We start from the raw sequence: 288,358 nt of genomic DNA on the forward strand, positions 1-288,358 counted from the left end.
GAGTAAGGGTGAATGCGCGACCGAGAGTGGTGGTGAAAGTAGTAAGAGTGACACGGATCGTGAGTTGGTTGTGGCAGGTGAGAGAGGAAATACACCTGGAATGGAAGGATACACACCTGAGATGGTAGAGCGCGTATGGGAATGCACACTTGAGTTTGTCGTCAAGCACATGATTGGGTGTGCAAGTGAGTGCACACCCGTGGTTGTCACAGAGGAGGTGACTGAGGAGGGGGCGTGAAGAGGTGTGTTGGTGAGGTGTGCGAACGACGAGTGTGTGCCAAGGTGTGCGGTGGTCAGGTGTGTGACAAAGTCTGTGAGCGGAATGAGTGTACCTGGGTGTGTAAGAGAAGGTGCAATGACTAGGAGCATGGGAACGGCTGGATGTATGAGCAAGGAACGGGCTGCGGGGTGGAAGCATGCAAGTGGAGCATCGACGCTGACCGGGTTAGCGGTTAGATCGACGTTTAGCCAAAGCGGGCCCTCGGTTCGTGCCGGGCAGCTTCGCGTGCAGCGGGCACCAGCGGGGATCGTAACCACGGCGGTTTGGAAAGAACCACCGTACGCGGTCCACGCTGGGCCTCGCTCTGAACGGCCGCGTCCGTGCTCCGCTAGGCGGAACGGGCGGCCCGGTAAGGATGGTCGTCATGGCGACCCCTTTTTGTTGCGGCGTTCCGGCAGGGCGAGATCGGGCCATTGGACGGCTCCGTGCCGAGATGGTGCGTGGGATCTCAGCCCGGGTAAGCCCCCTTCCCTGCACCGAATGCCGGACGAACCCAACCGCCGGCACCAAACAACCCGCATTCATTGCTCGGCTTTGCGAAGCCGAGCTTTAGAAATGAATTGGCGCACCGAGAGGCTCAAGTGAGTAGACGTGTGATGATGATAGTGTTTTGGACCCGAAATTAAAAAGCAAAATTTGATGATTGGCAAAGGATTGGCAGATGGATGATTGGCAGATGATTGGTAGAGTGATTGGCAAATTTTGATTAGTTGGAATTTGGATGAGCAAAATTGATAGTGGGAGATGCCCGATGTAGAGGAGTGGCAACTCTGCCATCCCTCACAGAGGGGGCAAAGGAGCACTAGTTATGGGGTTTATGGCAGTGAAAACTAGCCCGGGAGGGTTGGGATATCGTGTGTAGGGACCTAGAGATTGACCATAGGTATTGGTAAGGTTAGGTAGTGACAATGATACCTTTAGTGGGGATGCAGGTGGATTAGTTTGGATTATAATGACGAGGGAGCGCAATAGTTTAAAGGGGCGACTGGGAAGCGCAAGTTCCAGAGGGGAGTAGTTAGATGAGATGATGCCGTGTGTTTGAGAATCGAAAGTGTATTGAGCGTGGAGGTGTATGGAGCATTGTATGAGTGAGTGATGGTGATGTGTGTTGTGTTGACCAAATGGTCCAGGGAGGAAGGAGGGTGCAGGTGGCACCAGGTGAGATTGCACAGGTGTGCAACTACAGGTGAAAGGAGTATGGAGTATGGAATATATGGGGTATGGAATGGATGGTATGGAGTGAGTATGGTGGAAACTGTGGAGTGGAGTGGATGGTGCGAAGGTGTGGATGGGGGAAAGGAGGATGGACCCCATCACGAATACCCGGGGAGGGTAGTGTAAGAGTTAGGTAGACGGTACAGGTAAATTGTGGTTGGATATTGGCATCTGTGGTGCGTGGTGGAAGAATGATGGTTGAATGGGTGCATTAGTGTCGTGGAAATGGCTGGGCATGTAGCCTGTTAGTGCGTGTAGTTGGATGGACACTCCGCCACTGTGAGGATGTCGGCCAGGTGAGGCTGCAGGTTGGCTCTGGGAGCCGTTAGAGTTGTGGATGGGGCCCGAGGATCCGGAGGACGGACCCGGGTAGCCCAGTGCCAGAGGGCACTGAGTGGGGAGAGCACCAGAGGGCCTTCCCCAGTAGATAGGTTAGGGTGGGGAGCTAGGTAAGCTCGGGTGGCAACTACAGTGGTGGAGGTGTGCAGGTGGGTAGACCTGCTGGGAGAGCTACACGACTCAGCCCGGAAATTGTGCAAGGGCACCGGGAGATGAATCGGGGGAGTGAGACCCCAAACTGAGGAAGCACCACAGTTTGGTCAATGGGAATTCGGTTCTTAAAACCGCATAGAGTGTAAGAAGGCCAATGGTTTGGCAGGGAAAGACCCTGGGTAGTGTAAAGTGTGTTAATGTCATTTAGAGGATAGTTAGGATTAAGAATCTCCTCGCACCATCTGCATCCACTCACCTGAGGTGACGCTACTCCACACCATGCCAGGTTGTTTTTATTATTTTGTGCAAATGTTTGGAATGTGAGACGCATCATGACGTGGGTGTGACATTGTGCTTTGTTGTTCCGTCTCTCCCTCCTTATGAGGATTGATGATGAATTGGGTGATGGCAAATTTTGAATTAGAGGGATTGTGGGGACGAATTTGGTGTAGGGGAAATATGGGGAAGACGTGACGATAGCGACGGATTTGTAAGGTGGAGTGTAATGTGTAGATTGTTGTAAATATGGGGTAAGGGCAAGGGTAGAGTAGGTGACAGGGGGGGTGACGTACGGTAGGGACGAGCTTTTCTCCGCTCCGTCTCCAAACGCACCTCGCCTTGCATTGCCTTGTTTGACGTGTACCCTTGTGACCTTACCCCTCGCTCACCTGTCTTCCCCCCCCCCCTTGTCTCCCACACGAGGACTGTGCGCCACTGGGTGCCGAGGGGAGCATGCGGGAGTCCGCCATTGTGCGCCTGAAACTCCCGGAACCAGCTGTCTGCATCGATGCACCACCTTATGGACCACATGTCTGTGGCTGAGCACCACTTATGGACCCCATGGGTTGGGGCATGGCCCCTCTGCTGGAACCGGCCATGAAGGCCCGAGATCTTGCTGGTGGACCTTGGTCACAGGGCACCGATGCCACACAGGTGAACCCCCTTGTCGGCCCTGTGGGCCATAAAAAAAAAAATGGACACGTTTTGTGCTTGCCGATTTATTTCCACCAAATAGGCCGCCAGCAAAGAAGTTGACAACATCAGGAAGAGAACAATAGCCAGCAGAGGGAGCCGAAGAGCAAGACACCACCAGGGGTTTGTTGGGTTCATTTTTATTATGGAACTGTGGTGACTGTGCACCGATTGGTGCTTGATGGTGTTTTGGTGCATTTTTGGGTGCTTCATGGTGCGTCGATGCAGGGCAGACTGTCTCCCCCCCAAAAGAACAATCACAGGTCCTGGGTTGCGTATTGTAAATAAAAGTAGCGTCAACTGTAAATAATACTCCCCCTTCGTAAATGTATAGTTTGAAGACCATTCCGCAATTTGGTTAGCTGTGGGCGTAAATCTGCTCGGCAGGGTGCAATGGAGCAGCGGGACATATTTATTTGTGTTTTAAAAACTGTCACACTCAGGGTCAGGTTAAATGTAGAGGGAACTACACCTACGTGCCAAACTAAAGTTAAGTTTTATAGGCCCGAGCCCCTGCCTGGAGGATGAGGGTGCAGTGTTGTGGATTTGAGAAATTGTTGTGTAAATATCACCCTCTGTAAAATGCAATGAATTGTTGTAAATACCTCCAAGTGTAAAAGATCAAAGGGCGTCCTCCTAGTTATTTCATATACCACACGTAGCCAATCATATATCCTTCTTTTACAGTTATCGCTTTATTCTATGTAGGTTAAGGCTCTGTTCCCACTAGTTGACATTCTCCATTGCACCAAATGAAATAAGGTAGGCCTTTCATTCCCAAAGCCCCATTCCCAAAGCCTCGATTGTCAACTGCATTCGCCGCCATTGCCATGTGCTCCGGCTCGGAGAAGAAAGGCAGGTCTCCACCTCGTCAAAGAGGGGAGGAGTGAGCCAGCCCTTGCCGACCAACCAAGAACGAGGGGTTTGGCTTTGAGAGGGCGTGGGGAGAACCATCGAGTAGGTTCGCAAAGGTTGAAGGGTGTGGCCTATATAACCCGCGGGAGACGCCCCCACCACGAGATGAGTCGGGATGAGTCGAGATGCGTCTGAGATGAGTCCAGATGAGCTACGGAGATGAGTTCTGAGTTCATGAGAGAGATGCGCCTGAGATGAGTCCAGATGAGCTACGGAGACGAGCTTCAGAGAGAGACGGGAGACGCGTCCTGAGATGAGCCAGAGAAGTGGCAGATGAGCATCAGCCTTGAAATCCACCACCACCAGCTTGGAGCCACGCAGCTTTGGCTCCGCCAGGGTGCTCGTATCGCGGCAGCCCGCATGACCGCAGCTAGGGCGTTGACGGCGGCTGCTGAACATGCCGATCGAGGAAGGGCGGCGGCTGCTGACTCCCGGGCCGACCGTGCTCCGGTTCGAGCCGAGCGTTCCTCTCCTTCCAGTCCTTTCATTCCTGCCTGCAATTTCCCCATTCGTGTGAGTTTGCTCATAGTCTGTTTTGTGTGTCTTGTCCTGGGGTATTAATTAAGACTGCATAGGTAAGCTAAGGTGCACTCTGTCCGCTTTCTTCTTCTTCTGTTTTTACTTTATTATCCTTCCTTCTCCTTGGTTCCTTTCATTGTGTAAATAATAGTAATAAATATAGTAGCATTTCCAACCCTTTTGCCTTCGTATTCCTCTTCTTCACATCCTTGTCGTTTTGGTGATTTCCCAATTGAATACCGGTGGCACGATTTGGCCAACGTTTAAGGAATCGGGTCTAGTCTTGGTAAACGGCTCACGCCGCAGTTCGCTTCGCTCGGCGCAACATCCATTACGCTGCGGCCGTGAGCGGGGGGTGTTCCTTCGCGTACCGGGAAGTGCTGGTATTTAGGTCATAGGACTTGTGGGCCTAAAACACTACCCAGCGCCGACCGGGCGTGGCGTCATACCCCCGGGACCACGTCGGTCAGTAACAGACGAGGGGCTTCATTCCCCCTCGATAACGGGAACCGAGGCCGACGTCGGGTTCCGTAACAATATGTTGCCGACTTTCTCAAAGAAACGCCCATGGTTTTACAATTATGAGAATACCGACCAGTCTACAACGTCTTCTGAATGTCTGATGCAGACACAGATGTCATCTGCATAAGCAATGCTTTTTAAGGGGTGGGTTCCAAAAGTAACACCAGACAAGGACTTCCGAAAGGTATTTAAGAAGGGCTAAAGGGATAAAGCGTACAAAATTCCTGACAGAGAGCAGACCTACGTTACCCCTCTCCCAACACAAAAGGGGATACAAGTTCATTGTTTATCTTTAAAATAGCCGATATGTTTGAATAACATAATTGTATATGGGATAGAAAGTGAGGTCGAAAAGCAAAACATTTTAGCACGTCAAAATATATGTGTGAGAAACACAGTCAAAAGCTTTCTCCTGGTCGAGGAAGTTCAAGCGACAACTTTCATAATTAATCGCCCACGGGAAGTTTATATTTTGCGGACAATTAACATTTTGTTGCGGAACTCAACGTCGGCCTTTTTTCCCCTCAAGAAGGGGGGGATTAATCCCCTTGTGTGCGACTGACCGACGTGAGTCCTGAAGTTGCCCAGCTCCCTCCGGAGAGGCAGGTGAGCAACCTCTTTCGCGACCGCGGACAAGATGTTAATTGCCGAGCGGATTAGCAGCCGCGGCACAAACCATTTGCAGAAACTAGACCTGATTCTAAACGTTGGCCAAATCGTGCCACAGGTATCCAATGGGGAAATCACTAAGACAATCGGATGTGAGGAAACCAGAAGGTAAGGAAGAACAAATATAATTTATTACTAATATTTACAAGTCAAAAGAAACCAAGGAGGAGGAAAGATACGAAAATAAAGACAGAAGGATGGAAGGATCAGAAGACACAGTGCAATATTAACTTATCTAAACAGGCTTAACTTATACCCCAGACAACATAAAGGACGGACGACAATCAGACTTACACGGGGAATGATGATAGGAATGACAGGAACGAATGGCTGGAAGGGGAGGAAGGTTCAGCTGGAGTTTTGCTCCCGCCCGGGACGTCGGGCTCGACCTCGACGGCCACCGATGCCACCGATCCCACAGCAATCTGGTTCCCGCGTAGCAGCAGGTTGAAGCTGCGTGTCACAGGGGGGCCGGACTACGGTGGTCTCAAAGCTACGGTTGGTTCAGCTGCGGTGGACTCAAAGCTGCGGTTTGTTCACTCAACTCTCTCAGTGCTCACTCCTCCACTGAACTGAACTCAGCTGCTCCTCCTCCACTGAACACAACTCTCTGCTGCTCCTCCTCCACTGAACTCAACTCTTGGCAACTCACAGCTCCTCCTCCACTGAACTCAACTCTACTCTCTGTGGACTCCTCCTCCTCCACTGAACTGAGGTGGGGGGCGCAGTGTAACGGGTTTTATAGCGCCACACCCTGGAACGTTCGCGAAACTGCCCGATCATTCTCTCTGCGCCCTCTCAAGCCAAACCCCTCGTGCTTGGTTGGTTGATCGGGGCTGGCTCACTCATCCTTCCTATGACGAGGTGGAGACACGCCTTTCTTCTCCGCGGCTTGACCACATGGCAATGGCGGCGAATGCAGTTGGTAATGCAGGCAATGCAATTGAAAGGGGATTCTACCTTATTTCAATTCAATGCAATGCAGAGTCAACTAATGGGAAACACAGCCTTAAACTAATACACATAATAGGAAATAACTATTTAGAATGGTATATGGTGGCCTACGTGCATGTATATGGACTAACTAAGGGGACGACCTATGATCTTTACACTACAGAGGTATTTACAAGGAATCATTACACTTTACAGAGGGTGATATTTACAACAATTACACAGGATTCTCAAATTCGCAACACTGCACCCTCATCCTCTAGGCACGTCCCGGGCCTATACAACTTTAACTTCGTGTGGCACGTAGGTGTAGTTCCCTCTACAATTAACCTGATGCTGAGTGCGACAGTTTTAAAACACACAACTAAATGTCCCTCTGCTGCATTGCACCCTACCTAACAGAATCACGCCCACAGCTAACCGAATTGCGGAATGGTTCTCAAACTATACATGTACGGTGGGGAGCATTATTTACAAGTGACGCTGATTGTATTTACAAAACGCAACCCAGGACCTGCGATTGTTCTTTTGGGGGGGGGGGGGGGGAGACAGCCTGCGCTGCATCGACGCACCAGCACCAACAAAGAGCACCAGAAATCCCCATCAAGCACCATAAATGCACCATACAGTGCACAGTCACCACAATGCAAATAAAAACAAAACCCTGTTGCTGGTCTTCCTCTTCGGCTCCCTCTGCTGGCCGTTGTCGTTCTTGATGTTGTATTTCTTGTTCTTCTTGCTGGCGGCCTATTTGGACATAAAAAACAGCACAAAACGTGTCCACTTTTTATTTATGGCCCACAGGGGCCGACAAGGGGTGGTTCACCTGTGTGGCATAGGTACCACGTCACCGAGGTCCGCAAGCAAGATCCTGGGCCATCGTGGCCGGTCCCAGCAGAGGGGTCATGCCCCAACCCGTGGGGTCCATGAGTGGTGCTCAGCCACAGACATGTGGTGCATAAGTAGTGCATCGATGCAGGCAGCTGGTTGCGGGGGTTCGGGCACACAATGGCGGACTCCTGCACGCTCCCCTCAGTGCCCAGAGAACACGATCCATGGGTCGGGGAAGGAAGACAGAGAAGACAGGTGAGCGAGGGGTAAGGGCGCAAGGGTACACATCAACAAAGGCAATGCAGAGTGAGGTGCGTCTGGAGACTGAGCGGAGAAAAGCTCGTCCCTACCGTACGTCACCCCCCCTGTTATCTACCCTACCCTTGCCCTTACCCCATATTTACAACAATTTACATATTTACAAATTTGTCACTACTGTCTCGTCTTCCCCATATTTCCCCTAAACCAAATTCGTCACAATCCCATTGTCTAAATTTTGCCATCACCAATTCATCATCAATCCTCATAAGGAGGGAGAGATGGAACAACAAAGCACAATGTCACACCCACGTCATGATGCGTCTCAGAATCCAAACATTTGCACAAAAAAATAACAACAACAAACCATGGCATGGTGTGGAGCACCGTCGTCACCTCAGGTGAGTGGATGTAGATGGTGCAAGGAGATTTCAATCCTAACTATCCTCTAAATGATTTTAATACACTTTACACTACATGGGGTCTTTCCCTGCCAATCCATTGGCAATCTTACTCTATGCGGTTTTAAGAACCAAATTCCCATTGACCAAACTGTGGTGCTTCCTCAATTTGGGGTCTCACTCCCCCGATTCAACTCCCTGTGCCTTTGCACAATTTCAGGACTTGGGTTGTGTGGCTCTCCCAGCAGGTCTACCCACCTGCACACCTCCACCACTGCAGTTGCCTCTGAGCTTACCTGCTCCTTACCCTAACCTATCTCCCTGGGGAAGGCCCTCTGGCGCTCTCCCCACTCGGTGCCATCTCTGGCACTGGGCTACCCGGGTAGCCCACCTGCGGCCTCACCTGGCCGACATCCTAACAGTGGTGGAGTGCCCATTTAACTACACACACTAACAGGCCACACGCCCAGCCATTTCCACGACACTAATGCACCCATCCAAACACCGTTCTTCCACCACGCACCACAGATGCCAATATCCAACCACAATTTACCTACTCCCTCTACCTAACTCTTAAACTACCCTCCCCGGGTATTCGTGATGGGGTCCATCCTCCCCAGACACTCCTTCGCACCATCCACTCCACTTTACAGTTTCCACCATACTCACTCCACGACCATCCATTCCATACTCCATATATTCCATACTCCATTTATTCCATGCAACCATGCTCACCTGTATTTGCACACCTGTGCCATCACACCTGGTGCTTCCTGCACCCTCCTTCCTCCAGGACCATTTGCTCAACACAACACACAATCACCATTACTCAGTCATACACTGCTGCATACACCTGTTCACTTGCACACCTGTGCAATCACACCTGGTGCCTCCTGCGCCCTCCTTTCTCCCAGGCTTCTTCAATCATTCCATACAATGCACAACCACAATTGTTCCTCATGCACTGCTCCATACACTTCCACGCTCAATACAACTCACAATCACCTCACACTTTTCACAATACACTTCCGACTCTCCAAACCATTGCCCCAGGCACCCAGATTCTCCCACGCTCACACACACACATCCTTCCCGAGCATTGCAAGGCAATTCCTCATTTCACCAAGCCCAAGAGGCACCCACAAGCTGCACCACAGGCGCACCCATCGGCTGCACCATGGACGCACCCACGGGCTGCACCACGGACGCACCCACCGGCGGCACCACGGACACACCCACCGGCTGCACCACGGACACACGCACCGGCGGCACCATGGACACACCCACCGGCTGCACCACGGACACACCCACCGGCGGCACCACGGACACACCCACCGGCTGCACCTCGGACATACCCAACGGCTGCACCACGGACACACCCACCGGCTGCACCTCGGACATACCCACCAAGCATTCCACACACCTGTTCTTCACTTGCATCCCATGCAAGCTCATCCACTCAACACAATGTCACTCATCTCACACTTCTCACAATACGCTGCTGAGTACACTTTCAGCACACACACACGGCACCATTCATGAGCATTGCCTCATTTGCTCAATACTAAGACTCTCACACACACACACGGCATCATCTGATCTAACTACTCCCCTTCTGAAACTCACGCTTCCCAGTCGCCCCTTTAAACTAAGCACATCCCACGTCGTTGTCATCCATTCTAACCTCTCTATGTCCCCGACTACCTGTCCAATGTCGCTACTTACCTCTACCGTTACCTATGGTCATCTCTAGGTCCCTATACATTATCCTAACCCTCCCTCGGCGAGCTTTCACTGCCAAACCCCATAAAACTATAGCTCATGTGCCCCATCGTGTGAGGGATGGTGGATTTGCCATCCCTCCACATCGGACATCTCTACTATCAATTTGGCCCATCCCATTCCAGCCAATCAAAAATTTGCCAATCACTGCCAATCCTTCTACCAATCATTTGCCAATCAAATTTTGCCAATCACAAATTCCCTATCCCTACTACATGTCCTTTCACTGGAGCCTCGGTGCGTCGTTACATCATTAAAACTCGGCTTCGCAAATCCGAGCAATGAATTCGGGTGGTTTGGTCGCCTGCAGGTTGAATCCGTCCGGCATTCGGTTCAGGGGAGGCGGTTTGGTCGGGCTGAGATTCCACGCACCATCTCGGCGCGGCACCTTCCGGTCCCCGGCCCGATGGCTCAATCTCGCCCGGTCGGAACCCCGTCCCTGCCAGGGGGCACCGTTCCGATCCCTCCTTCCTGTCCCTGAACTGGACGGATCGCCTTGCCCGGCGAGGCCCGGACTCGACCGTGCAGGGCGGGGCCAGGCCCGAATCGGCCATGACGCTTCGAAGAGAAGCGACGCAACACCGACCCGCGCTGGGCCTCACATCCAACAAAGCGCACCGCGCACGCTATCCGTCACCCTAAGCGCTGCCCCGGTCAACGTCGATGCTTCACTCGCATACGCGACCCGTTTTACACTCACCAAGCCCGGTGTTCCGGCGCCTCCAGTGCATCCCACACACTCCGTCCATTCCACCACCGCACTCCCTGTTACACACCACACCTCTCGTGCACACTCACCGTTCGCACACTTCCTTAACACACCTCGCGCACCGTCTTGCGCACTCTCCCTCGGTACGTACTCCGTACCACTCATGGGGGTGCACTCTTGCATCCACCCACTCACGCGCTTCAATGGGCTCTCCCACACCCACGCCACAACCAACTCAGGTGTGCGTTCTCGCACACTCTCAACCATTCCAAGCGTGCATTCTCGCACCCGCTCGGTTTCACTCCCATACTCTGTCGTGCATTCATTCTCCGACGCACACTTTTTTTTCCACAAACGCGCAATTCCCACTCACACAGCGCACCACGGCCCCTCCACCAATGCCCGGGTGCTTCCTCGATCCCAAGCGCGCGAAAATTCTTTCTGCGCCAAACATCCTCCTGCAAAATCTCCCCGCACAACATACAGCACGACTCACCTGGGGGATTCTTCTCCTTCACTCCAACACCACCTGCAAACTTCCATTGGTGTTATTAAGCACAGCATCGTGATGTGAGCAGGGACTTTGCACATTTTTCCATCTTTCCCTGCCGCGAGTGCTTTTCTAAGTCCCCGGTCTTTTCAATTTCAATGCCCACTACTTTTTCTTTGACGACCGCTGGCTTTATTAAAATTCCCTCTACCTCAGCGGTCGCTGGCTGCCCCATACCCCGGGTCGCGATCTCTACACCCGTCATTTTACCCGCTCTTTCCTCTGCCTCGCTCGACCAGTGCTTCTCGACCTGCTTTACCTCGTCCTGCACCCTTGGGACCTGCTCGCCCAACCTGCGGTCTCTGTCCCTCTCTGCTTCCCTTACTTCATATGTGGCCTGCCCCCTCGCCAACCCCTCGTTTATTTCTTTGGCTTGGCCCATTATGCCCCCCAGTTTGTCCCCTAATCTGCTTCCGAATCCCTCAAATTTGCTTCCTAAGTTATTGGTGTTGACCCTTACTTCTTCCCTCATTGGCATTGCATCCAGCTTTTCCACCTCCTTACTCAATCCCCCGAATTTGGTTTTCCAATCATTTCGCCTCCGCTCTCCATCGGCCCTCATGCGATCACATGTTTTGCTCGTTTCCTCTTTAATGATTGCTGTTATTTGCATCAAGAGGAACTGCAGGTCCACAACCCCTACTTGCGCAGCGGGCGTGGCCCTCGCTGCCATGTGCGAGGCGCCATTTTGTGCGCCTCCCACCTTATGCGAGGCGCCGCCATCTCGTGTGCCTGAAGCCTCCACTACCACATCCTCATTGCTTTCCTCCTCCATTATTACTCCCACCTCCTCCCTGGGGTCCTGGGTTGATTCTAACCCCTCTTCTAACTCACCCACCAGCATCCGATCGCCTTGACTATCCATGGCACGATTTTAAATTTATGATGTTAAATAAAATAAAATCTTGGGCCACTCGTAATTTCGAGTGCGTTAAGCGCACTTCAGGTCCGAATCTCGCTCCTGACACCAATTGTTGCGGATCTCAACGTCGGCCTTTTTCCCCCTTAAGAAGGGGGGATTAATCCCCTTGTGTGCGACTGACCGACGTGAGTCCTGAAGTTGCCCAGCTCCCTCCGGAGAGGCAGGTGAGCAACCTCGTTCGCGACCGCGGACAAGATGTTAATTGCCGAGCGGATTAGCAGCCGCGGCACGAACCATTAGCAGAAACTAGACCCGATTCTAAATGTTGGCCAAATCGTGCCACAGGTATCCAATGGGGAAATCACTAAGACGATCGGATGTGAGGAAACCAGAAGGTAAGGAAGAACAAATATAATTTATTACTAATATTTACAAGTCAAAAGAAACCAAGGAGGAGGAAAGATACGAAAATAAAGACAGAAGGATGGAAGGATCAGAAGACACAGTGCAATATTAACTTATCTAAACAGGCTTAACTTATACCCCAGACAACATAAAGGACGGACGACAATCAGACTTACACGGGGAATGATGATAGGAATGACAGGAACGAATTGCTGGAAGGGGAGGAAGGTTCAGCTGGAGTTTTGCTCCCGCCCGGGATGTCGGGCTTGACCTCGACGGCCACCGATGCCACTGATCCCACAACAATCTGGTTCCCGTGTAGCAGCGGGCCGAAGCTGCGTGTCACAGGGTGGGTCTCAAAGCTGCGGTTGGTTCAGCTGCGGTGGACTCAAAGCTGCGGTTTGTTCACTCAACTCTCTCAGTGCTCACTCCTCCACTGAACTGAACTCTGCTGCTCCTCCTCCACTGAACTCAACTCTCTGCTGCTCCTCCTCCACTGAACTAAACTCTTGGCAACTCACAGCTCCTCCTCCACTGAACTCAACTCTACTCTCTGTGGACTCCTCCTCCTCCACTGAACTGAGGTGGGGGGCGCCGCGTGATGGGTTTTATAGCGCCACACCCTGGAACGTTCGCGAAACTGCCCGATCGTTCTCTCTCCGCCCTCTTAAGCCAAACCCCTCGTGCTTGGTTGGTTGATCGGGGCTGGCTCACTCCTCCTTCCTATGACGAGGTGGAGACACGCCTTTCTTCTCCGAGGCTTGACCACATGGCAATGGCGGCGAATGCAGTTATTAATGCAGGCAATGCAATTGAAAGGGGATTCTACCTTATTTCAATTCGATGCAATGCAGAGTCAACTAATGGGAAACACAGCCTTAAACTAATACACATAATAAGGAAATAACTATTTAGAAGGGTATATGGTGGCCTACGTGCATGTATATGGACTAACTAAGGGGACGACCTATGATCTTTACACTATGGAGGTATTTACAAGGAATCATTACACTTTACAGAGGGTGATATTTACAACAATTACACAGGATTCTCAAATCCGCAACAACATGTATGAGAAACACAGTCAAAAGTTTTCTCCTGGTCGAGGAAGATCAAGCCACAACTTTCATAATTAATCTCACAGATTTCAATGACATCTCGGACAACAGAGATATTATCCTGAATATTGCGACCAAGAACACAATAAGTCTGGTCCATGTGTATAATGTCTCCTAGTAGGGGTGAGAGATGCAAGGCCAAAGCCTTTCAGAAAATTTTCTAGTCCGTACACAACAAGGACACTGGCCTCCACTGTGATATGAGGAATGCATTTCCTTTTTTAGGAAGCAAAGTAAGCATGGCTCTCCTGCAGCTCAGTGGGAGTTCACCCTTCTTGAAGCTCTCCAGGAAAACCAGAAGCAATTCAGGTCCCTTCAGGTCCCATCAAGTCCCAAAATTTCTCGAAGAACTCCACTGGCAGATCATCCAGACCAGGTGATTTCCCTCTGTCCAGGCTTTTAAGGGCAACAGAAAGTTCCTCAAGCGTGAGCGGTGACTCCAAATCCGTTCTTTGCTTTGGAGTTAGTGTACCGACACCATCAAACAAAATAGGAACAAGTTCTGCATCGACATCTGTTGCCTGGTAAAGTATAGAGAAGAAGAGTCTTGCATCCGTCTTGATTTATACAGGGTTGGTCATGATTGAATTATCAGGACGTTTCAAAGCAGTAATTAGGGAATGAGATTTTGTTTCAAAATCAAAGAAAAACCGGGTCGGAGAATCCAGGAGGTAAAGGTGCTGAAAGCGTAGTCTCGTTAGCGCTCCTTGGGTTTGATTAGCAATTATATTATTAAGAAGAGACTTCTTCTCACATAGTCTTAGTTTCTTTTGGGGGGGTAGGATGGGTTTTTTTATTTGTTTGAATCTGGAGAATCTCCTTCTCCAGTCCCACTTTCATTCTGCGTTCTACCTGTGTGTTTAGAAAACAAAACTGCTGACAGAAACTTATAATTTGGACCTTTGTGTTGTCCCACCACAATCGCTGGTCCTTCAAACTGGATTTGGAGCCTCTCAGATTGGACCACACCCTCTCAAAGGCATTCCTAAAGGAGGGGTTATCTGATATGGAAATGTTTAGTTTCCAAAAAGAATGGCGATTTGGAGATAACCCTACACGGTAACTCATGGTAATGAGGTGATGGTCGGAGAAACCAGATGGGAAATTTCAGTGGTGGGGGAGAGGTTGGGTAAATGGCAAATTTATATAAAATCTATCAAGCCTGGCGAGGGCCACTTGATTATTGGCAACCTCATACCAGGTAAATTGATGGGTGCCTGGATTTTGTATCCGCCAGATATCTTGAAAACCAAAATCTCTTATTATTTTAGATAACAGTCTGGCTGGTCCGGGGTGAGGTTCTGCGCCATTCCGATCACACTCAGGTTCCAGGGTGCAATTAAAATCACCACCTATTATAATGCACTTCTGCAAGTCTAACTGCATCATGTGGAGTCGTAACCTGTCATAGAAGGTTCGTCGGTCTGTGCCCTTTGAAGGGGCGTAGACATTTATTAAAGTAAAATTTATGTCTCCATCAACAAAATCCAGTGAAGCCAAGTGACCTGGGATTATTTCCTGAAATGAGAGTTGGAGCGGGCAAAAATGGGGATTAATTAGAAAGGCAACTCCTGCTGAACGAGAAGTTGAATCGCTAAAGTAGCCGGCCTTTTTCATCATTCGATTCCAGACAGCGTGAGAGGATGGAGTAGAGTGGGTTTCTTGTAAGAAAGCCACATCTAGTTTCCTTTGCCTTTCAAGGTTGACCACTTGGAGAACCTAGACTGGCTCACACCACCATTTATATTGAGGCTACCAAAAATAGTCAGAGAGATGTAAAAGAGGAAAGGAAAGGGAAATATGCGTATCATCCTTTTAGTTCATTTTTTTGCCTTAACAATGTGTTTCTTAAGCCTACTGCATTGGGGTTCCGTGACATTGTGGTCACTGGGTCGGCGAATAATACACCTTGCCGTTTCAATAAACCCATGCAGATCAGAAAAATGATCTTTTATTTCAATATATCTTTTTCTAAAAGTCTGGTTCAGAAACTTGAGTATTTGCGATCGTAAGACGTTGGAATCACTGTATGTGGGGAATTCCTCAATGTCAGAGGATTCCTCCTCAGACATGTCAAAAGCACTATCCGGGACACTTACAACCCCTGCCTCTTGAGACACCAGAATACTCTGTGGTGTGCAGGTGTCATCCTGCCCTGTTTCTGTAGGAACAGGTTGAGGGGGAGGTTCTACCAGAACCCCGGGTAATGTGGGGGGGAGGGGCGGTTCTGCAACCTGTTGCACAATTTGAGGTTCTTCCTCGGGACAATCATTGTGCTCAGGTACGTTTTCTAAATTGGCCGGCACAATGACTCTTTGGTTTGAAAGATCGCCATCAGGTGCATTGGAACACTGTGGGGTCGAATTTTGCTCTCTTTGCCAGTCGAGTCTCGACCCGACTTGTCATAATCCGCACAAGGATTTAATGTAGTTTGCACTCCAACCTCATGTGGAGGGAGCGCATGCAACTCCTCCACATTAGGCTGACGGTCCATATTGGCAGTAGGCAGAGGATCTGTATTCACATTTAGCAATACTTCATATCGATTACTCATCGATGTTTTATCAGGTGGTACTGAGCCCAATGCATTGGAGTCTAACACCACCTTCTTTTCCTTATGGGGTAGATGGACATTCTGAGGTGTTTTCCTTTTTCTCAAAGAGGAGACGAGTGTAAAACCATCCCAAACGTTATCATTTTCGGAGGTTTCCGATGTCGATGGTACGTTTTCTGTCACGGTATCAGGGGGTGTTGTCTGCTCGGCCACTGCGGGGGCAATTTGTGGACAAAACCGTTTTAGATGCCCAAAGTTCCCACAGCCAAAACATTTTAACGTTTCTGTGGACGCATATACCTGGTACTCGTGATTATCCACACGAAACGTAAATACCGCGTTGAGCACCTTGTCCACATTGGATGCAGGAAACACAATGTACGCCTGCCACCAGAAGGACATGATGTGTTTGGCCTGCTTGCTGCGACACCCCAGAGATAACATCGTGATCTCCGACACCACTGTACCATACCAAGAAAGCTCTTTTTAAATTAAATCATTTTTCAGGAATGGGGGACAATTTGATATCAAGACTTTCACGGCTGGGGTGTCCAGTGCGGAAACCAGGACAAAATGTCCATTCTCGGTAGACAAACAGGTTGCCACAATTTCACGTACCAGCTGCTCTTCAGCCACGAATATAACCACACGTTTATTCATCCGTGAAGCTGCACAGATTTTCTGAAGCCCGATTATATTACCCACCACAATAACGATGTCTACCACGCTGACATCGTTAGGGCGAATGCAAACCACGCCATGTTTCCGCGTCAAGCCCTCAAAGGCCGCGTAGTGGGAACGTGCCGACATTACTACGATCGGTAAAACCCTCGGCTTAAGCCGAGATGGATTTGGGGAGGGTGGAGGGGGAGGGGGTACAGCTTTCTGTACAAGTAGGGGAAAAAGGAAAAAACGCTACTTAGCATACACCAGCATGAGCGAAACTATGGCGAGGAAACACATCTCTCAATGAGGAAAATCGCGACAACCCGTCAGAGTGCTGATGGACTAACCCCTCGATCTCACCGAAAGGCATGGGCGCGTGGTCTCTCTCTGTGGTCTCTCTCTCCGTGGTCTGTGGTCTCTCTCCGTGGTCTGTGGTGTCGGTGTCTGTCTCTGTCTCTGTCTCTGTCTCTGTCTCTGTCTCTGTCTCTGTCTCTCTCTCTCTCTCTCTCTCTCTCTCTCTCTCTCTCTCTCTCTCTCTCTCTCTATCTCTCTCTCTGTCTCTCTCTCTCTCTCTCTCTCTCTCTCTCTGAAAAAAATGAAAAGGAGATAGCAACACAAGCGAGGAATGTAATGGAGGCAGGGGGGTGAGGGGAACAAGTGGGGTGAGGCGAACGAGTGGGGGCAGGGGAGCAACGGTCAGAGGAAGGGGTGACCGGGTGGGGGTAATGGGCGGGGAACTGGGAGGTGGGGGGAGGAAAAATGGGAAGGGAGGACGAGGGTTGTGGTACCAGGTTTGATGAAAATGGAGTGGTGGGGGGGGGGGGGGGGGGGAGACAGAGAATACACAATGTGACGATAAACAAAAATGGAAAAGAAAAGGTGAAAACAACGACCAAAAGGGGGTAGAAAGATCGAAGGTCGGAGCAGCTCGCACCTCACCACACATGCACAGCCGTCATCTTGCCACGCCCAACACACAAACGGGAGAGAGAGAGAGAGAGAGAGAGAGAGAGAGAGAGAGAGAGAGGAGAGAGAGAGGAGAGAGAGGAGAGAGAGGAGAGAGAGGAGAGAGAGAGACTTTGACTTTTGACTTTTGACGTCCTTTTATTCCAAAAATATAAAGTGCATGGATGTACAGTGTATAAAATCAACAAAGGCAAAAACAAGAGAAAACGATGAAGCGAGGAAACAATACAGATATATGCGTTGATCAGTTCAACTTTTACGGAAAACAAGTGCAATCTGCTGCAGCACTATTATGAATTGTAGAAATTAAGAACAATCATGAGAAAAATAATACCAACTCGTTTCGGCGGACTTCACAGACACTTTTCAAACACCATTTTTCCACAAATCCCTCAATTTCGCCCATGCTCTTGGAAAACTCAAACTCATGTTTTAGCCTTGCAGCACACAGTGCGTTGAAAAACGTCATGACCTTGCACTGATGAATGGGCTTACCATACCGCTTCTCCTTTCTGGACAGGTAAGTGGCAAGCTTTGCTGTAGCTACAAAAAAGCACAACAGTTCATAGTCCTTGTTGTGTTGCCGTCTCTTTTTGAGCCCAAAAATAAAGGATCGAAAAGTAAATCTGAAATTCATTTTGAACGACACAAAGTCTAACCATTCAAATAAAGGAAAAAGTCTTTCACAGCCAATGAAAAAATGAAAAACATCCTCATTTACAGAACAAAAGGGGCAACATGCAGATATTGGGGCAAAATTCCAAACATATGTATTACATGGGATGATCCCGTGGGCAAGGCGCCACTGAAGATCACCTGTTCTTTTGTTGATCAACTTACTATACATTGATTCCCATACAGGTTCATTGGGGGGCCCGGCAGAGAGTAGCCTCTTCCATCGTGCTACTCCATTTAGCGGAGGAATACCAAGAACTTGAGATAACCACCACCTATACAGGCTCTTGCTGCTCTCAGCATGCAATACACTTGTCCCTGTGCTTACAGGTGGAAGTTCGTTGGGAAAGCAGGCAAAAATCAGTTTCGGAAACGGGGACTCGTTGGGGTGTCCAAAAGTATTCAAAGTCCAAAGTTTCTGTAGCTGATGACGTTTTTGTACAACTTTCCTCAAAATCGTTCCAATTGTCCTCTTGGACCGAATCGCCGTCAAGGTTGAAATTTCCTCCACATTCCTCCACCCGACACCGGAGTTTGGCCGAAGGTGCCATACTTTGTTTATGCCTGCCTCAATAAAGCGTTGGCACAAATGGCGACTCTTGAGAACATCAGGGAAGAGAGGGTTGAAGAACAGGGGCTCAACCTCGAACATCCCTGGGGAGTAGGTGTCCGCTTTACGGCTCACGGAAAGTCTTTCCCAGGCACTGAGAAGGCTCTGGTAAAATATGGGGAGCGTTGATGTATTCACGTACTTGAGGTGAGTCAGGAATACTTCGAGACCATAGCCGAGTCTACCCGCCTGCTGTAAAATATGGCAAGCCAAGGCATGGTTTGGCAGGTTTTCACCAAATAGGAGGCGTTGAATGGAGCACAGGCGAAAAGCCATGAGAAGGGATCTCACGTGAACAAGGCTCTGACCACCTTCCGATGAAGTAAGGCATATTACACTTGGCCGCAGCCAATGATGGCCTCCCCAAAAAAAGTCCACAAGTTTGGCCTGTATCCTGTCCAGCAACACTTCTGGTGGTTGCAGGCAAATAAAGCGATGCCACAGCGTTGCAGCAACCAAGTTGTTTGCCACTAAGACTCGGCCCTTAAATGAGAGGTGCGGAAGGGCTCTTTTCCACAGGTTCAGCCTCCTGTCTATTTCTCCGGTCACACCTTCCCAATTCCTTTTCTCAAATTGTGTAGAGCCCAGGGACACACCAAGGTAATCAACACCATCTGTTTTCCACTCCAAGTTTTCTGGAAGAGCAGGCAGATGTGTTGAGACAGGTAGGCAGCTATTAAGGTATGGCACCCAAAGAGCTTTGCTTTTCGTCCAATTAACCTTCAGAGATGAAGCCATGAAAAAGGTTCTTAAGGACTTTACAAGAGCAACAATGTCTTGGTGGTTTTTTATAATGACGCAAACATCGTCTGCATAGGCCGATATAGTCATTGGTGGGCTTCCAGGAAAACAGGTCAGGCCAGAGATATTCTTTCTCAGTGTGCAAAGAAATGGCTCCATTGCTAGCGCAAAAAGCAACCCTGAGACTGGGCAACCCTGCCGTACCCCCCTCTGAACCTTTATGGGGGGAACCAGTTCATTGTTCACCTTAATTACACTGGAGATGTCAGTGTACAATAAAGTTATAAAGGCCCTGAAAATTACCCCAAACCCACATGCTTCAAGAACATGGCACAGGAAAACATGGTCAATGCTGTCAAAGGCTTTTTCAAAGTCTAGAAAACATATTCCAAAATCATTTTGGTCATGGCGAGCATACATTAAATCCCGCACGAAAAAAATGTTGTCGTAAATCGAACGACTGGGGATGCAGAATGTCTGATCAGGTAAAACCAGATCACCAATGACTTTTTTTAAGCGATTTGCCATTGCTTTCGAAAACAGTTTATAGTCGGTACACATTATTGAAACCGGTCTCCAATTCTCCATCCGCCGGAGGTCTCCTGACTTTGGGAGAAGACTCACCACTGCTCTCCTTAGGCTTAGTGGCATTACACCTTTTCGCAGGGATTCTTGGATTACAATCAATAGTTCTGGGCCCAAAATGTCCCAAAATTCCATGTAAAACTCAGCTGGCAGGCCATCAATTCCAGGAGCCTTTCCAGATTCCATTTCAACCAGGGCATGCTGTAATTCATCAAGGCTTAAAGGCACATCCAGCTCCAGGCGTTGAGTCTCAGTTAGGGTTGGGAGATGGGAGGTAAAACATTTTATTTTATCCTCATATATATCTTTTTTAGCAAATAGTTCAGAATAATACTTCCTAATAGTGATTTTTACCCCATCAGAACTTGTAATTTCATTCCCACTGGGGTCCTTAACTGATGAAATAAGCTGGGGAGGCTTCGTTTCAGCTTCTAAGTGAAAGAAGGCTTTGCTAGGACTATCCGATACTTTGATGCTTTTTACTCTCAGTCTAACTAGCAGTCCTGCAGCCTTCTCCTGTAATAGTTCCCGGAGTTGGGTCCTTTTTTCAAGGAGCAATTTATAATTTGCCTCATTTTCCTGCTCTGCCATTTTGTTTTGCAGTTTTAGAATTTCGGTTTCCAACCGTGCCAATGTGATTTGATTTTCATGGGTGATGTGGGAATTAAACTGTTGACAAAAAAGTCGTATATGAGTTTTCATATTATCCCACCAAAGGTTAGTGGAAGCAAAGAGGGGCTTTTTTCCAACTATTGCTATCCATAGGATGCGAAAGGCTTCCTTAAACAGGGTATCATCCAAGAGGCTTGTATTGAATTTCCAATAGGCGCTCCTCCGTTTGAATTGTGGGAAAGATAGGCCCATCGTGACCATGTGGTGGTCAGAGAAGATGGAAGGGGTAATAGTTGAGGATGTTGCAATATTCCTTAATCGTGGGGTGATGTACCAGCGGTCAAGCCTCGCTAAGGATACTTGGCCATTGGAGCATCGACACCATGTAAACTGCCGGTCATTTGGGTGCATCAATCGCCATACATCCAAAAAAAACCCACCTGAAAGGAACTGGGAGAGGTTACCGTGGGACTCGGGATGTGGTTCCGGTGAATTTCTGTCTATTTTGGGCTCTAGCGTACAATTGAAATCTCCCCCCATGCATATGCACTGATTTGGGTCAAACAAATTTAAATGGTTTATCACTTCAGTAAAGAAGGCTTTACGGTCAGTACTCTCGCTTGGTGCATATACATTAAAAATAATAAGCTTCAAGCTATTGATCACCAATTCTAGGGAGGCAAAACGTCCCCGAATCACCTCCTGAAAGAGGCAAGATTCAGGTACAAGTCCTGGTTTTAACAAAAACCCCACTCCAGCAGATACAGATGACATATTACTGAAGAAACATTTACCTTTGAACATGCTGCACCAGTCATGTTCAACCTTCTCAATAATATGAGTTTCTTGCAGTAATATTACATCAACTTGTTTCCGTTTGAATAAACTATTCACTTGGATCTGGCGGATGTGACTGGCCCCACCGCCATTTATATTGAGTGTTGCAAGATTAAGCGTCTTCATCACTCATTAGTAAATTTTGTCTGACACTGTGAGTACTCACTCTTTGCCTTTGTTAAGATTTTCTTTAGTCGATGAAACTGCGATTTTGTTAGGTTTAGTTCCTCAGATTTTTTTATGACTAGTTTTGCAGCCTGAATAAAGGGAGCCAAATCAGGGAAATGATCCCCAATGACGACATTTCGCTGTCTATATGTTTCATTGAGGAATGAGAGAACAATATGGGGAGGGGTTGGGGGTTGATCTGGCATTACTTGTGATAATGCTGTTACCTCCACCTCCTCTTCCGATTCTGATAAATCAGAAAGTGGTCCAATGGGGTCTGGGTCAATACCGTTTTCTTCTCCTGCTATGCAACCTAGCCTTCCCTTGTCTGGGGGGTCCACGCAGTGCTGTGTTTGAGAAACATCAGCACATTGATTACTGATTTCCTCAATTGGCATGGAATCATTATTCACACATTCCTGTGGATTTATGTTTCCACCCGTATCTGCTATATTGGCAGATTTATTGTGGATGTCAGCCTGTTCGGCGACATTCGCTTGGATCAATGATGCGCCATTCACGGTATCATGGCCTGAAGTATTTACATCATTAACGTCGTCTGTGTGAGTAATGGAAGCGCGTTGTTCTAGCGGCTGAACCCTGATGCTCTTTTCCGGGTTTTCCTCTTTATTTATTTGGTCCGCGCTTTGCAGAGAGATTCCAGGTGCAACCTGAAGAGTTTTTTCACTAACAGCCTGAAAATCGAGCACGACCTTTTTACCTGCTCCAGATGAGTCACTATCATCCGGAGCCCTTCGTTTACTCGTTCCCACCTTGCTATCAGTGTCCATTTCAACATTTTGCTGAGGAAGAATAAATACGTTCACGCTTGGTGCACTGGATTCACCCTCGTTAGGAATTTTAGGCGGTGGCAATGCAATAGCCTCCCCCCCACTGGGAATCTCAATTAGTGGAGCAACGTTAACCTCCCTCCCGCTGGGAGCATTCATTAGTGGAGCAGCGTTTACCTCCCTCCCCCTGGGCGCATTCATTAGCAGAGCAACCTCCTCCTTACAAACTATGGCAGTGTGACCTGTCTTGCCACACCTGACACACGAGGCTTTGGGACAAGAACGTTTTAAATGTCCATACGCTCCACACTGAAAGCATGTTAAGGTGGTGGACGATGCGTATAGCTGGAAATTTGCCTCTTCAAAATTAATTTTGAAAGTGATATTGAGGCCCGTGTCGTCCCCACGGTCTGGAAGGACCATATATACTTGTCTGCGGAAGCTCATTACGTGCTTAACACGTTCATTCCGACACCCAAGAGGGATTGTTGAAATCCTCGATACCATTTTACCATACCGTGATAGCACGGTCATTAACTTGTCATTTGGGATAAATGGAGGTACGTTGGAAATAACCACTCTCGTCGCGGGAGTTAATAGCGGCGATGCCATCATAAAGTGACCGCTTTCCGTGGTTATTCCCGCGCTTACCACGTCATGGACGAGTTCCTCGTCCGAAACGAACACCACCACTTTCTGGTTCATACGCGAAGCTGCACGTATATTTTCATCTCCAACAATGCTCCCCACAGCGAGGATGATGTCCTCGACAGGGATTCCATCCGGAGGCACGCACACAAACGCGTGCTTCCTGGTTAAGCCTTCAAAGTCATCGCGACGAGAGCGTGCATTCGCCATTCCGGCGAAAATACCCGCCCCCGCCTCTCCCCGCTTGTCCGAGCCGGACAAGAGGGTATCAAACCTAAAAAAACGAACTAAAGTAAAAAATAAACGTGCATTATAAGCACAGAAATGGCTTACAACGCGCCGTCAACGGCAGTAGGCCGCGCCCAGAATGGGCCCGCTCTCAATCCTCTCTCTCTCGAAGGAAAAGGTGTAGAACAGATGAGAACAAATGCCAAAGCACACAGGGTGGAAAAGGAGAGGGAGGGGGGGGGGGGCAGGGGAGGGCAGGCGAGGGGGGAAAACTCACGACGAACTCACCAAAACACAGAGCAGTTGCTCACAGCCGCCATGACGCTACACTCAACGCACCGACGGCCGATAGGTGGCGCCAGAGAGAGAGAGGGAGAGAGAGAGAGAGAGAGAGAGAGAGAGAGAGAGAGAGAGAGACTTTTTAGACTTTTTATTACAAAAATATAAAAATACAAGCCAGTCGGTGAAGATACTATTCAATACAGGCACAATAATCAAAAATACAGAAAAGAAAAAGAGATAATGACAGGAAATCAAAACAGTCCAATGAACTAAAAAAGAAAAACAACAACAGAAAAACCAACCACACACTGATTCAATCCCAACAAACCTACAAATATATCAATAATTCATTCTCCTGCACCATGCAGATCCCATCAAAACACCAGATGTTCATAAACTCATCAATACATTTCTTTCTTCCAGAATCACAAAATTCAAGTTTGAGTCTTGCAGATATCAAGGCATTAAAAAAGAACAAGACATCACATTGCCCAATCGGCTTTCCTTTCAGTTTTTCCTTCCTCGATAAATAAATTGCCATTTTCGCCGTGGCCACTAAAAACAAAAACAACATATGTACATGTTCTTTCATATCATTGAAACCAAAAATAAATGATCGCAAAGAAAAAGTGATCTTCATTTTTCCGGCCATGTAATTCAGCCATTGAAATAAAGGCACAAGCCTTGCACAATCAACGTATGCATGGAACACATCCTCTGTGTAAACACAGAACGGGCAACACGTAGATATGGGCGCGAAATGACTCACTAATTTATTAGATGGAATGATCCAGTGTATCATTCGCCACTGGAGATCACCTGTCCTTTTGCTTACCAGCTTACTGTATACTGATTCCCATGCAGGCTCAGATGGGAGTCCTTCCGGCATTAGCCCTTTCCACCTGGCCACTCCATTTAACGGTGAGTTCCCAAGCAGAACTGCAGTGCATAACCGATACAGGTCTTTACTACTGCATTTCTGAAAAATGTTTTGTCCCTCACTAATTGGGGGCACGTCTCCGTGACTAGGCTGTACCAATAAACCAGGAAAATGCCAGTCATTGGATGTCACCCAAACTTCCTGGGTCCATCTTAGTCCAAGTTGGAAGCTTTTCTTTACTATTCCCTTTAGTATTCTTCCGATTATTCTGTTTGACCATATTCTAGTCATATCGGCTATCTCTTGCACCGTCTTCCACCCCCAACCAGAATCATGGCGGAGGTCCAACACTTTGATTATGCCCGCTGTAATAAAGTGTTGATAAAAGTCTCGGCTTCTTGGAATTGCAGGAAACAGTAGGTTGTAAAAAAGGGGTTCTTCCACGAACATGCTTGTAGCATAGGTTTCTTGCTGGCGACTAATCGAAAGGCTTTGCCAGGCATTCAGAAGGCTCTGATAGAATGATGGTAGATGAGATGTGTCGACATGTTGGAGTTGGACTAAGAAAAGTTCAAGGCCATATCCGAGCCCGCTTGCTTTTCGCAGCACATGATAGGCCAGAAGTCGGCTTGGCAGTCGTTCCTTGTACAGCAACTGCTGTATGGTACACAGCCGAAAAGCCATGATACGACTTTTTATGTCGATCAGTCCCTGGCCACCTTCAGACAAGGGGCTACATATGACATTTGGTAGTAACCAATGGTGACCACTCCAAAAAAAATCCACGAGTAGCCTCTGCACTGCCTTTAGTAGTGCCTCTGGTGGCTGAAGGCAGATAAACCTATGCCACAGGGAAGAAGCCACCAAATTATTCACCACTAGAACCCTGCCTTTGTAGGAAAGGTGGGGCAGAGCTCGTTTCCACAGTCCCAGTCTTTTTTTGACATGCTCAACAATCCCGTCCCAATTTTTGAGGACGTAATGTGGAGATCCCAGGAAAACCCCAAGGTATTTGACTCCGTCTTCCACCCATTTTAACTTTGTTGGTAGATGCACTGGTGGTACCATCACTCTTCCAGGTGGAGTGTTCTTGAGACAGGGAATCCATAAGGCCTTACTCTTGTCCCAGTTACACTTCAAAGAAGAAGCGAGGCAAAAAAGATTTAAACATTCAACAAGTGCTGGGATATCACTCTCCTTCTTAACAACCACACAGACATCATCTGCATAAGCCGATACAACTACTGAAGGACTCCCAGTGGATACAGTCACTCCTGAAATATTTTTCCTAAATAAAATTAGGAGTGATTCCATTACCAAGGAAAATAATAACCCAGAAACCGGGCATCCTTGTCTCACCCCTCTTTGAACCTGTACCGGAGAGCTGAGTTCGTTATTTATTTTAAATAAACTAAATATATTGTTGTACAACAAAGTCACGTAGGCCCTAAAATTGACACCAAAGCCACATGCTTGTAGCACCCGATACAAAAAAACATGATCCACACTGTCAAAAGCCCTTTCCAAATCCAGGAATATTATCCCAAAATCTTTTTCCAAGCAATCACATTCCATTAGATCTCTAATCAAAAAAATATTATCATAAATAGATCTGTTTGGGATGCAGTAACTCTGATCATGGTGGACTAGATCACCGATTACCGTCTTCAACCGACTGGCCAACACTTTTGACAATATTTTATAGTCCGTACATAATAACGAGACCGGCCGCCAATTCTTTATCTGTCGTAGATCCCCAGTCTTTGGAATCAGCGACACCACTGCTCTTCTGAAGCTTAGTGGGAGTTCTCCAAGCACCAAGGATGATTCCAGGACATTCAATAATTCAGGGCCCAAAAGGTCCCAAAAAGCCAAGAAAAATTCTGCCTGTAGGCCGTCAATCCCAGGAGCTTTCCCCGAGTCCATTTCACTTAGGGCCTGCGTTAGCTCAGGCAAAGTAATTGTTGAATCCAGGCCCAGGCACTGAGGCTCAGTTAGGGATGAAAGGTGAGAAGTTAAAAATTCCATGGTTTGCTCACAAACATTTTGTTTTGCATAGACTTTTGAAAAAAACTCTCTAATGCACACCCTTACATCTCCAGGGTTGGCAACCATGTTTCCCCTAAAGTCTTGTACAGAGAAAAGGGTTTTGGGTGACTTGTTTACAAAATCCATTTGGAAGAAAGATTTACTCGGGGTGTCTGATACCTTTAAATTGTTTATTCTTAATCTAATTAACAGGCCTGCTGCTTTCTCCTGAATCAGCTCTCTCAGTTGAGCCTTCTTTTCAACCAATAACCTGTGGTCTCTTCTGATATTATCTTTAGCCAGTTTACACTCTAACCGTATAATATCAGCTTCTAAACAAGCCATTGTTATATTTTTTACGTCAGTATCATTTGAAACAAACTGCTGACAAAACACTCTAATCTGAGCTTTTGTGTTATCCCACCATAATGCTAAAGAAGAGAAAGAGGGCTTTCTTGAAAGTTGGATGACCCAAAAAGCACGGAAGGCGTCTTTAAACAAAGCATCTTCGAGAAGACTGGTATTGAATTTCCAGTATGCACTTTTGCGTAAGGGTTGAGGGAAAAAGAGGCCCATGGTAACTAGATGATGATCAGAAAACAAAGATGGAAAATGATTTGGAGAGATAACCGCATTCCTGAACTGTGAGTTTATGTACCAACGGTCAAGTCCAGCGAAAGTCATTCTCCCATTGGCACATCGTCCCCAAGTATACTCAGATTTGTTGGGGTAATGCAGTCTCCATGCATCTAGCACACCCACTGCCGAAAAATAATTTAACAAATCAGTACTGCCTTCGGGATGAGGTTCTGCTGTATTTCGGTCTATACTGGGTTTAAAGGTGCAATTAAAGTCACCCCCCATGCAGATACAATTATTGAGATCTATCGACTGCATGTGTCGAATTAAAGATGAAAAGAAAGCTCTTCGTTCCACACTCTCACTTGGTGCATAAACGTTGAATAGTGTAAACCGAAAATTATTAATGACCAGTTCCAATGAAATAAACCGGCCTTTAATCACCTCCTGGAAGAGGCATGACTCAGGTACTAGGCCTGGTCTAAGTAAAAAGGCTACACCAGCAGAAGAAGAAGACATGTTACTAAAAAAACATTGTCCTTTAAAGAGGCGACACCAGTCGTACTCCCCATTTTGAATTATATGGGTTTCCTGGAGTAAGAGTACATCAATTTTCTTGCACTCAAATAAACTTTTCACCTGAACCTGGCGGTTTTGGCTTGCACCTCCGCCATTCATATTTAAGGTTCCAAAGGTGATTTTTTTCATGGATTATCAAAAGGCGTGAGCGGTTGTTGGGAAATCTCACTCCCTGCTTTTGTAACAGCCTTTCTAAGCCGATGAAACAGCGACCTTGTTAAATGAAATTCCTCCGGCCTCCTAATTATGTCCTTTGCAGCCTGGATGAATGAAATTAAATCAGGAAAATGATCTTTTACAATCACATTTCGGTGTCGGTAGGTGTCATTCAGAAAAGAAATAACGAGTTGAGGGGCTATGGATGACTGATCTGATGAAGATTGAGACAACTCAGTCATCTCAACTTCATCCTCTGAATCTGACAAATCAGAAACAGCTCCGCCCGGGTCACATATATCAGTCTGCCGAGTCCCCATTTTGATTCCAGCCAAGTCCGAAGATTTGCTCGAATGTTCTATGGTAGAGTCATCCTCACTCTGGCACCCGGGACATTCAGCAGGAGCTGAAATCTCGGCTTCACCCTCCTGCAGGGAGATGTTCACTGGCTCAGTTGACGAGCCAGTGTCATGATTTAGATCTTGCAGGGGTAAAGAGGAGCTTAGGGCTGAGACATTCCCAATCCGCTCGGTCTCAGTAGGTAGTGAAGGTGGCGACTCACTAATGGGCTCACCATCATCTTTAGTCTCACCATCTACTTTTTCTCCCAGGTTTTCGGTGCTGCCCGATAATGTTTCAGAATTAATTAATTCCTGTTCCTTCTCCCTGGTGTCAACACAGCTTGTGGACACCTGAGAAAGACGTTCCAGGGCGTCTGCACCCACACTGTCTTTATCCAACACTACCTTTTTCAAAGTAATGTTGGAGTTACAAGCACCAGGTGCTCTTCGTTTCTTTGTCACCACAATGGGATTTTCTTCCATCTCCTCACTGCACGTAGCATCTGCCACCACAGGTGGGTTATCCGGGATTATTTCATTATTTACCGAATCAGCGGTGTTGTCGTTTTCACCAACATGAACAGGAGTATTATCCCTACTCCTCGAGTGCGAGGGAGCATCGGTAGGAACCGTTCGGGTATTTCGGTTTACGTTGTTTCGCATGTTAGAGACCGGGGTGTTATCTCTTTTACAATCTGCGTCACTATGACCTGCTTCACCACACCTTACACACGATACCTTCGGAAAAAACTTTTTCACATGGCCAAAAGCTCCGCACTGAAAACATGTTAATGAGGCCGATGACGCATACATCTGGTACTCATGGTTGTTCACCTTTACCTTGAACGTGATGTTTAACCCCGTGTCATCGCCTCGATCCGGAAGCACCATATGCACCTGCCGTCTGAAGCTCATCACGTGTTTAACACGTTCATCCTGAGACCGGAGCGGAATCATTGTGATTTTAGACACAACTGTTCCGTATCGGGACAAAACGGACATCAGCTGGTTGCAGGTTATAAATGGGGGTACGTTAGATATGACGACCCTCATCGACGGAGTGTCCATAGGCGACGCCAAGACAAAGAGACCTGTCTCTGTGGTTAAACCCGCACTTACAACATCGTGAACGAATTTCTCATCGGACATAAATACAACAACTTTTTGATTCATTCTCGACGCTGCTCGTACATTTTCACAACCGATTATTTTCCCCACCGACAAAACAATGTCCTCAGTGGAAGTTCCTTCGGGTGGAACACACACAAATGCATGCTTCCTTGTTAAGTTGTCGAACGCCTCTAACCGAGAGCGTGCATTCGCCATCCCAGCGAATTAACACCCCCCCCCCCACTTGTCCGAACCGGACAAGTAGGTACCAAAACGAAATAAATCAAACTAGAATAAATAATAAACGTGCAGTATAAGCACAAACAGGCTTACAAAGCGTCGTCGAAGCCGGTAGGCCACACCCAAAATGGGTCCGCTCTCAAACCTCTCTCTCTTGAAGACAAAGGTATAGGAAGGATGAAAACAAAATGCCAAAGTACACAGGATGGAAAGGAGAGGGAGGGGGGGGCAGGGGGGGCAGGAGAGGAGGAAAACTCACAAAGAACTCACTACAACACAGAGCAGTTGCTCACAGCCGCCATGACGCCACACCCACCACAAATGGCCTGCAGGGGGCGAGAGAGAGAGAGAGAGAGAGAGAGAGAGAGAGAGAGAGAGAGAGAGAGAGAGAGAGAGAGAGAGAGAGAGAGAGAGAGAGAGAGAGAGAGAAAGAGAGAGAGAGAGAGAGAGAGAGAGAGAGAGAGAGAGAGAGAGAGAGAGAGAGAGAGACACTTTTGACTTTTAAGTCCTTTTATTATAAAACTACAAAAACAAGCGTCAACAAGAGTAAACCAAAAAACAGTTTTCAAGAGAATACAACAAAATTCATAGAAAATCAAATAAAAGGAGAAACAATCAATGTAATGTACTATATTCCAAAACAAGGGATTGCAAAGACAAGGAAAAAACCGACATGTAAATCTCTAATACATTTTCATTTACTCCACAAATCTTTCCCATACACCATGTTTCAACAAAAGCCTTAATATTTGCATTGCTGCTATAGTATTTAAATTCCAGTTTTAACCGAGTTGAGACCAGGGATTGGAAATGCAGGATCACATTACATTGCTCGGGTGGCTTGCCCTTAATTTTTGCTTTTCTCGACAAGTAGATGGCCAGTTTAGCCTCTGACAATAAATAATTTTAAAACATTAACAATTTTTCCTTTGCTGAAGTGACTCCAAGTCCAAAAATAAACAACCGGAGTGAAAAAGGAACATTAACTTGAACCAAACACATTGTTCAGTAAAAGAAAAAGAGGACACAATCGTATGCAATCAACATACCCATGAAACAAATCTTCAATATTATTACAGAAGGGACAGATCACCGATACCATGGCATCCAAACAATTTACAAAAGTGTTTGTTGGCAATACCCCGTGAGCCAGTCTCCATTGTAAATCACCCGACCGTTTTGATACAGGTGTGCCATACATTGATTTCCATGCAGGTTCAGAAGGGATGGCATCAGGTAAAGAGCTTTCCATCTCATAACTCCTGCTGCAGAGGTGTTTACATTAATCAATGAAAGACAGAATTTGTAAATAGATTTACTCTCAAGACCACTAAATAAACAGGAGCCAGTAGTGACTGGGGACAAAGTAGAACCGGTGAAAGCAACAAGCAAGTTAGGAAGCGAAGGATTATGGGATGCCCATTTAACCCCAGTGCTCCACTGCAACCCAAGTCTAAAGGATGTACGAATGACTTCTACAAGTACCTGACCCACAGCTCTCATTGATCTGGTACCAATAATCTCAGCGTCTTCCTTAGCAGATCTCCAACAACAATTTGCTGAGTCAAGAAGATGCCAAACATTTCTGATGCCACCTGAAATGAAGTTTTCGGCAAAGCAACGGCTTTTGGGAACCTGGGGAAAGAGTGGGTTGAGGAATAGAGGTTCTCCTGCAAACCTTTTAACATCATAGGACTTCTTTTGGCGGCTAACCACTACGGCTTGCCAAGCATTCAACAAACTCTGGTAGAACAGAGGAAGGTGGGACACATCAACTTTTTGAGATTCGATCAAAAATGTCACAAGGCCGCATCTGAGCATTCCAGCTTGCCTCAATATTCGTTGTGCTACAGTGCGCCAGGGCAATTTTTAGCCGCGTCGCAAACGCTGGTCATAGAGTGCCCTCTGCTGTTGTTGTTGTTGTTCTTCTTCTTGTTCTTCTTCTTGTTCTTGCAGAGAAGACAAAACCTCAAAGCTCCACCCATTCTGGGAACCATAGCTCCACCCATTCTGGGAGAAGCTTCATATAAACAAATATCCACCATTTTATTAACTCGCATAGCTTTGAGGCCTGTTTTGTAGGCCTGTGGTGTCTTCCTCTCTCACACAGTTTTATTTCAAATCAAATTCGATATATCATTTCATTTTTCACAGTCGCTAACATAGTTTTAGACTCGGTTGAAAAAAAACGGGAAGAAAATCCGATGAAAGTTGCCCTTTATAGAACGAAATGAATTCTCAAAGGCCTGTAACTTCAAGTCCATTGAGATATATATTTTTTAAATCGCGGCATGGTCAGTCATACACCGCCCGAAATAACAGACGGGAAAATGCCGATATATATATATATTTTGTTTAAATCGCGGCATGCTCAGTCATACACCGCCCGAAATAACAGACGGGAAAATGCCGAGATATATTAAAAATTCGTCCATTTGATGACAATCGTCACGATGAAATATTTAATTTATACGTGGTCACAATAATGTGGAGAGAGGAGCATAGCTTCGTTCACGTGTCGCCACATACGGGAAATTGCCGAGATATATTTTTTTTAAATCGCGGCATGGTCAGTCATACACCGCCTGAAATAACAGATGGGAAAATGCCGAGATATATTAAAAATTCGTCCATTTGATGACAATCGTCACGATGAAATATTTAATTTATACGTCGTCACAATAATGTGGAGAGAGGAGCATAGCTTCGTTCACGTGTCGCCACACACGGGAAATTGCCGAGATATATATATTTTAAATCACGGCATGGTCAGTCATACACCGCCTGAAATAACAGACGGGAAAATGCCGAGATATATTAAAAATTCGTCGCCACACACGGGAAATTGCCGAGATATATTTTCACTTTGCACAAAAATAACATCAAGTAATCGAATCAATAGGAATGTCCTGTGCCTATAACATCGACGTTATAGGCACAGCTGCATCTAGGCATTGTGTAACATCGACGCGGCATTTGTTTTAATTAAAACTTTTTGTACTTGTTCAACATTGAACAGACGTTGTATTAACTTCAGCCGAAACGCCATCAGCCGACAGTTTAGGTCAATGAGCCCTTGGCCACCATCAGACAAGGGGCGGCAAAGTATGTCCAACCGCAACCAGTGATAACCTCCCCAAAAGAAATTAACCAGTGTCTGTTGAATAGCCTTCAGCAAGCCCTCTGGTGGCTGCAAACAAATAAATTTATGCCACAGGACAGAGGCGACCAAGGTGTTAATAATCAGTATTCGGCCTCGAAAGGACATTTGCGGGAGGAACCTTTTCCATTTGTTAAGCCGCTTGGGTACCTTCTTAACCTCCTTCTAAATGGGAAAAAACTTTTATTTGGGGTGTCAGAGAACTTCACATTTTGGATTCTGAGTCTAACTGACATCCCCATTACTTTTTCATGAATCAATTCTCTACAAATAAGCTTTTTTTTCCAATAACAACTGAAGCTTCCTGCCATTTTGAGACTAAGCCAAGACTTCCTCTAAGTGTAAAATTTCAGTTTCTAAGAGAGAAACAGCAATCTTACTCTTGCTTGTGGAAAAGGACAAAGTATTGACAAAAAACGCGAATTTGGGCTTTCACATTATCCCTCCATAACTGAACAGAAGAGTAACAAGGTTTTCTTTGGATGAGTGTTTTCCAAAAACGACGAAAAGCATCCTTAAAACAGCAATCCTCCAACAGGCTGGTATTGAAAGTCCAATACGCACTTTTACGAATTGACTGAGAAAAGGATAGACCAAGCACTACCAGGTGGTGATTAGAGAAAGTAGAAGGAAAATGATTACAAGACACGAGTACATTTCTAAAAGTGGAATTAATATACCATCTATCAAGCCTTGCAAGTGTTATTAACCCACTAGCACAACGGCACGATGTGTACTGAGATGTTGTAGGGTGCTGTATATGCCATGCGTCAAGTAGACCAAGTGATGAAAAACAATTCAATAAATCTTTATGAGATTCTGGATGTGGTGTATCGATCTAAACTAGTATAGGTTCAAAGGTGCAATTGAAATCTCCTCCAATACAGATACAATGAGCAAAGGCTACTGTGTGAAGGTAATTAGCCAGACGTGTGAAAAAATCTTTACGAGCTAAGCAGCTAAACAATCAGAGTGAAAACTGAGTACTCCCTTTCAGCATGCGTCACTGCCGAGCCCCCTTCGGTGCCTAGCAATGACGATTTGCAATGCCTGGAGATGGCATAGGAAAGGTGCGGTGTACAACAACCAGAGTGAAGAGTGAGTACTCCCTTTCAGCGTGCGTCACTGCCGAGCCCCCTTCGGTTTTTTTTTGTTGTTTTTTTTGTATACTGAATCGAGGCTCGTGAAAGAGCTAACATTTACTTCACAAACAAATCAACCAGACAAACAAAATATATAAAAAGAGGGAGCGGAAGACAAGATGGGGAGAGAAGGGGAAGCACACAAACACAACATTTGAGAGCAGGGAGATGTGTGGGAGGGAGAGGGCTTGGGGGGAGGAGGCGTGGGAAGGGGGGGGGGGGAGTATAAAAGTAAAACACAAGGACACCAAGGACTTCCAGGACAGAAGTTGGTATTTCAAAAAAGTGGAATTGGGGTGAAATTAGCGGGGGTAGAATAGATCAAGGTTTTGGATGGGGGAAGATAAGAGATGGTGGTGAACAGCTGTTTCAAAGACCTGGAGGGTGGAGTGGGATTGAAGAGAGTGAGGGAGTTTGTTCCAGAGGTGGGAGAAAAGAGGAATGAAGGAGTGAAGGTGAGCAGAGAGTCTTGATTTTGGCAGTTTAACCATGAGAGGGTTGCAGGCAGATCTTGTGCGACCTGTAGGAATATTTGCGGGACAGAGCCCAGAGAGAGCTGGGGGGGGGGGCAAGGCAAGAGAGGAGTCGGTAGAAGACGGAAAGACCACCAACTTGCCTGCGGTGAGTGAGTGAGTGAGAGGCCCTTGGAGTTAGCTTCATCGTGGGAGATTCCAATGATTCTGAATGCTTTGGTTTCAACAGCGTGAAGACGAGCTAGGTGTGAGGCAGGAGCACCAGCCCAGAGGGGAGAGCAGTATTCCATTGAAACGTGTGATATTTTTTGCCCGGCAATGACGCAATTCCCGGCAATGACGTTTTGCAATGCCTGGAGATGGCATAGGAAAGGAGCGGTGTACAACAACCAGAGTGAAAACTTAGTGCTCCCTTTCAGCGTGCGTCACTGCCGAGCCCCCTTCGTTGCCTGGCAATGACGTTATGCAGCGCCTGGAGATGGCACAGGAAAGGTGCAGTGTACAACAAGAAAGAAAACAAGTTCAGATACATTCAAAGTACACCGCCCCCATGCCAAATAATTAAATATCCTCCAGGCGCGGCATTGCCAGAGTGCCTGTGGCGCCCGGCAATACCGCAGTGCAGCTCATAGAGACTGTGTTTGGAGGGAGAGGTGTACAATAATTGATCGATTAATTGCAGAATTAAAATCAAGAAAAGATTATCATAAAATATTTTCTTAATCAATTGGCTAATAGCATAATTAAACCACCAGTGCTTCATCCGAAGATGTATCTTTTAGAAATTTAATTAAAGAAGTCATTAATAAAAAATTAAATAATTAATTGATTAATCAATAAATAATAATTAATCGATTAAATGATTAATCAATAAATCAAAAATATCCTAAATAGTCACATTACTTGGTCACTGTCATGTCCAAATATTAGCTTCCTAGCTCAAAAGGTGCCTGAGATATTTCCCAGATGAGAAAGAAAATAAATGAATGATTAATAATGAAAATAAATAAATAATAATCATAAAAAAATTAAATAGTTAATCAATTGGCTCATAGAATACATAAACCACCACCATTTCATCCGAATCTGTAACTTAAAAACAAATAAAAATTAAGTCATTTATCGAATAATTAAATAATTAATCGATTAATTAATTAATCAATAAATCAAAAATACCCTTTACAGCCAAATCACTTGGTCATTGTCATGTCCAAATATCAGCTCCCTCGCTCAAAAGGTGCCTGAGATATTGCCCAGAGGAGAAATAAAATGAATAAATAGTTAATAATGAAAATAAATAAATAACAAGTACAGATACATTCAAAGTACACCGCTCCCATGCCAAATAATTAAATATCCTACAGCGCGGCATTGCCGGGGCGCCATCGGCGCCCGGCAATACCGCAGTGCAGCTCATAGAGACTGCATTGGGAGGGAGAGGTGTACAATAATTGATTGATTAATTGTATAATTAAAATCAATAAAAGATCATCACAAAATATTTTCTGAATCAATTGGCTAATAGCATAACTAAACCACGAGTGCTTCATCCGAAGATGTATCTTTTAGAAATGTAATTAAATAAGTCATTAATAAAAAAGTTAAGTAATTAATTGATTAATCAATAAATAATTAATCGATTAAATGATTAATCAATAAATCAAAAATATCATTGATAGCCACATCACTTGGTCACTGTCCTGTCCAAATATTAGCTTCCTAACTCAAAAGGTGACTGAGATATTGGCCAAATGAGAAAGAAAATAAATAAATGATTAATAATGAAAATAAATAAATAATAATCATTAAAAAATTAAATTATTAATCAATTCGGTCATAGAACACACAAAGCACCACCATTTCATCAGAATCTGTAACTTAAAATTTTTTTATTCATTAATCGAATAATTAAATAATTAATCGATTAATTGATTAATTGATTCATTAATAAATCAAAAATAGCCTTTGCAGCCAAATCACCTGGTCATTGGCATGTCCAAATATCAGCTTCCTAACTCAAAAGGTGCCTGAGTTAATGGTCAGAAGAGAAAGGAAATTTAATTAATAAAATAAGTACTTCATTAATCGCTAATAATTAAATAACTCTTCAATTAATTAATTAATCAAAAAAAAAAAGACAGTTTTTGACAAAGTACTTGCTCACTATTGTGCCGAAATTTCAGCTTCCTAGCTCAAAGGATGCCTGAGATATCACCCGGACAAGCAAACAGGCAAGCAAGAAAACAAACAAACAAACAAACAACCAGAGTGAAAACGGAGTACTCCCTTTCAGCATGCGTCATTAGTCGACCAGCTATTTATGAAAAAGTGCTCTAAAAAAACTTTGGATGGCATTTTCTGTTAAAAGCAGGCATCCATGCTGGATCAATTGATTGGGGGATGTGGAAAAAAATGTGGGTGGATGCCACGCTGGATTTTGACCTTGAAGGTCATTTTCAAGGTCAAATGTACCAAAATAGGGTAAAAACAGGTATTTTCTCTGTTTTTTTTTTTACAGCATTTTCTGTTGCATGTCCAAGCAGGCATCCATACTAAATCAATTTCCTGTGGGATGGCTAAAAATATGAGGGTGGATGTCACCCTGGATTTTGACCTTGAAGGTCATTTCAAGGTCAAATTGAACAAAGAATAATGTTTAAAATAGGCATTTTCTCACTAACTATACTAATAGGTGAATACTCAAGTGTCTTTGGGCATGATTTGATGTGCTTGATATCCTGCAAATGTTTAAGTGTTCACTGGCCTGCAGGATTGCAGCAGTCAATGGCGTCACAGCCACAGGCAGTGGTGCACTTGAGGTCCTGTCTGTAACAGCTGCAACGAGCAGTTCTGCACTTTGATTTGCATCCACAGGTGACATGTTGGATGCAGGCACCTGGAACAGATGGCAGCCTGGTCCAGATTACCTGCAGATTACCAGACTCCAGCTTCCATCCTGGTGTTTCACTTGGAGAGGGGACTATGATGTTCTCCTGGTCTGCCTGTAACCATATCTTGGCCTGGTAGTTAGCACGAGCAATGTTTAGCTCCAGGGCATCTTTCGTTGGGGGCAGCATTTCAAGGCCCTTCTTGCCTTTAGCAAACAGATGTAGCCGAGCGTGATCAATGGTGGGTTGCTCTGCAGTGCCATACAGGTGGCAAACAAACCACTCAACGTTCTCCAGGGTTCCATCACGCCCAACCCCACTGACAAGATTTGGCTGTTTCTGGAAGGTTTTCCAGCATGATTGTTTCCCATGGCCCGTGAAGGATGATGACGTATCGCACCCAGTGAGAGCATGGAAGCTGACCAGGTTCTCCTTCAAATGCTGTGGAAGCTTCTCCGATATGGTGTGCAGTGGATAACACTTCCGCTTCTTAGCAGTGCCTGAAACCATCCATACCTGGCATGCCTTCGGCGTCAGGAAGTGCACCAAGAGTACCATGACATCAGTGTCTCTGCAGATCACCAGCACTCTTTCATAGCCTGCAGCAACTGCCTCGCATCCATGCAGGATCAGCCTTGTGTCTGCTTCTTCGTGGTTTCCATGGAGTCTGACGTCATCTCTCCTGGTTGATCTTGCATCTGTGACATCAGCGAAACCGCCTCCTACAACCAGCTCGTATCTTTGTGGCAGCTCCTTCGCACTTTTCATGAGGGATTCTGAAAGAAAGCGTGCAAGGCTGGCCTTGTTCTCATCCAATGCAACAAACTGGTTCCAGACCTGCGGGAGTGGGACTTGCAGACCATTAATGATCTTCTGTATGGGCTTCTTCTTCCCAAGTCTCTTGGCTCTTGTAGCTGCCTTTGTAGAGTGGACTCCAATGTAGCGGTCAAACACAATGTCGACCCTTGTTGTGTGCTGACCAAAGTGCCTCGTCACTGACTGCTGGAAGACGGTAGCATAGTCACCAAATGTGTGGCACCCATGAGGCTTTCCCATCGCTTGGATGAGGGCATGGCCATCGATCAGGACGCATGCCTTCATGTCAGCATCTGGAATTTCGGAAGGAATTTCCATTGTAGCTGACAGAATATTAATCAGCTCTGCCTTTGGTGTGGAGTTCATCACGCCCCCTGGCTTAGCCAATGCCAGCGGCACTGGAGAAAGCTCATGCCTCAGAACCTCTAGCATCTCTACTATCCGGCCAGCATTTACGGCATTCAGCAGCCGCTGCATTAGTTTTCGGTCAGCTTTGATGGTCGACTGCACACTCTGCCTTGTGGACACGTTTGCTTTGTATAGGTACGCAAACGTCTTCGAGTTGTTCTTCTTGAGGACATCATGAAACTAGCCTGTTTCATCAACCAGTCGTTGCTTGACATTGTTGATCACCATCTGCTTCCCTCTGTCTTGTGCAGTCAACAGATCCGTCTCCACTTCGCAAGGGGCGATGTCATTGGTTGCCAAAGAGACAAGTGAGGCCCTGGCAGTCATCTCTGATTCTTCTACATCTTCTGTTGTATCAGAAGCCATTGATGCCTTCATCTTCAACACATCGAATCTGACTAGCTGTGTCATCAGCTTCTTGACATCATCAGCATCACGCTTCATGCTGGATGGACGAGTGTCTGAGCGTACAAATGTAGTCTCTTCCTCGTCGTCTTCAAGGTCAAAGAGACACCTCGTCTCGTGGGAGATACGTGAGCGCTCTGACCATGTGATGCAGAACTTGTCCCTGGCCTGGTCGTTTCTGGTGATGCCAATAATGCCGTTGTGCATCTTGCATGTTCTGTTGATCCACTCTGTGGCTTGATCAGCTGGGGCCTGGTTGAAACGCCGTTGACTTCTCTTCACCACAAAGTTTCCTTTGAGAAATTCTGCATGTACTTCTGGTGCTGTTTTCTCTAGCCCCTTCATGTCAGTCAAGTAGACTGGGCCCCATCGTGCATAGTTGGTGTGGTCATATATTGTGAGCCACGGTAGCATTCCAGCGAATGCCTCCAGGTGCAGGTTCTAGTTGCCATCCCTTTCAGCTCGGATGAAGTCTAACAAGACCTCCATCATCTTCATGTACGTCAACCAGAATCTGTAGTTTGGGTTCTCTGCATATTGCGCAGAAAATTCTTCCAGGAGGTCTTGGATGTTGGTACCTCCTAGAACTTGTGATAGCTTGTACACGGCCGTGTTGAGATCGTCCCGGTTACCGTCTTTCTGTCTGAACTTCTGAGACACCAGCTGGGCCAGTTCCTTGAATTTAGCATAATCGGCATGACCATTTTCTACCAACCACATCTCAAACTGTGGCCACAGGATATGCCAAAGTGCTTCATAGGTCAGCCTGTGACCCCAGACAGCACGGTAGTATGCTTTTCCCTCCATCATGGTCTCAGTGGTGTTTGTGGCATACACGCCGGATTCAGTCCACAAATCATCGAGACCAGCATTCTCCATATGTTGCCAAGAGTACCAAGAGTACCAAGACCAGGCTGCCATCTGTTCCAGGTGCCTGCATCCAACTTGTCACCTGTGGATGCAAATCAAAGTGCAGAACTGCTCCTTGCAGCTGTTACAGACAGGACCTCAAGTGCACCACTGCCTGTGGCTGTGACGCCATTGACTGCTGCAATCCTGCAGGCCAGTGAACACTTAAACATTTGCAGGATATCAAGCACATCAAATCATGCCCAAAGACACTTGTGTATTCACCTATTAGTATAGTTAGTGAGAAAATGCCTATTTTAAACATTATTCTTTGTTCAATTTGACCTTGAAAATGACCTTCAAGATCAAAATCCAGGATGACATCCACCCTCATATTTTTAGCCATCTCACAGGCAATTGATTTAGTATGGATGCTTGCTTCGACATGCAACAGAAAATGCTGTAAAACAATAACAGAGAAAATACCTGTTTTTACCTTTTTTTGGCCTATTTGACCTTGAAAATGACCTTCAAGGTCAAAATCCAGGGTGACATCCACCCTCATATTTTTGGCCATCCCACAGGCAATTGATTTAGTATGGATGCCTGCTTGGACATGCAACAGAAAATGCTGTAAGAAAATAACAGAGAAAATACCTGTTTTTACCCTTTTTTGGTACATTTGACCTTCAAAATGACCTTCAAGGTCAAAATCCGCGGTGGCATCCACCCCCATTGTTTTCCACATCCCCCAAGCAATTGATCCAGCATGGATGCCTGCTTTTAACAGAAAATGCCACCCAAAGATTTTTTGTGTGACTTGGCTGGTCCACTACATTGCCGAGCCCCCTTTGGTGCCCGGCAATGACGATATGCAGCGCCTGGAGATGGCATAGGAAAGGAGTGGTGTAAAAAAACAACCAGAGTGAAAACGGAGTATTCCCTTTCGGCGTGCGTCACTGCCGAGCCCCCTTCGGTGCCCGGCAATGACGTTATGCAGCGCCTGGAGATGGCATAGGAAAGGTGCGGTGTACAATCTGATTTAAAGTGAAACGTCTGTGCTCCGACAAGATGCAGGATTAACGACGGAGAGAGAAAAAAAAAAAAAGGAAAACAAATTTTATCGCGATAACCACCGCCCACATCGGGGAAAGGCGTAACGCCAATGCCTCCAAATAGAGTCTGTCTGTCTGTCTCTCTCTCTCTCTCTCTCTCTCTCTCGCTCTCTCTCTCTCCTCTCCTCTCCTCTCTCTCTCTCTCTCTCTTCTCTTGTCTCAACAAAGAAAGGAAAACACGGGGAAACTTCACAAACACGTACAAGGACACAAAGGGAGTGAAATGGGGATAGTAGAGACACCAACACAACACAGTACTCACAGCTCCACAAACACAGCCACCATGATGCCACACCCAAGCACGACTCACCAACGACCAGCAGGGGGCGAGAGAGAGAGAAAGATAGAGAAACAAGGGGAAAGAAAGAGAATGAGAGAGAAAGAGACAGAGAGATAGAAACCCTTTGGAACAGGGGTTCCCAACCTTTTTTGTGTTATGGCCCCCTTTGCTCCCAGAGCACATCCCCAGCTTCCCCCTCCCTTTCGCGAGGGTCGAGCAGCGGAGTGCATGTAAGCAGGCTAGGGTGGTCTGGGGGCATGCCCCCCAGAAAAATGTTGATTTCTAGATGCTCTGTGGTGCATTCTGAGAGGTGATTTTTCCTTTAATTGGCTATTTTTTTTCTATGAGAATTGGTAAATTATTACACAGAAAATGAGGAATTCCAAGAAGCCAACATGAACATTTAGTTTTATAGTTTTTTTTTCTGTTCCTTACTGGTTCCCAACTACATCGTTTTTGGAAGAAGCAAACAAAGCAACGTCGCTCGAATGATGCATGTTTGATATGAGATTTTAATATTATCAGTAGCAACACTATGGACAGCATAAAATAGAACTGTCACACAAGAAAACAGTATGAAAAGGTTCCAAGTCAAGAATATGTGAAACCTGAAAACCTCTGTTGTGTCTGTATTTAACGCATTGTGTTATAATCTCACAAAAAGAAACTCAATTCGACAACAACTCAGGTAATCAAAACTATGACCTTCATACTGCAAACTGCACGTGCCGTAAAAGTGAATTAAAAACTCAGTGGGATGGCTGAAATGGCATTTTAGCTACCAATTGGGGTATCCGTGGTTGAGTCACAGGCAGGGCACAGCGGACGTCATCTTCCACGTGGAGCCGATTACGCTGTTTCGATTTGATATTCAACAGCGTGGAAAACCCTGCTTCGCAGAGATAGGTGGACGAGAATGGCAGAAGCACCCGGATAGCTATCTGGCTGATATTAGGGTAGCGACCCATTCCCACCCAAAACTCAGTCAAGCTCTTCTCTTCGAATGTGTCTTTGGCAAATGAATAGTTTCAGAGATCCAGGAATTCATTTTGCATTGCCTCAAGCATGCTCTCCACGCAAAGGGGTGACGGAAAAAGGATTCCTCACAATTTTTGCCTCATTGTCATCTAAATCAGGAAAATACTTATGAAATTCTAGCTCCAGTGACTGCAGATGCTCAAGAATGTCATTTTTTAGGTATGGGATCAAGCTCTTTTCGCATGCTGTCTTGCAATTCAGACATTCTTTCAAACATAGCAATGTTTCCTGTGTTCACTTTCCTGCGCAAGTTTTGGAGCTTGGCAACAAATCCTCTGAGATGATCGTGGAAAAGAATAATATTAGTCGCTCTTCCTTGGAGCTTGAGGTTCAGCTGGTTCTGCTGCTCAAAAATGTCAGCAAGATAAGCAAGTCGTTTGTTAAACAATTCTTCATCGTAATGCTGCAGGAGGTCATGTTTCCCTTGAAGATTCAAGAAATGTTTGACTTCTGCACGAAGTTCAAAGACGCGGTTCAGAACATTCCCTTTCAAAAGCCAGCGTACAGCAGTATAGTACAGCAACGTTTCATGTTCCGCGTTCATGTCTTTGCACAGCTCCTTGAACATTCGGGTGTTGCGAGCCCCTGCCTTGATGTAGTTAACAATCTTGATTACGACTTCAAGAACTTTCTTCAATGAGAGAGGGAGAGTTTTACAAGCCAGGGCGTAGCGATGAATCATACAGTGGGTTCCTTTCGCTTGTGGTGCCAGCATCTTCACTTTTGCTTGGAATCCGGATTTGGAACCAAGCATGGCAGGAGCACCTTCAGTAGAAACACCGCATACATTCTCCCACTGAATTCCTCCCACATCAAAGAACACCTTCATTTTTTCCATGACGTTGTTAGCTTTTGTCGTTGTTTCCAGGGCACTGCAGAACAAGAATTCTTCCTTGATATCATCTCCCTTGACATAGCGAACGAATGCCAGTAGCTGGGAGCAGGATCTAACATCGGTCGATTCATCAAGTTGAAAAGAAAACGAGCCGAAAGGTGCCGCCTTAATCTCATTGATGATCTGTTGTTTCACATCTTCCGACATGTCACAGATACAACGCTGCAGCGTGTTATTCGATAAACACACCTGTTCAACTTTGCAAGCCTCTGCCTTGTCGAGAAACCATTCGACAATGAAGAGGATACAAGGCTTGATGAGTGTCTCCCCAATCGAGTGGGGTTTTTTCTTATTTGCAATTTCAAGAGAAACTTCATAAGAAGCCTGGACAGTTGCTACATTTTGTTGTTGAAAAGCTCCTTCCTCATCCAACTTCTGTCGCTTTAAATTTCTTTCATGCCGCTTGAAAAATTTGGGATCCTGCTTTGCATGTTGTGCGTGATTCATCTCGAGGTGCAACTTCAACTTGGATGGCCTCATGGATTCAGTACTCAAAACCTTGTGACAGCACACATTGTGGTTTCCCTTGGCCAGACACGGTAATGGAGGTGAATCCAAGCTTCATGTATTCGTCAAGATACTTTCTTTTTTTTATTCCCAGAAGCCATAACGTCAAATCTGCAATAGAAAAAAAAAAAAACAATATCAAAGTCAAAACAATATAATTTTTTTTAATTTTTTTTTAGTATGGTTCAAATTACCCCCATGGCCCCCCGAGAAATACACCATGGCCACTCAGTTTGGGAACCACGGCTTTAGAAGGACATGGAATGAGCATACAAAATTATCTATAAAGTAGTGATATTTTGCAAAGCAATATAAAAATATATAAAACGAAAGAGAAGAAACACACAAACAACAACAACTACAGCCACGATAACAATCGGGTGTTATAAAAGATCCTTATTTTCATGTGTTTTACTTGATGTGTTTCACGTGTTTGTTTGTGTTTCATGTGTTTCATTGTGACACAGGACAGGTTCAACGACATGTCTGGCCTGAACGGCACAGGAATCAAAATGGCGGTGTGTGGAGTCAGCCGTCGTACCGCCGTAATGACATCACATCACCCCTGTCATGTGACCAGATCCTCAGCTCTGATTGGTGTACGTTTGAGGGGACATACATACATACATACATACAAACATACATACATATGGACAGACAAACTGTTCTAGATGGGTTTGCCCTGTGGGCTATGCCGTAAAAAGGTGGACTATTTGAGCAGCCTGATATTCTGTCGTTTCTAAAGCTATACGCTTCTCTCTTGGTGGTCGTACGCCATTTCTAACAAGTAGTCAGTAGGATCCTACAGCAACTATTTCTTACAAGTAGTCAGTTAGGAACCAACAACACATTGAAGCGTGAAAAATCAAAATAAAGGCAACAGTGGCCGCACACCAAGTTTTACCAAGGACCAAGGGAACATTGATCTTGTGAGAAATTCTGCTATCGAAAGTCCTAAGAAATCCCACCTTCGGCGTTCCCGAGAATTGGTGATCTCAGCCTCATCTATGTGATGCATTCTCACTTCTGAACTCAAGCTCTTCCCTACATCATATCTGTAAGGCATAAGCTAACTCTGAATGACATGGCGAGATGAGTAACAATGTGTGATTGGTTTAGTGACCGAATGGAAAGGTTCTCAAATTGGATCAATTCCTTGTGGTTCATTGATGAAGCTTCCATTTGAATGGTGCTATGCGGCTATCAACAATCACAACATAACAACAATCACAAACAATATGAACAATCCTGAGGAGGTGTCCAAGATCTCTCTGAAGGGCCCCGAGTCCACTTGCTTCTGCTGGGACCGTATTGGTTTGAGGATGCCAATGGTCAGTGAAGTGAAGACTTAAAATGGTAAGTGATTCACTTCATGTGAAGACGGTCGACGGCAAGTGGTACCGCAAGGTCTTACGCCAATTCCACGCTGATCTCGCTCAACTACTGTCTCCAAACAAACTCAGACTTGCATGGTTCATGCAGGACGATGCTCCACCGCACACTGCAGGTGAAACCATCGACTTGCTCCATCAGCTGTTTGGAAATATTGTCATAAGCCTGTGAATAATGCAGATGTGGGTGACCCCAACTCAGGTTTGAATCCATTGGATTTTTTATTTTGGGTTCCTGCCAAAGTTCAAGTTTACACCAACAAACCTCAAACCCTCGCTGTCTTGACGCAGGAGGTGGAGGACTACCATCAGGCTACCACTCTAGTGACTTGCAGACGAGTTGTGGAGAATTTTGGAGTCAGGATCAAAGCAAACACAGAGGTAGAGAACACACTGCAAATGTCAACTACAAGCAGCATAATGAGTGATTTGAAAATGGCCTGGTGTCTGCTTTCCATCAATTAATCACTGAACTTGCTACCTTTTGTAATTTTTCAAAAATAAATCGTTCAAATAGTCTACTTTTAAAAATACCCTGTGCATACATTTGAAAAGTACCCCGGTGTGTACCCCGGTTTAGAATAGGTACACCGTATCCCTGCGTGTCGTAAGAGGCGACTAAAAGGGTTGGCGTCAGAAAGGGCATCTGGCCATAAAAACATTGCCTCAAAAAGGGAACCATGACAATTACAACTACATGTGGGAAGGGTGCAGCCCGAAGTACCCCGTGGGTTACCCCACTCCCTCTCGTCAAAACTCAAGGTGGGGAACCCGATCGAAGCAAGGGTGGAAATCACTCCATTTATGACGACGAAACGTCTGATGCCCGACGTGGAGATCGGTTTCTGAGGTTTGGGACATGGAATGTAGGGACAATGACAGGGAGATCAGGAGAAGTGGTGGAAGTATTGGTTAGAAGAAGAGTGGACATATGTTTTGTGCAGGAGACGAGATGGAAGGGAAGTGGTGTGAGAATGGTGAAGGGTAGGCAGGGACAGAAATACAAGTTTGTGTGGCAAGGGTGCCCGGAGAGCATGCGTGGCGTTGGTGTCCTGTTTTCTGAGGAGTTTGTCGACAGAGTGGTGAGTGTGACCAGAGTGAGTGAAAGGTTGATGATGGTGATAATGATGAATGGAAAGCTCTTGGTAAACGTCATCTCGGGATATGCCCCACAGGTTGGTTGGAGCGATGAAGAGAAGGACAAGTTCTGGTGTGCAATATAGAAGCTGATGGAAAACGTGAAATATGAGGAAGTTGTTGTGGTAGGAGGAGACCTAAATGGACATGTGGGAAGGAGTATGGACGGTATTGAGGGAGTTCATGGGGGTTACGGATATGGTGTGAGAAATGGAGAAGGTGAAAGGATTTTGGAGTTTGCTGATGGAGCTGATTTTTTTAGTTGTAACACTCAGTTCCAGAAAGAGGATAATAAGCTTGTTACATACACGTCAGGTGGGTCGACGACAACCGTTGACTACCTGATGGTATATAGGCGAGACAGGGGGCACCTCCGGGACAAAAATGTGATCCCGGGGGAGGAGGCTGTTTCACAGCACCACTTGGGTGTCTGCGACATAAGGGTGAAAGGTGCGAGGAGAGCTCGGCGGGTGAAGCACCAACAGAGAATGAAGGCGTTGAGGTGACAGGTTGAAAGAGGTGACCGTGAGGGAGGCATTAAAAGAGAGGCTGAGTATGGTAGAGGATGATGTGGTTGAGCTTGAAAGTGGTTGGATGTCAATGAAAGATAGTCTGTTGGGAGCCGTTGGTGAGGTATGTGGATGGACCAAAGGACGACCGCGGCATTCGGAAACATGGTGGTGGGTTGATGAAGTTGGAAAGAGGATTGATGAGAAGAGGAAGAAGTTCAAGGAGTGGCAGAAGGCGAAGGGTATGGGGGCAGAAAAGGCAGAGCATGAAAGTTTTAAGGCAGCCAAGAAGGCTGCAAAGAAAGGTAGCAAAGGCGCAGGAGGCATGTAGGAAAATGTTCGGAGAACGCTTGGATTTGGAAGAGGGTCAGAGAGCGGTATTCCGGATTGCAAAGCAGATAGCGAAAGAGAGGTGTGATGTGATGGGGTGAGTTGCTTGAAGGATGAAGTGGGACAAATCGTTGTGGACCCAGATGGAATTAAAGGAAGATGGAAGAGATATATGGAAATGCTGTTGAATGCAGAGAATGAATGGAATGGCAACATAGAGGGTAACCCAGTTTTAGGACCGGCAGAGAAGATAACTGAGAAGGAAGTTGAGGAAGCGATAAAAGCAATGAAGAGTAGAAAAGCGGGAGGGCCGACGGGAGTTGTGGGAGATATGTTGAAGGCAGCAGGAAGTTGCGGTGTGAAGAGAATGACAGAGATCTGTAATCTGGTGGTGAAAGAAGGCCGCATTCCAGTGGATTGGGAACTGAGTACCCTCGTCCCTCTTTACAAGGGGAAAGGTGACCCTCTGGACTGTGGCATGTATCGAGCGATAAAGTTATTGGAGCATGGAATGAAGGTATTGGAAAGGGTGTTGGAGAGGAGGATAAGGAAGAAAGTGAAGATCGACAAAATGCAGTTTGGATTTTTGCCAGGAAGAGGCATGACAGACGCGCTTTTTATTGTCAGGCAGTTGCAGGAGAATTACATGGAGAAGAGGAAGAAGTTGTTTCTTGGGTTTGTTGATCTGGAGAAAGCATTTGATAGGGTTCCACACAAAGTAGTGACATGGGCATTGAGGAAGTTAGGAGTGGAGGAATGGTTGATCAGATTAGTGATGGCAATGTACGAAAGAGCGCGCACAGCTGTAAGTATGAAGTATGGGAACAGTGTTGAGTTTGAGGTGAAGGTGGGAGTGCATCAGGGGTCAGTACTAAGGCCACTACTATTTGTAGCTGTGATGGAGGTGCTGGCTCGGAATATAAAGGACAGTTTACCGTGGGAGTTGTTGTATGCAGATGATCTGGTGTTGATTGCAGAAAGTATGGATGGACTGAAGGAGAAGATGAACAAGTGGAAGGAAGGTATGGAGACAAAAGGTCTGAAGGTGAATATCGGAAAGACAAAGGTGATGGCAAGTGGTAAAGCATGTGGTGAGGTGGAAAGAACTGAGAAGTGGCCCTGTGCTGTATGTTGGAAGGGTGTCAGAGTGAACTCCATTCAATGTACAATATGCGCTGAGTGGGTTCATCAAAAATGTAGTGGTTTGAGAGGGTCATTAACCAGTGTGGCAGCTCCATTCAAGTGTATGGTGTGCACAGAGGGAGCTGCAGATGGAGGAAATATTGAGTTGGATCTTGGAGACGGCGTGAAGCTGGAAGGTGTGAAAACATTTTGCTACCTATGAGACATGCTGAATGGAGAAGGTGGATCAGACTCGGCAAAGGTTGCTCGAGTGAGATGTGCATGGACTAAGTTTCGGGAACTGAGTGGCACGCTGACGAGGAAGGGTGTGTCGTTGAAGCTGAAGGGAAAGGTGTATGCTGCATGTGTGAGAAGTGTTGTGATTTATGGGAGCGAGACATGGGTAAATGAACATAGAGTAGCAACGAAGGCTGGAAACGATGGAAATGTGAATGGTTCGGTGGATGTGTGGAGTATCGTTGAGAGAGAGGAAGACAAATGATGAATTGCGAAATATGATGGGAATTGAGCCTGTGATTGATGCTGTGAAGAGAAACAGGTTGAGATGGTTTGGTCATGTGTTGAGGAAGGATGAAAGTGACTGGTTGAGAAGAGTGATGGAGATGAATGTAGAAGGAAGTAGAAGACGGAGAAGACCGAGAAAGACTTGGCTGAAGATGGTGGAAGAAGAAATGCAGGCAAGGGGGTTAACAAGGGGAGATGCCGAAAATGGGACAAAATGGAGAGATTGTCATGGGGACCGCAAGGCTAACCCCCGCTCTAGCAGGGAAAATGGCCTTAAAATGCCTGTTGTTGTGTTGTATAGATTTGAAAATCAGAAAAAACTGGTCTGGAAAAAAAATCACAGAAAAAACAGGCCCAATCTCCACAAAACTGCAAATGTGTTGGTAGTACACAGGGTCAGGTCGTTGGCACAAGAAAAACTAGATGATATTCATTGAATACTTACCCTGTGGAGTTAACTTGGTGCGATCCAACTCTTTTTGCTTTTGAAGGTTTTTTTTCTTTGATCCAATATGGCTGCCACACCACGTGAGCAATGACGTCATAAATTTGCATTCTAATATCATTGTTGCGTTGATCACGCTCAAGAAATATTTACCTGATCAGACTAAGCATTGTCCCTGTCAAATAATGACGTCATAATTGAGGCACCAATGACGTCATCGTTAACAACACTTATTCTCCATGTGAAGTTCTTTACAATGGGCCATGTTTCAATTTTTTCCATGGAGCAGTTTCAGAGATATAGAGGTGCAACTTTTTTCCCCATCATGACACCTCTACCATGTGACCTATGACGTCCTAATTATCATTTTAAAATTCTACAGTAGGAGGTGCTCCTTTGATGAACATTTTGTGTCCATCCGACCAACAGTTGCAGAGAAAAAAATTCATACTGGTTGGATGAAGCGTTGTACTTATCGAATTATGACATCATAATGAAGGCACCGATGACATTATCATTAAAACATCTTATTCACCATAGGGAGTACTTGACAATGAGCTATGTTTAATTTTTTTTTCCATAGAGGGGTTTTGGGGAGATAGAGGTGTGAAGTTTTTCCAAGATGGCACCCTTACCATGTGGCCTATGACATCATAATTATCACAAAAGTTGTACAGGAGGAGGCGCTCCTTTGGTGAAAATTTATTGTCCATCGGACTACCAATTGCAGGGAATTTTTTTTTTCATACTGATCGGATTAAGCATTGTACTTGTCGAATTATGACGTCATAGTGAAAGCACCGGTGACATCATAATTAACATATCTTGTTCCCCATGGGGAGTACTTGACAATGAGCCACGTTTCAATTTTTGTTTTTTTCCAAGATGGCTTCCATACCACATGACCTATGACGTAATAATCATGAATAAATACATTATACAGGGGGAGGCGCTTTTCTGGTAAAGTGTCGCGTCAATCGCACCAACGGTTGCCGAGAAAATGCATTTTAAAAATGCAGATACGCACGTACGCACTCAACTGATCGCTTAGCCATGCTCTTCGCTTCGTGAGCACAGGGTAATAAATGGGGGCAACCACCGGCGGCGGTTTGGGGGAAAAATGGGGCAATGCCCCCACCTTAATTTTTTTCAGGAGTTTACAATTAAGATAAAAACATCCCATATTTAAACGTGAAAAACAAAGCGAAATGGAACCCAAGTGCGTGGATTTCTTCCCCCCGCCACGGCAGATATCGTGGTATTTGCGTCGAGTGATGTGATTGGCTGCATCCTTTTTCAAATCAGATTAACAACTTTGAAAATTGTGATTTTTCACAAATGAAGGATTTTCACATATGAAGCCATTTCAGAACGAAGCTTTTCTTCAATTAGACGGATTAGAAACTGTTTGTGTTCAACCTTGGGTGAAGAGAGATTTTCTTCACTGACTCTTCTTCACATAGAAGGTGATTTAACTGTGAAGCTGATTCCAGAGGACATTGTGGATGTTTACGCTAACCGAAGGGAAAAACGATTATACCTACTTTAGTCATTAAGGTATTCAAAAAGGGGACCAAAAAAAACAACAACAACCACGGTCCCCGAAAAGGCCAACCCCCGCTTTGCGGGGAACAATGGCCTCTAAACGGTGGTTTTTAGTCATTAAGGTAAGAACAGTATTTATATTAAGACAATGCTTATGTATGTGAATCACCGGGGAGACATGATGCATGAAGTATTCGATTTCTTTCTTTTTTAGTGAAGAATTTGTTGTTACACAAATAGTAATATTGGTGGTAGCTGGTAAACATGTCAAACTAGAAAGCATCTGAAAATGCAAACCCCGTCTGCATCGGTTTGTATTCAGACGTCGTCCTTTTCTTCTTCCTACTGCTCAGAATAATGAAAACATAAAAAAAAAAATACAAAATGAAAATTGATGATTGTATGCAGCCTTGACCTTTCATCTTTAGATATTAAAAAAAAAATATTTAAGTTTCTAGCTTTCGATTGTTGAACCAATTCTGTGACTCAATATGCAAATTCTTAAAATTTCAGGTCGATCAGATGAAAATTCACAATTTTATGTGATACTGACCTTTCACCTTTTGACCAAAATTATTAATTTGCCTTCTCCATATTCACACAATAAAGCTTTGCTGAAAATTTGATGACAAAACTCAAATGGTAAAAAAAAGTTACGGCCCGGACACGCGCACACACACACACACACACACACACACACACACACACACACACACACACACACACACACACACACACACACACACACACACACAAACACACACACACACACACATCGATTTTTCATTTCTGTTCCTCAAAATTCTCTCTCTCTTATACACACACACACACACACACACACACACACACACACACACACACACACACACACACACACACACACCTGTGGTGTCTGAGGAACAAGGTGTGGCTGAGGAAGAAGAGGTGTCGGAAAGACTGCAGTGAACGATAGTTGACGTGGTGTACGAGGGGTGAAAACACGAATCGGAATGAAGAACGATTGCTCCGCCATGATAAAGGTCGGTTTACAATTTACATCAAGGGTCACAAGTAAAAACACACGAGACATTTAGACGCAGGGAGACGGCCCATCATGTCTGTGTCGCACTAACAACAAACATATTTATATAAAGAAAGAAAATGTAAAACGTATTTGGTCGTTGTTGTTGAAGTTGTTGTTGGTGTATGTATGTTTTTTTGTGTTTTGTGGGTTTTTTGTAGTTTTTGATCTTTTTCCTTTCCGGGGTGGGGAGGAGAAGGTTGTTCTTCGGTGAGAAAATAGAAATACACAACATTGGGACTTCCGCTTCCGGTTTCTCGATCGAGGTGGCTACTTTTGTTCTCTCCGGGCATCAAAAGTTAATTTATTTTTCCATTCGTGTGTTTGTCAAATTTCCACTTGGTATTTTATCGTCAATGCGTTATTGTTTGTTTCTAGTTCGTTTTGGTTTGAATTTCCTGCAACTCGTAATAAATTAATCGTTTTCTGTTTGCACCGCGTGTGCGGCCTTGTACCCTGAGCCTGAGGCTACCCCCGTCGGTGGTTGTTAACTTAACTTAAGTTAATTACTTCGCTGTTTTGCTTGGTTCTTAGATTTTTCCCTTCTCCTCCGAACATATACTCTTTGTTTGACGTTTTAAATCCCCCCCCCCCCCCCAAAAAAAAACAAAAAACATTTATTTCCTTTGCTCCACGTGTGCTGTTTCGTATGCTTCTGTCCACGTGCGCTGTCTCGCCCCGCCCAGATCTCCTTGCCTTCCACCTTTTGCCCTGTTCACGGGACTCGTGATTGTCCCTTTATGCCCTCTCCCCGTCGGTATTTTGTGAATATAAGATTGTTCTTCGCGGTTCTGTTTAAATATTATTTAAATATGTTTTATCTTTCCCCTGCAGCCTGGTGTTGGGTTAGCGGCTAGGGTGCCAGCTTAGGATCCTAGGATTCTGGGTTCGAATCCCGGTCGATCGCTGAATTAACACGAGGTGGGTTGACTCAGCCTGTCATCCTTCCGAGGTCAGCAAATTGAGTACCAGTTCACTGGTAATGCCCTGTTTGTCGTAAAAAGGCGACAAAAAGGGTTGGCGGCAGGAAGGGCATCCGGCCGTAAAACATTGCTTCAAAAAGGGGACCAAAAAACAACAACAACCACGGTCCCCGAAAAAGGCCAACCCCCGCTTGCGGGGAAAAATGGCCTCTAAAGGTGGTTTTTTTCCCCCTGCAGTGTTTTATTCAGTGGTATATTACAACACGCTGTTTTTCTTCCTATTTAAAAGGCTTTTTTCAATTTCCTCTTCAACTCATGCCACTTCAAAAAAAAAAATCAATCTCTTACAATTCTTCCTCACGACATGTTCAAAACTCACCTTCATTCCACCCCTCCACTATCGTTCTTAAACGGATCTCTAACTTGAAAATCACAATAAACCCAATTTGTTATAAATGTTCGTCTTTCATTAATCTTCCAATTTATAAACTCCCCCCTCTCCCCTCCCATCCAAATCTCCCCCCTTGCCCCTGCACTCCAAAACTCCCCCCTTTCCCCATCCCTCCGAAACTCCACCATCACCCCTCCCCTTTAAAACTCCCCCCAACCCCTCCCCTTCAAATCTCCCCCCCCTACCATCCATCTCCAATTCTCCCCCCTGCCCCCTCCTCCTCAAAGCCCCCTCCTCCCCACTTCGTCTCCCTTCTATCTCATACCTTCACCTCTCCCAACCTTCTACTTTCCTCTGCCCCCCCCCACCCCTCAAACAACCCCTCACTGTGCCTCATCCCATCACCATCAAACCTTTGGTCCTCCTCATCCTTCCCTTTATTGTAACTCTTCTGTAATTTCTGACACACTATCAACAGCTCTCCCTACCTCCCCCTCTCATCCTTCATCTGACCCTACCCCTACCCTCCCCTGTCCTGCACCCGATGCTTCCCCTCTCTCTTTATTAATGGTATGGACCTCAAACAACCAGGGCCTTCGCTCAAACCTGACTGATCTCTCCATACAGATTGCTTCTGACAATCCAGACTTGATCTGCTTAACAGAAACTTTCCTCCTTCAAGATGTCTCTGATTCCTTAATATCTCTTCCTGGCTACTCCCTCCTCCGGTATGATAGACCTGAGCCTCGTCCTAGTGGTGGGGTTGCTATCTTTATCAAAAACTCTCTTCCTCACTCTCCTTGCACTGCCCTCTCTCCACCTCACCCCCAGGAGTACCTCTGGCTACGACTTCCTCTCCGCTCCCACCTTTTGTTCATATGTGTTCTGTACCGTCCTCCAAACAGTGATGACTCCATTTACATTTCGCTGTCTGACAACATGGACCAACTTCTATCCACTCATCCCAACTCTCTCTTCCTCATATGTGACTGCGACTTCAACTGTCATCATGCCAGCTGGCTGGGTGTAGGTTCCTCTCTCACCAGTCATGGCACCTCAGCAAAGGACTTCTGTGACTCATTGGGACTGACACAATCTGTCAATTTCCCGACCCGGATCTCAGTCAACGGAGCATCTTCTCTTCTAGACTTGGTTATGACGAACTTCCCTGCAAATGTCTGCTGCTCTTCCTCTGCTCCAATCAGTTCTTCTGATCATCTGCTTGTTAAAGTGGACATCTCTGGCCATTCTCAGAGAGCCTCCTCAGCATCGATGAGTCTGGCATTGAACTCAGGCCGACTGGCATGGTCTTCAAGCAGCCATCAATCATCTGGACTGGTCTCCCATCTCCACTGCCTCTGACATCAATTCTTCCTGTGAATTCTTCCAAAGCAAACTGCTCTCTCTCATGCACAGATTTATCCCATCTCGTCTTCAGTTGTCTTACCCTTCCTCCCGTCCATGGTACACTGAATGTTGTGGTGAGGCAGTTGCCCTGAAACAACTTGCCTTTGCCTCTTGGAAGGCTAATCCAACTGACGACAATCTCAGTTCCTTCCACGAAGCTCAGAACAAGTGTGTGTCTATGCTCAGGAGTGCCAGGAAGCACTATCTCTCCACACTCAAGAATGAACTCTCAAACCTGTCACCTTCCTCCAAATCCTGGTGGCGTCTGGTCAAATCCGTTTCTGGTGTTTGTTCCCCCTCCATCCCCTCCCTCACCTCAAATGGCTACACAGTTGACACCGCACGTGACAAAGCCGAATGCCTCAACTCTGTTTTTGCCTCAAAATCTTGTGTCCCAAACCCATCTCTCTCTGTTCCCACCTTACCCAGTCGAACCCAACTGCTCCTGGACTCTGTGTCCTTCTCTCCTGACAAGGTGAAGAAGTTTTGTCAAACCTCGACTGATTCTGCAACTGGACCAGACGGCATCAGCCCACGGGTCCTAAAATCCTGCTCTGCCACTCTATCTCACCCTCTCTCTGTTCTTTTCTCCCTCTCTTTTGCTGAAGGCCATCTGCCAGCAACTTGGAAATCAGCAAACATTGCCGCTTTAAACAAGAAAGGTGCAAAAACAGATCCTTGCAACTACAGACAAATCAGCCTGCTCCCAATTATCAGCAAAGTCATGGAATCCATCAATGCTTCGGATATCAAATCCTTCCTCTTCTCCAAAGGCTTGATCTCCGATCATCAATTTGGATTCAGACCAGGTCATTCTACTCTGGACATGCTGCTTCTGCTTTCTCAACAACGGATGGAGGTCCTCAATGCCAAACAGGAAGTCAGAGCTGTCTCCCTTGACATATCACGTGCCTTCGATACGGTCTGGCACCCAGCTCTGCTCACCAAACTCTCCTCCTATGATATCCATGGAAATCTCCACACATGGCTTGCGGACTTCTTCTCTGGTCGTAGTCAACATGTGGCCCTGAATGGATTTCTCTCATCTCCCCCTTCCTGTTCAGGCTGGAGTTCCCCAAGGTAGTGTTCTGGGCCCTGTGCTTTTTCTGATCTTCATCAATGATCTCTCCGACTGTCTGGAAAATCCTCTCTATCTCTTTACTGATGACTCCACTCTCTGCCGCTCCATTCCTCATCCCTCAGATCGGCAGTCTGCAGCCTCCTCGCTCTCTGCAAACCTAGACAAAATCACAGACTGGTCAAACAAGTGGAACATGTCTTTCAATCCTGACAAATCTAACACTCTTATGATGTCTCTCCGAAAAGACAGCACTGGCCAAACCCTCCCATCTACTTTCTCAACAATCCTCTCCAAGATGTTCTGTCGCTCAAGCTTTTGGTTCTCACTATCTGCCATGATATTTCCAGGGAAAACCACATTTCCAAGCTGGCCTCCAAAGCCAGTCGCCGACTGGGCATCCTCCGTCGTGCAAAGTCCTTTCTTGGCACACCTGAGCTCCTCACCACATACAAGGCTTTCATCCACAGCTCAATGGAATACTGTTCTCCCCTCTGGACCGGTGCTCCTGCTTCACACCGAGCTCGGCTTCACGCTGTTCAAACCAAAGCTTTCAGAATCATTGGAATCTCCCGTGATGATGCTAACTCCGAGGGCCTTTTACTCACTCACCGCAGGCAGGTTGGTAGTCTTTCTGTCTTCTACCGACTCCTCTCCGGCCTTGTTCCCCCAGCTCTCTCTGTGCTCTGTCCCCCAAATATTCCTACAAGTCGCCCAAGATCAGCCAGCAACCCTCTTCTGTTTAAACTGCCAAAATCAAGACTCTCTGCTCACCTTCACTCCTTCATTCCTCTTTTCTCCCGCCTCTGGAACAAACTCCCTCACTCCCTTCAATCCCACTCCTCCCTCCAGGTCTTTAAAACAGCTGTTCACCACCATCTCTTATCTTCCCCCATCCAAAACCTTGATCTTTTCTACCCCCGCTAATTCACCCCAGATCCACTTTTTTTAAAATTCCAACTTCTTTCCTGGAAGTCCTTGCAGTGTCCTTGTGTTTTTTACCTCTCCAACCTCCCCCCAAGCCCTCTCCCTCCCACAGATCTCTCGATGGCGCTGCTCTCAAATGTTGTCCTAGCATCCGTTCTTCCCATTGTCCTTCCCAAGTGTCCTTCCCACTCTCTCCCCATCTTGTCTTCTGCTCCCCTTATTATATGTTTTATGTGTCGGTTTGACTTTTTGTGTGATTAATGTTAGCTCTTTCACGAGCCTCGATCTTGTATACAAAAAAAAAAGAAACAAACAAAAAAAACATCAAGCAAAAACCACCCCTTGATGACACACTCCGCACAGAAACTAATGGGGATTCTTCTTCGCGGTGATTACCTCCGCCACCAAAGGTGCATGGAGGTTATGTTTTCACCCCTATCTGTCTGTTTGTCTGTTTGTAAACAAAATATCTCAAAAAGTTGTGGACGGATTCGGACGAAATTTGGCAGAGAGGAAGCATATGTGACAAGGACAAAATGGTTTGATTTTGGTGAAGATCTGGATTCGGATCCGGCTATTAGAATTTTAAGTGATTCTTCACCATTGGGAGATCGGGCCAAAAACGATACATGGCAGGATATCTCAAAAAGTTATTGATGGATTTGGAGAAAAGAAACAAACAAAAAAAACATCAAGCAAAAACCACCCCTTGATGACACACTCCGCACAGAAACTAATGGGGATTCTTCTTCGCGGTGATTACCTCCGCTACCAAAGGTGCATGGAGGTTATGTTTTCACCCCTATCTGTCTGTTTGTCTGTTTGTAAACAAAATATCTCAAAAAGTTGTGGACGGATTCGGACGAAATTTGGCAGAGAGGAAGCATATGTGACAAGGACAAAATGGTTTGATTTTGGTGAAGATCTGGATTCGGATCCGGCTATTAGAATTTTAAGTGATTCTTCACCATTGGGAGATCGGGCCAAAAACGATACATGGCAGGATATCTCAAAAAGTTATTGATGGATTTGGAGAAAACTTGTTGGACAGGTTGTGTGTGAGACAATAAATAATCTTTTCGATTTTGGTGAAGATCCGGATCCGGATGCAGCTAGTAAAATGTTTTGAGTGTTTCTTTACCATTGAGTGATATGGTCAACCAGGTGGAGGTATGTGTGCTCTCTTCGGAGTGCTGTTCTATTTTCAGCCTGCAACACCAGACAGGGGGTCAAATCTTCCCCGTTCTTCCTTGCTGGCGTATTCGGCGGAGAAGCGCAGTCAAGGTCAGAGTGCTGACCAGTCCACACGAACACCTCGCACACAATCACTCAAATCACACATCACTCTCATCTTCCACAATAAAATAAAGTAATTAATTATATTTTGTGACCTCTTTGCCTTTTACTGATGTGGTTTACCAATGGGGGTGGGGGCGGGGCTTTTGATTCTGACTGATGACCCTCAAGTGTTATTGCTGAATACACACAGACCGAATGTCTAATGGAGTCTATCGGGTCTTATAGGGTCTTAGGGTTACAAAGCATCTCAGGGATCTTATGGGTCTTTGCGGTCTTTGGGATCTAAAGGGTCTTAAAGAGTCTTATGGTCTAAAAGGGTCTTTGTGGTCTTATGGGTCATTGGGGGGGGGGTCTTCATCGGATCTTTAGCATTTGAAGGATATTTGAGGTCTTAAGTGTCTTCGGGGTCTTATGGGTCGTTGGTGCTCTCAATTGGGTTTTAAACTAAAGGTCTGAAGTGCATTTCGGGTATCAAGGGTATTTGGAGTCTAAAGGATCTTAAAGGGACCTAGAGTCTTGGGGGGTCTTTTGGGTATTAAGGGTCTACATGGTATTCAGGGTCTTTGGGGTCTCAAGCATCATCGGGGTCTTCAGATTCTTCGGGGTTCTTCATCGCTTGTTCCGCTTAACGAGCGGCTTGTAAAGCTTGAAACGGAACGACTGGCTTAGAAAGCGATAGCAAGCCGTTTGTTGACGGAACAAACCGCTGCTGATCTTATACTATTTGTGTGGTTCAAACATTGTCAGATGTTAAAATTTCACGAATTCAATCACCATTAATACAAAACCTTATAACGGGGGAGGGGAGGGGGAAATTTAAAATGCGATGCCAGGAACCCCCTCCAACCCCACCCCTCCATGACCATTTGTTCTGCTTTTTTGAGATGGGATAAACTCCATGTTGTTTGGAAGCCCCGCCCATTAGTGGGAGGTCGCACGTTGGTGCGTGAATCCACGTCCCTCATGTTGTTTAGAAGCCCCGCCCATTAGTGGGAGGTCGCACCTTGGTGGGCGGTTCCACGAAAAAGACAAAAACAGTTTTGCTTTTTCATCGACTCGGCAAGCTCAAGTGTAACCAGAACATCACAAGGATTCAAGTTTATTTGGTGAGTTAAATCGAGTTTATTTGGTGAGTTAAATCGAGTTTATTTGGTGAGTTAAATCAAGTTTATTTGGTGAGTTAAATCAAGTTTATTTGGTGAGTTAAATCGAGTTTATTTGGTGAGTTAAATCGAGTTTATTTGGTGATTAAAGCTGAAAATATATTATTTTGCAGAGACGTCATTGTTATTAATCCCAATTTTGTGGAGAACTTCCTTGCGTTTGTGTCTCCACCCCGAGAAGATAATGACGTCGATTCTCGGAACAGTGTTCACTTCCCCCGAATGACGTCACTGCGTCACGTACTATTTAGGCGTTCACTTCCTGGACCGGTTCCATAACCACAGGAAAGTTTATCCGGTTATAGATTTTGTTTATTTTATTCCTTGAAGGACGAAAACGTTTTGTTTCTTCCTATGTACATCTTTTGTCTTTGTTGGTGAAGCCTCAGCCAGTCAGCCTTGAGTACACACCTGATTCGGTGAGTCCGATGCACACGCACACCAACAACGCACCACGAACACCGACCACGCACTTGTGTGTAGAACAGGTAATGTGATAGTGATACTGTTGATCAGAATGTACCTGTTTTTATCATGTTACCAGGTAAGTCAAAGAATGCAGACCGAGACGAGAACGGCACTCAGAAGAGGGCACATACCTCCACCTGGTTAGCCACATCTGATATAATTATTATAAATTCAATGGTGAAGAATCACTGGATAAATTAAATAATTCTCATATCCGAATCTATATTCAGATCTTCACCAAAATCGAATCCATTTGTCCTTGTCAGACACCCAACCTGTCCACCAAATTTCGTCCGAATCCGTCCACAACTTTTTGAAATATTTTGTTCACGCACAAACAGGGGTGAAAACACAAGTCTAGTTAAAAATTTTTCCTGTTTATCATCGCTTTCTTTCAATAAAGTGGGTAGGGAGAGGGAGGGTTTTAGTTTTTTAATTTTTTTTTCAGAGTGAAATTTTAATGGATTATTCAACGCACAATGTGTTTTTTTCTTAAATATACTTGATCGGACATATATGATGAATCATGTTATGATTTCTAAACTAGTAAACCTTCGTATATACGCACTGATACGATTCAAATAAAGAAAATAAAGAAACCTATGTCGCATTGAGTTCTGTTTACTTTTAATATTTGCTGATACATATAACAATGGCAGACCAAAACTTCGGCTTTTAAGAATAATGTCCGGTTGCCATACATGTATCTATCAGCAGCTATTGCCATGGCATTCATACATATTTGACTAGAATTCCTCGCCACGAAATGTCACTTCATGGTACCGGTACATGCATGTTGAGCAGTTTGGCAGACATGGAAGAGGACATTAACCACATCAAAAGGATGTCTGATTCGCGTTTATACATCTATCTATCAGCAGCAACTGCTATTATAGCACTCATAGATGTATCTATATATCAGCAGCTACTGCTATTATAGCACTCATAGATGTATCTATATATCAGCAGCTACTGCTATTATAGCACTCATAGATGTATCTATCTATCAGCAGCTACTGCTATTATAGCACTCATAGATGTATCTATCTATCAGCAGCTACTGCTATTATAGCACTCATAGATGTATCTATCTATCAGCAGCTACTGCTATTATAGCACTCATAGATGTATCTATCTATCAGCAGCTACTGCTATTATAGCACTCATAGATGTATCTATATATCAGCAGCTACTGCTATTATAGCACTCATAGATGTATCTATCTATCAGCAGCTACTGCTATTATAGCACTCATAGATGTATCTATATATCAGCAGCTACTGCTATTATAGCACTCATAGATGTATCTATATATCAGCAGCTACTGCTATTATAGCACTCATATATGTATCTATATATCAGCAGCTACTGCTATTATAGCACTCATAGATGTATCTATATATCAGCAGCTACTGCTATTATAGCACTCATAGATGTATCTATCTATCAGCAGCTACTGCTATTATAGCACTCATAGATGTATCTATCTATCAGCAGCTACTGCTATTATAGCACTCATAGATGTATCTATATATCAGCAGCTACTGCTATTATAGCACTCATAGATGTATCTATCTATCAGCAGCTACTGCTATTATAGCACTCATAGATGTATCTATATATCAGCAGCTACTGCTATTATAGCACTCATAGATGTATCTATCTATCAGCAGCTACTGCTATTATAGCACTCATAGATGTATCTATATATCAGCAGCTACTGCTATTATAGCACTCATAGATGTATCTATCTATCAGCAGCTACTGCTATTATAGCACTCATAGATGTATCTATATATCAGCAGCTACTGCTATTATAGCACTCATAGATGTACCTATCTATCAGCAGCTACTGCTATTATAGCACTCATAGATGTATCTATCTATCAGCAGCTACTGCTATTATAGCACTCATAGATGTATCTATATATCAGCAACTACTGCTATTATAGCACTCATACATGTACCTATCAGCAGCTACTGCTATTATAGCACTCATAGATGTATCTATCAGCAGCTACTGCTATTATAGCACTCATAGATGTATCTATCTATCAGCAGCTACTGCTATTATAGCACTCATAGATGTATCTATATATCAGCAGCTACTGCTATTATAGCACTCATAGATGTATCTATCAGCAGCTACTGCTATTATAGCACTCATAGATATATCTATCTTTCAGCAGCTACTGCTATTATAGCACTCTTAGATGTATCTATCTTTCAGCAGCTACTGCTATTATAGCACTCATAGATGTACCTATCAGCAGCTACTGCTATTATAGCACTCATAGATGTATCTATCAGCAGCTACTGCTATTATAGCACTCATAGATGTATCTATCTATTAGCAGCTACTGCTATTATAGCACTCATAGATGTATTTATCTATCAGCAGCTACTGCTATTATAGCACTCATAGATGTATCTATATATCCGCAGCTACTGCTATTATAGCACTCATAGATGTATCTATCTATCAGCAGCTACTGCTATTATAGCACTCATAGATGTATCTATATATCCGCAGCTACTGCTATTATAGCACTCATAGATGTATCTATCTATCAGCAGCTACTGCTATTATAGCACTCATAGATGTATCTATCTATCAGCAGCTACTGCTATTATAGCACTCACAGATGTATCTATCTATGAGCAGCTACTGCTATTATAGCACTCATAGATGTATCTATCTATCAGCAGCTACTGCTATTATAGCACTCATTGATGTATCTATCTATCAGCAGCTACTGCTGTTATTGCACTCATAGATGTATCTATCTATCAGCAGCTACTGCTATTATAGCACTCATAGATGCATCTATATATCAGCAGCTACTGCTATTATAGCACTCATAGATGTATCTATCAGCAGCTACTGCTATTATAGCACTCATAGATGCATCTATATATCAGCAGCTACTGCTATTATAGCACTCATAGATGTATCTATATATCAGCAGCTGCTGCTATTATAGCACTCATAGATGTATCTATCTATCAGCAGCTACTGCTATTATAGCACTCATAGATGTATCTATCTATCAGCAGCTACTGCTGTTATTGCACTCATAGATGTATCTATATATCAGCAGCTACTGCTGTTATTGCACTCATAGATGTATCTATATATCAGCAGCTACTGCTATTATAGCACTCATAGATGTATCTATATATCAGCAGCTTCTGCTATTATAGCACTCATAGATGTATCTATCTATCAGCAGCTACTGCTATTATAGCACTCATAGATGTATCTATATATCAGCAGCTACTGCTATTATAGCACTCATAGATGTATCTATATATCAGCAGCTACTGCTATTATAGCACTCATAGATGTATCTATCTATCAGCAGCTACTGCTGTTATTGCACTCATAGATGTATCTATATATCAGCAGCTACTGCTGTTATTGCACTCATAGATGTATCTATATATCAGCAGCTACTGCTATTATAGCACTCATAGATGTATCTATCTATCAGCAGCTACTGCTGTTATTGCACTCATAGATGTATCTATCTATCAGCAGCTACTGCTATTATAGCACTCATAGATGTATCTATCTATCAGCAGCTACTGCTATTATAGCACTCATAGATGTATCTATCTATCAGCAGCTACTGCTATTATAGCACTCATAGATGTATCTATCTATCAGCAGCTACTGCTATTATAGCACTCATAGATGTATCTATCTATCAGCAGCTACTGCTATTATAGCACTCATAGATGTATCTATCTATCAGCAGCTACTGCTATTATAGCACTCATAGATGTATCTATCTATCAGCAGCTACTGCTATTATAGCACTCATAGATGTATCTATCTATCAGCAGCTACTGCTATTATAGCACTCATAGATGTATCTATCTATCAGCAGCTACTGCTATTATAGCACTCATAGATGTATCTATATATCAGCAGCTTCTGCTATTATAGCACTCATAGATGTATCTATCTATCAGCAGCTACTGCTATTATAGCACTCATAGATGTATCTATATATCAGCAGCTACTGCTATTATAGCACTCATAGATGTATCTATATATCAGCAGCTACTGCTATTATAGCACTCATAGATGTATCTATCATCACCTACTACTACATGTAGTATTGCGCTCGTTTAATTTTTGACTAGGAATCCACAGCAATAATGATCACGTGAGGCTCTCCCGTTTGCCGATGATATTTGGCTTCTCCTTCAGAATACCAACTACCTCTTGAACTTCCGAGTGGGCCTCTTCTCGGCAGTACGACCCTTACTGTAGGTACTGCATATAGGATATGACTCATCTGTGGTACTCAGCTCTTCAACACAGCCACACAAATAGCACACATCTTCATAGCCAGCCGTGTATTATGGCTTCTCTGTCGCATCGTTGTATGTGAGATTGGCTTTGGCGGAGACATTATTGAAGACGTTTGCCTCATTGGTCTCCTGCAGATCGGCGAAGTTCGAGCACATGTAACTTGGCTCAGACAGTACGCGAGCACATACAAAATTCGAACCTGTTCCACTGAGCGGGAACGGATTTTTCTGACTTCGCGAGCAAAAAAAAAAAAAATTTTTTTTAGGGGCGGACAACTTTTATGGGGCGGGCGGCGATGATAAACAGGATTTTTTTTAAACCAGCCTAACCACGATCCACCTTTGGTGGCGGAGGTAACAAGGTTTGAATATGTAGACACTGTGTCTAAGCATCCTCAGTGCAGGATCTCCGACACGGTGCATCATGAACTCTTGTAATGGGATGAAGTTGTTTGGAATCTGTGAATCCCATTGTTGTTGTGATTCAGAAGAGAGCTGGAACTACACTTGGTAGAGCGCATACCTCCACCACGTTGAACAGTTTACGGTTTGTATCCACTGATTTAACCAAGGGTTTTACACGGAAAGATAAAGACATTGCTTTCATCTTTTCCTATCAACTGCGTGAACTGTTTTTATTATTATTTTTGTATACACAGTCGAGGCTCGTGTAAGAGCGAGTCCGAGTACTCTGAATGGATCCGGCCGCATCAGGACAAAAGGAACAGGAGAGAGAGGTAAGGGGGGAAACACAAACAGCTGAGTTGAGGGAAAAAATGGAGGAAGACTTGGACAAACAATAGGGTGGTGGGAATGGGGGATAGGAGAGGATGCATGGGGTGGACAATCTATCTATAATTCCAGTAATCTCTGTGTGTATGTTTGTATGTTTGTATGTATGTATGTATGTATGTATGTATGTTTGTATGTTTGTCTGTGACCGCTGTTTCTCGACAACTACCGGTCCGATATACTTGAAACTTGCCAGGTATATTGCTGGGGACCCGAGGATGTGCCTTTTCAAGGTTTCATATTAATCGGAGAAGTAGTTACCGAGCTATGTCCAAAAAACGATTCAACCAATCAGAGAGCAGCGAGCTATCACGTGTGCCGAACGTGGCGAACAGACTCTGCCTCGGACGGCACATTTGAGAGCGTATTCATTTATTTCACGTTGGAAAACTATGTTGCCGTTAAACTATGTTTTAAAACTAATTAAAACTAATTTGCGATTCATCGTAACTGCGATTTGCGACCTTCCGGACAGTGAAGACTTCACTTCCGGCAGCCATTCACAGAACGCTTTGTTGCGTAGGCGTGGCCGATGTGAGAGCGAGCCGAGCCGAGCGCGTGCGCCATTACGGTTCGTAATTCGATTTCTTCCGGAGAAAATAATAATTTCTCGATTTCTTATGCGCATTATTTCTCCCAATTCAGTCAGAGCGAAGGGCGGAAGCGAAGAGCGTTGTTTTTTTTGTTTACGGGCGTACGGGCGGGGTAGAGCGTACGGGTAGCGTTTTTTTTTTTTTTGGCAAGGAACGGGCACCCACGTACGGGCATGCCCTAGTATGGATAAAAGAGGGAAAACTGGAAATTTGGAAGGACGAGGGATTGGGGTGTAGAGTCGGTCAACCAGGGTAGAAAAGTTAATGGTCTTGGAATGGGGGATGATCTGAGGTGGTGGTGAACGGTTGTCTTGAAGACCTGCATGGAGGAATGAGATTGAAAAAGATGTGGGAGTTTGTTCCATAGGTGGGGGAGGTGATGGGGGGGGGGGGGGGGGGAAGAGGAACAAATGAGTGGAGGTGAGCAGTAATCCTGGATTTCGGTTGTTTCACCAGAAGGGGGTGGATGGTGGACCGTGTGAGACGTGCAGAAACCTGGGAAGGGGGTTGGAGGTGGGATAAAGCACATAAAGAGCACAAGGTGCAAGACCACAAAGGAGGCGGTGGAAGACAGAGAGACCCCCGATCTGTCTGCCATGTCGGAGTGATAACCCCCCAGAGACTCCACTTCATCGTGGGAGATTCCAGTAATCTTATAGGTCTTGGTTTCCATAGCGACAAGCTGTGATGCAAGGAAGCCAGCCCAGAGGGGAGATCAATACTCCATCAAGCTGTGGATGAAGGTGGATAGGAGTTCAGGTGTGCCAAGGAAGGACTTTGTACGACAGAGGATGTCCAGTTGGCAGCTGGTTTTGGAGGCCGACTTTGAAATGTGATTTGTCCAAGAAAGATAATCGCTGATAGTGAGACCCAGGACTTTGAATAACTGAACTTCCTCCAGATGATTGTTAAGAAAGTAGATCGGAGGGTTTGACAGATTGTCCTTGGAGAGCGATAGAGATAGAGATAGAGATAGAGATAGTGAGAGAGATAGTGATGAGATTTATCAGGATTGAAAGACATATTCCAAGTGTTTGACCAGCTTATCATTTTGTCAAGGTCTGAAGAGAGGGAAGTGGCTGCAGCCTGCATGTCTGAAGGATGAGGGATGTCATAGCAGAGGATGGAATTATCAGCAAATAGATATAGAGGATTTTCTAGGGGGTCAGATGATCATTGATGAAGATCAGGAATAGGACTGGACCTGTCGATAATTAAAGCAGTTAAATTTGGTCTCAAATGAAATATCCATTTTAATCTTTGTTTTCAAACCTGGGGAGACCAAGGTTGGTGATCCGAAAGAAGCCCGCTCTGACAGGACACCAGAGGATATTTGGAATAACAGGCATGAAGAGATGCAAGGCATGACATGACCTAAGACTTGACCTCACATATCATCACATGACAGCTTCAGTTATCACCATCGAATGTCGTTCAACAGAAAAGTTTGACGGATTTTGGGAAGAAGATGAGATAATGACAACAGATCGACATGTGGACAGGAATTTAATGATGTCCATTGGACCCACAAAGGGGACTGGATTCGCAAATCCATACCTGCACTGAATCTCATTTTAACGGTGAAGAAGAACCCCAAGCATTACCTCAGCACAAAGGTGTAACACTGAGTTCTGCAAAACTTGGTTCTTGAGAATTTCTAATTCCATAATAATGGCCGAAAACAAACACACTTTCCAAAGTTGTGTTGAAATGATTTTGTTATCCTAAAACAATGATTCATAACTATGGAATTGTTGAGGTTGCTTTAGATTAATAACTCATCCTGGATCCCGTTCAGGTTCAACAGGTGTTTTAGAATGACAATCCTGAACATGTGTTTCATGTTAAAAAGGAATTGTATCCTCTACTCGTACACCACCATTTCATGTACTGCTTCGGGTGACGAAGGTTGTTCACACTTGATGACCAATGCAATGTCCAAGTGGTCAGTTTCATCCCTCTGAAGGACCAATACATATTTTATGTGTACAAACAACAACAACAACAACAACATGCAATTTAAGGCCATTTTCCCTGCTAGAGCGGAGGTTAGCCTTACGGTCCCCATGACAATCTTCTCCATTTTGCCCTATTTTCTGCATCTCCCCTTTTTTAACCCCCTTGCCTGCATTTCTTCTTCCACCATCTTTAGCCAAGTCTTTCTCGGTCTTCCCCGTCCTCGACTTCCTTCTACATTCATTTCCATCACTCTTCTCAACCAGTCACTTTCATCCTTCCTCAACACATGACCAAACCATCTCAGCCTAGTCCTCTTCACAGCATCAATCACAGGCAATATTCCCATCATCTTTCGCAATTCATCATTTGTCTTCCTCTCTCTCAACGATACTCTGCACATCCACCGAACCATTCGCATTTCCACCCTTTCCAGCCTTTGTTGCTGCTCTATCTAATCTACATATTTGATGTGTACATTGTGATAAAACACTTGGCACACTTGTAATCCTCTTGTATGAAAAGGCCTCGCCCTCCTCTTTGTGTTTAAAATGTCATTAGCTCTGTTTGTTTGTAACAAGAAGAGAGATGTTTGTTTAATTTGATGCATCTGTGTTTGTAATATTTGGATAAATAAGAAACTCGGACACATGAGAACATTTATCCCATCATGTCCGCTCTCTACCATCACATTAATGAATGGTTTGTTTGAAATTACACTTGGTACTTATGAGGGTAGATTGCATGCAATCACAGAATCACAGCATAATAGAAAGCACAGTGTAGCGGTTACCGCTGGATGCACACAATCGCCTTGCACCGGCCAGAACACGGCCAGACGCGCCTCTCCCGGGCATGCCCGGACTCACTGTTCCCGGGCACGCCCGAACCTCCCGGGCACGCCCGGTCTCGTCTTTCCCGGGCATGCCCGCTCTCGCCTTTCCAGGGCTCGCCCAGAGCGTCCGGGCATGCCCGCTATCGCCTTTCCAGGGCTCGCCCAGAGCGTCCGGGCATGCCCGCTCTCGCCTTTCCAGTGCTCGTCCAGAGCGCCCGGGCACGCCCAGCCTCGACTTGCCAGGCCGCAGCCAAACACGCCCGGGCAGGTCCAGACTCGCCTTTCCAAGGCTTGCCCTTGACACCCGGGCATGCCCGGTACAGCTTTTGCCGGGCAAACTTCCCGACATAAATGTGTATATATATTGCTGCTCGATAAACGGGCTTGGGAGAATACCTGAGCTGTTTTGTTTCAATAAAGCAACACGGACGAATTCCGTCTTTGGTCGCGTCAATTCTTTCGACTCGCGTTGGAGCGCAGTTCCTTCATCGGTGACCTACCGACATGGATACGGCAGTGACGCTTAAACTGCCTACCTTCTGGGAGGCTCACGCGGCTGTTTGGTTCACTCAGGCGGACTCTCAGTTCGCCCTGCGAGGCATCACCGCGGACGACACCCGCTTCCACCATGTTGTGGCGGCGCTCGGTTCCGCCACCGCGGCCCGCGCCTTGAGCCTCCTCGAGCACCCGCCAGCTGTTGACAAATACGACGCGCTGAAGACACTCCTCCTCGACGCTTTCGCCCTCTCACCGGCAGCACGAGCACGGCGCCTGCTCGCTCTGCCCGAGCTCGGCGACACGTGCCCGTCCGAGCGCATGAACTATATGCTCTCGTTGCTCGGTGAGCACTCTCCGGATTTTCTGTTCCGCGAGCTGTTCCTTCGCCAGCTGCCTCACCCGGTACGCCTCGCCCTGGCTGGCACGTTGATCACAGATTCCCGCGCCCTCGCCAGGGAAGCCGATAAGATCTCCTCGGCGGGCCAGCACATCGGCGCGGTTACCTGGAGCCCGCCGCCGTCCGAGGCGACGCCCACGACACCCGAGCGCCCTGCGCGGTTGGAGGCCGAACTGCCGGTGCAACTGGCGGCCGCCACGCCGCACCGTCCGCTTCCGACACGACGGCCGGGGCCTCCACCTGACCGGGCGTGGTGTTATTACCACGCCAGGTTCGGACACAAGGCTCGGACGTGCCGGCCCCCGTGCACTTTCGGCAGGTCGGGAAACGGCCGGGCCGGCGTTCATTCCCAGCCATGAGCGCCGGCCACTCGGGCAACTTTCTGTTTATTCGGGACAAAGCGTCAGGGCGGCGTTTCCTGTGTGACACCGGCGCCCAACTGAGCGTCATACCCCCCTCCGAGCAGGACAGGCGGGACGCCGTTTGCGGCCCCTCTTTGGTCGCTGCTAATGGCTCGGCCATACGCACTTTTGGCCCACGCGTCGTCACCCTCTGCTTCGGCAGCCAGCGTTTTCAATGGACTTTTGTGACCGCCTGCGTCCCCATGGCTTTGCTGGGCGCCGACTTCCTCTGCGCGCACGGGCTGCTGGTCGACGTCAAACGTCATCGCCTTGTCAACGCCGAGACCTTCAGCTCCCTGGCGTGCACGATGAGCAGCTCCGCGCCGACCGAACTGGCGTGCGCCCTCCCGGCAGCGAACGAGTTCGCTCGCCTGCTCGCGGAATTCCCGGCCCTCACGCGGCCGACGTTTTCGGCCATCGCGGTGCGGCATGGGATCGAGCACCACATACCCACTACGGGCCCGCCGGTCTACGCCAGGGCCCGCCGCCTCGACCCGGCCAAGCTCGCGTGGCGAAGGCCAAGTTCGACGCGTTGGAGCACCTCGGCATCGTGCGGCGCTCCGATAGCGCGTGGGCCTCGCCACTGCACATCGTGCCAAAGCCGGGGGGTGGATGGCGCCCGTGTGGCGACTTCCGCCGTCTCAACAACGCTACCACCCCCGACAGGTACCCGATCCCGCATATTCAGGACTTTTCCGCCCGTTTGGCGGGACGGGTCATCTTTTCGAAAATTGACCTGATACGGGGCTACCACCAGGTACCTGTCCGGGCGGCCGACGTTCCGAAGACGGCCGTCATCACGCCGTTCGGCATGTTCGAATTTTTGCGGATACCGTTTGGCCTCAAGAACGCGGCCCAGGCGTTCCAGCGCTTGATAGACGGCGTGCTGCGCGACCTGCCCTTTCTTTTCGTTTATCTGGACGATATCCTCGTCGCCAGCACGTCCCGCGCCGAGCACCTCCTCCACCTCCGAACACTGTTCGTTCGCCTCAGCGAGCACGGCTTAATTGTCAACCCGGTCAAATGCCGCTTCGGCGCGACGACCGTTGACTTTTTGGGCCACCGCATCACCAAGACCGGGGCCGTGCCGCTGCCGACCAAGGTCGAGGCCATCACCACGTTCCCGCGTCCCCGTTCCATCAAGGCCCTCCAAGAGTTCCTCGGCATGGTGAATTTTTATCACCAATTCGTGCCCCGTGCTGCTCAGCTCATGCGGCCCCTTTATGAGGCCCTCCGGGGCAAGCCGGCCAAGCATGACATTGTTTGGTCCACGGCCATGGACGCGGCCTTCGCCAGCGCCAAACGGGCCCTCGCCGACGCAACGCTGCTGGCTCACCCGGTGCTCAACGCGCCCATCGCCCTCACTACGGACGCCTCCAACTACACGGTGGGCGCCGTCCATGAGCAATGGGTGGACGCGGTTTGGCAGCCACTCGCTTTTTTCAGCCGGCAGCTCCGGCCGAACGAGCTCAAATACAGCACGTTTGACCGGGAGCTCCTCGGTCTACACCTGGCCGTCCGCCATTTCCGCCACCTCCTGGAGGGCCGCCCGTTCACGGCTTTCGTCGACCACAAGCCGTTGGTCTACGCAATGGCTAAGGTCACGGAGCCGTGGTCGGCCCGTCAGCAGCGCCACCTCTCCGCCGTGTCGGAGTTCACCACGGACATCCGGCACGTCGCCGGCAAAGACAACGCCGTGGCCGACTGTCTTTCTCGGGCCAGCGCGAACGCAGTCCACCTCGGCGTGGACTTCGCGCTCATGGCGGCCGACCAGACCACCGACGCCTCGGTGCAGGCACTCCGTGCGGCGGACACGGGCCTCCGCCTGGCCGACATTCCCTTCGCGGGCACCGTCCTGCTCTGCGACGTCTCCCAGGGCCAGCCTCGCCCCATCGTGCCCGTTTCCTGGCAGCGCCGCATCTTCGCCTCCATCCACGGCCTTTCTCACCCGGGCCGGAAAGCTTCTCAGAAGCTGGTGTCGGCGCGTTTCATCTGGCACGGCCTTCGACGAAACATCCGCGACTGGGCCAACGCCTGCACAGCCTGCCAGCGGGTCAAGGTCCACCGCCACACCCAGGCCCCGCTGGCACCTTTCGCCGTGCCTGAACGGCGTTTCGACCACATCCACGTGGACCTGGTGGGTCCCCTGCCCCCCTCGCGGGGGTTCACCCACCTGCTCACCATGGTGGACAGGACCACCAGGTGGCCGGAGGCCGTGCCCCTCGCCTCCACCACCACCGCCGACGTGGCGCAGGCGTTCATCGCCACCTGGGTCGCGCGCTTCTGCGCACCAGCGGACATCTCGTCCGACCGCGGCCCACAGTTCACGTCTGAGCTTTGGGGCGCGGTCGCCCGTTCGTTGGGGGTCACGCTGCACCGCACCACGGCCTACCACCCCCAAGCCAATGGGTTGTGCGAGCGGATTCACCGCTCCATGAAGGCCGCACTCATGGCCGGCCTTCAGGACGACGGTTGGGCCGACCGGCTGCCGTGGGTCCTTTTGGGCCTTTGCATGGCCCCCAAGGAAGACCTCCAGGCATCCGCCGCCGAGCTCGTCTACGGCCAGCCGCTCCGCGTCCCGGGCGAATTCGTGCCCGACGCTACCAGTCCCTGGTCCGCCGCTCGCCAGCGCTCGGACCTCCAGGAGGCCGCCCGATGATTTGCCCCCGTGCCGACGTCCCGCCACGGTGGCCCCCAGTCCTACGTCGCCCCGGCGCTTCGCACAGCGGAGTACGTCTTTGTGCGTCATGACGCGCACCGGGGGCCACTCCGGCTGCCGTACGACGGGCCATTCCGGGTCCTGCGACGGGGCGACAAGTCTTTCATCGTCGACTTCGGCGGCCGGCCGGACCGGATTTCTGTGGACCGCCTCAAACCGGCGCACATGGACGTCGACCGACCACCATGGTTGGCTTCCTCTGCGGCGAGGCCGCCCCCCGTCCACAGTTCCCCCCGCTCGACCACCCACCACCACGTCGGACCCCTCCCCACGACCCTCCAGGGGTCGCTTCGGCTGGGTCATCTGGACCCCCCTTAAATTGACCCTGCCGGTGCAGGTCGATTCTGGAGGGGCGTGTGTAGCGGTTACCGCTGGATGCACACAATCGCCTTGCACCGGCCAGAACACGGCCAGACGCGCCTCTCCCGGGCATGCCCGGACTCACTGTTCCCGGGCACGCCCGAACCTCCCGGGCACGCCCGGTCTCGTCTTTCCCGGGCATGCCCGCTATCGGCTTTCCAGGGCTCGCCCAGAGCGTCCGGGCATGCCCGCTCTCGCCTTTCCAGTGCTCGTCCAGAGCACCCGGGCACGCCCAGCCTCGACTTGCCAGGCCGCAGCCAAACACGCCCGGGCAGGTCCAGACTCGCCTTTCCAAGGCTCGCCCTTGACACCCGGGCATGCCCGGTATAGCTTTTGCCGGGCAAACTTCCCGACATAAATGTGTATATATATTGCTGCCCGATAAACGGGCTTGGGAGAATACCTGAGCTGTTTTGTTTCAATAAAGCAACTCGGACGAATTCCGTCTTTGGTCGCGTCAATTCTTTCGACTCGCGTTGGAGCGCAGTTCCTTCAACAGTATCATTCCAGGATTGGTCTCCTATTTTTCCTGCCCCCGGTATCAAATCAGCCTGGGAAATCTTCCAGAGGAAGCTACTCTATCTTTTGCACAGGCCCATCCCATCTCGTCTTCAGTTGTCCGTAAATAGCCGCCCATGGGACACGGAATCCAGTGGCGAGGCAGTTGCTCTGAAACAGCTTCCCTTCTCTTTCTGGAAAGCAAACCCAACTGAAGGAAATCTCAGATCATTCCACAAAGCCCGCAACATGTGTCCACTCTCAGGAGAGACAAAAAACATCTGTCCAACCACAAGAATGAACTTTCAAACTTATCTCCCTCCTCTCAAACCTGGTCGCACCTCATTAAGTCTGTCTCCAGATTATGCTCTCTATTCCTCACTTCCCTCTCTTGAAATGGCACCATGGCCGACTCCACTCATGAGAAGGCCGAATGCCTCAATTCTGTGATTGCTTATTGTGTCCGCAACCCTTCGTTTTCTGTATGTACCTACCCTCCCCAGTTGTCCGACTGTCCCTGGACTCATTTTGTGCATTTTGGACCTGTGAAAATTGAGGTTTCTCGCAACGCTTGACTGATTTTGTAACCAGACCGGATGGCATCAGCTCACCTGCCCTAAAAACTGACTTTTCTGCTCTTGCACTTCCCTTTTCTGCCCCTTTCACCCTTTCATTTGCTCTAGGAGTCTAGGTCATCTTCCATCTGCTTGGAAATCAGCCAGCATCACCACATTACATAAAAAGGTGCAAAATCTGAAACACCTTAACTCCAGACCGATCAGCTTCCACCATCGACCTCCTTCTGGTGAAACTCACAAAATCCAAAATCTTCAATCTCATTCCCCCATTCAGGTTTTCAAGACTTTTGTTCACCACCATCTCAGATCATCCCACATGAGCAACGATAATCTTTTCTGCCCTCGATATTTAGATCCTTTATGTTCTGTTCCATCCTGATCCATTCTGTGTTGTACCTTTTACATGATCCTTGACTTTCTCTACAAAAAGAGGAACTGACAGCCGAAGGCTCCTCACTGCCATGGGCTTTGCCACCGAACGATGGCGTGCCTGTTGTGAGTGAGGAGCCGCCATGTTGGCCGCTTATGATGGCCAAAAGTCTTTTTTTTTTTTACAATAATTCCATCTCTTGGAGATTATCAACTTATGTTCATTGGCTGGAGGAGTGGGGAGAGGAGGAGGAGGAGGAGGAGGAGGAGGAGGTGATGCTAGCGGGTGGGGAGGGAAGGAACATCACCAGGGTGATTGTTTTTCATGTGGATTGGTTGGGGTGTGTCTTGTTTTCTAAGTTAACAACTGAGTATTGTTTAATATTTGCTAATGCTGTCTCTTTTGTAACCACTATCTGACCAGCAGGTTCCATCTCTCTTCCTGGGGAAATGGCGTCTTCTTCTTATTTCGAAGATAGCTCCAATGAGCTCACATGTGCTATCTGTTTGCAACTGTTTGAAGAGCCAGTTTCACTGCATTGCGGACACTCATTTTGTTCTTCCTGTCTCGAGTATTATTGGGAAAGCAGGGAAGAATCCACTGCCTGTCTTTGTCCAAATTGTCGTGAGGTTTTTCCACAAAAACCAAAACTCCAAAAGAATGTGATCCTTGCAAGGTTGGTAGAACAGATGAAGCTGAGAGAAGGTGAAGGTAGTCACAGTGTTGGGGGTCAGGCTGAGGGAAAGGATGGTGAAGGTGATGATGTCACAGTGAACAGGATGGTGAATGTGGGAGGCCATGAGAGTCACTGTGCGGTGTGTAATGAAGAGGCACCCATGCGGTGTGTACCATATGAGACCGTGTGCTGTGAGAGACACGTGAAGCCCCCTAAACACAAAGGGCACAACCTTGTGGAGCCGGAAATGAAAGTGGAAGATCCCGGATGTACCGAGCATGGGAACTCAATCCACTTCTACTGCAAGGACGATGAGAGCTTGGTGTCTCTGTTGTGTAAAGCTGAACATCAGGACCATGAAGTTGTACCTGTGGAGGTGGCTGTTGCTGAATTCAAGGTATCTGAATCGGTTCAAAAATATTTTTCTCATTTCTGTGTAATTTGCTCAGGAAATTGGTTTTGGCTTTATAATGAAACGAGCCGAATGCACCCGGCGTTGCCCGGGTTCTTTTTGAATGAATTTTCTACTATAATTCAGCTTTTACTCGTGGCCATAGAAGATTGACTACTATAATTCAGCTTTTACTCGCGGCTGTAGAAGATTGACTACTATAATTCAGCTCGGCTTTTAATTGCGAAATGGGCCCAGCCCGGCCGAGGCAGCCTCGACCGGCCTCACCACCTAGCCTATAACCTTCCCGGGGCCCGTCCCGACATTTTTTGTTTCAGAGGTTTCCTCCTATCACCGTTCAGGAGATTAGCGCGTGCAGACAAACAAACAAACAAAAACTTTCTTTTATATATATATAGATAGAAGACTTGCTGAATGCACCCGGCATTGCCCGGGTTCTTTTTGAATGAATTTAATCTTCTCTACATAGGTCCAACGCGAGCCCAGTATCAGTTCGTGCTCAATGATTCCTTGTTCTTTCTTCTGTCGGGCCGTGCGAGAAAGAATTTTATAAGCATGTGTTGCAATCAGTCAGGTATTCCTATTAAGTGCATAAGTTGTACTTGAAGATAATTTTATTTAAGATGAAGAACATTTATTGCGAAATGGGCCTAACCCGGCCGAGGCGTCCTCGACCGGCCTCGCCACCTCGCCTATAACCTTCCCGTCGCCCGTCCCGACATTTTTTGTTTCAGAGGTTTCCTCCTATCTTTCACCATTCAGGAGATTAGCGCGTGCAGACAAACAAACAAAAACTTTTTTAATATATATACTAGCTGAAAGCACCCGGCGTTGCCCGGGTTCTTTTTGAATGAATTTACCACTATAATTCAGTATTTATTCGCAGCCGTAGAAGATTGACTACTACAGTCACGTGAAAAGTAAGTACACCCCATGTAAAGTTTTGACTTTTTCAACATATTTCAACATACAGCTATTTGATCTTCATTTCAACAATATTGATAGATAAAGGTGATATAATATAACAAATATCATGAAACATTTACATTTTGTAATCCATTGTATAATTTAAATAAACATAAATGCAAATTTCGCATGTCGGAAAAAGTAAGTACACCCTTGCCTCTAATAGGTGGTATTGCCTCCTTTGGCAGAAACAACCTCAAGTAGGCGTTTCTTATGACTGTCTGCCAGTCTCTGACATCGACTGGGAGAAATTTTTGCCCACTCCTCCATGCAGAATTCTTTCAGCTGTGCGATGTTTGAGGGGTTTCTTGCATGCACAGCTCGTTTCAAATCCCCCCACAACATCTCGATGGGATTTAGATCCGGGCTTTGACTTGGCCATTCCAGAACCCTCCATTTCTTTATTTTCAGCCATTCCTTGGTGGATTTACTGGTATGTTTAGGGTCATTGTCATGTTGCAAGGTCCATCTTCGGTTGAGCTTCAACTTTCCGACAGATGGCCTCACATTATCCTCAAGCACCCTCTGGTACAATGAAGAATTCATAGTGGATTATATGATGGTGAGCTGCCCAGGCCCTGATAGAGCAAAGCTGCCCCAAACCATAATATTTCCACCACCATGCTTTACAGTTGGTATCAGGTTCTTGTGGTCAAATGCTGTCTTTGGTTTTCGCCAAACATGTCTTCTGGTACTGTGACCAAATAGCTCTACCTTTGACTCATCTGTCCAGAGCACATTGTTCCAGAAGTGTTAGTCTTTGCCTAGGTGTTCATTGGCAAACTTTAGTCTTGCCCTGATGTTCTTTCTGGACAGCAAAGGTTTCCTCCTGGCACACCTCCCATGTGGATCAAATTTGTGCAGCCTTTTTCTAATGGTGGACTCGTGCACTTTGACATCAACAGTGGCAAGAGCTACCTGTCGGTCCCGCGATGACATTCTGGGGTTCTTAGAGACTTCTTTCAGCATCTTGCGGTCTGCTCTCGGGCTGAACTTGCTGGGGCGGCCTGGCCTGAACAAGTTGGCAGTTGTTTGGAATTTTCTCCACTTGTAGATGATCTTCCGGACAGTCGAATGATTGATTTCAAATTGTTTGGAGATCTTTTTAAATCCATTCTCAGACTCTTAGGCATCTACAACCTTCTTTCTGAAGGCCTCAGAGAGCTCTTTTGATCGAGGCATGGTGACGCCGCACACTTCAACAACAAAGAGCAAACCAAACTAAATGTCTGAGGTTTAAATAAGACAGGTCCTCCAAGATCCTCTCTAACGATGTTCTAATCATTTGCACCTGAGCTGGTGCAACTGATTCTAATTTTAGGTATTTGAAGTAGTGATAAATGTAGGGGTGTACTTACTTTTTCCACATGTGAAATTTGCATTTATGTTTCTTTAAATTATACGATGGACTCCAAAATGTAAATGTTTCATGATATTTGTTATATTATATCACCTTTATCTTTCAATATTGTTGAAATGAAGATCAAATAGCTGTATGTTGAAATATGTTGAAAAAGTCAAAGCTTTACATGGGGTGTACTTACTTTTTCACGTGACTGTGTAATTCAGCTCAGCTTTTAATTGCGAAATGGGCCCAGCCCGGTCAAGGTGGGCATCGACCGGTCCCGCCACCTAGCCTAAAACCCCCCTCCTATCTTTCACCGTTCAGGTGATTAGCTTGGCAAACAAAGAAACAAACAAACAAAAACTTTATAAATATAGAAGATGGATAGATATATGAACGAATTGGTTACCCTCCTTGTTTTAAAAAGACAGTCGACAATAATCATTTGAAATAACCGGCCGAGACTGCAACCATTGTCGCACATAGCCAGCAATGTAACCTGGTGTTGAGGACTCTCAAAGAAGAGCAGACCACTTGCTACCTGTGGTCCAGGAATGAATTCGGAATTTGATTATGTTACCAGTGATAACTCGCCGATGCTTTACAAAGGACAGTGTTGGAACTTTAACATCCACCAACTAATAAGACCAGAGAGGACACCCAGTTTTAACGTCTATGTAAGGCAGACACATTGAGGTAACGCCCGGCCTGTATGTCGGAATACACTCCTCGTGTAACATCTTTCTCGTTTATAATGGTGGATTGTAGTTTATGGATACAAGAGTGTGGGGTTTAGCCTATTTCCATATTTATCCAATTATATTCACAAATCAATATTTTAACCCAAATTCTCTTAACCACATGATGTGCTTCCTTCACAGATCAACATAAGTGTCTTGTCGGGCTAATGTCTCGCAGTTATTAATTCAGCACAGTCTCACCAGCCTGGTGTTGGCTTAGCGGTTAGGGTGCCGGCTTGGGATCCGAGCATCCTGGTTTAGAATCCCGGTCGATCGTTGAATTAACGCCAGGGGGGTTGATTCAGCCTGTCATCCTTCCGGGGTCGGCAAATTGAGTACCAGTTCACTGGTAATTCCCTGTGTGTCGCAAGAGGCGACTAACAGGGTTGGTGGGAGGAAGGGCATCCGGCCAAAAAACATTGCTTTGAAAAGGGGACCACGGTGCCCAAAAAAAGGCCAAACCCCACCCTGTGGGGGGAAATGGCCTCTGAAGGTGGTTCTTTTTTTATTCTCGCCAGCAATCCTCCTGCCAGGTGATGATTCCAGAATCCACATTCGAGGTCATGTTCCTCTTTTCTGTTTTCATCCCGGATCGGCGTCATTTAAATAAAGGACTTTTTCCAGGTTCATCTCATAATCTACAATCATTGTGATATTTCTCACAAATGTATTTCAAGTCGATATTTAAAATGATAGTAAAATATTTAATTTCCATATAAATTTTGTATTTTTATTTTGTTAACTGAAGTTTCTTTAATCCATGCAGGGAATTTTGGCTGCAAAGTATCCTCCTCTCGTTGAGTCGATAAAGCAAGTTGGGTCCCAGATTCAGCAGGTGCATCAAGAGGTTCGGGATACACAGGTAAGGGACATCAATTATTGGCTATCATTATAATAAAATGAAAATATAACATGGAAAAACATTACAATCTGCATTTTAAGAGACGATTATCTTTTTAGTATATTTACATTGATTGTGAAACAAGATTGAAGTTTGTTGGAATTTTTTTTTTTTGCATTATAACAAATTAAAATTGGACAAAACAATAAGAAGAGAATCAAGATGGATGGGAATAAAAGAAAATAACATTCCAGGTGATCGCAGAAACAATTACATCGAGATGTTTATAAGAGACTTTCAATCCTGACTGTTTGTTCTTAGGAAGATGTTTTCATGTTTTCTTTCAACTTGCATTCATATTTCAGACCCATACTTTTTGATTCAACAATATATCAAATATTCTCTCGTTAATACGAATCTGGACTTGGGAAATGTTGAAACCCCGTGGTTTGGTGGAACTGAGCAGCATTGCAGCCGGGAGTGTTTCCATTTCTACTTTATTTTTACAGTGTCGCCCATCGGGTAAAGCCGTCTAGAACAGTCGTGTTTGTCTGTCCAAATGCATGTATGTATGTATGTATGTATGTCCCCTCAAATGTACACCAATCAGAGCTGAGGATCTGGTCATCTGAGCATTCCTCCGCCTGGTTGGCCACATCACTCAATGGTGAGGAATCACTTTAAAAACTCTACTAGCTGGATCCGGATCTTCACCAAAATTGAATCGATTCTTCCTTGTCGCATACACAACCTGTCCAAGTTTCGCCCGAATCCGTCCATAACTTTTTGAGATATCTTGCTAAGCATCGTTTTTGGCCCGATCTCCCAATGTTGAAGAATCGCTTAAAAATTCTCAGAGCTGAAATCCGGATCTTCACCAAAATCGAATCGTTTTGTCCTTGTCACATCCGCTACATCTCTGCCAAATTTCGTCCGAATCCCTCCACAACATTTTGAGATATTTTGCTCACAAACAGACAGGGTTGAAAACATAACCCCCATCCAGCTTTGGTGGCGGAGGTAATAAGGATCTTTTATAACACTCGATGATCGTGGCTGTGGTTCTTGTTGTTGATTGTGGGATCCTTTTGTGTAGTTTTGTCTTTTTTCTTCTTTTTTTTATAACCCTCACCTGACGAGAGGGTGTTTCATTTGAGTCCGTTTTTTGTTTCTGTCTGTTTGACTTTGTTTGTTTGTCTGCACAGAATAAATATATATATTTTTTCTTCAACGGTTGGTCCGATTGACAGGAAATTTTCAACATTGGTGCAACTCCACCTGTATAATTTATGATAATTATGACGTCATAGGTCACGTGGTTCGGCCGCCATCTTGGAAAAACCGAGAATCTATGAACCTCTATCTCCGACGGCGCTGAATAGAAAAAATTGAGACATGGCTCATTGTAAAGAACTCTCCATGGGGAGTAAATTATGTTAATGATGTCAGAGGTGCCTCCATTATGACGTCATAATTCGACATGAACAAAACTTCATCCGATCAAGATGAAATTTATTGAGCATAATCTTGGAATAAATTGGTGGAGAAAAAAGAATGACGTCATCGGTCACGTTCGGCCGCCATATTTGATTTTACACAAAAGCCTTAGAAACCACTGAAAACATCCTGGTGAGTGTTTGCAATCTCTGATTGCTCTTTCTTGTTGCTTTTGCAAAATATCACTGCTGTATATATAATTTTGTATGCTCGTTCTGTGTCCTTCTAAAGCGGGGGTTCTTTACCTTTTTGAGTCATGGACCCCTTTTTGAGAATCTGCGAAAACCCCTCCCCAGAAAAATGCACATAAACACAAAATTTTGCATACATTGAATACATTTGATTGCATCAGAAAATTCTTTCCTTCACATACCGTCATAATCAGAATAAAAAAACAATCTTTACAAGAATATATCTCACTTTTTTTATGCAAAAATCAATGACCATTCCCTGAATAAAATGCAATATGTCCAAGTTGTGCAAATTAAACAAAAAATTAACTTTAATTCTGCTCAAAAGTACATTTCAGTGAGAAGGCTGTTGTTGTTCGGCTTCAACAAGAAGATGAAATTGGGGAGTGGTCTTTGACGAGGCAACACGCATGTCATGTTTGTCATACAATCGATTTCTACTTTTCGTTTTGATGGTAACAAGTGCTGAAAATCCTGACTCGCAAAGAGATGTGGTTGCAAACGGGATCAGACCTCCCAGAGATCGCTTTGCCAGACGAGGGTCGGCTTGTGTCAAGGAACACCAAAATTATCCAAGACTTTTCGAGTTGAACTCATGTCGTATCATTTCCTTTGTCCTCAGGTCAATTCACCGCAGGCAGGTTGGTGGTCTTTCTGTCTTCTCCTGACTCCTCTCCGGTCTTGCTCCCCCAGCTCTCTCTGCGCTCTGTCCCCTCAATATTCCTTCAGGTCACACAAGATCTGCCTGCAACCCTCTTATGGTTAAACTGCTAAAGTCTAGGCTCTCTGCTCACCTTCACTCTTTCATTCCCCTTTTCTCCCGCCTCTGGAACAAACTCCCCCACTCACTTCAATCCCACTCCTCCCTCCAGGTTTTTAAAACAGCTGTTCACCACCATCTCTTATCTTCCCCCATCGAAAACCTTGATCTTTTCTACCCCCGGTAATTCACCCCAGAGTCCTTGCAGTGTTCATATGTTTTATTCCTCTCCCACCTCCCCCCAATTCCTCCCGATGTCCCTGCTCTCAAATGTTGTGTTTGTGTCCTTCCCCCTCTCTCCCCATCTTGTCTGCCGCTCCCCTTGTTTTTTGTGTTTTGTGTGTCGGTTTGTCTTTTTGTGTGATTAATGTTAGCTCTTTCACGAGCCTTGATCTTGTATAAAACCACCGTTTAGAGGCCATTTTCCCCCGCAAAGCGGGGGTTGGCCTTTTCGGGGACCGTGGTAGTTGTTGTTTTTTGGTCCCCTTTTTGAAGCAATGTTTTACGGCCGGATGCCCTTCCTGACGCCAACCCTTTTTGCCGTCTTGTATACAAGATCTTGTATACTTGTATACAGGATCTTGTATACAAGATCTTGAATACATAGATCTTGTATACAAAAAAAAAAAAAAAGAGGTCATCTTTGGCAAGGTCTGCATCATTAATACAGTTTATATCAGCAAGGAAAGGATTACGAATCCACATTTCAACTTTGAGGTCATCTGAGCAGAAGTAACCTTCGAACGAGTTCTGTGTTCAGGTGGAGTGTGTCCAGGTGTCTGCACATTTCTGCCTGCAGAGAAATAGTCAGGGCTTTGTCTCTCTCGACTTCATCCTGCAGAAGCACTTCCACCAGCATTGGAAAGTTTGCATCGTTGTCTGCCTCCAATCTCCTCTTCCACGGTGGCAGCTTGGCCAGAAGAGCTCGAAGGGTTTCAGCAGCATCCATAATGGTGACTGCAGGGCCTTGAATCGAAAGACTTACCACATTCATATGGCCAAAAACATCCGCCAAATAAGCCAAGCCGTGAATTAACTCCTCCCTGTGAAACTTTTCCGATAGTGGACTTTCCTTTTCTCTCAAAAAAGTGAAACTTCTGCCCTAAGTTCCATCAAGCACTTCAGGATTTGTCCTCTGGAAAGCCAGCGAGCTTCTGTGTGGTCGAGAAGAACTTCGTATTCTGCTCCCATTTCGTGACAAAACCCCTTGAAAACGCGATGGTTCGGAGCCCTGGCTCTGATGAAGTTGACGACTTTCACGGCAGGAGACGAGACTTCTTTCAGGATTGTTGGCAGAGTCTTTGATGCCAGTGCATGCCGATGTAAGCAAGAATAAGTACACAACATCCTGCACATGGACAAAAAATAAAACTTTTTATAAAAAACTAGCGAAAATACATTTTAAATAATTGTTATGCGCCTGGTTCACGGACCCCCTGAAGCCCATCCACGGACCCCAAAGGGGTCCATGGACCACAGGTTAAGAACCCCCTGTTCTAAAGGGTTTCTACTGTTGTAGAATAATAAATGTTTCCGTTTAAACTGCTGTGTGAATAATCCCAACATTAGCCCTTCTTCCTCTTCTTCAAATTCGCAAAGAGGCTTTTAGACCTGGCAAATTCACGATTAAACAAACTATTTTTTTGGCGGTGATGTTTGGTTCCTGTGTTTACAGTGTTTGTCTCTCTGTATGTATGTATGTATGTATGTATGTATGTATGTATGTATGTATGTATGTCCCTCACATATTTATCCCACATATCGGGTGAGTTTTATAGCCGATAATTACGCTTCTGAAAGGTGGAATGTAAGTAATGCCATTTGGCTTTGCTAGTTATGTTTCCTTCAACACCCTTCAGGGAACGTTCATATATTACGTCATATACCTGGTTGGGGCAAATTATCACACTTGATGATTGGGGGGGGGGGGGGGGAACTGAAATTATGAGAACAGGGTGATTATACATGATGGGGGAGGGGGGGGGGGAGTGCATGCCCCCCAGATCATTACTATTTAAACCTTTGATTCAGGGCTCCAAACATTGAAGCATTTCTTATGACTGCCTCCAACCACCCTGCCTGGTGTTGGCTCGCGGTTAGTGTGGAGGGCTTGGGATACTCGGGTCCTGAGTTTGAATCCTGGTCAGCTATTGGATTCACACCAGGTGAGGTTGACTCAGCCTGTCATCCTTCCGATGTCGACAAAATGAATACCAACTCACTGGGTCCTCAAGGAGGTTGGTGGCAGGATTTGCCCTCCGGCCCCCGTAAAACACCTCATTCCGTAACGCACACACAGGGATGTGTCGGGATGGTGCGAAGGTCACTTTGATAATGTTGATGAACTGACCACCATATAGAATAAACCGGTCAGTGTCTCGATGCAATCTCTTCACTTCCATCGTAACAGACAGCTTAGAGACTTGGAGTACCTCAAAATAATTTAATGCTTACATTATTTGCTGACTGGTATCCCCACCCAGGTCATACGATCCTCTTCAACGAAAGTATCAAACAAGCCCGGCTACGCCGCTGTTAGACTTTCGGTCTTGTTTCCTTTAAAACGGATCCTAAAGTCGCTTTGTTGTAATTTTAACCTCTAATTTTAAATGAAACTTTAACAAACCTTCGTAAATGATTTTCTCCAGGTGTCGGGCAAAGAGAAGGAGGAACGGCTGGAGGGGGAGAGAAGAGAGATGTATCGAGCTGTGGATGAAAAGGTAAATCGCATGAAGAGGTGGCTCAGTGAGAGACAGAGTGTGAAGCTTTCTCACCTTGAACACCAGAGGGAGAACTTGCAACAGGAGATGGAATCTCTCTGTGAAGAAGAATCCACCCTCAAAGCATCACTCAAGGAGATGGAGGCAGTTTCATTTCTGGAGGTGAGGCTGATTCTGAACATCGCATGGAAGACAAAGTTTAAGAGTTTCACTTCAGAGCGAGATTAGTATTTCAGAATAGGATATTGAGGCTTTGGTTTGAATTTGGCTGACAAACACAGACACACACACACACACACACACACACACACACACACACACACACACACACACACACACACACACACACACACACACACACACACGTATGACAATTCCATTTATAAATTGTCCAGTATTTGGTGATTCCTAAAACATAATATTGTTACAGCCCCCCCTCCCCCCGCCCCATAGTCTGCACTGGTTGCCTGGTTCGAATCCAGTTAGTGTCAAAACGACCGCAACCTTCATCTACCTCAAATGCCCCCTGTTACATTTGCATTTGATGACCTTTGACCTTGTTACCATACAGATTGGATTCCCCAAAGTGAGTGAGGGACATGCTGATGAGCGATCACATGACTGATCTTAATCCTTGGCTGAGCAAACAAAGTCACATCACATAATGTGATAGTCTGGCGGGTCAGAGACCGTGACCAATTGACCTTTAACAGGTTGTACAAAACTAACAGATGAAGCCACCAGGACAACCACAATTCACCCATAGACCAAATCTAGTTTATATTGCTTATTGAAAATGCCATGGAGTGGAAATAAAAGGTAGCAAAGCATGAAAAATATGTCGGCCAATAATAATTCCCCTTGCACAACTACCCGGTATACGCCCACAATTGAAGGAACAAATTGTCAGTCCTCAAGTAGCCCAAGCCTCATCTGGGCCTGATACAAGAGATAGACGAGGGACATTCACAAGAAAAAAAATAACTTCTGGGCAAACCGACTTGTTTTCAAGTCCACAGTTGTTCCCTTCGGCAGGGGGGAAGGAACGCCACCCGGCATCGAGGCGTGGTGTTGGCAGGCGTGGTCTCTGCTGAATCTGCCTGACCAGCACTTGGGCTCCCAGCTGCATCGTGCTCCCCATGGTCCTGGGATAAATGTAAGCAGGCAGCGAGAGCATCTTCGCCTGCATCCCACTTAATAGAAAGTCGCATGCCAACGTCACTGGGTGAGAATTACACCACTCCACTCTCACTCACCATTGGTGGAGTGGCCCCTCTTTGACCCTACATCCAATGTGCTGGGGATATAGGATACCATCAGAGGCAGTAGATTTAGGATACCAGTGCTAAAGAGAGATAGACGGCTGCGTGCAGTCCCTGGTCAATCTGCCTGAGTGAACTGCCATACTCGCCGGCGCTGAAGCAGCTCTCTGAATATTTCCAGAGAGATGTTCACTCTCATGGACAGATGAACGAATTGGAGCACAGGAAGAGCAGGAGAAATTTGCAGGAAGTTTCTCATCACTTGGTCTGGTGTTCAGAAAGTCCAGAACCAAATCTATCACCTCGTCCATAAAGCCTGGTGTAGGCTTAATGGTTGAGGGGGCTGGCTTAAGATATTAAGGTCTTGAGTTTGAGCCTCTGAATTAACGTTAAATTGACACCAGGTGGTTTGACTCAGCCTGCCACCCTTGTGAGGTCGTCAAAATGCATACCAGCTTATTGGTAACGGGGCATTGCATCAGGCATTGCATCAGCAGAACAGCTGCACCCACAGAAGATGATGCAACCAAGTAGCCACAAGCTGCATACAAAACAACAACAACCTCGTCCAGAAGGGAGAATTTGCCATTGGGACAAATCTGGATCGGAAAGTTCGCAGATCGTATCAGTCCCATGGAGTCACAGAAGTCCTTTCCTGAATTGCCATGGCTGATATAGGTACCAACGCCCAGCCAATTTGCATGGTGACAATTGAAATTTGCCACATATGGAGAAGAGAGAGAGTTGGGATGAGTGGGAAATGTTGGTCCTTGTTGTTTGAGAGTTGAAGATGGAGTCGTCACTGTTTGGAGAAGGGTATAACACACAGACAAACAAGAGTTAGGGGAATAGGGGAGGGGAAGTTGCTGCCAGAGGTACTCCTGGGGGTTGGAAGGTCTAAGATCATTACAAGGGCAGTGAGAAATTGAGTTATTGTAAAAAGCAACTCAGCTGCTGTGGCGGAGCTCAGGCCTATAAAATTATAGGAGACAGATACACGTGATTATGACCCATCAACATACAACACCAAATCATAATTTTGGAGTGGATTGTCTCTCGTCAGGTCATGGCATTAGCATATGCATCACGACCTCCTCACAGTCATGCGGCTATACATCTTCTGTGGTAGGCAAAAGAGAAGTAGGGTTCAGTGGTGGACATCGCCGAATTATGTTGTGGGTCACAGCTATACTCTATATCTATCTATACCTATATCTATCTATCTATATCTATCTATATCTATATCTATATCTATATCTATATCTATATCTATATCTATATCATATCTATATCTATCTATCTATATATATATCTATACTGGTAGCTCTTGAAGCTGACAAATGGTGCATATTTGTTCTTAATAGGACAGTGGTAACAGCATGTGGCACCAGAAGGATTAACGTTGTGCCTAGAACAATTGATTCTGTAGCTTGTACTGCATAGGAGGCTGCTGCTGCTGCCCTCAAACACGGTGGAAATCCTGAAGCCACAGGGTCCCAATTTTGTGCCATAGTAAGCAATGGGACGCATCTTATCTCAATGCTTCGGTGTGAGTACCGCTTGAGCGAGGCCATGCGTTTCATGGGAGTACAGATGAAAAATAATGTGTCGATCGTAATTTTGCCTGGTCGCATACTTTTAATTCGTTCTACATCATTCATTTGGATGCGTTGTCCATAGACGGTTCAGAACCTGATCTAGTTGGTCACGAGAGGCATTTATGACAGCCACATGCAGGATGTCAATCACCATGAATGTGGAGGAATTCGCCTCACTCTTCCTTTCCCATCGGAATCCATCGGAGCTAATTTGCCAGAGTTGGGCATCATGGAAAGCTCCTGAAGCTATTGCCTCATCCTTCAGAGACTGTTTTTAGCCTCGTGATCATTGGACGTATATCCTCAGCCAGATATCCCTCGGCCAAAGTAATGTGTGGCGTTATCTCATGCAGTTGTTTAAACAGATCCAATTGTTCCTTTAACAGGTGTACTTCCATACCTATTCCCTGTTGTCCTATCCACAGTGATCCCAATGTTACGTCATACCTTTTTTTGTAGGCGTGGAGACACTCTCTCTGCATAATCTGCATCATCACCTTTTGTGTCATATTATGATGTACAGTGCAGATGAGGTTTCCACTGTGAAAGGTCTATCTGGTTGAGTTATCCAGTCCTGTACTTGAGACACACAATTCGTCAATTTTACAAAATGAGCCTTCAAAGTACGAGAAAGCTCGTCGTTATCCAAAGTCCACCAATACACAACGGTTTCAGTGGTTGTCTGCAGAAAATTAAAAACAGTGTCACATGATGACTCGGGCATTTCTAAATAAGCCCCATTAGGAGAACATTTTACTGTGCAATTTAGTCTGCATAGCAAATCGCTGCCCAATAAGTTGACCAGAGTATCTGCTGCTAGCAGGAATGCACGCTGTCCTGACAAGGTCCTCATTCCACATGTAATTTTTTGTTACAGGAGTTGATATTGGTATTCCTGATCACCCAATTGCATTTATATGTGCTTGTGACAGCAGAACATTTGGGAAGCCACTCTGCATAATTGTCGAGCGTGGGGCGCCTGTATCTATTAGGAAGGGGATTTCTTGCCCTGATACCTTCATAGTAAGGGTCGGTTCTTCGGAAGGTTTAGAAGTTGGTAACCGTAATGCTGATGTTTGGCCCAGGCACACCTATTGTTGTTATGGTGTGAAGGGGTTTTGCATAATCCACGCAGCCTGATTTTGTGGCCATGGGTTAAAATTTGGGTTTTCGATTGGCCGTCGTGCAGGCATACCTTTGTTTGGGCACTGCTTGGCTCAATGTCCAACTTGGCCGTACCTGTGGCATGTGTTCCTGCCTACATATGGTGTTGTTAGATCCTTGGCCACGATTACCTCGCGTACCTCTCTATTGCTTGCGATACCCTCTATCCCCTACCTTTTGCATTGCACTTACTTGCAACTGCATTAACTTATTAGAAGCTTCAACACTTTGCATCAATCTTGTGGCAGTGTCTGCTCCTTTTTGGTCCATTTAGCGAAAGCAATGGGTGACATTTGGCAAAAGGGCCACTGTATCTTTTGTTTCCCACTCCCAGCATGTTTTCTTTACATCGGACTGTAATTTTGCATTTAGCCCGTTTATGAAAACGTGGAAGAGGCATTTTTCACCTGCATCACCTTTCATTCCTGAATGTTTCCTAAACACCGTCCGCAATCGTTCTAAATAGTCCGTCGAATCTTCGTCAAGCTTCTGTTTGCATTCCTGAATTTTGCCCCAATCGATTCCAGTGGGCACAATTTCCAGTGCTTGGTTAAGCAGGCCGATATTTTCCTATCTTATGCTTTTGATCCATATTCCGAGTATGGCCAATTGGCTTTGTTTAAATTGGAGTAATAGCCCTTCAGCCACAACCATATATCGAACAGGACATTCATATCTACGTATGCTGGTTTATTATTGACACATTTTATTGACAATTATTATTATTGACAATTTGTTTGACAAAAATTTGGAATGCAAAACAATGTTTATTCACCAAAAATTATATATATATTTGTGAAATTTATGAGGATCATCCCGACTGGGGCATGGACCTCACAATGACACTTAAATCGGTCGCTGACCAGGGTCGGTACACATGTACTGGTCCATCATTTTGTCCCGGGAATTCTCTTGCGGCATTTGCAGTACATTCCCATCATCTTCATGATCATTGTCAACATTAATTATGACACTTGAATTCTTGGGACTCATTTCTTTGACACGAGTGATGCTTTTAGTGGCTATCTGCCTCGGTGATGCATGACTTTCAGTTGGTCTCTCTGTCGTCGTGGTACTTGTTGAAGCCTGCCCCAACTCATCTCTTAATTGTCTCGATAATCCTCTATACGGAGATTCTGCCGCAGCCATACCCGATGCTCCCCATGATGACGGTGCACTTAGCATCACTGGGGCATAAGGTGGTGGCGGCGGCAGCTGCCAGTCGTCATCTTCATTTTCCTCTTCAACAATTAGCTCTGCCTTTACGGCTCTTTGCACTTTCTTGTCTTTCCCGATTTCCAGCGGCATTTGAGTTGTAACTTCATTGACAAAACCTTGTGCCTTATCGAGATTACGTCTTGAGCTAGATAAGGCTGAAAAAATTATATTGCTGGTCTCTGGTCAGACCAAAGTTCCAGAATTGATGCGGCGATGGGGTTTTTTTTTTTTTTTTGCAAAGCATGGATTTGCACATATAAAGGTGTTGTTTTTTGTGTCCTCATGCCTTGCGGTCCTCTTCATCTGCCGTGGCGCCGTCCAGAGAGAAATTATAGACAGCCAATGGGACTTGTCGGCCTTTTTGTAAAGAATGAACAGAAGCTTAAGTTATTTTAAAATGTATTTATTCTGAAAATCATTGAGTTCTTCAAGCATATTCTACTATTATAGACTGCCATTTCGTTCTCGAGATCACCTCGCCGTACCGTCAAACATTCCAATGCGTCGATCGCGTCAACACTGCGCATGCACAAGTGGTCTAACAAGCAGATGGTCTCCCACGATCTCTTCTCCCAGTCCACCAGATTATCAGACACTTACAACTTCATGACAAACGAGATAGGATCCAGGCCTAACTAAAGAGACCACCCGCAGCTCTCTAGGCCTTCCTGTGGCTTCACACGAACCCGACAAAGAACGTCTTAGTTTCAATAAATGACAATATCCAGCCGATTGGATTCGTGACGGCACGGCGCACAGCACTACTCATATCTTTGGAATGGCTGGTTGGATTTGGACAAACTAAATGCAGTTTTGTAGGGGAGAACCGTGCGCGAACGTTGATACCAATGGCGACCCTCACGGACCCGTATTTCCCGAGATAGCGCGCCGGCCCGGCAACAACAGGCGCGCGCTGTTGTAGGTACCATTGGAAATTAAAGAAAAAAAAATAATTGTTGATGCACAGGCTCAAAATCGATGCACGCACTGACCAGAGACCGGAAATATATTTTTCTCGGCCTAACTTTGATTTTTTTCATTTATTTTCATACTTTCCTCAAGCCTCATCATAAATGCTTCCCAATTTACTTCCATTGCAGTTTTCTGATTCTGCCCTCTAATTTTCAATTCCTTTCTCAGATTTTCCAGTTTCTCTCTATCAAAAGTACCATCTTCTGGAAAATTCAACTTTGTATCGCCCTCTGTCCACTTACACCATTTCCGAACATCACTTACAGACTCCGACCCGTAATTTTCATACATGTATCTAGCGCAAATTCTCCCATTGGGGGGCTCAACCTGGGCCGAGTTTCCATGCTTATTGCCCCTTCCCAAGCTTCACAATTGCAATACACAGGCTGTTGCACCAAACAACACAAACACCAGGATAAAACAGGGCAAACGCCAATTACTCAAACAAAACAATTTGTCAATACTTAAATTTTACAATTTACGGCATGCAGTCTGTTACACACATTTACAAAACTACTTTATTTAACACTTCAAACATCCGGACTCTTACCCAATGGGACTTCCCATCCCATACAACCCATCCTCTATGTTGTGAAAATAAACCAAGTCCACAACTTTGTACCATAGGTAGGTTTAATCTCAATCAGATCTTTAGCATCAGCCTGCAAAATACAATCATGCAATAGATATCAGGATCTTGGCATCATATAGGGAGGATCGGTTATCTATCTATAATTCCAGTAATCTCTGTGTGTTTGTTTGTACGTTTGTACGTTTGTACGTTTGTACGTTTGTTTGTCTGTGACCGCTGTTTCTCGACAACCACGGGTCCGATATACTTTTAACTTGCCAGGTATATTGCTGGGGACCCGAGGATGTGCCTTTTCAAGGTTTCATATTAATCGGACAATTACTTACCGAGCTATGTCCAAAAAACGATTCAACCAATCAGAGAGCAGCGAACTATCGCGTGTGCCGAACGTGGCGGACACACTCTGCCTCGGATGGCACATTTGAGAGCGTATTCATTTATTTCACGTTTGCAAACTATGTTGGCGCTATGTTGGCGTTAAACTATGTTTTAAAACTAATAAAAACCATTTCATGTAAATAGAGGGGGGGGGGGGGGATTGTCACTGTACTCGCACGAGCAGATGGCGGAAGTGCCTGACCGCCAAGTGAAGTCCGAGCAACTCGCGGTCGAAGGTACTGTAACGGCGTTCGGGCGGGCGGAGCTGCCGGCTAAAGAACGCCAGCGGTTGCCAAGCTGCGTTTTAAAACTAATAAAAACCCCGGGGGGATTGTCACTGTACTCGCAAGCCGTTCGCCGTTCGCTTTGGCGTTGCGAATGGACCAAAACATTTCATGGACGAAACCATTTCATGTAAAGCGTTCGCCGTTCGCTTTGGCGTTGCGAATGGACCAAAACATTTCATGTACCAAACCATTTCATGTAAACAGAGGGGGGGATATAATTTTCGATATAGATATAGTACGGGCATGCCCTAGTATTAGTCAATGCAAGCAAGCCGTGCGAGTACGTACCGTTCAGGACTACATGTCATAGTAAAATGTCACAGGAGTGGCTCCGCGTCACGGACGTCCGAGGTCTTATAGACGCCCCTCTGCGGTTTAAGTGGGCATCACTCCTGGGTTCAACTTTGATATACATTTTCACTACATTCTCCCCACCGTTAGAACTACACTGCCGCTAGGCAGGAATCAAGCGTGCGTCAGCATTAATTGATTGGGGACGTCATTCCGTGCCAGTCGGTCCATCCGTAGCGGTCAGGGTGGCGAATTACTCTGCCAGCACGGGTCTGGAAACTACCGGGTACGGCCTCCCCAAGCCCAGAGTCCCCTGCAGCGGAGTAGCCACTGGAGGCAGGTGTCGGAGGGGGCATCTCAGGGCCTTCATGCAGGGGTGTATTTGATGAAGGAAGGGACGGCAGATGTTCCATAGAGGAAGCTTTGTGGGAGTCCATAGACTCGTAGATCGGTTCGTCGATATCCCCATAAGGGTCGATGACCCCACATGGGGCGAGATGGCATACGGAGACAGTGGACTAGCGTCCATCTGCCATCATCACACGAGCATGCTCGGGATTAGCCTGGAGTACCTGCACCTTATCCACTAAGGGGTCGTACTTGCTTGTGCGAACCGCACGTTTGAGATAGGCCGGCCCCGGCTCAGCGAGCCAACTGGGTAAAGATCGGATACTACCCGAGCTTCTAGGGTAGTGGAACAGTCTCTCGTGAGGAGTCTGGTTGGTGGCTGTACATAGTAGAGCCCTGATCGAGTTCAGCGCCGCAGGTAGCGACCAAGCCCATTTATCGAAGCCACGGCCGAGGGTCCTGAGACTTAGCATGACGGCCCTCCATATAATCCCATTGAAGCGTTCGACCTGCCCATTCGCCTGGGGCCTGTACGTTGTGGTGTAACTCGAAACGACATTATTTTGGAGCAAGTAACCCTTCACGTCCTGGGACAGGAACACCGCACCCCGATCGGTATGCACGTAGGCCGGATACCCGAACATAGAAAACAAATTCTGCAGGCACCGTATGACCGTGGCAGCTGTCGTATTCACGCACGTGTAAGCAAAAGGGAATCGCGAGTACTCATCAACGATAGTGAGCAGCTAACGAGAGGCACTCGACACCGGCAGCGGCCCTTTGAAATCCATTGCCTATCTCTCCCACGGTCTAGTAGCCCTAACCAGCGTCCCCATGGGAGGGTTGTAAAAAAGCGGTTTGAGTTCCGCACATATAGCGCAGTCGCGGCAGATCCGGCGGATGTCCTCAATCGAGTACTGCAGATTACCACTACGCACAAAATGAGCGAAACGCGTCACCCCAGGATGACACATAGTGCCGGGCAAAGCGCGCAGACTCTCCAGAGTTACGATACCCGCGCACGTAGCCGGCCTCGATAAGGCGTCGGCGACCAGGTTATCCTTCCCCGGGTGATATTTGATGGTGTAGCAGAAGTCGGCGAGTTCTATACGCCAGCGAGTCATTTTCTCATTCTTAATGCGTTGAGCATGTAGGGTGTCGTACATGAACGCTACGCTTTGTTGATCCGTGATGATTTGGAAGCATCGCCCGAGTAAGTACGGTCGCCATCGCCGAATCGACTCAACGATGGCATATGCTTCCTTTTCGACAGACGAATGCCTCCGCTCAGCGGAGGTGAGAGTCCGCGAAAATAAAGCCACCGGGCGCCCCCCCTGGGAGAGTGTCGCCACTATCGCATGATCCGAGGCATCACTTTCTAAGACGAAAAGATTCGCTCTCGTCGATCGTCGCCACAGCGGCGCCGGCGATGTCGGCCTTAAGGCCCCCGAAGGCTGCCAAGGCGGCTGGACCCATGGGGAACGTGTCGCAGGCCACAAGGGGGCGGAGCTTTGTGGAGAAATTTTGCACCCACTTCGAATAGTGGGCGAACAGCCCGAGAGCGTGCTTCAGCGAAGCTCGATCGCTAGGCGGAGCCATATGGAGCAAAGGTCACAGACGCTCCATATCTGGAGAGACAGAGCCATGGGTCACGGTGTACCCCAGAAGATCTATCGTGCGTCGAGAGTAACGACACTTAGCCTCATTCATGGTTAGGCGATACCTCTGCGCGACCTCGAGGAAGCACTTCAGATTAGCATCATGATGCCCCGGTCATACCCACAAACCGGAAGATTGTCCAGATACACAAAGACATCTGTCAAGTTCTCCTTTGTAACGAGGTCGTCCATAGCCCTCTGAAAACAGGTGACCCCATTCGTTACCCCAAAAGGTAATCAGGTGAACTGGTATAACCTTTGACCCGATTCAAAGGCGGTATAGATGCGATCAGCCCTAGAGATGGGGATCTGATGATATGCACTACGCAGATCGAGAGTGCTGTCGACTGAGTACTGGGCCACCTGTCATACCAGCGCGTCCAATCCCCGGTAACGGGTAGGCGTCCAGCTGTGTAAAGCGATTAACCGTCTGTGAATAGTCGATTACCATGCGTCGGCGATGGGCTTCACTTCACACCACTAAGACCTGGGCCCGCCACGGCGACCGGCTAGGTTCTATGATACCCTCCTTTAAGAGCTGGGCCGTTTCTTCTGCAATGAATTGCACGTCCGCTCGTGAGTAGCGCCGTGATTTCACCGCTACATGAGTGCAGTCAGTGGTCAGGTTGGGGAACAGTGAAAGAGGCTCGATTTCCATTTTCGCTAGTGCACACACAGCAAGCGTGTCAGTCACACCGAATTCCATTTCCAAACGTCCATGCCGCTTAAGAAAATCGTGTCCTAACAGAATGTCGGCACATAAAGCAGGCAAGACCATGAGATGTACATCTGGAAACATGCGTCCCTTTATCACAAGTTTCAATCGACATTCCCCTTTCGTGCTGAGCCGAAGCCCCTGGGAGGCCATGAAGATCCGTCGTGTTGTCCCAAGGACCGGCCACCAATGTTTAAGCACCAGTTGTTGATCGATAAAACTATCCGTAGATTCCGTGTCAACTAAAGCCCGTGCAAAAATGCCTTCGACCATGAGTGGAATAATGGCTTGAGCAAGGCCGGAAGATCCGGCAGGTATTGAGCCATCCAGGCGAAAAGATCGCGCCTCGCGTGTGGAGCCCACGCCGGCTGCAGTTTTCCGGTCGTTTGAGCGGCCTCCGGAGGGCCCTTGTGTCAAAGGCATAGTTGGAGCTTCAGGAGCTTGTAGTCCGTACGAGCAGCCGTCAAACGGCGCTCGAGTCACGCGAGAAGGATCGCAGCCATCTGTAGTTTCACATGCTGAGGCAAGAGCGTGTAGTTCGTACGTGCTGCCATCAGAGGGCGCTCGTGTCACGTGCTTTGTTTGCGTCAAAGCGGGAGCTTGTCATTTGGTTGAGTTGCCTTCGGAGGGCGTTCGGATTCCAGTCAAGGACGGTCGCTCCGTGGTCAATCGTGTTCGCGCCATTTGTTTTGGCGGCCCGATGTATCTCACCAAGGTCGAGTGTGCAGCCAGGGGCCCACGAGGAGGAGGACCACTCATCAAAGTCGGGTGAGGCGCCCCGCTCCGTGCTCGGTCCGCGCAAAAAGGTCCGTTGGCTCGGCGATAAGCCCATTCAAGGTCGCGCGAGTTCGTGCGCCCAGCGCGGTCTTCCGACAGACTTTTGCAAAATGTCCTTTCGTTGAACACAAATGGCATATTGCTTCTCGAGCCGGACACGCTGACCTGGGATGCTGTCGGTTGCCACAGAAGTAACACGTTACATTTCGTACAGGCCTTGGCCTGGCCGCCGTCGCCGCAGCCAAGCCCAAATCCGAGTCCACCTCGGGAGCGGCCAAGGGCTCTGCTAGCGTGGTCGGGTCTGCTCCCGTATCCTCGGCGGTAGCCCTCTCCGGTCGCGCGAGTTGAGAAGTCCCCGCGACGACCCGTGTGTGGTCATAGGCGGTAGATTGTTCCCGGGCCTCCGTGTAGACGTGAGCCACCCGGAGAACCTCCGCGAACGTCAGGTCAGCTGTCTCCAAATGTCTGAGCCTGAGAGCAGGAGCGCCGATCCCAGAGACGAAAGCGTCTCGGACAAGATCGTCCTGGACTTGCTCGTGATTGCGGACCTCTTGGGTACTGTCCGCTAGCAGTTGTCGTAGCTCCTGAGCGAAGCAGTCTATCGACCTAGTGGGCTATTGCCGCCGCGATGAGAGCATATACCTGGTGTATACCATGCTCCGTTTCTTAATGTAAATACGCTTTAGCACCGCCACAGCGGTATCGTACGTCGTACATCGCCCAATGCTCCGGTAGACGTGGTGGGTCCACTTTAGTCTGCAGAACGTCCAGTTTCGTTTCAGCAGTGGGAACGGTCTCCTGGGCTTTGAACTGGTTCTCCAGTGTCCTGAGCCAGTGAGTTAACTCAGAGCCCGAGTCCGCAGCTTGTGGGTCGGCGCTGAAGGTCGGTACATGGATCATCCTGTGTCCCGCCATTTCTGTAGATCTTGATTGAGATTAAATGTTTTGAAAATAAACCAAGTCCACAACTTTGTACCATAGGTAGGTTTAATCTCAATCAGATCTTTAGCATCATCCTGCAATATACAATCATGCAATATATATCAGGATCTTGGCATCATACAGGGAGGATCGGTTGTATTAGTCAATGCAAGCAAGCCTAGAATACATGTGCGAGTACGTACCGTTCAGGACTACATGTCATAGTAAAATGTCACAGGAGTGGCTCCGCGTCGCGGACGTCCGAGGTCTTATAGACGCCCCTCTGCGGTTTAAGTGGGCATCACTCCTGGGTTCAACTTTGATATACATTTTCACTACACTCTATACCTCTGGTGTAGGCATTACACTGTGCGCACATTGGGGATTTTCACCCCTTGTCTCTCTTTGGAGACTTTTACCTCCTGAATATCTGCATCTTCACAGCATTTGAATCACAAACATGCGAGACCTCCAGCTAGTTGGATTTTAACTCTGTGCAATCCAGCTGGCACTCTTACCATTCAAATCATCAGCCCTCTTAACCTCACTGGGGACTCTGGGTTCCCTGTCTAGGAACCCCCTTTTCCAAACCATCACAAAGACAACAGGATTCTAACCTGCTTTCTCTGGCCTTATAAATGTTTAAACTCTGAACACTTCGGATCGCGTTACCCGGTAGGTCAGAGACGGGCATACGACCTGCAGTTAGGGCATTTACCTTTATTCCAGCCGGCTGTCCGTGTCTGCCGTCACCCAGCCGAGCCCTCGTCTCCTTTCTCTCCTCTGCGGTTTGTGATCCTGCCGACTACGCCAATTATTGTTGAAGAATTAGCCTTGCGGTTCGAGTAATACATTTATTAATACAGAGCTAATGCATCAAAAAAAAGGATGCATGGAGAACAGCTACACGCGAGGCAGCATGAAGATTATTCTGGCCAGAGTGCGGTGGCTCTGGCTTCATTTACACATTTTGTCATGGGTGGGGGCCATTGATGTGAAACAGCTGTGGGCTTTTGCCCAAGGCACCGATCTGATAAGGAGTGAGCTCATAAAAAAGAGACTGTGGAAATAGAGTTTGGACAGCCAGGGAAATTAATTGTGTTGCGGGGTCCCCCCCTTACCCCTCTGGTCTTGGTAGACCTCCGAACCCCGAGAGGGTCCCCGGCAGAAAGATGTGTTATCCTTGGTTGAAATCCAGCAAATAATGAAACCCTCGATGGAACCAGTAAATGAAACGGTCAAATCAATAATGCAACCACACCAGGTTATAAACAAACGATAATATATTATAAATCACACACAAAGAGCCATACAACTATGGGGGCAATAACCCCTACTTTCAAATCTTACGATGATATCCTTATCAAGCCCCTTAACCCCAAACTCACAGCACCTCCCCCAATGTATCTGCACCCCCCCCCCCCCAAGGCGAAGTCCCAATGTCTCTGTGCGCTCCCGCGATCGGGGAGTCAAGGCACGATGGTCAATTGAGGCGTAGGCGAGCGAGACGACCCCGATGTCATGTTGTTCAGCACCCAGCAACACAGCGGTGGAAAGGAACCTCACCAAGATGCGCTCCGACGTACATGTTGCGGTTCAATCCGCGCCCTCCGTATAATTCTCACGTGCCCTTTCTGGCACAGCCGTCCCCGGCAAACCACCGGGGAATAATGCCCAGCCGACACGACCAAAACTGGTTCACTGCCGGTTGCTCGCGTGGCGAAGATGGCGGACGGCTTTCCCTCGAACCCGGGCTTTGAGGCCAGGATCCTCCGGAACCTCAATGAGGCTACCCGAAGACACAGGCTCCACGCACTCCGGCGATAACTCTTCTCGCCTGAACTTCCCTTCAAGGACGCAAAGTTCACTCGCACTGTACGTCGAACGCTCGGTCCGGAGCTTCAACAACAACGTCTGTTTCACGATCTCATACCGCCTCTCTCCTCTTCTTTGCTCCACCTCTTCCGATCACGATCCGGATTTCCGGCCACATTTTACCAGGAGTGCTTTTAAATCTTTTAACTATAATAACCCTTTCCCTTCAACCACAATCACCAAAATACTTCGAATCAACAACAATAATCATAACAACAACCCTTAGGGCCGAATCCGTAACACTCCCCCCCCCTCAAGAAAGAAAGTTTGAACACAGCGAAAACTTTCTTTGCATGCCCTCTTTAAACAAGCCAAAGTAAATTCACAACCCAAATCAGCCATCCCCGTGGGCAACAATATTCAACCTCCCCCAAAAATAAAGCAACAAAATTTTACACCACCCCCAGAGCTTTCCAACGTTAATTCCCTCTGGACCAAGCGTCAACAATGACATTGTCCCTGCCCCTCTGATTTTTACTTCTAGTTTCTCTTGAATGAAGGTTAAGGGGTTGTGATCAAAAACGCAAAGGCCAGCAAATCTATAGCACTTTCCCCGGGAGGCCGAGCTGAAAGCCAGGTTCCATGGTGGTTGGGTGGTGAGGCCTGGAAGTATTCACTACATGGACGCCTTTAGGAACGTGGAGTTCACGGTTAGTCCGGGGAAGAAAGTTCACTACATGGACGCTTTTAGGAACGTGGCGTTCACGGTTAGTCTGTGTAGGAATCTTGGCTCGGCGGCTCCGCAGCATTCAGTGCTTCAACTTTTCCGGACTCCTAATAATTACGGTGGGACCACTTGTCACAGTAGTCACCTCACTGGCGGTCTCCTTCTCGGCCACTGCTCTGATAATCCTTTCTTCGGGAGCGGTCATTACTCTGGAAGCCTCCATAATAATATCGCTTGTGGCCACCACCACTACTACTCCGTGGTCCTCCTCTGTAGCCCCCTCGACCCCTAGGAAATGCCTTCCCTACTGTGATGGTCCGACCCTCCAACTCGTTGCTATTCAGATCCTTTTCTGCTTCTCTGGCGTCCTTTGAGTTTTCAAACGTGACAAAGCCAAACCCTCTTGACTTTCGTGTCTCCCTGTCTTTTATCAGCAGCACTTCCAAAAGCGGTCCATAGTTGCTGAAGGCAGACTCCAAAACACCTTCCTTTGTTTTGAAGTTCAGTCCACCTTCAAATAACTTGCTAAACTTGTCGCCATCCCGACCTGGTGTGGTGTTATTTTACCTACTGGGCTTTTTAACAACCATCAGGTTACCATAAACTTGACCACCGGCCAAATCATTCCCGATAACAACTGATACTCCCTCTACAGGAAGCGTGGCTTGTAAACCGACGGTGACCGGTCCTGACACCAAATCGGACTCCAAATGGATGACATGCAGTGGAGCACTAACACAGCCACCAATCCCCTGTAAACGAACACTATCCCCAGTTGCCGTCTCCTCGGACCATGGCAAGATGCCTTCAAGCATTAAAGATTGATGTGCTCCTGTGTCCCTCAATATCCTAACCGGTCTCCGGTTAGTCGAGGCTCCATCCAGTGATACAAACGCCTCGGAAATAAATGGTTGGTCGCCCTTTTGAGGGCGATTTCTCACAATGGCCATCGCATTTGGAGTCGTACTAGTCGAACTCCGCTCCTGATTTTCCTTTCCCAGAGCATAACAGTTGGACATCCAGTGTCCAGGTTTATGGCAAAAAGTGCAAGTAGGCCCGGAGGAGAACCTCGTTGTCTGCCAAGGCATGGGGGCGGCGGTCTGCCTCGAGTCCCCCGGACGATAGGTCTGTCTTGGAACCGCAGTCTTCTGATTTCTAGAAGTCGTGGTGTCAAAGTGGACCTCATTTTCATCCCGAGGCCGCCCCCATGGATTTTTATTCTCTGCCCCTGATGTACCATAGCTCCCCTGGCTAGGCCTGGGCGAGAAGTTCGGTTTGTGGAACCCCATCCTGTGTGTTAAGGCATAGTCATCTGCCATGGTGGCTGCCTCATACAGCTTTGGTACTTTCCTTTCCTCCAGATGAACTTTAATGTCCTCGTGGACACACTGTTGGAATTCCTCCACCAGGATCAATTGTCGCAATAGTTCAAAGTCTTTCCCAACTCCTTTTGAATCACACCACCTATCAAACATGGTTTCCTTCACTCTGGCAAATTCCACATGGGTCTCACTCTCCCTCCTAGCCTGGTGTTGGCTTCGCGGCTAGGGTGCCGGCTTGGGATCCTAGGATCCTGGGTTCGAATCCCGGTCGATCGCTAAATTAACACCAGGGGGGGTTGACTCAGCCTGTCATCCTTCCGAGGTCGGCAAATTGAGTACCAGCTTGCTGGGATGAATGATCCCGGTGTGTAACCCGGTTTAGAATAGGTACACCGTATCCCTGCGCATCGTAAGAGGCGACTAAGGGTTGGTGCCAGGAAGGGCATCCGGCCATAAAACATTGCCTCAAACAGGGAACCATGATTGTCATGGGGCCCGCAAGGCTAACCCCTGCTCTAGCGGGGAAAATGGCCTTAAAACGATCATTAATTCATTCTCACTCTCCCTCCTCCTGGCATTCCGGAATTTTTGCCGGTAAGCTTCCGGGACCAATTCATAAGCTTTGAGAATGTGTTTCTTCAATACCTCGTAATCTGCACATTTGTCAATCGGTAAAGCCGAATAAATCTCTTGAGCTTTACCCACCAGAACACTTTGCACGAGTGTGGACCAGTACTCCTCAGGCCAGTTTAACTGTCGAGCCACTTTCTCAAAGTGTGGAAAAAAACTTGGCTACCTCCTTTTCATTGAAGGGTGGGACCAGCCTCGCATGTCTGCCAACATCCCAGGTGTTCTGACTAGGTGTCGAACCAGTCAGCAGGGATGGTACCTCTCCCCGTTCTCTCATTAACATCAGCTCCTTGACTTTAATTTCCTGCTGACGCGCCAATTCATGGTCCTTTAACTCCCTTTCGGCTCTTCTCTCCTCTGCTTCGAGTTCTCTTGCAGCTCTCCTTTCCTCTTTTTTTTCTTTTTTTCTTCTAACCTTTCCTGGAGTTCTCTTTCCTGTACTTTTAACCTTTTCTGGAGTTCTCGTTCCTGTGCTTTTTCCCTTTCCTGGCTCTGTAATTGCATCTCCAGTTTCCGGAGCTCCACATTTTCTTGCTCTTCTGGTAACCAATCCCAGGCTACCTCTTCCCATGCTTCTAATCCCACCATAGATTGTATCACCACTGTCTGCAACTCTGCCTTCTTCATATTAGTTCGGACCTCCAAGCTAAAATGTTTGGCCAATTTCCAGAGGTCCGATTTTACTAACACTCTGAACTGTGCTTCACTAGGGGTCACTGTAAACTTCTCTGCGTCAAACTCCATAGTGACTACTGGTAACACCTGTTAACCTTCACACAATAATTTTTTAACAAACAAAAAAAACAAAATTATTATTTTTTTGTTGTTGTTTGTTTTTGGAAAAATTTGGGAATGTTGGAAAAAGTTCCAAATTTGGGAATTCTGGGAATGTTAGGGAATTCTTTCCCGGACTAAATTTAGGAATTTTTAGATCCCGGACGCAGACTCAATTGCGAGCCCACGAATATCAATTGGACGAGCCCCCAATTTCTGTTACGGGGTCCCCCCCCCCCCTTACCTCTGATCTCGGTAGACCTCCGAACCCCGAGAGGGTCCCCGGCTGAAAGATGTGTTATCCTTGGTTGAAATCCAGCAAATAATGAAACCCTCAATGGAACCAGCAAATGAAACAGTCAAATCAATAATGCAACCACACCAGGTTATAAACAAACAATAATATATTATAAATCACACACAAAGAGCCATACAACAATGGGGGCAATCACCGCTACTTTCAAATCTTACGATGATATCCTTATCAAGCTCCTTAACCCCAAACTCACGGCACCTCCCCCAATGTCTCTGCACCCCTCCAAGGCGAAGTCCCAATGTCTCTATGCGCTCGCGCGATCGGGGAGTCAAGGCCCGATGGTCAATTTAGGTGTAGGCGAGCGAGACGACCCCGAGGTCACGTTGTTCAGCACCCAGCAACACAGCGGTGGAAAGGAACCTCACGCACTCCAACGTACACGTTGCGGTTCAATCCGCGAGCCTCCGTATAATTCTCACGTGCCCTTTCTGGCACAGCCGTCCCCGGCAAACCACCGGGGAATAATGCCCAGCCGACATGACCAAAACCGGTTCACTGCGGGTTGCTCGCGTGGCGAAGATGGCGGACGGCTTTCCCTCGAACCCAGGCTTTGAGGCCAGGATCCTCCGGAACCTCATTGAGGATACCTGACGACACAGGCTCCACGCGCTCCGGCGATAACTCTTCTCGCCCGAACTTCCCTTCAAGGACGCAAAGTTCACTCGCACTGTACGTCGAACGCTCGGTCCGGAGCTTCAACAACAACGTCTGTTTCATGATCTCATACCGCCTCTCTCCTCTTCTTTGCTCCACCTCTTCCGGTCACGATCTGGATTTCCGGCCACATTTTACCAGGAGTGCTTTTAAATATTTTAACTATAATAACCCTTTCCCTTCAACCACAATCACCAAAATACTTCGAATCAACAACAATAATCATAACAACAACCCTTCGGGCCGAATCCGTAACAATTGGTTGGAGTGGGGAAGAGAACCGAGCACAACGATTCAAGTGGTGGAATGAGTTTATGGCAGAAGCTGTTGATACAGGTGACTGGCTGTGTAAAAGGGAGGGCAGCTGCACCGAAAGCTCGTGCATTCTTTCAGGTCATAAACCATGGAAACGTGGGACGGAAGAAGTGCAGTTTTAAACTGGGCTTGGTAAAATGTGCTTTTAAACATGTGGCCTTTGCAAGTACAATTTAACTTGATTAAAATCATTCATCCATGAATGACATTCCACGATAAAGCATTCATTAATACAAGTATTTAAGCAAACGATACACAAGTTAGCAGCTATTTCGAGTATATATGAAATATCAGCATTGTATTTGCATATGTGTATTCATTAAATTGATATATGTGGGAAAATTACATACCCAGACCAGAATCGAACCCAGGTCATTCTGGAAAACCGAACCAGTGCTCTGCCATCTGAGCTATCTGGGCGACCTTGACTGAGCATGCAATTTTCCCACACATATGATTGCCACTCTCTGTCAATGCTTCCGGGATACTCGCTGCCAACCACAGGAGCACTAAGGGCCTGAACAGGAGAGGTTCTTCCTCCAATTGGGGGGACAAATCCGTATTCTCTGTTATGAACACCACTGGGGGTGGAGTGAAGCAATTAGATTAATGAAGAGGATTATAAATAATTAAATTTATATATGTGGAAAAATTACATGCCCAGACTAGGAATCGAACCCAGGTCGTCTGGAAAACCGGAGCAGTGCTCTGCCATCTGAGCTATGAGAGAGAGAGAGAGAGAGAGACAGACAGACAGACAGACAGACACAGACAGACAGACACAGACAGACAGACACAGACAGACACAGACTTGACTTTTAAGGTCTTTTATTACAAAAGTATAAAAAAGCACAACAACCCAAGTAATTCAATAGCAGTCAACAAAATAGTTAAATCAAGGAATTGAAAAACATGACATTAATTATAATTAGAGCAGCAAAAAAAGTTCATCTCCCTCCACCTTACACAGGATTTCAGCTTTGCACCATTTTTGAACAAAGTGATCAAGCCGAGAAGTCTCTCGGTAAAAATTAAATTCAATTTTAAGGCGGGCAGACACAAGGCCTTTAAAGGCTAACAAAATACTGCATTCCGGTGAGCTTGTCCCAGAGACCCGACTCTTCCGCGTAATATATATCGCGAGTTTCGCCTCGGCAAGTAAAAAATTAACGATTTGAGAACCGACATTCTCGTTAGACACAGGCATGCAGTACACAAAAAGATAAGAAGAAAAGCAAAAACCGAAATTCTGGAAGACATATTTCAGGAGTTGAAAAAGTGGAGCCAGCCTTTGGCATCCGACATATGCATGGAAAGTGTCCTCGGAGTGATGGCAAAAAGGGCAGTCATCAGATATCACGAGGTTCAGTCGTTTAAGAAACGCGTTGGAAGGCAAAGAATAGTGTGCAAGCCTCCACTGTATATCACCGGCACGTTTGGACACAGGTAACGCGTACATCGACGACCAGGTAGGAGAGGATGGAGCCCCTGCAGGTAGAAGCTCTTTCCAGTGGGTGGTCAGTGGGCTATTGGGGTTAGCAGAGATGACAACATTAAGACATTGCACGTACAAAGTAGCCTTTGCACAGGCTTGTAGAGGCTTTGTGGAAGGAGCACCAGAAAAACAAAAATCAGGGAAGTCAGGGTGCATTGTTTTTGTGTTCTGAACATCATGCAGTAGAGGCCATGATAAATTAAAAGAGATGAACACTTTAACAATTGAACGAAGAAGTTGTCCAATTAGTCGGGCTGAGGTAACGTTGCATACTTCCGAAATCTGGTTGGGGGTCTGCCATCCAGAATAAGTATGATTAACAAAATCCTTGACAAGAAAAAAACCAGATTCGATAAAAGATTGAATGAGGGACCTACTTTGGCAATCATGGCAAAATAGGCTGTTGTAGAAAACGGGTTCACACATTAAATTCCAAAATTTATATGTATCCTTGTTTCGTACTGGAAGGAGGCACTGACCGGCATTCACGAGACTTCGATAAAAGGAGGGCAGCAAGGAGCTGTCTATTCGCTGCAGATCGAGTAGAAAGAGCTCGGGGCCACACCTGAGCTTACCCGCTTGCTGCAACAAGCAAGAAGCCAGGGGCCGTCAAGACAGGACTTCCTTGTAGAGAAGTTGGCGCAAGGTGGTTAGTCGAAAAGCCAGTATTTTACTGGTAATGTCCACAACTCCTTGACCTCCTTTATCCAAGGGGACACTTCGAAGATCAGAAGGAGCCGGTGCATGCCGTTCCAGAAAAAATTAACAAGGATACGCTGCAAGTTAATGACTAGCGATTTGGGCGGTTGTAAGACAGTCATCCGATGCCAGAGTTTGGAAGCAGCCAAGTTATTAATTATCAGCACTCGACCTCTATAAGACAGTAGGCTGGACAATCTTTTCCAACAATTAAGGATATGGGAGATGTGATCAACCATCTGATCCCAGTTCTTTAAGGAAAAGGTCTCATTTCCAAGAAACACACCGAGATGTTTAACACCATCATACCTCCACTGCAAAGCATTAGGCAGGGAAGGTGGGATAAATAACCCAGAAGGACCAAGACACAAGGCTTTACTCTTACTCCAATTGACAGTAGCAGAGGATGCCAAATTGAATTCACATAGAGCACTTGTGAGGGCAGCAATGTCGGACTGAGTGTTAACAATCACACACAAATCGTCAGCATACGCAAGCACCTTAACAGGATTAGCAAGAGGTGTCACCAAGAACCCAGAAAGTTTGTGGCGTAAGTGAATCAGCAAGGGTTCAATGGAAAGTGAATACAGATACCCGGAAAGAGGGCAGCCTTGTCTAATGCCTCGCTGAATAGGAAAAGGTGAACATAAACTGTTGTTGATGTTCACCAAACTAAAGTTGTTGTGATACAGCAGCTTGATGCAAGAAATGAAGAAGGAACCAAACCCAAACCCCTTCAAAACTTCAAGTAAATATGAATGGTCAACACTATCAAAGGCCTTTTCCTGATCTAAAAAGATCAGCCCGGTGTTAACATTCTGACAATGACAAATCGAAATCACATCACGAACAGAAAAAATATTATCAAATATCGATCTGCCGGGAATACAATAAGACTGGTCGGGGGATACAACGTGCCCAATTAAGGTCTTTATGCGATTAGCGAGTAACTTAGACAGGATTTTGTAATCGGTACAAAGTAGAGAGATCGGGCGCCAGTTCTCAACAAGTTGAAGATCTCCCTTTTTAGGGATTAATGAAATGATGGCACGTCTGCAGCTCAAGGGAAGTTCACCAGTTTGTATGCTTTCTATGAAGACAATTAATAGACATGGTCCCAGCAAATCCCAAAAGGTGCTGTAGAATTCCACTGGCAACCCGTCTAAGCCAGGTGCCCTGCTGGTGGGCAAGGTCTTTAAAACACTAGTGAGTTCGTCCAATGTTATTTCGCCTTCAGCAGTCGAATTCTGGGTCTCAGTAAGTGTAGGCAAGGATGCGGTAAATGAATGTATATGGTTTGAGAAAGTGCGCTTGGAGGAGTAGAGGTGAGAAAAGAAAGTCTTAATAGTAAGTTTAATGTCACTTGGATCAGTCAAAATCCTTCCGCCAGCAGAACGCAAGGACAATATTTGTTTTTGTTTTTTTGAGGCAGTTTCCAGCTTGAAGAAAAGTCTGCTCGGGTTATTTAGTTGTTGCAAATGAGTCATTCTCATCCGAAGGAGTGCACCCTTTGCACGTTCGGCCAGTAATTCATTTAACAGGGCTTTCTTTTCATACAGCATCTGCTGCTGCCCATTATTACGAGAGGAGGACACTTTGTTTTGCAAGTGAAGAATTTGTGTCTTCACCAGATCTATATTTACATCGTGATCCCGAGTACTGTGTCGTGAGAAATTTTGACAAAAAACTCTAATTTGAGCTTTAGCGTTGTCCCACCACTGACGTAAACAGGAGAACTCTTTATCCATCGTGATGTAATGTGCCCAAAAGGCCCTAAAGGATGCAACAAAGAATTCGTTTTGAAGAAGTGTTGTGTTGAACTTCCAATAAGGGCTCACCACCTTTATGAGTGGCAACTGAAAATGCATAGTGATGATGTGGTGATCGGAAAACCCAGATGGGAGAATAGAGGTGTTTAAGACGAGGTTGAGGAAATGATCAGAAACGTACAATTTATCAAGTCGAGCTAGCGACACAAAGTTGTTAGAGCAGCGACACCAAGTAAATTGTTGCTGCATCGGATGTTGCAATCTCCAAATGTCTGTCAGCTTGAATCTTGAGATTGAGCGAACGAGAGGTCTTGTACTGGCTGCATGTGGCTCAGCCCCATTCCTATCAAGGGAGGGGTTAAGTGTGCAATTGAAATCTCCTCCAAGACATAGAAAGTGGTCAGGGGGGACACCAGCAAGATACGAGTCAAGACAGTCAAAAAAGGAAGATCTTTCAGCATTTGTACTTGGTGCATACACATTGATTATTGTGAAAAGCTGCTGACCAACAGAGAAAGTCAGCGAAGCTAAATATCCCTTCACAATTTCTTTAAAGGAAACCGAAGTCAAAGGAAGAGTTTGCCGAAAGAAGATGGCTATCCCAGCAATTGGGCTTGATAGATTGCTAAAGAACCAATGCCCTTTAAGAAACAACTCCCACTCAGCTGAAGAACCTTCAGTAGAATGAGTTTCCTGCAACAACAAGATGTCAACCTTGTTGCACTCGATTAGTTGTTTAACTTGCACTTTACGAAGAGACGTGCGACCACCGTTGATATTAAGGCTGGCAATGCGTAGTTTCATTGTGATGGGGGCACCGGCAGGACATCAGCCATGGTCTTTGAGTTCGCTCCGAGCACGACTTAGAAATTTCCTTAACCGGTGACGTTGAGGGTCTGCAACGTTGTACTGATCCGGTCTAGAAATCATTAGTCGAGCCACTTGAATGAAATCTTCTAGGACTAGAAAATGATCTTTAATTTTGACCCCCTTTTTGCGAAAACTTTTGTGTAAGAAGGCGTGAACGGCATCGGGAGATACTGAGGAATCAACCTCAAGGTTGTGAGGAGGAACATCGCTGCCTGTGTCACTTAGGGTCGAAGCAACAGAAGATGTTCCATCAGACTCGTAACCCATGCTGTCAACCACAAGTTCCCGTGGTTCTTCATTAGCAATTTGTCCAGATGCTGCAGGTGCAGCCACATCCAGATCACAATCAATTTGTACATCCGGTGCATCGATTTTAACTGTGGCATCTGTGCATGGTGGGGGTTGGGAGAGGGTCTCATCGACTCCACGAAGGATCTCCGGTTCTTCAAGCACAGTGGGAGTAACAGTTTCATGTGTACTCACAACAGGAGTACAGGGCTGCTCAAGAGGTGAGTCCGTGGGAATGGGTTCAGATGGTTGTTTGGCAGGTGTTCTTACCGCTTGCGCATAGGAAGGAGACCTCTTGGGTTTCACTTGATTGTCTAATTTGGTATCAATTGCCCGCTTCTGTGCTTTATTCCGGGTTACAACCGTGAAGCCATCATCTGCATCATTCGTCCCTCCTGCGTGAGCATTTTGCGAAGGAAGTGATTCCTGTCCCTCAGGTGAAGAAGAAGAGTCCCGTCTTTCAGTCGCAGGAAGAAATTCCTGTCCTTCAGGTGGTGTGGTGTTCTGATTGGACGCTGAATTAGCACCAGGGAGATTATTCGGACAATCCCTCCGCAGGTGTCCATGCTGATTACAGGCATAGCACGTTAACACCTCTGTTGTTGCATACATTTGATAATTGTAGTTATCATGCTTTATCGTGAATTTAACGTCAAGGTCACGACGGTTTTCATTCAAAATCATAAATAATTGACGTCTGAAGGAATAAACGTGTTTATAACGATCGTCACGGCACCGTAAGGGAACCATTGAAATGCGGGACACGACTGTGCCGAAATTACGAAGAGCAAGCTCGACTTTTTCGTCCTCCAAAAATGGAGGAATGTTGGAAACCAGAACTTTTACTGATGGCGAATCAAACGGTGAAACTGGGATGAAAATATCGGGCTCGACGGATAAACCCGATTCCACAACATTCGCAACCATTGCTTGTTGTAGCACGAAAACAACAACTTTCTTGTTCATTCTCGAAGCTGCGAGGACATTTTCAGCTCCGATAATTTCACCGACGGCGATAATAATCGCCTCGACCGCAACATGAGCTGGAGGGACGCATGTGAGGCCATGCTTCCTGCTTAACGATCCGAACGCAGTACTGCGAGAACGGACGCTCGTCATGCCGGCCTGGGCCGTGATAAGTATGGCGACGGCAAAGTGAGAATGTAGTTAATTCAAAAAAACAGTTCTCGTCACTTTACACGAAGCGATAAGAACATGCGGGTGCAATGGAAAGCAACAAACTCACTTACCATCACCCACCGCATGCGCTCTGTCTCTCTCTCGTCTCAAGGAAGGGAAGGGAGGGAAAAGATAATACAGGGGAAAGGTTCGAGCACAGGGGAGGAAACACGAATACGAATGGAGTAATGATATGAGAACAACAGGGGGGTCGTGGGGGCGAGGGAAAGGTTGAAAGAATGAGGGAAAACAGTCGGAACACTCGACAGCCAGAGCAACTCACACCTCCCCGAACTGCACAACCGCCATCTTGCCACGCCCAACACACGAACGGCCAGCAGGGGGCGAGAGAGAGAGAGAGAGAGAGAGAGAGAGAGAGAGAGAGAGAGAGAGAGAGAGAGAGAGAGAGAGAGTGAGTGAGAGTGAGAGAGAGTGAGAGAGTGAGTTTTGACTTTTGAAGTCCTTTTATTATCAAAAAATGTATTTATATCATTACACCAATGAAAAATGCAAGAAAAAAAAACAATGAAATGAAAAGGTAACAGAAGTATCACGGCACACAATTTGCCAAAATAAACCATTAACTCTATGCACCCTACAAAAACATTACCAGTTGGTTCTCACGAACCTCGCACAACCCTTCATGACACCAAGTATTGGCGAATTCGTCAAGATTGTTTGCATCTTTATAGAAAAAAAACTCCAGTTTAAGTCTTGCTGACACAAGGGCATTGAAAAACAACATTACATTGCATTCCCCGGCAGGTTTTCCGTTCAATTTCTCCCTTCTTGAGAGATATATTGCCAGCTTGGCTGTTGCGACCAGAAACCTCATTAACATATTCTCCTTGCTTGGCTTGGCATTAAAGCCGAAAATAAAAGAACGCAACGAGGAACCAACCCTCATTCTGTGTGCTACAAGATTCAAGCACCGAAACAAAGGAACCAATCTCACACAATTAATGAAGGCGTGGAACACGTCCTCCGTGCATATGCAGAATGGGCAACATGTGGATGTAGGAGAGAAATGGCTGATTAACTTATTGGAGGGGACTATCCAGTGGATCAGTCTCCATTGGAGATCACCAGATCTTTTACTTATGAGCTTGCTATACATAGAGTTCCATACAGGTTCAGAGGGGGGTCCCACAGGCAACATTTTCTTCCACCGGATTACTCCATTTAGCGGCGTATCCCCCAGCAGTAACTTGACACATGATTTGTATAGCTCTTTACTGCTGGTTTCTTGAAAGGGGCTTATCCCCATGCTAAACGGGGGTAAGTCTTCCAACTTGAAGTGCACCAGTAACCCAGGGAAAATCCACTCATCGTGCAATGGTTCGAGCTCGTGGGACCAGCATACTCTCAGCCGTACCCCTATTCGTATCACCTCTCTCACCACTTTTGCAGTCACTCTTTCGGACCGAATTCCTGCTAGCTCGGCTACTTCTCGAGCTGATTTCCACCCGCAACCTGCAACTTGCCGGAGGTGCCATACTTTTGTGATGCCGGCAGTTATGAAATGCTGGCAGAGGTCCCTACTTTTGGGTATGTTTGGGAAAAGCCGATTGCAGAACAGAGGCTCTTGTGCAAACATATGAATATCGTAGATGTCTTCTTGACGGCACACAGTGAGGTTCTGCCACGCATTCAACACACTCTGATAAAAAACAGGAAGAGGAGATGTGTCAACTTGTTGAAGCTGGACCAAGAAACATTCGCGGCCATATCCCAGCCCACCAGCTTGCCGCAAAATGTGGGTGGCCAAAACATGGTTTGGTAGTTGTTCCTTCGCCAAAAGTTTTTGCACAGTGCATAGCCGAAAGGCCATTATGCGGCTCCTGATGTCGACCATACTCTGGCCACCTTCGGCCAATGGACGGCATACAACGTTTGGCCGTAACCAGTGATGCCCTCCCCAAAAGAACTCCAACAGTTGTCTTTGCACTTCCTTCACCAAGCCTTCTGGTGGTTGCAGGCAGATGAATCTGTGCCACAGGAAGGAGGCGACGAGGTTCTTGACTACCAAAACTCGGCCCTTGTACGAAAGGTGAGGCAGGGCTCTCCTCCATCTACTCAATCTCTTCTTTACGCGTTCAGCGACACCTTCCCAGTTTTTCTGGCTGTACTGTGGGGATCCAAGGAACACTCCCAGATAGCGAACACCTCCATCCACCCACTTTAAACTTGCAGGAAGGTGTATTGGCGGGTCTTGCGCCATTCCAGATGCGCTGTCCCTGACAGAGGGAACCCATAGCGCTTTGCTCTTTTCCCAGTTGCACTTCAACGAGGAAGCTAAACCAAACAAATGTAGGCACTTAGCCAGCGCTGCAATGTCGTTATTGTTTTTAACAATGATTGCGACATCATCAGCATACGCCGATACAACAACTGGAGGATGATTAGGAGATATACTCATTCCAGAAACGTTATTCCTTAGTAACACGAGAAGTGATTCCATTACAAGGGTGAACAGTAAGCCGGAGACGGGGCAACCTTGCCTTACCCCCCTTTGAACCTGTATGGGAGAACAACGCTCATTGTTCACCTTAACTAAGCTGAATATATTGTTGTACAATAAAGCAATATAAGTTCTGAAATTATCTCCAAATCCACAGGCTTCAAGCACATGATTTAAAAAGACATGATCGATGCTATCAAAAGCCTTTTCCAAATCAAGAAAAATTATACCAAAATCATTCTGCACACAGTTGCCATCTATGAGATCTCTAATGAAAAATATGTTATCATACATAGATCTACCTGGAATGCAATAACTCTGATCAGGGTGAACCAAATCGCCAATTACCCTTTTAGCTCGATTCGCCAGAACTTTTGAAAGGATTTTATAATCAGTGCATAGTAGAGAAACAGGTCTCCAATTCTTCATTTGTCGCAAATCACCAGCCTTTGGAAGAAGGGACATCACCGCTCTTCTCATACTTAAAGGCAATTCTCCATGAGTCAGTGATGATTCAAGAACATGCATCAGTTCTGGACCTAATAGTTCCCAAAATTCCACATAGAATTCAGCCGGCAGACCATCGATTCCAGGGGCTCTTCCCGAGTCCATTCCAGCCAGGGCTTGCGTTAACTCCTCGAGCGCAATTGGCGAGTCCATATCCAGCCGCTGGGACTCGGTTAACGAGGATAGGTGAGAGGTTAAAAGTCTCATTGTTTCCTCACAAACGACCTGTTTTGAAAACAGTTTGGAAAAGAAGTCCTGAACACAACCGTCTGTCTCTGGGATTAACAACGACAGTTCCGCCAGGATTAATTACCGAAAAGATGTTCTTGGGTGCTTTGCTGACAGAGTCCAGATGAAAAAAAGCTTTACTAGGGGTATCTAAAACCTTTAAGTTCTTAACCCTTAGTCTGAGCAACAACCCTGCTGCTTTCTCCTGGATTAACTCTCTCAACTGAGTCTTCTTTTCTAGTAATAACTGGAAGTTTCTTGCATTATTATTTTTAGCAAGTTTACCTTCGAGCTGTACAATGTCAGCCTCCAAACAAGTCATTGTTATATTCTTCACATTTGTAATGTTAGCTCTGAACTGTTGACAAAACACCCGAATCTGGGCTTTCGTATTGTCCCACCAAAGATTAACAGAAGAAAAAGAGGCCTTTCTTTGGATTTGATTAGCCCAGAAACCTTGGAAGGCTTCTTTAAATAGACCATCTTCTAGAAGACTCGTATTAAATTTCCAGTATGCACTTTTATTTATTGACTGAGGAAAAAGAAACCCCATGGTTACTAGATGATGGTCTGAAAATATTGACGGAAAATAATCTGGAGAGACTATAGCGTTTCTAAAGGGTGAGTTTATATACCATCGGTCGAGTCTCGCGAAGGACACTCTTCCTCTGGTGATGCGGCTCCAGGTGAACTGAGGTTCATTGGGGAAAAGTACCCTCCATACATCTAGCAAACCCACCCGAGAGAGGAAAAGGGATAAATCAATACATGATTCGGGATGAGGTTCTGCCGAGTTCCTGTCCATTACAGGTTCAAAGGTACAGTTAAAATCACCCCCGATACACGTACATTGGTTTAGGTCAACTGTCTGCAGGTGATTAATCACAGACGCAAAGAAAGCTTTCCGTTCTGTGCTCTCACTTGGTGCATACACATTGAATAATGTGAAATGGAAGTTATTAACCTCCAGTTCAAGAGAGCTGAATCGGCCTTTAATGATCTCCTGGAAGAGGATTGACTCAGGTACTAGCCCTGGTCGAAGTACGAACGCAACACCTGCCGAAAGGGAAGACAGGTTGCTAAAAAAGCACTGTCCCCCAAAAACGCGACACCAATCATATTCTACATTTTGGGTGATGTGCGTTTCCTGCAGTAAAAGTACATCGACGTTTTTGCGCCGAAACAAACTTTGCACTTGCGCTTGGCGGTTTGGGTTTGCACCTCCACCATTAATGTTCAAGGTGCCAAAGGTAATTTGCTTCATTCCTTATCAAAGGGTTTGATTGGGTGTTGCGAAATCTCAAGACTGGCTTTTGTAATAAATTTCCTGAGTCGGTGAAATTGTGACCTTGTTAGTGGAAAATCCTTGCCCTTTCTTGTTATTTCCTTTGCTGATTGAATAAATGAACCTAAATCGGGAAATGTATCCCTGATAACTACATTTCGCTGTCTATAGGTTTCATTCAAAAAGGAGAGTACGAGTTGAGGAGATATCATTGGCTGACTCAACTGAGCCTGAGACAACTCAGGCACCTCCTCATCCTCATCAGATTCCGACAAGTCTGACAAGGTCCCTCCAGGATCGAGGATGTCGGCCTCCGTGGTCACTATGGGAATTGTCAGTATCTCTGGGGATTCGCTGGAGAGCTCCACTGTGCAATCCACGATGCCCTGGTGATATTTGTGCTCGTCAGAAGTTGAAGCCTCAGTTTCATCCTCTTGTGGAGCACAATCTACCGAATCGATGAACGACTCGGTAACACAGTTTTGAATCTGCATCGGTAGAGCAGCACTGCAGAGGGATGAGTCAGTCACTGTCTGCTCGTTCGCAGTGACTGATATCAATGATCGTAATGGTTCGTTCGAGGGTTTATCAACGTGTTCAGCATTGAAACTTGTTTCACCCCTATAGCAATTTGCATCCACAGAGTTTGCACACGAACCTTCCGACATATTATCCTCAGTTGCAGCACCGGATTCACCATCCCTTTTTTCAAACCCGATGGAAGCATTAGGAACACATTGAGGTGTGTGTTCAGCTACACTGGCCTTCTCCAATACCACCTTTTTAGGATTACTGGTAGAAAAATTATCAACCGACGCCCTTCGTTTTTTAGAACCAATAATAGGGTCCTCCTCCATTCCTTCACTACATGAGGGAATCGCAGCAAGGGATGTGCGAGTTGGGGTCGCTTCGGTTTCCGTGACAGGAAGTGAAGTGCGATCGTTTTTTGGACTCGGGATATGCGCATCGATGCTGCTATTGTTCGTCTCACTGCAGGAGGGAACAGCAGGAACCGGCACACTCACAGGATTAACTCCAATCGGTTGAATAGAAACACGAGTATTATCCTTTTTACAATCCGTGTATGCGTGGCCATTTTCCCCACACTTTGAACACGAAACCTTGGGACAAAAACGTTTAACGTGACCAAAGGCTCCACAGTGAAAACACGTTAGTGAGGCTGACGAGGCGTACATTTGATACTCCCGATCGTCGGATTTTACTTTAAATGAAATATTTAACCCCGTATCATCGCCACGATCGGGAAGTACCATGTAAACTTGGCGACGGAAACTCATTACGTGTTTTATCCTCTCGTCTCGGCTCTTCAGAGGGATCATGGACATTCTTGACACAGCTGTTCCATAGCGAGAAAGGACTGACATTAGTTTGTCGTTTGGTATAAAAGGTGGTACGTTTGATACAACGATTTTCATCGCTGGAGTATCCATGGGGGACGCTAACATAAACACACCACCTTCTGTGGCTAAACCTGCACTCACGACGTCATGAACAAAGTTTTCTTCGGACAGGAAGATAACTACTTTTTGATTCATTCGTGAGGCAGCTCGGACATGCTCGCACCCGATTATTTTCCCCACTGCGAGTACCACATCCTCAGTGAGGACTCCTTCTGGTGGAACACACACAAATGCATGCTTCCTCGTTAGGCTATCGAACGCCTCTAACCGAGAGCGTGCATTCGCCATACCAGCGAATTCAACACCCCCCACTTGTCCGAACCGGACAAGAAGGTAACAAACCAAAATAATCAAACTAAAGTAAGTAATAAACGTGCATTATAAGCACAAAAAAGGCTTACAAAGCGTCGTCGAAGCCAGTAGGCCGCACCCAAAATGGGCTCGCTCTCAATCCTCTCTCTCTCGAAGACAAGGGTACAGAACGGATGAAAACACGATGCCGAAGCACACAGGATGGAAAAGGAGAGGGAGGGGGGGCAGGGGAGGGCAGGAGAGGAGAAAAACTCACAAAGAACTCACTACACCACAGAGCAGTTGCTCACAGCCGCCATGACGCCACACCCACCACAAACGGCCAGCAGGGGGCGCGAGAGATGGAGAGAGAGAGAGAGAGAGAGAGAGAGAGAGAGAGAGAGAGAGAGAGAGAGAGAGAGAGAGAGAGAGAGAGAGAGAGAGAGAGAGAGACAGACAGACAGACAGACAGACAGACAGACAGACAGACAGACAGACAGACTTTGACTTTTAATTATAAAAGTATAAAACAAGAATACCACCAAAAGCAATCAATCAGGGCAATCAGTAAAATCATAGCAATCCCGAAAGGAAAAAAAACAAACGGTGCAATGCAAACCCAGCAACAGAAAGGTGCAAATGCCAGAAAAAAACAGCACACGATAAGAAACACCCGCACTGTATTATACGGAGATTAACAATTTGTTTTCCTGGACCTCACAAATCCCTCCAACACACCAAGTCGCAACAAAATTAGCAAGGTCGTTTGCCGTTTGGACACAGCCAAATTCAAGCTTGAGCCTTGCTGACACCAATGAACTAAAGAACACCATGATACTGCATTCCTGCATGGGTCTGCCGCCCAGCTTCGCCTTCCGCGACAGGTATACGGCCAGTTTAGCAGTAGCGGTTAGGAACCCGAATACAATGGATGTGGTTCCCTTTTTGGGAGGAAAGCCAAAGATGTAAGCTTTCAAAGAAAAGGTAACCTGCAATCTATGGGAAATAAAATTTAACCAATGAAACAAAGGAGAAAGTCTTTCACAATTAATGAAAGCATGAAGCAAATCTTCCCTCGCCGGACAAAAGGGGCAACAGCCGGAAATGGGGGAAAAAAAACGGATGACAGCATTGGAAGGAACAATCCAGTGGGCCAAACGCCACTGAAGGTCACCTGTTCTTTTAGAAATAAGTCCAGCATACATTGTATCCCATAAAGGCTCAGAGGGGGGACCGGGAGGCAAGAGTCCTTTCCACCGGGTAACCCCAGCTAGAGGTGGGTCCCCAAGAAGAAGTTTCACACAAGACCTATAGATACTCTTGCTGCTCATGCCATGGAAGGGGGGTGACCCTGCGCTCATGGGGGGCAGCTCGTTTGGGGTAAAAGTGACCCCTAATTTTGGGACTGTGGGCTCGACCTCTATGTCCTGCGTCCAATGTAGGCCTAGCTGGTGGCCCTTTCGGATCACCGCTCTTAGTATATTCTCGATTTGCCTCCTGGACCGAACACCTGTTAGGTCCGCCAGCTCGTTCGCAGGCTTCCATCCCTGTCCAGAGTCGTGTCGGAGATGACACACTTTCAGGATGTTGGCCGCTATAAAATGCTGGCAGAAGTCGCGACTCCTCGGGATATCGGGGAAAAGTGGGTTGAAAAATAAAGGCTCATGTGCATACATGTTAGTGCCATACGAGTCTGTTTGGCGACTTATCGAAACGCCCTGCCAGGCATTCAAGAGGCTCTGATAAAAAACTGGGAGCAGAGATGTATCGGTGTGTTGAAGGTTGGTCAGGAAAAGTTCCTGTCCGTATCCGAGCCTCCCAGCTCGTTGAAGAATGGAGCAGGCTAAGGGCTTTCCTGGTAGGTGTTCTGCATACAGCAAGCGTTGGATGGAGCGGAGCCGGAAGGCCAACAGGCGGCATTTCACATCGACTAGGCCATGACCACCCTCGGCCAAGGGACAACATATGGCGCTGGGTCGAAGCCAGTGGTAGCCTCCCCAAAAAAAATCCACCAGTTTCCTCTGGATAGCTTGGAGCAAAACCTCCGGTGGTTGCAGGCAGATGAACCGGTGCCACAAAAGGGTAGTGACGAGGTTGTTGACAACCAGCACGCGACCCTTATAGGACAGGTGGGGTAGAGCTCTTTTCCATCGGCTCAAACGCCCGTCTACCTGGTCAATGATCCTGTCCCAATTGTTCTGGGCATACTGAGGAGGTCCGAGGAAGACGCCCAAATACTTGATGCCATCGTTTGCCCACACTAGTTCTGCAGGAAGGGGAGGTGGTGGTAATAACGGTGGCATAGATAAGTCGTTTTTTGGAAAGGGGATCCACAGAGCCTTGCTTTTCCCCCAATTACACCTTAATGATGAGGCAAGGTTGAAGTCCGACAAACACTTTGCCATGGCGTCACTGTCGCATTTTCTTTTTATAATGACACACAGGTCGTCGGCATAAGCTGACAGGGTCAAAGGTGGGTGTCCTGGAGAAAGGGCAAGTCCAGGGATATCCTTTCTGAGGGCGATTAAGAGGGGCTCCAAGGCGAGGGCAAATAATAGACCTGAAAGTGGACAACCTTGCCTTAACCCTCTCTGAACCTTTATGGGTGGGCAAAATTCGTTGTTAACTTTGATCAGGCTGGAGATGTTTGCATATAACAAAGCTATGTAGGCTCTAAAATTTGTGCCAAGCCCGCAAGCTTGTAACACATGACACAAAAACTCATGATCAATGCTATCAAAGGCTTTTGCCAGGTCAAGAAACACCAATCCAAAATCCTCTTTAACACATTTACCAGTTAACAAATCTCTGACTAGGAATATGTTGTCATAGATGGATCTGCCAGGGATGCCGCAACTTTGATCAGGTGACACCAGGTCCCCGATAACTGTCTTCAACCGGTTCGCAAGGACCTTGGAAAACAGTTTGTAATCCGTGCACAACAACGAGATCGGACGCCAGTTTGACAGGTGTCGGAGATCGCCAGTCTTGGGTAGCAGGCAGAGTACTGCTCTTCTAAAACTGAGCGGTAATTCTCCGGATAAAAGAGATGCATCCAGAACATTGAGCAGCTCTGGGCCCAAAATGTCCCAGAATGCCGAAAGAAATTCGGCCGGTAGGCCATCGATGCCAGGGGCTTTTCCCGACTCCATCTCAGCGAGTGCACCGGATAGCTCTGGAAGGGTAATTGGAGCATCCAGTTCCAGACGTTGGGCCTCAGCCACGGAAGGAAGTTGAGAGGTCAAAACATTCATCATTTCGTGAGAAACTGTTTTGGCCTTGAAAAGTTCAGAAAAGAAATCAATTATATTTAATCTTATATCACTCGGATTTGTTAGGATGTTCCCCCCTGGGTCCAAAACCGAAGATATGAGTCGTGCTGGTTTCTCTATAGTTTCTAGGTGAAAGAAAGCCTTAGTTGGGGTATCTGAAACCTTTATATTTTGTATTCTTAGCCGAACTAGTGTGCCCGCTGCTTTTTCATGGATCAAATCCCTTAATTGGGCCTTCTTCTCGAGTAGCAACCGATAGTTCACTGGGTTGCTCTCATTGGCCAACTTGCTCTCTAACCTTAAGATGTCTGCTTCCAAGCAAGCCATCGTGATATGTTTTACATTGGTACAGTGCGAATTAAATTGTTGACAAAATACTCGAATTTGGGCCTTTAGGTTATCCCACCAGAGGCTAATTGAGGAGAAAGAAGATTTTTTAGTACTCATTTCAGCCCAGAAATCACGAAAGGAGTCTGTAAATAAACTGTCCTCTAAAAGTTTAACGTTAAACTTCCAGTAACTATTTCTGCATGTGGGTCGAGGAAAAGAAAGATCTAAGGTTACCATATGGTGGTCTGAAAACAATGACGGAAAACAACCTGACGAGGCCGCGACGTTCTTAAAGGGTACATTTATGTACCAGCGGTCGAGTCTTGCCGAAGACACCCGGCCATTGGCACATCGACACCAGGTAAACTGGACTGTGTTGGGGTGGTGCAATCGCCAAACATCCAGTAGACCGGCCGTCTTAAAGAAACGGGATAGGTCCGCATGGGACTCGGGGTGGGGTTCTGCCGAGTTTCTGTCTTTCGGAGGGTCAAAGGTGCAATTAAAGTCACCACCAATGCACACACATTGATCGAGATCAACTGATTTCAGGTGGTTTACCATGGAAGTGAAGAAGGCCTTTCGGTCCCTGCTCTCACTAGGTGCGTACACATTGAAAATGGTACAGCGGAAGTTTTGATGTGCAAGCTGGAGGGAAATAAGCCGGCCTTTTATGACTTCCTGAAAATGACAAGACTCGAAAGCTAGGCCTGGCTTTAGAAAAAACCCAACCCCAGCAGATGAGGCTGACAGATTGCTAAAATAGCATTGCCCTTTGAAAGTTTGGCACCAGTCATGTTCCACGTTAGGTGTGATGTGGGTCTCTTGTAGTAAAAGAACATTTGCCTTTTTACGGTCAAACAAGTTTTTGACTTGGGCCTGACGGAGGTGGCTTGCACCCCCACCATTCATGTTTAAGGTCGCAAAGGAAATGTTTTTCATTCCGTGGTAATGAAATCGCCCTGTGCTTGGGAACACTCTGCACCTGCTCGGGTAACAAACTTTCTTAACCTGTGGAGTTGAGATTTCGTCAGGTCAAAATCCTCACGCGCTTTGATTATTGACTTTGCGGTGCACATGAATGCAGCCAAGTCAGGGAAATTGTCTTTAATGACAATGTTGCGGTGACGATACGTTTCGTTAAGGAAGGTAAGAACGAGTTGAGGGGATACCTGCGAGTGACCTGTCATTGTTTGTGACAGCGCGGTTGCCTCAATGTCATCTTCGGACTCAGACACGTCAGATAACATGTCGTCGGGATCTGGGGTATTACCCGCTGCCCCCGCGGTCTTGTCTGGGGGCACCTTCACAAGTTTCTCAAGGTGTTCCCGAGGGCACTCGTTAACACTTTGGTGGATATTTGTTTCTGGGGTCGGAGCTTGGGTTTGAGATCCCGGCAAACTCAGATTTGCTGGCCCCGTTTGTACAGTGGGAGCGTTTATTGAATCCTTAGTCTGCTCGGTATTTAAAGGGGGGGCAGGCGGAAAACCATTTCCCAGCTCGGAAATGGTAATACTTTCACTGGAGGTTTCGCACTCGGAAACTTCCAGGTGAGAGGTACAAATTTTATTTTTTGGCTCATTTACATAATGAGACTCACTGGTGTCATTGGCAACGGTATCCATGTTCTCAGTTAGTGAGGGAATGTCAGAGGGGCACTCGGACACGTGTGCGCCGGAAATGGTGCCGCCCATGACCGCCTTCTTTGCAGCACCAGCGAAACTGCTTGGCGCTGGTGCTCTTCGCTTTTTAGAAAACACTGTGGATTCTTCGTTCATGGGTTCGGGAAAGGGGGCAATGCTAGTTGTGTCAGTCGCATCGGTGGGTGTCGTCACATTGGAATCGAAAAGCACCGGTGTGACAGACGACTCAGTCGGGGTGTCAGAAGGTACGGTCGGGGTGTCAGAAGGTACGGTCGGGGTGTCAGAAGGTACGGTCGGGGTGTCAGAAGGTACGGTCGGGGTGTCAGAAGGTACGGTCAGGGTGTCAGAAGGTACGGTCCGGGCGTCCGAAGGTGCGGTCGGGGTGTCAGAGGGTACGGTCCGGGTGACGGAAGGTACGGTCGGGGTGTCAGAAGGTACGGTCAGGGTGTCAGAAGGTACGGTCCGGGCGTCCGAAGGTGCGGTCGGGGTGTCAGAGGGTACGGTCCGGGTGACGGAAGGTACGGTAGGGGTGACAGGAGATACGGTCCGGGTGACGGAAGGTACGGTAGGGGTAACAGGAGATACGGTCCGGGTGTCAGCGAGCATGGTCGGGGTGTCACAAGGCGCGGTGGAGGGATTGGCCTTTTTGCAAGCCCTTTCGTTATGTCCCGGTTCACCACACTTCGGACAAGCGGCCCTAGGACAGAATCTTTTAACGTGTCCGAATTCTCCACAATTAAAGCAAGTTAAGGAGGCTGAGGAAGCATACATGTGGTATTCTCGATCATCCAACGATACTTTAAAGGATATATTTAAACCTGTATCGGCTCCGCGATCCGGGAGGATCATGTACACCTGCCTCCTAAAGCTCATCACGTGTTTAACACGATCACTGCGACACCCGAGCGGGATCATTGAGATTCGGGAAACAATTTTTCCATAACGAGACAGAACAGATAGGAGTTTCTCGCCTGGCACAAATGGTGGGACGTTGGATATTGTTATCTTGGTCGCCGGCGTATCCATAGGGGATACCGTAATGTAATGGCCCCCTTTTATGGTTAGACCGGTACTAACGACGTCATGGACGAGTTTTTCTTCTGACACGAAGACAACAAATTTTTGGTTCATTCGTGACGCCGCACGAACATTACCGTCTCCTATGATGGATCCCACGGCAAGGATAATGTCCTCAGTAGGAGCTCCTTCGGGCGGAACACATGCGAATGCATGCTTACGTGTCAATTTCTCGAACGCCTCGCAACGAGAGCGTGTATTCGCCATACCGGCGAAATCCCCCCCCCCCCTTGTCCGAACCGGACAAGAAGGTGTCAAACCTAAATAATCAAACTAAAGTAAATAATAAACGTGCATTATAAGCGCAAGAAAAGGCTTACAAAGCGTCGTCAAAGCCAGTAGGCCGCACCCAAAATGGGCTCGCTCTCAATCCTCTCTCTCTTGAAGACAAGGGTACAGAACGGATGGAAACACGATGCCGAAGCACAACGGATGGAAAAGGAGAGGGAGGGGGGGCAGGGGAGGGCAGGAGAGGAGAAAAACTCACAAAGAACTCACTACACCACAGAGCAGTTGCTCACAGCCGCCATGACGCCACACCCACCACAAACGGCCAGCAGGGGGCGCGAGAGAGAGAGAGAGAGAGAGAGAGAGAGAGAGAGAGAGAGAGAGAGAGAGAGAGAGAGAGAGAGAGAGAGAGAGAGAGAGAGAGAGAGACACAGAGACAGAGACAGAGACAGAGACAGACACAGGATTTGTCCCATCCCGTTCCCCCATCCTCCCCCCCACCCCAATTGGAGGAAGACCCTCTCGTGTTCATTAATCTAATATGTGTATTCACTAATTAATTTGTGTAAATTAAATGTACCCAAAATTACTTCCGCAAGGACCACACAGAATTATGAGTGGATAATATATTACGTGCATGAAAGCAATAGTACCACTGTAAAAAACGATGAAACATCAATAAATGTGACGTGTTATCGTGATGTTTTGTCTCGGTAAAGGGTAGCTGAGATATAAGAAACCTTGTCTGTGACTTGGCATGCCTGGTGCATTCAAAGAGTTTCAACCAAAGTTATTAAAAAGCTAGGGTCATAGCAAATGGTCTTGAGGGTCTAATGGGGTCTTAAAAGTCTTGAGGGATCTTCATGCTCTTAAGTTAAAGCTCCATGAGGTCCACAGTTTTAAGGGTCTGAATGTGTAAAGGATCTAAAGTCAAAGGTTTGTAAAAGTCTGCGAGGCCAAAAGGGTCGAAGGGGTTTGAGGTTTCACAGGGTCTTAAGTAAAAGGTCTGAAATGGTCGAAAAGGTCTAAAGAACCTTAAATGTCTCAAAGGTACGTTCCAATCGTGCCTAATTAACGCTAAACTGCACATGAACAGTTGAGTAACAACATGGCGCCTATTGTTAAGTTCACTGAACTCTAGTATTCTATAGCTCTGGACCAGATGGCCCCCACCTGCATCAGACTTCCTTGTATATCTGATTCTGATCCTTGTTTATGTCCTACCTTTTCAGGTCTACAAGGATTTGCTGTGCAGGTAAGACTGCAAGAGTATCTTTCATGTCCTTTATCATGTCCCTTTCATGTGTATTTTAATCACGTGTAGTAAAGAAAACAAATGTGTAGAAAAGAACATAAAATGGGTATTTAATTACTCAGCACTGAATTGAACTTCCGCAGAGTTCTCGTGTGGGCACAATTCTGGCACAACTCTTCCGTTTAATTGACCTGCCAAAATAAATCAACAAGAAATCCTCATCTTGTTCCGATGATGGTTCTTTCTCATAACATTGGAGATTCACTGAACATTGAAAGAAGGATGTGATGTCCAATTTGTGCATTTCCAAACCAACGTTACAGTTAAATGTATGGATTAATATGGTCCATGTTCGGGTAGTTAGCCTTCGCAATGTAATAAGCAGGGGAATGTAGCTTTAAAATTGGCTTGTTTAAATGTACACCGTATGAGGGTGGTGCGTTGCAATGAATAGTTATGGTTTTAGGTTAAGGCAATCGTATGTATGGCCTCCTGTCACGTCCTCGGGTGAGGCGTCAAAGTGAGGCCTTGGCAACATCCTGAAAAGGGGAGACAGGAGTGGCTTTAAAAGGGGGCGCAGTTGTCCGGAAAGTGAGGGAAGGAGTTATGATTGCCTCTCGAGTGGCAGAGTTCCCATTCCCGTCTATGCTTCAAGCCAGTGTGAGGCACCTTCGATTTTTATTGTCTTGTATATAATTATTTATTTATTCAGTGTTTCCCCATTTTCTTCCCTTTTTTATACCGCCATTGTACCTCCGTCAGGTTGATCTTCCCTTGTTATTTGTGTGAAAAATGAACCCCATTTTAAAAGAGCTAAGATTCTCCGATGTGCTTCCAGCGATCCCGTGCGCACAAAGCAGCCATTAATCTGATGTGTCCAAGGGAGTAACAGCCAGTTCGGTCCATCCATCCAATGGTCCAAGTTAACAGCTTGGACACATCAATACTTTTTCACACTCGCTCAGCCGATGATTCTCCAGACTCGGTCATGCTATTATACTCGTGATTGTTATTCCCATGCTTTTTGAAAGAAAAAAAGAAGAAAAGAAACGGTGGGATATTGTAATTGGCTTCGTCTGTCTGTCCATCCCTCCGTCACACTGTCACCTCCTCAGCGGTTGTACATAAATTCTAATTATCACCACATTGCATGAAGGTACAAGATCAGTATTTGTGAATCATTTTTGGCCGCATTTCCGGTGGAGGTGTATAAATAGATCATGGTTTCAGAAGGTCATGATGGTTGTAAACCCCCTTCTGCAGGTTTCAAAAGATCCAGTACCAAAAAATGTTTTACGGGCACATTTTAAAATATTTTTCATGAAACTTTGTAATATTTTTTAATGAATGCATTTCATCATTGGGGAACGCATTAAATATGTCACAAATTTTAGGATTTGGCCCGTGGTTCATGCCACGGGGGTGGGGGATCAAAGGTCATGGGTCAAAACGGAAAAATGTTTTTAATGTAAAATTTGATATTGAGTCATTTATGGTGGAACCTTTTGACATATTTCAACCTTGCTTTAGGTGGTAATTGTGGGCATTTACAATGGCAGCCATCGACTTCGTAATATCCATTGTCAGCTCGTTCCCAGCAGATGGGGTTTTGCAATCACCAATGTGTGTGTTTGTGTCTGTGCGTCTGTCCGGGTTGCAACTTGTTTTACCATTTCAGCTTTTCTCATCAAATTTTCAATAAAGCTTTATTAAGAGATTATGGAAAAGCCATATTCATAATTTTGCCAAAAGGTGAAAGGTCAGCGTCACTTAAAATCGTCAATTTTCATCCAATTGACCTGAAATTTTATGAATTTGTACATTGGGTGACTGAATTGGTTCACCAATCAAAAGCGAGAAGGCAATTGTTTTTTCAGATCAAAAGTTCAAAGGTTAAGGATGTCAATTCGTCAATTGTCATACATCGTCAATTTTCCTCCGATTGACCTGAAATTTTAAGAATGATCATATTGAGTGACTGAATTGGTACACCAATCAAAAGTGTGCAGCCCATTGTTTTATTTATTTTTTAGATCAAAAGTTTAAAGGTCAAGGTTGCATAAAATTGTTCATTTTCATCTGTTTGACTTTAAGTTTGCGCAGGGTTTGCATATTGGGTCACTGAAGCCAATTGCGTTTTGAAGTCAAAAGGTCAAGGTCGTCTAAAATCGTAATTTTTATTTTTATTTTTTTCCTGTTTTTGTCATGTTTAGCAAACGGAAGTCTGAATACAAAGCAGAGGCTGCCTTGTCTGCCTTTTCATTTTCAGATGCTTATAACTTAACCTGAAATTATTTATCAGGTGGATGATTCCCCAATGTCTCATATTTTGTCTACCTGCAAATTTAAATGATTTATCAATGGATTTTGCAATACTTTGATCACAACGATTTGGCAGCTTCGTCCAATTTTGACTTTTTGAACATGTTACTTACTTACTTCAAATGTTTGTGCAAATATATATATATATATATATATATTTATTTATTTATCGAGCTCATCCATTGCCTTATTCTCACTGGCAACCCTCACCTTCCTTCCTTGTTGAATGAATGTTTCTCTCCTCCCAACCAAGACTGGAGTCCAGGTCACATTTTTCAACCACAGAGCCTGCACCACCCAGATTGCTGGACTTCCCGGTGGAGGAGCAGAATGTGGACTCACTTATCCAGATCAATGACAATCTTCTGAAAGAGATCCAGAGTAAGTGATAAAAGTAGATAAGATTCCTTTAAATGAAGTTTTTTGGAAATTAAAAAATGAAGTTTATCAGATCAGTGCAGTATAGACCTGCGTTCCGCAACCTTTTTAGCCCAGGACCCAATAACAAACCCAGGCATCCAGTCACGACCCATCGAACCCCCCCCCCCCCCAACCCCCAAAAACCGTCACGGAAATATCGATTGCTTATGACGTTAATATCTTGGTAAGGGTTCGGTTCATTATCTTTGTACAGTAGTACATTTCGTAATTGAACAAAAAAGCAAAGTGACGACAATCATACCAAACACTGTCCTTATTTTGTTGTTATTTTGTTCGGATCTCCACGACCATGATGAGAGAGAGAGAGAGCGAGAGACCACGCCCCCCTTGAGAATGAGCAGCGACTTCGATCACAGACACCGCCCACTTGATATTATTGTCAGCCAATCAGGCGTAAACTCCCTGCCTTGTTAGCAGCTTCGGAGGAGATGAATCTGCCCCGACGATGAATCCGGATGAAGATTTAATGATGAAGATGAAGATGATGATGAAGATGAAGAAGATGATGAAGATGAAGATGAATCTCTCAACATTCATTGGCGGTGTATCTTTTGTGAACTAGAATAAAACTTTAATTATTAAAGTGACACGCCAAGATTAGGTGTTTGAACTTTATTTTAATCTTCATCGTGAATAGCTGATGAACTTAAAACGTAACATGAACTGATAAACAAAACAAGAATAACTTTTACTGAAAAACCCCACTATGCATCTGAACTTATATCCAGGTTCAATGATCCGTTATCATGAACAACATTAAATAAACAACTTTCACTGAATAAACCCGAAAGTGAAACTTACAAGCCGAATTCAAATGTTCTGTTAGCAACATTGTAGATGTGGATGATCCACATCAGTGCGATGGATGACTTTGCATATTGGCTACGAGATCATCGATTCGGCTTTGAAGCGGCGACAATGCGATTCTCAAGTGGGCGCACAGGGCCACAGGGTCCAGTTTGTTTCGATACTTGGACTTCAGATATGTCACCGTTGAGAAACCTGCCTCACACATCCACGTCGTCGTGAATGGCATCAGGAACTTTACCGCGAGATGTGCAATCTATGGGTACTCATGAGACACTGTCAGCCAAAACTTTACTAAAGTGTCATTCCTGAACAGTGTCTCAAGTGTACTGTCGGACATGATGTCGATCAAGTCCTCTTTCAATCTGTTGGACAAGTTGCAGCACTGCTGAACGTCGACTGAATAAGAGTCTCGGACCCACTTCTTCTCCACGCGTGGATCAACAGGAAAGTTTTCGTCAAATCGTTTGCGCAGGTTCACCAGATGTTCGACGATGACATCCTTAATGTCCACATGTTCCTCAACACTCTTACTGAGCAGATCATCCAGGTTTTCGAACATGTCAAATTCATCATTGGTCTGTACTCTTCTCTTCCATTGATCCAGCTTTGACTTGAACGCCGCTATCTTGTCATACATTACGAACACGGATTTCGCCTGCTTGTTTGTTTTGCCCTGGAACGATATGTTCAGATTGTTCAACAAGTTGAAGATGTCGGCCATGTATGCCAATGTTGCGATGAATTTCTTGTTTTTGTAGTGGACTGCCAGGTCTGACCTAGCCACCTCAAATAATGTGAGGACCTGGTCGCGAAGTTCATACAATCTTGCCAAAGCATCTCCTCTGGAGAGCCAGCGAACAGCTGCAAAATACAGCACCGTGGTGTGTTCTGCATCTTGCTCCTTACACAGCTCTGCAAACAACCTCGAATTTAGGGCGCTCTTCCTGAGATGGTTGATTGTTTTCACTGCAATGTCCATTACTTCGGCAAGTCCAGGTGACATCTCTTTCGCCGCTAAAGCCTCGCGGTGGTGGAAGCAGTGGGTCCAGTTTGCCTCTGGTGCCACATCTTGGATGAGCTTAATGACACCGCCGCGCCGACCTGTCATCGATGCCGCACCATCGGTACAAACGCCAACACAGTCTTCCCACCTGAGGCTATGCAATGCGATGTGTTTGTTGACGACTGCGAATATTTCTGCGGCCGTGGTCTTGGTCTGTAGCTCGTCACATGCCAGAAGATCCTCCATAAAATCATCGCCTTGCCGATAACGAACAAAGATGAGGATCAACGCCTTCTGTGTGATGTCCATTGACTCGTCCAACTGGATGACAAACTTGTTGGCCTCTAGGTTTGCGTACAGCTGGTGCTCGATGTCTTCGCCCATGTCTATTATCCGTCAGCGAATCGTGTCGGCAGAAAGTGGAATGGTGCTTATCTTGGAAGCCACCATCTCTCCAAGCACTTCTCTGCACATCGCCTTGGCGCATGGCAGGATGAGTTGCTCTGCAATACAAGATAAATAAAATAACACATGAATATTTCTTTCACTTTATGATTAATCTTGATTTTGTTCCAAGGCAGCGGTTCTTAACCTGGGGGTCGTTTGGGGTTTTAAAAAAACATCAATTTGTGGAGCCCATTTTTAGGAACCTAACAAAGGTACATATACCACACACAGTATTTTGTTCGCGTATGCGCATATGTCACGACCCCCAGGTTAAGAACCGCTGTTCCAAGGCATTATAAAAATTCAATATGTGCGATGTGATTGCCGTACGTACTTTTAAAAAAGAGGCAAAGTTTAAGAATGGCTGTATTGCAACAAACAATAAAACTTACGAAGTTGTGACATACCAATGTATACATGGCACGAGTAATAGTAAGCAAGAACCCGACACATCAATATTCTAAAGACGAAATGAAAAACTAAATTTAACTATACTTACAGCGCCATGTATTACTTTATGAACCTACAAACCGCCAATGCAGTGAAATACTTTTACGAAAAAAAACAAAAAAGTTACCCGCAATAGTGTACGGTTTCTTTTCTTTGGCTATCTTCTCTGCCACCAGGTAGCTGGCTTTGGTCGGTCCCTTCCGATGGAAAAACAGCCGAACTCATTACTGACTTGCTGTTGTTCATCTCGCGTTCTTTCCGGAGAAAAAACTCCCGCGACTTGTTGACATGATCTCCATGTTTCTTCTCGAGGTGCTGTTTCAGCTTTTGGGGCCTGAGGGACTCGTTGGCCAACACGTCAAGGCATAGCACACACTGTGGTGGATGAACATTGTGCTTATCGATATTCAGGGTGAACCCATAGTTCAGGAACACAGGCTGATACTTTCTAGCCATGGCGAGTACCTTACGCTCACAGCTCAATCTTTCGAATGAAAAGCAATGGACATTCGCGTGTCGGAAACTAAACGAATGATCTGACTGACCGGATGCATGCGTGGTACAGCGCGGTAGAAGAGTCCACACTATAAAGTTTGTGTCGGCGTACGTTTGATCTCTGTTCTGTTCAGTCGGGAGAAATAAATCGTCGATAAAGTTTTTTTTCCCACGATTTATGAAACGATCGTGCGACCCATTGAAAATCCGTCACGACCCATAGGTTGCGGAACGTCTGTATAGACTGAGTGAGAAAGCCAGGGCAGGTACGATTGCAACTGAATGGGATTAACAAATAGCTGACAATATCTACATTTGGGGTGATCAAGGGCTTTTATAAGAGATCCAATTATAATTTGAGGAAGGGAAGAAACAGCCAGAAAAACGGAGATATTTGTTGCTTTGACGGTGCCCCAGTAAACTGGGGAAGCCACACCCCACAAGACTCCCCGTGGGGTCTGGGTGGTACCACACGCATGGTCCGATTTTGTTCAAACGACACAAGCTCAGTACATGATGGCATACACATGCACCTCACTTTAATTTGTGATCTGATCCAAGATGGCCAACTGGCAGCCTTTAATTCTGTTCAGCAAAATTACTAAAACCACAGTGGCAATGACGTTTTATGTCTTTCTCCTTGTATTCTTTTATTTCACCTCATTTGTTCTCCAAATACTCCAATTTTTCCCCATTATTTGCTCGAACATGGCCTGAATGAACGTCCCACTAGACTCTTGACCGACATTCACACCTGTCATAGGGCTTCGAGTGATGTCCAGAGCGAGAGAGGTTCCTATCCTCGGCTCCCCCTCCTCAGTCAGGCACTACCCTGGCTCACCACCGAGCAAATCGCCACTGAGAAAATAAAATCTCTTTTAAATTTTGAATGCCCAATCACGCTTTTGTTACGCTACAATTGGATTTATAATTTTCCTTGGGGAAATTCAATGGGTTCTGCACAGCAAAGGGAGATCCCTATCCCAAGACAATGTCCCTATCCTAAGCAGCAAATATCACATCAGCCAACCTCCGTTAACAGGGGCCGTCTCCTCTGGGATCTGTTATCTGGCCAACAGCTGAAAGGTCTAACTACTGCATTCAGTGCAATTCATGTACAACATAACCGTTCCCCAACGTCACCAAAAATGAAGCAAATTCAACAGTTTCTTACCTTTATAAGAAAATGTTTCTTCCCTTTACAAGGGTTTATATATAAAAAGGGAACCATGATGATTCATCATAGAGCCTGCAAGGCTAACCCCCGCTCTGGCGGGGAAAATGGCCTTAAAAAAGGGAATTTATAAGGGGTTATTTATGATGAGCATGGGGGAAAAGGGATGGGAGGTGAAAATCAGACAAACCATGCGAGTCAACATGCAGACACAAAGATGGATGTGGAGAAATGCAAACGTCTATGCAAGGAGGAAGAAAGAACAATCCTAACCCCATGAGGCAGCACAGCACAGACCACTCTCTTAGGAAACAATGGGGGTAAGCAGGCGAGGACCTCCATTTGGCATGATGAGTGGTGTGCAGTGTCATGGTGAAGCTCCGAAACATAAATTATGGATGAAGAGGAGGGAAGGGATTGTAAGGTGGCATCCACGTTTTGAGAGCAATCCTCCCTGAGCAACGAAGAAGCAGAAAATGAAGAGACCCAGCGAGACAAAGAATGAGAAAAAGACCGATCTTCATTGTCTCCAAGGGTCCCGCTTCAACTCTTCCGTGCGCATGTACAGACCCATCCCTCGTAGACATTGGGAGTGCCTCCTTCTGTGGCTGGTCCCATGATTAGCTACCCACTGCTTGTGGGAGGTGCCAACCTCTGGGACGCCATACCCACAGGGGTGCCCCAATAAAAATAAAGTCTGCTACCATTGCGTCTTTTTATGGTCCTCAACGAGCCCCACCCACTAACAAGTTTTTACACACATAATTTCACCATGACTATATTGTCTATAAATTACATATGCTCCCTCTTCAGCATCACATGAAACAAAACAACTTACTCTGTGGTCCGGCAGCTAAATAGGGATTTTTAGCTGAACCTTGCACTAAAGGTCCCACAATGGTTTTTTCTTGATTTTGCATCTTCAGACCATGTAGACTCAGAAACTCGAGGGTGCCAAGCTGGCACCCTTGAGCGTTTTGCAGAAATCGCGGGTTACCAAGGTAACCATTCCCATCGATTTGGGTGTAAATAATAACAACGAAATCTGCATATATTAGCAACTATAGCTGCCCTGATATTGATTAATATGTCAAGTTGTATGTTTTCTAACACGAGGAATCCGTTGGATACAGTATGTTGATGATTGAAGGTCAAGGTCATATTACAATGTCAAGGTCACACCAAAAATATGATAATTCGAACACTGTTTTATTGTTAAAACTAAATATTTCACCACACTGAGTAGTGTTATAGTGTTATAAAGTGTACATAAAGTGGACACATTATGTTGATGATTGAAGGTCAAGGTTAAATTACAATGTCAAAGTCACGCCAAAAATAATAACAGCGGTCTTCACATTGTTAATTCGTGCTTTCCTGTATTTTCATATAAGAAGCATGGAGTGTGTATTCAGCAGAGTTTATGCCTGCAGTCATCCCAATCAGCCGCTATCAGTTTGGCGAATCAGCGAATGGTAGTTGAGGAGCTACTTAGTAGCATAGTGCAGCAAACTGACGATCCAAATGACCTAATGTCCGTATTAGAAGACAGAGCTAACCAAAGCAGAACCACGCGGCTCTGGGTAGATATGTTGATCAAACCAGTTCTCCTAATGATGTTGTTTTGTCGAGCTGAGAAGGAAGGAGACTGGGCACTTCACCTGCTTGCTGTGGAGTATATGATACCCTACTTCTTTGCAGCTCATCATCCCAATTATGCTCACTATGGTCTTTATTATCTCCGCTCAGTTGCAGCGATGCCGCCACACATCCTCAAAAGATTCATGAATGGAGATCATGTTACCCGGCACACGCCAGGCACTTGGAATGGCATGTGGACCGACATGATGATTGAAACGACATTCATGCGGTATGGAAAGGGACCCAATGGCATTATCGGTATTACACTAAAACCAAACACCCTGAAGACGTGGGCCCTCAGCCTTCACATTTTTAGTGTTCTGGCAAAAGACATATCTCATATGACCTCAGAGGAGAAATTTGACCCATATCTACACAAAGAGGAAACGAAAGCTCGGGTGACATCAGATGCTAAGGACAGAACGAAAATCAAGCAAAAACTGGAAGAATCAGTTGATCCACTTGATCCAACCACTCACCCAAATGATCACATCATCCAGATTGTGAGTGGTAGAATAGTGAGTGGTAGATCCTAACGTAAATGTACATGAAGTGGTGTCAATAGGTCAGCAGATGATGAAGCAGTATGAAAGCACATGGCCTCAAGGTTTCATGATGGCCTCATGATATGGCCTCATGATACTCTTCATGATACTCTTCCTTCATGGCCTCATGATACTCTTCCTAAACATGTGCACACTATGGCAGACTCGAAAAGACATTAAAATAGGCTCGACAAAGGTATATGACACCAATCTGATTTATTTGCGCATTATCGGTCTGCAGGCTTCTGGTAGGGACTTGAATATTGAAGAAGTTCTGAAGTACGAGTTAGCACCGATGCCTACTTCAATGTTCACTAACACTGGCGAAATGAGATTAGCAATAAATAAATCGAAACTCAGAAACCGGTTAAAAGTTGAAGTGACTGCAAGATCTGTACACAAATCTACCAGTGTGATAGACGACGGTTCCGCCATATTGTGGGTCGTTCACTGGCCAACGCAAGGTACAGTGCAACAATTTCTCGACAATTTTGTTGCATATGTGGCAAGTAAGATGAAGTATTCTGATGTATACCTAGTGTTTGATAGATATGTAGACTATAGTATCAAAGGTGTTACTCGTGCATCAAGAGGGAAGGAAGCAAGCAGAAAACATCATCTCTCACGTTCGATGCTTCTTCCACCACAGAAAGTTGTATTAACTGTGACTTATAACAAAGTACAGCTGATCCATCTGATCGTTGACAAACTATGTCAGCAGAGAGAACAGTTAAGGACGACCCGCCACAAATTGGTGGTAACAGGAAGCGATCCGGTCCCTGTGGAAATAAACCAAGGACTAATGATCCACCGGGAAGACATGAGAAACACCCAAGAGGAGGCTGATTTGATCATCATCCACCAGATGTTATCCATTGTGGAAGAGGGTGCTATGAACGTTAATATCAATGTCATTTCGGATGATACTGACGTGTTAGTACTATTAGTCCACCTTTATCAGCAAATGCAGCTCACGTGCCCTGTAACGATGGAAGCCACATCAAAAGACAGGAGATGTATTGACATCCAAGCAACTGCCTTCCAGGACAAAGACATTGCAGGCCAACTATTATCAACTCATGCCTTATCAGGATGTGATAGTGTGGCTCAGTACTGGGGCATTGGAAAAGTTAAAATAGTGAAAGTGCTTCAAGCAGGCCATCAACTATCTGAAATGGGAAATATCACAGCTCAACTTGCAGATGTTGTCCAAGAGGCAACTACATTCATAGCTGCGTGTTATGGACATGCTGAAGCCACATCTATGACCGATGTGCGCTACAAAATGTGGAAAGTGAAAACAGCAAGGGCAAATATTGTCTCTGCTCCAAAGCTCATGTCTCTGCCCCCTACCAATGAATCTTTTCAACTTAATGTAATGAGGGGCCACTTACAAGCCTGCCTCTGGAAACATGCCGCAGAAGCTAGTCCACCAGACATGGACCCTACCATGTATGGATGGACACGAGATACAGAGAACAAAACTTTGCAACCTGTGATGGTTCCACAGGACACAGCATCTGCACCGGATGACATACTCAAACTGATCAAGTGCACTTGCGAAAACTGCAAGTCATCAAGGTGTTCATGTTCATCTTCAATGTTGCCCTGCACAATATTCTGTCATTGTGAAGGTGAATTGGACTGTTGTAATGAACATACTAAAATGGTAGTGCCGGCCGTACCTGATGAGGAAGATGTAAATGCAGAATTATAAACAATTAACGTGATAAACTGATTAAACTAGGACGCTGAAAAACATTATCATACACAGCACAATTACCTTATTTGTGCTGCTTATTACGGCATCGCTTATCTCACATTTTGCTGAAATCCCAGGGGAGGGGGGTTGGGGGGGGGGGGTAATAAACAGTACCGACTGTACATATAATATACATGTATATAAAACCGTTGATGCTCATATTGTAATAACAATTAAGAGCTTTATCATATTTGAGCAAATTGTGTTGGGCTGACCGCTGAACTTTTCCGTGCTTTAGACTCGTATTTAGCTTCGTAATAATATGTTGCCCTTATGGTCGGACTTATACACACTTATTTTCGTGTCAACATTATTAAGTTTTCGTTTAAATATCTAGTGTTTAAGTAGTATCTACAACTGGTGACATTTTATGTACACTTTAGAACACCATAACACTACTCAGTGTGGTGAAATATTTAGTTTTAACAATAAAACAATGTTCGAATTATCATATTTTTGGTGTGACCTTGACATTGTAATATGACCTTGACCTTTAATCATCAGAATAATGTGTCCAACGGATTCCTCGTGTCAGAAAACATACAAATTGACATATTAATCAATATCAGGGCAGCTATAGTTGCTAATATATGCAGATTTCGTTGTTATTATTTACACCCAAATCGATGGGAATGGTTACCTTGGTAACCCGCGATTTCTGCAAAACGCTCAAGGGTGCCAGCTTGGCACCCTCGAGTTTCTGAGTCTACATGGTCTGAAGATGCAAAATCAAGAAAAAACCATTGTGGGACCTTTAGTGCAAGGTTACCTCAAAGTTCTGCTGGATTACTGATAGGTCCGTGATACATGGCAATCTAATCTACTCGAAACACACGGTCTATGTTACACTTACCAGTCTCACTATGAACCCCCCACCTGCCCCCCTGCTTCCACATCACAATATTTCATGTGTTGTTTAAATTGTATCTGAATTTTTGTTCATCATGAACCTTACCAGATGTCTAAACTTGGCAGGGAATCATCACCAAATGTGTAAACAACATTGTGAAAATTTCAACAGATTTTCAAAGATTTTTGGACACGCTTCACTTGCATCTGATAAGTATCTGAGGATTTTGTGGTCTTGTTTATTAAAAATTGACATGTATCTCAATATAGACAAAGTGGAATGGGATGGTGGATTTTTAATTCAGATCTCGGCATTTGAAAAATATCTTCCTCCAGGAACACCCAGCAGGACATCCAATATGAAGGCCGAAGTAATGCAAGATAATGTGACCAATATTTTGTGATAATAAGATTAAGTTTATTTAATAATCACAGTGATTTTAATTTCACGATTTCTTTTGTTCATTAATTTCCACAGAAGAGTTGGTGAAGCAGGTGCAAATTGCCGACCTGGAGTTCAACACCCTGAAACGTCTTTGTAAGTGAAAGGGATGGTGGCAGAGAGGGCGGTAAACGTGGTGGAGGAGAGGGTGGTAAACGTGGTGGAGGAGAGGGTGGTAAACGTGGTGGAGGAGAGGGTGGTAAACGTGGTGGAGGAGAGGGTGGTAAACGTGGTGGAGGAGAGGGTGGTAAACGTGGTGGAGGAGAGGGTGGTAAACGTGGTGGAGGAGAGGGTGGTAAACGTGGTGGAGGAGAGGGTGGTAAACGTGGTGGAGGAGAGGGTGGTAAACGTGGTGGAGCAGAGGGTGGTAAACGTGGTGGAGGAGAGGGTGGTAAACGTGGTGGAGGAGAGGGTGGTAAACGTGGTGGAGGAGAGGGTGGTAAACGTGGTGGAGGAGAGGGTGGTAAACGTGGTGGAGGAGAGGGTGGTAAACGTGGTGGAGGAGAGGGTGGTAAACGTGGTGGAGGAGAGGGTGGGAAACGTGGTGGAGGAGAGGATAGTAAACGTGGTGGAGGAGAGCGTGGTAAACGTGGTGGAAGAGAGGGTGGTAAACGTGGTGGAGGAGAGGGTGGTAAACGTGGTGGAGGAGAGGGTGGTAAACGTGGTGGAGGAGAGGGTGGTAAACGTGGTGGAGGAGAGGGTGGTAAACGTGGTGGAGGAGAGGGTGGTAAACGTGGTGGAAGAGAGGGTGGTAAACGTGGTGGAAGAGAGGGTGGTAAACGTGGTGGAGGAGAGGGTGGTAAACGTGGTGGAGGAGAGGGTGGTAAACGTGGTGGAGGAGAGGGTGGTAAACGTGGTTGAAGAGAGGGTGGTAAACGTGGTTGAAGAGAGGGTGGTAAACGTGGTGGAAGAGAGGGTGGTAAACGTGGTGGAAGAGAGGGTGGTAAACGTGGTAGAAGAGAGGGTGGTAAACGTGGAGAAGAGGGTGGTAAACGTGGTGGAAGAGAGGGAGGTAAACGTGGTGGAAGAAAGGGTGGTAAACGTGGTGGAGGAGAGGGTGGTAAACGTGGTGGAAGAGAGGGTGGTAAACGTGGTGGAAGAGAGGGTGGTAAACGTGTTGGAAGAGAGGGTGGTAAACGTGGAGGAGAGGGTGGTAAACGTGGTGGAGGAGAGGGTGGTAAACGTGGTGGAGGAGAGGGTGGTAAACGTGGTGGAAGAGAGGGTGGTAAACGTGGTGGAGGAGAGGGAGGTAAACGTGGTGGAAGAGCGTTGTAAACGTGGTGGAAGAGGGTGGTAAACGTGGTGGAGGAGAGGGTGGTAAACGTGGTGGAGGAGAGGGTGGTAAACGTGGTGGAGGAGAGGGTGGTAAACGTGGTGGAGGAGAGGGTGGTAAACATGGTGGAGGAGAGGGTGGTAAACATGGTGGAGGAGAGGGTGGTAAACGTGGTGGAGGAGAGGGTGGTAAACGTGGTGGAGGAGAGGATGGTAAACGTGGTGGAGGAGAGGGTGGTAAACGTGGTGGAGGAGAGGGTGGTAAACGTGGTGGAGGAGAGAGTGGTAAACGTGGTGGAGGAGAGGGTGGTAAACGTGGTGGAGGAGAGGGTGGTAAACGTGGTGGAGGAGAGGGTGGTAAACGTGGTGGAGGAGAGGGTCGTAAGTATGGTGGAAATGAGGAAGAATGATGTTTGATAAGGAGGATAAATGATTGTCTTTTTTCTGGGTTTACCTTTGTCTTTTTGTTTACCTTTGACCGTGCATTTCATGTTCAAATCAGTTGGATTTTTACCTGCGCCACCGAAGGTGCAATATTTTCACCCCTGTCTGTTTCCTTGTCTGTTTGAACAAGATATCTCAAAGAGTTGTGGACGGCTTCAAACGGAATTTGGCAGAGATGTAGCGTATGTGACAAGGACGAAATGATTAGATTTTGGTGAAGATCCGGATTCGGATCCGGATAGTAGAATTATTAAAGTGATTCTTCACCATTGGGAGATTGTGCAAAAAATGATATATTGCAGGATATCTCAAAACGTTGTGTACGGATTTGGACGAAACTTGGTGGACAGGTTGGGTGTGTGATGAGGACTAATCGATTCGATTTTGGTGAAGATCTGAATGTGGATTTGGATGCGAGAATGATTTGATTTTTAAGTGATTCTTCACCATTGAGAGATCGGGTGACAAGTGATGTACAGTATAACATGATATTTTAAAAAGTTATGTACGAGTTATGACGAAACTAGGTTGATTTGGTTTGGCGACGAGAACAAGCCGATTCGATTTTAGTTCAGTTCCGAATCCAGATCCGGCCTATCGGTGCGATAGAAACCATGAACTGTTCAGCCTGGCGGAGGTATGCACTCTACCGAGTGACGTTCTCGTTTCATTTGTGATAATCGTGGATTAAGTTAATATCCCAAGCCGATCGTCCATTTTGCTTTTTTTAGTTTGTTTGTGTTGACGGTTCTTTGTTGCCTTTTATCTTCACCTCCTCTTCCCTGTATAAGGGGTGAGGTCCGATGGCACCAAACTCCTGCCCTTCCTTGACCACGATACTCCTCCACTTCCTTCTGTCTTCAACCAACTCTCTCCACTCTCCAATCACCCCCACGTTACTGATATCTCTCCTCACACAATCCTCCCATCTCAAACGCGGTCTCCCTCTTTTCCTCCTTCTTGCTCCTTCAACCTATCTGCTCTCTTTGCCAGTCTCTCTTCCCCCATCCGCATCGTGTCCAGCCCATCTCAGCCGGCATTTCACCAATCTCCCCGTCAAGCTCATCTGCACATCAATCTCCTCCCTCAGTTCATCCATTCTCCTTCTATCCACCCTCTTCACTCCCATAATCCCTTTCCTGATGTCCTTCCACACAAAACTTCTGCAGTTCCCCTAAATGCCACTCCATACTTGTTCTCTTCCTTCTCCAAACCTTCTGCTTCTTCGCAAAGTTCATCTTACCTTCCTTTCATCTTCTCCTTGTACTCTTTGGCGACGTTTCCTCTCCACTTTCCCTGCCTAATAATTTTCTGATCCCTGCTCTGAACTTCCCTCCTTTCTTCATCCATTCCAAAAACATCACAGTCCTGTGCTTGGTGGTAACGTGCTCTCTGCCACTGCCTTGCAAATCAGCGAGAGAGAGAGAGAGAGAGAGAGAGAGAGAGAGAGAGAGAGAGAGAGAGAGAGAGAGAGAGAGACACAGAGAGAGAGAGAGAGACACAGAGACAGAGACACACAGAGAGAGAGAGAGAGAGAGAGAGACACACAGAGAGAGAGAGAGAGAGAGAGAGAGAGACACACAGAGAGAGAGAGAGAGAGAGAGAGAGAGAGAGAGAGAGAGAGAGAGAGAGAGAGAGAGAGAGAGAGAGAGAGAGAGAGAGAGACACAGAGAGAGAGACACAGACTTTTGACTTTTGACGTCCTTTTATTCCAAAAAATATAAAGTGCATGGATGTACAGTGTATAAAATCAACAAAGCCAAAAACAAGAGAAAACGATGAAGCGAGGAAACAATACAGATACATGCGCTGATCAGTTCAAATTTTACCGAAAACAAATGCAATCTTCTGCAGCAATACTACGAAGTGTAGAAATTATGAACAATCAAGAGAAAAATAATACCAACTCGTTTTGGCAGACTTCACAGACACTTTTCAAACACCATTTTTCTACAAATCCATCAATTTCACCCATGATCTTGGAAAACTCAAACTCATGTTTTAGCCTTGCAGCACACAGTGCATTGAAAAACGTCATGACATTGCATTGATGAATGGGCTTACCATTCCGCTTCTCCTTTCTGGACAGGTAAGTAGCAAGCTTTGCTGTAGCTACAAAAAAGCACAACAGTTCATATTCTTTGTTGTGTTGCCGTCTCTTTTTGAGCCCAAAAATAAAGGATCGAAAAGTAAATCTGAAATTCATTTTGAACGACACAAAGTCTAACCATTCAAATAAAGGAAAAAGTCTTTCACAACCAATAAAAAAATGAAAAACATCCTCATTTACAGAACAAAAGGGGCAACATGCAGATATTGGGGCAAAATTCCATACATATGTATTGCATGGGATGATCCAGTGGGCAAGGCGCCACTGAAGATCACCTGTTCTTTTGTTAATCAGCTTACAATACATTGATTCCCATACAGGTTCATTGGGGGGCCCAGCAGGGAGTAGCCTCTTCCATCGTGCTACTCCATTTAGCGGAGGAATACCAAGAACTTGAGATAACCACCACCTATACAGGCTCTTGCTGCTCTCAGCATGCAATACACTTGTCCCTGTGCTAACAGGTGGAAGTTCCTTGGGAAAGCAGTCAAAAATCAGTTTCGGAAACGGGGACTCGTTGGGGTGTCCAAAAGTATTCCAAGTCCAAAGTTTCTGTAGCTGATGACGTTTTTGAACAACTTTCCTCAAAATCGTTCCAATTGTCCTCTTGGACCGAATCGCCGTCAAGGTTGAAATTTCCTCCACATTCCTCCACCCGACACCGGAGTTTGGCCGAAGGTGCCATACTTTGTTTATGCCTGCCTCAATAAAGCGTTGGCACAAATGACGACTCTTGAGAACATCAGGGAAGAGAGGATTGAAGAACAGGGGTTCAACCTCGAACATCCTTGGGGAGTAAGTGTCCGCTTTACGGCTCACGGAAAGTCTTTCCCAGGCACTGAGAAGGCTCTGGTAAAATATGGGGAGCGTTGATGTATTCACGTACTTAAGGTGAGTCAGGAATACTTCGAGACCATAGCCGAGTCTACCCGCCTGCTGTAAAATATGGCAAGCCAAGGCATGGTTTGGCAGGTTTTCATCAAATAGGAGGCGTTGAATGGAGCACAGGCGAAAAGCCATGAGACGGGATCTCACGTGAACAAGGCTCTGACCACCTTCAGATGAAGTATGGCATATTACGCTTGGCCGCAGCCAATGATGGCCTCCCCAAAAAAAGTCCACAAGTTTGGCCTGTATCCTGTCCAGCAGCACTTCTGGTGGTTGCAGGCAAATAAAGTGATGCCACAACGTTGTAGCAACCAAGTTGTTTGCCACTAAGACTCGGCCCTTAAATGAGAGGTGCGGTAGGGCTCTTTTCCACAGGTTCAGCCTCCTGTCTATTTCTCCAGTCACACCTTCCCAATTCCTTTTCTCAAATTGTGTAGAGCCCAGGGACACACCAAGGTAATCAACACCATCTGCTTTCCACTCCAAGTTTTCTGGAAGAGCAGGCAGATGTGTTGAGACAGGTAGGCAACTATTAAGGTATGGCACCCAAAGAGCTTTGCTTTTCGTCCAATTAACCTTCAGAGATGAAGCCATGAAAAAGGTTCTTAAGGACTTTACAAGAGCAACAATGTCTTGGTGGTTTTTTATAATGATGCAAACATCATCTGCATAGGCCGATATAGTCATTGGTGGGCTTCCAGGAAAACAGGTCAGGCCAGAGATATTCTTTCTCAGTGTGCAAAGTAATGGCTCCATTGCTAACGCAAAAAGCAAACCTGAGACTGGGCAACCCTGCCGTACCCCCCTCTGAACCTTTATGGGGGGAACCAGTTCATTGTTCACCTTAATTACACTGGAGATGTCAGTGTACAATAGAGTTATAAAGGCCCTGAAAATTACCCCAAACCCACATGCTTCAAGAACATGGCACAAGAAAACATGGTCAATGCTGTCAAAGGCTTTTTCAAAGTCTAGAAAACATATTCCAAAATCATTTTGGTCATGGCGAGCATACATTAAATCCCGCACGAAAAAAATGTTGTCGTAAATCGAACGACTGGGGATGCAGAATGTCTGATCAGGTAAAACCAGATCACCAATGACTTTTTTCAAACGATTTGCCATTGCTTTCGAAACCATTTTATAGTCAGTGCACATTATTGAAACCGGTCTCCAATTCTCCATCCGCCGGAGATCTCCTGACTTTGGGAGAAGACTCACCACTGCTCTCCTCAGACTTAGTGGCATTACACATTTTCGCAAGGATTCTTGGAATACAATCAATAGTTCCGGGCCCAAAATGTCCCAAAATTCCATGTAAAACTCAGCTGGCAGGCCATCAATTCCCGGAGCCTTTCCGGATTCCATTCCAACCAGGGCACGCTGTAACTCATCAAGGCTTAAAGGCACATCCAGCTCCAGGCGTTGAGTCTCAGTTAGGGTTGGGAGATGGGAGGTAAAACATTTTATTTTATCCTCATATATATCTTTTTTAGCAAATAGTTCAGAATAATACTTTCTAATAGTGATTTTTACCCCATCAGAACTTGTAATTTCATTCCCACTGGGGTCCTTAACTGATAAAATAAGCTGGGGAGGCTTCGTTTCAGCTTCTAAGTGAAAGAAGGCTTTGCTAGGACTATCCGATACTTTAATGCTTTTTACTCTCAGTCTAACTAGTAGTCCTGCAGCCTTCTCCTGTAATAGTTCCCGGAGTTGGGTCATTTTTTCAAGGAGCAATTTATAATTTGTCTCATTTTCTTGCTCTGCCATTTTGTTTTGCAGTTTTAGAATTTCGGTTTCCAACCGTGCCAATGTGATTTGACTTTCATGAGTGATGTGGGAATTAAACTGTTGACAAAACAGTCGTATATGAGTTTTCATATTATCCCACCAAAGGTTAGTGGAAGCAAAGAGGGGCTTTTTTCCAACTATAGCTATCCATAGGATGCGAAAGGCTTCCTTAAACAGGGTATCATCCAAAAGACTTGTATTGAATTTCCAATAGGCGCTCCTCCGTTTGAATTGAGGGAAAGATAGGCCCATCGTGACCATGTGGTGGTCAGAGAAGATGGAAGGGGTAATAGTTGAGGAGGTTACAATATTCCTTAATCGTGGGGTGATGTACCAGCGGTCAAGCCTCGCTAAGGATACTTGGCCATTGGAGCATCGACACCATGTAAACTGCCAGTCATTTGGGTGCATCAATCGCCATACATCCAAAAAAGCCCCACCTGAAAGAAACTGGGAGAGGTCACCATGGGACTCGGGATGTGGTTCCGGTGAATTTCTGTCTATTTTGGGCTCTAGCGTACAATTGAAATCTCCCCCCATGCATATGCACTGATTTGGGTCAAACAAATTTAAATGGTTTATCACTTCAGTAAAGAAGGCTTTACGGTCAGTACTCTCACTTGGTGCATATACATTAAAAATAATAAGCTTCAGGCTATTGATCACCAATTCTAGGGAGGCAAAACGTCCCCGAATCACCTCCTGAAAGAGGCAAGATTCAGGTACAAGTCCTGGTTTTAACAAAAACCCCACTCCAGCAGATACAGATGACATATTACTGAAGAAACATTTACCTTTGAACATGCTGCACCAGTCATGTTCAACCTTCTCAATAATATGAGTTTCTTGCAGTAATATTACATCAACTTGTTTCCGTTTGAATAAACTATTCACTTGGATCTGGCGGACGTGACTGGCCCCACCACCATTTATATTGAGTGTTGCAAGATTAAGCGTCTTCATCACTCATTAGTAAATTTTGTCTGACACTGTGAGTACTCACTCTTTGCCTTTGTTATGATTTTCTTTAGTCGATGAAACTGCGATTTTGTTAGGTTTAGTTCCTCAGATTTTTTTATGACTAGTTTTGCAGCCTGAATAAAGGGAGCCAAATCAGGGAAATGATCCCCAATGATGACATTTCGCTGTCTATACGTTTCATTGAGGAATGAGAGAACAATATGGGGAGGGGTTGGGGGTTGATCTGCCATTAATTGTGATAATGCTGTTACCTCTACCTCCTCTTCCGATTCTGATAAATCAGAAAGTGGTCCAATGGGGTCTGGGTCAATACCGTTTTCTTCTCCTGCTATGCAACCTAGCCTTCCCTTGTCTGGGGGGTCCACGCAGTGCTGTGTTTGGGAAACATCAGCACATTGATTACTGATTTCCTCAATTGGCATGAAATCATTATTCCCACATTCCTGTGGATTTATGTTTCCACCCGTATCTGCTATATTGGCAGATTTATTATGGATGTCAGCCTGTTCGGCGACATTCGCTTGGATCAATGATGCACCATTCACGGTATCGTGGCCTGAATTATTTACATCATTAACGTCATCTGTGTGAGTAATGGAAGCGCGTTGTTTTAGTGGCTGAACCCTGATGCTCTTTTCTGGGTTTTCCTCTTTATTTATTTGGTCCACGCTTTGCAGAGAGATTCCAGGTGCATCCTGAAGAGTTTTCCCACCAACAGCCTGCAAATCGAGCACAACCTTTTTACCTGCTCCAGATGAGTCACTATCATCCGGAGCCCTTCGTTTACTCGTCCCCACTTTACTATCAGTGTCCATTTCAACATTTTGCTGAGGAGGAATAAATACGTTCACGCTTGGAACACTGGATTCACCCTCATTAGGAATTTTAAGCGGTGGCAATGCGTTAACCTCCCCCCCACTGGGAATCTCAATTAGTGGAGCAACGTTAACCTCCCTCCCACTGGGAGTATTCATTAGTGGAGCAGCGTTAACCTCCCTCCCACTGGGCGTATTCATTAGCAGAGCAACCTCCTCCTTACAAACTATGGCAGTGTGACCTGTCTTGCCACACCTGACACATGAGGCTTTGGGACAAGAACGTTTTAAATGTCCATACGCTCCACACTGAAAGCATGTTAAGGTGGTGGACGATGCGTATAGCTGGAAATTTGCCTCTTCAAAATTAATTTTGAAAGTGATGTTGAGGCCTGTGTCATCCCCACGGTCTGGAAGGACCATACACTTGTCTGCGGAAGCTCATTACGTGCTTAACATGTTCATTCCGACACCCAAGAGGGATTGTTGAAATCCTCGATACCATTTTACCGTACCGTGATAGCATGGTCATTAACTTGTCATTTGGGATAAATGGTGGTACGTTAGAAATAACCACTCTCGTCGCGGGAGTTAATAGTGGCGACGCCATCATAAAGTGACCGCTTTCCGTGGTTATTCCCGCCCTTACCACGTCATGGACGAGTTCCTCGTCCGAAACGAACACCACCACTTTCTGGTTCATACGCGAAGCTGCACGTATATTTTCATCCCCAACAATGCTCCCCACAGCGAGGATGATGTCCTCGACAGGGACTCCATCCGGAGGCACGCACACAAACGTGTGCTTCCTGGTTAAGCCTTCAAAGTCATCGCGACGAGAGCGTGCATTCGCCATTCCGGCGAAAATACCCCCCCCCCTCCCCCCGCTTGTCCGAGCCGGACAAGAGGGTATCAAACCTAAATAAACGAACTAAAGTAAAAATAAACGTGCATTATAAGCACAGAAATGGCTTACAACGCGCCGTCAACGCCAGTAGGCCGCACCCAAAATGGGCCCGCTCTCAATCCTCTCTCTCTCGAAGGCAAAGGTGTAGAACAGATGAAAACAAATGCCAAGGCACACAGGATGGAAAAGGAGAGGGAGGGGGGCAGGGGAGGGCAGGAGAGGGGGGAAACCTCACGATGGACTCACCAAAACACAGAGCAGTTGCTCACAGCCGCCATGACGCTACACCCAACGCACCGACGGCCGATAGGTGGCGACAGAGAGAGAGAGAGAGAGAGACACAGAGAGAGAGACACACAGAGAGAGAGAGAGACACAGAGAGAGAGAGACACAGAGAGAGAGAGATACAGAGAGAGAGAGAGAGAGAGAGAGAGAGAGAGAGAGACAGAGAGAGAGAGAGAGACACACAGAGAGAGAGAGACACAGAGAGAGAGAGACACAGAGAGAGACAGAGAGAGAGACACAGAGAGAGAGAGACACAGAGAGAGAGAGACACAGAGAGAGAGAGACACAGAGAGAGAGAGACACAGAGAGAGAGAGACAGAGTGAGAGAGACACAGAGTGAGAGAGACACAGAGTGAGAGAGACACAGAGTGAGAGAGACACAGAGTGAGAGAGACACAGAGTGAGAGAGACACAGAGTGAGAGAGACACAGAGTGAGAGAGACACAGAGTGAAACTCCTTTCTGGTCTTACACACTCTGCTCTTTCCCAGCTTTGTCCTCCCCCCCCCCCCACCCCCATTTCCCTTCCCCATGTTTCTGCAGGGCTCACATGGTCCACCATCAACCCACTTCTGGTGAAACTACCAAAATCCAGGATCACTGCTCACCTCCTCATTCGTTCCTCCTTTTCTCTCTTGTGGAACCAACCTCCACTTCCTCTTCAATCTCATTCCTCCCGACAGGTCTTCACCATCAGCTGATTATCCCCAATCTAAAATCATGAACTTGTCTGACCCCACCCCACCCAGATCTCTCCTTCCAAATTTCCAGCGCGCCTTCCTTCGAGGTCCCTTCTGGATCCACCTTCTCCACCCTATGCATCCTCTTCTGTCCCCCATTGTTTGACCACCTCCCTCTCTTTCTGTAAATACTTGAGTGAGAGTTTATAAATACCCCCCTTCCCCTCCTACTCCATAATTCCCCCTCTCCCTCCCACTCCAAAATACCCCCCTCCCTTCCGACTCCAAAATACCCCCTCCCCTCCTACTCCAAAAATACCCTCCTCCCTCCGACTCCAGAATCCCCCCCCCTCCCTCCGACTCCAAAATACCCCCCTCCCCTCTTACTCCAAAATACCCCTCCATCCTACTCCAAAATACCCCCCTCCCTTCCGACTCCAAAATACCCCCTCCCCTCCTACTCCAAAAATACCCTCCTCCCTCCGACTCCAGAATACCCCCCCCTCCCTCCGACTCCAAAATACCCCCCTCCCCTCTTACTCCAAAATACCCCTCCTCCCTCCTACTCCAAAATACACCCCCCCTCTCCTCCTACTCCAAAATACTGCCCCTCCCCCTACTCCAAAATACCCCCCCCCCCTCCCGTCCTACTCCAAAATACCCCCCTCCCCTCTTACTCCAAAATACCCCTCCTCCCTCCTACTCCAAAATACCTCCCGTCCTACTCCAAAATACCTCCCCTCTCCTCCTACTCCAAAATACCCTCCTCCCCTCCTACTCCAAAATACCCTCCTCCCTCTTACTCCAAAATAGCCCCCCTCCGTCCTACTAAAAAATATCCGCCCTCCCATGCCTCCTCCAAAATACCCCACCACCCTCTCCAACAAAGTCTGTGACCCCGCGTCGTCGTGTCCGCAGATGGACGGACCCCGAGTCTGAACCCAAACTCTGCACATCGACGGATCAAGATCTCCCGGGATCTCAGGACGGTGACTCGAACCGAGACCGACAATCAGTACCCAGAACATCCTGATCGGTTTGATCGTCTTGCACAAGTTCTTTCATCTGATTGTTTCTCCTCGAGTCGTCATTACTGGGAGGTCGATGTGAGGTCGAGTCGTTCGTGGAGAATCGGGATCTGTTTAAACTCCATGGGGAGGAAAGGGGAAGGGAATGAGTGCTGGTTGGGAGGGAATCCCGAGTCTTGGTGTTTACAGAAATATGAAAACGAATACTCAACATGGCACAACCATCAAGGAACCCTCCTGTCCGTGCCGGGGGATCCTGAACGGTTTGGGTTCTTGTTGGATTGTGAGGAGGGAGAGTTTACGTGTTTCGGGGACTCGCGGGTTCTGCACGTGTTCAGGGGGAACTTCCTGGTCCCCGTTAAACCCGCGATTGCGGTTCATGTTGTTGGTGACTCCGTGCGGTTTTGCTCCTTTTAATGATTTCGTCCATTCCGTTCTGTTCGTGATGAAAGTTTATTTCACAATCTGCAGATTATTTTGTGTTGAATTTATTAAAATCAGGTTCTTGTGTATAACATATATTCACCAGCTGATGAAAGTTTATTTTAAATGAAGTTTAAGAAGGTAATAAGTTTTGTTTCCTGATGTCCTGAACCGACATGAACTGGAAGTCCAAATCTCTCCATGAATGTTGAATTTAAATAAAAACAATTCCCGACATGCTTTTCGGGTTTAAACCCAGTTTCGACCCGAATCAGAACACAATCACCACGTGACCTTTTTTGTCTAATAAAATGATTCAACGATGAACCACAAGGAGGAGCAGTTTTTAGTCGGATCCGACTTCGCCGTGAATCAGACGAAGAACCCTCAAGGTGAGACGTTCATTCTGATCCTCTTCTTCATTCAAACCATAAAATCTCCAGGTAATTATTTTATTTCTTATTCCAATCGATCGGGATTGCGATGTGTTTCACCTATTGATGACGTCACATCTGTGCCCCAAAGGTGTAATCTATCTCGACTTTACTTTAATTTCAAGTGAGGATCTCAGAATGAAAAAAAACAATTCTCCAGGTAAACCCCAAGGTGTGTTCAGTTACCAAGGTTCTTGAAGAGCTCTCGCCAGGAAGCTTAGTCGTTCCAGCAAGCACTCCATGTAAAACTGTTAAGGAACGGCTGGCTTGGCAAGCGCTAGCTAGGTGCTTGGTAACTTGACACACCTTGCTTGTGTGAATCCCACCTGTCCCCACGTGCTTATTTGGAGGTAAAATGGAGACAGGTTCACCTCCTCAATGTCTGGTTGTGTGATCAATCCCTCAATACAGACTCGGTCCAACCCACGGGAGCCCTTGGATCTTTGGACCCGGTCTCCTTCTGGTCTATGATTATCATCTCCGCCTCGTTCGACATCTTCTTGGGCCATGATATCGAGTTCATCGTTTCACGAACCTCACAATCTCCGCAATTGATGTTCGTGCTCCGATCTTACCACGTGACGTCACAATGTAATATATTCCGCTTAAATTAAATAAATCCATGACGTCAACAAGTGATCTGCATCACAGGTAAACCGTTCAAGATGGATCAACGGTCCAGTAATCCTGGTGCTGGCTTTACGGTTAAAGTGGCTCGCTGAAGATCTTGGGGTCTTGAGTTTGAGCCCCTGTCGTGATGTTGACAAAACACCAACAACATCAATGGATCCGATTCTTTAATATTGGGTAAAAGGAAACGATCAAATTGTTCACTCAAGTTGCAAAGTCTTCCCTGAGTTAACTTGCTTCAAAGATGGGTCCATCATTCGAGACCTGCAGAGATGGTTTACGAGGTAAATGTGGTGGTGGAGGTAAATAAACTTTACGTGTAAACCAGGTGTAAATGACACAAATATGGTGGACCCAGTGTGTGATCCACTTCAGCAATCGGTTACTTTGTAAGGATCTACGTAAGGATCTCCATGACACATAAATGTCATCTCCCTCCTCCCCCTCTCCCTCAACCAGGTGAGCTCCAACCTCCTCATAATCCTTCAGCGCGGCGAGGTCCTCCCGTGCCTCCGCGAACTCTCCCTCCTCCATTCCTTCCCCCACATACCAGTGCACAAAGGCACGTTTGGCGTACGTCAAGTCGAACTTGTGATCGAGTCATTCCCAGGCTTCCGCAATGGCCGTCGTGTTGCTCAACATGGACAGAGCACGCACACAAGACTTTGGCCATGATAAAGCTTGCAGATTATTGTGAGAAATCCCTGAGGATATCCCGAAGACTCAATAGCTCAGTGGGTTGATGCCGCACACGTGATGTCTTTGGGTTTGAGTCTCGGGTTGAGTCAGCATTTTCGCAGACTCGTCCCACGCAGGAATATATTCGTTTGTTAAATAAATCTAATATATATATATATATATAATCGGGAGATTAAATAAGACGCAGACGTCGCTTCAGGACGGTCGATCTTTAATTCTCGACAAGCTTTCGACCAACAAACGTCTTCTTCTTAGTCTCCAGAAACAACAGGCATGTACATCAGACAAGTATGTACAGTGAGATATGTGTAAGATGTGCGATATGTGTAGAAGATGCATCCAGAAAGAAGAGCCACGCCAAAGCTCACTCACCATCCCCAAGTTCAGCGGAGTGAAACGCAGCTTACAGTTACCGTTCACATACAAATATATACATATATATATGTATGTATGTATGTATGTACGTCCGTACATACATACATACATACATACATACATACATACATACATACAAAAACACACAAGCATATATTCATATACCATTTGTATTTATATAAGTATGAATACACCACCTACATTTGTAAAGGCAGAATGAATGAATGAGTGAATGAATGGGTTACGGTTAATGATTTGATTGGGTTGATGTTGAAACATTCTTTAATCATCAGAATTTATGCCATGAGGGATTTTTGTCCGAGGTTTACGTATCCAAAAGGACTCACGTTTCAGAATCGTGGTGTGTGATCGATTTGTAATTGATTCAATGGCAGAGATTTGAATGTCATTGTCCCCGGTCGCACCGCGGAGCGAAAGGGGGACCATGGTTTTCCGCTCCGTCCGTGTGTCCGTGCGTGCGAGTGTGCGTGCGTGCGTGCGTGCGTAAGCGAAGGACGGCATTAGAATTTGGTGTGTGGGTGCAATCCACGTCAAAATCCAAGATGGCCGCCGCCATGTATGTCTGACGCCATGTATGTCTGAACTTTGTGAGAGGAATATCTTGAAAAATAAGCGAAGTACCAACTTCTAATCAGGTGTGTGGGTGTATCTAGGCATAAGGAAGAACCCTATTGAAAATTGGGTCGCCACGTCAAAATCAAAGATGGCCGCCGCCATATATACAGTCACGTGAAAAAGTAAGTACACCCCATGTAAAGTTTTGACTTTTTCAACATATTTCAACATACAGCGATTTGATCTTCATTTCAACAATATTAATAGATAAAGGTGATATAATATAACAAATATCATGAAACATTTACATTTTGGAGTCCATCGTATAATTTACATAAACATCAATGCAAATTTCACATGTGGAAAAAGTAAATGCACCCCTACATTTATCACTACTTCAAATACCTAAAATTCAAATCAGGTGCACCAGCTCAGGTGCAAATGATTCGAACATCGTGAGAGAGGATCTTGGAGGAACCTGTCTTATTTAAACTTCAGACATTTAGTTTGGTTTGCTCTTCGTTGTTGAAGTGGGCGGCGTCACCATGCCTCGATCAAAAGAGCTCTCTGAGGCCTTCAGAAAGAAGGTTCTAGATGCCTACGAGTCTGGGAAGGGATTTAAAAAGATCTCCAAACAATTTGAAATCAATCATTCGACTGTCCGGAAGATCATCTACAAGTGGAGAAGATTCCAAACAACTGCCAACTTGTTCAGGCCAGGCCGCCCCAGCAAGTTCAGCCCGAGAGCAGACCGCAAGATGCTGAAAGAAGTCTCTAAGAACCCCAGAATTTTATCACGTGACCTTCCAGGTAGCTCTTGCCACTGTTGATGTCAAAGTGTACGAGTCTACCATAAGAAAGAGGCTGCACAAATTTGATCTGCATGGGAGGTGTGCCAGGAGGAAACATTTGCTGTCCAGAAAGAACATCAGGGCAAGATAATATCATTGTTGCGTTGATCACGCTCAAGAAATATTTAACTGATCAGACTAAGCATTGTCCCTGTCAAATAATGACGTCATAATTGAGGCACCAATGACGTCATCGTTAACAACACTTATTCTCCATGTGAAGTTCTTTACAATGGGCCATGCTTCAATTTTTTCCATGTAGCAGTTTCAGAAATATAGAGGTGCAACTTTTTTCCCCATCATGGCGCCTCTACCATGTGACCTATGACGTCCTAATTATCATTTTAAAATTCTACAGTAGGAGGTGCTCCTTTGATGAACATTTTGTGTCCATCAGACCAACAGTTGCAGAGAAAAGAATTAATACTGGTTGGATGAAGCGTTGTACTTATCGAATTATGACATCATAATGAAGGCACCGCTGACATTATCATTAAAACATCTTATTCACCATCGGGAGTACTTGACAATGAGCCATGTTTCATTTTTTTCCATGGAGGTGTTTTGGGGATATAGAGGTGTGAAGTTTTTCCAAGATGGCACCCTGACCATGTGGCCTATGACATCATAATTATCACAAAAAATTCTACAGGAGGAGGCGCTCCTTTGGTGAAAATTTATTGTCCATCGGACTACCAATTGCAGGGAATTTTTTTTCATACTGATCGGATCAAGCATTGTACTTGTCGAATTATGACGTCATAGTGAAAGCACCGGTGACATCATAATTAACATATCTTGTTCCCCATGGGGAGTACTTGACAATGAGCCACGTTTCAATTTTTGTTTTTTTCCAAGATGGCTTCCGTACCACATGACTTATGACGTAATAATTATGAATAAATACATTATACAGGGGAGGCGCTCCTCTGGTAAAGTGTCGCGTCAATCGCACCAACGGTTGCCGAGAAAATGAATTTTAAAAATGCAGATACGCACGTACGCACACAACTGATCGCTTAGCCATGCTCTTCGCTTCGTGAGCACAGGGTAATAAATGGGGGCAACCCCCGGGTTCGGTTTGGCGGAAAAAAGGGGGCAACGCCCCCACGTTAATTTTTTTCAGGAGTTTACAATTAAGATAAAAACATCCCATATTTAAACGTGAAAAACAAAGCGAAATGGAACCCAAGTGCGTGGATTTCTTCCCCCCGCCACGGCAGATATCGTGGTATTTGCATCGAGTGATGTGATTGGCTGCATCCTTTTTCAAATCAGATTAACAACTTTGAAAATTGTGATTTTTCACAAATGAAGGATTTTCACATATGAAGCCATTTCAGAACGAAGCTTTTCTTCAATTAGACGGATTAGAAACTGTTTGTGTTCAACCTTGGGTGAAGAGAGATTTTCTTCACTGACTCTTCTTCACATAGAAGGTGATTTAACTGTGATGCTGATTCCAGATGACATTGTGGATGTTTACGCTAACTGAAGGGAAAAAGGATTATACCTACTTTAGTCATTAAGGTAAGAACAGTATTTATATTAAGACAATGCTTATGTATGTGAATCACCGGGGAGACATGATGCATGAAGTATTCGATTTCTTTCTTTTTTAGTCAATAATTTGTTGTTACACAAATAGTAATATTGGTGGTAGCTGGTAAACATGTCAAACTAGAAAGCATCTGAAAATGCAAAGCCCGTCCGCATCGGTTTGTATTCAGACGTCGTCCTTTTCTTCTTCCTACTGCTCAGAATAATGAAAACATTAAAAAAAAAAAAAAAAATGAAAATTGATGATTGTATGCAGCCTTGACCTTTCATCTTTAGATATAAAAAAATAATCCGTTTCTAGCTTTCGATTGTTGAATCAATTCTGTGACTCAATATGCAAATTCTTAAAATGTCAGGTCGATCAGATGAAAATTGACAATTTTATGTGATACTGACCATTGACCTTTTGACCAAAATTATTAATTTGCCTTTTTTTTTTTTTTTTTGTATACTGAATCGAGGCTCGTGAAAGAGCTAACATTTACTTCACAAACAAATCAACCAGACAAACAAAATATATAAAAAGAGGGAGCGGAAAACAAGATGGGGAGAGAAGGGGAAGCACACAAACACAACATTTGAGAGCAGGGAGATATGTGGAAGGGAGAGGGCTTGGGGGGAGGAGGCGTGGGAAGGGGGGGGGGGGGGGGCCTTCTCCATATTCACACAATAAAGCTTTGCTGAAAATTTGATGACAAAACTCAATGGTAAAAAAAAGATACGGCCCAGACACACACACGCACGCACACACACATGCACATGCGCACACACACACACACACACACACACACACACACACACACACACACACACACACACACACACACACACACACACACACACACCTGTGGTGTCTGAGGAGCAAGGTGTGGCTGAGGAAGAAGAGGTGTCGGAAAGACTGCAGTGAACGATAGTTGACGTGGTGTACGAGGGGTGAAAACACGAATCGGAATGCAGAACGATTGCTCCGCCATGATAAAGGTCAGTTTACAATTTACATCAAGGGTCACAATTAAAAACACACGAGACATTTAGACGCAGGGAGACGGCCCATCATGTCTGTGTCGCATTAACAACAAACATATTTATATAAAGAAAGAAAAATGTAAAACGTTGTTGTTGTCGTCGTTGTTGTTGATGTTGTTGTTGGTGTATGTATGTTTTTTGGGTTTTGTGGGTTTTTTGTAGTTTTTGATCTTTTTCCTTTCCGGGGTGGGGAGGAGAAGGTTGTTCTTAGGTGAGAAATACACAACATTGGGACTTCCGCTTCCGGTTTCTCGATCGAGGTGGCGACTTTTGTTCTCTCCGGGCATCAAAAGTTGTTATTTTTCCATTCGTGTGTTTGTCAAATTTCCACTCGGTTATTTTATTAGTGGGGGGGCCAATGTAGCAGATTGAAATGCCCGGTGAAATTGCTTGTTAATTTTTGGACACTGGTTGGGCTGTCTTTAGGGATGATATAAGTTCTAGAAAAAATATGTCTCCAATTGTTTCAAGTTCTTTATGGCGGCCATTTTGGATTTTCAAAATGGCGGATGTCGAAAACGTAAAATTCCATTATCTTGGCTTCTAAATGACCTAGAGTTTCGATTCTGGTGTCCAGTTGTACATTTTTGGGGATAGAGAATTGAATGAAACCTTCTTTAATAACCTACAAGGGATAAAAATAGGTTTTTATGGCACAGCCGAACCAGTGTCCAAAATCTAACTTAATGCACATCTATCTTAATTGTTATTTGTTATTTGTATGTTCCAGATTCGTGACCCTGAGCTATGATGGAGCCAAAAAGCAAGAAAACCAAGAAAGAAACTGATTTCACACTTTGCATTCAGTGCCAGGATCCCCAAGGTGCACTAGTGACTGAGCCAGCACTGGGCTCATATGCAAAGTTTCTCCAGTTCATCCAGGAGAGGGCACGATATGGTGATGCCGACTTCAAACAGATCAGCGAACGATTAAGCTGTTTCACTGCCACTGACTTGAGGAACAATAAAGCAAAGTGGCACCGGGCATGTTATGGATCTACATGCAACACTGCTCACCTGGAGCGTGCTAGAGTTCGCCACCAGAAAGCCTGCGAACATGGCGACACCCAGCATCTTCATAAGAGGTGTGGACGTCCTTCTTCTGCACCTGCCGCTGCAAGTACCTCAGGTTCTACGCAAGACGAGACTCTTCGCTTCACACGTTCATCATCAACTCCATTCAACAGAGACCTTTGTTTCTTCTGTCAAGAGGTCACTAAGGAAAGTGTACATGTTGTATGCACGTTCAACGCAGGTAAACAGCTGAAGAAAGCTGTTGAAGAAGGCAGCAACCACAAGTGGAAAGTTCAGCTGAGTGCTGCCATCAGTGCACATGATGCTCATGCGATCGACGTCAAGTATCATCTCCCATGCTGGGTGCAGAATGTCCAACGTGCTCCCAAGAGTGGGACATCAAGTGATGACAAAGAACACATACTGCAAGAAACTAATGTTATCAAAATAGCCGCAGACATTGAGTTTGTCAGCCTTGTTCGCTCTCTACTCCAAGCTGGTGAAATTCTCAACATGTCTGACCTGAAGTCGGTTTACTCCAGGATTCTTGACAATAATGGTGTGCACAATGTCCCATCACCTACTACCCAAGGCATGAAGGAGAAAATCAACTCTCACATTGATGACGTTCACTTCATGAAACCAAAACGTCGAAACGAGTCAGACTGTGTATTCTCCACTGCCGTGCGTGATGCAGCTGTCGAAGATGCAATGACGAAGACAAATGAAAAAAACATCGAACAACTGTTTGAGAGTGCCTCTGTTCTCCGCAGTGCCATTGCTTGTCAGAACAAGCACCCATGGCAATTTGAAGGAGAAATGAACACTGATGATGCTGAAAAGCATGTACCCAAAGTACTCTATGCTTTCCTCCGCTGGCTACTGGAAGGACCAGCCACGAGCATTGAGCCAGAGACTATGCGCTCAGCCACTATTCATCGAGATGTTATAACCATCAGTCAGAACATCATGTACGGCTACAAGTCAAAACGCCAAGTCACGTACAAGCCCAAAGAGCCAGATGCACCATTCCGCCATCGCTTAGAATGGCCACAGCAGCTTGCCGTTGCCATTGTAGTCCATCAGTCCACCAGAAACAAGAAGCTTCTGGATTTCCTGCATGGGTTCGGTCTGTCTGTTGATTATAGTCGGATCTTGCGGTTGGAGACACAGCTGGCCAACTCAGTCATAGAGTCTACGACAGAACAGGGTGTATACTTTCCAAGAACCATGCGCATAGGGACGTTTGTCTTCTTTGCAGTGGACAACAGTGACTTCAATGAAGACACACCTGATGGGAAGCGGACACTCCATGCTACAGCCTGGGCACTCTACCAACGACGGGAACATGCACCCTCCACAGATGAACATAGAACACTGACACTACATGACCGAAAGGCCAGACACCGCTCACTCAAGGTTCTGACTGCTCCAGACTTTGTTCCTTGCCAAGCACCAAACAAACAATCTGCCACAGGTACCACGTATAGCTTCAAGACACGGTCAAACCCAGATGTCACCAAGCCGTACTCTGCGACGGACACAGTGTGGCTACTTTCACGCACAATCATGCGAACAGCTGAAGCTGAGGACGTACAAGACGACATCATCCCACCAGATGACCAGCTGCAAGCTGCAGAACCCCAGAACACATACTTCATCACGGGTGTGGGGAACAAGAAGAGGCAAATCTCACTGGAACCAATAGTACATGAACTTGGTGTCAGGAAGGCTGCAGCCCTACCAGGATTCCATGCATTCACGGGAGCAGACCAGACTGGTCGGTTTGCCGGCAAGGGAAAGCTCACATGTTGGCAAGCCCTCAATAGGTGCTCTGTTGAGGTGGTATCTGCGTTTCATGACCTTGGGGCCTCTGAGGAGCTGAGAGCTGACACAGAAAGTGACATTGAGGCATTTGTATGCCAGCTGTATGAGCCTCGTACTACAGTTGTGGATGTGGGCAAGCTGAGGTGGAGACTGTTTACCAAGAAACAGCTAGAGGCACAGAAGCTGCCACCAACACGGGGAGCTTTACATGAAGCCATTGCTCGTGCACATTTCCAGGCCATGGTGTGGCATCAGGCTGATGTACCGGACCCCCAGCTTCCACAACCAACAGAACATGGATGGAGAGCAGAAGGAGATCAGCTGGTGCCCATCACAACCAAGGACCCTCCAGCCCCAGCTGCCATCACACATCTAATCAAATGTAACTGCAAGAAGACCCAATGCATGTCTCACTGCTCATGCAGGTCTCAGCATCTCAACTGTTCTGAGATGTGTATGTGTGGGGCAGATGAAGAGGTGTGTGGTAACACGGGTCAGGAGCGCCCCATGGGAATCGATAACACTGATGATGAGGAGGATGGAGATCCTTCAATGTAACAATGAACACTGCCAACTAAAAATATTGCACAAAGACATTATAAGTGTACATTTGAACACTAAAGTCCAGCCTTTATGTGATTTAGAAGTGAAAATGATGGAAAAAAATATATATATGTGTTGGCATAAGTGCGTGAAAATCCAAGATGGCTGCCATAAGAACCCTTTTGATCATATGTAGGTGTATAAATGTGTGTTTATTGGATTAAGTATCCGCAAATATGTACATTTGGACACCAAAATTAACACTCTAGGTCATTTAGAAGCCAAGATAATGACAATTTCGGTTTTCAACAAACGCCATTTTGATAATCCAAAATGGCCGCTATAAAGAACTTGAAAAAAATGGAGACATATTTTTTCTACAACTTCTATCATCCCTAAAGACAACCCAACCAGTGTCCACAAATTAACATTTGAATTCAACGGGAAAACATTGGCCCCCCCACTATATCGTCAATGCGTTATTGTTTGTTTCTAGTTCGTTTTGGTTTTAATTTCCTGTAACACGTAATAAATTAATCGTTTTCTGTTTGCACCGCGTGTGCGGCCTTGTACCCTGAGCCTGAGGCTACCCCCGTCGGTGGTTGTTAACTTAACTTAAGTTAATTACTTCGCTGTTTTGCTTGGTTCTTAGATTTTTCCCTATTCCTCCGAACATCTAGTCAGGTTCACTATGTTTTTTCGTTCAAAATCATGGTAGATTAGCAAACCTATACATTTTTGGAAACGTTATTACATGGAAAATCTGAAAATCAATGTTTACATTTGCCATTTACGACCAATTCGATTCGACCAATTCGACCAATTCGACCAATCGACCAATTCCATTCGACCAATTCGACCAATCGATTCGATCGACCATTCGACCAATTCGATCGATTCGATTCGATTCATCGAATTCGATTCGATCGACCATTCGACCAATTCGATTTGCCAATCAATTTGACCGACCTTTGCTTGTGTGGAACGGACTGTGAAAACGATGCGGACTATATTGTCGGATACGACACACAGGACAGTGATGACGAACTCTAAATGGCATATTCTGTAATCGTGTATGTTTGATGCCATTGACTGCCTGTGTATATTTTGTCATTGACTGCCTGTGTAGATGTGAAGTTATACTGACTGCATGTGTATATATGATTTTGCTGACTGCCTGTGTATGTTTGGTGATATGAATTATTGTGACACATTTTGATGTTATTAACTGCCTGTACAAAATGATAACATGTATTTGATTATGCAACTTATCGCGAATATAAAGACAGTATTTTGCAATTCAAAACCTTTGATTCGTGTCTTACCATTCCCCATAGCACTAATTTGATACTTTCATTGGATTCCTTGTCCCTGAAAATATAGGTTTAGTATATTTTTAAAAGTTTTTAGAGTAATTAGAGGCAGAAATAGAACAAAATATGTATTTTACAGTGGCCATTTTGAAAATTCAAAATGGCCGCCAAACAGGTATCTCTCCAAATGTAAACATTGATTTTTAGTTTCCTTATGCTATAACCTTTCCAAAAATGTATAGGTTTGCTAATCTACCATGATTTTGAACGAAATATAATTTATTGGCATAGTGAACCTGACTAATCTATTCTTTGTCTGACGTTTTAAATCCCCCCCCCCCCCCCCAAAACAAAAAACATTTATTTCCTTTTCTCCACGTGTGCTGTTTCGTGTGCTTATGTCCACGTGTGCTGTCTCGCCCGCCCAGATTATCTCCTTGCCTTCCACCTTTTGCCCTGTTCACGTGACTCGTGGTTGGCCCTTTATGCCCTCTCCCCGTCGGTATTTTGTGAATATAACACTGTTCTTCGCGGTTCTGTTTAAATATTATTTAAATATGTTTTATCTTTCCCCTGCAGTGTTTTATTCAGTGGTATATGACAACACGCTGTTTTTCTTCCTATTTAAAAGGCTTTTTTCAATTTCCTCTTCAGCTCATTCCACTTCAAAAAATAATTCAATCTCTTACAATTCTTCCTCACGACATGTTCAAAACTCACCTTCATTCCACCCCTCCGCTATCATTCCTAAACGGATCTCCAACTTGAAAATCACAATAAACCCAATTTGTTATAAATGTTCGTCTTTCATTGATCTTCCACTTCATAAACTCCCCCCTCTCCCCTCCCATCCAAATCTCCCCCCTCACCCCTCCACTCCGAAACTCCCCCCTTTCCCCTCCCCTCCAAAACTCCACCATCACCCCTCCCCTTTAAAACTCCCCCCAACCCCTCCCCTTCAAATCTCCCCCCCCTACCATCCCTCTCCAATTCTCCCCCCTGCCCCCTCCTCCTCAAAGCCCCCTCCTCCCCACTTCATCTCCCTTCTATCCCATACCTTCACCTCTCCCATCCTTCTACTTTCCTCTGATACCCCCTCAAACAACCCCTCACTGTGCCTCATCCCATCACCATCAAACCTTTCGTCCTCGTCATCCTTCCCTTTATTGTAACTCTTCTGTAATTTCTGACAGACTATCAACAGCTCTCCCTACCTCCCCCTCTCATCCTTCATCTGACCCTACCGGTCCCCTCCCCTGTCCTGCACCCGATGCTTCCCCTCTCTCTTTATTAACGGTATGGACTTCAAACAACCGGGGCCTTCGCTCAAACCTGACTGATCTCTCCATACAGGTTGCTTCTGACAATCCAGACTTGATCTGCTTAACAGAAACTTTCCTCCTTCAAGATGTCTCTGATTCCTTAATATCTCTTCCTGGTTACTCCCTCCTCCGGTATGATAGACCTGAGCCTCGTCCTAGTGGTGGGGTTGCTATCTTTATCAAAAACTCTCTTCCTCACTCTCCTTGCACTGCCCTCTCTCCACCTCACCCCCAGGAGTACCTCTGGCTACGATTTCCTCTCCACTCCCACCTTTTGTTCATATGTGTTCTGTACCGTCCTCCAAATAGTGATGACTCCATTTACATTTCGCTGTCTGACAACATGGACCAACTTCTATTCACTCATCCCAACTCTCTCTTCCTCATATGTGGCGACTTCAACTGTCATCATGCCAGCTGGCTGGGTGTAGGTTCCTCTCTCACCAGTCATGGCACCTCAGCAAAGGACTTCTGTGACTCATTGAGACTGACACAATCTGTCAATTTCCCAACCCGGATCTCAGTCAACGGAGCATCTTCTCTTCTCGACTTGGTTATGACAAACTTCCCTGCAAATGTCTGCTGCTCTTCCTCTGCTCCAATCAGTTCTTCTGATCATGTGCTTGTTAAAGTGGACATCTCTGGCCATTCTCAGAGAGTCTCCTCAGCGTCGATGAGGCTGGCGTTGAACTCAGGCCGACTGGCACGGTCTTCAAGCAGCCATCAATCATCTGGACTGGTCTCCTATCTCCACTGCCTCTGACATCAATTCTTCCTGTGAATTCTTCCAAAGCAAACTGCTCTCTCTCATGCACAGATTTATCCCATCTCGTCTTCAGTTGTCTTACCCTTCCTCCCGTCCATGGTACACTGAATGTTGTAGTGAGGCAGTTGCCCTGAAACAACTTGCCTTTGCCTCTTGGAAGGCTAATCCAACTGATGACAATCTCAGTTCCTTCCACCAAGCTCAGAACAAGTGTGTGTCTATGTTCAGGAGTGCCAGGAAGCACTATCTCTCCACACTCAAGAATGAACTCTCAAACCTGTCTCCTTCCTCCAAATCCTGGTGGCGTCTGGTCAAATCCGTTTCTGGTCTTTGTTCCCCCTCCATTCCCTCCCTTACCTCAAATGGCGACACAGTTGACACCGCACGTGACAAAGCCGAATGCCTCAACGCTGTTTTTGCCTCAAAATATTGTGTCCCAAACCCATCTCTCTCTGTTCCCACCTTACCCAGTCGAACCCAACTGCTCCTGGACTCTGTGTCCTTCTCTCCTGACAAGGTGAAGAAGTTTTGTCAAACCTCGACTGATTCTGCAACTGGACCAGACGGCATCAGTCCACGGGTCCTAAAATCCTGCTCTGCCACTCTATCTCACCCTCTCTCTGTTCTTTTCTCCCTCTCTTTTGCTCAAGGTCATCTGCCAGCTTCTTGGAAATCAGCAAACATTGCCGCTTTGCACAAGAAAGGTGCAAAAACAGATTCTTGCAACTACAGACAAATCAGCCTGCTCCCAATTATCATCAAAGTCATGGAATCCATCATTGCTTCGGATATCAAATCCTTCCTCTTCTCCACAGGCTTGATCTCCGATCATCAATGTGGATTCAGACCAGGTCATTCTACTCTGGACATGCTGCTTCTGCTTTCTCAACAACGGATGGAGGTCCTCAATGCGAAACAAGAAGTCAGAGCTGTCTCCCTTGACATATCACGTGCCTTCGATATGGTCTGGCACCCAGCTCGGCTCACCAAACTCTCCTCCTATGATATCCATGGAAATCTCCACGCATGGCTTGCGGACTTCTTCTCTGGTCGTAGTCAACGTGTGGCCCTGAATGGATTTCTCTCATCTCCCCTTCCTGTTCAGGCTGGAGTTCTCCAAGGTAGTGTTCTGGGCCCTGTGCTTTTTCTGATCTTCATCAATGATCTCTCCGACTGTCTGGAAAATCCTCTCTATCTCTTTGCTGATGACTCCACTCTCTGCCGCTCCATTCCTCATCCCTCAGATCGGCAGTCTACAGCCTCCTCGCTCTCTGCAAACCTAGACAAAATCACAGACTGGTCAAACAAGTGGAACATGTCTTTCAATCCTGACAAATCTAACACTCTTACTATGTCTCTCCGAAAAGACAGCACTGGCCAAACCCTCCCATCTACTTTCTCAACAATCCTCTCCAAGATGTTCTGTCGCTCAAGCTTTTGGGCGTCACTATCTGCCATGATCTTTCCTGGGAAAACCACATTTCCACGCTGGCTTCCAAACACAGTTGCCGAATGGGCATCCTCCGTCGTGCGAAGTCATTTCATGGCACGACTGAGCTCCTCACCACAAACAAGGCTTTCATCCACAGCTCAATGGAATACTGTACTGCCTCACACCTAGCTCGGCTTCACGCTGTTCAAACCAAAGCTTTCAGAATCATTGGAATCTCCCGCGATGATGCTAACTCCGAGGGCCTTTTACTCACTCACCGCAGGCAGGTTGGTAGTCTTTCTGTCTTCTACCGACTCCTCTCCCGCCTTGCTCCCCCAGCTCTCTCTGTGCTCTGTCCTCCAAATATTCCTCCAGGTCGCACAAGATCTGCTAGCAACCCTCTTCTGGTTAAGCTGCCAAAATCTAGGCTCTCTGATCACCTTCACTGTTTCATTCCTCTTTTCTCCCGCCTCTGGAACAAACTCCCCCACTCCCTTCAATCCCACTCCTCCGTCCAGGTCTCTAAAACAGGTGTTCACCACCATCTCTTATCTTCCCCCATCCAAAACCTTGATCTTTTCTAGCCCTGCTAATTCACCCCAGATCCACTTTTTTTGAAATTCCAACTTCTTTCCTGGAAGTCTTTGCAGTGTCCATATGTTTTATACCTCTCCAACCTCCCCCTAAGCCCTCTCCCTCCTACAGATCTCTCGATGGCCCTACTCTCAAATGTTGTGTTTGTGTCCTTCCCACTCTCTCCCCATCTTGTCTTCTGCTCCCCTTATTGTATGTTTTATGTGTCGGTTTGACTTTTTGTGTGATTAATGTTCGCTCTTTCACGAGCCTCGATCTTGTATTCAAAAAACAATCAAAAAAAAAACATCAAGCACACACCACCCCTTGATGACACACTCCGCACAGAAACTAATGTGGATTCTTCTTCACGGTGATTACTTCCGCTACCAAAGGTGCATGGAGGTTATGTTTTCACCCCTATCTGTCTGTTTGTTTGTTTGTAAACAAAATATCTCAAAAAGTTGTGGACGGATTCGGACGAAATTGGGCAGAGAGGAAGCGTATGTGACAAGGACAAAATGGTTTGATTTTGGTGAAGATCTGGATTCGGATCCGGCTATTAGAATTTTAAGTGATTCTTCACCATTGGGAGATCGGGCCAAAAACGATACATAGCAGGATATCTCAAAAAGTTATTGATGGATTTGGACAAAACTTGTTTGACAGGTTGTGTGTGAGACAATAAATAATCTTTTTGATTTTGGTAAAGATCCTGATCCGGATGCAGCTCGTATAATTTTTTCGTGATTCTTTACCATTGAGTGATATGGCAAACCAGGTGGAGGTATGTATGCTCTCTTCGGAGTGCTGTTCTATTTTCAGCCTGCAACACCAGTAGTCTAGGACCTGGCTTAGACATGTATGCACATAATTTAGGAGAGGATAACTCAACTGTTATAGGCTAATATGACCCCAAGGAACAACTTGGGATGTGTGCCAAAATCTCTATCCGGGACGAAAAGCCCGAAAATGACCACGCCCTTTTAAAATGACCACGCCCTTTTTCATCAGAAATGCTACTTCCGACATAGCTGTATCTTCGAAACCGTTAGAGCTACAGATTTTCTGAGGTGCTCAAAATGTTCAGAATGGCCATGTTTAGGGGATCATAGAAGTGTAAAATTTCTAATTTGATATTTTACGAGAAAATGGCTAAAAACCGTTAGGTCAACTTATTACCATACAACTACCTACATACTGGAATTGCCATATATTTATTAACTTAAACTTTCCGGACTTAGAGCAAAGTTAGAACATTTGTGTCATCTCCTAGAGTTGAACTGACAATTTGGAATTTGAACAATACAAGGGATTTTTTAAAAAGAAAGAAAGCGAGCATTTGGTTCATATAAAGAAATACTATTTTCAATCATTACATACTACTAGGGCATGCCCGTACTATATCTATATCTAAAATTATATCCCCCCCCTCTATTTACATGAAATGGTTTGGTCCAAAGCGAACGGCTTCCGGAGTTTGGTAAAGAAATCGCCATCGCGTGCACAAACGCGCAGGAAAGCGAATGAATCGCAAATTCGTTTTTATTAGTTGTAAAACATAGTTTAACGCCAACATAGTTTGCAAACGTGAAATAAATGAATACGCTCTCAAATGTGCCATCCGAGGCAGAGTGTGCCCGCCACGTTCGGCACACGCGATCGTTCGCTGCTCTCTGATTGGTTGAATCGTTTTTTGGACATAGCTCGGTAAGTAATTGTCCGATTAATATGAAACCTTGAAAAGGCACATCCTCGGGTCCCCAGCAATATACCTGGCAAGTTAAAAGTATATCGGACCCGTGGTTGTCGAGAAACAGCGGTCACAGACAGACAAACATACAAACGTACAAACGTACAGACAGAGATTACTGGAATTATAGATAGATTATCAATGGAATGTGAACTTAAAATAAAAAATAAAAAACAAAACTTATTACTTTAGTAGGCAGCAGTATCGAGAGAGCTTAAATGTTTCAAAGATCAGCAGGGAAATTGTCCAACAGCGAACAATACAACTTTTAACACCACGTTGGTACTGTTTATGAGTCATGTAAACCAGGGTCAGGAACATGAAGAGTAACACAACAGAGTCCAGGTATGAGGATGATGAGCAGCGTTCATTCAGTGATAGGGTTTTTACAATAATCACCTCCCTTGCATTTGCAGTACTTGCAACACTTGATCCCAGCTACCCTGCAGGGACACCCATTCTTGCGAGCACATTTGCCACACGTGCAGGGATCTGGCAGGCCTTCGGGTTTTGAGATCACAATCTCAGGGACTAATAAACTGCCCCTTCTTACAAAACCATAAGACTCGGCATTCATAAACAAGGTGGCGTCTCTAAATGGGGCTTGGACCCACAGCTGCTGTTGGTGATAGCCTCCATGGATATGTTTCCTTGCATTAGTTGAGGTGCAAGTGGTTCTCTCAAAGTCCATCTTGAGGGCATTGCTATCAAATGCAGCGAGACGCAGGTCGTCAAATGTCTTCAGGTCTGTTAATGGTTTGAGGCACTTGACCAAGAATGTCTCCGCCATCTGTATTGCGCTTTCTGTTAGCTGTGGACAGTCGAAATTCAGGATCGGAGAGGAATTTCCTGGTTGGCGGACAGCATTCAGGGCTGCAAGTTTAGTTGATATCTTGCTAGTTGTATCGCACCCAGTCAGCGCATGGAGTGCTGGGAGACACTTTGTGACCAACCCACAGAAGCCACAGATATAAGACTAGGTATATATATTAAAGCTTGTCTTACCATTTCGCTGTACTTCAGTGAGATATTATCTCTGTGACACTGGATGGATAAGTCGTTCTCTCACTGTTTCACTCTCTCCGGATCTTGTAGCACTGGTGCTATGAAGCAGTCTTGTTAGTTTATCATTGAATGATTATATTAATTAGTAGAGGACCTGGCTTAGACATGTATGCACATAATTAGGAGAGGATAACTCAACTGTTATAAATATATGGCAATTCCAGTATGTAGGTAGTTGTATGGTAATAAGTTGACCTAACGGTTTTTAGCCATTTTCTCGTAAAATATCAAATTAGAAATTTTACACTCTTCTATGATCCCCCTAAACATGGCCATTCTGAACATTTTGAGCACCTCAGAAAATCTGTAGCTCCAACGGTTTCGAAGATACAGCTATGTCGGAAGTTGCACTTCTGATGAAAAAGGGCGTGGTCATTTTTAAAAGGGCGTGGTCATTTTCGGGCTTTTCGTCCCGGATAGAGATTTTGGCACATATCCCAAGTTGTTCCTTGGAGTCATATTAGCCTATAACAGTTGAGTTATCCTCTCCTAAATTCTGTGCATACATGTCTAAGCCAGGTCCTAGACTACAGACAGGGGGCCAAATCTTCCCCGTTCTTTCTTACTGGCGTATTCGGCGGAGAAGCACAGTCAAGGTCAGAGTGCTGACCAGTCCACACGAACACCTCACAAACAATCACTCAAATCACACATCACTCTCATCTTCCACAAGAAAAGAAAGTAATTAATTATATTTTGTGACCTCTTTGCCTTTTACTGATGTGGTTTACCAATGGGGGGAGGGGGAAATTTAAAATGCGATGCCAGGCACCCCCTCCAACCCCACCCCTCCATGACCATTTGTTCTGCTTTGTTGAGATGGGATAAACACTTCATGTTGTTTGGAAGCCCCACCCATTAGTGGGAGGTCGCACGTTGGTGCGTGAACCCACTTCCCTCATGTTGTTTAGAAGCCCCGCCCATTAGTGGGAGGTCGCACGTTGGTGCGTGAACCCACTTCCCTCATGTTGTTTAGAAGCCCCGCCCATTAGTGGGAGGTCGCACGTTGGTTGCGTGAACCCAATTCCGTCATGTTGTTTAGAAGCCCCGCCCATTAGTGGGAGGTCGCACGTTCGTTGCGTGAAGCCACTTCCCTCATGTTGTTTAGAAGCCCCGCCCATTAGTGGGAGGTCGCACGTTGGTGCGTGAACCCACTTCCCTCATGTTGTTTAGAAGCCCCGCCCATTAGTGGGAGGTCGCACGTTGGTTGCGTGAAGCCACTTCCCTCATGTTGTTTAGAAGCCCCGCCCATTAGTGGGAGGTCGCACGTTGGTTGCGTGAAGCCACTTCCCTCATAGTCTAGTAGGAAGACTAGGTCCCCCTGCACCCCCCGGAGATATACTTCTAATCAGTGTTTCTAGATTGGACAAAATGTGTAGAAAATGACTAGCTATGGCCCCAAGCTGAAAAAATGTCCCACATACCATTTTTATGCAAATTACTGCTGCAAATTTTATGCAAAATTATGCAAATTTTATGCAAATTTTTGATGAGGAGTAGAGTTGAGGGGTCTTTGAGGGCTTCATCGAGGTGCTCTCGGTTGCAAGACTGGGTCATTCTGAGAAGCACAGCAGGGTCAGAGATCATGATGTTCTCCTCCTCAGTGAATCTCTCCATCAACAGCCTCTCCATTGCCTCACACACTGTTTTGAGGCAAAAGAGGGACTTTGCGTAGGCCTTTCCACTGAGAACACCTTTGAGAGATCCACTTGTTACTAGTTGTGCCTCAAAGAGAATCTCTGCATATCCAGAACCACGCATCTTGTGTCCAGTGAGCATCCCGATGTAGTTCATGGATGTGTGGAAGGGTCCAATCGTTACTACATGACTAGCAAATTCATTTGGCCAGCGCCAGATGATGGGAAGGGCTTTCATGCAGACACCCAGATCAAATGTATTCAGGACCCATCTCTGACCCACCTCAGCAGTTGCTGCCTCGGAACGCTTCAGTAGCTCACGAACAACTGCGTTGTCTGTGATCGGTCTGTGCCTGGTGCCTGCATGGCATGGCAATGGCCTGCAGCCTGTGCCTGGGCTAGGGGGTTTCACCTCTGCAACTGGTTCTCCCCCACCCAGCAAATCAACAGTCGACTACTGCACGCCTATCCACCAACCGATCACAGACAACGCAGTTGTTCGTGAGCTACTGAAGCGTTCCGAGGCAGCAACTGCTGAGGTGGGTCAGAGATGGGTCCTGAATACATTTGATCTGGGTGTCTGCATGAAAGCCCTTCCCATCATCTGGCGCTGGCCAAATGAATTTGCTAGTCATGTAGTAACGATTGGACCCTTCCACACATCCATGAACTACATCGGGATGCTCACTGGACACAAGATGCGTGGTTCTGGATATGCAGAGATTCTCTTTGAGGCACAACTAGTAACAAGTGGATCTCTCAAAGGTGTTCTCAGTGGAAAGGCCTACGCAAAGTCCCTCTTTTGCCTCAAAACAGTGTGTGAGGCAATGGAGAGGCTGTTGATGGAGAGATTCACTGAGGAGGAGAACATCATGATCTCTGACCCTGCTGTGCTTCTCAGAATGACCCAGTCTTGCAACCGAGAGCACCTCGATGAAGCCCTCAAAGACCCCTCAACTCTACTCCTCATCAAAAATTTGCATAAAATTTGCATAATTTTGCATAAAATTTGCAGCAGTAATTTGCATAAAAATGGTATGTGGGACATTTTTTCAGCTTGGGGCCATAGCTAGTCATTTTCTACACATTTTTTCCAATCTAGAAACACTGATTAGAAGTATATCTCCGGGGGGTGCAGAGGGACCTAGTCTTCCTACTAGACTATCATGTTGTTTAGAAGACCCGCCCATTAGTGGGAGGTCGCACGTTGGTGCGTGAATCCCCTCCCTCATGTTGTTTGGCAGCCCCGCCCATTAGTGGGAGGTCGCACGTTGGTGGGCGGTTCCACGAAAAAGACAAAAACAGTGTTTGGCTTTTCCATCGACTCGGCAAGCTCAAGTGTACCCAGAAACATCACAAGGATTCAAGTTTATTTGGTGAGTTAAATCGAGTTTATTTGGTGAGTTAAATCAAGTTTATTTGGTGAGTTAAATCAAGTTTATTTGGTGAGTTAAATCAAGTTTATTTGGTGAGTTAAATCAAGTTTATTTGGTGATTTAATTCAAGTTTATTTGGTGAGTTAAATCAAGTTTATTTGGTGAGTTAAATCAAGTTTATTTGGTGACTTAAATCAAGTTTATTTGGTGAGTTAAATCGAGTTTATTTGGTGAATTAGTTTATTTCGTGAGTTAGTTTATTTGGTGAGTTAAATCGAGTTTATTTGGTGAGTTAAATCAAGTTTATTTGGTGAGTTAAATCAAGTTTATTTGGTGAGTTAAATCAAGTTTATTTGGTGAGTTAAATCAAGTTTATTTGGTGAGTTAAATCAAGTTTATTTGGTGAGTTAAATCAAGTTTATTTGGTGAGTTAAATCAAGTTTATTTGGTGAGTTAAATCGAGTTTATTTGGTGAGTTAGTTTATTTGGTGAGTTAGTTTATTTGGTGAGTTAGTTTATTTGGTGAGTTAAATCGAGTTTATTTGGTGAGTTGAATCGAGTTTATTTGGTGAGTTAAATCGAGTTTATTTGGTGAGTTAAATCGAGTTTATTTGGTGAGTTAAATCGAGTTTATTTGGTGAGTTAAATCAAGTTTATTTGGTGAGTTAAATCAAGTTTATTTGGTGAGTTAAATCAAGTTTATTTGGTGAGTTAAATCAAGTTTATTTGGTGAGTTAAATCGAGTTTATTTGGTGAGTAAAGCTGAAAATATATTATTTTGCAGAGACGTCATTATTATTAATCCCAATTTTGTGGAGAACTTCTTCGTTGCAGTTAGTGTATCCACCCTGAGAAGATAATGACGTCGATTCTCGGATCGGAACGGTGTTCACTTCCCGGAATGACGTCACTGCGTCACGTACTATGAAGGCGTTCACTTCCTGGACCGGTTCCGTAACCACAGGAAAGTTTATCCGGTTATAGATTTTGTTCATTTTATTCCTTGAAGGACGAAAACGTTTTGTTTCTTCCTTTGTACATCTTTTGTCTTTGTTGGTGAAGCCTCCTCTTTCAGTACACACCTGATACGGTGAGTCCGATGCACACGCACACCGACCACGCACTTGTGTAGTACACTGTACAGGTAATGTGATACTGTTGATCAGAATGTACCTGTTTTTATCATGTTACCAGGTAAGTCAAAGAATGCAGACCGAGACGAGAACGGCACTCAGAAGAGAGCACATACCTCCACCTGGTTAGCCATATCTGATATAATTATTATAAATTCAATGGTGAAGAATCACTGGATAAATTAAATAATTCTCATATCCGAATCCATATTCAGATCTTCACCAAAATCGAATCCATTTGGCCTTGTCAGACACCCAACCTGTCCACCAAGTTTCGTCCGAATCCGTCCACAACTTTTTGAAATATTTTGTTCACACACAAACAGGGGTGAAAACATAACCACGATCCACCTTTGGCGGAGGTAACAAGGTTTGAATATGTAGACACGGTGTCTGTAAGCATCCTCGGTGCAGGATCTCCGACACGGTGCATCATGAACTCTTGTAATGGGATGAAGTTGTTTGGAATCTGTGAATCCCATTGTTGTTGTGATTCAGAAGAGAGCTGGAACTACACTTGGTAGAGCGCACACCTCCACCAGATTGAACAGTTTACGGTTTGTATCCACCGATTTAACCAAGGGTTTTATAAGGAAAGATAAAGACTGTTTTCATCTTTTCCTATCAACTGCATGAACTGTTTTCATTATTATTTTTGTATACACAGTCGAGGCTCGTGTAAGAGCTAGTCCGAGTACTCTGACCGGATCCGGCCGCATCAGGACAAAAGGAACAGGAGAGAGAGGTAAGGGCGGAAACACAAACAGCTGAGTTGAAGGAAAAAATGGAGGGAGACTTGGACAAACAATAGGGTGGTGGGGATGGGGGATAGGAGAGGATGCATGGGGTGGACAATATGGATAAAGGAGGGAAAACTGGAAATTTGGAAGGACGAGGGATTGGGGTGTAGAGGCGGTCAACCAGGGTAGAAAAGTTAATGGTTTTGGAATGGGGGATGATCTGAGGTGGTGGTGAACGGTTGCCTTGAAGACCTGGATGGAGGAATGAGATTGAAAAAGATGTGGGAGTTTGTTCCTTAGGTGGGGGAGGTGATGGGGGGTAGGGGGGGGATGAGGAACAAATGAGTGGAGGTGAGTAGTGATCCTGGATTTCGGTTGTTTCACCAGAAGGGGGTTGATGGTGGACCGTGTCAGACGTGCAGAAACCTGGGAAGGGGGTTGGAAGTGGGACAAGGCACATAAAGAGCACAAGGTGCAAGACCAGAAAGGAGGTGGTTGAAGACAGAGAGACCCCCGATCTGTCTGCAATGTCGGAGTGGTAACCCCCAGAGACTCAGCTTCATCGTGGGAGATTCCAGTAATCTTATACGTCTTGGTTTCCATAGCGACAAGCTGAGTAAGGTGTGATGCAGGGGAGCCAGCCCAGAGGGGAGAGCAATACTCCATCAAGCTGGGAATGAAGGCCTTGTAGGTAGTTAGGAGTTCAGGTGTGCCAAGGATGGGCCTTGTAGGTGGATAGGAGTTCAGGTGTGCCAAGGAAGGACTTTGTACGACAGAGGATGTCCAGTTGGTGGCTGGTTTTGGAGGCCGACTTTGAAATGTGATTTTCCCAAGAAACATCATCGCTGATAGTGAGACCCAGGACTTTGAATAACTGAACTTCCTCCAGATGATTGTTAAGAAAGTAGATTGGAGGTTTTGACAGATTGTCCAGAGAGAGAGAGAGAGAGAGAGAGAGAGACAGACAGAGACAGACAGAGAGAGAGAGAGAGGGAGACATAGACAGGGAGACATAGACAGGGAGACATAGACAGTGAGAGACAGAGTGTGAGAGTGAGAGAGTGAATGAGATTTATCAGGATTGAAAGACATATTCCAAGTGTTTGACCAGCTTGTCATTTTGCCAAGGTCTGAATAGAGGGAAGTGGCTGCAGCCTGCATGTCTGAAGGATGAGGGATGTCACGGCAGAAGATGGAGTCATCAGCAAATAGATATAGAGGATTTTCTTGAGGGTCAGATAGATCATTGATGAAGATCAGGAATAGGACTGGACCTGTCGATATAATTAAAGCAGTTAAATTTGGTCTCAAATTTCGGTTGTTTAACTTAACTTAACTTAACTGACTGACTGACTGGTAAAATGACTTAACTTTGACTTCCGTTTCCGGTCTTGCTGGCGACGGTTCGTTTTTTCGCAGGTCTCCACGCTCTCCATCGAAATCGAAGTTAAGTCATTGTTCCAATTTGTATTTTCGTTATAACTGTATTTCTTTTATGGTGTATGTACGTATATTGTCCCGTCAAAGATTTTCAGTGCAAATCTTTCATACCTGTATTGAAAATCGCATTAATTCGTGTCGTCTCGAGGCCCTGTACAGTGTACACTGTACAACCTTGAGGCTTTGTTTTTCTCTCAGCGCCTGTCGTTTGTGATCCAATAACTTTCGTTCTCTGTTTTCGCAGTCTTTCCACCCCAAAGCCTACTTCCTTATGTAAATCTCAACTCAAAAAAACAAACAAAAAAGACATTACCTTCTCTGTGCTCATTCGTTTATTCTTTCTTATTCGTTCGTTCGTTCTTCGACCACGTGTTTCTCCCCCATTTCCCCAGATAGATTGGCAAATTTCAATTCGTTATTTTATCGTCCATGTGATATTGTTTGATTATAGTTAGTTTTGGTTTGAATTTCCTGTAACTCGTATTTAATTAATCGTGTTCTGCTCCTCGTGTGTGGCCTTGTACTGTAGTTGTACCCCCGTCGGTGTTTTGTTAACTTAAGTGTGTTTTGCTTGGCTCTTGGTTTTTTCCCTTCTACCCCGAACATAATACTGTCTAACGTTCTAAATCCCCACCCCCCCCCCCCCCCCAAAAAAAAAAAAAAAAAAACCAAAAACATTTATTTTATTTTCTCCACGTGTACTGTTGTCTCATCCTGTATTTTCTGTCCAGGTGTGCTGTTCGCCCCACCCCCATTATCTCCTTGCCATCCACCGTTTGCCCTGTTCACGTGACTCGTGGTGGTCCCTCTCGGCTCTCCCCCCGTTGGTATTTTTGTGCATATAAGATTGTTCATAGTTCTGTTTAAATATTTTTAAATATGTTTAACCTTTCCCCTTCTGTTTTTTATTCAGTGGTATATTACAACACGCTGTTTTTCTTCCTATTTAAAAGGCTTTTCTCAATTTCCTCTCCAACTCATTCCACTTCAAAAAAAAGAAATTCAATATCTTATACGTCTCCCTCACTACATGGTCTAAATTCACATTCATTCCATCCCTCCTCCATCATCCTGAACCGGATTGCTAACTCGAAAATCACAACAAACCCAATTTGTTATCAATGTTCGTCTTTCATTAATCATCCACTTTCTAAACTCCCCTCTTGCCCCTCCCATCCAAATCCCCCCCCTTGCACCTACACTCCGAAACTTCCCCCTTGCCCCTCCACTCTTAAACTCCCCCCTTGCCCCTCCACTCCTGAACTCCCCCCTTGCCCTTCCCCTCCTAAACTTCCCCTTTGCCCCTCCCCTCCTAATCCCACCCTTGCCCCTCCACTCCTGATCTCCCCCCTTTCCCCTTCCCTCCAAAACTCCCCCCTTGCCCCTCCCCTCCTAAACTCCCCCCTCACTCCTGCCCTTCAAAACTCCCCCCCAATCCCTCCCATTCAATTCTCCCCCCATACCATTCCTCTCCAATTCTCTCTCCTCCCCCCTCCTCCTCCAAGCTGCCTCCTCCCCACTTCGTCTCCCTTCTATCTCATACCTCCACCCCCCCAAACCTTCTACTTTCCTCTGCCCCCCCTCAAACAACCCCTCACTGTGCCGCATCCCTTCACCAGCAAACCTTTCATCCTCCTCATCCTTCCCTTTCTTGGAACTCTTCTGCAACATCTGAAACACTATCAACTGCTCTCCCTACCTCCCCCTCTCATCCTTCATCTTACCCTACTCCTCCCCTCCCCTGTCCTGTACCCGATGCTCCCCCTCTCTCTTCATTAACGGTATGGACCTCAAACATCCGGGGCCTTCGCTCAAACCTGACTGATCTCTCCATACAGGTTGCTTCTGACAATCCAGACTTGATCTGCTTAACAGGGACTTTCCTCCTTCAAGATGTCTCTGATTCCTTAATATCTCTTCCTGGTTACTCCCTCCTCCGGTATGATAGACCTGAGCCTCGGCCTGGTGGTGGGGTGGCTATCTTTGTCAAAAACTCTCTTCCTCACTCTCCTTGCACTGCTCTCTTTCCTCCTCACCCGCAGGAGTACCTCTGGTTACGGCTTCCTCTCCGCTCCCACCTTTTGTTCATATGTGTTCTGTACCGTCCTCCAAACAGTGATGACTCCATCTACATTTCAATGTCTGACAACATGGACCAACTTCTATCCACTCATCCCAACTCTCTCTTCCTCATATGTGGTGACTTCAACTGTCATCATGCCACCTGGTTGGGTGTGGGTTCCTCTCTCACTAGTCATGGCACCTCAGCAAAGGACTTCTGTGACTCACTGGGATTGACACAATCTGTCAATTTCCTGACCCGGATCTCAGCCAATGGAGTATCTTCTCTTCTAGACTTGGTTATGACAAACTTCCCTGCTAATGTCTGCTGCTCTTCTTCTGCTCCAATCGGTTCTTCTGATCATGTGCTTGTCAAAGTGGACATCTCTCTGGCCATTCTCAGAGAGCCTCCTCAGCGTCGACGAGTCTGGCATTTCACTCAGGCCGACTGGGACGGTCTTCAAGCAGCCATCAATCGTCTGGATTGGTCTCCCATCTCCACTGCCTCTGACATCAATTCTTCCTGGGAATTCTTCCAAAGCAAACTGATCTCTCTCATGCACAGATTTATCCCATCTCGCCTTCAATTGTCTTACCCTTCCTCCCGTCCATGGTACACTGAATCTTGTGGTGAGGCAGTTGCCCTGAAACAACTTGCCTTTGCCTCTTGGAAGGCTAATCCAACTGAAGGAAATCTCAGTTCCTTCCACCAAGCTCGGAACAAGTGTGTGTCTACCCTCAGGAGTGCCAGGAAGCACTATCTCTCCTCACTCAAGAATGAACTCTCAAACCTGTCTCCTTCCTCCAAATCCTGGTGGCGTCTGGTCAAATCCGTTTCTGGTGTTTGTTCCCCCTCCATCCCCTCCCTTACCTCAAATGGCCACAGAGTTGACATCGCACGTGACAAATCCGAATGCCTCAACTCTGTGTTCGCCTCGAAATCCTTAGTCCCAAACCCATCTCTCTCTGTTCCCACCTTTCCCAGTCGAACCCAACTGCTCCTGGACTCTGTGTCCTTCTCTCCTGACAAGGTGGAGGAGTTTTTGTCAAACCTCGACTCTGATTCTGCAACTGGACCAGACGGCATCAGCCCACGGGTCTTAAAATCCTGCTCTGCCGCTCTATCTCACCCTCTCTCTGTTCTTTTCACCCTATCTTTTGCTCAAGGTCATCTGCCAGCATCCTGGAAATCAGCTAACATTACTGCTTTACACAAAAAAGGTGCAAAAACAGATCCTTGCAACTACAGACCAATCAGCCTGCTCCCAATTATCAGCAAAGTCATGGAATCCATCATTGCTTCGGATATGAAATCTTTCCTCTTCTCCAATGGCTTGATCTCTGATCATCAATTTGGTTTCAGACCAGGTCACTCTACTCTGGACATGCTGCTTCTGCTGTCTCAACAATGGATGGAGGTCCTCAATGCCAAACAGGAAATCAGAGCTGTCTCCCTTGACATATCAAGGGCCTTTGATACGGTCTGGCACCCAGCTCTGCTCACCAAACTCTCCTCCTATGGTATCCATGGAAATCTCCATGCATGGCTTGCGGACTTCCTCTCTGGTCGTAGTCAACGTGTGGCCCTGAATGGATTTCTCTCATCTCCCCTTCCTGTTCAGGCTGGAGTTCCCCAAGGAAGTGTGCTGGGCCCTGTGCTTTTTCTGGTCTTTATCAATGATCTCTCTGACTCTCTGGAAAATCCTCTCTATCTCTTTGCTGATGACTCCACTCTCTGCCGCTCCATTCCTCTTCCCTCAGATCGGCAGTCTGCAGCCTCCTCACTCTCTGAAGACCTGGACAAAATCACAGACTGGTCAAACAAGTGGAACATGTCTTTCAATCCTGCCAAATCTCACTCTCTTACTATGTCTCTCCGAAAAGATCGACTGGACAACCCTCCCATCTACTTTCTCAACAATCCTCTCCAAGAAGTTCTGTCACTCAAGCTTTTGGGTCTCACTATCTGCCATGATCTTTCTTGGGAAAACCACATTTCCAAGCTGGCCTCCAAAGCCAGTCGCCGACTGGGCATCCTCCGTCGTGCGAAGTCCTTCCTCGGCACACCTGAGCTCCTCACCACTTACAAGGCTTTCATCCGCAGCTCAATGGAATACTGTTCTCCCCTATGGGCTGGTGCTCCTGCCTCACACCTGGCTCGGCTTCACGCTGTTGAATCCAAAGCTTTCAAAATCATTGGAATCTCCCGCGATGAAGCTATCTCTGAGGGCCTTTCACTCACTCACCGCAGGCAGGTAGGTGGTCTTTCTGTCTTCTACCGACTCCTCTCCGGCCTTGCTCCCCCAGCTCTCTCTGTGCTCTGTCCCCCAAATATTCCTACAGGTCGCACAAGATCTGCCAGCAACCCTCTGATGGTTAAACTGCCGAAATCTCGGCTCTCTGCTCACCTTCACTCTTTCATTCCTCTTTTCTCCCGCCTGTGGAACAAACTCCCACACTCCCTTCAATCCCTCTCCTCCCTCCAGGTCTTTAAAACAGCTGTTCACCACCATCTCTTATCTTCCCCCATCCATAACCTTGATCTTTTCTACCCCCACTAATTCACCCCAGATCCACCTTGTTTGAAATTCCAACTTATTTCCTGGAAATCCTGGCAGTGTCCATATGTTTATACCTCTCCCACCCCCCCCCCCCAAGCCCGCTCCCTCCCACAGATCCCTCGATGGCCCTGCTCTCAAATGTTGTGTTTGTGTCCTTCCCCCTCTCTCCCCATCTTGTCTACCGCTCCCGATGTTATTTGTTTTATGTGTCTGTTTGTCTTTCTGTGTGATTAATGTTCGCTCTTTCACGAGCCTCGATCTTGTATACAAAAAAAAAAAAAAAAAAAAAAAAAAAAAATGAAATATCCATTTAAATCTTTGTTTACAAACCTGGGGAGACCAAGGTTGGTGATCCGAAAGAAGCCCGCTCTGACAGGACACCAGAGGACATTTGGAATAACAGGCTTTTAGAGATGCAAGGCATGACATGACCTAAGACCTGACCTCACATATCATCACATGACAGCTTCAGTTATCACCCTCGAGTGTCGTTCAACAGAAAAGTTTGACGGACTTTGGGAAGAAGATGAGATAATGACAACAGATAGACATGTGGACAGGAATTTAATGATGTCCATTGGAGCCACAAAGGGGACTGCATTCGCAAATCCATACTGTACAGAATCTCATCTTAACGGCGGAGAAGAACCCCAAGGATTTCCTCAGCACAAAGGTGTAACACTGAGTTCTGCAAAACTTGGCTCTTGAGAATTTCGAATTCCATAATAATGACCGAAAACAAAGACACTTTCCAAAGTTGTGTTTAAATGATTTTGTTATCCGAAAACGATGATTAATAACTATGGAATTGTTGAGGTTTATCTCATCCTGGATCCCGTTCAGGTTCAACAGGTGTTTTAGAATGACAATCCTGAACATGTGTTTCATGTTAAAAAGGAATTGCATCCTCTACTCGTACACCACCATTTCATGTACTGCTTCGGGTGACGAAGGTTGTTCACACTTTATCACCAATGCAATGTCCAAGTGGTCAGTTTCATCCCTCTGAAGGACCAATACATATTTGATGTGTACGTTGTGATAAAACACTTGGCACACTTGTAATCCTCTTCTATGAAAAGGCCTCGCCCTCCTCTTTGTGTTTAAAATGTCATTAGCTCTGTTTGTTGTTAACAAGAAGAGAGATGTTTGTTTCATTTGATGCATCTGTGTTTGTAATATTTGGATAAATAAGAAACTCGGACACATGAGAACATTTATCCCATCATGTCCGCTCTCTACCATCACATTAATGAATGGTTTGTTTGAAATTACACTTGGTACTTATGAGGGTAGATTGCATGCAATCACAGAATAAGAGCACAAAATAATTCCAGGTTTGGTCTGCTATTTTTCCCACCCCCGGTATCAAATCAGCCTGGGAATTCTTCCAGAGGAAGCTACTCTATCTTTTGCGCAGGCCCATCCCATCTCGTCTTCAGTTGTCCTATAATAGCTGCCCATGGGACACGGAATCCTGTGGTGAGGCAGTTGCTCTGAAACAGCTTCCCTTCTCTTCCTGGAAAGCAAACCCAACTGAAGGCAATCTCTGATCATTCCACAAAGCCCGCAACGTGTGTGTCCACTCTCAGGAGAGACAGAAAACATCTGTCCAACCTCAAGAATGAACTTTAAAACTTATCTCCCTCCTCTCAAACCTGGTCGCACCTTTTTGAGTCTGTCTCCAGATTATGCTCCCTATTCCTCACTTCTCTCTCTTGAAATGGCACCATGGCCGACTCTACTCATGAGAAGGCCGAATGTCTCAATTCTGTGATTGCTTTTTGTGTCCGCAACCAACCGTATTCTGTATGTACCCACCCTCCCCAGTTGCATCCGACTGTTCCTGGACTCATTATGTGCATTTCGGACCTGTGAAGATTGTGGTTTCTCGCAACCCTTGACTGATTTTGTAACTAGACCGGATGGCATCAGCTCACGTGTCCTAAAAACGGACTTTTATGCTCTTGCACTTCCTTTTTCTGCCCCTTTCACCCTTTTATTTGCTCTAGGTCCATGGTTCTTAACCTGGGTTCGACCGAACCCCAGGGGTTCAGTGAGCCAGTCTCGGGGGTTCGGCGGGGGTCCTCCGAAACGCATTGCATTATTATTATTATTATTATTATTTTTTTATTTATAGTTTTTTATCAATTTGGAATCTTATGTGTAATTACGCTTATTATTAATATTATTATTATTTTGCTATGTATGTTACAAACGAATGGAAATGTTATTTGTAATTGTATTCCCATCCCATTCATGGTTTCTCTGGTCTGTGTTTAAGATAAGTTGTTTCACACTGACTGTAGTAAGTTGAATCGATGAGCAACTTTCTAATTATTCTATTGATGGTGCTTACTTGCTTACTGACTTGCTAGATTTTGGACTTTGCAGGTGTTCGGAAATTCCAGTGAATAGCCTCGATTAGCTCGCCGCGTGCCGTGCGTCATTGGTCGCGCCTTACTTTGGAGTTGCTGATTAATTGAAAAGTAATTTGGAAATGTTTGTGGATATGCAGGGTGGGTTCAGAGTTATATTAAAGTCAAAAGTGGGTGATGATTATAAAATATGATTGAATTCCTCAGAAAATTAGGTGGAGGTGATATAACTCCTTTGGTCGCAATTCAAAACTAACAATTCACAGTTTTCTATGTAATATTATAATGGGATTTGAGGTGACATAGAGTTGAGTAGATAATAAATCCCGTCATCGTAACTGCAAGTTGTTTTCTTCGTTAAAATTTCTCAGTTTTCAGAGGGGTACTGATTATATTTAAGCATGTTCCTATTTTAATTTTTGTCAGGTAATTATTTGCCCGAACTCAATTAAGATCAGTTTGTTACTTTTTTTTTTTTTTTTGGCAGTATGTCGAGCAAAAAAAGGAAGTGGTCGGAGGATTACGTGCGGTACGGGTTCATGTGTTTGACGGAACGGGACGGAAGTCAGCGTCCTCAATGCATGCTTTGCAATGTCAAGTTGAGTAACTCCAGCCGAGCACCAGCAAAACTACGGGAACACTTCAAAAAACTGCACGGCGAGGGGCAGTACAAAGACGCAACGCTGGATTAATTCAAATTGAAGAGAGTCCGATTCGACGCAAGTGCTACCTTGCCCACTCTCGGCTTCGTTCCAATTGACAAGCCGATCCTCACCACATCGTATGAAGTTGCGTACCTGATCGCAAAGCAGGGCAGACCACACACCGTTGGCGAGACACTCATCAAACCGGCCGCGTTGAAGATGGCCAACATCATGTTGGGAAAAGCTGCTGAAAACAAGTTGTCTCTCGTTCCACTCTCAAATGACACCATCAGATGCAGAATCGACGACATGAGCGACGACATCCTCACCCAGGTAGTTGCAGATTTAGTCACGAGCCCGATGAAATTCAGCCTTCAACTCAACGAGACCACCGACGTTTCTAATTTCAGCCAGCTCATCTTATTTGTGCATTATATCAAAGGAGACGAGATCAAGGAAGACTTTCTGTTCTGCAAGCCTCTCACAACAACGATGAAGGCAGCTGACGTGAAGAAGCTTGTGGATGACTTCTTCAGAAGCAACGGCCTCTCGTGGAACATGGTGTCTGTAGTTTGCTCGGACGGAGCTCCAGCCATGCTGGGATACAACTCCGGTTTTGGAGCGCTGGTGAAGGCCGATGCACCACACATCATCGTCACACACTGCGTCCTGCACAGACACGCGCTGGCATCAAAAACCCTGCCTCCAAAACTGTCCAATGTTCTGAAAATCGTCGTTGAAACTGCGAATTACGTGTGAAGCCGTGCTCTGAATCATCGCATCTTCAAAGAGCTGTGCAATGAAATCGGCTCTGAATTCAAAATCCTTGTCTCCCACTCTAACATTCGATGGTTATCACAAGGGAAGGTAGTGAGCAGTGTTTTTGCCTTGCGTGTAGAATTAGCCCTGTTTTTGCGAGAACACCAGCATTGCCATGCAACGCACTTCCAAGAGTCAGAGTTCATCCTCGACTTGGCGCACTTGGCTGACATCTTTGACGCACTCAATCATCTCAATTGCCAGATGCAGGGCGGTGGAGTGAATGTCATTGAATCTGAAGAAACACTGAGCGCTTTCCGAAAGAAGTTACCGTTGTGGAGGCGGCGAACAGAGAACGACAACTTCGCAAACTTTTCGCTACTGGATGAGTGCGTGAGCGGGATCAAAGATGAGTCTGAAGTTGGAGGCACTGCTGTACCGGGGGAGCTGAAGCCAGTGATTGCCACGCACTTGTATGAGCTGGGAAAGTCATTCGACGGCTACTTCCCTGACCAAGAGCAATACCCAGCATGGGTGCGGCAGCCGTTTACTTTCGACGTTGCAACGGCAGATGTCAACGACCAATACCTCGACAACCTCATCGAACTTCAGCAGAGCCAGACTCAACAACAACGCTCTCAACGTTTTGGTGCCGCCCAATGGAAGGGTATCCTCACATCGCTAAAATTGCTCTTGAGATCCTCACGTCGTTCGTTACAACGTATCTCTGCGAGCATGCGTTTTCGAAACTGGTGGACATTAACACAAAGAAAAGGAGCAGGCTTGCATGCGAAAATGATTTGAGGGTGGCCCTTGCCAAAACAAAACCACGCATTTCCCAGATCGCCTCCTGAAAAGAAGAACAGAAAACGCATTAAGATGCAATTCTTCTTAATTTTTTGGTCAAATTTGAGGGGTTCCGTGAGTGTTCGGTGGGTTTCGTTAGGGTTCGGCGCCTTTAAAAAGGTTAAGAACCACTGCTCTCGGTCATCTTTCATCTGCTTGGAAATCAGCCAACATCACCACATTACATAAAAAGGTGCAAGATCTGAAACACCTTAACTCCAGACCGATCAGCTTCCACCATCAACCTCCTTGTGGTGAAACTCACAAAATCCAAAATCTTCAATCTCATTCTCCCATTCAGGTTTTCAAGATAGTTGTTCACCACCATCTCAGATCATCCCACATGAGCAACGATAATCTTTTCTCCCCTCGATATTTAGAACCTTTTTGTTCTGTTCCATCCTGATCCATTCTGTGTTGTACCTTTTACATGATCCTTGACTTTCTCTCCAAATAGAGGAACTGACAGCCGAAGGCTCCTCACTGCCATGGGCTTTGCCACCGAACGATGGCGCGCCGTTGTCAGCGAGGAGCCGCCATGTTGGCCGCTATGATGGCCAAAAGTCATTTTTGTTTTTTTACAATAATTCCATCTCGAAGAGATTATTAACTTATGTTCATTGGCTGGAGGAGTGGGGAGAGGAGGGGGAGGTGATGCTCAGGGGGTGGGGAGGGAAGGAACATCACCAGGGTGATTGTTTTTCATGGGGATTGGTTGGGGTGTGTCTTGTTTTCTATTGTTTAAGAGTATTGTTTAAGATTTGCTAATGCTGTCTCTTTTGTAATCACTCTTTATCTGACCAGCAGGTTCCATCTCTCTCTTCCTGGGGAAATGGCGTCTTCTTCTTATATCGAAGATAGCTCCAATGAGCTCACATGTGCTGTCTGTTTGCAACTGTTTGAGGAGCCAGTTACACTGTGTTGTGGACACTCATTTTGTTTTTCCTGTCTCGATAATTATTGGGAAAGCAGAGAAGAATCCACTGCCTGTCTTTGTCCAAATTGTCGTGAGGGTTTTCCTCAAAAACCAAAAGTCCAAAAGAATGTGATCCTTGCAAGGTTGGTAGAACAGATTAAGCTGAGAGAAGGTGAAGGTAGTCACAGTATTGGGGATCAAGCTGAGGCAAAGGATGGTGAAGGTGATGATGGCACAGTGAACAGGATGGTGAATGTGGGAGGCCGTGAGAGTCACTGTGAGGTGTGCAATGAAGAGGCAGCCATGCGGTGTGTACCATATGAGACCCTGTGCTGTGAGAGACACGTGAAGCCCCCTAAACACAAAGGGCACAAACTTGTGGAGCCGGAAATGAAAGTGGAAGATCCCGGATGTACCGAGCATGGGAACTCGATCCACTTCTACTGCAAGGACGATGAGAGCTTGGTGTCTCTGATGTGTAAAGCCGAACATCAGGACCACGAAGTTGTACCTGTGGAGGTGGCTCTTGCTGAATTCAAGGTATCTGAATCGGTTAAAATATATTTTTCTTATTTCTGTGTAATTTGCTGAGGAATTGGTTTTGACTTTTAATGAAATATATGAAAGAATTGGTTACGCTCCTTGTTTTGAAAAGACAGTTGACAATAATCATTTGAAATAACCGGCCGAGACTGCAACCATTGTCGCACACAGCCAGCAATGTAACCTGGTGTTGAGGACTCTCAAAGAAGAGCAGACCACTTGCTACCTGTGGTCCAGGAATGAATTCGGAATTTGATTGTTACCAGTGATAACTCGACCACACTTTAGAAAGGACAGTGTTGGAACTTTAACATCCACCAACTAATAAGACCAGAGAGGACACCCAGTTTTAATGTCTATGTGAGGGACGGCAGACACATTGAGGTAACGCCCGGGCCTGTATGTCGGAATACACTCCTCGTGTAACATCTTTCTCGTTTATAATGGTGGATTGTAGTTTATGGATACAAGAGTGTGGGGTTTAGCTTATTTCCATATTTATCCAATCGTATTCACAAATCAATATTTTAACCCAAATTATCTTAACCACATGATGTGCTTCCTTCACAGATTAACATAAGTGTCTTGTCGTGCTAATGTCTCGCAGTTATTAATTCAGCACAGTCTCGCCAGCCTGGTGTTGGCTTAGCGGTTAGGGTGCCGGCTTGGGATCCGAGGATCCTGGTTTCGAAACCCGGTCGATCGTTGAATTAACGCCAGGGGGGTTGACTCAGCCTGTCATCCTTCCGGGGTCGGCAAATTGAGCACCAGTTCACTGGTAATTTCCTGTGTTTCGCAAGAGGCGACTAACAGGGTTGGCGGGAGGAAGGGCATCCGGCCATAAAACATTGCTTTGAAAAGGGGACCACGGTGCCCAAAAAAAGGCCAAACCCCACCCTGCGGGGGGAAATGGCCTCTGAAGGTGGTTCTTTTTTATTCTCGCCAGCAATCCTCCTGCCAGGTGATGATTCCAGAATCCACATTCGAGGTCATGTTCCTCTTTTCTGTTTTCATCCCGCATCGGCGTCATTTAAATAAAGGACATTTTTCCAGGTTCAACTCGTAATCTTCAATCATTGTGATATTTCTCACAAATGTATTTCAAGTCGATATTTAAAATGATTGTAAAATATTTAATTTCCATATAAATTTTGTATTTTTATTTTGTTAACTGAAGTTTCTTTAATCCATGCAGGGAATTTTGGCTGCAAAGTATCCTCCTCTCGTTGAGACGATAAAGCAAGTTGGGTCCCAGATTCAGCAGGTGCATCAAGAGGTTCGGGATACACAGGTAAGGGACATCAATGATTGGCTATCATTATAATAAAATGAAAATATAACATGGAAAAACATTACAATCTGCATTTTAAGAGACGATTATCTTTTTCGTATATTTACATTGATTGTGAAACAAGATTGAAGTTTGTTGGAATTTTTTTTTTTTTTTTCATTATAACAAATTAAAATTGGACAAAACAATAAGAAGAGAATCAAGATGGATGGGAATAAAAGAAAATAACATTCCAGGTGATGGCAGAAACAATTACATCGAGATGTTTATGAGAGACTTTCAATCCTTACTGTTTGTTCTCAGGAAGATGTTTTCATGTTTTCTTTCAACTTGCATTCATATTTCAGACCCATACTTTTTGATTCAATGTATAATACATCAAAAATTATCTCGTTAATACAAATCTGGACTTGGGAAATGTTGAAACCCCGTGGTTTGGTGGAACTGACCAGCATTGCAGCCGGGAGTGTTTCCATTTCTACTTTATTTTTACAGCGTCGCCCATCGGGTAAAGCCGTTTAGAACTTTGTTTGTCTGTCCATATGTACTGCATGTATGTATGTATGTATGTCCCCTCAAATGTACACCAATCAGAGCTGAGGATCTGGTTACCTGGCAGGGATGATGTCATGTCATTACGGCGGGACGCCGGGCATATCGTTGAACCTGTCATGTATCACAATCTGTATGCTCTACCTGTACGTTTTTCATTCAGTCTGAAACAAACAAACACGTGAAACACATGAAGTAAAACACGTGAAAAGTAGAACGGCACTCGGTGGAGAGCATTCCTCCACCTGGTTGGCCACATCACTCAATGGTGAGGAATCACTTTAAAAACTCTACTTGCTGGATCCGGATCTTATAATAATAATAATAATTCATTTATTTTGTATAGCGCTTTTCCAGAAGCCCAAAGGCGCTTTGACAGAGTGGCAAACATAATGCATAACAATACATGAAAACAACAATTGCAAAAAGACAAGAATCAATAGGGAAATATTTAAAGCAAAAGGAGGGAGAAGGAGAAGAGATAGTCAGGGGTTAAATGCTGTGGGTTGAATGTTGAATGCAGTGTTGAACAGGTGGGTCTTTAGTGATGTTTTGAATGTGGTGAGTGAGGAGGAGTCTCTGATGGTGTGAGGTAGTGAGTTCCAGAGGGTGGGAGCAGCGATGGAGAAGGCCCTGTCCCCCCAGGATCTGAATTTGGTCCGGATGGAGGGGGTCAGGAGGTTGGTACCAGCAGAGCGGAGGTTGCGGGTGGGAGTGTGTCTGGAGAGGAGGTCAGCCAGGTAGGATGGGGCCAGGTTATGGAGGGCTTTGTATGTCAAGAGGAGGATTTTGTACTGGATTCTCTGGGGGATGGGGAGCCAGTGAAGCTTGTAAAGGACGGGGGTGATGTGGTCACGGGTCCGGGAATGGGTGAGTAGACGGGCAGCGGAGTTCTGAATGTATTGGAGTTTATTGGTGATTTTTGAGGGTGAACCATAGAGGAGGCTATTGCAGTAGTCCTGACGGGAGGTGATGAAGGCGTGGATGAGGGTTTCTGCAGCCGTGGAGGAGAGGGATGAGCGGAGACGGGCAATGTTTTTCAGGTGAAAGAAGGCTGACTTTGTGATCTGTTTAGTGTATTTGTCGAAGGAAAGGGTTTGGTCAAAGATGACGCCAAGATTCCGGATGTGAGGGGAGGTGGATACTGGGATACCGTCGATGTTGAGGGCAAAGTTATGGGTGGATTTTGTGAGCGTTTTTGGGCCAATGATGATTATTTCAGATTTATCACAGTTAAGCTTGAGGAAGTTGATTTGAAGCCAGGATTTTATTTCAGTGATGCAGTTTGTCAGGATAGAGTGGGTGTCGGTGGAGATGGACTTGGTGGAGATGAAAAGCTGGATGTCATCGGCGAAGCAGTGGAATTGGAGACCATGACAGCGGATTAAGTGACCGAGCGGGGACAGGTAGAGGATGAAGAGGAGGGGGCCAAGAACTGAACCTTGGGGGACACCTTGGGGGAGGGGAGCAGTGGGGGATTTGCAGTTATTGATGGAGATGAACTGGCATCTGTCAGAGAGGTATGATTTAATCCAAGAGAGGGCAGTGCCGGTAACGTTAAAGGTGGATTCAAGTCGGGTGAGGAGGATAGTGTGATCGATGGTGTCAAAGGCAGCGCTGAGGTCGAGGAGGACGAGAATGTTGAGGTTGCCAGCGTCAGAGGAGAGGAGAAGGTCATTGGTGATTTTAAGGAGAGCAGTTTCAGTACTGTGGTTGGACCGGAATCCGGATTGGAATGTTTCATACAGGTTATTGGCAGAGAGATGATGTTTGAGTTGAGTGGCTACAGCGCGTTCCAAAACTTTTGACAGAAAGGGTAGGTTGGAGATGGGTCTGAAGTTGTTTAGGGTGTCAGGGTTTAGACCAGGTTTTTTTAGAATGGGGGTAACAGCAGCAATTTTGAGGGAAGGTGGGATGATGCCTGTAGACAGGGAGGAGTTTATTGTTGCAATGATAAGTGGAGAGAGAGCAGGGAGGGAGGCTTTGACAAAGCTGGAGGGGATGGGGTCAAGAGTGCAGGTGGCAGTTTTCATTCCTATGAGGAGTTCAGAGAGGTCAGTAGGGGAGATTGGGGAGAACCGAGACAGGGGATGGCAGGACAAGGGGGGGCAGGTGGTTGGAGGGGGAGCGGGTGCGGCGGTGGTCAAGCTGTTGTAGATGTTGTCAATTTTGCGTTGGAAGAAAGAGAGGAAGGAGATGCAGTTGTCTACTGTGAATGACTGGGTGGTGGTGTTCAGGGGGCGGAGGAGTTTGTTTATTGTCGAGAAGAGTGCTTTTGGGTTTCCGGAGCCAGAGTGGATAATTTGAGAGTAGTAGGCAGAGCGGGCGCGGGAGAGGGCATCTTTGTAGTGTTGTAGGTGGTCCTTGTAGGCTTGGGAGTGAACTGTGAGACCCGTTTTATTGCGGAGTCTTTCAAGTTGGCGAGCACGAGTTTTCATCAGGTGGAGTTCAGGTGTAAACCAGGGAGCAGAATGGGTGAAAGAAACTGTTTTGGTTTTTACAGGCGCAAGCTGGTCAAGGCAGGAGGAGAGAGTGTGGTTGTAGTAGTCAGTGAGGTCGGAAGGGGTGTGGAGGTCAATGAAGGGAGAAGTGGACATTTTTTCAGAGAGGGTGGATGAGAATGAGGTAGGTGAAAGAGCGTTTAGCTGACGGAAGTTGATTGTGCGATAATGCCTTGGTGTTGGGGCGGGGATGTTGATGGTCAGAGTGATGGCTAAGTGGTCAGAGAGGGTGAGGTCGGAGCCATAGAGATGGTGCAAATTTAATCCAGTGGAGCAGACAAGGTCCAAAATGTGACCACGGATATGGGTAGGAAAGTCGACATGTTGAGTGAGGTTAAAGCAGGTGAGTAAATCAGTGAAGTCAGTGGTTATTGTGGAGTCAATGGAGTCCATGTGGATATTGAAATCACCAAGGAGGAGGATTGAGGGGGAGAGGGAACATAGCTGGGTCAGAAAGTAGGAGAAGTCAGACAGGAATGATGGGTGTGGTTTGGGAGGGCGGTAGACGACAGCCATGACTGACTGCGTGCGACCAGAGAGTTTTAAAGCCAGGTGTTCAAATGATGGAGCAGATGAGATGGAGATGAGGTTGGTCTTGATGTCTTGACGGTGGATAACGGCAATTCCACCACCTCGGCCCTCCGAGCGTGGTTTATTGACGTAGGAATATCCATTGGGTGTGGTGAGGTTAAGTGTGTAGTAGTCCAGAGGTTGTTGCCAGGTTTCGGTGAGACAGAGAAAGTCCAGTTTGTTATCCAGGATGTATTCGTTCAGGATGAGGCATTTGTTGTTGAGGGACCGGGTGTTGAACAGGGTGAGCTTGATGTTGTTTTGAACAGCAGGGATGAATTCAGGTGATTTAGCCAGGGTTCGTAGGCAAGAGGTGCGATCGTGTGCGTTGCTGTGACCAGGTGCGCTGGGACGAAGAGTGAGAGTGCGCTGAGCCGACCAGAGGACGGGGATGGAGTGACCTGATTGCAAATAAACAAACTTACGACCGGAGCCACGGTGAATGTACCTGGGTCGTCGGAGGAGTCCATTTGATTTAATGGCAGAGATGCATGATGGGGTGGAGCGGGTACCGAGCAGAAGAAGCCCTGCGGCGGAGTACCTCAGAGCCATGCCAGGCAGGAGCGAAGGGACGAGTACGAGGCCAAGGTCGAGGAGGCAAAGCGGCAAACGCAGCGGCAAACGACTGCAGCCGCTAATCAAGACCACAGCGGCAAACAGCCACCGCCGCAAACAACGGGAGCGGGCCTGAGGAAACAGTGGAGGAGCCGGGCAGGCGAAGCCAGGAGCAGAGCCGGGACCGAGCAGAGGGCAGACCCAACGGTCAAAAATCCGCCACGACCACCAGAAAAGCAAACTATGTACAATGGCCCAGTCGGAGAAGCGGCGAACAAGTAACGCCAGCGTCCTCTCCAGACCGGACCGGAAGCGGAAGCCCAAATCTTCACCAAAATCGAATCGATTCTTCCTTGTCACATACACAACCTTTCCAAGTTTCGTCCAAATCCATCCATAACTCTTTTGAGATATCGTGCTGTGTATCGTTTTTGGCGCTATCTCCCAATGGTGAAGGCACTTAAAAATATATATAATTATCATATCCGAATCCATATCCGGATCTTCACCAAAATCGAATCGAGTCGTCCTCGTCACATCCGCTACCTCTCTGCCAAATTTCGTCCGAATCCGTCCACAACGTTTTGATATATTTTGTTCACAAACAGACAGGGTTGAAAACATAACCCCCATCCAGCTTTGGTGGCGGAGGTAATAAGGATCTTTTATAACACTCGATGATTGTGGCTGTGGTTCTTGTCGTTGATTGTGGGATCCTTTTGTGTAGTTTTTATTTTTATTTTTAACCCTCACCTGAGGAGAGTGTGTTGCATTTGAGTCCGTTTTTGTTTGTCTGTCTCTGACTTTGTTTGTCTGCACAGAATAAATATTTTTTTTCTGCAACAATTGGTCCGATTGACAGGAAATTTTCAACATTGGTGCAACTCCACCTGTTTAATTTTTAATGATAATTATGACGTCATAGGTCATGTGGTTTGGCCGCCATCTTGGAAAAACCGAGAATCTATGCACCTCTATCTCTGACAGCGCTGAATAGAAAAAATTGAGACATGGCTCATTGTAAAGAACTCTCCATGTGGAGTAAATTATGTTAATGATGATGTCATAGGTGCCTCCATTATGACGTCATAATTCGACATGAACAAAACTTCATCCGATCAAGATGAAATTTATTGAGCATAATCTAGGAATAAATTGGTGGAGAAAAAATAATGGCGTCATCGGTCACGTTCGGCCGCCATATTTGATTTTACACAAAAGCCTTAGAAACCACTGAAAACATCCTGGTGAGTGTTTGCAATCTCTGATTGCTCTTTCTTGTTGCTTTTGCAAAATATCACTGCTGTATATATCATTTTGTATGCTCGTTCTGTGTCCTTCTAAAGCGGGGGTTCTTTACCTTTTTGAGTCATGGACCCCTTTTTGAGAATCATTTTTTTGAGAATAGTCAGGGCTTTGTCTCTCTCGACTCCATCCTGCAGAAGTACTTCCTCCAGCATTGGAAAGTTTGCATCGTTTTCTGCCTCCAATCTCCTCTTCCACAGTGGCAGTTTGGCCAAAAGAGCTTGAAGGTTTTCAGCAGCATCCATGATCGTGACTGCAGGGCCTTGAATCGAAAGACTTACCACATTCATATGGCCAAAAATATCCGCCAAATAAGCCAAGCCGTGAATTAACTCCTCCCTGTGAAACTGTTCCGAGAGTGGACTTTCCTTTTCTCTCAAAAAAATTGAAACTTCTGCCCTAAGTTCCATCAAGCGCTTCAGGATTTGTCCTCTGGAAAGCCAGCGAACTTCTGTGTGGTCGAGAAGAACTTCGTAATCTGCTCCCATTTCGTGACAAAACCCCTTGAAAACGCGATGGTTCGGAGCCCTGGCTCTGATGAAGTTTACGACTTTCACGGCAGGAGACGAGACTTCTTTCAGGATTGTTGGCAGAGTCTTTGATGCCAGTGCATGCCGATGTAAGCAAGAATAAGTACACAACATCCTGCACATGGACAAAAAATAAAACTTTTTATAAAAAACTAGCGAAAATAAATTTTAAATAATTTTTATGCGCCTGGTTCACGGACCCCCTGAAGCCCATCCACGGACCCCAAAGGGGTCCATGGAGCACAGGTTAAGAACCCCTGTTCTAAAGGGTTTCTACTGTTGTAGAATAAGAAATGTTTCCGTTTAAACTGCTGTGTGAATAATCCCAACATTAGCGCTTCTTCCTCTTCTTCAAACTCGCAAAGAGGCTTTTAGACCTGGCAAATTCGCGATTAAACAAACTATTTTTTTGGCGGTGATGTTTGGTTCCTGTGTTTACAGCGTTTGTCTCTCCGCATGTGTGTGTGTGTGTGTATGTATGTATGTCCCTCACATATTTATCCCACATATCGGGTGAGTTTTACAGCCGATAATTACGCTTCTGAAAGGTGGAATGTAAGTAATGCCATTTGGCTTTGCTCGTTATGTTTCCTTCAACACCCTTCAGGGAACGTTCATATATTACGTCATATACCTGGTTGGGGCAAATTATCACACTTGATGATTGGGGGGGGGGAACTGAAATTATGAGAACAGGGTGATTATACATGATGGGGGGGGGGGGGTGGGGAGTGCATGCCCCCCAGATCATTTCTAATTCAACCTTTGATTCAGGGCTCCAAACATTGAAGCATTTCTTACTAGCAGAAGTACCCGGCATTGCCGGGCGGGGGAGGAGGAGGGGAGGGGGAAGAGGAGGGGGAGGGGAACGGGGGGGAGGGGGGGAGGGGGAAGCGGGGGAGGAGGAGGGGAGGGGGGAAGAGGAGGGGAGGGGAATGGGGGGGGGGAGGGGGAAGTGGGGGGGAGGGGGGGAGGGGAAGGGGGGAGGGAAGGGTGCGGGGGTGCCCAGGGGAAGAAGGGCCCCTCCCCTCCCCCTCGCCCCCCCTTTCCCCTCCCCCACTCCCCTCCCCCTACCCCCTCCCCCTCCCCCCTTCCCCCTCCCCCTCCCCCCCTCCCCATCCCCTTCCCCCTCGTTCCCCTCCCCTTCTCTTCCCCCTCCCCTCCTCCTCCCCCTTCACACCAGGGGGGTTGACTCAGCCTGTCATCCCACCGAGGTCGGAAGTCGGAACTCATTGTCGTCAAATAAATGTAGCCTGTATGTTTCACTCTTTGTCACATGCCGTTGGTCCCATGTCAATCGGATGAAGTTGAAAAATTAACGTTACGAAGGTTCTCCGGGACGTACTGATTCCGAATAATGAAGTTGAAAAATTAACGTTCCGAAATACGCTAATTACGCTAACAGAAGCGCTGGAGGGAGCACTGCGCTCCCTCCCTTAGATTCCCTCCCTCTTCTGCTAGCGCTAATTACGCGTAACACACTAATTTTAAAACCCGAAGTTTTTTTAATTTTAAGGTGTGCTGTAGTCAGAAGCGCTAGAAGCGCTGCGCTCCCTCCCTTCGAATCCCTCTCTCTTCTGCTAGTGCTAATTATGCGTAATACGCTAATTTTAAAACCCGAAATTTTTTAAGTTTATGTCTCCGTGACATTCCTGGGACCATCCCGAGTCGAACAGTACTTTCCGCTCGCAAATCCGTCCACGGGTTCTCGAGATCTTAGAGATTGTAGACACATAGATCACACATAGATAGACACATACATAGATCAGGATACAGACACAGAGGCCAACTCTACTTTATATATATAGATGACTGCCTCCAACCACCCTGCCTGGTGTTGGCTAGCGGTTAGTGTGGAGGGCTTGGGATCCTAGGGTCCCGAGTTTGAATCCCGGTCAGCTGTTGAATTCACACCAGGTGAGGTTGACTCAGCCCGTCCTCCTTCCGATGTCGGTAAAATGAATACCAACTCACTGGGTCCTCTCAAGGATGTTGGTGGCAGGATTTTCACTCCAGCTGCCGTAAAACACCTCAATCCGTAACGCACACACTGGTGTGTGTCGGGATGGTGCGAAGGTCACTTTGATAGTGTTAATAAACTGACCACCATATAGAATAAACCGGTCAGTGTCTCGATGCAATCTCTTCACTTCCATGGTGACAGACAGCTTGGAGACTTGGAGTACTTCAAAATAATTTAATATTTACATTATTTGCTAACTGGTGTCTCCACCCAGGTCATACGATCTTCTTCAACGAAAGTATCAAACAAGCTCGGCTTCGCCGCTGTTAGACTTTCGGTCTTGTTTCCTTTAAAACGGATCCTAAAGTCGCGTTGTTGTAATTTTAACCTCTAATTTTAAATGAAACTTTAACAAACCTTCGTAAATGATTTTCTCCAGGTGTCGGGCAAAGAGAAGGAGGAACGGCTGGAGGGGGAGAGAAGAGAGATGTATCGAGCTGTGGATGAAAAGGTAAATCGCATGAAGAGGTGGCTCAGTGAGAGACAGAGTGTGAAGCTTTCCCACCTCGAACACCAGAGGGAGAACTTGCAACAGGAGATGGATTCTCTCTGTGAAGAAGAATCCACCCTCAAAGCATCACTCAAGGAGCTGGAGGCAGTTTCATTTCTGGAGGTGAGGCTGATTCTGAACATCGCATAGAAGACAAAGTTTAAGAGTTTCACTTCAGAGCGAGATTAGTATTTCAGAATAGGATATTGAGGCTTTGGTTTGAATTTGGCTGACAGACACAGACACAGACACAGACACACACAAACACACACACACACACACACACACACACGTATGACAATTCCATTTATAAATTGTCCAGTATTTGGTGATTCCTAAAACATAATATTGTTACAGCCCCCCCTCCCCCCACCCCCTCCCCCCCCCCCGCCCCATAGTCTGCACTGGTTGCCTGGTTCGAATCCGGTTAGTGTCAAAACGACCGCAACCTTCATCTACCTCAAATGCCCCCTGTTCCATTTGCATTTGATGACCTTTGACCTTGTTACCATACAGATTGGATTCCCCAAAGTGAGTGAGGGACATGCTGATAAGCGATCACATGACTGATCTTAATCCTTGGCTGAGCAAACAAAGTCACATCACGTAATGTGATAGTCTGGCGGGTCGGACACCTTGACCAATTGACCTTTAACAGGTTGTACAAAACTAACAGATGAAGCCACCAGGACAACCACAATTCACCCATAGACCAAATCTGTTTATATTGCTTATTGAAAATGCCATGGAGTGGAAATAAAAGGTAGCAAAGCATGAAAAATATGTAGGCCAACAATAATTCCCCTTGCACAACTACCCGGTATACGCCCACAATTGAAGGAACAAATTGTCAGTCCTCAAGTAGCCCAAGCCTTATCTGGGCCTGATACAAGAGATAGACGAGGGACATTCACGAGAAAAAAAATCACTTCTGGGCAAACCGACTTGTTTTCAAGTCCACAGTTGTTCCCTTCGGCAGGGGGGAAGGAACGCCACCCGGCATGGAGGCGTGGTGTTGGCAGGCGTGGTCTCTGCTGAATCGGCCTCACCAGCACTCGGGCTCCCAGCTGCATCGTGCTCCCCATGGTCCTGGGATAAATGTAAGCAGGCGGCGAGAGCATCTTCGCCTGCATCCCACTTAATAGAAAGTCGCATGCCAACGTCACTGGGTGAGAATTACACCACTCCACTCTCACTCACCATTGGTGGAGTGGCCCCTCTTTGACCCTGCATCCAATGTGCTGGGGATATAAGATACCATCAGAGGCAGTAGATTTAGGATACCAGTGCTAAACAGAGATAGACGGCTGCTTGCAGTCCCAGGTCAATCTGCCTGAGTGAACTGCCATACTTGCCGGCGCTGAAGCAGCTCTCTGAATATTTCCAGAGAGATGTTCACTCTCATGGACAGATGAACGAATTGGAGCACAGGAAGAGCAGGGGAAATTTGCAGGAAGTTTCTCATCACTTGGTCTGGTGTTCAGAAAGTCCAGAACCAAATCTATCACCTCGTCCATAAAGCCTGGTGTAGGCTTAATGGTTGAGGGGGCTGGCTTAAGATCTTAAGGTCTTGAGTTTGAGCCTCTGAATTAACGTTAAATTGACACCAGGTGGTTTGACTCAGCCTGCCACCCTTGTGAGGTCGTCAAAATGCATACCAGCTTATTGGTAACGGGGCATTGCATCAGGCATTGCATCAGCAGAACAGCTGCACCCACAGAAGATGATGCAACCAAGTAGCCACAAGCTGCATACAAAACAACAACAACCTCGTCCAGAAGGGAGAATTTGCCATTGGGACAAATCTGGATCGGAAAGTTCGCAGATCGCATCAGTCCCATGGAGTCACAGAAGTCCTTTCCTGAATTGCCATGGCTGATAGAGGTACCAACACCCAGCCCATTTGCATGGTGACAATTGAAATTTGAACCACATATGGAGAAGAGAGAGAGTTGGGATGAGTGGGAAATGTTGGTCCTTGTTGTTTGAGAGAGAGTTGAAGATGGAGTCGTCACTGTTTGGAGAAGGGTATAACACACAGACAAACAAGAGTTAGGGGAATAGGGGAGGGGAAGTTGCTGCCAGAGGTACTCCTGGGGGTTGGAAGGTCTAAGATCATTACAAGGGCAGTGAGAAATTGAGTTATTGTAAAAAGCAACTCAGCTGCTGTGGCGGAGCTCAGGCCTATAAAATTATAGGAGACAGATACACGTGATTATGACCCATCAACATACAACACCAAATCATAAGTTTGGAGTGGATTGTCTCTCGTCAGGTCGTGGCATTAGCATATGCATCACGACCTCCTCACAGTCATGCGGCTATACATCTTCTGTGGTAGACAAAAGAGAAGTAGGGTTCAGTGGTGGACATCGCCGAATTATGTTGTGGGTCACAGCTATTAACACAAGTGCATATGTGGTAGCTCTTGAAGCTGACAAATGGTGCATATTTGTTCTTAATAGGACAGTGGTAACAGCATGTGGCACCAGAAGGATTAACGTTGTGCCTAGAACAATTGATTCTGTAGCTTGTACTGCATAGGAGGTTGCTGCTGCTGCTGCCCTCAAACACGGTGGAAATCCTGAAGCCACAGGGTCCCAATTTTGTGCCATAGTAAGCAATGGGACGCATCTTATCTCCATGCTTCGGTGTGAGTACCGCTTGAGCGAGGCCATGCGTTTCATGGGAGTACAGATGAAAAATAATGTGTCTATCGTAATTTTGACTGGTCGCATACTTTTAATTCGTTCTACATCATTCATTTGGATGTGTTGTCCATAGACGGTTCAGAACCTGATCTAGTTGGTCACGAGAGGCATTTATGACAGCCACATGCAGGATGTCAATCACCATGAATGTGGAGGAAGTCGCCTCACTTTTCCTTTCCCATCGGAATCCATCGGAGCCAATTTGCCAGAGTTTGGCATCATGGAAAGCTCCTGAAGCTATTGCCTCATCCTTCAGAGACTGTTTTTAGCCTCGTGATCATTGGACCTATATCCTCAGCCAGATATCCCTCGGCCAAAGTAATGTGCGGCGTTATCTCATGCAGTTGTTTAAACAGATCCAATTGTACCTTTAACAGGTGTACTTCCATACCTATTCCCTGTTGTCCTATCCACAGTGATCCCAATGTTACGTCATACCTTTTTTGTAGGCGTGGAGACACTCTCTCTGCATAATCTGCATCATCACCTTTTGTGTCATATTATGATGTACAGTGCAGATGAGGTTTCCACTGCGAAAGGTCTATCTGGTTGAGTTATCCAGTCCTGTACTTGAGACACACAATTCGTCAATTTTACAAAATGAGCCTTCAAAGTACGAGAAAGCTCGTCGTTATCCAAAGTCCACCAATACACAACGGTTTCAGTGGTTGTCTGCAGAAAATTAAAAACAGTGTCACATGATGACTCGGGCATTTCTAAATAAGCCCAATTAGGAGAACATTTTACTGTGCAATTTAGTCTGCATAGCAAATCGCTGCCCAATAAGTTGACCAGAGTATCTGCTGCTAGCAGGAATGCACGCTGTCCTGACAATGGTCCTCATTCCACATATAATTTTTTGTTACAGGAGTTGATATTGGTATTCCTGATAACCCAATTGCATTTATATGTGCTTGTGACAGCAGAACATTTGGGAAGCCACTCTGCATAATTGTCGAGCGTGGGGCACCTGTATCTATTAGGAAGGGGATTTCTTGCCCTGATACCTTCATAGTAAGGGTCGGTTCTTCGGAAGGTTTAGAAGTTGGTAACCGTAATGCTGATGTTTGGCCCAGGCACACCTATTGTTGTTATGGTGTGAAGGGGTTTTGCATAATCCACGCAGCCTGATTTTGGGGCCATGGGTTAAAATTTGGGTTTTGGATTGGCCGTCGTGCAGGCATACCTTTGTTTGGCACTGCTTGGCTCAATGTCCAACTTGGCCGTACCCGTGGCATGTGTTCCTGCCCACATATGGTGTTGTTAGATCCTTGGCCACGATTACCTCGCATACCTCTCTATTGCTTGCGATACCCTCTATCCCCTTCCTTTTGCATTGCACTTACTTGCAACTGCATTAACTTATTAGAAGCTTCAACACTTTGCATCAATCTTGTGGCAGTGTCTGCTCCTTTTTGGTCCATTTAGCGAAAGCAATGGGCGACATTTGGCAAAAGGGCCACTGTATCTTTTGTTTCCCACTCCCAGCATGTTTTCTTTACATCGGACTGTAATTTTGCATTTAGCCCGTTTATGAAAACGTGGAAGAGGCATTTTTCGCATGCATCACCTTTCATTCCTGAATGTTTCCTAAACACCGTCCGCAATCGTTCTAATTAGTCCGTCGAATCTTCGTCAAGCTTCTGTTTGCATTCCTGAATTTTGCCCCAATCGATTCCAGTGGGCACAATTTCCAGTGCTTGTTTAAGCAGGCCGATATTTTCCTATCTTATGCTTTTGATCCATTTTCCGAGTATGGCCAATTGGCTTTGTTTAAATTAGAGTAATAGCCCTTCAGCCACAACCATATATCGAACAGGACATTCATATCTACGTATGCTGGTTTATTATTGACACATTTTATTGACAATTATTATTATTGACAATTTGTTTGACAAAAATTTGGAATGCAAAATAATGTTTATTCACCAAAAATTATATATATATTTGTGAAATTTATGAGGATCATCCCGACTGGGGCATGGACCTCACAATGACACGTAAATCGGTCGCTGACCAGGGTTGGTACACATGTACTGGTCCATCATTTTGTCCCGGGAATTCTCTTGCGGCATTTGCAGTACATTCCCATCATCTTCATGATCATTGTCAACATTAATTATGACACTTGAACTCTTGGGACTCATTTCTTTGACATGAGTGATGCTTTTAGTGGCTATACGCCTCGGTGATGCATGACTTTCAGTTGGTCTCTCTGTCGTCGTGGTACTTGTTGAAGCCTGCCCCAACTCATCTCTTAATTGTCTCGATAATCCTCTATACGGAGATTCTGCCGCAGCCATACCCGATGCTCCCCATGATGACGGTGCACTTAGCATCACTGGGGCATAAGGTGGTGGCGGCGGCAGCTGCCAGTCGTCATCTTCATTTTCCTCTTCAACAATTAGCTCTGCCTTTACGGCTCTTTGCACTTTCTTGTCTTTCCCGATTTCCAGCGGCATTTGAGTTGTAACTTCATTGAGAAAACCTTGTTCCTTATCGAGATTACGTCGAGCTAGATAAGGCTGAAAAAATTATATTGCTGGTCTCTGGTCAGACCAAAATTCCAGAATTGATGCGGCGATGGGGTTTTTTTTTTTTTTTTTGCAAAGCATGGATTTGCACATATAAAGGTGTTGTTTTTTGTGTCCTCATGCCTTGCGGTCCTCTTCATCTGCCGTGGCACCGTCCAGAGAGAAATTAAAGACAGCCAATGGGACTTGTAGGCCTTTTTGTAAATAATGAACAGAAGCTTAAGTTATTTTAAAATGTATTTATTCTGAAAATCATTGAGTTCTTCAAGCATATTCTACTATTATGGACTGCCATTTCGTTCTCGAGATCACCTCGCCGTACCGTCAAACATTCCAATGCGTCGATCGCATCAACACTGCGCATGCACAAGTGGTCTTACAAGCAGATGGTCTCCCACGATCTATTCTCCCAGTCCACCAGATTATCACAGACACTTACAACTTCATGACAAACGAGATAGGATCCAGGCCTAACTAAAGAGACCACCCGCAGCTCTCTAGGCCTTCCTGTGGCTTCACACGAACCCGACAAAGAACGTCTTAGTTTCAATAAATGACAATATCCAGCCGATTGGATTCGTGACGGCACGGCACACAGCACTACTCATATCTTTGGAATGGCTGGTTGGATTTGGACAAAGTAAACGTAGTTTTGTAGGGGAGAACCGTGCGCGAACGTTGATACCAATGGCGACCCTCACGGACCCGTATTTCCCGAGATAGCGCGCCGGCCCGGCAACAACAGGCGCGCGCTGTTGTAGGTACCATTGGAAATTAAAGAAAAAAAAAATAATTGTTGACGCACAGGCTCAAAATCGATGCACGCACTGACCAGAGACCTAACTTTTCTCTGCCTAACTTTGATTTTTTTCATTTATTTTCATACTTTCCTCAAGCCTCATCATAAATGCTTCCCAATTTACTTCCATTGCAGTTTTCTGATTCTGCCCTCTAATTTTCAATTCCTTTCTCAGATTTTCCAGTTTCTCTCTATCAAAAGTACCATCTTCTGGAAAATTCAACTTTGTATCGCCCTCTGTCCACTTACACCATTTCCGAACATCACTTACAGACTCCGACCCGTAATTTTCATACATGTATTTAGCGCAAGTTCTCCCATTGGGGGGCTCAACCTGGGCCGAGTTTCCGTGCTTATTGCCCCTTCCCAAGCTTCGCAATTGCAATACACAGGCTGTTGCACCAAACAACACAAACACCAGGATAAAACAGGGCAAACGCCAATTACTCAAACAAAACAATTTGTCAATACTTAAATTTTACAATTTATGGCATGCAGTCTGTTACACACATTTACAAAACTACTTTATTTAACACTTCAAACATCCGGACTCTTACCCAATGGGACTTCCCATCCCATACAACCCATCCTCTATGTTGTGAAAATAAACCAAGTCCACAACTTTGTACCATAGGTAGGTTTAATCTCAATCAGATCTTTAGCATCATCCTGCAAAATACAATCATGCAATAGATATAAGGATCTTGGCATCATATAGGGAGGATCGGTTATATTAGTCAATGCAAGCAAGCCTAGAATACATGTGCGAGTACGTACCGTTCAGGACTACATGTCATAGTAAAATGTCACAGGAGTGGCTCCGCGTCACGGACGTCCGAGGTCTTATAGACGCCCCTCTGCGGTTTAAGTGGGCATCACTCCTGGGTTCAACTTTGATATACATTTTCACTACATTCTCCCCCACCGTTAGAACTACACTGCCGCTAGGCAGGAATCAAGCGTGCGTCAGCATTAATTGATTGGGAACGTCATTCCGTGCCATCCGTGCCATTGGGGTCCATCCGTAGCGGTCAGGGTGGCGAATTACTCTGCCAGCACAGGTCCGGAAACTACCGGGTACGGCCTCCGCAAGCCCAGAGTCACCTGCAGCGGAGCAGCCGCTGGAGGCAGGTGTCGGAGGGGGCACCTCAGGGTCTTCATGCAGGGGTGTATTTGACGAAGGAAGGGATGGCAGATGTTCCATAGAGGAAGCTTCGGGGGAGTCCATAGACTCGTAGATCGGTTCGTCGATATCCCCATAAGGGTCGATGACCCCACATGGGGCGAGATGGCATACGGAGACAGTGGACTAGCGTCCATCTGCCGTCATCACACGAGCATGCTCGGGATTAGCCTGGAGTACCTGCACCTTATCCACTAAGGGGTCGTACTTGCTTGTGCGAACCGCACGTTTGAGATAGGCCGGCCCCGGCTCAGCGAGCCAACTGGGTAAAGATCGGATACTACCCGAGCTTCTAGGGTAGTGGAACAGTCTCTCATGAGGAGTCTGGTTGGTGGCCGTACATAGTAGAGCCCTGATCGAGTTCAGCGCCGCAGGTAGCGACCAAGCCCATTTATCGAGGCCACAGCCGAGGGTCCTGAGACTTAGCATGATGGCCCTCCATATAATCCCATTGAAGCGTTCGACCTGCCCATTCGCCTGGGGCCTGTACGGTGTGGTGTAACTCGAAACGACATTATTTTGGAGCAAGTAACCCCTCACGTCCTGGGACAGGAACACCGCACCACGATCGGTATGCACGTAGGCCGGATACCCGAACATAGAAAACAAATTCTGCATGCACCATATGACCGTGGCAGCTGTCGTATCCACGCACGTGTAAGCAAAAGGGAATCGCGAGTACTCGTCAACGATAGTGAGCAGATAACGAGAGGCACTCGACACCGGCAGCGGCCCTTTGAAATCCATTGCCTATCTCTCCCACGGTCTAGTAGCCCTAACCAGCGTCCCCATGGGAGGGTTGTAAAAAAGCGGTTTGAGTTCCGCACATATAGCGCAGTCGCGGCAGATCCGGCGGATGTCCTCAATCGAGTACTGCAGATTACCACTACGCACAAAATGAGCGAAACGCGTCACCCCAGGATGACACATAGTGCCGTGCAAAGCGCGCAGACCCTCCAGAGTTACGATACCCGTGCACGTAGCCGGCCTCGATAAGGCGTCGGCGACCAGGTTATCCTTCCCCGGGTGATATTTGATGGTGTAGCAGAAGTCGGCGAGTTCGATACGCCAGCGAGTCATTTTCTCATTCTTAATGCATTTAACATGTAGGGTGTCATACATGAACGCTACGCTTTGTTGGTCCGTGATGATTTGGAAGCATCGCCCGAGTAAGTACGGTCGCCATCGCCGAATCGACTCAACGATGGCATACGCTTCCTTTTCGACAGACGAATGCCTCCGCTCAGCGGAGGTGAGAGTCCGCGAAAATAAAGCCACCGGGCGCCCCCCCTGGGAGAGTGTCGCCGCTATCGCATGATCCGAGGCATCACTTTCTAAGACGAAAGATTCGCTCTCGTCGATCGTCATCACAGCGGCGCCGGTGATGTTGGCCTTAAGGCCCCCGAAGGCTGCCAAGGCGGCTGGACCCATGGGGAACGTGTTGCAGGCCACAAGGGGGCGGAGCTTCGTGGAGAAATTTTGCACCCACTTCAAATAGTGGGCGAACAGCCCAAGAGCGTGCTTCAGCGAAGCTCGATCGCTAGGCGGAGCCATATGGAGCAAAGGTCGCAGACGCTCCATATCTGGAGAGACAGAGCCATGGGTCACGGTGTACCCCAGAAGATCTATCGTGCGTCGAGAGTAACGACACTTAGCCTCATTCATGGTTAGGCGATACCTCTGCGCGACCTCGAGGAAGCACTTCAGATTAGCATCATGATGCCCCGGTCATACCCACAAACCGTAAGATTGTCTAGATACACAAAGACATCTGTCAAGTTCTCCTTTGTAACGAGGTCGTCCATAGCCCTCTGAAAACAGGCGACCCCGTTCGTTACCCCAAAAGGTAATCGGGTGAACTGGTATAACCTTTGACCCGATTCAAAGGCAGTATAGATGCGATCAGCCCTAGAGATGGGGATCTGATGATACGCACTACGCAGATTGAGTGTGCTGTCGACTGAGTACTGGGCCACCTGTCATACCAGCGCGTCCAATCCCCGGTAATGGGTAGGCGTCCAGCTGTGTAAAGCGATTAACCGTCTGTGAATAGTCGATTACCATGCGTCGGCGATGGGCTTCACTTCACACCACTAAGACGTGGGCCCGCCACGGCGACCGGCTAGGTTCTATGATACCCTCCTTTAAGAGCTGGGCCGTTTCTTCTGCAATGAATTGGACGTCCGCTCGTGAGTAGCGCCGTGATTTCACCGCTACATGAGTGCAGTCAGTGGTCAGGTTGGGGAACAGTGAAAGAGGCTCGATTTCCATTTTCGCTAGTGCACACACAGCAAGCGTGTCAGTCACACCGAATTCCATGTCCAAACGTCCATGCCGCTTAAGAAAATCGTGTCCAAACAGAATGTCGGCACATAAAGCAGGCAAGACCATGAGATGTACATCTGGAAACATGCGTCCCTTTATCACAAGTTTCAATCGACATTCCCCTTTCGTGCTGAGCCGAAGCCCCTGGGAGGCCATGAAGATCCGTCGTGTTGTCCCGAGGACCGGCCACCCATGTTTAAGCACCAGTCGTTGATCGATAAAACTATCCGTAGATCCCGTGTCGACTAAAGCCCGTGCAAAAATGCCTTCGACCACGAGTGGAATAATGGCTTGAGCAAGGCCGGAAGATCCGGCAGGTATTGAGCCATCCGGGCGAAAAGATCGCGCCTCGCGTGTGGAGCCCACGCCGGCTGCAGTTTTCCGGTCGTTTGAGCGGCCTCCGGACGGCCCTTGTGTCAAAGGCATAGTTGGAGCTTCAGGAGCTTGTAGTCCGTACGAGCAGCCGTCAGACGGCGCTCGAGTCACGCGAGAAGGATCGCAGCCATCTGTAGTTTCACGTGCTGAGGCAAGAGCGTGTAGTTCGTATGTGCTGCCGTCAGAGAGCGCTCGTGTCACGTGCTTTGTTTGCGTCAAAGCGGGAGCTTGTCGTTTGGTTGAGTTGCCTTCGGAGGGCGTTCGGATTCCAGTCAAGGACGGTCGCTCTGTGGTCAATCGTGTTCGCGCCATTTGTTTTGGCGGCCTGATGTATCTTACCAAGGTCGAGCGTGCAGCCAGGGGCCCACGAGGAGGAGGACCACTCGTCAAAGTCGGGTGAGGCGCCCCGCTCCGTGCTCGGTCTGTTGGCTCGGCGATAAGCCCATTCAAGGTCGCGCGAGTTTGTGCGCCCAGCGCGGTCTTCCGACAGACTTTTGCAAAATGTCCTTTAGTTGAACACAAATGGCATATTGCTTCTCGAGCCGGACACGCTGACCTGGGATGCTGTCGGTTACCACAGAAGTAACACGTTGCATTTCGTACAGGCCTTGGCCTGGCCGCCGTAGCCTCAGCCAAGCCCAAATCCGAGTCAACCTCGGGAGCGGCCAAGGGCTCCGCTAGCGTGGTCGGGTCCGCTCCCGTATCCTCGGCGGTAGCCCTCTGCGGTCGCGCGAGTTGAGAAGTCCCCGCGACGACCCGTGTGTGGTCATAGGCGGTAGATTGTTCCCGGGCCTCCGTGTAGATGTGAGCCACCCGGAGAACCTCCGCGAACGTCAGGTCAGCTGTCTCCAAATGTCTGAGCCTGAGAGCAGGAGCGCCGATCCCAGAGACGAAAGCGTCTCGGACAAGATCGTCCTGGACTTGCTCGTGATTGCGGACCTCTTGGGTACTGTCCGCTAGCAGTTGTCGTAGCTCCTGAGCGAATCGGTCTATCGACTCAGTGGGCTATTGCCGCCGCGATGAGAGCATATACCTGGTGTATACCATGCTCCGTTTCTTAATGTAAATACGCTTTAGCTCCGCCACAGCGGTATCGTACGTCGTACATCGCCCAATGCTCCGGTAGACGTGGTGGTCCACTTTAGTCTGCAGAACGTCCAGTTTCGTTTCAGCAGTGGGAACGGTCTCCTGGGCTTTGAACTGGTTCTCCAGTGTCCTGAGCCAGTGAGTTAACTCAGAGCCCGAGTCCGCAGCTTGTGGGTCGGCGCTGAAGGTCGGTACATGGATCATCCTGTGTCCCGCCATTTCTGTAGATCTTGATTGAGATTAAATGTTGTGAAAATAAACCAAGTCCACAACTTTGTACCATAGGTAGGTTTAATCTCAATCAGATCTTTAGCATCATCCTGCAATATACAATCATGCAATATATATCAGGATCTTGGCATCATACAGGGAGGATCGGTTATATTAGTCAATGCAAGCAAGCCTAGAATACATGTGCGAGTACGTACCGTTCAGGACTACATGTCATAGTAAAATGTCACAGGAGTGGCTCCGCGTCGCGGACGTCCGAGGTCTTATAGACGCCCCTCTGCGGTTTAAGTGGGCATCACTCCTGGGTTCAACTTTGATATACATTTTCACTACACTCTATACCTCTGGTGTAGGCATTACACTGTGCGCACATTGGGGATTTTCACCCCTTGTCTCTCTTTGGAGACTTTTACCTCCTGGATATCTGCATCTTCACAGCATTTGAATCACAAACATGCGAGACCTCCAGCTAGTTGGATTTTAACTCTGTGCAATCCAGCTGGCACTCTTACCATTCAAATCATCAGCCCTCTTAACCTCACTGGGGACTCTGGGTTCCCTGTCTAGGAAGCCCCTTTTCCAAACCATCACAAAGACAACAGGATTCTAACCTGCTTTCTCTGGCCTTATAAATGTTTAAACTCTGAACACTTCGGATCGCGTTACCCGGTAGGTCAGAGACGGGCATACGACCTGCAGTTAGGGCTATTACCTTTATTCCAGCCGGCTGTCCGTGTCTGCCGTTACCCAGCCGAGCCCTCGTCTCCTTTCTCTCCTCTGGGGTTTGTGATCCTGCCGACTACGCCAATTATTGTTGAAGAATTAGCCATGCGGTTCGAGTAATACATTTATTAATACAGAGCTGATGCATCAAGAAAAAGGATGCATGGAGAACAGCTACACGCGAGGCAGCATGAAGATTATTCTGGCCAGAGTGCGGTGGCCCTGGCTTCATTTACACATTTTGTCATGGGTGGGGGCCATTGATGTGAAACAGCTGTGGGCTTTTTCCCAAGGCACCGATCTGATAAGGAGTGAGCTCATAAAAAAGAGTGTGAAAATAGAGTTTGGACAGCCAGGGAAATTAATTGTGTTGCGGGGTCCCCCCCTTACCTCTGGTCTTGGTAGACCTCCGAACCCCGAGAGGGTCCCCGGCAGAAAGATGTGTTATCCTTGGTTGAAATCCAGCAAATAATGAAACCCTCAATGGAACCAGTAAATGAAACGGTCAAATCAATAATGCAACCACACCAGGTTATAAACAAACAATAATATATTATAAATCACACACAAAGAGCCAGACAACTATGGGGGCAATCACCCCTACCTTCAAATATTACGATGATATCCTTATCAAGCCCCTTAACCCCAAACTCACAGCACCTCCCCCAATGTCTCTGCACCCCCCCCAAGGCGAAGTCCCAATGTCTCTGTGCGCTCCCGTGATCGGGGAATCAAGGCCCGATGGTCAATTGAGGCATAGGCGAGCGAGACGACCCCGATGTCATGTTGTTCAGCACCCAGCAACACAGCGGTGGAAAGGAACCTCACCAAGACGCGCTCCGACGTACATGTTGCGGTTCAATCCACGAGCCTCCGTATAATTCTTACATGCCCTTTCTGGCACAGCCATCCCCGGCAAACCACCGGGGAATAATGCCCAGCCGACACGACCAGAACCAGTTCACTGCCGGTTGCTCGTGTGGCGAAGATGGCGGACGGCTTTCCCTCGAACCCGGGCTTTGAGGCCAGGATCCTCCGGAACCTCAATGAGGCTACCCGAAGACACAGGCTCCACACACTCCGGCGATAACTCTTCTCGCCCGAACTTCCCTTCAAGGACGCAAAGTTCACTCGCACTGTACGTCGAACGCTCGGTCCGGAGCTTCAACAACAACGTCTGTTTCACGATCTCATACCGCCTCTCTCCTCTTCTTTGCTCCACCTCTTCCGGTCACGATCCGGATTTCCGGCCACATTTTACCAGGAGCGCTTTTAAATCTTTTAACTATAATAACCCTTTCCCTTAAACCACAATCACCAAAATACTTCGAATCAACAACAATAATCATAACAACAACCCTTAGGGCCGAATCCGTAACAATTCCCCCCCTCAAGAAAGAAAGTTTGAACACAGCGAAAACTTTCTTTGCATGCCCTCTTTAAACAAGCCAAAGTAAATTCACAACCCAAATCAGCCATCCCCGTGGGCAACAATATTCAACCTCCCCCAAAAATAAAGCAACAAAATTTTACACCACCCCCAGAGCTTTCCAAAGTTAATTCCCTCTGGACCAAGCGTCAACAATGACATTGTCCCTGCCCCTCTGATTTTTACCTCTAGTTTCTCTTGAATGAAGGTTAAGGGGTTGTGATCAAAAACCCAAAGGCCAGCAAATCTATAGCACTTTCCCCGGGAGGCCGAGCTGAAAGCCAGGTTCCATGGTGGTTGGGTGGTGAGGCCTGGAAGTATTCACTACATGGACGCCTTTAGGAACGTGGAGTTCACAGTTAGTCCGTGCAGGGAAGTTCACTACCTGCATGCCTTTAGGAACGTGGCGTTCACGGTTAGTCTGTGTAGGAATCTTGGCTCGGCGGCTCCGCAGCATTCAGTGCTTCAACTTTTCCGGACTCCTAATAATTACGGTGGGACCACTTGTCACAGTAGTCAACTCACTGGCGGTCTCCTTCTCGGCCACTGCTCTGATAATCCTTCCTTCGGGAACGGTCATTACTCTGGAAGCCTCCATAATAATATCGCTTGTGGCCACCACCACTACTACTCCGTGGTCCTCCTCTGTAGCCCCCTCGACCCCTAGGAAATGCCTTCCCTACTGTGATGGTCCGACCCTCCAACTCGTTGCTATTCAGATCCTTTTCTGTTTCTCAGGCGTCCTTTGAGTTTTCAAACGTGACAAAGCCAAACCCTCTTGACTTTCGTGTCTCCGTCTTTTATCAGCAGCACTTCCAAAAGCGGTCCATAGTTGCTGAAGGCAGACTCCAAAACACCTTCCTTTGTTTTGAAGTTCAGTCCACCTTCAAATAACTTGCTAAACTTGTCGCCATCCCGACCTGGTGTGGTGTTATTTTACCTACTGGGCTTTTTAACAACCATCAGGTTACCATAAACTTGACCACCGGCCAAATCATTCCCGATAACAAATGATACTCCCTCTACAGGAAGCGTGGCTTGTAAACCGACGGTGACCGGTCCTGACACCAAATCGGTCTCCAAATGGATGACATGCAGTGGAGCACTAACACAGCCACCAATCCCCTGTAAACGAACACTATCCCCAGTTGCCGTCTCCTCGGACCATGGCAAGATGCCTTCAAGCATTAAAGATTGATGTGCTCCTGTGTCCCTCAATATCCTAACCGGTCTCCGGTTAGTCGAGGCTCCATCCAGTGATACAAACGCCTCGGAAATAAATGGTTGGTCGCCCTTTTAAGGGCGATTTCCCACAATGGCCATCGCATTTGGAGTCATACTAGTCGAACTCCGCTCCTGATTTTCCTTTCCCAGAGCATAACAGTTGGACATCCAGTGTCCAGGTTTATGGCAAAAAGTGCAAGTAGGCCCGGAGGAGAACCTCGTGGTCTGCCAAGGCATGGGGGCGGCGGTCTGCCTCGAGTCCCCCGGACGATAGGTCTGTCTTGGAACCGCAGTCTTCTGATTTCTAGAAGTCGTGGTGTCAAAGTGGACCTCATTTTCATCCCGAGGCCGCCCCCATGGATTTTCATTCTCCGCCCCTGATGTACCATAGCTCCCCTGGCTAGGTCTGGGCGAGAAGTTCGGTTTGTGGAACCCCATCCTGTGTGTTAAGGCAAAGTGATCTGCCATGGTGGCTGCCTCATACAGCTTTGGTACTTTCCTTTCCTCCAGATGAACTTTAATGTCCTCGTGGACACACTGTTGGAATTCCTCCACCAGGATCAATTGTCGCAATAGTTCGAAGTCTTTCCCAACTCCTTTTGAATCACACCACCTATCAAACATGGTTTCCTTCACTCTGGCAAATTCCACATGGGTCTCACTCTCCCTCCTAGCCTGGTGTTGGCTTCGCGGTTAGGGTGCCGGCTTGGGATCCTAGGATCCTGGGTTCGAATCCCGGTCGATCGCTAAATTAACACCAGGGGGGGTTGACTCAGCCTGTCATCCTTCAGAGGTCGGCAAATTGAGTACCAGCTTGCTGGGATGAATGATCCCGGTGTGTAACCCGGTTTAGAATAGGTACACCGTATCCCTGCGCATCGTAAGAGGCGACTAAGGGTTGGCGCCAGGAAGGGCATCCGGCCATAAAAACATTGCCTCAAACAGGGAACCATGATTGTCATGGGGCCCGCAAGGCTAACCCCTGCTCTAGCGGGGAAAATGGCCTTAAAACGATCATTCATTCATTCTCACTCTCCCTCCTCCTGGCATTCCGGAATTTTTGCCGGTAAGCTTCCGGGACCAATTCATAAGCTTTGAGAATGTGTTTCTTCAATACCTCGTAATCTGCACATTTGTCAATCGGTAAAGCCGAATAAATCTCTTGAGCTTTACCCACCAGAACACTTTGCACGAGTGTGGACCAGTACTCCTCAGGCCAGTTTAACTGGGGAGCCACTTTCTCAAAGTGTGGAAAAAAACTTGGCTACCTCCTTTTCATTGAAGGGTGGGACCAGCCTCGCATGTCTGCCAACATCCCAGGTGTTCTGACTAGGTGTCGAACCAGTCAGCAGGGATGGTACCTCTCCCCGTTCTCTCATTAACACCAGCTCCTTGACTTTAATTTCCTGCTGACGCGCCAATTCACGGTCCTTTAACTCCCTTTCGGCTCTTCTCTCCTCTGCTTCGAGTTCTCTTGCAGCTCTCCTTTCCTCTGCTTTTTTTGTCTTCTAACCTTTCCTGGAGTTCTCTTTCCTGTACTTTTAACCTTTCCTGGAGTTCTCGTTCCTGTGGTTTTTCCCTTTCCTGGCTCTGTAATTGCATCTCCAGTTTCCAGAGCTCCACATTTTCTTGCTCTTCTGGTAACCAATCCCAGGCTACCTCTTCCTATGCTTCTAATCCCACCATAGATTGTATCACCACTGTCTGCAACTCTGCCTTCTTCATATTAGTTCGGACCTCCAAGCTAAAATGTTTGGCCAATTTCCAGAGGTCCGATTTTACTAACACTCTGAACTGTGCTTCATTAGGGGTCACTGTAAACTTCTCTGCGTCAAACTCCATAGTGACTACTGGTAACACCTGTTAACCTTCACACAATAATTTTTTAACAAACAAAAAAAACAAAATTATTATTTTGTTGTTGTTGTTGTTTGTTTTTGGAAAAATTTGGGAATGTTGGAAAAAGTTCCAAATTTGGGAATTCTGGGAATGTTAGGGAATTCTTTCCCGGACTAAATTTAGGAATTTTTAGATCCCGGACGCAGACTCAATTGCGAGCCCACGAATATCAATTGGACGAGCCCCCAATTTCTGTTACGGGGTACCCCCCTTACCTCTGATCTCGGTAGACCTCCGAACCCCGAGAGGGTCCCCGGCTGAAAGATGTGTTATCCTTGGTTGAAATCCAGCAAATAATGAAACCCTCAATGGAACCAGCAAATGAAACAGTCAAATCAATAATGCAACTACACCAGGTTATAAACAAACAATAATATATTATAAATCACACACAAAGAGCCATACAACAATGGGGGCAATCACCGCTACTTTCAAATCTTACGATGATATCCTTATCAAGCTCCTTAACCCCAAACTCACGGCACCTCCCCCAATGTCTCTGCACCCCTCCAAGGCGAAGTCCCAATGTCTCTATGCGCTCGCGCGATCGGGGAGTCAAGGCCCGATGGTCAATTTAGGTGTAGGCGAGCGAGACGACCCCGAGGTCACGTTGTTCAGCACCCAGCAACACAGCGGTGGAAAGGAATCTCACACACTCCGACGTACACGTTGCGGTTCAATCCGCGAGCCTCCGTATAATTCTCACGTGCCCTTTCTGGCACAGCCGTCCCCGGCAAACCACCGGGGAATAATGCCCAGTTGACACGACCAAAACCGGTTCACTGCGGGTTGCTCGTGTGGCGAAGATGGCGGACGGCTTTCCCTCGAACCCAGGCTTTGAGGCCAGGATCCTCCGGAACCTCATTGAGGATACCCGACGACACAGGCTCCACGCGCTCCGGCGATAACTCTTCTCGCCCGAACTTCCCTTCAAGGACGCAAAGTTCACTCGCACTGTACGTCGAACGCTCGGTCCGGAGCTTCAACAACAACGTCTGTTTCACGATCTCATACCGCCTCTCTCCTCTTCTTTGCTCCACCTCTTCCGGTCACGATCCGGATTTCCGGCCACATTTTACCAGGAGCGCTTTTAAATATTTTAACTATAATAACCCTTTCCCTTCAACCACAATCACCAAAATACTTCGAATCAACAACAATAATCATAACAACAACCCTTCGGGCCGAATCCGTAACAATTGGTTTCGTAACAATCCGTAACAAAGAGTGGGGAAGAGAACCGAGCACAATGATTCAAGTGGTGGAATGAGTTTTATGGCAGAAGCTGTTGATACAGGTGACTGGCTGTGTAAAATGGAGGGCAGCTGCACCGAAAGCTCGTGCATTCTTTCAGGTCATAAACCATGGAAACGTGGGACGGAAGAAGTGCAGTTTTAAACTGGGCTTGGTAAAATGTGCTTTTAAACATGTGGCCTTTGCAAGTACAATTTAACTTGATTAAAATCATTCATCCATGAATGACATTCCACGATAAAGCATTCATTAATACAAGTATTTAAGCAAACGATACACAAGTTAGCAGCTATTTCGAGTATATATGAAATATAAGCATTGTATTTGCATATGTGTATTCATTAAATTGATATATGTGGGAAAATTACATACCCAGACCAGGAATCGAACCCAGGTCATTCTGGAAAACCGAACCAGTGCTCTGCCATCTGAGCTATCTGGGCGACCTTGACTGAGCATGCAATTTTCCCACACATATGATTGCCACTCTCTGTCAATGCTTCCGGGATACTCGCTGCCAACCACAGGAGCACTAAGGGCCTGAACAGGAGAGGTTCTTCCTCCAATTGGGGGGACAAATCCGTATTCTCTGTTATGAACACCACTGGGGGTGGAGTGAAGCAATTAGATTAATGAACAGGATTATAAATAATTAAATTTATATATGTGGGAAAATTACATGCCCAGACCAGGAATCGAACCCAGGTCGTCTGGAAAACCGGAGCAGTGCTCTGCCATATGAGAGAGAGAGAGAGAGAGAGAGAGAGAGAGAGAGACAGACAGACAGACAGACAGACAGACAGACAGACACAGAGACAGGCAGAGACAGGATTTGTCCCGTCCAGTCCCCCCATCCTCCCCCCCACCCCAATTGGAGGAAGACCCTCTCATGTTCATTAATCTAATATGTGTATTAAATGTACCCAAAATTACTTCCGCAAGGACCACACAGAATTATGAGTGGATAATATATTACGTGCATGAAAGCAATAGTACCACTGTAGAAAACGATGAAACATCAATAAATGTGACGTGTTATCGTGATGTTTTGTCTCGGTAAAGGGTAGCTGAGGTATAAGAAACCTTGTCTGTGACTTGGCAAGCCTGGTGCATTCAAAGAGTTTCAACCAAAGTTATTAAAAAGCTAGGGTCATAGCAAATGGTCTTGAGGGTCTAATGGGGTCTTAAAAGTCTTGAGGGATCTTCAGGCTCTAAAGTTAAAGCTCCATGAGGTCCACAGTTTTAAGGGTCTGAATGTGTAAAGGATCTAAAGTCAAAGGTTTGTAAAAGTCTGCGAGGCCAAAAGGGTTGAAGGGGTTTGAGGTTTCACAGGGTCTTAAGTAAAAGGTCTGTAATGGTCGAAAAGGTCTAAAGAACCTTAAATGTCTCAAAGGTACGTTCCAATCGTGCATAATTAACGCTAAACCGCACATGAACAGTTGAGTAACAACATGGCGCCTATTGTTAAGTTCACTGAACTCTAGTATTCTATAGCTCTGGACCAGATGGCCCCCACCTGCATCAGACTTCCTTGTATATCTGATTCTGATCCTTGTTTATTTCCTACCTTTTCAGGTCTACAAGGATTTGCTGTGCAGGTAAGACTGCAAGAGTATCTTTCATGTCCTTTATCATGTCCCTTTCATGTGTATTTTAATCACATGTGTAGAAAAGAACACAAAATGGGTATTTAATCACTCAGCACTGAATTGAACTTCCGCAGAGTTCTCGTGTGGGCACAATTCTGGCACAACTCTTCCGTTTAATTGACCTGCCAAAATAAATCGACAAGAAATCCTCATGATGGTTCTTTCTCATAACATTGGAGATTCACTGAACGTTGAAAGAAGGATGTGATGTCCAATTTGTGCCAATTTGTGCATTTCCAAACCCACGTTACAGTTAAATGTATGGATTAGTATGGTCCATGCTCGTGTAGTTAGCCTTCGCAATGTAATAAGCAGGGGAATGTAGCTTAAAAATTGTCTTGTTTAAATGTACACCATATGAGGGTGGTGCGTTGCAATGAATAGTTATGGTTTTAGGTTAAGGCAATCGTATGTATAGCCTCCTGTCGCGTCCTCGGGTGAGGCGTCAAAGTGAGGCCTTGGCAACATCCTGAAAAGGGGAGACAGGAGTGGCTTTAAAAGGGGGCGCAGTTGTCCGGAAAGTGAGGGAAGGAGTTATGATTGCCTCTCGAGTGGCAGAGTTTCCATTCCCGTCTATGCTTCAGGCCGGTGTGAGGCACCTTCGATTTTTATTGTCTTGTATATAATTATGTATTTATTCAGTGTTTCCCCATTTTCTTCCCTTTTTTATACCGCCATTGTACCTCCGTCAGGTTGATCTTCCCTTGTTATTTGTGTGGAAAATTAACCCCATTTTAAAAGAGCTAAGATTCTCCGATGTGCTTTCAGCGATCCCGTGCGCACAAAGCAGCCATTAATCTGATGTGTCCAAGGGAGTAACAGCCAGTTCGGTCCATCCATCCAATGGTCCAAGTTAACAGCTTGGACACATCAATACTTTTTCACACTCGCTCAGCCGATGATTCTCCAGACTCGGTCATGCTATTATACTCGTGATTGTTATTCCCATGCTTTTTGAAAGAAAAAAACAAGAAAAGAAATGGTGGGATATTGTAATTGGCTTCGTCTGTCTGTCCATCCCTCCGTCACACTGTCACCTCCTCAGCGGTTGTACATAAATTCTAATTATCACCACATTGCATGAAGGTACAAGATCAGTATTTTAAAATCATTTTTGGCCGCACTTCCGCTGGAGGTGTATAAATAGATCATGGTTTCAGAAGGTCATGATGGTTGTAAACCCCCTTCTGCAGGTTTCAAAAGATCAAGTACCAAAAAATGTTTTACGGGCACATTTTAAAATATTTTTCATGAAACTTTGTAAACTTTTTAAATAAATGCATTCATCATTGGGGAACGCATGAAATATATGTCACAGATTTTAGGATTTGACCCCTGGTTCATGCCACAGGGGGTGGGGGATCTGGGGTCACGGGTCAAAATGGAAAAATGTTTTTAATGTAAAATTTGATATTGAGTCATTTATGGTGGAACTTTTTGACATCTTTCAACCTTGCTTTAGGTGGGAATTGTGGGCATTTACAATGGCAGCCATAGACTTCGTAATATCCATTGTCAGCTCGTTCCCAGCAGATGGGGTTTTGCAATCACCAATGTGTGTGTTTCTGTCTGTGCGTCTGTCTGGGTTGTAACTTGTTTTACCATTTCAGCTTTTCTCATCAAATTTTCAATAAAGCTTTCAATAAAGCAATAAAGCTTCAATAAAATTTTTCAAAAGGTGAAAGGTCAGCATCACTTAAAATCGTCAATTTTCATCCAATTGACCTGAAATTTTAAGAATTTGCACATTGGGTGACTGAATTGGTTCACCAATCAAAAGCGAGCAGGCAATTGTTTTTTCAAATCAAAAGTTCAAAGGTTGAGGTTGCATACATCATCAATTTTCCTCCGATTGACCTGAAATTTTAAGAATAATCATATTGAGTGACTGAATTGGTACACCAATCAAAAGTGTGCAGCCCATTGTTTTATTTATTTTTTAGATCAAAAGTTTAAAGGTCAGGGTTGCATAAAATTGTTAATTTTCATCTGTTTGACTTTAAGTTTGCGCAGGGTTTGCATATTGGGTCACTGAGGCCAATTGCGTTTTGAAGTCAAAAGGTCATGGTCGTCTAAAATCGTAATTTATATATATATATTTTTCCTGTTTTTGTCATGTTTAGCAAACGGAAGTCTGAATACAAAGCAGAGGCTGTCTTGTCTGCCTTTTAATTTTCAGATGCTTATAATTTAACTTGAAATGATTTATCAGGTGGATGATTCCCCAATGTCTCATATTTTGTCTACCTGCAAATTTAAATGATTTATCAATGGATTTTGCAATACTTTGATCACAACGATTTGGCAGCTTCGTCCAATTTTGACTTTTTGAATGTACCGTACTTCAAATGTTTGTGCAAAAAAAAAAAAAAAAAAAAAAATTTTTTATTTATTTATCTATCTCATCCGTAGCCTTATTCTCACTGGCAACCCTCACCTTCCTTCCTTGTTGAATGAATGTTTCTCTCCTCCCAACCAAGACTGGAGTCCAGGTCACATTTTTCAACCACGGAGCCTGCACCACCCAGATTGCTGGACTTCCCGGTGGAGGAGCAGAATGTGGACTCACTTATCCAGATCAATGACAATCTTCTGAAAGAGATCCAGAGTAAGTGATAAAAGTAGATAAGATTCCTTTAAATGAAGTTTTTTGGAAATTAAAAAATGAAGTTTATCAGATCAGTGCAGTATAGACCTGCGTTCCGCAGCCTTTTTAGCCCAGGACCCAATATAAAACCCAGGCTTCCAGTCGCGACCCATCGAACCCCCCCCCCCCCCAACCCCCAAAAACCATCACGGAAATATCGATTGCTTATGACGTTAATATCTTGGTAAGGGTTCGGTTCATCATCTTTGTACAGTAGTACATTTCGTAATTGAACAATAAAGCAAAGTGACGACAATCATACCAAACACTGTCCTTATTTTGTTGTTATTTTGTTCGGATCTCCACGACCATGATGAGAGAGAGAGAGAGAGAGAGAGAGAGAGAGAGAGAGAGAGAGAGAGAGAGAGAGAGAGAGAGAGAGAGAGAGAGAGAGAGAGACAGAGACAGAGACAGAGACAGAGACAGAGACAGACCACGCCCCCCTTGAGAATGAGCAGCGACTTCGATCACAGACACCGCCCACTTGATATTATTGTCAGCCAATCAGGCTTAAACTCCCTGCCTTGTTAGCAGCTTCGGAGGAGATGAATCTGCCCCGACGATGAATCCGGATGAAGATTTAATGATGAAGAAGATGATGAAGATGAAGGTGAAGATGAAGGTGAAGATGAATCTCACAACATTCATTGGCGGTGTATCTTTTGTGAACTAGAATAAAACTTTAATTATTAAAGTGACACGCCAAGATTAGGTGTTTGAACTTTATTTTAAACTTCATCTTGTATAGATGATGAACTTAAAACGTAACATGAACTGATAAACAAAACAAGAATAACTTTTACTGAAAAACCCTGCTATGCATCTGAACTTATATCCAGGTCCAATGATCCGTTATCATGAACAACATTAAGTAAACAACTTTCACTGATTAAACCCGAAAGTGAAACTTACAAGCCTAATTCAAATGTTCTGTTAGCAACATTGTAGATGTGGATTATCCACATCAGTGCGATGGTTGACTTTGCATATTGGCTACGAGATCATCGATTCGGCTTTGAAGCAGCAACGATGCGATTCTCAGGTCGGCGCACAGGGCCACTGTCTCCAGTTTGTTTCGATACTTGGACTTCAGATATGTCACCGTTGAGAAACCTGCCTCACACATCCACGTCGTCGTGAATGGCATCAGGAACTTTACCGCGAGATGTGCAATCTATGGGTACTCATGAGACACTGTCAGCCAAAACTTTACTAAAGTGTCATTCCTGAACAGTGTTTCAAGTGTACCGTCGGACATGATGTCGATCAAGTCCTCTTTCAATCTGTTGGACAAGTTGCAGCACTGCTGAACGTCGACTGAATAAGAGTCTTGGATCCACTTCTTCTCCACGCGTGGATCAACAGGAAAGTTTTCGTCAAATCGTTTGCGCAGGTTCACCAGATGTTCGACGATGACATCCTTAATGTCCACATGTTCCTCAACACTCTTGCTGAGCATATCATCCAGGTTTTCGAACATGTCAAATTCATCATTGGTCTGTACTCTTCTCTTCCATTGATCCAGCTTTGACTTGAACGCCGCTATCTTGTCATACATTACGAACACGGATTTCGCCTGCTTGGTCGTTTTGCTCTGGAACGATATGTTCAAATTGTTCAACAAGTTGAAGATGTCGGCCATGTATGCCAATGTTGCGATGAATTTCTTGTTTTTGTAGTAGACTGCCAGGTCTGACCTAGCCACCTCAAATAATGCGAGGACCTGGTCGCGAAGTTCATACAATCTTGCCAAAGCATCTCCTCTGGAGAGCCAGCGAACAGATGCAAAATACAGCACCATGGTGTGTTCTGCATCTTGCTCCTTACACAGCTCTGCAAACAACCTCGAATTTAGGGCGCTCTTCCTGAGATGGTTGATTGTTTTCACTGCAATGTCCATTACTTTGGCAAGTCCAGGTGACATCTCTTTCGCCGCTAAAGCCTCGCGGTGGAGGAAGCATTGGGGCCTGTTTGCCTCTGGTGCCACATCTTGGATGAGCTTAATGACACCGCCGCGCCGACCTGTCATCGATGCCGCACCATCAGTACAAACGCCAAACACAGTCTTCCCACCTGAGGCTATGCAATGCGATGCGTTTGTTGATGACTGCAAATATTTCTGCGGCCGTGGTCTTGGTCTGTAGCTCGTCACATGCCAGAAGATCCTCCATGAAATCATCGCCTTGCCGATAACAAACAAAGATGAGGATCGACACCTTCTGTGTGATGTCCATTGACTCGTCCAACTGGATGACAAACTTGTTGGCCTCTAGGTTTGCGTACAGCTGGTGCTCGATGTCTTCGCCATGTCTATTATCCGTCAGCGAATCGTGTCGGCAGAAAGTGGAATGGTGCTTATCTTGGAAGCCACCATCTCTCCAAGCACTTCTCTGCACATCGCCTTGGTGCATGGCAGGATGAGTTGCTCTGCAATACAAGATAAATAAAATAACACATGAATATTTCTTTCACTTTATGATTAATCTTCATTTTGTTCCAAGGCAGCGGTTCTTAATCTGGCGGTCGTTTGGGGTTTTAAGAAAACATATCAATTTGTGGAGCCCATTTTTAGGAACCTAACAAAGGTACATATACCACACACAGTATTTTGTTCGCGTATGCGCGTACGTCACGACCCCCAGGTTAAGAACCGCTGTTCCAAGGCATTATAAAAATTCAATATGTACGATGTGATTGCCGTACGTACTTTTAAAAAAGAGGCAAAGTTTAAGAATGGCTGTATTGCAACAAACAATAAAACTTACGAAGTTGTGACATACCAATGTATACATGGCACGAGTAATAGTAAGCAAGAACCCGACACATCAATATTCTAAAGACGAAATGAAAAACTAAATTTAACTATACTTACAGCGCCATGTATTACTTTATGAACCTACAAACCGCCAATGCAGTGAAATACTTTTACGAAAAAAAACAAAAAACTTACCCGCAATAGTGTACGGTTTCTTTTCTTTGGCTATCTTCTCTGCCACCAGGTAGCTGGCTTTGGTTGGTCCCTTCCGATGGAAAAACAGCCGAACTCATTACTGACTTGCTGTTGTTCATCTCGCGTTCTTTCCGGAGAAAAAACTCCCGTGACTTGTTGACATGATCTCCATGTTTCTTCTCGAGGTGCCGTTTCAGCTTTTGGGGCCTGAGGGGCTCGTTGGCCAACACGTCAAGGCATAGCACACACTGTGGTGGATGAACATTGTGCTTATCGATATTCAAGGTGAACCCATAGTTCAGGAACACAGGCTGATACTTTCTAGCCATGGCGAGTACCTTACGCTCACAGCTCAATCTTTCGAATGAAAAGCAATGGACATTCGCGTGTCGGAAACTAAACGTATGATCTGACTGACCGGATGCACTCGCGGTTTAGCGCGGTAGAAGAGTCAACACTATAAAGTTTGTGTCGGCGTACGTTTGATCTCTGTTCTGTTCAGTCGGGAGAAATAAATCGTCGATAAAGTTTTTTTCTCGCGATTTATGAAACGATCGTGGGACCCATTGAAAATCCGTCACGACCCATAGGTTGCGGAACGTCGGTATAGACTGAGTGAGAAAGCCAGGGCAGGTACGATTGCAACTGAATGGGATTAACAAATAGCTGACAGTATCTATATTTGGGGTGATCAAGAGCTTTTATAAGAGATCCAATTATAATTTGAGGAAGGGAAGAAACAGCCAGAAAACGGAGATATTTGTTGCTTTGACGGTGCCCCAGTAAACTGGGGAAGCCACACCCCACAAGACTCCCCGTGGGGTCCGGGTGGTACCACACGCATGGTCCGATTTTGTTCAAACGACACAAGCTCAGTACATGATGGCATACACATGCACCTCACTTTAATTTGTGATCTGATCCAAGATGGCCAACTGGCAGCCTTTAATTCTGTTCAGCAAAATTACTAAAACCACAGTGGCAATGACGTTTTATGTCTTTCTCCTTGTATTCTTTTATTTCACCTCTCATTTGTTCTCCAAATACTCCAATTTTTCCCCATTATTTGCTCGAACATGGCCTGAATGAACGTCCCACTAGACTCTTGACCGACATTCACACCTGTCGAAGGGCTTCGAGTGATGTCCAGAGCGAGAGAGGTTCCTATCCTCGGCTCCCCCTCCTCAGTCAGGCACTACCCTGGCTCACCACCGAGCAAATCGCCACCAAGAAAATAAAATCTCTTTTAAATTTTGAATGCCCAATCACGCTTTTGTTATGCTACAATTGGATTTATAATTTTCCTTGGGGAAATTCAATGGGTTCTGCACAGCAAAGGGAGATCCCTATCCCAAGACAATGTCCCTATCCTAAGCAGCAAATATCACATCAGCCAGCCTCCGTTAACAGGGGTCGTCTCCTCTGGGATCTGTTATCTGGCCAACAGCTGAAAGGTCTAACTACTGCATTCAGTGCAATTCATGTACAACATAGCCGTTCCCCAACGTCACCAAAAATGAACCAAATTGAACGGTTTCTTACCTTTATAAGAAAATGTTTCTTCCCTTTACAAGGGTTTATATATAAAAAGGGAACCATGATGATTCATCATAGGGCCCGCAAGGCTAACCCCCGCTCTGGTGGGGAAAATGGCCTTAAAAAAGGGAATTTATAAGGGGTTATTTATGATGAGCATGGGGGAAAAGGTGGATGGGAGGTGAAAATCAGACAAACCATGCGAGTCAACATGCAGACACAAAGATGGATGTGGAGAAATGCAAAGGTATATGCAAGGAGGAAGAAAGAACAATCCTAACCCCATGAGGCAGCACAGCACAGACCACTCTCTTAGGAAACAATGGGGGTAAGCAGGCGAGGACCTCCCTTTGGCGTGATGAGTGGTGTTCAGGGTGATGGTGAAGCTCGGGAACAGAAATTATGGATGAAGAGGAGGGAAGGGATTGTAAGGCGGCATCCACGTTTCGAGAGCAATCCTGCCTGAGCAACGAAGAAGCAGAAAATGAAGAGACCCAGCGAGACAAAGAATGAGAAAAACACCGATCTTCGTTGTCTCCAAGGGTCCCGCTTCAACTCTTCTGTGCGCATGTACAGACCCATCCCTCGTAGACATTGGGAGTGCCTCCCCCTGTGGCGGGTCCCATGATTAGCTACCCGCTGCTTGTGGGAGGTGCCAACCTCTGGGACGCCATACCCACAGGGGTGCCCCAATAAAAATAAAGTCTGCTACCATGCGTCTTTTTATGGTCCTCAACGAGCCCCACCCACGAACAAGTTTTTACACACATAATCTCACCATGACTATATTGTCTATAAATTACATATGCTCCCTCTTCAGCGTCACATGAAACAAAACAACTTACTCTGATAGGTCCCTGATACATGGCAATCTAATCTACTCGAAACACACGGTCTATGTTACACTTACCACAGTCTCACTTTGAACCCCCCACCTGCCCCCCTCCTTCCACATCACAATATTTCATGTGTTGTTTAAATTGTATCTGAAGTTTTGTTCATCATGAACCTTACCAGGTGTCTAAACTTGGCAGGGAATCATCACCAAATGTGTAAACAACATTGTGAAAATTTCAACAGGTTTTCAAACATTTTTGGACATGCTTCACTTGCATCTGACGGAGAAGTATCTGAGGATTTTGCGGGCTTGTTTATTAAAAATTGTCATGTATATCAATATAGACAAAGTGGAATGGGATGGTAGATTTTAAATTCAGATCTCAGCATTTGAAAAATATCCTCCTCCAGGATCACCAACCAGGACATCCAATATGAAGGCCGAAGTAGTGCAAGATAATGTGACCAATATTTTGTGATAATAAGATAAAGTTTATTTAATAATCACAAAGTGATTTAAATTTCACGATTTTTTTTGTTCATTAATTTCCACAGAAGAGTTGGTGAAGCAGGTGCAAATTGCCGACCTGGAGTTCAACACCCTGAAACGTCTTTGTAAGTGAAAGGGATGGTGGAAGAGAGGGCGGTAAACGTGGTGGAGGAGAGGTTGGTAAACGTGGTGGAAGAGAGGGTGGTAAACGTGGTGGAAGAGAGGGAGGTAAACGTGGTGGAGGAGAGGGTGGTAAACGTCGTGGAAGATTGGGTGGTTAATGTGGTGGAAGAGAGGGTGGTAAACGTGGTGGAGGAGAGGGTGGTTAATGTGGTGGAAGAGAGGGTGGTAAACGTGGTGGAGGAGAGGGTGGTTAATGTGGTGGAAGAGAGGGTGGTGAACGTGGTGGAGGAGAGGGTGGTAAACGTGGTGGAAGAGAGGGTGGTAAACGTGGTGGAAGAGGGGCTGGTAAACGTGGTGGAGGAGAGGGTGGTAAACGTGGTGGAGTAGAGGGTGGTTAATGTGGTGGAGGAGAGGGTGGTAAACGTGGTGGAGGAGAGGGTGGTTAATGTGGTGGAAGAGAGGGTGGTGAACGTGGTGGAAGAGAGGGTGGTAAACGTGGTGGAAGAGGGGCTGGTAAACGTGGTGGAGGAGAGGGTGGTAAACGTGGTGGAAGAGAGGGTGGTGAACGTGGAGGAGAGGGTGGTAAACGTGGTGGAAGAGAGGGAGGTAAACGTGGTGGAAGAGAGGGTGGTAAACGTGGTGGAGGAGAAGGTGGTAAACGTGGTGGAGGAGAGGGTGGTAAACGTGGTGGAAGAGAGGGTGGTTAATGTGGTGGAAGAGAGGGTGGTGAACGTGGTGGAAGAGAGGGTGGTGAACGTGGTGGAAGAGAGGGTGGTAAACGTGGTGGAAGAGGGGCTGGTAAACGTGGTGGAAGAGAGGGTGGTAAACGTGGAGGAGAGGGTGGTAAACGTGGTGGAAGAGAGGGAGGTAAACGTGGTGGAAGAGAGGGTGGTAAATGTGGTGGAGGAGAGGGTGGTAAACGTGGTGGAAGAAAGGGTGGTAAACGTGGTGGAGGAGAGGGTGGTAAACGTGGTGGAGGAGAGGGTGGTAAACGTGGTGGAAGAAAGGGTGGTAAACGTGGTGGAGGAGAGGGTGGTAAACGTGGTGGAAGACAGGGTGGTAAACGTGGTGGAAGAGAGGGTGGTAAACGTGGTGGAAGAGAGGGTGGTAAACGTGGTGGAGGAGAGGGTGGTAAATGTGGTGGAGGAGAGGGTGGTAAACGTGGTGGAGGAGAGGGTGGTAAACGTGGTGGAGGAGAGGGTGGAAGAGAGGGTGGTAAACGTGGTGGAGGAGAGGGTGGTAAACGTGGTGGAGGAGAGGGTGGTAAACGTGGTGGAGGAGAGGGTGGTAAACGTGGTGGAAGAGAGGGTGGTAAACGTGGTGGAGGAGAGGGTGGTAAACATGGTGGAGGAGAGGGTGGTAAACGTGGTGGAGGAGAGGATGGTAAACGTGGTGGAAGAAAGGGTGGTAAACGTGGTGGAAGAAAGGGTGGTAAACGTGGTGGAAGAAAGGGTGGTAAACGTGGTGGAGGAGAGGGTGGTAAACGTGGTGGAAGAGAGGGTGGTAAACGTGGTGGAAGAGAGGGTGGTAAACGTGGTGGAGGAGAGGGTGGGAAACGTGGTGGAGGAGAGGGTGGTAAACGTGGTGAAGGAGAGGGTGGTAAACGTGGTGGAGGAGAGGGTGGTAAACGTGGTGGAAGAGAGGGTGGTAAACGTGGTGGAGGAGAGGGTGGTAAACGTGGTGGAGGAGAGGGTGGTAAACGTGGTGGAAGAGAGGGTGGTAAACGTGGTGGAGGAGAGGGTGGGAAACGTGGTGGAGGAGAGGGTGGTAAACGTGGTGAAGGAGAGGGTGGTAAACGTGGTGGAGGAGAGGGTGGTAAACGTGGTGGAAGAGAGGGTGGTAAACGTGGTGGAGGAGAGGGTGGTAAACGTGGTGGAGGAGAGGGTGGTAAACATGGTGGAGGAGAGGGTGTTAAACGTGGTGGAAGAGAGGATGATAAACGTGGTGGAAGAGAGGGTGGTAAACGTGGTGGAGGAGAGGGTGGTAAACGTGGTGGAAGAGGGTGGTAAACGTGGTGGAAGAGGGTGGTAAACGTGGTGGAAGAGGGTGGTAAACGTGGTGGAAGAGGGTGGTAAACGTGGTGGAAGAGGGTGGTAAACGTGGTGGAAGAGGGTGGTAAACGTGGTGGAAGAGGGTGGTAAACGTGGTGGAGGAGAGGGTGGTAAACGTGGTGGAAGAGAGGGTGGTAAACGTGGTGGAAGAGAGGGTGGTAAACGTGGTGGAAGAGAGGGTGGTAAACGTGGTGGAAGAGAGGATGGTAAACGTGGTGGAAGAGAGGGTGGTAAACGTGGTGGAAGAGAGGGAGGTAAACGTGGTGGATGAGAGGGTGGTTAACGTGGTGGAGGAGAGGGTGGTAAACGTGGTGGAGGAGAGGGTGGTAAACGTGGTGGAAGAGAGGATGGTAAACGTGGTGGAAGAGAGGGTGGTAAACGTGGTGGAAGAGAGGGAGGTAAACGTGGTGGATGAGAGGGTGGTTAATGTGGTGGAGGAGAGGGTGGTAAACGTGGTGGAAGAGAGGGTGGTAAACGTGGTGGAAGAGAGGGTGGTAAACGTGGTGGAAGAGAGGGTGGTAAACGTGGTGGAAGAGAGGGTGGTAAACGTGGTGGAAGAGAGGGTGGTAAACGTGGTGGAAGAGAGGGTGGTAAACGTGGTGGAAGAGAGGGTGGTAAACGTGGTGGAAGAGAGGGTGGTAAACGTGGTGGAAGAGAGGGTGGTAAACGTGGTGGAAGAGAGGGTGGTAAACGTGGTGGAAGAGAGGGTGGTAAACGTGGTGGAAGAGAGGGTGGTAAACGTGGTGGAAGAGAGGGTGGTAAACGTGGTGGAAGAGAGGGTGGTAAACGTGGTGGAAGAGAGGGTGGTAAACGTGGTGGAAGAGAGGGAGGTAAACGTGGTGGATGAGAGGGTGGTAAACGTGGTGGAGGAGAGGGTGGTGAATGTGGTGGAGGAGAGGGTGGTAAACGTCGTGGAAGAGAGGGTGGTTAATGTGGTGGAAGAGAGGGTGGTAAACGTGGTGGAGGAGAGGGTGGTTAATATGGTGGAAGAGAGGGTGGTAAACGTGGTGGAGGAGAGGGTGGTTAATGTGGTGGAAGAGAGGGTGGTGAACGTGGTGGAGGAGAGGGTGGTAAACGTGGTGGAAGAGAGGGTGGTAAACGTGGTGGAAGAGGGGCTGGTAAACGTGGTGGAGGAGAGGATGGTAAACGTGGTGGAAGAGAGGGTGGGAAACGTGGTGGACGAGAGGGTGGTAAACGTGGTGGAGGAGAGGGTGGTAAACGTGGTGGAGGAGAGGGTGGTAAACGTGGTGGAAGAGAGGGTGGTAAACGTGGTGGAGGAGAGGGTGGTAAACGTGGTGGAAGAGGGTGGTAAACGTGGTGGAAGAGGGTGGTAAACGTGGTGGAAGAGGGTGGTAAACGTGGTGGAGGAGAGGGTGGTAAACGTGGTGGAAGAGAGGGTGGTAAACGTGGTGGAAGAGAGGGTGGTAAACGTGGTGGAAGAGAGGATGGCAAACGTGGTGGAAGAGAGGGTGGTAAACGTGGTGGAAGAGAGGGAGGTAAACGTGGTGGATGAGAGGGTGGTTAATGTGGTGGAGGAGAGGGTGGTGAACGTGGTGGAGGAGAGGGTGGTAAACGTGGTGGAAGAGAGGGTGGTTAATGTGGTGGAAGAGAGGGTGGTGAACGTGGTGGAGGAGAGGGTGGTTAATGTGGTGGAAGAGAGGGTGGTAAACGTGGTGGAGGAGAGGGTGGTTAATGTGGTGGAAGAGAGGGTGGTGAACGTGGTGGAAGAGAGGGTGGTAAACGTGGTGGAAGAGGGGCTGGTAAACGTGGTGGAAGAGAGGGTGGTTAATGTGGTGGAAGAGAGGGTGGTTAATGTGGTGGAAGAGAGGGTGGTAAACGTGGTGGAAGAGAGGGTGGTAAACGTGGTGGAAGAGAGGATGGCAAACGTGGTGGAAGAGAGGGTGGTAAACGTGGTGGAGGAGAGGGTGGTAAACGTGGTGGAGGAGAGGGTGGTGAATGTGGTGGAGGAGAGGGTGGTAAACGTCGTGGAAGAGAGGGTGGTTAATGTGGTGGAAGAGAGGGTGGTAAACGTGGTGGAGGAGAGGGTGGTTAATGTGGTGGAAGAGAGGGTGGTAAACGTGGTGGAGGAGAGGGTGGTTAATGTGGTGGAAGAGAGGGTGGTGAACGTGGTGGAGGAGAGGGTGGTAAACGTGGTGGAAGAGAGGGTGGTAAACGTGGTGGAAGAGGGGCTGGTAAACGTGGTGGAGGAGAGGGTGGTAAACGTGGTGGAGTAGAGGGTGGTTAATGTGGTGGAGGAGAGGGTGGTAAACGTGGTGGAGGAGAGGGTGGTTAATGTGGTGGAAGAGAGGGTGGTGAACGTGGTGGAAGAGAGGGTGGTAAACGTGGTGGAAGAGGGGCTGGTAAACGTGGTGGAGGAGAGGGTGGTAAACGTGGTGGAAGAGAGGGTGGTGAACGTGGAGGAGAGGGTGGTAAACGTGGTGGAAGAGAGGGAGGTAAACGTGGTGGAAGAGAGGGTGGTAAACGTGGTGGAGGAGAAGGTGGTAAACGTGGTGGAGGAGAGGGTGGTAAACGTGGTGGAAGAGAGGGTGGTTAATGTGGTGGAAGAGAGGGTGGTGAACGTGGTGGAAGAGAGGGTGGTGAACGTGGTGGAAGAGAGGGTGGTAAACGTGGTGGAAGAGGGGCTGGTAAACGTGGTGGAAGAGAGGGTGGTAAACGTGGAGGAGAGGGTGGTAAACGTGGTGGAAGAGAGGGAGGTAAACGTGGTGGAAGAGAGGGTGGTAAATGTGGTGGAGGAGAGGGTGGTAAACGTGGTGGAAGAAAGGGTGGTAAACGTGGTGGAGGAGAGGGTGGTAAACGTGGTGGAGGAGAGGGTGGTAAACGTGGTGGAAGAAAGGGTGGTAAACGTGGTGGAGGAGAGGGTGGTAAACGTGGTGGAAGACAGGGTGGTAAACGTGGTGGAAGAGAGGGTGGTAAACGTGGTGGAGGAGAGGGTGGTAAATGTGGTGGAGGAGAGGGTGGTAAACGTGGTGGAGGAGAGGGTGGTAAACGTGGTGGAGGAGAGGGTGGAAGAGAGGGTGGTAAACGTGGTGGAGGAGAGGGTGGTAAACGTGGTGGAGGAGAGGGTGGTAAACGTGGTGGAAGAGAGGGTGGTAAACGTGGTGGAAGAGAGGGTGGTAAACGTGGTGGAGGAGAGGGTGGTAAACATGGTGGAGGAGAGGGTGGTAAACGTGGTGGAGGAGAGGATGGTAAACGTGGTGGAAGAGAGGGTGGTAAACGTGGTGGAAGAGAGGGTGGTAAACGTGGTGGAAGAAAGGGTGGTAAACGTGGTGGAAGAAAGGGTGGTAAACGTGGTGGAGGAGAGGGTGGTAAACGTGGTGGAGGAGAGGGTGGTAAACGTGGTGGAAGAGAGGGTGGTAAACGTGGTGGAAGAGAGGGTGGTAAACGTGGTGGAAGAGAGGGTGGTAAACGTGGTGGAGGAGAGGGTGGTAAACGTGGTGGAGGAGAGGGTGGTAAACGTGGTGAAAGAGAGGGTGGTAAACGTGGTGGAAGAGAGGGTGGTAAACGTGGTGGAGGAGAGGGTGGGAAACGTGGTGGAGGAGAGGGTGGTAAACGTGGTGGTGGAGAGGGTGGTAAATATGGTGGAAATGAGGAAGAATGATGTTTGATAAGGAGGATAAATGATTGCCTTTTTTCTGGGTCTACCTTTGTCTTTTTGTTTATCTTTGACCTCGTACCAATGATGGTGCATTTCATGTTCAAATCATTTGGATTTTTACCTCCGCCACCGAAGGTGTAATGTTTTCAGCCCTGTATGTTTGCTTGTCTGTCTGAACAAGATATCTCAAAAAGTTGTGGACGGATTCAAACGGAATTTGGCAGAGATGTAGCGTATGTGACAAGGACGAAATGATTAGATTTTGGTGAAGATCCGGATTCGGATCCGGATAGTAGAATTTTTTAAGTGATTCTTCACCATTCGGAGATGGTGCCAAAAATGATATGTAGTAGGATATCTCAAAACGTTGTGTACGGATTTGGACGAAACTTGGTGGACAGGTTGGGTGTGTGATGAGGACTAATCGATTCGATGTTGATCTGAATGTGGATTCGGATGCGAGAATGATTTGATTTTTAAGTGATTCTTCACCATTGAGAGATCGGGTGACAAGTGATGTACAGTATAACATGATATTTTAAAAAGTTATGTACGAGTTATGACGAAACTAGGTTGATGAGTTGGTTTGGCGACGAGAACAAGCCGATGAGATTTTAGTTCAGTTCCGAATTCAGATCCGGCCGATCAGTGCGATAGAAACCATGAACTGTTCAGCCTGGCGGAGGTATGCGCTCTACCGAGTGACGTTCTCGTTTAATTTGTGATAATCGTGGATTAAGTTGATATCCCAAGCCGATCGTCCATTTTGTTTTTTTTAGAAGGTTTGTGTTGACGGTTCTTTGTTGCCTTTTATCTTCACCTCCTCTTCCCTTTATAAGGGGTGAGGTCCGATGGCACCAAACTCCTGCCCTTCCTTGGCCACGATACTCCTCCACTTCCTTCTGTCTTCAACCAACTCTCTCCACTCTCCAATCATCCCACGTTACTGATATCTCTCCTCACACAATCCTCCCATCTCAAACGCGGTCTCCCTCTTTTCCTCCGACTTGCTCCTTCAACCTATCTACTCTCTTTGCCAGTCTCTCTTCCCCCATCCGCATCGTGTCCAGCCCATCTCAGCCGGCATTTCACCAATCTCCCCGTCAAGCTCATCTGCACATCAATCTCCTCCCTCAGTTCATCCATTCTCGTTCTATCCACCCTCTTCACTCCCATAATCCCTTTCCTGACGTCCTTCCACACAAAACTTCTGCAATTCCCCTAAATGCCACTCCATACTTATTCTCCTCCTTCTCCAAACCTTCTGCTTCTTCGCAAAGTTCATCTCACCTTCCTTTCATCTTCTCCTTGTACTGTTTGGCGACGTTTCCTCTCCACTTCCCCTGCCTAAAAATTTTCCGATCCCTGCTCTTAACTTCCCTCCTTTCTTCATCCATTCCACAAACATCACAGTCCTGTGCTCGGTGGTAACGTGCTCTCTGCCACTGCCTTGCAAATCAGAGAGAGAGAGAGAGAGAGAGAGAGAGAGACAGAGACAGAGAGAGAGACAGAGAGAGAGACACAGAGAGAGACACAGAGAGAGACACAGAGAGAGACACAGAGAGAGACACAGAGAGAGACACAGAGAGAGACACAGAGAGAGACACAGAGAGAGACACAGAGAGAGACACAGAGAGAGACACAGAGAGAGAGACAGAGACAGAGAGAGACACACAGAGAGAGAGAGACACACAGAGTGAGAGAGAGACACAGAGAGAGAGAGAGACACAGATGGAGAGAGAGACACAGAGTGAGAGAGAGACACAGAGTGAGAGAGAGACACAGAGTGAGAGAGAGAGAGTGAGAGAGACACAGAGTGAAACTCCTTTCTGGTCTTGCACACTCTGCTCTTTCCCAGCTTTGTCCTCCCCCACCCCACCCCCCCACCCCCATTTCCCTTCCCCATGTTTCTGCAGGGCTCACATGGTCCACCATCAACTCACTTCTGGTGAAACTACCAAAATCCAGGATCACTGCTCACCTCCTCATTCGTTCCTCCTTTTCTCTCTTGTGGAACCAACTTCCACTTCCTCTTCAATCCCATTCCTCCCGACAGGTCTTCACCATCAGCTGATTATCCCCAATCTAAAATCATGAACTCTTCTGACCCCACGACACCCCGATCTCTCCTTCCAAATTTCCAGCGTTTCTTTCTTCGAGGTCCCTTCTGGATCTACCTTCTCCACCCCATGCATCCTCTTCTGTCCCCCATTGTTTGTCCACCTCCCTCTGTCTTTCTTTAAATACCTGAATGAGAGTTTATAAATACCCCCCCTCCCCTCCTACCCAAAATACCCCCCTTCCCCTCCTACTCCATAATTCCCCCTCTCCCTCCTACTCCAAAATACCCCCCCTCCCTCCGACTCCAAAATACCCCTCCTCCCTCCTACTCCAAAATACCCCCCCCCTCCCTCCGACTCCAAAATACCCCTCCTCCCTCCTACTCCAAAATACCCCCCCTCCCTCCGACTCCAAAAATCCCTTCTCCCTCAGACTCCAAAATACCCCTCCTCCCTCCTACTCCAAAATACCCCCCCTCCCCTCTTACTCAAAAATACCCCTCCTCCCTCCTACTCCAAAATACCCCCCCTCCCCTCCTACTCCATAATTCCCCCTCTCCCTCCTACTCCAAAATACCCCCCCTCCCCTCCTACTCCAAAATACCTCCCCTCCCCTCCTACTCCAAAATACCCTCCTCCCTATTACTCCAAAATACCCCCCCCTCCCTCTTACTCCAAAATACCCCCCCTCCCTCTTACTCCAAAATACCCCCCCTCCCTCTTACTCCAAAATACCCCCCCTCCCTCTTACTCCAAAATACCCCCCCTCCCCTCCTACCCAAAATACCCCCCTTCCCCTCCTACTCCATAATTCCCCCCCTCCCTCCTACTCCAAAATACCCCCCTCCCTTCCGACTCCAAAATACCCCCCTCCCCTCCTACTCCAAAAATACCCTCCTCCCTCCGACTCCAAAATACCCCCCCTCCCTCCAACTCCAAAATACCCCTCCTCCCTCCTACTCCAAAATACCCCCCCTCCCTCCGACTCCAAAATACCCCTCCTCCCTCCTACTCCAAAATACCCCTCCTCCCTCCGACTCCAAAAAACCCTTCTCCCACAGACTCCAAAATACCCCTCCTCCCTCCTACTCCAAAATACCCCCCCTCCCCTCTTACTCAAAAATACCCCTCCTCCGTCCTACTCCAAAATACCCCCCCTCCCCTCCTACTCCAAAATACTGCCGCTCCCCCTACTCCAAAATACCCCCCCCCTCCTGTCCTACTCCAAAATACCCCCCCTCCCTTCCTACTCCAAAATACCTCCCCTCCCCTCCTACTCCAAAATACCCTCCTCCCTCTTACTCCAAAATACCCCCCCTCCCTCTTACTCCAAAATACCCGCCTCCCTCTTACTCCAAAATACCCTCCTCCCCTGCTACTCCAAAATACCTCCCCTCCCCTCCTACTCCAAAATACCCCCCCTCCCTCTTACTCCAAAATACCCTCCTCCCCTCCTACTCCAAAATACCCCCCCTCCCTCTTACCCCAAAATACCTCCCCTCCCTCTTACTCCAAAATACCTCCCCTCCCCTCCTACTCCAAAATACCCCCCCTCCCTCTTACCCCAAAATACCCCCCTCCCTCTTACTCCAAAATACCTCCCCTCCCCTCCTACTCCAAAATACCCCCCCTCCCTCTTACCCCAAAATACCCTCCTCCCCTCCTACTCCAAAATACCTCCCCTCCCCTCCTACTCCAAAATACCCCCCCTCCCTCTTACTCCAAAATACCCTCCTCCCCTCCTACTCCAAAATACCCTCCTCCCTCTTACTCCAAAATACCCCACGACCCTCTCCAACAAAGTCTGTGACCCCGCGTTGTGTCCACAGATGGACGGACCCCGAGTCTGGACCCAAACTCTGCAAATCCTTGGATCAAGATCTCCCGGGATCTCAGGACGGCGACTCGAACCGAGACCGACAATCATCACCCGGAACATCCTGATCGGTTTGATCGTTATGCACAAGTTCTTTCATCTGATTGTTTCTCCTCGGGTCGTCATTACTGGGAGGTCGATGTGAGGTCGAGTAGTTCGTGGCTAATCGGAATCTGTTTAAACTCCATGGGGAGGAAAGGGGAAGGGAATGAGTGCAGGTTGGGAGGGAATCCCGAGTCTTGGTGTTTGCAGAAATATCAAAACAAATACTACACATGCCACAACTGTCAAGAAACCCTCCTTTCCGTGCCGGGGAATCCTGAACGGTTTGGGTTCTTGTTGGATTGCGAGGAGGGAGAGTTTACGTGTTTCGGGGACTCGCGGGTTCTGCACGTGTTCAGGGGGAACTTCCTGGGCCCCGTTAAACCCGCGATTGCGGTTTATGATGATGGTGACTCCGTGCGGTTTTGCTCGTTTTAATGATTTCGTTCATTCCATTCTGTTTGTGATGGAAGTTTATTCCACAATCTGCAGGTTATTTTGTGTTGAATTTATTAAAATCAGGTTATTGTGTATAACATATATTCACCAGCTGATGAAAGTTTATTTTAAATGAAGTTTACGAAGGGAATAAGTTTTGTTTCCTGATGTCCTCAACCGACATGAACTGGAAGTCCAAATCTCTCCATGAATGTTAAATTTAAATAAAAACAATTCCCGACATGCTTTTCGGGTTTAAACCCAGTTTCGACCCAAATCAGAACAATCACCACGTGACCTTTTTTGTCCAATAAAATGAACCAACGATGAACCACAAGGAGGAGCAGTTTTTAGTCATCCGTTTGCCGTGAATCAGACGAAGAACCCTCAAGGTGACACGTTCATTCTGATCCTCTTCTTCATTCAAACCATAAAATCTCCAGGTAATTATTTTATTTCTTATTCCAATCGATCGGGATTGCGATGTGTTTAACCTATTGATGACGTCACATCTGTGCCCCAAAGGTGTAATCTATCTCGACTTTACCTTAATTTCAAGTGAAGATCTCAGAATGAAAAAAAACAATTCTCCAGGTGAACCCCAAGGTGTGTTCAGTTACCAAGGTTCTTGAAGAGCTCTCGCCAGGAAGCTTAATCATTCCAGCAAGCACTCCATGTAAAACTGTTAAGGAACGGCTGGCTTGGCAAGCGCTAGCTAGGTGCTTGGTAACTTGACACACCTTTCTTGTGTGAACCCCACCTGTCCCCACGTGCTTATTTCGAGGTAAAATGGAGCCGGGTTCACCGCAATGTCTGGTTGTGTGATCAATCCCTCAATACAGACTCGGTCCAACCCACGGGATCCCTTGGATCTTTGCACCCGGTCTCCTGGGCTATGATTATCATCTCCTCGTTCGACATCTTCTTGGTCCATGATATCGAGTTCATCGTTTCACGAACCTCACAATCTCCGCAATTGATGTTCGTGCTCCGATCTTACCACGTGACGTCACAATGTAATGTATTCCGTTTAAATTAAATAAATCCGTGACGTCAACAAGTGATCTGCATCACAGGTAAACCGTTCAACATGGATCAACGCTCCAGTAATCCTGGTGCTGGCTTTACGGTTAAAGTGGCTCGCTGAAGATCTTGGGGTCTTGAGTTTGAGCCCCTGTCGTGATGTTGACAAAACACCAACAATATCAATGGATCAGATTCTTTAATATTGGGTAAAAGGAAACGATCAAATTGTTCACTCAAGTTGCAAAGTCTTCCCTGAGTTAACTTGCTTCAAAGATGGGTCCATCATTCTCGACCTGCAGAGATGGTTTACGAGGTAAATGTGGTGGTGGAGGTAAATAAACTTGACATGTAAACCAGGTGTAAATGACACAAATATGGTGGACCCAGTGTGTGATCCACTTCAGCAATCGGTTACTTTGTAAGGATCTACGTAAGGATCTCCATGACATAAATGTCAATGAATAACAAAATGGTGAAGGACCAAAAGAGGTAGAACTCATCTCCCTCCTCCCCCTCTCCCTCAACCAGGTGAGCTCCAACCTCCTCATAATCCTTCAGCGCGGCGAGGTCCTCCCGTGCCTCCGCGAACTCTCCCTCCTCCATTCCTTCCCCCACATACCAGTGCACAAAGGCACGTTTGGCGTACGTCAAGTCGAACTTGTGATCGAGTCATGCCCAGGCTTCCGCAATGGCCGTCGTGTTGCTCAACATGGACAGAGCACGCACACAAGACTTTGGCCATGATAAAGCTTGCAGATTATTGTGAGAAATCCCTGAGGATATCCCGAAGACTCAATAGCTCAGTGGGTTGTTTCTGCGCACGTGATGTCCTTGGGTTTGAGTCTAGGGTTGAGTCAGCATTTTGGCAGACTCGTCCCACGCAGGAATATATTCGTTTGTTAAATAAATCTAATATATATATATATATAATCGGGAGATTAAATAAGACGCAGACGTCGCTTCAGGACGGTCGATCTTTAATTCTCGACAAGCTTTCGACCAACAAACGTCTTCTTCTTAGTCTCCAGAAACAACAGGCATGTATATCAGACAACTATGTACATTGTACAGTGATATGTGTAGAAGATGCATACAGAAAGAAGAGCCACGCTAAAGCTCACTCACCGTCCCCAAGTTCAGCGGAATGAAGCGCAGCTTACAGTTACCGTTCACGTTACAAATTGTGCATGTGCATGATGCATATACAAATATATATATATATACTAGCTTGGCTCGTCTCGTTGTGCTCGCCTCACCACGCGTCGTTACTGAGGAACGGGCTTATTTTAGCTGAGGCTAATGACTGTACCTGAGTTGCTGTGTTGTCATGATTTACACCAATCATAATGCAAACAATTACTTTGCACAAATGTATTTGTTGTGTTTGTGATATTACATTTTTATCGGCAATTTAGGTTGAAGATTTCGGTTGAATGTTTTTTTTTTTTCAAGAAAGAACCCCTCAGCACATACATAGGGGAGGGGTAGGTGCAGACTGGAAGTTTGGGACGATTACACCTCACCACCACGTACTTCAAAACACCTCACCACCAAGTAATTTAAAACACCTCACCACCACGTAATTTAAAAGACCTCACGACCACATAATTTAAAACACCTCACCACCATGAAATTAAAAACACCTCACAGCCATAAAACACGTAATAAAAACACCTCACAGCCACGAAATTAAAAACACCTCACAGCCATAAAACATGCAATAAAAACACCTCACCACCACAAAATTAAAAACACCTCACCACCACGAAATTAAAAACACCTCACCACCACGAAATTAAAAACATCTCACCACCACGAAATTTAAAACACCTCACCACCATGAAATTAAAAACACCTCACAGCCATAAAACACGTAATAAAAACACCTCACAGCCACGAAATTAAAACACCTCACAGCCATAAAACATGTAATAAAAACACCTCACAACCACGAAATTAAAAACACCTCACCACCACGAAATTAACACCTCACAGCCACGAAATTAAAAACATCTCACCACCACGAAATTTAAAACACCTCACAGCCATAAAACATGTAATAAAAACACCTCACAACCACGAAATTTAAAACACCTCACCACCATGAAATTAAAAACACCTCACAGCCATAAAACACGTAATAAAAACACCTCACAGCCACAAAATTAAAAACACCTCACCACCACGAAATTAAAAACACCTCACAGCCATAAAACATGCAATAAAAACACCTCACAACCACGAAATTAAAAACACCTCACCACCACGAAATTAAAAACACCTCACCACCACGAAATTAAAAACATCTCACCACCACGAAATTTAAAACACCTCACAGCCATAAAACATGTAATAAAAACACCTCACAACCACGAAATTAAAAACACCTCACCACCACGAAATTAACACCTCACAGCCACGAAATTAAAAACATCTCACCACCACGAAATTTAAAACACCTCACAGCCATAAAACATGTAATAAAAACACCTCACAACCACGAAATTTAAAACACCTCACCACCATGAAATTAAAAACACCTCACAGCCATAAAACACGTAATAAAAACACCTCACAGCCACAAAATTAAAAACACCTCACCACCACGAAATTAAAAACACCTCACAGCCATAAAACATGCAATAAAAACACCTCACAGCCATAAAACATGCAATAAAAACACCTCACAACCACGAAATTAAAAACACCTCACCACCACGAAATTAAAAACACCTCACCACCACGAAATTAACACCTCACAGCCACGAAATTAAAAACACACCACCACCACGTAATTTAAAACATCTCACCACCACGAAATTAAAATCACCTCACAGCCATAAAACACGTAATAAAAACATCTCACAGCCACAAAATTGAAAACACCTCACCACCACGAAATTAAAAACACCTCACAGCCATAAAACACATAATAAAAACACCTCACAGCCATAAAACATGCAATAAAAACACCTCACAACCACGAAATTAAAAACACCTCACCACCACGAAATTAAAAACAACTCACAGCCATAAAACATGTAATAAAAACATCTCACAGCCATAAAACATGCAATAAAAACACCTCACAACCACGAAATTAAAAACACACCACCACCACGTAATTTAAAACATCTCACCACCACGAAATTTAAATCACCTCACAGCCATAAAACACGTAATAAAAACATCTCACAGCCACAAAATTGAAAACACCTCACCACCACGAAATTAAAAACACCTCACAGCCATAAAACACATAATAAAAACACCTCACAGCCATAAAACATGCAATAAAAACACCTCACAACCACGAAAGTAAAAACACCTCACAGCCATAAAACACGTAATAAAAACACCTCACAGCCATAAAACATGCAATAAAAACACCTCACAACCACGAAATTAAAAACACCTCACCACCACGAAATTAAAAACACCTCACCACCACGAAATTAAAAACATCTCACCACCACGAAATTTAAAACACCTCACAGCCATAAAACATGTAATAAAAACACCTCACAACCACGAAATTAAAAACACCTCACCACCACGAAATTAACACCTCACAGCCACGAAATTAAAAACACCTCACAACCACGAAATTAAAAACACCTCACCACCACGAAATTAACACCTCACAGCCACGAAATTAAAAACACCTCACAACCACGAAATTAAAAACACCTCACCACCACGAAATTAACACCTCACAGCCACGAAATTAAAAACACCTCACAACCACGAAATTAAAAACACCTCACCACCACGAAATTAACACCTCACAGCCACGAAATTAAAAACATCTCACCACCATGAAATTAAAAACACCTCACAGCCATAAAACACGTAATAAAAACACCTCACAGCCACAAAATTAAAAACACCTCACCACCACGAAATTAAAAACACCTCACAGCCATAAAACATGCAATAAAAACACCTCACAACCACGAAATTAAAAACACCTCACCACCACGAAATTAAAAACACCTCACCACCACGAAATTAACACCTCACAGCCACGAAATTAAAAACACACCACCACCACATAATTTAAAACATCTCACCACCACGAAATTTAAATCACCTCACAGCCATAAAACACGTAATAAAAACATCTCACAGCCATAAAACATGCAATAAAAACACCTCACAACCACGAAATTAAAAACACCTCACCACCACGAAATTAACACCTCACAGCCACGAAATTAAAAACACACCACCACCACGTAATTTAAAACATCTCACCACCACGAAATTTAAATCACCTCACAGCCATAAAACACGTAATAAAAACATCTCACAGCCACAAAATTGAAAACACCTCACCACCACGAAATTAAAAACACCTCACAGCCATAAAACACATAATAAAAACACCTCACAGCCATAAAACATGCAATAAAAACACCTCACAACCACGAAATTAAAAACACCTCACCACCACGAAATTAAAAACACCTCACAGCCATAAAACATGTAATAAAAACACCTCACAACCACGAAATTAAAAACACCTCACCACCACGAAATTAACACCTCACAGCCACGAAATTAAAAACACACCACCACCACGTAATTTAAAACATCTCACCACCACGAAATTTAAATCACCTCACAGCCATAAAACACGTAATAAAAACATCTCACAGCCACAAAATTGAAAACACCTCACCACCACGAAATTTAAATCACCTCACAGCCATAAAACACGTAATAAAAACATCTCACAGCCACAAAATTGAAAACACCTCACCACCACGAAATTAAAAACACCTCACAGCCATAAAACACATAGTAAAAACATCTCACAGCCTCGAAATTAAAAACACCTCACCACCACGAAATTTAAATCACCTCACAGCCATAAAACACGTAATAAAAACATCTCACAGCCACAAAATTGAAAACACCTCACCACCACGAAATTTAAATCACCTCACAGCCATAAAACACGTAATAAAAACATCTCACAGCCACAAAATTGAAAACACCTCACCACCACGAAATTAAAAACACCTCACAGCCATAAAACACATAATAAAAACATCTCACAGCCTCGAAATTAAAAACACCTCACCACCACGAAATTAAAAACACCTCACCACCACGAAATTAAAAACACCTCACAGCCACAAAATTGAAAACACCTCACCACCACGAAATTAAAAACACCTCACCACCACGAAATTAAAAACATCTCACAGCAACAAAATTGAAAACACCTCACCACCACGAAATTAAAAACACCTCACCACCACGAAATTAAAAACACCTCACAGCCATAAAACACGTAATAAAAACACCTCACAGCCACAAAATTGAAAACACCTCGCCACCAAGAAATTGAAAACACCTCACAGGCATAAAACACGTAATAAAAACACATCACCATATAATTCAAAATACCTCACCACCACGTAAGTTTGAGGGAGTCGTTAAGTGACAACACAGACACTGCGCAGATATGTAGATACTGTATATAGATAAATGACTACCCGAGTTGCCGTTTTGTCATGGTTTAAACCAATCATAATTCAAACAATTATTTTGCACAAATGTATTTGTAATATACGTGATATCACATTTTATAAACAATTGAAGTTGAAAAACAAAAATTTCCCCCCAAAAAAAAAATTGGAAATTTTTTCAAAAGAACACCCTGAGGACATACCGACGGGAGAGATATGTGCATACCAGAAGTTTGGTACGATTTCACAAAAGTTTGAGAAAGTAGTTCAGTGACAAGGCAACAACAACACAGGACAACACAGGACAGGACGCTGCACAGATATATATATATATATATATATATATATATATTGTTACGGACACGGCTTAGATGTTATGATGGGCCGAGCGGAATGGCCGCCGTGTTCGCACAGTTTACCCGATTCCACCCGACGTTGACCCAAATCGCGCTATGCTAAATCAATGAAGGAAAGGACACAACGGCTGGGATAAATGAAACGACACAAGGGGTACAGTTCTCAAGACCTCCGGAGGAGGATATAATTGGTGGTGCAGAAAAGGGGTAGATTACAAGGTAAGAGGTAAAGCACAGAAGAGATGGGCACTTAGTCACAGTCTTATCTTATCCCCGACAGACCACAGACAAACGGGACAAGACTGACTTACACAGGGATTGATGGCAGGGAAGGACAGGCAGTCGATAGCACAAGGTGCACCTTGGCTCAGGGGCAGAATCAGGCACGGTCCAGTCCAGAGATGCGGGGAGGTATTGCAGCGCTCGGAGGTGGCGTCTCTCTTCCTTCAAGTCCAGCGCGCATCTGACGTCACCTCCCTCTTCCTGCGCATGCTCAGCGGGGAGTGACACGCCCTCGGCTCGTTAGCTCCGCCCCAGATGGGATCGGTCCGCCGCTTCTATTGGGTGCGGGGGGTTACCGTGCTCCGCCCTTGACGAGGAGCTGACAGCGAGCCCCTACGTGGTAACCCCGTCGAGCACATGTCCGATGGCGGCTAACCAAGCCGGAGTGAGGACGCGCACTCCCCGCGCCGCCGCCGTTGTTGTTGCTGTTGTTGTTGTTGTTGTTGCTGAACCGTGAGGAAGAGCTGCGGGGAGGTATTGGGAGGTCCTAAACTTCCTAACGGTGCCATACAATCACATTCTGGTGCAACGAAGAGTCAGAATTAATGGAAACGAGTCCTTAACTGACATAGACTAAGAATAACTAGCAAGATGTCCTATAGTTGTCTACGTGAGATGCGGTGGACCTGGATGCGACATTTAATGGGGGAAATAGGGGAAGGTCGGGTCTACAGAGTGTTGTTTACAGAAAATGGGACTAGGGAATGGGGGATTGCGGATAGTTGGGAAGTATGGAGGAAATAGGGGAATATTTACAAGCGGATATGGATGGAGGCCAATCTCATATCCGCAACAATATATATATATATATATATATATATATATATATATATATATATTGTAACGGTTTTGAGAAGTGGGTAACGAATTTGAGAAGTGTAACGGTTTTTAAGAAGTGTAACAATTTTGGAGGAAGTGTAACGAATGTGAAAACATTACAATGTGAACGTTACAAAAGTATGGTAACACCCTGGTAATGTAAATAATGGTCGCAGCCGTGCTCCTAGTTAATTCCATGAAACTTACACGCAGGTCACGATATATCTTTTTAAATAGTGTATTTCCTTATTCTATGTAGGCTAAATATGTGTTTCCCACTAGATTGACTTTGCATTGTATCAAACAAAATAAGCATAGGCCCTTGCAATTTCCCCAAACATCTCCGCTCTCCAAAGTTCCTTTCAAAAGGGTGGGAGTTGTGTTCAATCCCGCAAGCCGCCATTGCCCATGTGCTAATCTCGGAGAAGAAAGGCGTGTCTCCACCTCGTCATAGAGGGGAGGAGTGAGCCAGAGGGTCGCATGGCCAATCAGCACCGCGGTGAGCGACCCGGTAGGCGTGCCCTCGCAGCCGGCGGCTTGATTCCGCCCGAGGTAATAAAAGCGACTGTAAGGGACTGCTTTACCAGATGACTTGGGAGATGACCTGGGAGAGGAGCGAAGAGGCGGCACCAAGAAGAGCGGTGAGATGCGAAACGCTCCAAGCCAAAGAGGAGAGGTACTCGGAGAGGAAACCAGCTTTGGAGAGACGCGCTGAAAGGAGGGAGACGGCTCCACCAGGAGGAGAGGAGCAGGTGTGCCCGAGCCAGCACGTGACGTCTACAGCAGCGGATACGCGACGGAGGGTTTTCCCGCCAAAACCGCGAGGAATTGAGAGCTGCTGCCTCCGACCTTGCCTCCCTCTCCAGCAATCCACCTCAAGCCCTACCTGCCTGCAATATCCCCCGAGTAAGTGTGAACGTCGTCTGTCCTACTCGTTGTCTTGGGGTTAAGTAAAAATGAATAGTGTAAGTTAACGATTCGCTGTGTGACTGCTTCTTCCATCCATTGCTTGTGTGTGTATAATAAATCTGTTCTTCCTCCGTACTCTGTCTTTTTCTCTTTTCCTTCTCTTTCGGTCGCTTTAGAGGTTTCCCGATTGAATATCTGTGGGGCGATCTGGTCAACGTCGGGTGGAATCGGGTTCTAATCGGGGAGTAACTGTTCGGACGCGGTAATACACCACCGCTCGGTCAATATAACATCTAAAACCGCGTCTGTAACAATTGGTTGTCAGGAGTTGGATTCGGACCTGGGACTAAATTTGTTAGGCCCAAATTTTGGAACACCAATTGTACTATTAGAGTAACAATTGGTGTCGGAGTGAGATCGGACCCGAAGCGCGCTTAACGCGCTCAAAATTACAAGCTGCCAAAATTTATTTTGTTTTATAAAACCCGAATTTTGAGATCGCGCCATGGACAATCAAGGCGATCGGATGTCGGTGGGAGAGATAGACAGGGTGGAATCGACCCAGGACCTCGGGGAAATGTATGTAGAGGAAAGGGAGGAGGAGAAAAATAGCAATGTGGTTGCGGAGGTTTCAGACGCACAAAATGGCGCTCTCGCGCACGTGGTTGAGGGGGCCACGGTCGCGGAACCAATGAGCACGGCCCAAATACAAGCCTTCATGGCCCAATTCATGGTGGAAATGCAGAAAAAAAACGACAGTATGGAACAAATGGAAAACAGAAGGAGGGCTGATAGTGAAAAAATGGAAAACAGAAGGAGGGCTGATAGTGAAAAAATGGAAAGCAGAATTATGGGGCAAATGGGGGTAATGAGGGACGAAGCGAGGGGTACCGGTGAGGAGTTAGACAAGAAATTTGGGAAGTTCGACAATAATTTTGAGGGGTTAGACAACGGGATAAAAGAGGTAAATAATGGGTTAACGGGGGTGGAAAACAGAATGGCTGCCCAGGAGAATCAGTTAGAGGGGGTGAAAAATGGGTTAATGGGGTTAGAAAATAGGATGGAGGACAAATTGCGGGAAATAGGGGAACAATCTGCCAGGGAAATCAAACAAATGGGAGAGCAGATAGAGGAGGTGAAAATCGGGGTAGAAACCAAACTGGATGCTCAGAGGGATGAATTGGGACAGATGAGGGTGGCATCTACAAAAGAGATGGAGGAAATACGACGAGGGGTAAGTGAGGAGGTTTCGGGGCTACGCGAGGAGGGAAAGCGAGGTGAGAAGCGTATGGAGAAAGAAGTCAGAAATAATACGGCAAAGTTACAAGGGGGAATAGAAGATCTGACGGAGGAGGTGGAACAGCTGACAGAGGGACAATCGAAGTTAGTGGAGCAGGTTCAAAGGAACACTGCAGTACTCGGAGGGTTAAAGGCGACACAAAAAGAAATTAAAAATGACTTGATAGCGACACAGAGGCAATGTCAGATGGTACGTGAGGAACTGACAATGAGGGTGGACGAGGTGACAGAGATAATGGAGACAAAGGACCGGCAGGTGAGGATGCACATAGAGACGGTCACGGTAGCCTTAGAGGACGAACTTGAGGAGACGCACCGAGAAATAAAAGAGGTTAAACAAAAATTAGAGGAAGTGGAAGAAGAGGTGAGTGAAATTAAGAAGGGACGGACAGAAACTAAAAGAGAAATCCAGGAGGAGGTGATGGAATATGTGCAAGGTCGGTGCTCAACTCATGATGTGATGCTCACTAACCAAATAAAGAGTTTGCAGGTGGCAAAGGAGGTGCGGAGACGAGGTACGGAGGTGAGTGGCAATGTATATGATGTGAGGAAAGCTTCAGTCGGCTTGGGGATTGGTTTGGATCCGGGTGTTCGTGAGAGGCCGTGGGTGAAGTGTGCGACAGGTTTGGTGTGCGAAAAAAGAGGTGTGCGAGAATGTCCGACCATGGGGTGTGTGAGGAAAAAGTGCACGCCGAGGAGTGAGTGTGCCGTCAAGAGTGAGTTGGTCGTGGCGCGTGTGCGAGGGGGTACATGGAAGCACGGTGTGGTGAGTGTTACGGAGGAAGTAACGAAAAAGTGTGCGCGAGAGGATGCGCGAGAAAGGCGTGTAACGGACAGGTGCATGAGGAAAGAGTGCGCTGTCGAGAGGAAGGGTGAGTGCGTTGACAAGAGTGGTGGTGAGAGTAGTGAGAGTGACAAGGAGCGTGAGTTGGTTGTGACAGGTGAGCGAGGATGTACACCTGGAATGGAAGGATGCACACCTGGAATGGTAGAGCGTGAGTGGGAATGCACACTGGAATTGGTCGTGAGGCACGTGGTTGGGTGTGCGAATGAGAGCACACCTGTGATTGTCACAAAGGAGGTGACCGAGAAAGGGGCGCGAAGAGGTGTGTTGGTGAGGTGTGCGAGCGACGAATGTGTGCCAAGGTGTTCGGTGGTCAGGTGTGTGACCAAGTCGGAGAGCGGAATGAGTGTACCGAGGTGTGTAAGAAAAGGTACGACGAGGAGCATGGAAACGGCTGCATGTATGAGCAAGAAAGGGGTAGCGTATGCATGTAAGCGTCCAGGTGAAGCATTGACGGTAACCGGTTTAGCGGTTAGAGCGACTTATAGCCGAATCGGGCCCTCGGTGCGTGCCGGGCTTCGCGTGCCGCGAGAACCAGCGGGGATCCGAGCCACGGCGGGTTCGAAAGAACCGCCGTGCGCGATCCACGCTGGGCCTCGCGTGGAACGGCCGCGTCCGGGCTCCACTAGGCGGAGCGGGCAGCCCGATAGGAAGGGTCGTCATGGCGACCACTTTCTATTGAGACGTGCCGGCAGGTCGAGATCGGGACATTGGATGGCTCCATGCCGAGGTGGTGCGTGGGATCTCGGCCCGGGTAAGCCCCCGTCCCTGCCCCGAATGCGGGACGTATCCAGCCGCTGGCACAAAACGACCTGCGTTCATTGCTCGGCTGTACGAAGCCGGGCTGTAGACGTGAATTGGCGCACCGAGAGGATGTAATAAGTAGACGGGTGATGAGGATAGTGTTTTGGCCCCGAAATTAGAAAAAAAAAAAAGCAAGATTTGATAATAGTGGGTAGAATTGGCAGTAAATGGAAAATTTTTGAATTGGTTGGAATTTGGTGTGCCAAATTGATAGGACCTCCCCGATGTGGAGGGATGGCAAATCCACCATCCCTCACAGAAGGGGGGGGGGGGGGGAAATGCGCTATAGTTTATGGGGTGTATGGCAGTGAAAACTAGCCCGGGTGGGTTAGGTTATATTGTAGGGATCTAGCGAAGATGACATTAGGTAACGTTAAGATTAGTTAGTGACTGATACCTGTAGTGGGGACGCAGGTAGATTAGTGTGGATTATAATGACGTGGGAGCGCAATAGTTTAAAGGGACGACTGGGAAGCGCAAGTTTCAGAGGGGAGTAGTTAGCTGAGATGATGCCGTGTGTGTGAGGATTGAACAGGTGAGAATTGAACAGGTGTGATTGCACAGGTGTGCAACTGAACAGGTGGATGGAGCAGTGTATGAGTGAGTGATAGTGATTGTGTATTGTGATGACCAAATGGTCCAGGAAGAAAGGAGGGTGCAGGTGGCACCAGGTGTGAGGGCACAGGTGTGCAACAGCAGGTATGGAGAATGGTAGTGTGGAATAAATGGAGTATTGGAATGGATGGTCGTGGAGTGAGTATGGTGGAAATTGTGGAGTGGAGTGGATGGTGCGAAGGTGTGAATGGGGGAAGAGTGGACCCCCATCACGGATACCCGGGGCGGGTAGTGTAAGTGTTAGGTAGAGGGTATAGGTAAATTCTGGTTGGATATTGGCATCTGTGGTGCGGGTGAAAGAATGGTCTTTGGATGGGTGCATTAGTGTCGTGGAAATGGCGGGGCGTGTAGCCTGTTAGTGTGTGTAGTTGGTTGGGCGCTCCACCACTGTAAGGATGTCGGCCAGGTGAGGCCGCAGGTGGGCTCTGGGAGCCGGTAGTAGTTGTTGTGGATGGGGCCCAAGGATCCGGAGGACGGACCCGGGTAGCCCAGTGCCAGAGGGCACCGAGTGGGGTGACAGAGCCAGGAGGGGCCTGCTCCAGTTAGATAGGTTAGGGTGAGGAGCTAGGTAAGCTCGGGTGGCAACTGCAGTGGTGGAGGTGTGCAGGTGGGTAGACCTGCTGGGAGAGCTACACGTCGCAGCCCAGAAATTGTGCGAGGGCACCGGGAGATGAATCGGGGGAGTGAGACCCCAAATTGAGAAGCACCACAGTTTGGTCAATGGGAATTGGTTATTAGAACCCATAGTGTAAGTTGGCCAATGGATTGGCAGGGAAAGACCCCGGGTAGTGTAAAGTGTGTTAAAGTCATTTAGAAAATAGTTAGGATGAAGGATCTCCTCGCACCATCTGCATCCACTCACCTGAGGTGACAGGTACTCCGCACCATGCCATGTTTTGATTATTTTTTTTATTGATGCAAATGTTTGGATTGTGAGACGCATCATGACGTGGGTGTGACATTGTGCTTTGATGTTCCATCTCTGCCTCCTTATGAGGATTGATGATGAATTTGGTGATGGCAAATTTTGAAGTAGAGGGATTGTGGAGACGAATTTGGTATAGGGGAAATATGGGGAAGACGTGACAGTAGTGACGAATTTGTAAATGGGTAGGTTTTGTAAATATGGGGTAAGGGCAAGGGTAGTGTAGGTGACAGGGGGGTGACGTACGGTAGGGACGAGCTTTCTCACTTCGCCCTCCGTACGCATTTCGCCTTGCATTGCCTTATTGACGTGTACCCTTGTGACCTTACCCCTCGCTCAATTGTCTTTCTTTTGTCTCCCACATGACCTGTGCGCCATTGGGTGCCGAGGGGAGCGTGCGTGAGGTGGCCATTGTGCGCCCGAGATTCCCAGAACCAGCATGCATTGCGTTGATGTACCACTTTATGGACCGCTGTTCTGCGGCCAAGTACCACTTGATGGACCCCAGGTTCTGGGGCAGGGCACCTCTGTTGGGGACCGGCCATAGTGCTCAGGGAATCTTGCTTGCGGACCTCGGTAAGGTGGCACCTATGCCAAACAGGTGGACCACCCTTAGTTGGCCCCTGAGGCCCTAAATAAAAACGAACACAAGTTGTGCTTTTTATTATTTCCAAGTAGGCCGCATGAAGCTAGAAGACGTCGGGAAGAACATCGGCCCAGCAGAGAAAGAGAAGACCACCACCAGTTGTTTTGTTGTGTTTATTATGAACCATGGTGACTGCGCACCGAGTGGTGCTTTTGGTGCTTTGTGGTGCTTTTGGTGCTTTTGGGTGCTTTGGTGGTATTGGTACTGGTGCATCGATGCAATGCGTGCTGTCTCCTCCCTCCCAACAGGAATTTCTTTTTCTTGTTCCCTAAGAAAAAAAAAAAACACAGGTCCTGGGTTGCGTTGTAAATAAGAAATCACGTCATTGTAAATAATGCTCCCCACCGTAAATGTATAGTTTGAGAATAATTCCGTAATTCGGTTAGCTGTGGGCTTGAGTCTGTTAGACAGGGTGCAATGCAATAGGGGGACATACTTATTTGTGTTTTAAAATTGTCACACTCAGGGTCAGGTTAATTGTAGAGGGAATTACACCTACGTGTCACACTAAGTTAAAGTTTAGTAGGCCCGAGTACGGGCCTGAAGAAAGGAGGGTGCAGTGTAACGGTTTTGAGAAGTGGGTAACGAATTTGAGAAGTGTAACGGTTTTTAAGAAGTGTAACAATTTTGGAGGAAGTGTAACGAATGTGAAAACGTTACAATGTGAACGTTACAAAAGTATGGTAACACCCTGGTAATGTAAATAATGGTCGCAGCCGTCCTCCTAGTTAATTCCATGAAACTTACACGCAGGTCACGATATATCTTTTTAAATAGTGTATTTCCTTATTCTATGTAGGCTAAATATGTGTTTCCCACTAGATTGACTTTGCATTGTATCAAACAAAATAAGCATAGGCCCTTGCAATTTCCCCAAACATCTCCGCTCTCCAAAGTTCCTTTCAAAAGGGTGGGAGTTGTGTTCAATCCCGCAAGCCGCCATTGCCCATGTGCTAATCTCGGAGAAGAAAGGCGTGTCTCCACCTCGTCATAGAGGGGAGGAGTGAGCCAGAGGGTCGCATGGCCAATCAGCACCGCGGTGAGCGACCCGGTAGGCGTGCCCTCACAGCCGGCGGCTTGATTCCGCCCGAGGTGATAAAAGCGACTGTAAGGGACTGCTTTACCAGATGACTTGGGAGATGACCTGGGAGAGGAGCGAAGAGGCGGCACCAAGAAGAGCGGTGAGATGCGAAATGCTCCAAGCCAAAGAGGAGAGGTACTCGGAGAGGAAACCAGCTTTGGAGAGACGCGCTGAAAGGAGGGAGACGGCTCCACCAGGAGGAGAGGAGCAGGTGTGCCCGAGCCAGCACGTGACGTCTACAGCAGCGGATACGCGACGGAGGGTTTTCCCGCCAAAACCGCGAGGAATTGAGAGCTGCTGCCTCCGACCTTGCCTCCCTCTCCAGCAATCCACCTCAAGCCCTACCTGCCTGCAATATCCCCCGAGTAAGTGTGAACGTCGTCTGTCCTACTCGTTGTCTTGGGGTTAAGTAAAAATGAATAGTGTAAGTTAACGATTCGCTGTGTGACTGCTTCTTCCATCCATTACTTGTGTGTGTATAATAAATCTGTTCTTCCTCCGTACTCTGTCTTTTTCTCTTTTCCTTCTCTTTCGGTCGCTTTAGAGGTTTCCCGATTGAATATCTGTGGGGCGATCTGGTCAACGTCGGGTGGAATTGGGTTCTAATCGGGGAGTAACTGTTCGGACGCGGTAATACACCACCGCTCGGTCAATATAACATCTAAAACCACGTCTGTAACAATATATATATATATATACACATACATACAGACTTGGCATTTAATATGGAATATTTTTTTGTGGGGGTGAACTTACTTTTCAAGATGACTTAGAACCAAAAGTTCATTGGAATTATGTTGAAATTATTCTAGATTTTGTTAATGTGACCTTTAAAAGAAACAAAAACCACATTTGACATTTCGAAGGAAATAAATTGATCCTTCAAAGTGATGTAAACTGATATCGAACTCAATTCACCGACAGTACTGTGTTAAACTTCTGTACGTTTTCCAGAAGTATCTCTTTATTTTGCACATTAGCCAAAAAAAATTTCAACAAAAACAAAAGCTAAATTATGACTGGGATTACGGACAGTAAAATTACAGTTCAGTACTTCGTGTAACCCCCACGAGCATTCAGGAGAGCACGTACACGTCGAGGCATGCTGTTCACAAGATTTGCCAAGGTTTGGACAGGAATCGCTTGCCATGCAGTGACAATAGTCTGCTGCAATTCATGCACAGAGGTCGGCTGCTGGTCCAAGTGGTCGATTTGACGCGTTAATTCTGCCCACAAGTTCTCTATCGGATTCATATCCGGGGACATGGCAGGCCACTCCATATGCTCTACACCACGGTCAGCAAGAAAGTGTTGGATCATGCGAGCACGATGAGGCCGTGCATTGTCATCTTGGAAGACAAAGTTTCCTCGAAAGGCTGTACGAGCAAATGGAAGCAAGGTTTCTTCCAGAATGACCCTGTACTTGAACTGGTTCAGGTTTCCTTTCAGAGCAACCAGGTCAGTTTTGCCCCCTGCATGAAAAGCAGCCCAAACGGTCACCCCACCACCTCCAGCTTGGACTCTTGGCACTATACAATCTTCGTTGTGGGCTTTATGGACTTGTCTGTGCACTCGGATGCGGCCATCTTGACGAAAGACCAGAAATCTAGACTAGTCACTGAAGGTCACGTGATTCCAGTTTCCTGGCTGCCATTGACGGTGCTCTCTGGCCCACTGCAATCGGCGCTGGCTGTGTTGTCTGGTCAGGCGTGGCTTTCTCAGGGGACGCCTGGCACGATAGCCTGCTTGAACCAGTCGTTGGTTGACTAGCCTTCTGGATACAGGCACATTTGTCCGTTGCTCCCACTCAGCCCTAAGCCGTTTAGCTGACTTGGTACGTCCATTGCAGACTAACCGGTGCAGCTGGCGATCATCTCTCCTTGTGGTTCTGCGTGGACGTCCTGGCCTCAGTATTGGAGTAGGGACACCCCTCTGAGCATTTCGTTTCAGGATCTTTGACACCTGACCTTGAGTGATGCCATACTGCTGAGCAATAGCACGCTGTTTCATGCCAGAATTTCGTAAAGCCACCACGCCATGACAAACAGCATTGTCAAGTTGATGGACCATCTCCAGAGGAAGCGGCAATAACTTTTGTAGACTTGCAGCAGTTATTTTCCACTAATACAGAACGCAACAACCCTTACATACCCGATTGTGAAGCCAATCGTCAAATGTACCTGTCCTTACATTTTGTCACGCCACCTGTGATATAATCCTGTTATTGACTTCTTGCTGCGAAAGACAATCAGTGACATGGTTCTTTCAACAAAGACATCACCGAAGCGTAAAAGAAACTCACCAGATTGATACACTGAGTTCAGAAAGTAAACCCAATCAAGGAAAAAAAAAAATTCCATATTAAATGCCAAGTCTGTGTGTGTGTGTGTGTGTGTGTGTGTATATATATATATATATATATATATATATATATATATATATATATATATATATATATATATATATATATATATTGTTGTGGATATGAGGATTGTGTTGTTTTATTGTGGACCCTCCTTCCTCCAGTTGTGTATAAAGGTCAAAGTGCGTCCCGTAATTAGGTCATAAACAATCACGTTAGCCAATCACAGATTTCCCCCTTGTTGACAGTTATTTCCTTATTCTGTGTATTAGGTTAAGGCTCCGTTCCCACTAGTTGACAATCTCCATTGCACCAAGTGAAATAAGGTAGATCCCCTTTCATGCCCATTCCCAAAGGCTTTCCTGCCAACTGCATTCGCTGCAGCTGCTGGGCGGTTTTCACCGCGACTCCATTAGCCACGAGGTAGGCGTGGAGAAGAAGGGGGAGGAGCCACCGAATCCTGGGCGTGCCCGCCCATCGTCATCAAGGGTGGAGCCAGAGGGCCCGTGCCGGCCAATCAGGGCCGAGGCGAGCTCACCGATGGGCGTGTTCTAGAGGCCGGCGGCTTGATCGCCGGCGGCGTTTTAAGAAGCGCGGAGAAGCCTTTGACACAAGTGATGAGAAGGAGTCGAAGGTGGTTGCAGTTGCAACAAGTGCACCAAGGTTCCAAGAAAAGTTGAGTCAGAGATAGGAAGAAGTGCGAAGTGCGCAAGAACAAGTGCGCAGGAACAAGTGCGAAGTGCGCACGGTGCACCGGAGGAGCTTCGCCGTGCAGTTTGGAACCGCGGCGGTTTTGGCGATCCCAGCTCGAGGATTGACGGCGGCTGTCCGCTTCCAGCCCGACCGATCCCCGCTGAACCTTCCTCTCCCGCCAAGCTATTCCTCCTTCCGACCATTCCTGCCTGCAATTTCCCCATTCGTGTGAGTTTGCTCGTAGTCTGTTTTGTGTGTCTTGTCCTGGGGTTATAATTAAGACTGCATAGGTAAGCTAATTTTCACTGTCTTTCTGGTCCGTCCCTCTTTCTGTCTTTATTTTGTTATCCTTCCTTCTTCCTTGGTTTCTTTGGTCCTGTAAATAGTAATAAATAATAATCGTATTTAAAACCTTTTTTTTGTCTTCTTCTTCTTCACATCCGTCGTCTTTGTCTTTTCCCTCATTGAATATCTGTGGCACGATTTGGCCAACGTTCAGAATCCCTGGACAGAACAAACAAAGACGGACTCACACGAATGGGGAATGGAGGCAGGAATGATTGGCTGGACCGGGAGGAGGGTTCAGCTCAGACCACAAGCTGGAAGGCTTTGCAGGGTGCGCAGCAAACCGTCGTGCACTTCTCTCAAGGCTTCCCCGCGCTTCTTGTTTCGCACTTCTGTCAAAGGCTTCCCCGCGCTTCTCGTTTCGCACTTCTGTCAAGGCTTCCCCGCGCTTCTCTCGCACTTCTGTCCAACGGCTTCCGCGCGCCTCTCGTTTCAGAACTCAGAACTCATCTTCTGCTCATCTCTCAGCTCATCTCTCAGCTCATCTCTCAGCTCATCTCATCTCAGGACTCATCTGCGTGGGGAGCGTCCCGCGGCGGGTTATATCGGCCCCGCCCTTCACCCTTTGCAAACCTCCCCCCAAGCGTTCTCTCTCCGCCCTCTCAAGCCAAACCCCTCGTTCTGGGGTGGATGAGCCGGGCCGACTTACTCCTCCCCTTTATGACGAGGTGGAGACCCGCCCTTCTTCTCTGAGCCGGAGCACATGGCAATGGCGGCGCGGAGGGAATAGTTGGCAATTGTTGGAAGGGGAAGGTGAATGAAAGGGGATCTACTCTTATTCCACTTGGTGCAATGGAGTATTTAAATTAATGGAAGACACAGCCTTACACTAATACACATAATAAGGATATAACTGCTGAACAGGGATATATGGTGTCCTTCATGTATGTTTTATGGAATTAATTACGGGAACGCCCTTTGACCTTTATACACAGACTGGAGGCAGGAGGGTCCAGAATAAAGCAATAAAAAACAATTTAAAAAACACAACCCTCATATCCACAACACTATATATATATATATATATATATATATATATATATATATATATATATATATATATATATATATGTATGTATATATATATATATATATATATATATATATATATATATATATATATATGTATATATATATATATATATATATATATATATATATATATATATATATATATATATACATACATACATACATACATACATACATACATACATACATACATACATACATACATACAAAAACACACAAGCATATATTCATATACCATTTATATTTATATAAGTATGAATACACTACCTACATTTGTAAAGGCAGAATGAATGAGTGAACGAATGGGTTACGGTTAATGATTTGATTGGGTTGATGTTGAAGCATTCTTTAATCATCAGAATTTATGCCACGAGGGATTTTTGTCCGAAGTTTATGTTTCCAAAAGGACTCACGTTTCAGAATCGTGGTGTGTGATCGATTTGAAATTGATTCAATGGCAGAGTTTGAATGTCATTGTCCCCCGTCGCACCGCGGAGCGAAAGGGGGACTAAGGTTTTCCGCTTTGTCCGTGTGTCTGTGCGTGCGAGTGTGCATGCGTGCGTGCGTGCGTATGTACGTGCGTGCGTAAGCGAAGGACGGCATACGAATTTGGTGTGTGGGTGCAACCCACGTCAAAATCCAAGATGGTCGCCGCCATGTATGTCTGACGCCATGTATGTCTGAACCTTGTGAGAGGAATATCTTGAAAAATAAGCGAAGTACCAACTTCTAATCAGGTGTGTGGGTGTATCTCGGCAAAAGGAAGAAGCCTATTGAAAATTGGGTCGCCACGTCAAAATCCAAGATGGCCACCGCCATGTACGTCTGAACCTTGTGAGCTGAATATCTTGAAAAATAAGCGAAGTACCAACTTCTAATCTGGTGTGTGGGTGTATCTAGGCATAAGGAAGAACGCTATTGAAAATTGGGTCGCCACGTCAATATCCAAGATGGCCACCACCATATATACAGTCACGTGAAAAAGTAAGTACACCCCATGTAAAGTTTAGACTTTTTCAACATATTTCAACATACAGCTATTTGATCTTCATTTCAACAATATTGATAGATAAAGGTGATATAATATAACAAATATCATGAAACATTTACATTTTGGAGTCCATCGTATAATTTACATAAACATAAATGCAAATTTCACATGTGGAAAAAGTAAGTACACCCCTACATTTATCACTACTTCAAATACCTAAAATTAGAATCAGGTGCACAAGCTCAGGTGCAAATGATTAGAACATCGTCAGAGAGGATCTTGGTGGAACCTGTCTTATTTAAACCTCAGACATTTAGTTTGGTTTGCTCTTTGTTGTTGAAGTGTGCGGCGTCACCATGCCGAGATCAAAAGAGCTCTCTGAGGCCTTCAGAAATAAGGTTATAGATGCCGACGAGTCTGGGAAGGGGTTTAAAAAGATCTCCAAACAATTTGAAATCAATCATTCGACTGTCCGGAAGATCATCTACAAGTGGAGAAGATTCCAAACAACTGCCAACTTGTTCAGGCCAGGCCGCCCCAGCAAGTTCAGCCCGAGAGCAGACCGCAAGATGCTGAAAGAAGTCTCTAAGAACCCCAGAATGTCATCACGGGACCTTACAGGTAGCTCTTGCCACTGTTAATGTCAAATTGCACGAGTCTACCATTAGAAAGAGGCTGCACAATTTGATCTGCATGGGAGGTGTGCCAGGAGGAAACCTTTGCTGTCCAGAAAGAACATCAGGGCAAGGCTAAAGTTTGCCAATGAACACCGAGGCAAAGACCAACACTTCTGGAACAATGTGCTCTGGACAGATGAGTCAAAGGTAGAGCTATTTGGCCACAGTACCAGAAGACATGTTTGGCGAAAACCAAAGACAGCATTTGACCACAAGAACCTGATACCAACTGCAAAGCATGGAGGTAGAAATATTATGGTTTTGAGGCAGCTTTGCTTGGGTCGCCACGTCAAAATCCAAGATGTCCACCGCCATGTATGTCTGAACCTTGTGAGCGGAATATCTTGAAAAATAAACGAAGTACCAACTTCTAATCTGGTGTGTGGGTGTATCTAGGCATAAAGAAGAAGGCTATTGAAAATTGGGTCGCCACGTCAAAATCCAAGATGGCCGCCGTCATGTATGTCTGAACCTTGTGAGCGGAATATGTTGAAAAATAAGCGAAGTACCAACTTCTAATCTGGTGTTTGGGTGTATCTAGGCATAAGGAAGAACGCTATTGAAAATTGGGTCGCCACGTCAAAATCCAAGATGGCCGCCTTGCGTACCCACTTTGTCAACTCGCATCACTTCACCGACGGGGGACCTAGGCGTAACGCTTGTTTATCGAGTGATCTGGTTGATTAAAGTGTATCGTGTGAGGTAGAGATTTGCCCTGACTGGTGTGGAAGTTATTGATTACTGCCCGGGTGTTGTTAAATCGTGTGTAGAGTGTATTTTCAGTTTTTCCAACATATTGTTACGGTTTTGCGCGACCCCCGTTCCCTTACCAAGGGGAGATTAAGCCCCTTGTTCTCCTGGCGTCTTCGCAACCGCGAGACTGAGTCGCCACTTCCGGTCAGACGCGGGACAGGGTTTTGGGACAATGTTCGCACGTACCTACATACCCACGCCGCCGCGGAAGCGGGGATCAAGTCTCGCATGAACCACGTGTAATTTGAGTACACCCGAGCGGATTGCGTACCACGTGGTCCTTGCTGTTACCTTACTATTGGAACCTGATCAGAGCGATATAATTCGTACCATGCTTAATCAATGATGGAAAACACGAGACAGTCGAATCAAAGAAATAACTGGTTTAATCATTATTTACAATGATTGGCAGAAGATGCAGAGACACAGGGCAGTCTTAAAACAGTCTTAACTTATCTTCCCAGAAAATGGGCCCATTCGCACTCACAGGGGGATGAAGGAAGAATTGTTCATGCGCTGAACGTGCTGGCTTTGGTCATCCAGGAACAGCTCACCCGGCGTGGCCCTCTGGCGGTCACCACGTGTCCACCGACGAAGGCAGGCAGGCAGGCGGGAGGAATCCTCGCAGCGCGTGTCTTGGCAAAGGCAGGCAGGCGGGAAATATACGCTCGTCTCTGTAGCCTGGCACGGCTGTCTCTCTCAGCACGATTAATACAACTCCGCGCTTTCATTCTCGTAACTCAACGGAGGATCTGACTCAAGCTCAACCGAGAACTCAACTTGTAACTCATGCGTGTTTCGCCTGAGCTCATAACTTGTAATTCAAAACCACGCATCCCTTCTCATAACTGAGGTGGGTGCTTCGAGCACAGGGTTATATTGGTCCCGCCCTAGCCCGCATCGAATGTTCCAAACCACGCCTTTTGCCGCAGTGGTAAGCCACTCCCCTCGAGCCCTGATTGGCGGCTCGTGCTTACCGGTCACTCCCACTCTTCCTGTCCCGCCTTCCTTTGGCCTTGATCGACTTGTTCAGGCCGGCCTCGTGGGATTTTGCGCCAAATCCACAAATAATCAAGGCATCATAAGCATTGGAAGGAGACCTAATTCTCATTATTCTACTCAACGCAAACTAAACATAGGAAAGGTCTATGCTTACACTTACTAAGAAATAACTGAGCTTAAATGAGGCTACGTGTTGTAGTGTAACTAAACTAGGAGGGGAAATTAACCTTTATTATCAAAACACAAAACCGCAATACTACACCCCTCCCTCCTCAGACTCGTCCCCGAGTCGGAACCAACAAATGCAACGACCGGTTAGAGAATGACATGCAAAATGAACTTTTACTTTTACATGTGACATATAGGTGTGGTTCCCCCTAACATTTACTCTAACCCGTGTATGCGACAGTTTTAAAACTAGATATGTCCCTCCTATTGCGTTGAGTAGCGACATATCAGATTCGCACCCACAACGAACCGAATATCCGGAATTCGTCAAACTAAACAGAGCCGGTGGGCAGCATTTTTATATTTACAAGCACAAATACTTAATCTTATTTGCAATTCTATGACCCAGGACCTGTCCTTTTTGGAAGAGAAGATTGGAGGGGAGAGAAAGCACAGCAAAAACACAACACACTCAAAAATCATGACACTTGCTGCTTGCTTCTTGCATCTTGCTTCTTGCTTCTTCTGTGTGCATATATCAAACCGGCTAGCCCCCGGACCGGCATACAGGCCATTTTTGATCTTCAGGACTACCTGAACTTACACATCTTCTCATCCCCAGCACACCATAATAAAAAGGCACAAAAAATGCTTTTATTTCATTTCATTTCTTTGCCAGGCAGGGCCACTCCCATGTGGTCCAACTGTGTGGCATTAACGCCACTCAAAACAAGTGGTCCGAAGATGCATGGTGATTTTGCAGCAAAGTGCTGCACAGCAGAGGTGCAAGGCCACAAAGCTTGTGGTCCATGAGTGTAAGGTGCAGCAAAGGGTTTGTGGCAGCAAAGTGCTGCACAGGTGTAGCAAAGTTACAGCAAAAGGTTATGGCAGCAAATGCTGTGCCGTTCGGCTGCACATATGTAGCAAGGTGCAGCAGGATGATGCACATGTCGATTGTGCTGCACAGTTCCACCTCCAAAATGGCCCTTGGGTGGGGGGAGAGACAAGGCACAACAAGCAAAGTGGAAAAGATGCAACGGCACAGAGAACAACAAGGTAATGCAGCGTGAGGGGCGCGGAAGAGTGAGCAGAGCAGGCTCGTCCCTAGCCGTCCGTACCCCTCACCGTCGGCTTACACTACCCTAGCCCCCCTTGTATTTGCAATTCGTCTCTAGGTCTTGTCCCCCATATCCCCCTCTAATCCAAATTCGTCTCCCAATCCCTCCCAGGAAGGAAGGGATGGAACAAAACACAATGTCTCACTACGTCGTGATGCATCTTACAACTCAAACAGTTTCACAGAGCCTTGGTGTGGAGCTTCGTCCTCCTTGGTGATTGGCTGTGGATGGTGCAAAGGGATTTCTCATGCTACCTATCTACACTACTGACGTGTCGTCATTTAAACTACCCGGGGTCGTACCCTGCCAATCGGCCTCTTTAAACTATGTGGTTCTAAGAACCCGAATTCCCATTGCCCACTCTGTGGTGTCCTCCAAAATTTGGGTCTCACTCCCACAAATTTTCATACTGTGGCCTCGCACAATTTTGAGGCTGGGTCGTGTGGCTCTACCAGCAGGTCTACCTACCTGCGCACCTCCACCACTGAAGTCGCCACCCGAGCTTACCGGCTCCTGCGACTACCTAACTGGGGAAGGCCCCTCCTGGCACTTTACCACCTGATGCCCACATTGGCATTGGGCAACCCGGGTCCTTCCCTTGGATCCTCGGGCCCCACTCAACAACTCTCAACTACCCTAACTGGGGAAGGCCCCTCCTGGCACTTTACCCCCTGATGCCCACCTTGGCATTGGGCAACCCGGGTCCTCTCCTGGGATCCTCGGGCCCCACTCAACAACTCTCAACTACCCTAACTGGGGAAGGCCCCTCCTGGCACTTTACTCCCTGATGCCCACCTTGGCATTGGGCAACCCGGGTCCTTTCCTGGGATCCTCGGGCGCCACTCAACACTACAACTAACCGGCTCCAAGAGCCTACCTGCGGCCTCACCTGGCCGACAAACTACCAGTGGCGGAGTGCCCCAATAACCATACGCAGCAATTAAACCACATGCCCAGCCATTCCACATACTCATGCACCAAACAAAACACTTCGTTATACTACCCGCACCACAGGTGTCAATATCCATACAAATTTTGCCTGTACCCTCTACCTGGCTTTACACTGCCCCCCCCCCCGGGGCTTTCGCGAATGGGTTCCACCTCCCCCCATTCACTCCTTCGCACCATGCATTCCACACCTATTCCACACTACTTATTTGCACACCATTTATTTCGCACACCACTTTTCTCGCACACATTTTGTGCTCACACACCTTTCGTCTTGCACACCATGCAAGTCAATTCACACTACTACTTCCACACACCAAATATCTTGCACACCTTTTGTGCTCACACACCTTTCAACACAATTCCATTTATCTCAACACAATTCCTCACACACACAGCATCATCTAACTGACTACTTCCCCTACTCTCGTGCTTCCCTGTAGTCCCTTTAAACTAAGCACTCCCTTGTCATTGTCATCCATCTAAGCTACCTACGTCCCCACTATAGGTCAGATGTCACGATTTAAATCTCAGTCGCTGCAGTCTTCTAATTCCCTAACATTATCCTAGCCCTCCCTCGGCTAGTTTCGGTGCCCCATGGAGGTAACCATTGCTGGCACCCCCATGTGCCTGTCACTGCTATCCCCCTAAACTAATGCTCATGGGCCCTGCTGTGTGAGGAATGGTCAGACTTCCATTTCTCCATGTAGGGTACACTATCCTCATCAGTCCGCTACACTCTACGATCCTCTTCATGTGGATATACATTGTCACGGCTCGACCTCGCAGGGCCGAGCGATCCATTTGGGTGGTTGGTCTCCTGTATAGGGTGTCCGTCCGGCATTTTTGATCCAAAGGGGGAGGCATGGACGGGCCGAGGTGCAGGGCCCCATCCTGGTGCGAGGCCTCGCGGTCCCACGCACGATGGCCCAACCGCGCACCGTCGGAGCACCGCACCCGCTAGGGTGCACGGCTCTGAAATCTCCTACCTCCCCTTGAACCTCGCCGATTGCCTTTGCCACCACGGCACGGCACCAACCATACAGTGCAGGGGCCGGTACGAATCGTGCACGCAGGTCCTTGTGAGACTGATGCAGCACGGATTCCTTCCGGTACCTGCTGCACACAACTCACCGGGGGCTCACGTATGCTACCCGTCCCACTATGCGCTACCCCCCCCAGTCTGTGTCGATGCATGAGCTGCATCCTCACCACTCGCGATGCACTCCGCACTCGCACACCCAGTCATCCCCGTGCCTCCCATACACTTCGTTACTGCACTCTCCTGTGCACACCCTTCTCTTACACACTCAGGTGCACACCACCCAGGCGCACTCGTACCTTCCACAAACTCCGTTACACACTCTTCCCGCACACAGTCTGGTGTGCATTCTCCTTCACACTCTGTAACGTGCTCGGGTGTGCACTCCTGCAAACACTCTGTAACACACTCTCCCATTACACACTCCGTAACACCCTCGGGTGTGCACTCTCCTGTTACACACCCAATCATCGCACACCCCGGCACACACTTTTCTCGCTCATGCTTCGGCGCATACTCTTCCATTACACACTCCATAACACCCTCAGGTGTGCACTCACCTGTTACACACCCAATCATTGCACGCTTTGGCACACACTTTCCTCGCTCACGCTTCGGCGCACACTCTCTCTCATACCGTGCACCATTCACCCTCGTACACCGCACAATGGACCTTCCGCGACCGCCCGGGTCTCGACTCTGTCCCAAGCGCACCAAAATCCCGTTCGCGCCAAACACATTCGCGGCTTTTTTTCCACTCATCTCGGGGTCCTCCTTCTCTGGCTTTTCCGCCAGCACCTGCAAACCTTTATTGGGGTTAGCAAGCATGGAATCACGGTGTGAATATGAACTTTGTGTGCATGCCATTACTTTCTCCCGTGATTTGTTCTCCGATTCTACCGTCTCTTCGGCCCCAATTTCAATCATTTCTTTTTCCTCGACGACCGCCGGCACCCATAAAATTTATTTTACCAATTTGACGATCGCCGGTTTTTCTACAATTTCCTCTCGCGTCGCGACTTCCATATCCTCGGTCAACTTGGCTGTGCCTCGCTCAAGCTCGCTCCCCACACGTTCCTCACATCTCTTCACCTCGTCGCACCCCATTGCGACCTCCTCGCTCAACCCGTGCCTAATGTCCTCCCCCGCTTTTTTCATGTCCTTCTTTGACGCTGCCATCATTTTTTCCAATTCCCGGGTGGTTTTGTCCCCCATTTATTTTATCTTATCCTCTTGGCTGTTCATTTTATTTTCCAATTTTTCCATGTTACACCTGGCTTCATCTCTCTGGGTGTCCATATTCCCATTTAGCTTTGCAGACATTTGGATTAGGTATAATTCAATGTCGAACCCGGGTCGCACAGCGGGCATGGCTGCCACCGCCACGTGTGAGGCGCCGCCATTTTTGTTACCAGCTGCCGCCCCCTCTTCGGCTTCCTCCACTACCAACTGTCTCCCCTGCATGTCCTGGGTCATCCATTTTTCCGAATCATCTACCCCCACCGGCATTCGACCACCTTGGCCAGCCATGGTACGAATACAATTTGGCTTTTAAAACTAAATTTCGTTCGCTCGTAATTTCGAGTGCGTGAAGCGCACTCCAGGTCCAATCCCACTCCTGACACCAAATGTTACGGTTTTGCGCGACCCCCGTTCCCTTACCAAGGGGAGATTAAGCCCCTTGTTCTCCTGGGGTCTTTGCAACCGTGAGACTGAGTCGCCACTTCCGGTCAGACGCGGGACAGGGTTTCGGGACAATGTTCGCACGTACCTAAGTACCCACGCCGCCGTGGAAGCGGGGATCAAGTCTCGCACGAACCACGCGTAATTTGAGTACACCCGAGCGGATTGCATACCACGTGGTCTGTGCTGTTACCTTACTATTGGAACCCGATTAGAGCGATATAATTCGTACCATGCTTAGTCAATGATGGAAAACACGAGACAGTCGAATCAAAGAAATAACAGGTTTAATTATTATTTACAATGATTGGTAGAAGAAGCAGAGGCACAGGGCAGTCTTAAAACAGTCTTACCTTATCTACCCAGACAATGGGCCCATTCACACTCACAGGGGGATGAAGGAAGAATTGTTCATGCGCTGAACGCGCCGGCTTTGGTCATCCAGGAACAGCTCACCCGGTGTGGCCCTCTGGCAGTCACCACACGTCCCCCGACGAAGGCAGGCAGACAGACGGGAGGAATCCTCGCAGCGCGTCTTGGCAAAGGCAGGCAGGCGGGAAAATATATGCGCATCTCTCTAGCCCGGCACGGCTGTCTCTCACATCGCGATTAATACAACTGCGCGCGTTCACTCTCCTAACTCAACAGAGGATCTGACTCAAGCTCAAACGAGAACTCAACTTGTAACTCATGCGCATTTCACCCGAGCTCATAACTTGTAATTCAACACCGCGCATCCCTTCTCATAACTGAGGTGGGGGCTTCAGGCGCAGGGTTATATTGGTCCTGCCCTAGCCCGCATCGAATGTTCCAAACCACGCCTTTTGCCGCAGTGGTAATCTACTCTCCTCGAGCCCTGATTGGCGGCTCGTGCTTACCGGTCACTCCCACTCTTCCTGTCCCACCTTCCTTTGACCTTGATTGACTTGGTCAGGCTGGCCTCATGGGATTTCACGCCAAATCCACAAACAATCAAGGCATCATAAGCATTGGAAGGAGACCTAATTCTCATTATTCTACTCAACACAAACTAAACATAGGAAAGGTCTACGCTTACACTTACTAAGAAATAACTGAGCTTAAACGAGGCTACGTGTTGTAGTGTAACGTATCTAGGAGGGGAATTTAACCTTTATTAACAAAACACAAAACTGCAACAGTATTGTTTGGTGCACTTTTGGCAAGTGATTAGGTATATGACCCATGTAGATTTGCCGTTCATATTGGAGGTGATGGGGTATTTTTGTCCAGTGCTACAACTACAAAATTTGTTTCCTTGTCGTAAATGCTTGTGAATAATACATTTGTTTGCTGTGCATTCATAGAAGCCAGGGATCCTAGTTTCTTTGTTGTGGGGATGTGGGTGCTTTGCTTTTACCAAAAGGTCCCTGAGTGTCTGACCACGTTGAAATGATGTTAGCGGAGGTTGAGGAAATATGGTGCCGAGTGTTTCTGATTGATGGAGGAGAGGAAGGGCCTTATTCAGAATACTTGGCAATTGGGATGAGGTAGGAGAGTAGGTGGTTACCAGTGGGACATGGTTAGTTGCAGGTTTGGGTTTGTAAGTCAGAAGGTCTGCTCTCGGTATGCGATTTGCTCGGTTTATTGCTTCTTTCACAGAGTGAGGGTCATAGTTTCTTGCAATGAAGTGTGTTTCTAATTGGCAGAGAGAAGTTTCTTCTGCCATTTTTGTTGAGCAAATGCGTCTTACTCTGAGTGCTTGACTGTATGGTATGCTTGCAATTGTATGTTTAGGATGAGATGAAGAAGGGAGAAGGTAAGAGTGAGTATCTGTTGGTTTGGTGTATAGTTCTGTTTCGAGTCTGTTATTTTGAAGCGTGAGTGATGTGTCTAGAAAGTGAACTTCGGACTGTGAGCTGTCGAATGTAAACTTGATGGTCGGATTAATCAAATTTAATTCATTTTGGAATTTTGTGAGACTACGGGGGGATTTTGACCAGATGAACTGGATGTCATCAATATAACGTACCCAGGATTTTTCCAAGATGCCGTGATGAGGTTGTGCATTGATCTTGGCCTCTATCATTCCCATGAAGATGTCAGCGTACGATGGTGCAACAGGGGTACCCATAGCGGCACCTTGAGTTTGAATGTAATGTCGTCCATTGAATTGGAAATTATTCAGTTTGAGTGTCAGTTCTAATAGGCGCATAAAGTCTTGAGTAGGTGGCATTGGGACTTGTCGTGTATCGAGGGCTTTGCGGCATGCAGACAGGCCTTCTGAATGTGGAATATTAGTGTAGAGGGATGTAACATCTGCTGTGACTAAAATGGTTTGGGAGTTGAAAGGTGAGTATATTCTGTTCAATCCTTGGATGTGGGTCAGAAAACTGGTTGTGTCCTTGAGGTATGAGGAGAGATTCATCACGAGAGGATGTAAATGACAGTCAACAAATTTTGATATTACAACAGTTGGACATGTGCAGCCAGATACGATTGGTCTACCTGGATTGTTTACCTTGTGTATTTTAGGAAGAAAATAAAGGTTCGGGCAATGAGGATCTTTCGGAACCAATCGAGATTTGATGGTTTTATTCACTTGAATAGAATCCACTACCCTTTTAACCTCTTCAAGATGTAAAAGGGTAGTATCGGATGGGAGCTCTTTGTAAGTATCACTGTGTAGTTGACGATTACCTTCTGCAACGTAATCGGTAGTCGACATAATGACAATGGCTGTACCTTTATCTGCTGGCTTTATGACTATCTTTTCATTATTTTGGAGATTGTGAAGTGCTCGTCGCTCTGCCTTTGCAAGATTGTCCTTATGTCTGGAACAATTATATTTTTGTGCCACCTTTTCAATTTCATTGCTCACTTGTTCCATATAGACATGTAGATATGGATTGTCAACACGTGGTGTCCTGGTGCTTTTTGGTTTGGGTAAGGTGAGTTGTGGTGTATTAGTATCGGTGTATGTGATTGTATGCGTGTTTGTTGGTTGTCTGTTGGTGTCAGACAACACCTTCACGCCTTAATTTTGCCCTTCCACGCCTCTCGCATCTTCCTCTGTCCCTCGACGTTCCTGCCTCTCGCTCACCCCTGGTCTTCGACACCCTTGCTGACACCATCGTTTGGCGTGCGAGGAGAACGGAGGCCGACGCAGCTGGGGAGACAAGCTGCGCACCTGCCGTCCGAGATGGACCGTGCAGCGAGGCCTGGCTTTGTGCGCCCGCGCCAAACGACGAGTGGTTTCCCACCAACACTGGAGCAGCGTCAAGACTGCTCGCTGGGGCCTGGACGATTGCTGACAAAGCACCGATTTGAGTTGTGCCACAATTAAATTGCACACCATTATTTTCCAGTTCTTTTATTCCCCATTTGTCCATGTTATTAGTCTGGTGTGAAGGATCCCAAAGGACTTTAGTTTCACCGTCACGTTTTCTTTGCCCCGGCATTCCAATTAATTAAACCTGTTATTTTTGTACATTTTAAATTCGCCTCGGTTTGATTTACTTTTTGCAGGTTGGGACTGCCGGCGATCGTGACAGGTAAGCTTCAGCTTCTTCCTCTTCTTCTTTCTTCCTCCCACACATATATGATAGAAATTCGCATTTGATCATCGCCTTCGGAGTTAAAAGCTCGCTATTGGCCAACCGTGACTCTCCTGGTGTTAACTGGGAGGGAATCACACGACAATCTATATAAATAAAACACAGTGTGTGTGTGTGTGTGTGTGTGTGTGTGTGTGTGTGTGTGTGTGTGTGTGTGTGTGTGTGTGTGTGTTACCGATAGACTCGTAAACGGAGAGGCTCACATGCTTGATATTTGGCATAGACATGGCCATTGAGCCTGGGAAGGACATGGCCTACCTAAAAATATTTGACGAGATCCATATTTTAAATTAATATTTACCTCAGCGCATTTCAGCGAGGAACATTATACACAGAATCTCAGCATGTGCCAGAGCAGCTCGCTGATTCGCTCAGAGCGATCACGTGATGGTCCATCCTCGCTGCCAGACCACTGAACGGAAAATATATAGAATGACCATTGCCATTCACACCACATTGGAGGAGATGCAGCTACCGGGCGCCATCTTGGTTGGCACTCGATGCCGGGCGATGGTGATTTCCGTCACACGTTTGCACGTAATTCAGAGCAAAAAGCGATTGCGTTTTTTCATTTTTTGTGCAATCGTGTTTTGTGTCGATTTTTGTCGATTTTGTGCGATATGAATTAAACGTCTTTGAAACAGCTGTGAAACGTCTTTCCACAACCCTTCCGTAACCGATTGGAGCAGTTTATTGCCGCACAAAATGGCATTTTAACAGTTGTCTGGCTTTTAAAATCTGGGACACGTTCAAAACAAACGAGATCCGCGAAGCTAGTTGGTCGAGTCGTGTTAACCAAGATGGCGACACGGCGGCTTCACTTTTCACGGAGTATGAGCGTTCTATATATTTTCAATTCAGTGCGCCAGACTCGGTCACGTACTTGATTTGTGGCATAGACATGGCCATTGGGCCTTCACGGTGTAATTTGTGTGAGGCTTTTGTCCGAGTGAGCTTGAGTCGAGAGGGCGAATGTACGGGTTGGGAATGTACGGGTCTCCCTTCCCCCGCCCTGCAACGCTGGTACTGGAGGGCATCACAGGATCGGTGAGTCTCCAAAATCCGCTTTGTGCTGTTGTTGCGAAGATGGAGGACGATGTCGCGATTGTTGTGCTGCTCTCCTCCCATGAGAACTGCAACGTCATTGTTGACTGGCCCTCCCCTTCCTCCCCTCCCCTTCCCCCTCCCTCCTCTCCCCCCTCCCCCCTCCCTCCTCTCCCCCCTCCCCCCTCCCTCCTCTCCCCCCTCCCCCCTCCCTCCTCTCCCCCCTCCCTCCTCTCCCTCCCATTCCCTCCCCTCCCCCTCACCCCTCCCCCTCCCCCCTCCCCTGCCCCTCCCCCCTCCCCTCCCCCTCCCCTCCCCTCTCCACCCTCCCCCTACCCTTCCCCCTCCCCTTCCCTCCTCCCCTTCCCTCCCCCTCCCCCTCCCTTTCCCCCCTTCCCCTCCCCCCTCCCCCTACTCTTCCCCCTCCCCTTCCCCCTCCCTTCCCCCTCCCCCCTTCCCCTCCCCCTCCCCCTACTCTTCCCCCTCCCCTTCCCCCTCCCTTCCCCCTCCACCCTACCCCCTACCCTTCCCCTCCCCCTCCCCTTCCCCCCTCCCCTCCCCTCCCTTTCCCCCCTACTCCTCCCCCTCCTCCCTCCCTCCCCCTCCCCATCCCCCCACTCCTCCCCTCCCCCCCGTTCCCCTCCCTCCCCTTCCCCCTCCCTTCCCCCGCCCGGCAATGCCGGGTACTTCTGCTAGTATATATATATATATATAGTGTGTGTATATGTTGGCAGCTAGAAATTCCCTGAACCCTTAGAATATTTCCAGAAGCAGTAAAGTTTAACTTTAACATGAACATGTGTCTTGTCGCATGTCGAACATGACGCATGTGTTGCATTTTTACTCTGCCGTATATTTACAGTTAGCATCGAGCTATCAGCAACCATGACAAAGACCGATATGAATGATCGTTTTTTAAAGGCCATTTTCCCCGCTAGAGCGGGGGTTAGCCTCATGACAAAGGCCGATATTAAAAAAAAATCTGTTTCTTATTGAATCAGTCTTAACGACGCATCAAACAACATAGAATATCGAAGTCACCCATATAAAATTTGGTGCAAGTGTTTAAGAGTTCTGGTTTTATCACAGGATCAGCATTGGTGTGTTGCTAGATATTCAAGCAGGGTGCGAGACAAGAAAATAGATTTTCTTGCATATGAAACACATTTACTGATTAATTGAAAAATGAAACTTTGATCTCTTTTGGACCATTGTGAGTATGTCGTTCATCGATCATTTGAATGACCTTCGTTCATTTAGCTATGAGCAACAAACAAAACTTTTGGTGTGTACTTGGGTCAATGAGCGCTGAAGATCAAGGAGATGTAGTTTTGGAATCGGGCACCATTTCGTTCACAAGAAATATACAAAAATATTACGTAATATACATTATATATATGCACACTTTGTGACATTTATGTAAAGACACCGAACATCACAAACATTCTTCCCTGGCCTGAATCATCAGTGAAGCCATTGCAGCATCATTTTGGTTTCAACCATTTAACCTCGATAGGTCTCTAAAATCAAGTCAAACCTTACAGTCACGTGAAAAAGTAAGTACACCCCATGTAAAGTTTTGACTTTTTCAACATATTTCAACATACAGCTATTTGATCTTCATTTCAACAATATTGATAGATAAAGGTGATATAATATAACAAATATCATGAAACATTTACATTTTGTAGTCCATTGTAAAATTTAAATAAACATGAATGCAAATTTCGCATGTGGAAAAAGTAAGTACACCCCTACATTTATCACTACTTCAAATACCTAAAATTAGAATCAGGTGCACGAGGTCAGGTGCAAATGATTAGAACATCGTTAGAGAGGATCTTGAAGGAACCTGTCTTATTTAAACCTCAGGCATTTAGTTTGGTTTCCTCTTTGTTGTTGAAGTGTGCGGCGTCACCATGCCTAGATCAAAAGAGCTCTCTGAGGCCTTCAGAAAGATGCCTAGGAGTCTGGGAATGGATTTAAAAAGATCTCCAAACAATTTGAAATCAATCATTCGACTGTCCGGAAGATAATCTACAAGTGGAGAAGATTCCAAACAACTGCCAACTTGTTCAGGCCAGGCCGCCCCAGCAAGTTCAGCCCGAGAGCAGATCGCAAGATGCTGAAAGAAGCCTCTAAGAACCCCAGAATGTCATCACAGGACCTACAGGTAGCTCTTGCCACTGTTGATGTCAAAGTGCACGAGTCTACCATTAGAAAGAGGCTGCACAAATTTTTATCATCATGGGAGGTGTGCCAGGAGGAAACCTTTGCTGTCCAGAAAGAACATCAGGGCAAGACTAAAGTTTGCCAATGAACACCGAGGCAAAGACCAACACTTCTGGAACAATGTGCTCTGGACAGATGAGTCAAAGGTAGAGCTATTTTGGCAACAGTACCAGAAGACATGTTTGGCGAAAACCAAAGACAGCATTTGACCACAAGAACCTGATACCAACTGTAAAGCATGGTGGTGGAAATATTATGGTTTGGGGCAGCTTTGCTGCATCAGGGCCTGAGCAGCTCACTATCATAGAATCCACTGTGAATTCTTCATTGTACCAGAGGATGCTTGAGGATAATGTGAGGCCATCTGTTGGAAAGTTAAAGCTCAACCAAAGGCGGAACTTGCAACATGACAATGACCCTAAACATACCAGTAAATTCACCAAGGAATGGCTGAAAAGAAAGAAATGGAGGGTTCTGGAATGGCCAAGTCAAAGCCCGGATCTAAATCCCATCGAGATGTTGTGGGGGAATTTGAAACGAGCTGTGCATGCAAGAAATCTCTCAAACATCGCACAGCTGAAAGAATTCTGCATGGAGGAGTGGGCGAAAATTTCTCCCAGTCGATGTCAGAGACTGGGAGACAGTTATAAGAAACGCCTACTTGAGGTTGTTTCTGCCAAAGGGGGCAATACCACCTATTAGAGCCAAAGGTGTACTTGCTTTTTCCACATGCGAAATTTGCATTCATGTTTATTTAAATTATACAATGGACTACAAAATGTAAATGTTTCATGATATTTGTTATATTATATCACCTTTATCTATCAGTATTGTTGAAATGAAGATCTAATAGCTGTATGTTGAAATATGTTGAAAAAGTCAAAACTTTACATGGGGTGTACTTACTTTTTCCCGTGACTGTAAAATGTAAATTTTCAGCTGGTCAACGGACTTTGACATTGTATAGAAGTGCTCATTGCTTAAGGAAATAATTCCAGGACAATGGATGTTTGATCATGGTGGAGAATTTAATCCACAGTGGATGAAATGTGTTCATGACCACCACACGGATTTCCTGAGTCCGAAATCCAAAAATCAGTGGATTTATAGTACCTGGGGTGACGATGGCAAAAAGATCCAGGAACAATCCGTCGGCCGGTCGTTTTAGTATATTTTTCATCACCATGATGACAATACAAGTTACAAATTGCACTGATGTCACCATGAGCTGTGTAAGGCAAGTGTGCAGAGCTTTGACATTCGACTCCTTGCTTGAATTGCGGCATTTCCAGATGATGCAACAAGTGGAGTACAATGCGGTGAATCCAGTTAATCCGAACACAAAAGAGAAAAGAACGACAATGGATGCGGATGCGATGGAGGAGTTCTCACAAGAGGAGCGAGCAACAGTTGTGAACAGGCACGTGCTGTCTGGCACGATCACAGAGTCGTTACAAAACTCGATGTACAACGTGACCACAGGGTAACTGATGCTGAGGAAGACCGCAAGGATCTCCATCAATAAGACGAGCTTCAGGGCACCTCGCCTATTCGCCATCAGAGCGACATATGTGTATGGCCAAAACACCGCACAATGTCGGTCGACGTACATGATCCAGGTGCTGAGGAACTGATGAACAAGCGCGAACTCCAAACAAAACATTTGCCACAGACATTCGACGAACGTGATCTCTATGCGATGTGCTATCGTGTTGCTAAGGACACAGGATATCCCAACGATTCCCCAGCACGCATCGGCTAATGATGAAATGCTGATGTAGAGCAGCATGGGTTTGTGGAACCTGCGGGATGCACAGGATGTTATAATACCTGCGTTGAGGAGGAGTGAAAGGAACGCAAAGGAAGTAAAAATCCACAACAAAATGATCCTTCCTTCATCCAGAGAGAACTTCCACAAAATGACCGTATGCGGCGACCGCTCCACAATTGTGGTATTCATTGTTGTCCTCCTGTGCACACGCATTTTGTTCACACGTCAGTTATATTTAAAAATCACTCTTATTTCTGCAAAATGTAGGACAATGCTTTATCAATTCTCTGAATATAAAAACATGGTACAAGACGATTGTAATCAAAATGTTTATATCACCAGGATTTGTGCCTTAACTACATCATTACCTTGTCGAGGAACACAAATCCTCTGAGAACGGTTTGTCTCCAGGGAGACGAGTTCAGCTGACACACACACACACACACACACACACACACACACACACACACACACACACACACACACACACACACACACACACACATATATATGTATATATATATATAATCCTGATATACAAATCCAGAGCTGCAAATCTTTTGACATATATATATATATATTATATATATATATATATATATATATATATATATATATATATATATATATATATATATATATATATATATATATATATACATACATATATATACACATATCTATTTTGTATATCTATATTATATTCTTCGTCGGTGATTCTGTCTGTCTGTCTGTGATACGTCTGTCCAGGGGAGTGGCTGCACCCGGTCTGGGAGGGCTTCAAAAACAAATATCCACCTTTTTTTTTTTTACTCGCATAGTTTTGAGGCCTCTTTTGTTAGGCCAGTGGTGTCTTGCTCTCTCTCACAGTTTTATTTCAACTCTAATTCGACATCTCATTTCATTTTTCACAGTCGCTAACATGGTTTTAGAATGGGTTGAAAAAAAAAAAACGGGAAGAAAATTGGATGAAAGTTACCGTTTATTGAACGAAATGCATTTTCAAAGGCCTGTGACATCTTATGATAATTCACCAAATGTCCGTCTGTCTGTCCGTCCATTCGAAGGTACCGCAAAAATGGCTCAACCGATCGCAACGATATTTTGGGTGGGTATTCCTGGGACCCCCTGGAGTAAAATAGGCTGTATTTTTTTCCAAGTTTTCCAGTTTTTCCAAACACGATGGAATAATATTTACCGATATGAACAGTGATGTGGCTTTTATTGAAATTCTACAAATACTCTTTAGATTTTGATAAGAATTACGAACCTGCAGCAAATCCGGAAGTGGACAGATGATGGCAATGTGCGGGTTTGATAATATCCCAATACAACCGTCATTTAATCGTAATGTTAAATCGTTAAACATTAATCGTGTTAATCGTTTTGTTAAAGTATCAATTGATGATTGGAATTGAGTGAATACAATTACGATTTTGAATTCGTAATTGTATTCACCCAACCTACAGAACTTCACATCAGGATTGAAATATTTGTTGATGTTACGAATGTTGTTAAAAGTTTATTTTTTATATTAATGTTATTTAATTTGTGATTGGAATTATGCTGTTTGGAATGAAAAAAGAGATATCGAGTACAAGTGAATGACGGAATGCCATGACGGTTTCCACTTTCTAAATGTGAATTCGTGGATCGCCATATGCAGATTCGCCATTCACTGGGAATGGAACACACGTACCTGTTTGTTTGCGAACGGGTACGTTTTTCATGGAAGTCCTTCACGAACTTGCTGTCCATGTCTGACGTGCGACTGAAGGTGCTGCAGTAATGTGGAATTTATTGGTTTCATGCTTTAGCATTCGCCATTTCTGCATTGTCTGTTGGCTTTTGGCCTCCCACCCGTGCGTAGCACTGCACTTTAGGAACAGGTGCGTAGCACAGGTACCTCACCAGTGCATATAATACAAAATGGGAGAGTCTCTTGGTGAGGTTACCTTACTTAGTTCATATTTTAAATGAAAAGTGGATTCAATGTTATCAGAATTGTGCTAGCTGAAGTAATTCAATGTTAGTGGTGTGTGTGTATGTATATTTATTTTATTTTATTGTTATTTCATAGTTTAACGCTGTTACCTCATTATTTTTTTTACCAATTTATGATTTTTTAAAGAATGATCCGTTTATTTCTGTCTTATTTTCTTCTTTTTTTTTGATGTGATCCATATGCAATTCGACATGTTTTTGTCATCTGTGGCATCGAATAAACATTTATTATTATAATTATTATTGTTAATATTATTATTAAACCCTCTAACAAGGTATAGATTTGAATCGTGAGGTTACATCGTTGGAACTCTGACAGGACACACCTGTGGTTACCGATCTCCTGATGTAGACCCACAGGTGTGGTTGTGGACCCACTGTTTGGAGAGGCTTTGTGAGTCAGGCGGTCATAAAAATGTATCAATTTTTGACATATTAATAAATTTCATATTTTAGGCAAACAACTATTTTTAAGTTTCCAATGAAGATGAAGTTACGTCGAAGGTGTCGTAAAAGTAAAAGTATTTATAATAAATGTTCATCTAAAATACTTTAGGAACAGGAATTACTGTTTCATAAATGATTCAATATTTGAAAAACAGACATGAAAAATCGGTGTCTATGTGTTTATGTACTGCACATGTTCATTGCCAGTATAAACTAGAATAAAGCTAGAGTAAAACGAGTGTTCATTTACGTCTGTAGGATTCTAACAAATAAAGAAGATATAAGCACACCTGACACTAGGCCCAGGCTTCAGACTTTGGCATGATCATGTGGCTGTCCGGTCAAAAACTGTTCGAACCCATCATTTTTTGCCGGATTGATACTCGTTATCAAATAAAAATTATAATATAGTTAGCAAGACTTGTAGTAATGTGAGTATCTTGTTAACTGCACTTTCATTAACTGCACTTTCATTAACTGCACTTTCGTTAACCGCACTTTTGTTAACTGCACTTTCGTTAACTACACTTTCGTTAAAAACGCACTTTCCTCAACCGTACATTCATTAACCGCACTTTCGTCAACCCACACTTTCATTAACCCGCACTTTCGTTAACCCGCACTTTCATTAACCGCACTTCCCACACATTAACTACACATTAACCACTATTGAATCTGTGATCTCAAAATCATGACCTGTGTGTTTATATATTCAACATAATTATAAAATAAAATTACATTAAAGTTAGCAAGACTTGTACTAATGTGAGAATCTTGTTAACTGCGCTTTCATTAATCGCACTTTCCTTTATCACACATTAGTTAACCGCACTTTCATTAACCACTCTTGAATCTGTGATCTCAAAATCATGACCTGTGTGTTTATATATTCAACATGATTATAAAATAAAAATTATTATATAGTTAGCAAGACTTGTACTAATGTGAGTATCTTGATAACTGCACTTTCATTAACCGCACTTTCGTTAACCGCTCTTGAATCTGTGATCTAGAAATCATGACCTGTGTGTTTATACTCGTATATTCAACATGATTATAAAATAAAAATTATAATATAGTTAGCAAGACTTGTACGAATGTGAGTATCTTGATAACTGCACTTTCATTAACCACACTTTCGTTAACCTCTCTTGAACCTGTGATCCCAAAATCATGAACTTTGTGTTTATACTCGTATATTCAACATGATTATATAATTAAAATTATAATATAGTTAGCAAGACTTGTACTAATGTGAGTATCTTGATAACTGCACTTTCATTAACCACACTTTTGTTAACCTCTCTTGAACCTGTGATCCCAAAATCATGAACTTTGTGTTTATACTCGCATATTCAACATGAATATAAAATAAAAATTATAATATAGTTAGCAAGACTTGCACTAATGTGAGTATCTTGATAACTGCACTTACATTAACCACACTTTTGTTAACCACTCTTGAATCTGTGATCCTAAAATCATGAACTGTGTGTTTATACTCGTATATTCAACATGATTATAAAATAAAAATTATAATATAGTTAGCAAGACTTGTACTAATGTGAGTATCTTGATAACTTCATTTTCATTAACTGCACTTTCGTTAACTCGCACTTTCGTTAACCACTCTTGAACCTGTGATCCCAAAATCATGACCTGTGTGTTTATATATTCAACATGATTATAAAATAAAAATTATAATATAGTTAGCAAGACTTTTACTAATGTGAGTATCTTGATAACTGCACTTTCATTAACCGCACTTTCGTTAAGAACTCTTGAACCTGTGATCCCAAAATCATGAACTTTGTGTTTATACTCGTATATTCAACATGATTATAAAATAAAGATTATAACATAGTTAGCAAGACTTGTACTAATGTGAGTATCTTGATAACTGCACTTTCATTAACCACACTTTCATTAACCACTCTTGAACCTGTGATCCCAAAATCATGACCTGTGTGTTTATACTCGTATATTCAACGTGATTATAAAATAAAAATTATAATATAGTTTGCAAGATTTGTACTAATGTGAGCATCTTGATAACTGCACTTTCATAACCCGCACTTTCGTTAACCGCTCTTGAACCTGCGATCCCAAAATCATGACCGGTGTGTTTATATATTCAACATGATTATAAAATAAAAATTATAATATAGTTAGCAAGACTTGTACGAATGTGAGTATCTTGATAACTGCACTTTCATTAACCACACTTTCGTTAACCACTCTTGAACCTGTGATCCCAAAATCATGACCTGTGTGTTTATACTCGTATATTCAACATGATTATAAAATAAAAATTATAATATAGTTTGCAAGACTTGTACTAATGTGAGTATCTTGATAACTGCACTTTCATTAACCACACTTTCGTTAACCACTCTTGAACCTGTGATCCTAAAATCATGAACTGTGTGTTTCTACTCGTATATTCAACATGATTATATAATAAAAATTATAATATAGTTAGCAAGACTTGTACTAATGTGAGTATCTTGATAACTGCGCTTTCATTAACCACACTTTCGTTAACCACTCTTGAACCTGTGATCCTAAAATCATGAACTGTGTGTTTCTACTCGTATATTCAACATGATTATAAAATAAAAATTATAATATAGTTAGCAAGAATTGTACTAATGTGAGTATCTTGATAACTGCACTTTCATTAACCACACTTTCGTTAACCACTCTTGAACCTGTGATCCTAAAATCATGAACTGTGTGTTTCTACTCGTATATTCAACATGATTATATAATAAAAATTATAATATAGTTAGCAAGACTTGTACTAATGTGAGTATCTTGATAACTGCGCTTTCATTAACCGCACTTTCGTTAACCGCTCTTGAACCTGTGATCCCAAAATCATGACCTGTGTGTTTATACTCGTATATTCAACATGATTATAAAATAAAAATTATAATATAGTTCGCAAGACTTGTACCAATGTGAGTATCTTGATAACTGCACTTTCATTCACCACACTTTTGTTAACCGCTCTTGAACCTGTGATCCCAAAATCATGACCTGTGTGTTTATACTCGTATATTCAACATGATTATAAAATAAAAATTATAATATAGTTAGCAAGACTTGTACTTATGTGAGTATCTTGATAACTGCACTTTCATTAACCACACTTTTGTTAACCGCTCTTGAATCTGTGATCCCAAAATCATGAACTGTGTGTATATACTCGTCCATTCAACATGATGATAAAATAAAAAAAATACAAGTACAGATACATTCAAAGTACACCGCCCTCATGCCAAATAATTATATATCCTACACCGCTGCATTGCCGGGGCGCCTCCGGCGCCCGGCAATACCGCAGTGCAGCTCATTGAGGCTGCATTGGGAGGGAGAGGTATCCACTAATTCATTGATTAATTGTATAATTAAAATCAATAAAAGATTATCACAAAATATTTTCTTAATCAATTGGCTAATAGCATAACTAAACCACTAGTGCTTCATCCGAAGATGTATCTTTTAGAAATTTAATTAAATAAGTCATTAATAAAAAATTCAATAATTAATTGATTAATCAATAATTAATGAATTAATCAATAAATAATTAATCGATTAAATGATGAATCAATAAATCAAAAATATCCTTGATAGCCACATCACTTGCTCACTCATGTCCAAATATTAGCTTCCGAGCTCAAAAGGTGCCTGAGATATTGGCCAAATGAGAAAGAAAATAAATAAATGATTAACAATGAAAAGAAATAAATAATAATCATAAAAAAATTAAATTATTAATGAATTCGGTCACAGAACACATAAATCACCACCATTTCATCAGAATCTGTAATGGATTTTTTTTTTTTTGTAATTAATCGAATAATTAAATAATTAATCGATTAATTGATTAATTGATTTATCAATAAATCAAAAATATCCTTGATAGCCACATCACGGTCACTCATGTCCAAATATTCGCTTCCGAGCTCAAAGGGTGCCTGAGATATTGGCCAAATGAGAAAGAAAATAAATAAATGATTAATAATGAAAAGAAATAAATAATAATCATAAAAAAATTAAATTATTAATCAATTCGATCAGAGAACACATAAATCACCACCATTTCATCAGAATCTGTAACTTAAAAAAAACTAAAAAAAATTGTCATTAATCAAATAATTAAATAATTAATCGATTAATTGATGAATTGATTAATTAATAAATCAAAAATAGCCTATGCAGCCAAATCACCTGGTCATTGGCATGTCCAAATATCAGCTTCCTAACTCAAAAGGTGCCTGAGTTAATGGTCAGAAGAGAAAGGAAATTTGATTAATTAAATAAGCATTTAAATAATCGCTAAAAATTAAATAACTCCTCAATTAATTGATTAATCAAAAAATAAAAAATATCGTTTTTGACAAAGAACTTGCTCACTATTGTGCCGAAATTTCAGCTTCCTAGCTCAAAGGATGGCTGAGATATCGCCCGGACAAACAAACAAACAAACAACCAGAGTGAAAACTGAGTACTCCCTTTCAGAGTGCGTCACTGCCGAGCCCCCTTCGGTGCCCAGCAATGACGATTTGCAATGCCTGGAGATGGCATAGGAAAGGTGCGATGTACAACAAACAAGAAAACAACCACAGTGAAAACTGAGTACTCCCTTTCAGCATGCGTCATTTCCGAGCCCCCTTCAGTGCCCAGCAATGACGATTTGCAATGCCTGGAGATGGCATAGGAAAGGTGCGGTGTACAATAATATTGTTAGCAAGACCTGTATTAATGTGAGTATCTTGATAACTGCACTTTCATTAACTACACTTTCGTTGACCGCTCTTGAATCTGTGATCTAAAAACCATGACCTGTGTGTTTATATATTCAACATGATTATAAAATAAAAATTATAATATAGTTATCAAGATTTGTACTAATGTGAGTATCTTGATAACTGCACTTTCAGTAACCGCACTTTCGTTAACCACTCTTGAACCTGTGATCCTAAAATCATGAACTGTGTGTTTATATTCGTATATTCAACATGATTATAAAATAAAAATTATGATATAGTTTGCAAGACTTGTACTAATGTGAGTATCTTGATAACTGCACTTTCATTAACCACACTTTCGTTAACCACTCTTGAACCTGTGAACCCAAAATCATGAACTGTGTGTTTAAAAATTCAACATGATTATAAAATAAAAATTATGATATAGTTTGCAAGACTTGTACTAATGTGAGTATCTTGATAACTGCACTTTCATTAACCGCACTTTCGTGAACCGCTCTTGAACCTGTGATCCCAAAATCATGACCTGTGTGTTTATATATTCAACATGATTATAAAATAAAAATTATAATATAGTTAGCAAGACTTGTACTAATGTGAGAATCTTGATAACTGCACTTTCATTAACCACACTTTCGTTAACCACTCTTGAACCTGTGATCCCAAAATCATGACCTGTGTGTTTATACTCGTATATTCAACATGATTATAAAATAAAAATTATAATATAGTTAGCAAAACTTGTACTAATGTGAGTATCTTGATAACTGCACTTTCGTTAACTCGCACTTTCGTTTACCACTCTTGAACCTGTGATCCCAAAATCATGAGCTGTGTATTTATACTCGTATATTCAACATGATTATAAAATAAAAATTATAATATAGTTCGCAAAACTTGTACTAATGTGAGTATCTTGATAACTGCACTTTCGTTAACTCACACTTTCGTTAACCACTCTTGAACCTGTGATCCCAAAATCATGACCAGTGTGTTTATACTTGTATATTCAACATGATTATAAAATATAAATTATAATATAGTTTGCAAGACTTGTACTAATGTGAGTATCTTGATAACTGCACTTTCATTAACCTCACTTTCGTTAACCGCTCTTGAATCTGTGATCCCAAAATCATGACCTGTGTATATATACTCGTATATTCAACATGATTTATATAATTAAAATTGTAATATAGTTCGCAAGATTTGTCCTAATGTGAGCATCTTGATAACTGCACTTTCATTAACCACACTTTCGCTAACCACTCTTGAACCTGTGATCCCAAAATCATGACCTGTGTGTATATACTCGCATATTCAACATGATTATAAAATAAAAATTATAATATAGTTAGCAAGACTTGTACTAATGTGAGTATCTTGATAACTGCACTTTCATTAACCTGCACTTTCGTTAACCGCTCTTGAACCTGTGATCCTAAAATCATGACCTGTGTGTTTATACTCGTATATTCAACATGATTATAAAATAAAAATTATAATATAGTTTGCAAGACTTGTCCTAATGTGAGTATCTTGATAACTGCACTTTCATTAACCACACTTTCGTTAACCGCTCTTGAACCTGTGATCCCAAAATCATGACCTGCGTGTTTATACTCACATATTCAACATGATTATAAAATAAAAATTATAATATAGTTAGCAAGACTTGTACTAATGTGAGTATCTTGATAAGTTCATTTTCATTAACTGCACTTTCGTTAACCACTCTTGAACCTGTGATCCCAAAATCATGACCTGCGTGTTCATATATTTAACATGATTATAAAATAAAAATTATAATATAGTTAGCAAGACTTGTACTAATGTGAGTATCTTGATAACTTCATTTTCATTAACTGCACTTTCGTTAACCACTCTTGAACCTGTGATCCCAAAATCATGAACTATGAATTTATATATTCAACATGATTATAAAATAAAAATTATAATATAGTTAGCAAGACTTGTACTAATGTGAGTATCTTGATAACTGCACTTTCATTAACCACACTTTCATGATCCACTCTTGAACCTGTGATCTCAAAATCATGAACTGTGAGTTTATATATTCAACATGATTATAAAATAAAAATTATAATATAGTTTGCAAGACTTGTACTAATGTGAGTATCTTGATAACTGCACTTTAATTAACCACACTTTTGTTTACCACTCTTGAAGCTGTGATCCCCAAATCATGACCTGTGTGTTTATATATTCAACATGATTATAAAATAAAAATTATAATATAGTTAGCAAGACTTGTACTAATGTGAGTATCTTGATAACTTCATTTTCATTAACCACACTTTCGTGAACCACTCTTGAACCTGTGATCCCAAAATCATGACCTGTGTGTTTATATATTCAACATGATTATAAATTAAAAATTATAATATAGTTAGCAAAACTTGTACTAATGTGAGTATCTTGATAACTGCGCTTTCATTAACCACACTTTCATGAACCACTCTTGATGATGATGATCATGATGATGCATTTATTTTATATAGCGCTTTTCAGGGAGCCCAAAGTCGCTTTGACAGAGTACAAAACACAATGCATAGCAAAACATAAAAACAATTGCAAAAAACAAGAATCAATAGGGAAATATTCAAACTCTTGAAACTGTTATCCCAAAATCATGACCTGTGTGTTTATATATTCAGCATGATTATAAAATAAAAATTATAATATAGTTAGCAAGACTTGTACTAATGTGAGTATCTTGAGAACTGCACTTTCATTAACCGCACTTTCGTTTACCACTCTTGAACCTGTGATCCCAAAATCATGAACTGTGTGTTTATACTCGTATATTCAACATGATTATAAAATAAAAATTATAATATAGTTAGCAAGACTTGTACTAATGTGAGAATCTTGATAACTGCACTTTCATTAACCGCACTTTCGTTAACCGCTCTTGAACCTGTGATCCCAAAATCATGAACTGTGTGTTTATACTCGTATATTCAACATGATTATAAAATAAAAATTATAATATAGTTAGCAAGACTTGAACTAATGTGAGAATCTTGATAACTGCACTTTCATTAACCGCACTTTCGTTAACCGCTCTTGAACCTGTGATCCCCAAATCATGACCTGTGTGTTGAAACTCGTATATTCAACATGATTATAAAATAAAAATTATGATATAGTTCGCAAGACTTGTACTAATGTGAGCATCTTGAGAACTGCACTTTCATTAACCGCACTTTCGTTTACCACTCTTGAACCTGTGATCCCAAAATCATGACCTGTGTGTTTATATATTCAACATGATTATAAAATAAAAATTATAATATAGTTAGCAAAACTTGTACTAATGTGAGTATCTTGATAACTGCGCTTTCATTAACCACACTTTCATGAACCACTCTTGATGATGATGATGATGCATTTATTTTATATAGCGCTTTTCAGGGAGCCCAAAGTCGCTTTGACAGAGTACAAAACATAATGCATAGCAAAAGATAAAAACAATTGCAAAAAACACGAATCAATAGGGAAATATTCAAACTCTTGAAACTGTTATCCCAAAATCATGACCTGTGTGTTTATATATTCAACATGATTATAAAATAAAAATTATAATATAGTTAGCAAGACTTGTACTAATGTGAGTATCTTGAGAACTGCACTTTCATTAACCGCACTTTCGTTTACCACTCTTGAACCTGTGATCTAGAAATCATGAACTTTGTGTTTATACTCATATATTCAACATGATTATAAAATAAAAATTATGATATAGTTCGCAAGACTTGTACTAATGTGAGTATCTTGATAAGTTCATTTTCATTAACTGCACTTTCGTTAACCACTCTTGAACCTGTGATCCCAAAATCATGACCTGCGTGTTCATATATTCAACATGATTATAAAATAAAAATTATAATATAGTTAGCAAGACTTGTACTAATGTGAGTATCTTGATAACTTCATTTTCATTAACTGCACTTTCGTTAACCACTCTTGAACCTGTGATCCCAAAATCATGAACTATGAATTTATATATTCAACATGATTATAAAATAAAAATTATAATATAGTTAGCAAGACTTGTACTAATGTGAGTATCTTGATAACTGCACTTTCATTAACCACACTTTCATGATCCACTCTTGAACCTGTGATCTCAAAATCATGAACTGTGAGTTTATATATTCAACATGATTATAAAATAAAAATTATAATATAGTTTGCAAGACTTGTACTAATGTGAGTATCTTGATAACTGCACTTTAATTAACCACACTTTTGTTAACCACTCTTGAAGCTGTGATCCCCAAATCATGACCTGTGTGTTTATATATTCAACATGATTATAAAATAAAAATTATAATATAGTTAGCAAGACTTGTACTAATGTGAGTATCTTGATAACTTCATTTTCATTAACCACACTTTCGTGAACCACTCTTGAACCTGTGATCCCAAAATCATGACCTGTGTGTTTATATATTCAACATGATTATAAATTAAAAATTATAATATAGTTAGCAAAACTTGTACTAATGTGAGTATCTTGATAACTGCGCTTTCATTAACCACACTTTCATGAACCACTCTTGATGATGATGATCATGATGATGCATTTATTTTATATAGCGCTTTTCAGGGAGCCCAAAGTCGCTTTGACAGAGTACAAAACACAATGCATAGCAAAACATAAAAACAATTGCAAAAAACAAGAATCAATAGGGAAATATTCAAACTCTTGAAACTGTTATCCCAAAATCATGACCTGTGTGTTTATATATTCAGCATGATTATAAAATAAAAATTATAATATAGTTAGCAAGACTTGTACTAATGTGAGTATCTTGAGAACTGCACTTTCATTAACCGCACTTTCGTTTACCACTCTTGAACCTGTGATCCCAAAATCATGAACTGTGTGTTTATACTCGTATATTCAACATGATTATAAAATAAAAATTATAATATAGTTAGCAAGACTTGTACTAATGTGAGAATCTTGATAACTGCACTTTCATTAACCGCACTTTCGTTAACCGCTCTTGAACCTGTGATCCCAAAATCATGAACTGTGTGTTTATACTCGTATATTCAACATGATTATAAAATAAAAATTATAATATAGTTAGCAAGACTTGAACTAATGTGAGAATCTTGATAACTGCACTTTCATTAACCGCACTTTCGTTAACCGCTCTTGAACCTGTGATCCCCAAATCATGACCTGTGTGTTGAAACTCGTATATTCAACATGATTATAAAATAAAAATTATGATATAGTTCGCAAGACTTGTACTAATGTGAGCATCTTGAGAACTGCACTTTCATTAACCGCACTTTCGTTTACCACTCTTGAACCTGTGATCCCAAAATCATGACCTGTGTGTTTATATATTCAACATGATTATAAAATAAAAATTATAATATAGTTAGCAAAACTTGTACTAATGTGAGTATCTTGATAACTGCGCTTTCATTAACCACACTTTCATGAACCACTCTTGATGATGATGATGATGCATTTATTTTATATAGCGCTTTTCAGGGAGCCCAAAGTCGCTTTGACAGAGTACAAAACATAATGCATAGCAAAAGATAAAAACAATTGCAAAAAACACGAATCAATAGGGAAATATTCAAACTCTTGAAACTGTTATCCCAAAATCATGACCTGTGTGTTTATATATTCAACATGATTATAAAATAAAAATTATAATATAGTTAGCAAGACTTGTACTAATGTGAGTATCTTGAGAACTGCACTTTCATTAACCGCACTTTCGTTTACCACTCTTGAACCTGTGATCTAGAAATCATGAACTTTGTGTTTATACTCATATATTCAACATGATTATAAAATAAAAATTATGATATAGTTCGCAAGACTTGTACTAATGTGAGAATCTTGATAACTGCACTTTCATTAACTGCACTTTCGTTAACCGCTCTTGAACCTGTGATCCCAAAATCATGACCTGTGTGTTTATATATTCAACATGATTATAAAATAAAAATTATAATATAGTTAGCAAGACTTGTACTAATGTGAGAATCTTGATAACTGCACTTTCATTAACCGCACTTTCGTTAACCGCTCTTGAACCTGTGATCCCAAAATCATGAACTGTGTGTTTATACTCGTATATTCAACATGATTATAAAATAAAAATTATAATATAGTTAGCAAGACTTGAACTAATGTGAGAATCTTGATAACTGCACTTTCATTAACCGCACTTTCGTTAACCGCTCTTGAACCTGTGATCCCAAAATCATGAACTGTGTGTTGAAACTCGTATATTCAACATGATTATAAAATAAAAATTATGATATAGTTCGCAAGACTTGTTCTAATGTGAGTATCTTGATAACTGCACTTTCATTAACCACACTTTCGTTAACCGCTGTTGAACCTGTGATCCCAAAATCATGAACTGTGTGTTGAAACTCGTATATTCAACATGATTATAAAATAAAAATTATGATATAGTTCGCAAGACTTGTACTAATGTGAGTATCTTGATAACTGCACTTTCATTAACCACACTTTCGTTGACCGCTCTTGAACCTGTGATCCCAAAATCATGAACTGTGTGTTTATACTCGTATATTCAACATGATTATAAAATAAAAATTATAATATAGTTAGCAAGACTTGTACCAATGTGAGAATCTTGATAACTGCACTTTCATTAACCGCACTTTCCTTTACCACTCTTGAAACTGTGATCCCAAAATCATGAACTGTGTGTTTATACTCGTATATTCAACATGATTATAAAATAAAAATTATAATATAGTTAGCAAGATTTGTACTAATGTGAGTATCTTGATAACTGCACTTTCATTAACCACACTTTCATTAACCACTCTTTAACCTGTGATCCCAAAATCATGACCTGTGTGTTTATACTCGTATATTCAACATGAATATAAAATAAAAATTATAATATAGTTAGCAAGACTTGTACCAATGTGAGAATCTTGATAACTGCACTTTCATTAACCGCACTTTCGTTTACCACTCTTGAACCTGTGATCCCAAAATCATGAACTGTGTGTTTATACTCGTATATTCAACATGATTATAAAATAAAAATTATAATATAGTTAGCAAGACTTGTACTAATGTGAGTATCTTGATAACTGCACTTTCATTAACCACACTTTCGTGAACCACTCTTGAACCTGTGATCCCAAAATCATGAACTGTGTGTTTATACTCGTATATTCAACATGATTATAAAATAAAAATTATAATATAGTTAGCAAGACTTGTACCAATGTGAGAATCTTGATAACTGCACTTTCATTAACCGCACTTTCGTTTACCACTCTTGAACCTGTGATCCCAAAATCATGAACTGTGAGTTTATATATTCAACATGATTATAAAATAAAAATTATAATATAGTTAGCAAGACTTGTACGAATGTGAGTATCTTGATAACTGCACTTTCATTAACCACACTTTCGTTAACCACTCTTGAACCTGTGATCCCAAAATCATGACCTGTGTGTTTATACTCGTATATTCAACATGATTATAAAATAAAAATTATAATATAGTTAGCAAGACTTGTACCAATGTGAGAATCTTGATAACTGCACTTTCATTAACTGCACTTTCGTTTACCACTCTTGAACCTGTGATCCCAAAATCATGAACTGTGAGTTTATATATTCAACATGATTATAAAATAAAAATTATAATATAGTTTGCAAGATTTGGACTAATGTGAGTATCTTGATAACTGCACTTTAATTAACCACACTTTCGTTAACCACTCTTGAAGCTGTGATCCCCAAATCATGACCTGTGTGTTTATATATTCAACATGATTATAAAATAAAAATTATAATATAGTTAGCAAAACTTGTACTAATGTGAGTATCTTGATAACTGCGCTTTCATTAACCACACTTTCATGAACCACTCTTGATGATGATGATGATGCATTTATTTTATATAGCGCTTTTCAGGGAGCCCAAAGTCGCTTTGACAGAGTACAAAACATAATGCATAGCAAAAGATAAAAACAATTGCAAAAAACACGAATCAATGGGAAATATTCAAACTCTTGAAACTGTTATCCCAAAATCATGACCTGTGTGTTTATATATTCAACATGATTATAAAATAAAAATTATAATATAGTTAGCAAGACTTGTACTAATGTGAGTATCTTGAGAACTGCACTTTCATTAACCGCACTTTCGTTTACCACTCTTGAACCTGTGATCTAGAAATCATGAACTTTGTGTTTATACTCGTATATTCAACATGATTATAAAATAAAAATTATAATATAGTTAGCAAGACTTGTACTAATGTGAGAATCTTGATAACTGCACTTTCATTAACCGCACTTTTGTTAACCGCTCTTGAACCTGTGATCCCAAAATCATGACCTGTGTGTTTATACTCGTATATTCAACATGATTATCTTGATAACTGCACTTTCATTAACCGCACTTTTGTTAACCGCTCTTGAACCTGTGATCCCAAAATCATGACCTGTGTGTTTATACTCGTATATTCAACATGATTATCTTGATAACTGCACTTTCATTAACCACACTTTCGTTAACCACTCTTGAACCTGTGATCCCAAAATCATGAACTGTGAGTTTATATATTCAACATGATTATAAAATAAAAATTATAATATAGTTAGCAAGACTTGTACTAATGTGAGTATCTTGATAACTTCATTTCATTAACTGCACTTTCGTTAACCACTCTTGAACCTGTGATCCCAAAATCATGAACTGTGAGTTTATATATTCAACATGATTATAAAATAAAAATTATAATATAGTTAGCAAGAGTTGTACGAATGTGAGTATCTTGATAACTGCACTTTCATTAACCACAATTTCGCTAACCACTCTTGAACCTGTGATCCCAAAATCATGAACTTTGTGTTTATATATTCAACATGATTATAAAATAAAAATTATAATATAGTTAGCAAGACTTGTACTAATGTGAGTATCTTGATAACTTCATTTTCATAAACTGCACTTTCGTTAACCACTCTTGAACCTGTGATCCTAAAATCATGAACTGTGTGTTTATACTCGTATATTCAACATGATTATATCATAAAAATTATAATATAGTTAGCAAGACTTGTACTAATGTGAGCATCTTGATAACTGCATTTTCAATAACCGCACTTTCGTGAACCGCTCTTGAACCTGTGATCCTAAAATCATGACCTGTGTGTATATACTCGTATATTCAACATGATGATAAAATAAAAATTATAATATAGTTAGCAAGATTTGGACTAATGTGAGTATCTTGATAACTGCACTTTCATTAACCACTCTTTCGTCAACCACTCTTGAACCTGTGATCCCAAAATCATGACCTGCATGTTCATATATTCAACATGATTATAAAATAAAAATTATAATATAGTTAGCAAGACTTGTACTAATGTGAGTATCTTGATAACTTCATTTTCATTAACTGCACTTTCGTTAACCACTCTTGAACCTGTGATCCCAAAATCATGACCTGCATGTTCATATATTCAACATGATTATAAAATAAAAATTATAATATAGTTAGCAAGACTTGTACGAATGTGAGTATCTTGATAACTGCACTTTCATTAACCACACTTTCGTTAACCACTCTTGAACCTGTGATCCCAAAATCATGACCTGTGTGTTTATACTCGTATATTCAACATGATTATAAAATAAAAATTATAATATAGTTAGCAAGACTTGTACCAATGTGAGAATCTTGATAACTGCACTTTCATTAACCGCACTTTCGTTTACCACTCTTGAACCTGTGATCCCAAAATCATGACCTGTGAGTTTATATATTCAACATGATTATAAAATAAAAATTATAATATAGTTTGCAAGATTTGGACTAATGTGAGTATCTTGATAACTGCACTTTAATTAACCACACTTTCGTTAACCACTCTTGAAGCTGTGATCCCCAAATCATGACCTGTGTGTTTATATATTCAACATGATTATAAAATAAAAATTATAATATAGTTAGCAAAACTTGTACTAATGTGAGTATCTTGATAACTGCACTTTCATTAACCACACTTTCATGAACCACTCTTGATGATGATGATGATGCATTTATTTTATATAGCGCTTTTCAGGGAGCCCAAAGTCGCTTTGACAGAGTACAAAACATAATGCATAGCAAAAGATAAAAACAATTGCAAAAAACAAGAATCAATAGGGAAATATTCAAACTCTTGAAACTGTTATCCCAAAATCATGACCTGTGTGTTTATATATTCAACATGATTATAAAATAAAAATTATAATATAGTTAGCAAGACTTGTACTAATGTGAGTATCTTGAGAACTGCACTTTCATTAACCGCACTTTCGTTTACCACTCTTGAACCTGTGATCTAGAAATCATGAACTTTGTGTTTATACTCGTATATTCAACATGATTATAAAATAAAAATTATAATATAGTTAGCAAGACTTGTACTAATGTGAGTATCTTGAGAACTGCACTTTCATTAACCGCACTTTCGTTTACCACTCTTGAACCTGTGATCTAGAAATCATGAACTTTGTGTTTATACTCGTATATTCAACATGATTATAAAATAAAAATTATAATATAGTTAGCAAGACTTGTACTAATGTGAGAATCTTGATAACTGCACTTTCATTAACCGCACTTTCGTTAACCGCTCTTGAACCTGTGATCCCAAAATCATGAACTGTGTGTTTATACTCGTATATTCAACATGATTATAAAATAAAAATTATAATATAGTTAGCAAGACTTGAACTAATGTGAGAATCTTGATAACTGCACTTTCATTAACCGCACTTTCGTTAACCGCTCTTGAACCTGTGATCCCAAAATCATGACCTGTGTGTTTATACTCGTATATTCAACATGATTATAAAATAAAAATTATTATATAGTTCGCAAGACTTGTACTAATGCGAGTATCTTGATAACTGCACTTTCGTTAACCGCACTTTTGTTAACCGCTCTTGAACCTGTGATCCCAAAATCATGAACTGTGTGTTTATACTCGTATATTCAACATGATTATAAAATAAAAATTATAATATAGTTCGCAAGACTTGTACTAATGTGAGTATCTTGATAACTGCACTTTCATTAACCGCACTTTCGCTAACCACTCTTGAACCTGTGATCCCAAAATCATGAACTTTGTGTTTATATATTCAACATGATTATAAAATAAAAATTATAATATAGTTAGCAAGACTTGTACTAATGTGAGTATCTTGATAACTTCATTTTCATTAACTGCACTTTCGTTAACCACTCTTGAACCTGTGATCCCAAAATCATGAACTGTGAGTTTATATATTCAACATGATTATAAAATAAAAATTATAATATAGTTAGCAAGACTTGTACTAATGTGAGTATCTTGACAACTGCACTTTCATTAACCACACTTTCGTGAACCACTCTTGAACCTGTGATCTCAAAATCATGAACTGTGAGTTTATAAATTCAACATGATTATAAAATAAAAATTATAATATAGTTAGCAAGACTTGTACTAATGTGAGTATCTTGACAACTGCACTTTCATTAACCACACTTTCGTTAACCACTCTTGAACCTGTGATCCCAAAATCATGAACTGTGAGTTTATATATTCAACATGATTATAAAATAAAAATTATAATATAGTTAGCAAGACTTGTACTAATGTGAGTATCTTGACAACTGCACTTTCATTAACCACACTTTCGTGAACCACTCTTGAACCTGTGATCTCAAAATCATGAACTGTGAGTTTATATATTCAACATGATTATAAAATAAAAATTATAATATAGTTAGCAAGACTTGTACTAATGTGAGTATCTTGATAACTTCATTTTCATTAACTGCACTTTCGTTAACCGCTCTTGAATCTGTGATCTAAAAATCATGACCTGTGTGTTTATACTCGTATATTCAACATGATGATAAAATAAAAATTATAATATAGTTAGCAAAACTTGTACTAATGTGAGTATCTTGATAACTGCGCTTTCATTAACCACACTTTCGTTCACCACTCTTGATGATGATGATGATGATGATGCATTTATTTTATATAGCGCTTTTCAGGGAGCCCAAAGTCGCTTTGACAGAGTACAAAACACAATGCATAGCAAAACATAAAAACATTTGCAAAAAACAAGAATCAATAGGGAAATATTCAAACTCTTGAACCTGTGATCCCAAAATCATGACCTGTGTGTTTATATATTAAACATGATTATAAAATAAAAATTATAATATAGTTAGCAAGACTTGTACTAATGTGAGTATCTTGACAACTGCACTTTCATTAACCACACTTTCGTTAACCGCTCTTGAACCTGTGATCCCAAAATCATGACCTGTGTGTTTATATATTCAACATGATTATAAAATAAAAATTATAATATAGTTAGCAAGACTTGTACTAATGTGAGTATCTTGATAACTGCACTTTCATTAACCACACTTTCGTTAACCACTCTTGATCCTGTGATCCCAAAATCATGAACTTTGTGTTTATACTCGTATATTCAACATGATTATAAAATAAAAATTATAATATAGTTAGCAAGACTTGTACTAATGTGAGTATCTTGATAACTGCACTTTCATTAACCACACTTTCGTTAACCGCTGTTGAACCTGTGATCCCAAAATCATGACCTGTGTGTTTATATATTCAACATGATTATATAATAAAAATTATAATATAGTTCGCAAGACTTGTACTAATGTTGGCATCTTGATAACTGCACTTTCATTAACCACACTTTCGTGAACCACTCTTGAACCTGTGATCCCAAAATCATGACCTGTGTGTTTATACTCGTATATTCAACATGATTATATAATAAAAATTATAATATAGTTCGCAAGATTTGTACTAATGTGAGTATCTTGATAACTCCACTTTCATTGATCACACTTTCGTTAACTCGCACTTTTATTAACCCGCACTTTCGTTAACTGCACTTTCATTAACCGCACTTTCGTTAACCGCACTTTCGTTAACCGCTCTTGAACCACTATCCAAAAATCATGAACTGTGTCACATTTGAACAATAAACAGGTAACCTCAAAAATATTAATAACAACAACCTTGATCCATGTGATCGATCATTAACTTTCGATATCGGAATCAGGACCTAATAGGCTCCAGATTATTAATAATCAGTCATCAATCAATAAGGACATTTGACCGGATCATGGTGTTCATCGCGAACAATAATCCGACGCATTATAACTGTGGAGGAAAAAGGGTTAAATCAGGTTTGGGTGACGGGAAGTAAAATCGCTGTAACTAAGTAAAGAGAGTTTATCAATTATAAGGTTTGAATTGCTGTATGGACAATGCGAAGGTGATTAATTTGTCACACAATTCATGATTAACGCTCATATCGGAGGAAATAATTATCTGAACATATTAATAGGGCAGAAAAAAAAATCCTAAAATGTCTCTTATAGGTACACATTGGGATTCTTACCTTCAGAACAGAGTCAAGACTTGCACGAAGATGACGCCACGTGATGGAGGGTTCCAAAAGAGAAGAGGAGTTTATTGAAGTTTCATCCGCACAAACCCGGGCAGGTTACCTGGTGTTCATTCAGCATCAGCTTTGAAATTGTTGTTTCCTGCTCATACCTTTTATCTATCTTTCAAAAAAATATATAAATGGATTAATCAATCAATCGCATTAATCAATTTCACTTCGATAAAATATCACTTCGAGATATGCAATCCTCAATCCGTACTAATTACACCTGTGAATGTGAACTTGAGGAGCAGGAGAGTCGGTGTTTATAACAGGTAATTCACATCTGAAGGTAATTTCCCTTGAGGTGCCGTGGTGCTGAATCAGCAGGAAATTTTAGGCCTGGGGACTGTGGGACTTTAAGCATGGATGATGGAATCCCAAGGCGAGAAACCAACAAATCTCCCAACACAAAGTGCTTAAAGCGCATATTTTGTTCTTAACAACTTGTAATTAAAGGTCTTCAAAATTAATATGTCTTCCCTTTCACTCCTTAATTCCATGGGGATGTCACAATTGGCGATAATGATGTTGTGTATGTACAGGTGTTTCAAAACAAGACCGAAAGTCTAACAGCGGCGTAGCTGGGCTTGTTTGATACTTTAGTTGAAGAGGATAGTGTGACCTGGGTGGGGATACCAGTTCGCAAATAATGTACTCGGAAGTATTAAATTATTTTGAAGTACTCGAAGTCTCTAAGGCCCAAGCTGTCTGTCACCATGGAAGTGAAGAGATTGCATTGAGACACTGGTTTATTAGCTCACCTGGAACGAAGTCAGGGGAGATTATGCGATGGCGCGTCCGTCCGTCCGTCCGTCCGTCCGTCCGCCCGTCCGTCCGTCAGTCCACCCGGAAACACTTGAAACTTCTTCTCCGAGACCAATGAAGGGATTGTGTCCAAATTTGGCACAAATTATATTTGTTGTGTTGTGACGAAGTTTGTTCACGGCATTAAAAAAAAAAAGTGGTCTAAGGGGGTTTGCCGGGGGTCAAAGTGGATCCAGGTTTGACCCCCAAAATAGGAATTTGCTTTTTCCTCTGAAACTACACACACGATTTCGATGAAACTTGACCACAACCTTCATTTCCCATGATGTACCAATGTTTGTTCACTGCATTTAAAAAAATGGAAGTCTAAGGGGGGTCAAAGTGGGTCCACGTTTGCCCCCCAAAATAGGTATTTCCTTTTTTCTCAGAAACTACACACACGATTTCGATGAAACATGACCACAACCTTCACCACCCGTGATGTACCAAAGTATGTTCACTGCATTAAAAAAAATCTGCCCCTTTAGGGGTCTATGGGGTCAGGGGGTTGCCCCCCACAATAGGTATTTGCTATCTTTTCAGAAACTACATATGCAATTTCGATGAAACTTGACCACAACCTAAATCACCCATTATGTACCAATGTTT

The 288,358-nt window shown here is 45.3% G+C and overlaps 3 protein-coding genes across 10 annotated transcripts; 2 read left to right on the plus strand and 1 right to left on the minus strand.

Moving 5' to 3' along the window:
• The first annotated feature begins 58,791 nt into the window (after positions 1 to 58,791).
• Positions 58,792 to 147,162, plus strand: LOC137413424 (E3 ubiquitin/ISG15 ligase TRIM25-like). Of its 6 annotated transcripts, none has more exons than XM_078770092.1 (8): positions 58,792 to 58,898; positions 74,170 to 74,816; positions 78,649 to 78,744; positions 83,820 to 84,053; positions 122,898 to 122,920; positions 125,496 to 125,623; positions 135,338 to 135,397; positions 146,395 to 147,162. In XM_078770092.1, the coding sequence occupies exons 2-8, from the start codon at positions 74,193 to 74,195 to the stop codon at positions 146,919 to 146,921; spliced, it is 1,692 nt and encodes a 563-aa protein (XP_078626218.1). In that variant the 5' UTR covers positions 58,792 to 58,898; positions 74,170 to 74,192; the 3' UTR covers positions 146,922 to 147,162. The 6 variants fall into 6 exon arrangements, with proteins under 6 accessions (XP_078626218.1, XP_078626222.1, XP_078626219.1 ...); XM_078770096.1 differs by lacking the exon at positions 146,395 to 147,162 and adding an exon at positions 145,340 to 145,638; XM_078770093.1 differs by lacking the exon at positions 58,792 to 58,898 and adding an exon at positions 59,186 to 59,374 and having other exon boundaries at positions 74,167 to 74,816.
• LOC144889525 (zinc finger BED domain-containing protein 5-like) lies at positions 126,283 to 203,708 on the minus strand. Its single transcript, XM_078770100.1, has 2 exons — positions 203,494 to 203,708; positions 126,283 to 127,999 (listed from the first exon to the last, which is right to left on the minus strand). The coding sequence occupies exon 2, from the start codon at positions 127,878 to 127,880 to the stop codon at positions 126,747 to 126,749; it is 1,134 nt and encodes a 377-aa protein (XP_078626226.1). The 5' UTR covers positions 127,881 to 127,999; positions 203,494 to 203,708; the 3' UTR covers positions 126,283 to 126,746.
• LOC137415668 (E3 ubiquitin/ISG15 ligase TRIM25-like) lies at positions 167,651 to 229,956 on the plus strand. Of its 3 annotated transcripts, none has more exons than XM_078770099.1 (8): positions 167,651 to 167,699; positions 181,069 to 181,717; positions 182,916 to 183,011; positions 191,427 to 191,660; positions 210,886 to 210,908; positions 213,440 to 213,567; positions 219,485 to 219,544; positions 229,099 to 229,956. In XM_078770099.1, exons 2-8 carry the CDS (start codon positions 181,094 to 181,096, stop codon positions 229,623 to 229,625), a joined length of 1,692 nt encoding a protein of 563 aa, XP_078626225.1. In that variant the 5' UTR covers positions 167,651 to 167,699; positions 181,069 to 181,093; the 3' UTR covers positions 229,626 to 229,956. The 3 variants fall into 3 exon arrangements, with proteins under 3 accessions (XP_078626225.1, XP_078626223.1, XP_078626224.1); XM_078770097.1 differs by lacking the exon at positions 167,651 to 167,699 and adding an exon at positions 168,609 to 168,789; XM_078770098.1 differs by lacking the exon at positions 167,651 to 167,699 and adding an exon at positions 168,685 to 168,789 and having other exon boundaries at positions 181,066 to 181,717.
• Positions 229,957 to 288,358: the final 58,402 nt, after the last annotated feature.

Source organism: Myxine glutinosa, chromosome 1, assembly GCF_964187855.1.
Source record: "Myxine glutinosa chromosome 1, kmMyxGlut1.1, whole genome shotgun sequence".
Taxonomy (NCBI): Eukaryota; Metazoa; Chordata; class Myxini; order Myxiniformes; family Myxinidae; genus Myxine; species Myxine glutinosa.

What these genes read in the sequence shown, in the direction of transcription:
- LOC137413424 (XM_078770092.1), top strand. Translation starts at nt 74,193, where the DNA reads ATGGCGTCTTCTTCTTATTTCGAAGATAGCTCCAATGAGCTCACATGT. An exon ending in TGGCTGTTGCTGAATTCAAG is followed by an intron (nt 74,817 to 78,648) that starts GTATCTGAATCG and finishes TAATCCATGCAG; the next exon opens with GGAATTTTGGCTGCAAAGTA. An exon ending in TCTTCTGAAAGAGATCCAGA is followed by an intron (nt 125,624 to 135,337) that starts GTAAGTGATAAA and finishes TAATTTCCACAG; the next exon opens with AAGAGTTGGTGAAGCAGGTG.
- LOC144889525 (XM_078770100.1), bottom strand. Translation starts at nt 127,880, where the DNA reads ATGGGCGAAGACATCGAGCACCAGCTGTACGCAAACCTAGAGGCCAAC.
- LOC137415668 (XM_078770099.1), top strand. Translation starts at nt 181,094, where the DNA reads ATGGCGTCTTCTTCTTATATCGAAGATAGCTCCAATGAGCTCACATGT. An exon ending in TACAAGGATTTGCTGTGCAG is followed by an intron (nt 210,909 to 213,439) that starts GTAAGACTGCAA and finishes CTCCCAACCAAG; the next exon opens with ACTGGAGTCCAGGTCACATT. An exon ending in CAACACCCTGAAACGTCTTT is followed by an intron (nt 219,545 to 229,098) that starts GTAAGTGAAAGG and finishes TTGTGTCCACAG; the next exon opens with ATGGACGGACCCCGAGTCTG.